General features: G+C 44.4%; 1 protein-coding gene across 3 annotated transcripts; it reads left to right on the forward strand.

The window, feature by feature from the left end:
* The first annotated feature begins 37,280 nt into the window (after positions 1–37,280).
* On the forward strand, positions 37,281–235,918 carry BRINP1 (BMP/retinoic acid inducible neural specific 1). 3 transcript variants are annotated; one of them, XM_069573829.1, is made up of 8 exons: positions 37,281–37,388; positions 88,804–89,071; positions 162,219–162,409; positions 171,261–171,430; positions 174,339–174,444; positions 198,205–198,441; positions 203,192–203,414; positions 234,343–235,918. In XM_069573829.1, the coding sequence occupies exons 2-8, from the start codon at positions 88,854–88,856 to the stop codon at positions 235,481–235,483; spliced, it is 2,286 nt and encodes a 761-aa protein (XP_069429930.1). In that variant the 5' UTR covers positions 37,281–37,388; positions 88,804–88,853; the 3' UTR covers positions 235,484–235,918. The 3 variants fall into 3 exon arrangements, with proteins under 3 accessions (XP_069429930.1, XP_069429932.1, XP_069429931.1); XM_069573831.1 differs by lacking the exons at positions 37,281–37,388; positions 88,804–89,071; positions 162,219–162,409 and adding an exon at positions 170,773–170,842; XM_069573830.1 differs by lacking the exons at positions 37,281–37,388; positions 88,804–89,071; positions 162,219–162,409 and adding an exon at positions 170,794–170,998.
* Positions 235,919–288,358: the final 52,440 nt, after the last annotated feature.

Below are 288,358 nucleotides of genomic sequence, written 5' to 3' on the forward strand. Positions count from 1 at the left end.
TGTTAGTCACTCAGTGGTGTCCGACTCTTTGTAGCCCCATGGACTATAGCCCATGGGATTTTCCAGGCAAGAATACTGGAGTGAGTTCCCATTTCCTTCTCCAGGGAATCTTCCTGACCCAGGGACTGAACCCAGGTCTCCTGCATTGTTGGCAGATTCTTTACCAGCTGAGCCACCAGGGAAGCTCCAGTCCTAGTGGGTGGAGACAAACCAAAGGAAGCAAATGTCCACAGGCTCTTCCTGGAGACACTCCTGTTGGCCACTTACTGCTGACTATCCTCCATCTACACACACATGCGCACACGCACACATACACACACTCACACACACATCTTCCTTCTCCCTCTGCCCCAGCCCTCACCCCGCGCCATTCTCTGTGTTGTGCTAAGTCACTTCAGCCATGTCTGACTCTTGGCAGCCCCACGGACTGCAGCCTCCCAGACTCCTCTGTCTGTGGGATTCTCCAGGCAATGGTACTGGAGTAGATTGCCATGCCCTCCTCCAGGGCAGCTTCCTGGCCCAGGGATGGAACCTGTTCTTATGTCTCCTGCGCTGGCAGCCGGGTTCTTTACCACTAGCTCCACCTGGGAAGCCCTTCTCTCTGTTGAGTGGAAATGAATGATTCTGATGAGAGTGACTAACCAAGAGGATTTATTGGGTATTCCCTCTTCCAAAGTAATGAAGTCACTTCAGGAGAGTCATATAGGAGTAGATTAATAAACTGTCTCTTGACCATCTATGGTGGGCCAAAGATACAAAGATAAAAACCACTGCCCTCAGGACTCCCCAGACTTGTGAGAGAAGCGCATTGTAAATGGACATTTATGCTCTCGGGAGCCCTGGGCTTGGTGGGGGAAACACCAGGTATCGGGCAGGCAGTGAATCACTTAACTTGGCCTGAGGAGAGAGGGTAGGTGTGATGGGAACAGCATATGCGAAGACTTCAAGGCATAGGAGAAATGGCTCTTCTCAGGAGAGCAGAGAGGGGTCTGCAGAGATGAGCAGACAAGTGTCTGGAGAGGAGCTGGGCTGACTCACACTGCCCCAAGTTCCGTTCTTGGAGCAGAAGCCTCAGGTGGAGGCAGGATACGGAGCTTTCATCCGCACCTTCAACCTTGTGATCAGAAAATTCTTTCAAAGATATAAAGCCTCTCTGAACTGGACAACGCTTAGGGTGCTGGCCGAGGCCCGCGTCCCCGCCCTTCCTGCTGGCGCTCTCCTCGCCTCATCTCTTAGTCTCTGCCCTCTCCAGCTCACTCCACATTTTCTTGTTTGGTTTGATCTTGAGTGATGGACTCCGTCCTTCTTCCATTGGGACCTCGCTTCCCTACTGTTCTCTCGCTCTCTGGAACATCTGTCCCTGCTCACTTCACCCAGCTGTCACACGCCCGCTTCATGCCCCCCACATCCGTCCCCTCCTCCCAGTGGCCTTCCCTCACCCCTCCCTGACCCCAGCCGTCTGCCCAGCTTACCCCAGGGGTGAACCCTCCTATCTCCCTACCCTTCTCCCGCACCACGTGGAGTAGCTTATGGAATCAGTTTTGTAACTTTCTGTTTACTATCGGTCTTTCCTTGTAGACCAGTGGCTGTCAACAAATGGCGGTTTTGTTCCCAAGGGACATTTGGCAACATCTGGAGGCATTCTTGGTTCACAACTGTGCGGTACTATCTCAGGGGTACTGCTCCATTCCCCATGATGCACAAGATAGCCCACTCCCAACTAGGAATCTGGCTCAAAATTTCAGACATGCCATAGACTGTGGGCTTGATGTGGAGAGACCATGTTCATAACCTTATGTCCTGCACTGGGCCATAAGCACATGGACTGGCCTGTTGTTGTCCAGTTGCCCAGTCGTGTCCAATTCTTCATGACTGCATGGACGGCAGCATGCCAGGCCTCCATGTCCCTCACCAGTGGATGCTTAACCAATTTCTGTGGACTGTTACACACACACACACACACACACACACACACACACACACACACACAGATCTGTCTTGTGAGCAAACTCATGCTCATGCGTGCCTCCCTCCCAGTGGCCACTTCTGTTCTTCCTTAAACAGGCCCCACACCCTCAGGTTGTGATTCCAAGTAAAGCTACACCGTATATGTACATGCCTCATTCCACCTAATATGTAATTCACCACCTCCTCAACAGTGAAGTAGTCTTACCAACTTCCACCTAGTCCCAAACTGATCCTACACCCACACCCAGGCAGGTGTAACTGTGTGCACATAGGTATCCCTGTGTGTGTACCCCTGCCCAGAGACTTGGCACATTTCCCTTCACCTGCACTTCATCTCCAAGACACATCAGCTCTGCAAAAGAGGCTTTCTCTTCTTGATCACATAAAACAGGTGCCGACCAACAGGCCCGCACAGACACACGCAGGAACACACACTGGTGCTGCAGACCAGATGACTGGATGGGGGGAGGGCACGGAGCAGAGGGAGGCCCAGAGCACTTAACAAAACCTCCCTGTGGCCCCATCTGAGCCATGGGACTGTGAAATGTATGCCATTAAAACTCGACCTGAAACCAGACTTCAAGCAGAGGTAGCAAATCCAACTCCTATTAAATCCTCTGTCTCTCTGTCTCACCATCTCTGTCTCTAACACACACAGACACACACAGACACACACAGACACACACACACACACCTTTACAAATTTTCTTTTTCTTAAAAAAAGTCAAACTGCAGAAAATAATTTTAATCAGCGTCATGCCAGTGTGGGCTGAGGGTGAAATAGGATATTAATGCTTTTATCTCTGCTGGGGACATGGCTGACTTCACCACTGATTCCGTTCGAAGTCGCACCCCAGGTGTGTTCCCATAGCATTTCTGCATTAAGCAGCTGCGAGACCAGATCTCACATCTTTTATTATCTCCGCAAAGCTGCACGCACCGAATGGCGGGGCCATAATGAAAAGATCCAATACCCCATTAACGCAGCTAAATATTTGACTTCTAAACTCAACTGGAAAATGAAACTTGGTGCCTGGAGAGGAACAGGGAAGGGGCTTCAATGCCTGAAAACTGAACCACAGTGGCTTCTTGTCCTGCAGCCCTCTATGGTTTGCAGAGCCTCGCGCAGGCACCTGTTCGCTGAATGATCTCCACTGCCCCCTGGTGCGGGCGTTCTGAGCCCTACTTCCTAGCCAGGGAGCTGAAACTTGGGGAGGCCAAGCGGCTGGCCTAGACCCCACAGGGTCCAACTCCAGGCAGTTTTGGTCGGCAGAGTAGGAGCCCAAGTAGCTTTTACTTATTCGATTTTAATTAATTATTGTTGGCGGTACTGGGTCTTGGTTGCTGCGCGTGGGCTTCCTCTAGTTGCAGCAGGCAGCGGCTCCTCTTCATTGTGGTTCATGGGCTCCTCTCGGGGGTGGCCTCTCTCACTGCGGAGCAAAAGCGCGAGGGCCCACAGGCTTCAGTAGCTGTGGGGCACGGGCTTGAGTTGCTCCAAGGTGCGTGAAATCGTCCCAGGCCGGGGCTGAACCTGTGTCGCCTTGCCTTGGCAGGCAGCTTCCTATTCACTGTACCACCAAGGAAGTCTCTGCCACAGCGGCTTTTAGTCCATGTCAGTTCTCTTTTTCCCTCCCACTCTCTGGCTCAGACTTTCGTGTTATATTGAGAATTTTCTCAACAGAGAATATGGTTTCCATTTCACACGCGGGGAAACCTGCCTTCCTGCCTTCCCTCTTCTCTCCCTCCCAACACAATTGTATTGAACCCCTGCTGCAACGATGTGCTGATCCTGGCTGGATGCTCGGGATGGAGCATCCCACAGAGGGACTGAGGGGGTCCCCGTCATCATGAAGCTTCCCGTCCATCCAGCAGGAGGCACAGGGGGCATTTCTGAAAATAAGGAACAGAGAAATACAAGGAGCCAGAAGAACTGAGGGGATATGAAGAGGATGGCTTAGGGAAGGCTTCCTATGAAGATGACCTCAAAGCCGAAATTCATGTGGGGCTCAGCTATGAGGAGGGGAGGAGATGGAGAGGTTCCTGGAAGAAGCATTGTGTGCACATGCTCAGAAGCATAAGGGGACATGCTGACTCCATCTCTGAGAGTGGTTCACTGTGACGGGGAGGGAGAGTTGGTCGTAAATTGTCCAGAAAAACAGACAAAGCATAGACCTCAAGGGAATTGGGGAACTGAGTTGAGAGGCTGTTGTGAAAGTTGCTGGTGGCTACGGGAAAGGAGGGAACTTTCTCAAGCTTTAATACATGAATAAATCCCCCAAGGCATGGAGATTCTGATTAAGGAAATCTGGGATGGAGCCTGAAACTCTGCCCTTCTCACAAGCTCCCAGGCGATGCGCAAAGTGTGGTCCACAGATCGCACTTGGGGAAGAAAGCCTAGACGATGCTATCTGACTTGGCGTCCCCTGGGTACATGTGGCTATAGAGCAACCGAAACACGGTCTGTTCAAACTGAGATGTAACTGGAGCGTAAAGCAGGCACCGATTCGGAAAGCTTTGATAGTTTTAAAAAAAAAAACAGTTAAAATGACCTCATAGTAATGTTTTTATTATTTGCCTGTTGAAATGATAAAATTTTGACATACTGGGTTAAATAAAGTGTCATTAAGATGAATTTTGCTTGCTTTTACCTTTTGAATGTGGCTAGAAAAATGTAAGTTACAGATGTTGATTACACGTTAACCTCTTTGGGATAGATAGGTTAATTTAAATAAAATAATTCCTAAATTTGATTCTACCTGTTTCCTTTCCTTCTCTAAATACGGGTCCTAGGAGACTTTGGATCACCCTTGTGGCTCGCGTTCTATTTCTGCTGGGCTGTACTTCTCTGGGCCTGGTTTTCCAAAGTCCCCTGTTGGCTACAGTTCATATATTGATACAAATGATTCACATAGTCATACAATTGTGAAGTGCAAGGATTCTCCTCTGCTTGCTCCTCTGATCTCTGAGGAATTACCCTAATTATAGTTTCCTAAGGAATTTCAGTCTCCAGACAGCTCCAGGGGCAGCACAGCAACTCGGGCCTTCTCTTAAACAATGTATCTCCCCCCTTCTCTGTGGGTTCATGTTTTCAAGTTGGAGACAATATATTTAGAAGATTATTCATTCATTCTAATTTCCCCTAAACACCGCTCTGGGTAGGAGAAAGGGTTTGTAGAAACGTTGCCTAATGAGTCGGAACTAAATCAGCAGGGAGTTCAAGGCTGACTTTCAATGGGACCACTTGCACCTGGACAGCGTCACTCTGGTTTCATACAATTTCAGACCCAGGAAGGGCTTTAGAAATCACCGTGTTCAGTTTTACAGATATTGGCATAGAGGCGGCAGTGCCTTAGTCGAGACTGTAAAGGCAGTCGGTGGCAGAGAAGGAAAGAGCTCGACATCTAGACTTCCAGCCCTGTCACGGCCACCAGCGCAGAGGTGTTGACAAAGGCCCAGCCAAGGACAGCGTCAGTGTTGCTCCACTGACTGGCAAAACCAGAACGAGCAAGCCACTGCCCTTGGCCTTAGTTAAATTCAGCATGAATTTATAAGCACAGTTCGATGTGAACATTGCAACTATATGTGCAAGGTAAGTGGGGCTGTGATTCTCGGCGTTTTTCTTCCTCATCTGGTGATACGCACTTTCATCCTTGGGGGAGCTTTGTTTTTTATTTCTATATCCCTGTGATACCTCTGGGGGCTTCCCTGTTAGCTCAGTTGGTAAAGAATCTGCCTGCAAAGCAGGCCCGGTTTGATTCCTGGGCGGGGAAGATCCGCTGGAAAAGGGATAGACTGCCCGCTTCAGTATTCTTGGGCTTCCCCTGTGGCTCAGCTGGTAAAGAATCTGCCTGCAATGTGGGAGACCTGAGTTTGATTCCTGGGTTAGGAAGATCCCCTGGAGAAGGGAAAGGCTACCCACTCCAGTATTCTGGCCTGGAGAATTCCATGGGTACAGTCCGTGTGGTCGCAAAGAGTCAGACATGACTGAGTGACTTTCACTATAACACCTCTGTCCAATAGAAAGATAACGTGAGCCAGAAATGCTAGCCATGTTTGTAATTTTAAATTTTCCGGCAGTCACATTTAAAAAAGTAAAAAGAAATTGGTATATATAATTTTCGGAGAAGGCAATGGCACCCTACTCCAGTACTCTTGCCTGGCAAGTCCCATGGATGGAGGAGCCTGGTGGGCTGCAGTCCACGGGGTCGCTTAGAGTCAGACACGACTGAGCAACTTCACTTTCACTTTCCACTTTCATGCACTGGAGAAGGAAATGGCACCCCACTCCAGCGTTCTTGCCTGGAGAATCCCAGGGATGGGGGAGCGGGCTGCCGTCTATGGGGTCGCACAGAGTCGGACACAACTGAAGCGACTTAGCAGCAGTAGCAGCAGATATAATTTTAATAATACATATTATTTGAATGAATATATCCAAAATGTTATCATTTCAATATGCAATCAATTAGAAAACAACCCTAATGCGGTATTTTACTTTTTTTTTCATACTAAATTCTGAATTAAAAAAAAATCTGTGCAAAGAGAGTTAAAGGAAACAGGTAGAGTTTACTTTAATACTGTATAGTTCAGTGTGTCTTTTATGATTACAGCACAATTCTTTTCAAGGTGGCTCCATTTTAGTGCCCCAGAGCCACACGTGATCAGCGGTTATCCTATTGGATGATTCCAGCTATAGAGCTTAGAAAAGTGCCAGGCACATAGTAGGAACTCAAAAACTATTTAGGAATAAATGAATGGACTAGAAAGGTGCATCTCACCAATCCCCTGGTATAGTTCAGTCGTGCCAGAGACGGGGAAACGAGGCAAGAGAGACAGTGACTGACTCCGGAGTAGTTCCCATAATTGCCTTCCTCCGGGACTAGAAAGCAAGTGTGGCGCCCGGCCAGGAAGCAGGCCCTGCCTACCCTTGACCGTGGCTACCCGGGTGCTCAGCGCAACCCTGACATATAACAGGTGTCTGGTAAATGTGTGTTGAGGGAAAGGTCACCTCGCTAATTGGTAAGAGCAGAGAAAAGCAGAGGCTCCTGCCTCCCGCCCAGGGCTCTTTTCATTGTACCCTGCTGTCGTGAAAATTGATTTATGCTCAGGACCTGGAAGAGTGTATAACAATTGTATCAAGGATATGCTGGGGGGGTGTGGATGCCGAGACACCGATTACTGTTTAAATCTCTCTGTGAATGGGTGTTCAGTGGGCACAGCTGGAACTCATTGTGTCGGGGCCTGAATGGGCCAGCAGTTGGGGTGCTGGATGTCACTTACATGGAAGACAGGAGCCTGCTTCCCGGTTCCTTTCAAACAGACATGTGCTTTGGGATGTACCTGGGGCTCCCTGGACTTCAAGCCGCAGGATGACAGAGCTGGCTCAGCATGCCTCAGCCAGCCCCGGCCTCTCGATCATTATGGATCTCCATTCCCGCCCCCCATCATTTACAGCCCAGAGAAGGGCAACCGCAGCGACTTCTCCCCAGACCTGTTCTCTTCAGGGAGGAGCCTCTCTTTTCCTTCTGGCTGAGACATAGCCGAGTTCCCTTCTTTCCAGCTGCTCTCACTGGTTTCCAGCAAGACTGCATTCCAAGGGAGAAGTCGTGTCTCAGAATCACATAACTCATAACTATCACATGTCTGGGTTCAAAGGCAGCTTGCTTGTCTTCTAAAGCCGATCCCCAAACTTCATGTATTTGCATATCCCCTCATGATCTTTGTTATTCCTATCTCCTGTTCACAGTGATGTTTCCTCTAAACCTTTCTGCTTTCTAAAGTTAAATAAACTTATTTTTGAAGGAAAATAATAATAACTTTGGAAGTCTATGCATACATATTACAAATATACTCCATATGAAAAATAAATATATAGCTATTTGATGATAATCAAAATGTATTTAATATTTACATGGAGCCACACAGTCTCTTAGCATCTTTTACAACCAACTGTGCCTCCACAGTGATACATGTCTCGCTCTTAAAACACTGTTTTCTAGGGCAGCAGCCTCATCAGACAGAGAAGACTGAGGCTCAGGCAGAGGCAGGCTCCGTCTGTCACCAGGCAGGTCTTACAGAGGGGGGGTGGCAGAGCTGGCTTGGCACGTGGACTCACTGCTTCTGAGACCCAAACTCTATCAGCTATTTCTTCTGCTGTGGCAGTAGCCAGTGGTGAACTCAGCACCTCCATCTGATGTGGTAAGAAAACAGAGGCTTTTAAGTCACAGGTTCGAATCCCAGCTGCATATTTGGGGTTGCATGAGTTCATGCCAATAGCTTCATCTTCCCCAGTCTACACCTTTCAGGAAATGGGGATGATGCCCAGCTTGGAGTCATAGAGACATCTGCATTTGTAAACTGGCTCACAAAAAACTCTGCTCTACACACTAGCCCAGCACTCTTCAGTAGAAACTTAAAGCAAGCCACCTAGATCCTTTTAAATTTTATGGTAGCCACATTTTTAAAAAAAGAATAAGAAGAAATAGGGAAACAATTTTAAAATGAACAATATAGTTTATTTAACCCATTATCTCTAAGATATTCTCATTTTGATGCATATTCAATTTAAAATTTTTAATGAAATAGTTTCCCTTTTTATATGATAGTTTCAAAATCCACCCTTGTATTTCATATTTTAAAGCATGCTGAACTTGAACATCTTCAAAATACTTGTACCTGTGATGGTTTATTTGCTCACATCACAGCCACTGATGAGACAGGCTGGATAGACATTGACATCCCCATTGTAAAGATGGCAGAACTAACCCTCAGGAAGGTTAAATGACTAGTTTAGTGCCACACAAGTAGTAAATAGCAAAGCCAAGTCTGGAATTCAGGCTTGCCAATTTCTCAAACAGGGCTTTGCTCAGAATCCTTAATGAAGATTCCAAGTTCACCTACTCTTTGTAAAGCAGTCTGATTTGAAGACCAATCTACCAAGCTTATTCCTTTAAAATAACTGTTTTACTATATAGTTGGTGTTATGTGTTAATAGCTTGAGCCCACCATTTTTTTTTTCTTTTTAAGCTAAAGGGAAGGGAGATGAGGTTATTGCCAAATGCTGAACTAATTAGCTCCACTGTAGGTTTACTTAGAAGGCTCATTTTAGCAGGTGTATTATTTAAGCATCAGATAACTGATTTGTTAATAACTCTTTTTCTTGCTCTGGTGAGTATAATTTTCTTCTCTGGGGTTCAAAGAGGTAAAACTTTCCCCACACAGAGACCTGATTGTAATGTTCAGTCTTTGATAAGATTTATTCTTACGTCAGGTTTTCTTTCCCGGTTCTTTTTCTGCCCCCAGGTTGCAGGGTGTGTGGGAGTGCTAATCTATATAGAATCTTTTTCTTCTCCTCTGTTTGTCTTCCTTTGACTATTTTCTCTTGTGAAGGCAAATACAATAATAACATCTTACTTTCTAAAGCTCTTTTCATCCTGATCGAGTTCCGAGTGCCACAGAAGACACTGCATTTCAAAACTTATGGAAATGCAGTCTTACAGGTTACAAATTTAGACAACATGAAAAGTCAGACACGCAGGGCCCTTGAAGCACATTAATTCACTCACAACACTCTCCGTCCTCTGAGCAGCTACAATTAATCGTCTCTGAGCTAAGCCAAGCCTTTTGCTCAAGGTAGCACAGACCTCGTTAAGAGAAAGGGAATGATGTTTATTTATGTGTCTACATTTCCATGTGATTATTGGGAGCCCACGCAGATCTGTTGGGTTCATACCAGCGATGCTGAAAGAGGAGCTTGTATTCTCGCTGCAGTTTTGCAGACAAACCAAATGTTTGCATCTTTATTTATTTATTTTTTTTACAGCTCACTTTTCCTATTCCTTCTCTTCAAAGCAAAAGAGTCCATGTTTCTTTTATAAACTGTGCAAAGGCTGCCTGTAATAATTTAGGAGAATTCAGCCCAGAAGCCTACCATCTTGTGTGAACTCTGGCTTCAGCAATAGCCGGCCTCATCTCAAACCGTGCATATCGCTCACCCACACTGCCCAGCCTGCTCCCTCAGCCACCTGGGCTGTCTGCCTTCAGCCACATTGGGATTTTCATCTGGACCAAGCTCCTTCTTGCCTCCAGGAACATTCTTCTTAGAATGTTCTTCTGCCAGCAGTTCCGCTGGCTTCTGATTGCTCAGAAGGACTTGGCTCACACAGTATCTTCTCTACTGGACCTGCTCTGCTAACCTGTGTTTTTTTTGTCCTGTTTTTCTGCGTTACTGTCTGCCTTGCAGCTCTACTGAGTGTTTAGTGCTCTCAGCTGGAGTGTAGCCATAGCCCTGAACCTCCAGGAGACTGTTCTCTTCAAATGCGTCACCCTTGCAAAAGAAGGTTTGGAGCCATTCACAGGGGTTTTTACTGCAAATGCCAGTGTTTAGGGTCTAAGTTCAGTTCAGTTCAGTCGCTCAGTCGTGTCCAGCTCTTTGCAACCCCATGAACCACAGCATGGCAGGCCTCCCTGTCCATCACCAACTCCCAGAGTAGTCCACCCAAACCTATGTCCATTGAGTCGGTGATGCCACCCAGCCATCTCATCCTCTGTTGTCCCCTTCTCCTCCTGCCCTCAATCTTTCCCAGCATCAGGGTCTCTTCAAATGAGTCAACTCTTTGCATCAGGTGGCCAAAGTATTAGGGTCTAAGAGTAATTTCTAAATCTACCATCCATGCTGGAATGTAGAGAGTAGCAACTGGTTCCCTGTCTCCTCCAGCTCATGGCTAGAGAGAACTGTTACTCCATTGATCAGATTGGTCAGGGGATGTGGCAAGAGGATTTGGATCACTGACTTTTCCATCCAACTGCCTGACATTATTTTTTGCCGTGAGTATCCTCTCTGAGAACTTCTTACTTAGCTCTTCTGTTTGTAGTTACTTTATATTGTACATAATGGAAAGGGAACCCTAAAATTAGAAAGAATCAGCGTAAGTCCCGTTCACTGTACCTTAGTCCTAAATTAACATGTAAGTTGATTTCGAGGAGAAGAAATGAGCTTGTATTACACTGAAGCCATGTAAACTTTGTGAGAGAGAGGGCAATGGAGGTCAGGAAATAGAAAACTTACCATTGTCTAATGTCAGAACTTCCAAAGTCCTTTTACATGCGTTATCTCATTTAATGTCCAGATCAAGCTTAAGCGGGAGTCGAATAGTGTAGGATGCAAACAGGAAAGTAAAGACTTATAGGGAAGACCCTTGGGTTGCAATTTGTACCATAAAGGGTGTGTGTGTGTGTGTGTGTGTGTGTGTGTGTGTGTGTTTCACATGGGTTTCTACTCAGGTGTTTACCTGATCTGTTTGTGGTAACTGTGGACAGAACTGAACTGTCAGGAAGGACTCTGGTACTGTGTACGGTTTATCCAGACTGGGTGATGATGGATCGTGTTTGTCGTGGATGTGGCCATGGTCGTGGTGAAAAGGCAGAACACACAACATACAATTTAAAACCTTGGAAAATTCCAAGTTCCAAAGTACTAGACATCTGTGTAAGCTGGCTTTTGAGCCATTGAGACACCAGGATCCTATTTCTGACTCTCCCAGTAATGAGTAGTGCAGTCTTCAAAAGGTCTTTTCCTTTACAAAGGTCATTATGAGTCTGTAAAATTTGAATATTGTAGTAGATAATTGATACAGTTTTATCCAGCTGAGAGTGTCTTTGATTTTATAGGAAATTTATAATGACTTCATTTTTAGAACATGCATTCTTAAATAATGGCATATTCCATCCTAATAGACAAGTACATTTTTCTCCTCTTTTTCACCCATATAGGTTCTTTAAATAGGATATTTACTTGTATAAACAATATTGGCTATATTGGCTACTTAAAATGCCAATACTGACTCATTTTGTGTAAAACTTGAAGGTGTCACGTGTTTTCTCTAACACGTATCTTGGAAGCGCTCAGATTCTCATTCTTCTTATTTTTCGCAGTAACAGCAGTGGACCCACCCTACACAGCTCATTCTCTATAATGAATATATGCTGTCAACATGCAGGTAACATAGCAGAGAATCATAGATGCAAACTGTGTGAAAAGAGGATCAAAAAACAACAATTCTTGAAGTTCTGAGGAAGCTTTGTCCTTCCTATGACAAAAATAGAACATGTTCATCATGGAAAGATTAAGGGAGAAGAAAGAAGAAGCAGTTGGCTTGCACGTGTGGTCCCTGATAGCAGAAAGTATGTCTATCTCGCCAACTGTTGTATCTCCAGTGATTTGTAGAATGTCTGGGACTAATTAATAGATAGATGCTGAATTTATGAATGAGTAAATGAATGCCAGCTAGAAGGAAAAAGTAGACACACCTAATCCTGAACCACAGAGATAACCACTGTTAACAGGGAGTGTACCTCCATCTAGACTTTTCGCTGACATGCGTGTATTCGTTTCTTAAAAATCAGCCTTGTTGAATATAATTTACATACAACAATAGGCGTCAAGTTTAGACTACAGCTCAATGAGTTTTGACAAATGTATACAGTCATCCAAGCACTGCTGTGGTCACGATTATTTCTTCATCCCCAATAAATCTCATGGTACTTTCGTGGTCAGTCTTTTTTCCCTCTTCTTGAGCCCTCACTGCCACTGATCTGATTTCAAACTAATCTGAAATATCGCAGTATGCAGTCTTTTATACTTTGTTTCTCTCACATGGCATAAAGGCTTTGAGATTCACCCGTATTGTTGCGTGTCGTCAGTCTGTTCCCGGTGCTTTCCTTGGTTACACAACGATTTGTTCATCGGTTCACCAGCTAATGGACATTGAGCTTTTCCAGTCTTGCCTATTGTTGTGAAGCACTTAACATTCCTGCACAGGTCTTTATACGGACCTATGTTTGGCTTTCTGTTGGGTAAATACCTGGGAATGTAAATGCAGAGTTAAATTTTAATTTTATGTGAAATTACGGTCTTCCAAAGTGGTTGTATTATTCTGCATTCTCACCAGAAAAACTTGTGAGAGAGCAAGATTTGCTGTTGTCTTTCTTAATTTTAGTCATTCCAAATGAACGTATGGAAGTGTCTCACTGAGGTTTTAATTTGTGTTTAGCTTATGACTAGGGATGTTGAATATCTTTTCCTGTGCTTATTTTGCCATGACTATGTTATCTCTTAGTGAAGTGTCTGTTCAGATTACTCTTTCTTTCTTTTTTTAAAATCTAGTTGTTTATCTTTTTGTAATGGAGTTGGATGGGTTATTTATATATACTGGTTGCACGCTCTTTATCAGATATGCTTATTACATATTTTTCCCAGTGTGGAGCTCGCCTTTGCATTTTCATTACAGTGTCTTTTTAAGAGCAAAGAATTTTAACGTGGATGAGGCCCTATTTGAGAATTCTTTATGGTTTCTCTTTTTGATGTGCTATGGTCGAAATTTTCCCCTAGCTCAAGGTCACATGGATTTCTTTCTGTATTATCTCCTAGAATTATATTTCAGCTCTTACATTTAGTTTTATGATACATTTTGAGTTAATTTTTGAGACTGGTATGAAGTAAGGATTGAAGTTCATTTTTAAATATGTACAGGTTCAATTGCGCCCGCAACATTTGTTTGAAAGGCTAATACCTTTCCCCATTGAATTACTTTGACTCCTTTGTCAAAAATCAATTAACCAATTATGTCTGAATCCATTTCTGATATTCTTTTCTGTTCCATCGATTTAAATGTTATTTTTATGCCAAAACAGCTGTGTATTACATCTGCAGCTTTATAAGTCTTCCAAACAAGTACTTTGCCTCTCAACGTTCTTTTTTTTCAAAATTGTTTTTTTTTTTTAGGTTGTTCGTATTATTTTGATTTCCACAAAAAAATGCTTATTGGGATTTATGTTAGTCTATTTATTAGTGTGGTGAGAACTGACATCTTAGAAATATTGCCTTCTGATTCATGAGCATGATACATATGCTCATGAAAAAAGGGAGATCCCTTTTTTCACATCTTTTAAAAGTTTTCTTTCAACAATATTTTCTAATATTCAGTATATAGAAATTTTCATACTGTGTTAAATTTACCTCTATGTATTCATAGTTTTTGATGCTATTATAAATTATATGTGTACATATATGTGTGTACATATACATTTTTAAAAATTTCACTTTCTAATTATTCATTGCTGGTATATAGAAAAATAAAACATTTTGGGCATTTATCTGGTATTATTCAGATTAAGAAATTTATATTTCTTGCCTAGCTTGCTGAAGGTTTCTTTTTAATCACAAACAATTAATGGATTTTTTCAGATGCTTGTTCTATACTAGTCGAGATAATATGGATTTCCTTATTAGTAGACTAATATGACAGATAACACTGATAGATTTTGGAGTGTGGTTACAGAATAAGGAATTTGTGTGGTCTTTGTTGTTCCTGGTTCCTGGAATGGAACTTCTGAACATTTGTAATTTCCTGACTGATAGAAGTGTCCTATTATTCATGGTGGGTCCCTGGGAATGTGTCTGAACTTTTACTAACAAGGCAGTTCATGACGAATTCCTAAATAGTTTCAGAGTGAAAGCTGGCTTTGATGGAAAGACCAACTGTGCTGCTAAGAGGCTTGGGGTTTTGATCTAGCTGGTATCAGCCTGACTTCTAGGGAGAGCACAGAGGCTGGAGATTGAGTTCAGTCACATGCCCAGGGATTCTATCCATCAGTTTATTTAATGAAATCCCAGTGAAAATTCTGGACACCAAAGTTCATTTGCACTTCTGGTTAATTAACCCATCAGTGTGCCAGGATGGTGACTTGCCCAGATTCAATGGAGAGAGAACATGAAATTTTCATGTTCAGCAGACCTCATCCTATAAGTCTTTCCTTTTAGCTGGTCCTGATTTGTACCCTTCATAATAAAACTGCAATTATTAGAAAAGCACTTTCCTGAGATCTGTGAGTCATTCTAATGAACTATTGAACCCAAGAGGATAGTGAAAACCCTTGAATCTGCAGCCAGTTGGTCAGAAGTATGAGTGGCCTGGGGACTTTGCAATTTATTGCAAGTGTCTGAAGTCATGGCAGTCTTGTTAGGGACTGTGTTCTTAACCTGTGAAGTCTGTGCAAACTCAGGATAGTCAGTGTCAGAATGGCATTGTAATCTTGCAAATGTTGAACCAATATTTTATTCCTGAAAAAATAATTCCACCTAGTCTTAAAGATTTATCCTTTTAAAATATCACTGAATTCATTGTGTTAATATTTTATTAAGGAACTTTTCATCTACACTCATGAGAGATATTGTGCTATATTTTTCTTTTCCCTTAATGTCTTAATGGTTTTGATGTCAAGATAAGGCTATATTCATAAAACACACTGGGAAGTGTTATCTCTTTCTATATTCATCTGAAGTGTTTATGTAAGGTTGGTATTACTTCTTCCTCAAATATTTGGTTGAGTTCATCATTAAAGCTACATGGGCCCGGACTTCTCTTTGTGGCAAAGTTTCTAAGTATAGATTCAAGAACTTTAATAGATAGTGTTCAAGTTATCTGTTTCTTCTTCAGTGAGCCTATGTTTAGCCACTCCATTACATAATACATTTAATCCTGGTGTTAAAATTTTTTTCATATAGTCATTTGATATGTGATATTCTCTTATTATTTATTTAAAGTCTATAGGGTCTATAATAATGCCCCTTTTATCATTCCTGATATTGATCATTTCTAGTCTTCTTTATTTCTGTTAAATCTGCTAAAGTTCTGTCTGTCAAATTTTTCTCTTTTCAAAAAATCAGATTTTTGTTTTATTAATTTACTCAATTATTTGCTTGCTTACTGTTTCTTTGATCTTCATTCTTAACCTGAGTGTTTCCTTTTTTTCCCTACCTACGTTAGATTTTCTTTGATCTTCTTTCTCTGATCTTCATGTATTGTTTTCTACGTATTTTTTAGCTTTTATGTATTATGCATTGACTTGAGACCTTTCTAAACTGAGTGTATGATGCTACAAATTTCTATCTAAGCCCTGGTTTATCTGCATAGCGCAATTTTGTCATGGGGGGTGTGTGTGTGTGTTTATTTTCACTCAATTCAGAGCATTCTTTTTTAACCTCCTCTGCGATTTCTTCTTGGACTCATGGATTATTCAGATATGTGTTGTTTAATTTCAAATATTTGAGGATTTTTTGGAAGACATTTATTTAGATTTTCGGGGTGCCTAGATTGTTATCCTTTGAAACGTTAAGAATGAATGTGAAAGTCACTCAGTCGTGCCGGAATGTTTGAGGCCACATGGGCTATACCGTCCATGGAATTCTCCAGGCCAGAATACTGGAGAGGATAGTCTTCCCTTCTCCAGGGGATGTTCCGAACCCAGGGATTGAACCCAGGTCTCCCGCATTGCAAGCGGATTCTTTACCAGCTGAGCCACAAGGAATGTTATCTGGCACTACATTTTTGCTTGAAAGATTGTGGATTCTGTTGCTGTCCTGTGCTAACATTCCTTTAAAATTTACTGTATTTGATTTTTAGTATAGATACTTCAAATTTCTTCTGCTTAGTGTTACCATGATATACTTTTTTCCCATTCTTTTACTTTAACCTTATCTTTGGCTTTACAGTCAAGGGTTGCAGGCATCACGCAGTTCAGTCTTGCAGTTTGCTATACAGCCTGTTATGTCTTTTTCTAGAGTTTGATTATTTATATTTAATTATTGATATGGATAGCTTTATAGCTAATGTTATGCTATTTGCTTTCTATTTGTACCGTCTGTTCTTTGTTCACTTTCTCTTATTCACTTTTCTTTCTTCAACTGAGCATTTTCTATCATTTTATTTCATCTCTACTATTGGTTTACCAGTTAATCGTCATTTTCATTTTTTTAGCAATTAGTTGCTCTATGGTTTATGATATACATCTTGAACTTATTGCTGTTTATCTCCAAGTAGCACTACATCAAGTTACATGTTATATAAAGGCTTTGAAACAGCATATTTCTATTTCCCTTATTCTGGCCTTCATGCTGTTGTTTTCATAAATTTTTACTCCTACATATGTTACCAATTCCATGAAACACTGCTAGCACATTTTAAATAGGCAATTACCTTTAACAGTATTTAAAATTATGAGGAAAAGGGACATATACAAAAACTATGTGAATTACTAATTTTAAATGTGTCTCCTAGCACATGACCTTACATTATAATTGATTTAGTTCAGTCATCTTCACCTTCCTCATCTTCAACTTCATGACTTAGAAAAATGTTAAAGGGCCCTTTTAAAGCAGGGGTCTTGATGGTACTTTGGATAATGCATCTCTTAGGAGTAAAAATATCATAAGTATATCTCTTTATATGTAATATGTTTATTCATAAATGTTATACATTGCCATGGGGCTTCCCTGGTGGCTCAGTGCTAACAGAATCTGCCTGCAATGCAGGAGACCACCTTCATTGTAGGAGATGCAGGTTAAATGCCTGGGTTGGGAAGATTCCCTGGAGGATAAAATGGCTACCCACTCCAGTACTCTTGTCTGGGAAATCCCATGGACGAGGAGGCTGGCAGGCCACAGCTCCTGGGGTCGAAAAGAGTCAGACATAGCTGAGCGACTAAACACATACACTGTCATAGACTGAGTGCATTTGTCATCAAGTATGTGCATAAGAAAAATACACTCCCAAAAATAAAAAAATAGAAATAGAATTCCAGTATCATCTTCTCAGAACTCATTAAGGATTATCTTTGCATCTCTAAGATGTATGTTTACCCATGTTAGAGATTGCTACTCTCAAACGTGGGAGTCCCCTAGTGGGCTGCCCTCTATGGGGTCACAAAGAGCCAGACACGACTGAAGCGACTTAGCAGCAGCAGCAGCAGCTGGTGGCTCAGATAGTAAAGAATCCTCCTGCAATGTAGGAGACCTGGGTTTGATCCCTGGGTTGGGAAGATCCCCTGGAGAAGCAAACAGCTACTCACTCCAGTATTCTTGCCTTGGAGAATTCCTTGGACAGAGGAGCCTGAAGGGCTACAGTCCATGGGGTCACAAAGAGTCAGGTGGGCATGCCTGAGTGACTAAACACTTTCAAATATAAAACATTATAAAATATGGGATAGACAGGCAAGGTAATGGACTTAGTGACATGACATATGACAACTCAAAAAGGCATAAACTTAGCATTCACATGGTATTTTGTATATATAAGGAAACTGAGGCTTATATAGGTTAGCGAACCAGCTAAGACTGCATATTAGGCAGAGAGGAGTCAAGTCTAAATGCAAGTTTCTTCATTATGAATCCAATTAAGTTTTCTTTGCACCACTGTATTCCACCTTTTGAAAAATGATACATTGTACCTGATATATATAGACAGCATCATCAAGCAGCTGAATAACTGTCATTAACTCAAAAATCTTTCATAATATGAGATTAAAAGTGTAGATTCCAAAACAAACCACACAAGGTATTTTATTAAATTAGCACTATTTAATAATGAAATTCTAACCATGTTAGAATATATAGATGACATTTAATCCTGTGTTTCTATGTCATTTGCCCTTAATTCTTTCATTTCAGATACAAAAGTGAGGTCAGTATGAATTAACTTTTCGTTTCCAATTAACAAGGGAAGGTTAGTAGAGAAAAGTAGGCCTAGAAGAATGTCATGGACTCAGACTAGAAGGAGGAAGAGAGGAAAGGAGAATATTTGGAGAATTGAGGTCCCTTTGGAGGAAGTCCCAAATCCCAACTTCTGTCCACCAAGTAATCACATAGAGCAGACAGTGAAAGACTGGACCAGATTCAGTCACTGACCTGGAGATGAAATTCTCCACTTTCCATTATCAGCTCGGCCAGAAATCCACTCCCCCTGGAGCCATACTTAGCCAACTTGCTATCTCCTTCTACCCTGCCTGGTTCATAAACACAGATACGGGCATGGAGGTGCACAGACCCAGCACTTCTTCCCCAAAGGGCAAACTATTTTTGTACAGCATCAAGCAGAGTGCAGGGACCAGAAGTAGTTGTAGTAAATAAAATAACAATATTAAATCCTGTTCACAGCTCTGTGAGTGATGGGTAAAAGGAGATAAGAAGAGAAGATGAAGAATCGGAACTGAAAATCTTCAGCCCACTGGCTATAGCAAAGTAAATACATTTTATAGAGGTTCAGTTTGGTATAAGAGAAAGAGCATGGGCTTGACACTGGAGAGACCTGGGTTTATGTTCCCAGCTCTACCGTTTCCCATGGCTAGATTGTTAGCACACCACCTCAAACTTTCTGGCCTCAGTTACTTGACAAAAGAGAATGCAATTACTGAAGTCACTAGAGAATTGTACTGGATATCAGTGTGAGAATACATACGAGACTGCTTCAGTTCAGTTCAGTTCAGTCGCTCAGTCGTGTCCGACTCTTTGAGACCCCATGAACGCAGCACGCCAGGCCTCCCTGTCCATCACCAACTCCCGGAGTTCACTCAAACTCATCCATCGAGTCCGTGATGCCATCCAGCCATCTCATCCTCGGTCGTCCCCTTCTCCTCCTGCCCCCAATCCCTCCCAGCATCAGAGCCTTTTCCAATGAGTCAACTCTTCGCATGAGGCGGCCAAAGTACTGGAGTTTCAGCTTTAGCATCATTCCTTCCAATGAATGCCCGGGACTGATTTCCTTTAGGATGGACTGGCTGGATCTCCTTGCAGTCCAAGGGACTCCCAAGAGTCTTCTCCAACACCACAGTTCAAAAGCATCAGTTCTTCGGTGCTCAGCTTTCTTCACAGTCCAGCTCTCACATCCATACATGACCACTGGAAAAACCATAGCCTTGACTAGACGGACCTTAGGTACCATTTAATATTTACCATCTATGTATTCTCGAGGGTCATGATGAAGTCAGTCTTCCCTCCCAAGATCTGATCATTCCATTACCTTCATCTAAAGTGACTCTTTCCTCTTCCTAGATCCTTCAGAATGATTGGTAGCCACATTACAAAGAGTAAAGTGAAATGGATGAAACTTATTATGATATTTCATTAGATTCCACGAATCAAGAATACCAGAATCACAGCACACAATAATATGAAAGACAGCAGATATTTCATTTTCACTTCTCATACTCTATCAATACACAGTATACACGTTACCCTTACAGCACATGTCAGTTCCTTCTAGCCATATTTCAGTTTCTCAGCAGCCACCTGTGGCTAGCCACTGCCACTCCCAAGAAGTAGTCCAAGGGAGGACAACTTTCCTACTTGCTATGGACTGCGTGCTTTTCTAAGGCCATTCTTGAGTGGCAACCACCATCCAGTGACCCGGGGCAACTCTCCATAAAACCAACTTAGTTTTCGAGTTTTAATCATTTTAAATATCTTTCCTAACAGGTGAGATTCAAACATCAGATTGAAAATGGGACTTGACCTTTGAGGGTACTGACTCAGTGCCCCATGGATACTTTTAAAGGCCTCCTCCATTGTTCAGATAAACGAAGCTGGGAAGAGAGATTAGAATCCGATTGCTCTCCTTTAACTATCCAGCAATGTTCAAGAGCTGAAGTGTTATTGGATTCCAAAAGCTCTGTTTGTGCTGCTTGAATGCAGAAGTGCCCAAGTGTATAAGACCCTTGCTCAGTCTACCATAGCCTACATTTGGCAGGCTCACTAAGGCATGGAGGATTATGCAGCTTAAATTGGATGAGAATGCTGATGGTTGTTAAAAAAATATCATCAACAACAACAGAAATCAAAACAGAAGTACAACAGACATTCCCCCATCCACCAATGTAATATTTTATCTCAAGGCTCTAGACTAGACCAAAGTTCTCTTAGAGCCAGACAGTCTTAACTGAACGTGTTCATCTTGAAATTTCATGGTTATTAACATGTGGGGAAAGTGCCCATGGGTTTGTAAAAGCACAGAAGCCTGAAGAAGGGTCTGGGTTCTGCATCGTTTCTGCATAAGCCCCTTGGAAGCGTCCAGACTTAGGATAATTGAGTAGGCAGTGGATGCACACCGATCTTCTCTTAGGTAGATGGCAGCTTCCCAGGAGACAGATGTTTGCGCAGTGAATTCTGGGCACAGTCAAATAGGATCAGCACTTAGAGAGGTATTTATTTGCAGGGGAGAAATGCAGTCCTCATTCCATAGAGCCCTGGAGAGCAGCGAAATATCAACGCAGCACGTGTCACCTCGGACGAGCTCGTGATGAACAGGTCTAACTCTTCTGACTTGAAAATAAGGCATGCTGCAAGTGCTTGAAAATGGCTCCATGCTTATTCCCATCTCACAGGCTGCATTTTATGAGAGCTGGAGGAGGGACAAGGAGCCAGGTCTGATTCTCGCTCATCAGTCAAGGGAGTTTGCAGCTAGTCTCCTCTGTGAAACATCAAGGCGAAATGAAAGGTCCCTTCTTTCCTCAGGGGACCCCTTTCTTGCCTGCCTTCAGAGGAGACTTGCAGTGCAGGCAGGATCTATCTTGGCCCATTTCGGGGGTGACCTCTCAGGGATTTGGGGCACCAACCAGAGCTGGAGTCCTTGCTGCACTTTTGTCCAGATCCCAGGTTCATTTCAGTTTATAGGTAATTTTTCTTTAATAGAGTAAATGTAAAAAAATGGGGTGGTGAGGAGGGGCCTCCTCTCACTTAATGTGCTTTACCTTCAGCATTATACACGGCAAAAATGGTAACATTGTGCATACTAGGGGAATATTTTCCCTTGTTTGACTGGCTCATAATGCATGTAAGTGCACCAAGCAGAAAACATTATGGTTGCTCATCAGAATGAACTTTTCATTATTGTATGCAGAAAATGATAAAAAGAGAGAAAAAGAAAGATTGGATTAGGTATTGGTAAAACTAAGTGTATTGATTGTTCGTTCACCCAGTAGCCTTTGCTGAAGGCATGTTTTGTGTTAGATGATACCCTGGGTTCTGGGTTTTAATCCTGCAAGTATCGTAAGGCCACTTCCTGAACCTTCATTCCCTTAACAGTGAGATAACACACAATCTGATTTCATCATATACTAGATTGAGAATTTTGGTTGGAGATGACCTGGTAGGATAGAAAGTGGATCATTGTCATCCTTAGGCCCAGTTCATCAGAGCAATGTATCAGCCAAGTTTCTGTTGCCATAAGGCTGAGACCTGGGCAGCAGAGTTTGTGCTGTACCTGGTCCTGAATCTGTGACTCCTGGATGTAACGCAGCAAGCTGCCACATGGCAGTTAGGCTCCCAGTACGCACCGGAGCTCATGGACTCACAGGCAGGCAGAGAGAGAGGTACTTTTGAGAGGTGGTCATTCAGTCTTCTCAAAACTGAGGTCCTCAGGGGTTAAATAATTTTATTAGGGTCTGTTTTATAGTATTCTCCAGAGTAACAGAATTTATGATATCTGTCTATATAATAGAATGCAAGTATATAATGTTATAGTATGTTATTATATTAGAAATTATAATAATATTTATATTACAAAAGTTATAATATATGCAATAACATATAATATGCATATTATATCAGCAGAAGAAAGCTAATGTCCCTATTGGAAAGCAGTCAAGGAAGAATTTTCTCTGAGAGCGTGTGGGGATTGCTCACATTTTATTCTGTTCAGATCTTCAGCTAACTGGGTGAGACCCACTCACATTAGGGAGGGCAACCTGCTTTACTAAGTTCACTAGTATAACACACCTTCACAGAAATAACCCAAATAGCATTGGACCAAATATCTGGGCACCCTGTGGCCCAGTCACAATGACACATCAGATTCTCTAACCATCACAGGGTCATCCCACTGAAAAGGTGGGAAAGCCATGAGGAGAACTTGGACCTCTGGATCTACTTTTTGGATTCTTTCCTTTTACATGCTAATTTTGTAAATGTTTCAATATATTGATTAGACATATCCATGTATGTACTTTAAAGAAATCAATATACTATAAGCTAATAATAGAGATCCAAGAGTGGGAAAATGCCATGTTCAGGTTATTTCTGATTGTTTTATTGATATTTTCAACACATAGACGCCTAAGTTATTCTCTGTAGTCTACTTGAGCCAGGAAAAGGGGGCCATTAAAATATTTCTAGCTTCCCTCTCTAGTCACATGTACTTTCTCTTGTTTTTTGGGATGCTTGTGTTAAAAAGGTAAAAAAAAAGAAAGTTTTTTAAGAAGATGAAAGTTTAAAGAGAGAAATCAAGTTTTACTATCTTTGGTGATGTTTAATAACATCATGAAAATATTTTAAAATTAACTGTGACCATTGAACTATAAAATGTGTAAGGTTCAGCAACATCTCTCTGTTCTGGGATTCTGAAGCAAATCTGAGAAAGATGTAGGAAAAACATTAACTCCATGTTGACGATGAAGATATAAGTTCTAAGAAGTTGTTGCTGCTGCTGCTGCTAAGTCGCGTCAGTCGTGTCCGACTCTGTGCGACCCCATAGACAGCAGCCCATCGGGCTCCCCTATCCCTGGGATTCTCCAGGCAAGAATACTGGAGTGGGTTGCCATTTCAAGAGACACAATTAGCGGTGAAAGTAAATATCCTGAGTGTTACCCAGTGCTTTCAGATAAAAGGTTTTTTTTAATGATTTAAAATGGCTTATGTGTATTTCCTCAGGAGAGATTGGTGGCCGGATATGATTAGGGTGAGACGGCTTGCTGACGTGGACATTTGTTGGAGCGCTTATCTCTTCTTCATGGAGAGTCAACTGGAGAAAGTCGGTGTGCTCTTAGCTAGCCCAGAGAGGAACTGGGAGAGGCAGGATGAGTCCTACCGGGACTCACCGGGTCGGAGCCAATCCCGAAGCTAGTTACTTGCCTGTTTTCATCAGCTATGTTGTCCAACAAATTTCTTTTTTGCGTGAGTGCTTCAGCTGGTTTCATGCGAGTCTCTTGTCATTTATAAGCAAGAGAGTGTTAATTGATACAACAACTTTGATTAACTACTCCTGTTCAAAGCCTGTCTGAAGTTGTTGTAACCCCCTGGAGTGTGTAGCAATCCTGCAAGATGATTAGCATGGAAAAGTGTACGGCTTGGTTGTATCATGGTCTGATTATTTAACAGTGTTATTATCAGCAAGATCTAATACAGGCAAATGTCCTAGCAGAGAAGAGCAATGACTAAATTCATTAACCATGGCTTTGTTTACAGTCTCATTGTTTAATCAAGCAGACATTAATGTGTTTCTTGGGATACCTGTCCCAAGAAAAGCCTGCAGTGCCCACCTATGAATGACAGAGAGCTGAATATCTACAGCTCTGTCTGCTCAACATTCAAAAAACTAAGATCATGGCATCTGGTCCCATCACTTCAAACAGTGGAAACAGTGTCAGACTTTATTTTGGGGGGTTCCAAAATCACTGCAGATGGTGATTGCAGCCATGAAATTAAAAGATGCTTACTCCTTGGAAGGAAAGTTATGACCAACCTAGATAGCATATTCAAAAGCAGAGACATTACTTTGCCAACAAAGGTCTGTCTAGTCAAGGCTATGGTTTTTCCAGTGGTCATGTATGGATGTGAGAGTTGGACTGTGAAGAAAGCTGAGCGCCAAAGAATTGATGCTTTTGAAGTGTGGTGTTGGAGAAGACTCTTGAGAGTCCCTTGGACTGCAAGGAGATCCAACCAGTCCACTCTAAAGATCAGTCCTGGGCATTCATTGGAAGGACTGATGCTAAAGCTGAAACTCCAGTACTTTGGCCACCACATGCGAAGAGTTGACTCTTTGGAAAAACTCTGATGCTGGGAGGGGTTGGGGGCAGGAGGAGAGAGGGACGACAGAGGATGAGATGGCTGGATGGCATCATCAACTCAATGAACGTGAGTTTGAGAGAACTCCAGGAGTTGGTGATGGACAGGGAGGCCTGGCGTGCTGCAATTCATGGGGTCGCAGAGTCGGACATGACTGAGCAACTGAACTGAACTGAACTGGGTTTAGTGTTGTCTTTCACACCAGCCAGCAGCAGGGATCCAGGCTCCATCCACAGTGTTCTATGTGGACATTTGTAATAAAACAGAAGATGAGAAAGTTATACAGCATTTGACCTTCAGAGTAGAAAGGTCCTTAATTCACAATTAGATAATCTATTTGATCTTGCCATCAGACAAGCTCACTTTATCTCACGCACCTGCAGAGGAACCTCACCCTTCTTAGGGAAAGAACATGCCGGGCTAACACTTAGCATCTCCAGGGACAAATCTAACTGATATTTGTTGCCTAGAGGACTGTGCAGAGTCAGGTTCTGGACTACTGGGACAGGGTTCCATGACGAGTTGGCAGTGCCCACCCCAGGCAAGAGGTGGACAAGAGAAAATACTAAGGAGACACCGAGACCTATTGAAAACCTAGAATATCTGGTAGCTTGAAACAAAATACATATTAGCCAGTTCAACTCAAGCTAATTGCAGCAGAAGTCATAAACAGTGATAAGGGATATTTTTGTCATAAAATAATAATTACCCACACCTTCTCAAAAGCAATAGCCCTGAACTCAGAAAGGAAATGTGTTCATAAGCCAGTTTAATATTATTGCCAGGCTTACAGTATTGTGTCATGGTTTGCAAAAGTGTGACCCAACCTGGCTGAGTTGAAGAACATAATTACAGGGCTAGGTTTCAAGCCCTGGGCTGGGTTTCAACCTTGTCTAACTGTGTGTTCTTATGCAAATCATTCCACCTCTCAGATCCTCAGTTTCTTCATCCATGATGGTGGAGATCACCTGTGACTCACAGCCTTTCAAGGAAGATTGTAAAATTAATTTTTTAGGGTTACTAATATTTGTAAAGCTCTTAGCAAACTTTCTGTCACACTATAAGTAAGAAACAAGGGCAAAAAAATAGCAGTGCTAGTGATATCGTTTTGTCTAACCCCATGAGTGATGATAATGTGGTTGGAATCTGTCATGCATGGGATGCTCAGGTCGCGGAAGCAGCATATACAGTTGGGATGTAGGGAAGGTTTCACCTTTCAAAAAATAAACATGCAAACAGAAACTCTCTGCTTTGTGTCATCCATTTGCTTTAATGACATCTAATTAAAGGTGGTAGGAAATCATGGTTAAGTGCATTGAATTGTGAGCTCAGCTGTATGATTTTAATTTCAGTTTGGTGCTTACTAATTCTTTTCTCATTGATGATGACAATCATAGCATCTACCTATTGGGATTTTTGAGAAGGTTACAAAAGTTAATACATGGGATGTAGGTGGAGACATGCCTGGCCCCAAGTAGGTGTTCAATAAGCATAATTTTTAATAATAATATAATTCCTATCAGAGGTATAACACTTCTAAGCATGTCTCCAACTGACTAAGGCTTACTGCATGTCAGGCTTTACATTAACTGCTTATCTCCTTTAATCATTACAGTAACCTTATTGGGATAGATGTTACCTCCTAAGGAAGCTATATGTTCCCATGGGCAGTTCCGTATATTCACTGCTATAGACTCAATAGCTGACTCAGAAAAGGTGCCCATTAAATACCATCTGGATAAATGATTGGATCCCCACTTGCCACATGAAATGAGCATTAACTGAGGATGTTAATGTTAGGTGCATAATATTCCTGGTAAGACTTACTGCACTGATGCCAGGTCTGGCCCAAATCTGTCTGACTCCAAAATCTGTTTCTCATGTCCACTATGCTCACTTGAATTGAAAATAATTAGTGTTTATTCATACCTCAGGAAAACACGGTGTCACCCAAATGAAAGTTTATCTATCTTGCTATCTTATTGGGGCAAATGTGAATTCATCTTCACACTCCTTACTCCCCCAAATCATGCTCATGCAGATAGAATTAACTTCAAAATTACATACATCAACAGGGCAGGACTTTGTACAGAACAAAAACCACTGGATGGAATAGCTTTGCAAGCTAACAGGGACTTCTCCCTTTCTAGCCTTGGAGGTATTTCTGAATGGACATGAGCTGGCTGTCAGGGAACAAGATGTTCCTGTACGGGAATCCCCAGACATTTAGTACAAACACGTATTCACACTTAATCATGCAAGGTTAGAGCTGAAAGAGAAAACCGAAGGGATGGTTTCGTCCAGCCACCTAACTGATAGATTATATCAACTTTCCATTACTGTGAACCAAATTCCCACAAATTCAGTTTCTTAAAAAAACACATGTTATTGTCTTATGGTTTCTATAGGTCAGAATTCTAGGCATGGGGTGACTTGCTTCTTCACTCTAGAGTCTCACCACATTGAAATCAAGGGATCAGCTGGGGCTGTGGCTCTCTTGCAGGGCTGAGTGTCCCCCTCTGAGCTCAGAGGGCAGAGGCAGAACCCATTTTCCTGTGGCTGTAGAACTGAGGTTCCTGTTTTCCTGCCAGCTGTTAATCAGGGACTATTTTCAGCTCCTAGTGGCCACCCTTGTTCTTTGCTGTATAATATAACTTAATCCCAAGAGTGCTGGTTCATCATTTTCACAGGTTATACTCTCAAAGGAGAGGGGATTATACAAGGGCAAGGGTCACTGGGGGTCAACTGTAGAAATCTGTCTACCAGACATGTTGAGAATACATGGCCCAGAAGACAAATAGACGTGATCTGTCTGGGGAACAGGGCTTTACTGGTGCCAGAACTGGATTAATGGCCCTTCACCTGGCTCCAAGTTCATCTCTCTACTTCTGCTCTCTGTAAATCAAATGCTTCAAAGTTGTGTACCTAAAAGTCAATCATCCTGATTTATAATGCTGTATTACTCGGAACACATTTGGTAGAAAGTGAAAAAAAAAAACCAAACAAACAAATGAAGCTGACTTAAATAGAAAGGAAGGTTATTGGCTCAAAGGGTGAAGTGTCTGTCTGTGACCTAAGGAACTTCCGGATCTGTTTTGTGGGTTAGTACGCTAAGAGTTGGACACGACTGAGTGACTTCACTTTCACTTTTCACTTTCATGCATTGGAGAAGAAAATGGCAACCCACTCCAGTGTTCTTGCCTGGAGAATCCCAGGGATGGGGGAGCCTGGTGGGCTGCCTTCTGTGGGGTTGCACAGAGTTGGACACGACTGAGGCGACTTAGCAGCAGCAGCAGCAGCCCCTCTATGTCGCCTTCAGGGTCAGGAAGGCCTCCTCACTCGGGGGGCAAAAGTAGTCGCCAGAACTCTCAGCTTGGATTTTGCCAGGTCAGTATGTCCATTATTATTATTTTGACTTTAGGAGTACTTTTGAATAATGGTTCCAGTAAATATTCTGGAGCTGACTCTGATTGTACCAATTTGTGTCAATACCTATCTCTAAACCAATCACAGTGACCACTGGGATAGAACACCCTGACTGCCAGCCTTGGTTATACATCCTAGAAATGTGTTAGAATCAGCACCTGTAGGACCACAGGTGGAACTAAGAAGGCTGGTTTCCCAAAGGAAAATAAAGGTCAAATACTACCAACAGCCCATGTAGGGCTCCCCCTAGTGGAGTGTGGTGGAGAGTGAGAGCTAGGGTGCAGGCGAAGTCCCTTCAGTCACCCCAACTCTGTGCAGCCCTATGGACTGCAGCCCCCTAGCCTCTTCTGTCCATGGGGTTTTCCGTGCAAGAATACTGAAATGGGATGCCGTGCCCTCCCCCAGGGGATTTTTCCAACGCAGGGATTGACCCCACGTCTCTCATAGCGCCTGCATTGGCAGGCGGCCTCTTTACCACTAGCGCCACCTGGGAGTTAGGGTAGGGCAGGCCTATTAGCGAAATGCCAGACTGGATGAAGCACAAGCTGGAATCAAGATTGCGGCGAGAAATACCGATAACCTCGGATATTCAGATGGCACCAGCCTTATGGCAGAAAGTGAAGAGGAACTAAAGAGCCTCTTGATGAAAGTCAAAGAAGAGAGTGAAAAACTTGGTTTAAAACTCAACATTCAGAAAACCAAGATCATGGCATCTGGTCCCATCACTTCATGGAAATAGATGGGGAAACAGTAGAAACAGTGAAAGACTTTTTATTTTCTTGGGCTCTAAAATCACTGCAGATGGTGACTGCAGCCATGAAATTAAAAGACGCTTGCTCTGTGGAAGAAAAACTGTGACCAACCTAGACCGCATATTAAAAAGCAGAGACATTACTTTGCTGACAAAGGTATGTCTAGTCAAAGCTATGGTTTTTCCAATAGTCATGTATGGATGTGAGAGTTGGACCATAAAGAAAGCTGAGAGCCGAAGAATTGATGTTTTTGAACTGTGATGTTGGAGAAGATTCGATAGTCCCTTGGACAGCAAGGAGATCAAACCAGTCCATCCTAAAGGAAACCAGTCCTGAATATTCATTGGAAGGACTGATGCTGAAGCTGAAGCTCCAATACTTTGGCCACCTGATGCAAAGAATTGGCTTATTAGAAAAGACCCTGACCCTGGGAAAGATTGAAGGCAGGAGGAGAAGGGGATGACAGAGGATGAGATGGTTGGATGGCATCACCGACTCAATGGATGTGAGTTTGAGTAAGCACTGAGAGTTGGTGATGGACAGAGAGGCCTGGCGTACTGCAGTCCATGGGGTCACAAAGAGTTGGATGTGACTGAGTGACTGAACTGTCTGACTAAGGCCTATTAGAGTGATCTGAGAACAAAAGAATAGACTAGATTAACTGTTCATTAAATCACTAAAACAGAAAAATCAGGAACCATCTTGATGAGTCTGAATGCCTGGGTTCGAGTTGTGGGTCCACCATTGCAAGGCATTATGTTTATGTAAGTTGTACCAAGTCCTTGAGCCTGCTTCCTTTTCTGTAAAGTGGGGCTGCCTGCTGTGCCTACCTCATCTTTCAGTCACTGCAAAAAATAAGGTTTCAGAAAACAAAGCGAAACAGAGGAGCGACTATTTGAGATTTCAAAAAGACTTACAGATGCTGAATTATTAATTCAAGTAGAACACTGAAATTTGCAATAAGGTTATCCCTTGAGCCTGAGCCAACAGGATAGTGTGCTTTTAAATACCTTTTCTAAAACCCCTTTTAGAAGTCACATTCCCACTGGGGTAATGGCTTGGGTAAGCTCAGATCTCAGGTAACTGAAACTTTGGTAGCCTGAAGGAAGCAGAGAAGAGAGAGAAAGCTGGGCATGTATATGAGAACCCATCTTTATGTGCTTATGTCCAAAGACATCCACTCTCGTGGCTGGGGGAGGCAGTTGGTAAACCAGGAAGGGAACAGATCCTGGCTGAGGTATTTGTAGGTGATGACATGGCTCCAGAATTTGAGTGTGTTTGCTGAAAGAATGCAGCCATAGCTGAAGATACAAAGATTAGGATTCAATATGCAAATAAGCTTCATAAAAGGCAGAAGAGTATCAGCAGACTGAATGGTTTAAGGGCTTAGGAAGAACTTCTGTTTATTCAATAAATGTATACTGGACTCCTCCCATGCAAAGGGGTAGATAGAGTGGTGCTGTGAACGTGGGCCTTTGTAGCAAGGCGACTGGGTTTGAATCCTGGTTCTGGTAGGTGATACAGGGCAATCTGTTTAACCTCCTTAGTTTTCCCCATAGTACAATAGGGTTCCTAATCATGCTGATAGTACTGATGTCATAGGACTGTTTGAAGATTTAAATGAGAGGGTATTTGTCAAGCATGCAGAGTAGGTAGTTCCCAGGACTCAGGGCAGGGTTAATCCACGCTCACTGTATTCGTATGTACCAAGGTCTGATCACAAAGGTATCTTTTGTGCCTCTGAGTTTTAGTTGTGGCTCAAGAAATAGATATTAAACAATAATATCACAAATAATTGTTTAAGTACCATGATGGCACCTGTTAGGAAAGAGAAGTTAAGAGTTGTGAGAGAGTTGGTATCAGGAGACCTACCTTGGTCTGAAAGTCAGAGAAGTGACATTTATCCCAGTCCCTCCAGAGTGAGGAGGACTTAGCTGGTAATGGAAAATGGCTTCTGACAAGAGGCAACAGCCAGCCCAAAGACCTTGGGGAATAAAGGAACTTTGTAACTCTAGGTATTGGAAGGGAGTCAGCAGGTTTGGAGTGGAGGGGGAGACATGATATGAGGGAGAAAGATCGTGTTCACCCTTGCCCACTTCATGTTTAAGTGTTAGATCCAGATTGACGTTGCAGAGGTACGGCATGCTAAGTTGCTTCAATCATGTCCTGACCCTACGGACTGTACCCCTCCAGGCTCCTCTGTCCATGGGATTCGCCAGGCAAGATTATTGGAGTGGGTTGCCGTGCCCTCCTTCAGGGGATCTTCCCAACCCAGGGATCAAACCCACACCTCTTAGGTTTCCTGCATTGGCAGGCGGGTTTTTTTTTTTTTTTTTTTTACCAATAGCGCCACCTGGGAAACCCTAGAGATATGGCATATGAACTAAATATTTAAGGAGGGATCAGATTTGGTCAGGCTTCCCTGGTAGCTCAGCTGGTAAAGAATCTGCCTGCAAGGCAGGAGAGTCTGGTTTGATTCCTAGGTCGGGAAGATTCCCTGGAGAAGGGATGAGCTACCCACTCCAGTATTCTTGGGCTTCCCTGTTGGATCAGATGGAGAAGAATCCACCTGCAATGCAGGAGACCTGGGTTTGATCTCTGGATTGGGAAGATCCCCTGAGGAGTACATGGCAACCCACTCCAGTATTCTTGCCTGGAGAATCCCATGGACAGAGGAGCCTGGTGGGCTGCAGTCCGTGGACTTGCAAAGAGTTGGACAGGACTGAGTGACTAAGCACAGCACAGAATTGATTACACAGAAGTGAATGGTTGCTGGAAGGAAAAGACCTGGCAGTGGAGGGACCAGTCTGTGATCCCTTCATTGGGGCACAGAAAGAGGGACACTGGGAGCCAGGAGCCAGTGAGCATTCAGCTTTGCTAACAGAGAAGGTTGTTGCTGTTGTTCAGTCACTCAGTCATGTCCGGCTCATTGCAGCCCCATGGACGGCAGCCTGCCAGGCTACTCTGTCTATAGGATTTCCTAGGCAAGAATACTGGAGTGAGTTGCCATTTCCTTCTCCAGGAGATCTTCCCAACCCAGGGATCAAAGCTGAGTTTCCTGCATTGGCTGGTGAATTCTTTACTGCTGGGCCACCAGGAAAGCCCAACTGAGAAAGTACAGAGGTGATAATTAGCTATGAATAAGATGGTAAAGAACACAGAGGCCAGGTGCTAGAAGGCTCTGAGTCCTGGGCAGAAAAGTTCTGGTTTTGATATTTTTATATTTTGGTATATAATTATACATCCTCCAAGCTCTGGATAAGTAGAATGCTGGCTAAAAGTTGTGTTTTAAGCATACTGTTCCAGCAATTTGGGGATAGGGTAAGGATGGAAATGGAAGGGCAAAGAAAGAGAGAAAATGAATTTTAATTTTTATTCAATTAGGGAGATATTCATAAAAATCTTGATGAAAGACATGGAAGGCTTGAATGTTGCTCATACATGCTAATCACTCAGTAAATATTAGTTTTTACTCATTCAACTTATTTTAAAACAAAATAAAAAGAATTCAGTGGTTTAGTCGCTAAGTTGTGTCCGACTCTTGCAACCCCATGGACTGTAGCCCACCAGGCTCCGTCTGTGGGATTTTCCAGGCAAGAATACTGGAGTGAACTGCCATTTCCTTTCCCAGGGGATCTTCCTGACCCAGGAATCGAACCCAGGTCTCCTGCATTGCAGGCAGATTCTTTACTGACTGAGCTATGAGGGAAACCCATAAAAAAGAATTCAGTAAGTGCCAAATGTTGTATCTCGTAGAAGCAAATTTTTCCTCCTCTTTTCTCTTGTAGCATCTCCTGTAGACCTTGAATGTGCCAAAGCTACATTATGTGGTGCATTGTGATCATTTATGGAAAAGTTTGGCTTGTCTGTGGACTTCAGCCTCCTGTAAGATAGAGACCAGGGAAGCTATTTACTTCTGACTCTTTCGCATCACATCACATTCCATAGGCACTTAACTAATGTGGATATTTTTCTGCCTTTGTTCGGTCTATTCTAAACCCAAAACATTCCAGATTAAGGAATTTTAACTCCTCTGAGATTTGATAGGAGTAGTAAACTCAGACTTTCAGTGCAGCAGCAGGTAGCTCAGATTCCTGCACTTTTCAGTCGTTTCTGACTCTGCGACCCCATGGACTGCAGCACACCAGGCTTCCCAGTCCTTCGCCGTCTCCTGGAGTTTACTCAAACTCGTGTCCATTGAGTTGGTGATGCCATTCAGCCATCTAATCCTCTGTTATCCCCTTCTCCTCTTGCCCTCAATCTTTCCCAGCATCAGGGACTTTTCCAGTTAAGTCAGCTCTTCGCATCAGGTGGCCAAAGTATTGGAGCTTCAGCATCAGTCCTTCCAATGAATATTCAAGCTGACTTCCTTCAGGATTGACTGGTTTGATCTCCTAGATATTTAAGGGACTCTCCAGCACCACAATTTGAAAGCATCAATTTTTCGGTGCTCAGCCTTCTTTATGGTCCAACTCTCACATCTGTACATGACTACTGGAAAAACCATAGCTTTGACTATATCAACTTTCATTGGCAAAGTGATATCTCTCCTTTTTAACATGTTGTCTAGGTTTGTCATAGTTTTTCTTCCAAGGAGAAAGCATCCTTTAATTTCTTCACAAATAGGGCCAACTCTTATCTTTATTTAAGGAGGAGAAAGTAAAACTTTCAGTTTAGCCCTGAACATTTATCTGTATTTCTTGTCTATTTGTGGGGGGAGACAGTTTGACCAGTTTTTTGTTTTTCTTGTTGACTTCTGTTTTCCAATATTTTAAGTTCATATATAAATGAAACAATCTATAAAATATAATAAGGTCAGGCTGGAGACCATAAAAGCCATCTACTCTATATGTCTTGAAGCCAGAGTCCAGGTGTAGACATCCATGAATGAGACTGGCAGAGAGGGATTCTATAAAATTCCATGCAAAATTTTATAGGCACTTAAAATATATATATTTTTCACAAGAGAGAGGATCCATAGAAATTGTGAGGTTCCCAAAGCGGTCCATGACTCTAAAAATATAATCCAATGCTTATCAAACTATCATGTTTTGAAGACTAAAAAAGTGCCATCCCATCGTCTCATTAAATGTCCTTGGGGAAAGGTCCCGTTCTAGTATCACCCAGGATCTACAGACAGGAAGTTCTTTCTTGAGTCTATCCTAATCCTTTGGCACCTCCCTCATCATACAAGTCCTTGGTAAATTCAGTGGGAATAGCAAACAGCTGCTCACCAACACCCACCCCAAAGAAAGAACAAGACATTTCTCACATATCTCAAGCTGCCTTAAATGTTCTTTCTTTGGCAAAGAAGAAAAAAAAAAGAAATATATTTTTGGCCTCTAAACCTTTTCCCACCCGTGTGTATTTCTGCAGAAATGTTATCCATATGGTTCCGACTGCTTCCTCCGTAAGTCATTAAGAATGCTTTGCACTGAGAACTTTTCTGATGACCAAAGAGTCTTTGGAGACTTTAAAAAATGCCCCCTTTAGCCTTTCTTCATAGAAACAAAGCCTCTAGATAGAGCCAAATGCAAATGAACTAAGACCTAGAAAGGTTGAAGTTTTATTCAAAAGTCAGAAACCATGAGGCTTGAGTGAGTCTTAAATATGTCCATGCAAAGCCTTCATCTCCTCTTCCAGGTACAAGAGCTGATAAATACTCCATTGGCCCAGAGGATGCCATGGTCTCAGACATTTAAGTTGATATTTAGAGTTGAATTTGGGGACCCTATTAAATTCTAAGCTCTTTCAATCACCCTCAAGCTTCCCTATTATTCTCAGATGACACAGTAAAGATTTTAGAGTCAATTTGGGTGTGGAATTCCTGACTCCATCATCTACTATCTGTACCTTGGTATACTGTTACCTATCTCGTATCTCAAAACCTTTTTTAAATTGTGAAAGATAATATAGGGATGCCCCAAATGAAATGCCTGATGCATAGGAAAAGTTCAAACCTTCTCGTTCTCCTTTTTCTTTTTCTCTATAACAGTAAACAGAATCTGAAAGGGCTCTATGTTTCCTGAGGGAAATATTGACTGTGCTTGGGCAGGAGAGGATGATAGGAAAATGTTCCATAGTGTTAAGTCCCCTTTTCCTAAGTCATCTGGACCACAGCCCATCTTGGGAGTTTGATTAAGACAGAAAAATTAAAAGGAATTAGTCGGTACCTTGGTCCTTCTCTGAAGCTCCCTAAGTAGGTGTTTCAGACTGATTTCAGAGCTGCATTCCGAGCAGGGCTGCTGTAGCCTAATATGACTTAAGGTGGGATATTTGAGCTGGGAGATCATGGAGAAGCAGAAAGAAAGAGAAGGAAAAGAAAGAAAGAAAGAGGGGGTAGCAAGACCCCGGGGGTGGTGGTGGGGGAAGAGGAAAGGCAGAAGAGAACGGAAGCAGCAGCAAGCAATAAGAGAAATAGGAGATAGTGACCTGGGGCTGCATAGTGACATGCACGAGAGAAGCAGTGTGTGTTGTGAGTGTATTTCTTTGTGGTCAGAATCAAAGACAGGACTATTTCAGGAACCATGGCCCAGGATCTGAACCTGAGCCGAAAGCTAAGGGGAGGAGAGAATTGTCCAAGCGAAAATGGGAGAGGTTTCTACCAGGAAGAAGCAGAAAATCCCTCCCTTGGTCAGTGGCCGGAGAGCTGTCCGTGGTGCTGACTGCCCGTCCTTTGGAGCAGAGAGGAGAAGGAAAGAGGAACTTTGAACTGGCTACTGGTCACTCTATCTCCTCCTTCTCTCCTCAGGCCTGCACTTCTCAGACACATGCTCATTCTCTTTTCATCTCTTTTCCCTTTCCACCTCGCCAATTAAATATTTTCTTCTCAAGTTCTCAATTCCTCACTCAAGAATGTACTTTCCATTTTGTTTCAAGACTCCTCTTCCTCTAATTAATTCACTAGCCTCTAGATCTTTTAGGTCTAATCATCATATCTGTCTCTTATCACCCTTTGGATAATAATAACATTAGTAACAATAGCAACTGTAGTTAAAGGTAGCATGCTTTGAGCACTCAGGATGTGCCAGAGAGTAGTCCAAATTTTCTTAGATGTATTAACTCATTTAAGTATTCCACCAACCATGTTAGTAGGTAGTTATATTTTCCTGTTATACAGTTGAGGAATTAAGACTTAAGAGGTAAGTGATTTGGCCAAGATCACATAGCTGTAGGATTCTGACTTGTCTAGAGCCAGCACTTTTACTGAATCTGGTTTCCTTTAAATTTCTCGTCAATTTTTTGTTATTGTTCCCTGACCCTTCATCTGGTACCTTCATCGATGCTGACCCTTGCCTCGGCTTCCAGGGACTTCAGGAGCCCTCACTGCTGATTTGGGTTAAATTTTTAAAAAGGAAGAAAAGTAAGCAAGCACACAGAATATCCACTGTGTGAGAATTCAGATTGTGTTCTGGCCTTCGTTTCTACTTAAGGAAGAGGCCCCTGTGTCAGCAGCCCCAGCCGGCATCTCAGACTAAATGGGGAATCTTTGGTTCTGTGTACCAATGCCTTCGCCTCCGTATCCTCGCCCCTTTCCTCTCTCTGTGGTATGGAGAGAACTTTGCGTCTCCTCAGCGTCTCTCTCCTACGTCCTGCCCACGTAGAGAAGCCCTCGCTTAATTCTGGGAGGTTACACGGGCCCGTGCCTACACATACAGAAAAACAAACAGCCTTAAGTACTCACAGAGAGGCACTAGATACAAACGGACCCGCACGGGCACCTCCCCAGACAAAACCACACTCGGATAGTTACGCACCGACACACAAGCACCCGCATACCCAGAAACACTCGGATGCTCGAGACGCGCACAGCTCCAGACACGCTGAAGAGCATCACGACGCGGGGGTCTGCGCATACACGCCACATGCAGTCCCTCCGGGTGCTCAGACTCGGAGGCGCGCCACCCTCGCCCCGGACCCACGCGACTCCCCGGCGGCTCTGGCTTCAGCCCACCCAGGCCGCCCCTCCCTCCGAGGGGGAGGCCTCCCTTCCTCCGTCCTCTCTCCGCTCCTCCTCCTCCGCCTAAAGATGCACGAAACACTCCTCGGAATAAACCCCGGCTCCTGGCTCCGCCCCGCCCGCCCCCCGGCAGCCGCTCCCCCATTCATTTTCGCCCGTCGCCGGTAAGTCCCGCCCCCCGCGTAGCCCGGCCCCCGCTGCTCCCCGCCCGGAGACCGCGGCGCACTTGGACTTCCCTCTCCATTCGCTAGCCGCCTCGCTCCCGGGCCCCACGGCTGCGAACTGATCTGGCGCGGGGAGGGAGGGAGGAGGCACGCGCAGGCGAGCGAACGGGCGAGAGAGGGAGAGAGCCAGCGAGCCACCGCCGGGGAGCCGGGAGGCAGAGGCAGTAGTGACCGCCTTCCGGAGCCGGGGTTCATGCCTGTCCTCGGGACCAGCGAAGGGGTCTTGACGGCTGAGTATGAGCCGGGCTGCTAGGAGCCAGGTACCCCCGCGCCTGCAGTCCCCGCGCCGTTCCCGGTATGCGAGCTGGACGCAGGGCTCTCCCAAGTTCCCTCCGAGCCGAATAAAAAGCGTCCGCCCGCAGCTCTCCGCCAAAGACGGACATTGACTCCAGGTAAGGCAGCGCCGGGCGCCGCGCCGGCAGCCCCGCTGCCCTTGGAGACCGCCCGGGACCGCATGCGGGGCGCCCCCGCCCGCCCGGCCCCTCCCCCTCCCTGCACCCTTCCGCGCTGCCCTCGGCCGCCCCGCCGCCTGCAAGTCCTCGCAGGTCCCCAGGAGGGAGGGGTGTCTCCGTATTCTGGGGCGCAGAGGGTTAAATGCGGGTCTCAGTAAGCGGCGTGTGTGTCCCTAGCGCGCTCCCGACGTGTGTGCCATGGTGAGAACTTGATATGGTGCTAATGTGTGTTTGCGCGTGCGGCGTCGTTTGCGTTCGATGCGTGTGTGTGTGATGTGTGTTTGTGTGTATGTGTGTGTGTGTGTGTGTGTGTGTAGGGGAGGGGTGAAAAGAGGTCCTATAACCTACTTAAGGCCCGATGTGTGTGTGTGCATGTTTGTACGTGTGTGTTTGTATGTGCGCTCTTGTCTCTTTTTAATTAGGTCTCTCCGGCGCACAGGGAATCGGATCCTTGTTTTAGGATCACGTAGCCATCGGGAAACCCGCTGTGGACTCCCTCTGGGGCTCTGGGCTTGGGATTTGGCGAGGATTCTGGGGACCGGGATGGTACCTTATTCAGCCCAGTGCTGGCACCCTTGAAGGAAGATTTCTCCAAAGGATGGAGATCTGCTGCACTTGGACTCACCGTTTAATATGAAAGAGAAATGGCCAAACTGAGGCAATGAGACGCTGTCACTTTAAATCCCACACTGGGCAGATTCCAGGATTCTGGTGGGAATTTGGAGTCACTGGGTAGTGGGTGACGGAAGGAGAGAAGTCATCTGTGGGCTCATCTGGGGCTTGGCAAGTCCGGGTAGAGTCTACCCTGCCTCTCTCTGCTTGTAATCATAACAGCATTACAACCCCTCCTGCTTCTGGTGCTCTGGGGAGGATCTGGGCAAGTTTGCATGGATCCCCCTCAAGGGAGAGGAGAAAGGGCCCTCAGGGACTTGCTCATCCATCATAGCTACAGAGAATCACAGAGGAAATCTCATTTGGGGGCAGCTCTGGGAAACATGGTAGGAGATGGATGGGGCACTTTCCTAAGACAGATCCCTCATTCCCTTCCCCAGTCCAGGCCTGGGCAGTCCCAAGAGAATCTTTTCCTATACTGTGCCTCCGCATGGCTCTCCTGGGCTTAGGAGGGTACTGGGAGAAGGCAGAGAGGCAGTGTGTGTGTGTGTGTGTGTGTGTGTGTGTGTGTGTATGTGTTCGCGCGTGCGTGCATCTGTGTGTGTCTGTGTTTCAGTACTGAGGGAGACCTACAATTTGGGAACTGGTTGTGGGTGGGGAACTTATGGTGGAATGTGGCGGTAATTGACTTAAAACTGCTGCTGATGTGCACCTCGCATCTCTTGCTCGGCTCCAACAAACTGCCAAGGGCACACGGGGGTGGGAAGAATCTCAGTAACGAAGACAGTCCCTCTTTCCTCTTTCCTCCGCCTCCTAGGAGGCGGCCCCGCTAAGTCCCTTGGCCTCCCTGGCCAGGTCCTGTTAGGCTTGGACTCCGGGGCCAGCCATTGATTTGATTCCCGGATGCCTCTTAAAGGCTTGCCCTACTCAGCAAAAAATGCTGAGTTTCACGGCTGTTAGCATGGCTTCCAGACTCAGGCAGCTGTTACTTTCCCAAGGTAAGAGGCAGCATTCAGCTCTTAGGCAGTGAGGCTCCAGAGGGCAAGTGCTGAGGTACTGGGCCACAGCCTCTTGTCTGCCTCAGCAGGAAGGGGCCCCTGTATAGGCCTTCTAGGGGGGAACGTAGAAACATACTTGTCTTAAATACTTACACGTATTTATTTCTCTTCCGGGGAGAGATAAAAGCAAACGTGTTTGCAGGAACCTGCCCTGGCGGGTGGGGGGCGGTGCTACCTGCAGGCACTCACAGACACTCTCTTCTCTGGTCAGAGGCTGATGTCTCAGGCGGAAGCCTTCACACGGCCGCAAGGAATCTGCTTTGGGAACCTTAGGCCAGAGCAGAGGTCCCCGGTTCACTTTGCCTGGGGTGTGTGAAGGCAAAAGATTCCCCATGTTAGGAATTGCTCTCATCTTATTTTTTAAAAAATACGTAGACAGTCAAAGCTGGAAGGAATATTAAGGAGCAGACAGCAGGAGTCTGTAGCCAGAGAGGACGTGAGAACTCCCCACCCGTCTCTAGTGAGTTGGTGGGATGCCCAGGTCTAGAGCCTGTGGTGCCTGACACTCAGATCCATGTCTTTCCCTCTCATATCGCTCTCCACCCCTGCCTTGCCACCGCGCTCCCATCCAAGATAATCACTCGTCTTCCCTCATCAAACTTCTTTCACAGATGCATTTCAGAGCTGTTCCATCTGGAAACATGACCTGGAGAGAAAAGGTCCAATGCTTTAATCACAGTTCCCATTAGACAGACAGACAGATAGACACACACACACACACACACACACACACACACACACACACACACATGCAGAGAACATACATTCTTTCTCCAGTGCACTTCAGGGACTGGTACTGACCGTGCCTAGTAGACAGAAGCCAGCAGGCATCTGGACTGTACCTGAGCTCTTTATTAAGAAATGCTTTGCTTTCCAGAGAGCCAAGTGTCCACCCATCTAGCAATGCAAATACTTCAGGCAAATTCGTTTCTTTACATTAATGAGATTTACCTCTATACAGTCATATGTATGGCCGTCATAGGAGCACACACATACATGTCGTCACCTGGACACGTGCAGATTCAGAAATCCTTTCTACTTGCTATATTTCCCAGAAGACAATTGCAACCTCCACACCAAATTGCATTCCCCTATGTGAAAGCATCACCCCCACGAAGACTGGGACTTATAGTCCCAGGGAAGGGGAAGTGTAAAGTCCTGTGAAAGATGTGCTCTTAAGAAGTCAGGATCAGGCCCACACAAAAGTGAGCTCCCGGACTCCTTGGTGCTTGGGTTCAGGGTGCAGGTGAGCATGGAGGGAGAAAACAGGGGTTTCGGGCCCATCTGCAGTACAGCCTTTCCATGCAGGCTTTTCTGGGGCTGGATGGCACTTTAGCTCCCAGAAGGGGGAGCTGTGACTCCATTTCAACCAAGAAGAAACAGCTCAGAGATTCCAAATCAGCTGTTGGGCCCCTGTTGAGTTTAGACAGCCCAGCTCAGGCTGCAGCGAATATATTTGAAATTGTACGGGCAAGGACCCTAGAAACACTGTCCCCTGGTCACTCCAAATAAGACATCTCCTTCTTAATGCTTGCAAAAGTTTATGCTTTTGACTGGAAAGTCCTCCATTTCTCTGGAAAGATCTGTGCCTAAGGGGCCTTCGGTTGTGGGAAGAGGCGGTTTCCGATTTGCGTCCTCTCGCTTATCCCCCTCCCAGCTCCCTGGATGAGATCACCAGTACCTGCTGCCTGAGCAGGCCACCAGGGCTAGACACACCTGCTCTTCTTCCCTCCTCGCCTCCCCCCTGCTAAAACCTAAAGATTAACAAATTGTCCACTAAACTCCAGGTACTCATACTGTAGACAAGACAGGGGTCATGTGAAGAGGACAGGTCTTCAAATGTCATTCTCCAAATAATTCCCCTCATTGTTCTTCATTCAAACCCCTTCTGCAAGGAATACCTCTGTCTTTCCTCCATCTCACAACATCAGCCTCACATTTAAAAAAAAGCTACCTGTGTTTCAACATGCAGCTCAAATGACTTTTCCAGGAAGTCTTCCCCACAGCTTATTTTGCAGTTAATCTCTTTCTACCCTGTCCTTGCATATAATTTTGTCTGACACTCTGTTTTAGCTTGCGTCTCTCCTTGCCCTGTCTCCTAGCTCTTTGGGCCTGCATCTTGCTTTGCCCTCAGTATGGTCAAAGGTCTCAGGAGCATCTTTTGTCCCCAGAAACTGACACAGGGTAGTTGCTCTAGAAATGTTTGCTGTTACATCTGAAGCCCAGACTCATCAGCAGCTGTAATTTCTCTCTCTCTTTCCAATAATTGTTTCATATTCACTCAAAGCAATGCAATAATGGCTTCAACATTACACCCCCTTTGCCAACGATGTAGGGACACCAGTAATGATACACGGGCCGGTAAACTTCTGTCCTTCTTAGAAATGAAAATTTCCCTGCTGTGTTCCAGGGTCTTTAGTTTTGTTCTTATTTAACCTTCCTTCTCACCCAGTGAGACAGATACAGCCCCTTTTTTACAGAAGAGAGAAGTGCAAGGATGGAGAGGTCCCTTCACATAACCAACGGAGCTAGACTTTGAGCCTAAGACCTCCTTGCTCCAGCATCTCTGCCTTTCCCAGTGTACCACTGAGTTAATGGTAGCCATCGTGGATGGCTAACAGGATTGGGTTGTTCAGTAGATGCCAGGAAGAGTTGGGGGGCATATCATTAACTCTTTGAAATTGATGTTTCATGATGTATTCATCAAGGAATCTCAGTGTTTTAATATTTCACTGTAACCAAGTTGTTCTCGTTATTCAAGAATCAAGAATCCGTTTTGTAATAACCGTAACACGTGGCCACTCAGCCTCATTTCTAGTACTTCTAGCAATAGTGACTTCTTTGTCACACAAACCAGCCTGTGTTGTCCAGGGAGAGCTTTGTTGAATTGTTTCCTCACCTTGACACTAGATCTGTCTTCTGTCCATGGGTCTCTAAGACCGTGCAATACAAGTGTAATTCGTTTCCAGTCTTATAACTGCAAGTATTCCCTTTCAGAATGGATGGGCTTGTTTTCACAGCCCTGTCTCCTGTAATATCCATTCAGGCCTCTCACCAAGCTGGATGTTGGCCTAGACATTGTCTAGTTTATCTTACTTACAGGGTAAGCCACAGAAAGGAGAGGTGGAATTGAGTGAGGATTAAAAGGAACATTCTTTCATGTACTGATTTGAGTAGTATTTGTCGGCTGCCTACTATTCTTCAAGCCTTGCTGTAGACCCATGCCGCCGCATAGGACTTTCTGTGACCCTGGATAGGCTGTCCACGCTGTCAGGAAGGTGGCCCGTAACCGCACGGGACTGCTGAGCACTTGGAACATCGGTGGTGTAACTGATAAATGGGTTTTTAATCTTACTTGAGTTTTATTCGTGTTTAAAATCTAAACAGTTGTATGAGGATAGTGGCTACTGTATTGAATAGCTCAGATCTAGACGGGAGAAATGTAGCGTCAACATGGTCCTGTTCTCATGAAGCTGATGCTCTAGTGGGGAGAGCTTGCTAACAGATGAGTAAATACATGGGCTAGCAGAATAATTTCATATAATAGTAAATATCATGCAAATAAAAATGGGGGCTAATAGGCTAGAAAGAAATGTAGGTCACAGAACTTTAGGGTCATCAGGAAAAGACCCTCTGGAGAGGGTGATATTAGAACTGAGATTTAAATGAAAGGACCCAACCACATGATTACGTGGGGACATTCTATCGAAGGCAGAGAACAATGATGGTGTCACTAGGTAGGGTCAGCCTCGGGAAATCTAAGGGATGGTGGGACTGAAGCTTTTGCCTGAGAAAGAGAGCATCATAAGATGAGAATAAGGTAGGGAGAGGCCAGATCACAAAGGCCTCATACAGGGTGAGGAGTAAGAAATGTAGACCTCTCCCCTTTGAAATCTCCCTGCCTAGGAAGTAAGTAGTCTGTGGACTGCACTGAGGAGAGTTTGGAGATTGACAGAAGCTCATCGTTACGTATTCTCTCTGGGTTTTCATCGTGTCCATTTTTAATCAGTCATTTCAGTGAATGCTTCTAATCTTAATTCCTAGTCTTGCTCTGAGTGCTGTGAACTCTGGAAACATCCAAATTTAAAGGGAGGAGGGGAGGACCTGAAGAGGGGAAAAACAGCTAGAAAAGGAGGAGGGGGATGAATACCTGGGGAGAAGGTAATTGAAATGAAGTCTGATGAAAAAGGATGAAAGCTGGAATCAGTTAGGATCAGCAAATATTTACTGCATCTCTTGTCTGGGAAAGGCCTTGAACAAAATGGCTTAGGGGGTATGGTGATGAAATCTGCCAGGATTAGATGAGATCTGCAAATCCATAAATGATTGTCTTTCATGGGGGACTGATCATAGTCATTTCGGAAGTTCTGGGAGACTTTGCGGAAAGGGAAGATTCAAGGAAGACACAGAAGTGGTGATGGTGGGAGGAAGGAGGCTGTGACTATAAGGTGGTGGAGATCAGAGACAATATCTTTTTGTTTAATGTCTTCATTAACTCCGAGTCTCATATACTAAGACCACAGGGACTCAGGGTACCTGATTCTAGTCCTAGCTCGTACCACCCTGTATTTGGACTACGTTGAGAACGCATCTGCCCTTCTCTGACCTTGCCTTCTGCAAACTGAGAAGGACCATACAGTGGCCTGCTTTACAGAAGGGATTTGCTCAGCTTTGTGGAAATGGTGCATGACAAAATTCTTGCAAAAGCAGAGAGAGAGACCCATCCATGATAGTCACGCTTCATCATAAGGTACAGATGTCTTCTCAAAAGCAAATCAAGACGAAGTCATGACTCAGGGCACAGATTGTGACTCAACATAGGGTTGCTGAGTGGGATAGCTCTGCCTTTCTTGTAACGCTTAATATCGGAGTGATTAAGTGGTAGCATGAAACCCACTGTCCTCTTGGAACATGGTAGCCTAGAAAGGCTGCCTAGAAATCCATAGACAGTCCTTGCTACTGAGGGGGCAGAGAAGACAATTAAGAAGATAATGAGGCTGAGGAAAAGTGAAATTAATTTCTCTTTTGCATGTGAGGGTGAAGGGATCTTTATTTCTCAAAGGAACTATCTTTTGGAGACTGCAGGTGGCCTGAAGGAGAACATACTGGAAAAGACAGGGTGTGAGAAAGTCAAGAGTGGTAAACCGCCCAGCCTGTCTGCTGCCCACAGGCAGACACCCGTAGGAAAGAAGGCCTGTGGCGGACACAAAAGGCATCATTCTGAACAAATCTTGTTCTCAGTTTGTGGAGATTTTCTCACGGGGTGCAGAGCTGTATACAACAATGTCAGGGCCATCTTGGGAACCGCTAAGAGACTGCATGCCCCCCAAGGGTGAGGAGGTGGATGCATAAGGCAATTAACAAAAGCAAGACGCAATCATGTTTGTGCAAACTGCAAAGGTCGGAGCAGCGGGGCTCCCAGTAAATGGCCCATCTGAACAGCTAGAACCCTTTGTAAGGGTTAACCCAATGCTGGCCCAGAGAGGTTTCTGAGATATAATTTATCTAGCCTTTCAGAGGTCCTGCGAATGAGCCAGTGGGAACCTCTCTGAGAAATAATGGATCCAGGGGGTATTGTGGAGCTGCCGAGTTACAGACTACAAGCTGATTCAGATGGAGGGAGGGCAGACAGTTAGGATACGATTGCTGTTTAGAGAGCTCCAGCTTCTGAGTGGTCAGTTCTTACACATGTGAATTTCTCATGGGCTGTGGGATCCCTAGAGATTCCGGAAACCCCAAGATGAGTTTGGAAGAGTGTCTGAGCACTGTGACTGAGACTCTACATTAAGTAAGTACGTTGGGTTTACACAGTGGTTGATAAGCTGAACTTCTCACAGAATTTCATGGGTTCTGAATTTACAGGTGCATGGTAGGGGACGGACCCACATGAAACCTTAGCTGACACTATAGAAACATCTACACAAAACAGAGGAATCATTAAAAAAATAAAAGAAAAGAAAATCAGCGCTTCAGTGTATTGGGAATTCAGAGAAAGATGGAAATGCACATTACCCAGCAGGGGCGCGTAATATGGTTTTTCTGCTGGGACAAATTTTGGAAACATGACTCCTTGAGATGGCAGTGGGCCTCATCATATGCCATTGCCAGGGATAGATGAGGCTAGGTGGGGAGGGTGGTGTCGCTGAGGGGGGTCATCAGGAATTTTATTCTGAATGCATATCACCAGGACAGCATCATTCAGAGTCAAGCGAAGCCTTACAAATGATCCCCGAAGAAAACATTTCTAGATCAGGTGCAATCTTTCCTGCCCTCTCCTCTCATTTCTGACAGTGGGAATTATACACACTTAGGCAGAGCCTAGGATGGAGGTTGAGGAGATCTGGAAGGGTCTTCACCCACAGTGTTTAGAGATGGCTGAAATATCACAATTGGAAAGCCAGTGCTGAAGTGGAGGAGTGTGTGTGCCAGGCGTGTCTCCAGTTCTCTGTGCTGGAACGGGCCCGCGATGCAGACATCCTGTTGCATGTTCTCAGCAAGCTCGCGCATGAGCAGTATCCCCCCCCCCCCCATTCAGTGCTTACTGCTGTGACGCCGCTCAGTCAAGGCCGCACACGGAGCCAGTCATGTTGACGATTTGTACTATTTCTGCCCTGCTGGAAAGTGCAGTGGCTGAGAGCTTGGTCGCTGGACTTTGTGTGCCCCCTCTGCAAATGCCCCCTGTGACCTTGGCCAGATTACCTAACTCTCTATGCCAGTCTCCTCATCTGCAAAATGCGGATAGCAGTAGTCACTCTTCATAGAGACATTGCGGGGTTTTAATGAGTTTATACAATAGGTGCTTTGAACAATGCCTGACAGATTATCACTATCGTGTAAACGTAAACTATTATGTCTTCTTCTTTTTTTATTGTTACTGCACCCTGTTGCACTAGACGAGATACTGCCCATGCCCCAGCTTTGTTCCCCAACTGGAAACGTTCTGTAGGAAAGAGATTATCCCTAGGTTCGAGGCACGACCTTGCAGATGAGCTTTCTCAGTCATCTTTGCCAATCCTGTCCCCTAATGTGGCAATGTGATACCAGCAGGTAGGGGAGCGATTAAGAGTGGGAAAAGGCCACAAATTCAAAGTGATTGAGGCAGATTTTTTAATTCTTTCTGTCACCGTGTGTCTGAAACCAGATATGTGAATAGCTGTACAATCATCAAAAACTCATCAGGGCTTTTCGGCCTCAGGGCTGAAAAGTCATCTCCAATATGGTCTGGGTCAACTTTCTCATTTTTTTTACATATACATTTTTTCCTCTTTAGGATCAAACTGTACCTGAGTTGGTTGTGGTGCCCTCGTCCCCTGCAGCTGTGTCATTGTACCTCTTGGTTTGATGCTCTAATCTTTCGCTTTCAGTAAGGTCTGGGTATTCAGCAGATGTCTATGGGCAAGCAGCTGATAGACAGCAGGCTGCACGCGCTCCTGTGAACCTTGTTTATCCTTCTCCTCCTCACGATGACTCTCCTCTGTCTGTCTTTATCATGTATCTTGCCAACTGCTTGCATATCTTACCATGTTTCATCTTATTCAGGCTTCAGTCACTTTCTGAAGTTGGAATTATTCTCCCCATCTTCCAAATGAGAACCTCATGGCTCAGAGGTGCAAAGATTTGCCCCAAGGTATGCAGTTAGTGATAGCATGACATCTCAAACCCATATCAGGCACCAACCATAACGTCCTTCCACTGAACTGCCCTCTCCCCACACACGCCCTAAGGCATGGTCCAGTCCTTAGCAGCTTGATGGCTTCCCCAAATCAAGGTGGATTCTTGCTGTTTGCTCTCTATTGTTTTAGTCCAGGTACATTGTTGCAAATGTTTAAGCATTCCATCACATCAGCTGTGCCCTTAATCCCGGTCTTGTATATGCCTAAATGAGAACGGCATCTATCTTATGTGTTCCAGGAGATGTTATAAATGGTGCTACTGGAGGGACGCTTCTTAAATCTCCTTAATAACCTGCATTTTACTTTCTCTCTGTCTCTATCTGTCGGCATCATGAGTATCTTCCACTCTTCCGGTGCTTTCTGGCTGCCAACTCCATAGCCGCTTAAAATAGAAATTTAACTTCACAGTGCCTCAGCAGGAGGCCTCAGCTCAGCATGTTTATTTGGACCCTCAGTTACTGAAGTTCCTGTGTTGTTGAGACTAGGACCAGTGGTCATAGAAAAAGCTCCTTTCTCACTCTGAGCTCCAGCCAAGAACCGCAGTCTTACTTTTCTTAAGAATAGTATTGCCAAAGCCACTTCTGGTAACAGTAGCAGGTTTAAAAGTAGCTCAGGAAATAGACGGCTGGAGGTGGCATGAATTGTGATAGGCAGATGTTGCAAGAGAAAAGCAATAGCTAGATAGAATATGTATTATGTTATATATATATATATATATATATATATATATATATATAGAGAGAGAGAGAGAGAGAGAGCACGTATGTCTGTGTACACAGACTGGTATCTAAATATAATCTCTCTCTTTACATACACACACGCATACACATGAGCGTTTAAAGGAGCATTGAATGTAGTTGACAACAGGTAGAAAGGAGAAAAGTGATAAACATAGAAGGAAATGCCCAAGGCAGAGTTCTCTCTGTTAATGAAACATGAGCCCAGATATGGTCATAAGATCATCTGTTGCCAAAATGTGATCAGGGAAAGGGTCTTCCAGCTGCAAATGGGATGGGGAGACTGGGTTGGGGAGAAAGAGGGGGTGGAACAACTCGGGAGACTGGGATTGACGTCTATACACTATTGGCGCTGCATATGGAATAGATGCCTGATGAGGACCTGCGGTGTGGCTCAGGGGCCCTCCTTAGCGCCCTGTGGCAACCGAAACTGGAAGGGAATCCAGAAAGGAGGGGACCTGTGTACACAGAGCTGATTCATTCTGCTGTACAGTAGAAACCAGTGCAGCGCTGCAAAGCAGCTATACTCCGATAAAAATTAATTAAAAAGAGAAAAAAAGCAGTGATACAAATGAGATGAGGCTGGTCCATAAACCTACACAAAAACAAAATAGTCACGTTCCCTAGTAATCAAATAAATGAACATAGCAATGCGATGCCACACAACATCCTCAGAATGCGTTTTTTTAATGCCAGCATCCAGTCTTGGCAAGAATGAAGGGAAAAAGACACTCTCCTGGGGCATTGGCAGAAATCTTTATTGAATACAACCTTTTATGAAATGTGACTTTCATTCTTTCATTTAAGAAACAAACAGGCATTGTTTATGGAGCACTTGTTCTGTGTGAGACATTGTTCTAGGAGCTGTAAATGCAGCAGTGAGCAAAATCGACTCAGCCCCTACCTGCTTGGAGCTGACATTCTCGTGAGCGAAAAGGGAAGTAAATAAACAAGCAAGCATATAGTGTGCGGGTGGAGGCGGAGGGTCGTGTGACGGGAGAGGGCGGGCTGACTCGGTAGATGGGCAGTGGCGGTCCTCAGTGAGATGCTGGGATGGGGCAGAGGTCTGTAGAAAGTCCAGGGAGAGCCCTGCAGACATCTGGGAAGAGCATTCCAGCAAGAATCAAGTCCCTGAGGTCAGCCTGTGTCCGGGGAACAGTAAGGAGACCAGCTGGGGCTGCGGTGAGGTGACCAGGAGGAAGGCAGGAGTAACAGGGGCTGCCTTGGGGCAGGGGCAGATCCCTCTTCCCTTCTCTACCACCATCATTGTCTTTGTCCCTGGGTTTTTAAAAGCAGATGTAAATCCTTCCATTTTAAGAAATTTCCCTTTCTAAGAAGTAATTAATTATTTGTGTGAAAAATAGGAACTCTATTGGAGTGTTTGGGGAAGAAAAAGAAACAGCAAAACAAAGCGTGGAACATCTAGAGTCATTCAGAATGCTGGCGAGAGAGCACCAATACGCTAGAGGGCGGGGTGCAAAGAGGGAACCTGGGAAACAACGGGGCCAGCAGCGGCCCCTCCCGATGTCCGGCTGTGAGGATGGAGGCCACGTGCATAAAGCACTTAGCAACATGCTTGGCACACCCTACATGCTGAATCAATGGCACTCATGACGACTTTTATTGATATGGATAAATTTTTTGGTAACCTAAGATTTAAAAAAGCATAAGGTACAGAATATTGTGTATAGCATGCTATTCTAAAAAAGATCCCTGATATCTGAGTGATTATCTTGGGTGATAGGCTATGAGTGAATTTCAGTCTCTCCTTTATACTTACCTGTAGCACCTAATATTTCTTTAACGAATGTATGTTACTTGGGTAATAAGTGTTTTAATAGTAGGATGTGGTGGACCAGTGAACAGTTCTTGCTAGAAAAAAGACCCAAGGCAGAGACATGTGCTTTAATGCAGAGTTTGCTAAATTTCTAAGTCATTTGTCCTAAATCAAATTTAAATGGACTCAGTCTTTTTTTTTTCCTTGACCTTGGCCTCGGCAATTATAGTTATAAAAACCAAATATTTGGTAAGTAACTTATGCAATGTAGCATACACTGAAGTAGCTATCATGCCCTTGAAAACAAACTGAGTCCATCCTCACCTTGCCATCCGCCTAGAGAGATCCACTGTATCTCCTTGGCTTTATTACTCTAGTTTAAGAGTTAAGGGTTCCAAGGCTTTAAAAGAATGACTTGAAACCATGGGTTTAAACATTGAATAGTCTCTAAAAGGGATTTAACAATGATAGATTTTGTCCTCAGTTAAGCCATTGTCTTGAGCTCTTTTGGAGGATGTGCCTGGCTCTGACGTATCCCCACAGGCTAAGTGGGCAGAGGCATATAGGAGACTGTGTCTTGCCACCTTTGTGACCCCGATATAATTGCCCTCAAAGAGTGAATGAATTCACAAAGGTATATGCGAGCTATATTCAAGGCAGCCTCTTCTGGCAATGAAATGCTCCACAGGAAGCCTGAGAGTGAGCGCGGGCCAGCCCAAGTGCCCAGGAGAGGGTTGCTGTTGTTTAATCACTTGGTCATGTCCGACTTTTGTGACCCCGTGAACTGCAGCGTGCCAAGCTTCCCTGTCCTTCACCAGCTCCTGGAGTTTGTTCAAACTCCTGTCCATTGAGTCAGTGATGCCATCCAACCATCTCATCCTCTGTTGCCCCCTTCTTCTCCTGCCCGCAGGGTCGGGGCAGGCAGTGGCATTGGAGGGAAGGATCTGGCTGCATGGAAATGGAAAGGGGACATTCCACTTAGAGGAAGTGGTTGGCACGAAACCACGGCCCCAAGCTTGTGTCTGTTTTTTCATCAGAGAACCGTAGAATGTTAGAACTGAGCTAGAAGGGACCTCAGGCTCCATCGCACCTGACCCTCCTTATTTCTTTGAGATAAAACACTGAAGTCTCTGACAGGGGGAATGTCATGGCAAAGGCCTCGATCTTGTAATAAAGATGTAAGGGTGTTCAACCTGAAACCCCCAGCTCTCGACTCCCAGAGTATTGACTCCACAATCGTTCCACCAGCAGAACATTTCCATTTTCCATGGTGCACATGCTATTCTGGAACTCTGAGAAAATGTCTTTGTGTGGTCAAGTAAATTTGGGAATTGCTTCAGTGATTTACCCTCTTCTTGGAAATCAAATTATGTGTAAGCACATTCAAGGCTCTGACAAAGTCCTGTCATAGAGATTTTAATTTATTTTTATTTAGTTCTTAATGTTTCATATGGGGCTTCCCTGGTGGATCAAATGGTAAAGAAACTGCCTGAAAGGCGGGAGATCCAAGTTCCAACCCTGGGTCAAAAAGTTCCCCTGGGGAAGGCAATGGCAGCCCACTCCCAGTATTCCTGTCTGGAGAATCCCATGGACAGAGGAGCCTGGCAGGCTATAGTCCATGGGATTGCAAAGAGTCTGAGCAATTAGCAGTGAGCGACTAGCACTGAATTTTCTATGTAGCTTACTTTGGGAAACTCTACACTATGCACATCTGTCTCCCATAAAAAATAAGAATATTGTGAGTATGGAAAATTTTTATATAAGCAATTCTGGTGGCCCATATTATTTCAGACATGATTATCATATTAAGAAAATAATCAAAGATGAGTAAGAAGGGCAGTTTCCCAGATTTGATATAAATTTCACCTTCGTTCCCCTCTCTTCCTTGCTTCTGCTTTGCCATTCTGCTTTCCCACTGTCTGTCTTTGCCTCCTTATTCCCCTCGTCTATCCCTCTTTCGGTTTATTCTGGCTTCCCCCTTTCTTTTCTTTGTGGAGTTACTGTGTTCCACAGTCTGGACAGTCTCCAATGGATAGGACGTCTTTCTGATCTGAAGCTCTGCTGGTCTGATAATGAGACAGATGTGCACCGTGAGGTCATACAGAGAAGCTGGTACTGAAATTGGAGCATCACAGCATGTTAGGAAGAAGAGAGGAGATCTGTCTGTGTGAGCCATGAAGGGCGGCTGGATGGAGGAAGGGCCTTCCAAGTGGAGAGTGGGAGATGGAGCAGTGCATCCTGCCTGGAGGGTGGGCCCAGAGGTGAAGCTAGAGACAGAGTCTAGGGATGGAACCTATACAACCTTAGAGCTTCCATCAAGTAATCTGTGTTTGCAACATTGCTGGTAACTCTTGAGAAGAGAGTGGGCTTGATCAGATCTGCGGTTGAGAAAGGCAGAGAGGGGAGTAGGGGAAGGGGAGAGGGGAGTCTGGTGGCCGGGTAGTAGGTTATCAAAATTGTTCCAATGGCCAATAGAAGATCTTCTAGGCTTAGGGAAGTGGCAAGGGGGTGGATGGATTGGAGAAACAGTGATGGTGGGACACAGGAAAGGGAGGGGTTAAGGATGACTTCCTCCAAGGTTGTGCCAGACCTAGGCCTGCTCTCTCTTAATAGTGCTTCCAGAAACAGCAGGGTCTCAATTATCTCATCGTGGGCTGTGAAATTCTAAAAAAAAATAGTTCTCAAAACAAAATTAAGTTTAATTTGCTTTAATTGAAAATAAACACATGCCATGTACAGCACTCTTTGGAGGAAGAGGAAAAGCTAGAAAATGAGATGAGCAGTTGGTTGTGGTAGACCCTTAATTATTAGAAATTCGGAATGAGAGTTGGTATTGGTTGAGGACATTCATTGGAGTTAAATTCAGGAATGGGACTTGTAGGCCTTCTCTGTAGGCACTGGTTTTCTTAAATCTCTCAAGAAGTTGTTTTTATTATTATGAAGAACATTATAATGGAATAGAGTCTGTAAAAACACTGAGTCACTATGCCATATACCTAAAACTAATACAATATTATAAATCAATTATACTTCAATTTTAAAAAATGAACAGTATAAGGCAGTTGTGGAGTGAAGGAGTACAAAATACGGGGACTGGGGCTTCCTTGGTGGCTCAGCAGTAAAGACTCTGCCTGCAAAGCTGGAGGCGCAGGTTCGATCCTTGGATCAGGAAAAGCCCCTGGGGAAGGAATGGGCTACCCAATCCTGTACTCTTGCCTGGGAAATCCCATGGACAGAGGGTCATAGTGGGCTACAATGCATGGGGTCACGAAAGAGTCGGACACAACTTAGTGACCAAACAACAGCAACAGCAAAACATGGAGTCAGACAGCTGGGGTCTGATCTTTCTCTGTCATGTCAGCTGTGTGGACTTTGGTGAGTCCTTTCATTTCTTAGCCTCAGGCTCTTCATCTGTGAAGTGAGGATACTAATCCCTACATTATCGGATTCCTTTGAGGATTATATAATTAATATACTTGAACATTCTAACATACTGCTAAGAAATGATGGAGAAGGAAGGGGAAGGTGAAAGAGGAAAAGGAAGAAAAGGTGAAGGAAGTTTGAAAGGAGGTGGAGGAAGAATCCTGCAGTGAGTCCCGTGGAGGCACTCAGTCATGCGGGATTTATCCAGCGCCTACCCTGTTCCACTGCTGGGGCCTACAATGGCAAGAAACAGCTGGACCTTGCCTCTGTGGCACCACTGACAATCAGTATTCTCAACCTCTAGGCCATAGCGTGGAGTCAGAGAGGCAGGCTGGGTGGAGGGAGGTGTTTGGAAAGCCTCGAGTTGTGTTTTGGGAGCCTGTATCTCAGCTGGACCGTCCTCTTTCTCTTCACAGCCACTCTGCCTTCCCCAACCAAGTTCAGATACCGTGGCTCTGACGTAGGTTCCACGTGTCACATGAGGACATAGTCTGACAGTCACTTTCACATCAAGGTGGTGGCAGCTTGGAATTTTTAAGGTTTAAGTGTCATTCTAATGATACCAGCATGTTAGAATCATAGTTGTAGAATCTTAGGATAATAAAAACTGAGAGTCAGAATCTCATGGACTCGTAGAAAGTAATATTAATGGAATATAAAAATCAAGTCTTAGTACCACCAACTCTTAAAAATCATAGACTCAAGAAATTAGAGTCTTGTGGAAGAGAATGGCATTTTGAGGTCATCTGGTCCACCCTCCTTCCTAGTTCCTGGAAAATACTAACATAGCATTAAAACTACAACCATTCTTGAGAATCTTTGTACAGGTTAAAGGTATCCATGAAAGAAATACAATGCCTAATAACGCTGATGGTGGTTCATTGGCCAAGGGCCACTGCCGGTGGAGACAGGTGGAATTTCTGAAGATCATGAACGTCCTCAGTGGGGGAGTAGGGAGGGCCGTCGTTGACTTTACTCTACCCGAGACAAGCACTTGAGTAATAGAAAGCTTTGCTCACTGACCATCCCTGCTGTGATTATTCACGCTGTCATTTTAGAAAATAGTCCCCTGAGCATCAGTCTTCTTTCTCAGGACTGTAAGCTCTGGGAGGGTGGGAGTGATACATGGTTCCATGTGACTTCTACAAGGCTTCTAGAAAAATGCTCCCCATAGATGGACCCTTGAGGCCTCCTGCCTTAGTATCTTTTCTCTCCCTAGCTTCCTCTTGTTTACCAAAGGTCAGCTAGTGTTGATCCCTGTCCTTGCTTGTGTTTCCTCTGAAGTGCTGGCTTGTACGGCCAAAAGGTTTCTTAAAACAAACAACCAAACAAAACCTGGCGTCCATTTTGGGTGGGGTCGTTGTTTCCTCCACATCCTCTCACAGGCACAGAAAGAACCAGGACTGACAGTGTGTAAGCTCTTTGCTTTACACAGTGGAAGCTCTGTGTGTGTGTGTGTGTGTGTGTGTGTGTGTGTGTGTGTGTGCGCGCGCGCGCGCGCACCATGTGTGGGCATGTGCTGCTCACATAAAATGTGAGTCTGATTGCTTGCACGAACATATATAGTTGTATCTAAACGTGCTCCTGGATTCCTGTGTGCATTCTTATGTGGACAAACTTGTATGACGTGAATGTGCCTCTGAGTAGGGGAGATGTGTAAATGATTACGTGGCTCTTGACATCTGTCTGGTGAGCATCTCCTCTATGTCTGGTGTTGAAGAAAGTGCCTCCATAGATGCACGTCTATTGCATTTACAACTATGAAATAAGCGTTAGAGCTTCTATTTTGAAGGTATGTCAACTAAGGCTCTTAGGACTGAAGTGATCAGGGCTGGCATTTGGAATGGAGCCTCTATACGAAAGACGTGTTTGTATGTTTTTGTGCTTGAGTGTGTTGTTATGTGGGTAGGGGAGTGTGTGTGTGCACCTACAAGTTTGTTCATGGGTATATAGGTCCATTTATATTTACCTTCTTAGCGTGCATTTCTTAATACCTGTGGATGTCTCTCTCTGGATTTATGTCTGCGTGTGTATGTATATGAGTATGTGTGCAGTAAATATGTACACACTGGCTGAAGCAGTAATAATCCAACAGAGCAAATCTGTGTCTCTGGATGTGGGGGTCAAGAGACTGTGGAGAAGCACATCCATGAGGCAGGAGCGGAAGCTTAGTACGATTCATCCACAGTGCTGACATGACCATGTGCTTTGCAAGGATTGTTCACTATGAGTTATTAACCCCAGAGATTTTTTTTTTTCAAAATAAGTATATTCAGGACCAATCCAGACCCACTAAATCCGATCTTCCTTGGTAGTGCCCTGATTTGAATGTAAAGTCCCCTCAGCAATTCTGAAGAGCATCCTTAACTAACAACCTCTGCCCTCTGGCAGCCTTCCTCCAACAGAGGTTCCCAAAGACTGGTGTGTGTCCGCATCTTTGCAGATATTGATTGACAGGCAGGAACCCAGTCTCCACAGTCCTGGAGCCTCCCTCAGAAGTTCATGGTCTGGACCCAAGATGCTTTTGAAAAGCATTAGACGTGTCCATTTCAGGCAACCCCAAGACCACAGTGAGTGAAATATTAAGGGAGGCTTTAAAGATAGAAGAAGAGGGAAGCAAAGCAAGCAGATATCCGAGGGCATCCATGATACGGACACTGAAGGAGGGGAATGAGATAAGGAATGGGGAGGAAGGACGCAGGAGGGTATCAAAATGTTCTTGTGTGGTCCCTCTAGAAGGTGCAGAGGAGCAAAAACCCACAGGGATTATTTTCTCTGTTTCCCACTGATGTTATTTCAGCAGGAGCTCTCTGAGGCAGGCCCTGTTTCTCTGTTTTACAGATGATGTGACTGAGGGTCAGATTTAAGTGATTTTTTTTTGAATTTGCACAGGTACAGAGCTGGGATTCAAACCCAGGTTTTCCTGCCACATGCTGGCAGGAAATAAGTATTAGAGCTTAATACTCTTAATACTCCCCCAAACGCCCTTTCCCTATTTCCTACGCTGAGGTTTTTCTCAGACCCTGACCTGAACCCACATAAATCTCAAGCAGTCTGACACAAAGCCAAGCCACATAAACAACCCAAGTTCATTGTTCTGATGCTCTGAGGGGCTGAAATAGAACTTTGAAAATCTTCTTCACTTTTAATTAAAGCAAGATTTAGGCCAATCCTGGGTTCCCAGTTCTATTTAACTGCGACTGCTTTTAACCATTGCTGTATTTTTATTGTTGCAAATGTGACGCACCGATCCATCTTCCTTGTAATGCTCCTCGGGTTCTGCTCCATCTGTTGGAGAGAAAACATTTGCAGAAATCTCTCGGCTTCTCTCCAAGGGCTGAAACTTCGGTTGTAGCAAGGATTGCGGTGCCGGAAATGGACTTGGCCGTCGGTGAAATCAGGAAATTGGCAAAATCTGTTTCCAGTATCTTTTGGACGATCATTTCCCCAAACTCAGTGCTCTCCTGCATGAGTGGCCAGTTTCAGTACAGTCCCCAGCGTGCGTCTAGGGGCGGCTGGGCACCTCACCGTTAGGCCTTGCGTGCTCACATTTACAACGGAACCATCCATTCTGTTCTCATTTTTGTCTGTACCATATTTCAAGCTAGATCGTAAAAACTGGGGTTTTTCTAATAAACTATCATTCATTCTTGATAATAAGGACTATGCTTGGTGTAGAAGGGGTTTAGGACTCACACGTTGGTAGACTGAGTTCAAGTCATTTCTTTGCCATGCTTTAACCCAGCAAAGCACTCAAACTCTCTGAGCCTAGATTTCCTGGGAAAGCCCTGGGATGGCCTAAGGATCAAAAGGTTTAATTAAAGCCCAGATGTTCTGCAGATTGTGAAATGCCGCCTTCATGCTGCACATACCCAGTATGCTTTGTCAGCTTATTTTGGTGGTTCCTTCTTTCCTTTATTTATGTATGAGACATTTGCTGAATGAATGCTGCGCTTTGGTGTGGGGGATACTGACATGAATAGGACAAAAGGTACATGCTGCAAAGCCCACATGTATGGCAACGTAAGTGTTAGCACATTTGCGACCTCTTTTCCTGGGGAGTCAGGGGATTCTTCAAAGAGTGGATGACCTTGAACTGAACGTTAAAGAACAAGGGGTTTGTTAGGTTCAATTTGGGGATAGGGTGAAGAGAGCATTCTTGGCGGAGGGATTGGTTTCAGAAAAAGGAAAAGAGGAGCAAAACAGATCGGGACATGCTGAAATTATCTGCAGAGAACCTGGAAAGTAAAGGCAGAGATTATGGGCAGAGGTTCGGAGAGAAAGGCACGGGGAATGATGAGGTTTGGTGACAGTAGCTGATAGTTGACACCCAGAGGTGGAAGGGAGCCACTGATGTGTAATCAAGGAAGTAACTCAGTGTGATATTACGATTTGTAATAAGAAATATAAATGAGGTCTTCATCCCCCTTTCTGGCACAGACCTCTGAAAACTCTTGGAATTTCCTTAGTGATGAGCGCTTTTTTATGTTAATGAGATACCTTTTGGAAAGCACTTAAGAATGGGGGCTGGATGCCAGTGGGCCCCACCAGGTGATTAGAGGGCTGGACCTTATCCCCCAACCTCTGGGGAAGGGAGAGGGGAATAGAGGTTGCATCAGTCACCAATGGCCAGTGATTTTGTCAAGAAGGCTCATGTGATGAAACTTCTATAAAACCCCCCCAAAAGAGGGTTTGGTGAGCCTTGGGGTTGGTAAAGACATAGAGATATGGAGAAAGTAATGCCCTTCCTTGCCCTTTGCATCTCTCTCATCTGGCTGTTCCTGTAGTTATAGCTGTATTTTCTTAAAATAAATTGACGATCTAGTGAGTAAATGGATTGCCTGAGTTCTGTGAGTCACTTTGGCAAACTAAACTCCTGGTGGGCGTTGTGGGGGACCTCTGCTCTCTAGCCAATCGATCAGAAGTAGAGGTATTTATAATCTAGGCTTGTGACTGACACTGTTAGATAGGGGGTCGTTGGAACCTTCGGTCTGTAACCAGTTGGTCAGAAGCACAGATAACAACCTGGGTTTTCGAACAGCATCTTCAGCCCAAGGCGCACAGTCTCTGGGTAGATAGTGTCAAAATTGAGTTGAATTTGGGGACACTCAGCTGGCGTCTTAGGATTGCTTCTTGTTGTTGTGGGAACCACAACTCCCCCAACCCTGGTTACACGGTCATTGTTCTCAGAAGACCAAGAGACCCAGCAATAGCAATCGATGGCCTTTTACTGGACTGTGTTATTTTATCGAATGCTCAGAAAACTAATGCTATAGACGAGGTGCAATTCAGCTGAAACAGAAAGTGAGGTGACCAGAGCTGACATGATGTGACCATTTAGAGAGGGGGCCCCACAGCTGGAGTCAAAGCCACAGCTGTCTGCCTGTAGACTCTGCTCTTTACCGACTCACTGTCCACATTGGCATTTTAGGGATTCCCAGTTCACTTGGGAAGGAGTGGGTAAAGAGAAAGAGGCTGAACAAGTAACAGATTGTGGTTACTCCCTGAGGGTAAAGAAAAAAAAACAACAACAAAATTCCCCATAGAATTCTAAACAGAAGTCACTCTGGTGGTGGGATTCCTGGCATCATTCCCCGCTTTTTCAGGGAGGCCCTTTGGAGAAAGGGGGAAAGTCTATGTGGCAACTTCTCACCAAGCGAGCGGGTGAGGCAGGAGTAGGAGAGGAAGCGGAGGCCTCTGGCGTTTGTTAATTAACATCCTTCACATCAACTCTAGCAGGCTCTTAGGAAACACCTACCATTTCTGGATAATGTCATGGAAGCTGTCTTCCTTGGCAATCCACCAGACACAGAACCCCAAAGTGAGAAGGCCATAAAACAACCCATAAACTTTATTTTTTTTTCTCTTTCTATAATTACATTTTTATGGCATTTTAAAATTCCTTGAAGGAAGAGCCATAGAATCACAAACTCTGTGGTCTGAAATGTCTTTGAGATTTTCAGCCTCTTTTTCCATCTGTGAATGCCAGCACCCACTCCTCAACCCGACTTCCGTCTATCGCTGAAGTCCCTGCCTGTGGGGCCTTTCATTCTGTGCTGTTCTTCTTTGGTTGAAAATTAGAGATTGATGGCTTTCAAATGCAGATCTAAAACTTGTTGTCTAAACGCGAAGGACTGTCTTTTATTCTGTTTTCTGTCGCTGGTTAAAATGTACTTTCTTTTATAAAATGCTAGTAGTAGTACTTTTGATTTCTGTTCAGCTAAATGTTCTTTCCTAGAACAAGAACATGTTGATAACTTCCTACTGGTTCCCAAAATTGGTTTTATGAATTTGACTTGGCCGTGGAATCAGAAAGAATAATGTTGATGCTATAGGTCACACACAATAAGTATATTTTTCTTTCCACATTTGACTGCAGAAGTTTGCTATCACATCTTTGTATAGTTTGTCATCTCCTGTAATATCTTGGTAATGTCTTGCACCTACTAGGTTATCATTAAATATACGATAAGTAAGTGAATCTCCAGGTAATCAAAAATGTATTGAGTATCATTTCTGCATTCAGGACTGCTTGGTGTTGAAATGTACACAGTAGTATAAATAAATTTCAGCCGCAAATTTTAACCATGAGCTTACAGTTAAGGCTTTCGAGTTGGCTAAGATTAGTGCTTAAGGATCAGGTTCTGGAACCAGACTGCCTGGGTGTGAGCCCACTCGCTAGCTGCATAACCTCAGGCAGGATCCTTAATGATGTACATACCTGTCTGTAAAGTGGGTTATGATAAAAAAAAAAAAGTTGCTATAAAGAGTTTACCCAGGTACATTTTTAGAGCAGTACCTGATACATAGAAAATCCTCAGTAGATGTTGACTCTCATCATTGAGACTTACATCATCAGAACAATAGAACAGGTAGCCAAGGTTGACCTTGATTCCCAGCGTACATGGTCCTGCTCCTGGTTGATTAGTTGAGTAAACTTGGAAGAGTTGCTTAACCTCTTTGTGTAAACCCAAATTCAGAATAGTCAGTAAGACTTTAGTAAGCTAACAAGTGTAGGGTGGATAAGTTGAAAAAGACTCCGTGAAGTTTGTTGCTCTGCAGAAGGCAGTGTGACGGGTGGCTGGAAAGGTGAAGCAGCCTATGGAAAAGGTCTGGGGCCACCGAGTTTCCTCCTTCTGGAAAGTTCTTTGAAGTATCCGTAAGCTTATTCTTTTTCCTTAGGGTGGAGACATTGAAATGATTGCAGCTGAGACATTCTTTTTCACAGAGACATGTAGAAACAGAACTTCTGTTCGCCCCCCCATCCCCACAAATTCATTACCTTGACAAAGACCCTGCTTATTATAAAGGCATTGATGAAAATGATGATGAAACTTAAGGCTGCAGATGAAATTAAGGGCACTCCGGTTGTTAGACTGTTGTTCAGGGACTGGAATTGTTACCAAGTATACTTAAGATGGGATCAGTCTGGTAAGGTTTTCTGTGTGACGTGAGTGGAATCAGATGTGTTTGTGAATATTCAAGAGGCAGAGGTTGTGGGTGCTTCTGGCTCCCTGGATTTTGCTTGTTGCCAGAGATTAGGCTGCCATCTGGATAATACCTGCATCCAAGATGTCGCATAGATTCTTGCTAATTTTCAGAAGTTTGTCAACAATGCCTTTTGTTTATCTTCATGCAGAGAAAAAAAATAAATGCTAGCACATGAAGATGAGGAGAAGAGATTGGTCATGTAGGGTGGGGGCGGGAAGTCTGAGGCTCAGCTTTTCACTGCTTGGTGGGGGACCTTGGCAAAGCACAGCTGAAAAAAAAAATCAGGCTTGAGCAGAAGATGGGGAATGGATTATCTATTTGAGTGTCTCTCTTGGTAAAGCCCAGGTGTCTACAAACGGATGGGAGCTATGGCATTTGAGGTTGACTGCATGGCCAGAAACTGGGAGATTGCAGGGAAAGGCCTAACCTCAGCCCTGGGTACGCATTTTACCTGAAGTACCTTGGCAGCCCACCTGTCCACTCACACGCTCACCTGCTCATGCAATGAGCGTGTGCAAGAAGGCTTGCCTTTGTACTAGAGGCTGTGGTTAAAACGATAGAGATGTCTCCGCTCTTAATGAGTTTAATCAATTGATGAAAAACCTACCACGTGCCAAATACGATGTAAAAGTGAGCTAGACAGTGTGGAATTTACTTTTAAAGAGCTTAAAATCTAGGAGAAAGGTTACTATTAAGCAAATAGAGTATGATATGAGTGTGCTAGAACATATATATATATATATATATATATATATACTCCAAATAATAATAATAACAATATATATTTATTGAGCGTAGGGCTTCCCTGGAAGCTCAGTTAGTAAAGCATCTGTCTGTAGTACAGGAGACTGCCTGCAATGCAGGAGACCCAGGTTAGATTCCTGGATCAGGAAGATCCCCTGGGGAAGGAAATGGCAACCCACTCCAGTATTCTTGCCTGGGAAATCCCACGGACAGAGGAGCCTGGTGGGCTACAGGGGTCACAAGAGTCGGACACGACTGAGCGACTAAACCACCACCATATTTATTGAGCATTCATTTGCTATGTGTGAGGCATAGTGCTAAAGCACTTCATTATATGTACTTCTAGAATGATTTTCCCCGCTCCCATCAGGAACAGGTAGAGTACAGTTACTCTCCAAATTTTACCAACAGGAAAACAGGTTCAGGGATGTGAGATAAGTTGCCCAAGGAAATGGAAGGACAGCAGCAGAGAGGGAAGCAAACGAAGTCTGCAGGCCTCAGTGCCAGCCCGCTTGGCCTCTCTCCCTGTGCTCCATCCTCCCTGATGCACGATAGGGGCTCTGGAGGAAAGAGCGACTAACACTCTTGGTTAGAGGGGTCGGGTGGGGGCAGGAAAAGATGCTTAAGCTGTGGGTCCAGTTAGAGTTCATTAGGAGGACACGTCCAGGCAGAGCCACCCAGGGTGCCCGAAAAGAGTGGTCTGAACCATCACAGACTGGAGAAAGAACAAAGTGAGAGTGAGGTCGTTCAGTCCTGTCCGACTCTTTGCAACCCCGTGGACTGCAGCCTACTAGGCTCCTTTGTCCATGGGATTTCCCAGGCAGGAATACTGGCGTGGGTTGCCATTTCCTTCTCCAGGAGATTTTCCCAGCCCAGGGTTTGAACCCGGGTCTCCGGCATTGTAGACAGATGCTTTACCATCTGAGCCACCAGGTAAGAATTGAGAAAGAATAATTAGCTCTAAGTAGGTGGGTTGGGGACAGCCAAGGAGTCAGGGCAGGAGAGGGACAGCCCCATCCTTCCACACAGCACAGCCATGGGCAGGGAACCATGTCTCAGATTGCGGTACAGTCAGCCCACTGTATCCATGGATGTGGAGCCCGTGCATTCAGATGGTCCACTGTCCTGTGCCATTTTATACAAGGGACTTGAGCATCCTTGGATTGTGGTTTCCATGGGGTGTCCTAGAACCAATCGCTGAGAATATCAAGGGACAACTTTATCTGCCAGGGATCACTTGCTTCTCAGAGATTGAATGAGAGAGGAAGAATTCACTGACCTGATTAGGAGATAAAGAGGCCCTACAGAGATAAAGAAGGAGGAGGCAGGGATGAAGTGTAGAAGGTGGGCTTCCCGGTTTAGGAACTCCTTTGAGGGGAATAGACAGCTTTCAAACAGGGTGTTGCAGGTGGAGTAAACGTTTTGAAGAAGCCGGATCCGTCAAGTTCAATGCAAATGGAGTGAGTGTGGTAAGTGCAAGTGAATGAGTCAGGAAAAACGCTGCCTAGTGCCAGGCGGGGAGTAGAGCGGTTGTTAAGTTCAGGGTTTATGACTGGAAGAACGTGACCCATATAGCTAGCTTTCTCTTGCTGATGTGTTTTTAATCGGATGTCCTTCTAAAATTCACCCTTCGCTGACTCCATGTCTCACTCCCCAGAGGCAACGTGGAGCAGTCTGCTTGCATCTGCCCTCTGTGCAGCCGTGGGTCCTTCTCCCATCACACCTGGTGGGACACACCCTGGACACAGCACAGCAGCTAAAGTACCATTGCACTGAATGGCCTGAAGCGAGCACAGCCCTGAGAACAGTAGGGAGCACGTGGAGCACACTTCCTAAGTTCCACGCACATGGCTGACTGCTTTACATGCGTTCACTGGTCTCGTCCAGGTGACAGTCCACTGTATTAATCTGTCTTATAGATATGTAAACTGAGGCAAAGAACAATAAAGCAACTTGCCAAACTTTTGTAAGTCATTAATGGAAAACCTAAGACGCAGACTGTCAATGCGTCAGTTCCAGAACCGCTTGCTCCGTCTCGCTAGTATACTGCACGCTTGCTGCTGCGGATAGAGTTTCTAGCACAAACGTAAGGGCAGTTCTTACGAGGAGAGTTACGTTTTAGAAATAGGAATGAAAGTAGCGTCAGGCCATTGCTAATACCGTGGAGCTAATTTTGCTCACAACTCAGCTGTCACCCATGGGGGACGCTTACTGGTCACTGGTCTGGAGCTCTCCCGCGTGCTGCACATGTTAACTCTGGGTCTAGTGCCAGGCCATGATGAAAATGCAAGTAAGATTCCTTCCCACTTTGTGGATACAGAAGTGAGGGCTTAGACAGTGAGGTAATATTCCCAAGTGATTAGTGGTAGTTGGCAGATTTGGGGCTCAAATTGAGGCTGATCTGGTACCAAAGTCCTTGTTCTTATGGGAGATATTGTGCAAGCCGTTTCCCTTCTCTTTGTTTCTGCTTCTTTGTCCTAAAACAAAGGAATTAGATCAATGTTTCTGAATTGGCAGCCTTTTAGGTACCACCTTAACAATTTCTGCTCTGTGTTTGTTCCATTTACGCTACTTATCCTTCTTTAAATTAATCCACTTCTTATATAAATGCATACATTTGCAAAGGAAGCTCTCTATCACTCTCACTAATTTGTTTCTAAAAAGCATTATGTTCACTAAATAGATGGTAACTGTACAAATAATACAATGAAAACAAAACCGGTGTAAAGATATTCTACTTTATAGTCTAACATACTTTCAGCTATGGTCTTGCCTGCCCAAGTCTCTAATCTCTAGCCTTGCCTTCTTTTTCTAAAAAAACACAATAAAAAACCAAAAAACTAAAAATGTTAGAGAGAGGCTCTAAAGACATAGTAGCTGCAAAAAGAGCCTTTCTCCTTGAATTAACCAGGATTGAGAGTTGAAAATAGAATTTTTTTTCACTATATGACTTAAAGGTACTTTATGAAAAAGTGGATCTCTCCTTACGGTTCTGTCTGTTCTGGCCAGCTTGAAATGCTGGACCTGGGAATCTGTAGCATCTTTCCAGCTCTTGCATTCTTGAATTCTAAGAATCTGCAAAAGCTCCTCCAATAGAGATCCAGTTTGAGAGACTTGACTGCATGGTTAAGTTGAGGGTGTGAGTCTAGACTGAGCTATGGAAGAAGGAAGTAAAGAGAGTTGTTATGCTCTAGCTGTCCGGGAACATCTGAAAGGGAGACAAGGATTGGAGCCCATAAAAAGCTCATTGCTGGCAGTTCGTTTCTAGAGCCATGTCCCTCCATTCTCACCTTCTCACTCTCTCATCGTTTCACCCTGATGCCCATTAGCTCCCTACTTTACTGCCCTTCCCATGAGTCTCATCTGCTTGTCCCTCCCTCGCTTGCCAGAGAATGGAAAGGACTGATTTCCATGTGGAAATAGCTATGTCTAGCGAGGATTTGCCTTTCTAAACCTCCTTTTAGAATTGAAGTAGAGTTGACTTATATGCTGTGTTGGTTTCAGGTGTACATCAGGGTGATTCAGTTTATACATAGATGGAGATATATTTCAGCTTCTTTTCCCTTACAGTTCTTATAAAATATTGAGTATAGTTCCCTGCCCTCTACAGTAGGTCTTTGTTGGTTGTCTGTTTTATATATAGTGGTGTGTGTCTCCTAATCCTAATTTATCCCTCCCTTGCCTTCAACAGTTCTGCAGGGACAATTAACAAGAACCATGGATTTAGTCTGTTCCCATCATTGACTGAGCATTTGGCAAGTGCGATTTCACTTTCTCCAGCAACTCAGTGAAATGAGTGAGAGTTAGTGTCTCATTGGACGCATCCAAAGATGAGATATGGAGCGTGTTGGTAACTCAGTTGAGTCCCTCCGCTTCTGAGGCCTGTAGAGTCTTTCCGTGGTGGTGAGGTGTGGCAGGTGTGCCTGGGTTGGGGAAGACTGGGTGCTTGGATTGGGGGCAGTTCCTGGACCATCCCTGCACTCGGGGTGGGCACACTGTCACATGCCTCTCCTTTCTTTGTTCACTGATAAACTGATGATGCTAATGAGACCCTACCCATGGATGTGAGCCCCTTGGGGGCCAATTAACTTAACTTTAGTTCAGCTGCCAGGAACCTCAGAACTAAATCCAGATCAATTAACTCTTCCCAGGTGCCTGGTAGCATCTCTTCCTTCATTCATTTGAACTATTCTTTGTTCCATTTTTATTTTTAATTGTCCTGACTTATATCTTATTTAACTTTGTAATATGACTTTACATGGGTCTGAGGGTAGGTGGGGAATGGATTCTAGATAAATCAGTAAAATCTCTTTAGTATCATCTCAGTAGAGGGAGGATGGCTCTTGGGTCCTCTTCTGGTTGGAGAAGAGGAGGTTGTTCCTGAGAATATGACTTGGAGAGGTGAGCCCTTTCTGGAGAACAAGGGCACTAGGGGAGGGGCCAAATCTGGGCCATGATGTGCTTTTTGCCAATAAAGTTTTATTGGCACCCAGTGATATTCATTTAAAAATGTTATTGTCTATGACTGCTTCCATGCGATAATGACAGACTTGAGTAATTGACACATGGGCAATATGGCCCTTAAACTTAAAATATTTACTACCTGGCCCTTTAAAGAAAAAGTTTATATTCCTGATGATCCAGAGAAAAACAAGGTGAGTAGGTGACACTGTCTAGGTAAAAAGAGAAGCTAAAGTTTTATCTCCCCCTTCATTTAATGTTTCCTTTCCTCCCTATTTTTTCTTCCTTCCCTTTTCCTTCTCTCCCTCTTTTTCTGCCTGTCTACCTTTTTTCTTCCCTCTCCTCCTATTTTGAGATGAAAGAGGCCCGCTAGTCAGTTCTTTTCTGTGTATGAAGAGGACACTGAACTCCAGAGACTGGAATTGACTGCCAGAGCATGGCCACAGAGAGGCAACCACTTCCCAGCTGCTTCTCCTGGCATGTTTCACTCTGTAACAGAACATGATTAAAAGGCTAAGAAGAGATGAGTGATATAAAAATATAGGAAAAGCATTTATCACAGTGCCTAACTACATAAGTTCAGTCACTCAGTTGTGTCCAACACTTTTTGACTCCATGGAAGCCTGATAGCACGCCAGGCTTCCCTGTCCATCACCAGCTCCTGGAGCTTGCTCAAACTCATGTCCATCGAGTCAGTGATCCCATCCAACCCTCTCATCCTCTGTTGTCCCTTTCTCCTCCTGCCTTCAATCTTTCCCAGCACCAGGATCTTTTCCAATGATTCAGTTCTTTGCATCAAGTGGCCAAAGTATTGGAGCTTCAGCTTCATCATTAGTCCTTCCAATGAACACTCAGGACTGATCTCCTTTACAATGGACTGGTTGGATCTCCTTGCAAGTCTTCTCCAACACCACAAAAGTGGTGCTGATTCAAAAGAATTGATTCAAAAGCATCAATTCTTCAGTGCTCAGCTTTCTTTATGGTCCAGCTCTCACATCCATATATAACTGTTGGAAAAATCGTAGCTTTGACTAGACATACCTTTGTCGGCAAAGTAATGTCTCTGTTTTGAATATGCTATCTAAGTTGGTCATAGCTTTTCTTCCAAGGAGCAAGTGTCTTTTAATTTCATGGCTGCAGTCACCATCTGCACTGATTTTGGAGCCCAAGAAAATAAAATCTGTTACTCTTTCTATTGTTTCCCCCTCTATTTGCCATGAAGTGATGGGACCAGATGCCATGATCTTAGTTATCTGAATGTTGAGTTTTAAGTCAAATTTTTCACTCTCCTCTTTCACCTTCATCAAGAGGCTCTATAGTTCCTCTTCGCTTTCTGCCATAAGGGTGGTGTCATCTGCATATCTGAGGTTATTGATATTTCTCCCTGCAATTTATTATGTGCACAGTGCTTAGCACATAATAAATGGTCAGTGAGGCTTAGCTTATTTCAAGAAAAGCCCAGTCTAATTGCAGAGGCAACAATCATATGCTCCCAATCTGAATGGGGCTTCCCAGTGGTTCAGTGGTAAAGAATCTGCCTGCAGGAAACCCAAGGAATGCAGGTTCGATCCTGGGTCAGGAAAAGGCCACCCACTCCTGTATTCTTGTCTGAAAAAATCCCATGGACAGAGGAGCCTGGCAAGCTACAGTCCATGGGGTCGCAAAGAGTCGGACGCATCTGAGTGACTAAGCGTGCACACACAGTGTGGGGAGATAGCTAGGACTTGGACTCAGGTATCCTAGCCTCCCAAACTGTTTTTCCACTGTAGGATTCTGTGAAGTATCTACACAATAGTGGCATACGTTTTAAGGAATAAAGAACAATTGTATTCCTCCCAAGCTTTAGGATTTGAGAGGGGGCTGATGCAGTCAGGAAGGACTTTCTGGAAGAGGCAAGGCTTCAGGGGGACAAAATGGGCAGAGAAAATGTTCTTCAGGGATACATACAGGAGCACATTTCCCAAACTGTTCAGAAAATGGACTCATTGTGGTTATAGGATCTGTACTGTTGTATAGGAAAGGAAAACAGAGTGGGAATAAGGTTAGATCCTGTTAAGGGAGAGATTAATTAAGATATCTGGACTCGGTCCTGTAAACTCAGATGCACCTGTCAGCACAGGGATGCATTGACCTGCACAGGTAAAAAGGGTAAGGGAGAGATCATTTGTCAGTATTTAAAAATGGAGAGATTTTACACACACACAAAAATCTAGATTTCCTTCTGACTTCTGAGAAATCAGGTGACCTGGCAACCTAGAAATATCATTCCTCCCCAGAAGTGGTCTGCTGTCCTAGACTGGGTAATATGCCTCCCATTTGTCACTACGCTTCCTTCTTAAACTCTGAACCCGACCGCTTCATTCCCTCACATTTGTGGTCTGGACTCTGTTGGCTTTTGAATTTACATCCCCTGAAGAGGTGGTGATGCACGAAAAATTCGTCTTCATTGATATGATGAGATCAATGTTTAGAGGATGTTTATTTGCTCATCAAACATTTATTGACCATCTATCGATATTTCCTGCAAGGCTCTGGAAGGGAAGAATTGAGTTCAGGAGATGAATTAGGAGGCTGGTCCAGTGGTTCAGATGAGAGAAGATTAAAACTGCTTAGGAATAGAGCCATCCATCGTGAAAGAGGTGGGACCCTTCTCCCTCAATCTTCAGAGTCCTCCTTTAAAGAGAAGCCTGCCTCATTCCATTTCCATAGGATCAGGTCCCTGTCCTTTTAGACTTTTCCACCTGGCTTCTTTTATATTACATTCATCTGAGAAAAGAGATCCTTCCTCTCTCCTCATAGTCTCTCTCTCTTTCTCATCTTGTCAGATGAACACATCCCATCTGGTCTCGATTCCCTGCGATTCACCCCCTGCATACAGAGTAGATGGTTCTGAACCTCCGAGGGTGGGCGTGTGCCTTCACAGACCTGCCTGGAGGAGGGCAGACCAGGAAGAGCCAGGCTGGCAGCATCAACTTCAGAGAACTGCCTTTTCAAATCAATACAACCGCTTTGTTTCCACCTCTGCATTTGACTGCGGCAGGCTTGTTCCCTGCTCCCCAGCACGGCAAAGCATGCACACTCTCTCCTGCATCTCGCTCCCACCCTCAGAGGCCAGCCTCTCCATCACATCCCCAGTGTGTTCCCCAAAGTCCCAGATGTCTCTCCATCCCTCACTCACATTCCAGGATGATTGCTCTCAGAGTAAGGAGGAGCTGAATTTGGGAATTTGGCATCACTGGGAATGGTTCTTATGCTGAAACAAAGCAAAATCTTACAAAAAAAAAATGCCTGTAGGAATAGGAGAGGATGGTTGGAGTAGTGAAAATTGTATGCAGGAGGAGGAAGAAGACTTGGTCTTAATTCTTGGTTTCTGCTATTAACTGGCTATGGGATCTTGGGCAAACTTGGTTTCCTTTTTTCAGGAAATGAAGCACCTGGACTCGATTCTCTTTAAGGACCATTCAACCTGAATAGCTCAGAGGATTAAGAGGACATTTCTGTTGGCTGTTCTTTTCAACTCATTCATGACATATTGATGTACCAACCAGGATACTTTTACCCGTACGTTTCAGCCTTACAGAGAACTGTCCTCCTGGAGGGCAGGTGAGGCTCAGGTGAGACTCATTGGAAGAACTTCCTGGCTGCGTGAAATCTTAGTGCTTCTTAAGCAGAGCTCTTTCCCTTCCTTGTAGACCATCAGGAATAAGTTTAACATCACACCGTGCAATATTGCGATTCTGTGCGCCCTGGAGATAGAAGGCTGGGTCAGATATCACACTTGGGGCCCCTCCCCACCTTAGGAGAGTGTTGATAATCTCACAGAAAGCCAGTTTCAGGTTTATGGATGGCAGTTACCTCATCCTTTAGCCTGACATCTAGCACACGAAAAGTATCCAGTTAGGAACTCTTGAAGGAGTGAAAGTCGCTGGTGTTTGATCATGGCGTGTCATAGGGTGCCTGAGTCAGAAAGGCCCTTAGGGATCAACTTAGAAGCTCCCCTTGTTTTCTGCACGGACAGACTGAGGTCCACGGTCAGGATGGGATTGGACCCAGACCACACATGGAGTCAAGCCCAGCAGGGCCTGGCGCCCTGGCACCCTGACCAGGGCCTCTGCACCAGCCACCTCTCATGGCGTCCAGCACGGTGGCTTGGCTCCTGCAGTCTCACGGTAACCATTTCCAGAGGCCCCTCTGGGTTTTGTGTAAATTATCGGAGCCTTCTGGGAGAAGCGCAGCTGGAGCTTTCTCTCCTCCTGGGCTGGCTCCTTCTGTTGGTCTCTGTGAAGAGACCATTATAATTTTCTCCCTGCGTTCCAGCAGCACACGGCCACCCCATCACTCACTCTAACAGACCCCGCTGAGCACCCACAGTATATCTCGAAGCCATTTTCTGTTTGGAAGTCAGTGGCGGTCAGCCAACATTTCAGTAATATTTGCTTTCCTAAGGCTTAGACAAATCAAATCCATTCACTTCCTCAGACTCTATCTCTCTTGTCTGCCGTGATTTCCCCTCATCCCAGGCAAGCCAGAACTGACCATGGTCCCTCTCTCTTCCCTCCCTCCCTTTCCTCTTCCCTCCTCCTCTTCCTTCTCCTTCTTTTTCTGCCTCTTTCTCCAAGTTTCCTCTTCATTTCAGTAGTGAAGAATCATAGCTCAAGACAGTATTAAATTTGGAAAAAATCAAAAACAGCTGAACCAAGCTTCCTGATTCTAGAGATGCAGAGACCAGATTCCGAAGACATGGGGATACTAGTTACCCTATGTTGATAATAACCTCTGCAGTGGTATTAGGAATGGGGTTAGAATTCAAGCCTCCTGACTCAGCCTAGTCCAGAGTCAGTTAAACGTCATAGCACCCTGTAATTTGTCCTGCCTCAGGCTTTGTCTGCGCGGGTGGTTCTGGGACTGAGGTTGGATCTAGGAGGGAGAGGGGCACCATGTTTGGGTTACCTTAGGCTCACTGCTTCGGCTCTCTGAGGCTCAGTTTCCTTGCCTCTGAAGTAAGGATTGAATCCCACATCCTGCAGAAGACACAGTGCTGTTGTGGGGCTCAAACGAGGTAATGTGCCCCTCAGTCCCAGAGTGATTTATATATATACACACACGCCCATTCCTGCTGCTTGCTATTATTAGCTTTCTTCCTTGAACGGGGACTTTCAATGGTTCAAAGCTGTGTTGATTCTATAGTGAGCATCTGGGGCATCCTGGTAAGGAAGCAAGTATGGTATTTGGGGGCCAAGAATCTCTTTTAGGAGCTCACCCATTCATCTCTCTGCCTACTGTGTGCTAGGCCCCAGGCGCAGCAGGGCAGCAGCGGCCTTCTGGGACTGCATTTAAAGCTGCCTCTGTCAGGGAGTGTGCCAGCTAGAAATAGACCAGGCATTTCCTTTAGTTTCACGAAAATGGATCCTTTGGGTCAAAGGCTCCTTAATCTGCAAAACGCAAGCTGTTGGCCTGACTTGCGGCCTCAGCAGACTTCCTAGGTTTGCAGCGGCTTTGGTATGGAAGAAAACGGTTTGTGTTTTGAAGATTAAAGGTCCTTTCATCCAAAAGATGCGATTTTTGTCTTCTTTCCTCAAGTTCCCAATGAAACACCTTGTTCCTTCCTGGCTTAAAACCTACAAGCCTCCTTTCTTATGCACAGATGGATTAAGTTACACTACACATTCACAGCCTCTGGGAAGGATGGAACCTCAGTGCATACTTAGTGCCCCCTCCTTCAAGACTAGCCCTCCTCTTTTACTCCCAATATGGGCCAATCATCCATATAAATACATTAACATCATCTTTTTTTTTTAAACTATAGCTTCTGGGATTTCATCTTCAGAATTTATGATGAAGACTGGAAGAGAGAGTGCATTTAAAAACACTGCTCAGACTCACAGTCCACATTAGCTTAAAGATGCCAGCCTTGGGGGTCAGATTCCCCAGCCCAGTAGCAGACAGCACAGACTGAAGTTAAGAACCTCAAATCACAGCCTCAAATCACATGTCAACTCTGACTCCTACTGTCTATGATGTGACTTTGAACAAGATACTGAATTTCACTAACCTTCAGTTTCCTTATCTACAAAATGGGAATAGCTAGTGAGTCTGTAAGCCACTCTTGGCTTTACCCTCCTCCCCCAACCCATCACCAATTCAGTGCCTTTAAACCACTGGCATTTATTATTAAGCTCATGCATCTATAGGGAACTATAGTCAATATCCTGTAATAAACCATAATGGAAAAGTTCATGCATATGTGGGTCAGCTAGGGGCCCACTGATCTAACCTAGTCTCACTGATCTAAGCTGGCCTTTTCTTGCTCCTGAAGTTCAGCGGAGGCTCTGCTCTAAGCTTGGCTTGGCTGAGGCACGTTAGCTGGACTTCATCCTCCTACTGAAATACCCATCACGTTCGTTTTGTGGCAGTTACTGAAGCACAATCAGTTAAGCAGAAACCTACAGGGTCTCTTGAGATACAGGTGAAGAATTAGCGTAGCATCAATCCTGCCTCATTCTAGTGGCCAAAGGGATTTATGAAGATGAGCCCAGATTCAAGACATGGGGAATAGACTCTATCCCCTTTAGTAGAAGAAATGGAAAACCCCATGAGGAAGTGCCCGACTAAAGGAAGGGGTGATCTGGAGTCACTGATCGGTTCAATTCAGTTCAGTCGCTCAGTCATATCCGCCTCTTTGTGACCCCATGACATCCACAAATATCAATGGGATAGGCGTAGTATTGATACCATGCCCATCCCATTGGTATTTGTGGATGTCAACTGAAGTAAAATTTATAAAGTTCTTGACACAGCTCCTATCATACACTGAAAGCTTATAAATTATCTCCATCATGATCATCAGTATAGGAAGGACTCAAAAAATGGTGGCTAGAATGATTAAATACAGAATTCCTAGATATAGCAACAGAGATGGGAAAACAGATGCTCAGAAAAGTAACGAAGCTTTCTCAAAATCACACTGTGGGACTAGTTGAGCCCTTAAAAATCAGACAGCGCATTGTTTTCACTTTGGGATTTGGAGGACGATGGGAAGGATACTGATACTAGCTCATGGTAACACGTGACATCCCAACAGTAGTGAGGCATTTTTACCTAGAGGTAAACGAGGGCCTCAGAGGATCCTGCTCATCCCCCCGATCCCCCACCAGCATGGTAGGTCTTCAGTGTGCCTCGTATTCACCTGGAACATTTATTAAAAATGCAATTTGCTTTGAGAAATAACTGTTATCTGGTAGGGTTTTGTGTGTTACTAGCAGTAGAGGACCAAACTCACGCTGGATTAAAGTTAGAAAAATTAAGAAAAAAAGGAAACCAAAATAACACACTAGTTTTGAGACGATGGGAAACTCCTGAATCTTTCTGGCCTCTGCTTCGTCTCCCATTCAGTGGGAATAGTCAAGCCTTCTTCAGAGGCTTGTTTTGAGAGCTAGGTGAATCACGTATGTCATATTAAAATGACTTACTGGTGTTCCCTTTGTTGCTATTTTTGTTTAGTCGCTCAGCCGTGTCCAACTCTTTGTGACCACGTGGACTATAGCCCACCAGGCTCCTCTGTCCATGGGATGGATTCTCCAGGCAAGAATACTGGAGTGGGTTGCCGTTTCCTTCTGCCTTGGATGTTAATTTCTCATTTCTGGAATGGGAGGTATACATCTGTGCCCTCTATATGTTACAAGTGGCTCTGAGATCAAACAAGGGCTTGATGAAGTGTCATGAAATCTTGCTGGAATGCAAGGATGGAATGAGGAGAGTCTCAAGAGAGACGGTGCTTATCGTCTCCGAAGTGACGATGCTTTTCCAAGTCCGTAACTGCTAACCTCCGCACCTGCTTAAGCCCTCAGATGTCTGTCCCTTGCCTTTTTCTTTCCGTGATTGTCAGAGACAAGCAGCAGTTGTCACAGTCCTTTTAATTCATTCTTTTCAAAGCATCGTGGGCAGGAATAAAGCCATTGCACGAGAACCAGCAGAGCCCTAGAGCTTCTATCCAAATGGATCCGCCAGGACCCTTTCATCTGCTTTCATTAGTGACCTGTTGAAAACATTAAGCCAAGGGTCAGAGCTTTTGATGAGTAAATGCTGAAATTTGGGTTCAGATGGAAACTTAAGTGTTTTATTTATTTGCTCCACTGAGTAATAAGAATAGATTAGCCACAGGGAAGAACTCAGGGCCATTAACTCGGCAGAATACTATTTATTTATTGAGCAATTATATTCTGAGCACCTGTATAGCACTGGTTCCCATCTTTGGCATCCCTTTCTGACTCCAGGATATTCAGTGTGTTTCTGTGGGGGAAGCAACGTTTTCTTACTCATCTCAGTATTCCGTGTGGCATTTAGTTCAGTGATTTGCATCCAATAGGTCAGTTTGAATGACCTGTGCCTTTTGCTCACACTAGTCCCATTACCTGAAATACCTTCTTCTATTAAGTCTGTTTTTTCTTCTCCCTTCAGCTGGAAAATCTTAAACCTTTAGAGCCAAGAAAAATCTCAGAACCCCTGAGAAGTCTTCTTGAACTGGCTGTGTTTGAGTTATTTACTGTACAGCTCAGGGAACTATGCTTAATATCCTGTGATAAACCATAGTGGAAAAGAATATGAAAAAAATATGTGTGTATATATATATATATATATATATATATATATATATATGAAAATGAAGTCACTCAGTCGTGTTTGACTCTTTGTGACCCCATAGACAGTAGCCTGCACCAGGCTCCTCTGTCCATGGGATTTTCTAGGTAAGAGTACTGGAGTGGGTTGCCATTTCCTTCTCTAGGGAATCTTCCTGACCCAGGGATCAGACCCAGGGATCGAACCCAGGTCTCCCGCATTGTAGATAGACACTTTACTGTCTGAGCCACCAGGGAAAACCTATATGTGTGTATGTGTGTGTGTGTGTATGTGTGTGTATATATATATATATATATATATATATATATATATATATATATATATATAAATGTGTGTGTGACTGAATCACTTTGCTGTACAGTAAAAGTTAACAACAACATTGCAAGTCAACTATAGCTTCAATAAAATAAATTTGATGAAATCCTCATCCTTCCATTGACTGCTTGTCTCCTTGGTAGAATGAAAGGAGAAGCATCGCCTATTGCTTTTTCCGTCTTCTTTCCCAAGTACTCTACACGCCACGCCTCCATTTATCCATGTCCCATGCATGCTTTATCTCTCTCAGCGACTCTTCAGTTCCCATCAGGGCAGTGAAAACTTCCAGCCTCCTCCGTATTCTCAAGTCCAATAGACATTTTGGCTCGTTATGTTAGATGACTCTGTAGCTTTTCTAAGCTTGAGAGTCTTCTGAAGTATTTCCGCTCCTCTCCTTGGTGGTGTTGCTGTCTCTTGATTCTCCCTTCCCCTCTTACCACCCCTTCCTACTCTGCATCACAGGATCCTTTCCTCCTCAGCCTGCGTAACTGTGAGCATCACTGCACGTTTGTTCCCACGACTGTCGACTCACACGTGTTCATGGGCACGCTCATCCAGTCCGAGAGCCCTAAGTGCTGCGGGAAGGAGGACCCCTTCCAGGGCCCGAGAGCGTGCTCTCGTCTAACTCTTGTCTAACGCTTGGAAAAGAGTTGTCTGGGGAGACACACATGCTGACGAAACTAAGACATTGTTGGGAAAGGACCCCTGCGCAGAGGGCGGTAGGGTCCGGGAACCCAAGAGGACTGCGTCTCGGGTTTTATGGGAATCGGTTTCGTTTCTGGGTTTTTTTTTTTGGCCAATTACTCTAACTCAAGGTCCTTCCTGGTGGTGCACGCATTGCTCAGCCAAGATAAATGCCAGTGAGAAGGGAAGTGGTAGGCCATGTTAGCTCTTCCCGAATTCTTCTGGTTGGTGGTGGCTTACTAGTTTCATGTTCCTTACCGGACCTCCTGTCATAAAATAACTGGTTGAATAAATGGTTACTATGGTGCCTGGCCAGGGAGGGTGGGTTCAGTCAGTGTGCTTCCCCAAATATAACTACCCCTAGTTCACATTGATTAACAAATTTCCACCCCTAGTCCTGGCCTCTCTTCTGATTTGTACTGAATGATTCTACAGCCTACTGAATGCTCAACAGATACCTCAAACTCAACAAGTCCAGGAGGAAACTTGTCGTTATTCACTCTGAATCCATTGATTTTTCACTACCACTTATTATCATGAATGACACAATCATCAAGCTAATCATCAAACCAGTCCTAGGAGTCATCAGAGATACTGTTCTTTCCTCACCCCATGCTCCCAGAGAGCCCCTGTGCTGTGTGCTTAGTTGCTCAATCATGTCTAACCATTTGTGACCCCATGGACTGTGCCCTGCCAGCCTCCTCTGTCCGTGGGGATTCTCCAGGCAGGAATACTGGAGTAGGTATCCTATTCCTTGTCCGGAGGATCTTCCCTACCCGGGAATTGAACCGGGGTCTCCTGCATTGCAGGTAGATTCTTTACCAGCTGAGCTACTAGGGAAGCCCGAATAGTTACCAAATCATACTAATTTTGCCTTTCAATATTTTTACCTTTCTGTATCTTAAGTACATTTTGTTTAGACCACGTCTCACTTGGACTACCATAATGCGTGCATGCACGCTAAGTTACTTCAGTTGTGTTTGACTCTTGGTGGACCGTAGCCCACCAGGCTCCTCTGTCCACGAGATTCTCCAGGGAAGACCACTGGAGTGGGTTGTCATGCCCCCCTTCAAGGGATCTTCCCAACCCAGGGACTGAACCTGGTGTCTCTTATGCTCCCTGCATGGTAGGCAGGTTCTTTATCACTGGTGCCACCTGGGAAACCCAGACTATTAAAATAGCTTCCTTAGTTTTATTCTTGTCTCTTCTTAAATCTGTCCACTACCCCGTCAAAAATGAAACGCTGAACATAGAATTCTTCTGTTTAAAAGACTTCATTGGCTCACTGTGCTCTCGCAGGGCTAACCATAGCCTTTGATCTGTTCAGTTCATTTCTGCCTGCCATATGATTGCTTCCAGTTCCTAGGCAAGGGGAGAAGAATCTGTGTCTTCAGGAAACTGGTTGTGCATAAAGATATGATTTTTTTTAAGGGATCTTAATTTTAGTTCTTTTGCTTCATCTCCTGCCAGTTTTTGCTCAGAAATTGCCACTACAGTGACTTAAAAATGTTTGTAGATTTTATACTCACAACAAAATCCTTCGTTTGTTTTACATGCTTCTTTTCTGGCCTGAAATATAAACTGCCCCCTCCCCGCCCCGTTTAGTCACCTTACAAATGCCCCTCTATTTTCTTGATCTTCTCCTGGATGACCTTTCCAGGAAGCATTCTTAGAGATCTTAGCTTGGGGCTCCATACTCCACAGAACACTGCTTTTGCCCTGTTACATTATTTTTAAATTATTAAATTATCTATTGTTTTGTGTCCACTTCCTTTTCTGCACTGTGAGATCTAATTAAAATAGTAAGGATTCAACTAATATTTGTTGGATTTTACCAAACTGGCTTAGAAAAGACATTCCAAAATGTTAATTTCACTTTCCCTTTTGAAAGATCTCCTGCAGAGACTGCTGACAATTTTGAAGGAACACTTAAAAGACAGCTTCCTTGAATTTAGATCTTCACATTTCCAAAAATTACTCCAAATGAAATATTTATTTAAAGAATGCTGTACATAACTTACATTGTTAATTTAAAAAATGGTATTTATGATCCCCCCAAACAACAGAAATTCCACATATTTCTATTTGTTTTGTCATGGCCCTTTACTAGATTCAGTATTTCCAGAAATTTACACCTCCATTGACTTATCAGCCATTCTATTCATTAACATATTTGTAACTAGTGTTGTGATTATTTATGATTGTCAAAACAGGAATACTACAATCAAGGATCATGTGGGTCTTTAGCTTAATATATTAAAGCACTGAGTCAAAGAATTTAGATCTGGCTTAGGTTGAAGTTGTTGTTGTTCAGTCACTAAGTCACGTCTGACTCTTTGCAGCCCCATGACCACAGTGCACCAGGTTTCCCTGTCTTTCACTATCTCCTGGACTTGCTCAAACTCATGGCCCTTGAGTTGGTGAAGCTATCCAACCACCTGATCCTCTGTCATTCCCTTCTCTTCCTGCCCTCAATCTTTCCCAGCCTCAAGGTCTTTTCCAATGAGTTAGCTCTTTGGATCAGGTGGCCAGAATATTGGAGCTTCAGCTTCAGCATCAGTCCTTCCAATGAATATTCAGGGCTGATTTCCTTTAAAATTGACTGGTTTGAACTCCTTGCTGTCCAAGGGACTCGTGAGAGTCCTCTCCAGCACCACAATTTTTCAAAAGCATCAATTCTTTGGCGCTAAGCCTTCTTTATGTTCCAACTCTTACATCCATACAAGACTGCTGGAAAAACCATAACTTAAGTCAGCAAAGTGATGTCTCTGTATTTTAATATGCTGTCTAGGTTTGTCATAGCTTTCCTTCCAGGGAGCAAGCATCTTTTAATATCATGGCTGCAATCATTGTCTGCAGTGATCTTGGAGACCAAGAAAAATAGAATCTGTCACTGTTTCCACTTTTTCACTGTCTATTTGCCATGAAGTGATGGGACCAGATGCCATGATCTTTGTTTCTTGAATGTTGAGTTTTAAAACAACGTTTAAACTCTCTTCTTCCTCTCTTATCAAGAGGCTCTTCACTTTCTGCCATTAGAGTGGTATCATCTGCATATCTGAGATTCTTGATATTTCTCTTGGCAATCTTGATTCCAATGTGTGATTCATCCAGCTCAGCATGTGTACATGCTGAGTATACAGCTCAGTATGATGTACTCTGCATATAAGTTAAATAAGCAGGATGACAATATACAGCTGTGATGTACTCCATAGGTTGAAGTTAAATTCTGCCATTTAAAAATAATTTTGACATTGCAAAAATAACCATATTTGTTTTAGGAAGAGTCAGCATTTTATCATCTGCACAATAGAAATAATGTTATCTATCTCATAGGATAATTTTGTGGATTTAATCCCATGGAGAACATGAAACAGTCTGGTGTGATATCTATCAGCAGCGTATAGTAGGTGCATGGCAGACATCCACTCACCCTTACTCAGGCATTTAGATGTAAGGTGAAGTATGAGTACCATTGTCAAAGTGGGCACTGGGCATGGACTTTGTAAGAATCAGGAACAGAGTAGGCAAAGGTAGTGAAGCCTGATGGTTTATAGGGTGTGCAGCCAGTGCAGTCAGGGAGAGAATCTGGAGAACAGGGTGTTCTGAGGGCGGGACGTGGAAAAGTTAAGTAGAAAAACTGAGTGTACAGAGGGTCCAGCTTGCAGACATTCAGTGCAAGACCAAGGGGCCAGGCAGTCAGTAGGGAACCGTTGACTCCGTCACGGTCGTATGTGTATGTGGGAAGATCCCGCTGGTAACTAGAGTGGTGTTAGGATGGAGGTGCAAGAGATAAACGACACAGGAAGTCCAGTAGGAAGGTGGCTAGGGCCGTCCACGTGAGAGAGCCGTGTTCAAATGACGGGTAGCAAGAGAGAAGGGGTTTCTGAAGAAAAGCATGCAAGGAGGAGAAGAGCAGGGTCACACTGAGGCCTGCAGAGAAGACGGAAGGATTGTCAAGAGAGGCGGATGGATGTGAAAAGAAGGGAAATTGACTGGACCTGGAGATGGCAGCGATGGTGGGCTCGGTGGCGGAGCTGGTTGAGTCAGGTGAGGAGGAATTTGGGAAAAGTCTCAGGCTTCTCACAGACTTGATTTGGGAGACTGTGCTTCACTTCAGTGTGGATCATGAGAGGAGGAGATGGGAGAGAGTGATGATGGTTTTATTTGGGATACTTTGAAAAGACTATGGGATTTCCTAGAGATATCGATTATGCGGTTGAAAATAATAATATAAAATATGCAAGTTATGACACTTATTCCAGTGGTTTCTGGTTAAAAAAAAAAAAATGTCTATTTGCGGCTGCCCTGGGTCCTCGTTGCTGGGTGGTCTGGCTGCGGCGAGCGGGGGCTGCCCTTCGTGGCTGCGCGGGGGCCTCTCAGGGCGGTGGCGTCCTTGCTGCAGAGCTCGCCTCTGGGCACGCGGGCTTCCGTAGGAGCGGCGCCCGGGCTCTAGAGCGCACGCTCAAGACCTGTGGCCCACGGGCCTAGCTGCTCTGCAGCCTGTGGGATCTTCTCAGACCGCAGATCAAACTCATGTCTCTTGAATTAGCGAGCCTATTCTCTCCCGCTGAGCCCCCAGTTAAGCCCCCAGACAACATAATTCTAAACTCCGTATCACGAGGCACAGAAGACCGTCAGGGCGTCCCAATCCACAGAAAGTGAAGGAAAGACGGAGCCCAGCGTCTTCATGTGGTAGGGCCCCCGTTCTTCATCCCAGTATCACTGATGACTTATGACTGTCTGATATTTGGACTGATGTTGAAAGTAGGTAACAAACACATCACTAGAAGTTCTGGTGTGTTTTTTCTAACTGGAGTTCACTGGAGTTTTACATTGAGCTGAGCACTGAGTTCAGTGTTTTAATACATGAAATCTTTACTTTTGGCCAAACAGGATTCATAGAGTAAAATCAGGAGAAACAAACAAACAAGCAAAAAAAAAAAATCTTAATTCTTGTCTCATCCTGTTTAAACTTACTTTTATCAGGTTTCCTCTGTTACTTGGATGAGAGTTAAGGCAGGTCCATGATTTTTCCAAGTTATGTTCAGTGTTTTTTCTACTCAGTTCTACTTCTCATACACAGTCTCAATTCAGTAACTGAAGTTTCCATTTCAGTGTATTACACCAAATAAATCGAATTTTATTTAAGATGGAAACTTGACTTTCCTCCCAGTCTCTCCTGTCTCCTTCCAACTTATGATTCTGTCTCGTGCCCTCTGTCTTGTCAGCCTTGATCTTAGTTTCTTTACAGTGAGGGTTTTGGTCAAAGATGGAGAGATAAGGAGGTTGCAAGAGTCTTCCTTGCCTAGTACTTTTTTGACAGCTTAGTATCCGTTCTCTGGGGGCTTAGCAGGTGTTCGGTGCTAACTTTTTGAACTCTCAGCGTTTGCGGGAGAATATTTGGAGCTGTCTTTCTTTCCTGAGATCTCTCGCTGGAGATTCCTTTGATGAAGGAAAATGCACATCTCTGCGGCCGCTTGCTGACCACTCAGTCCTTGGACCCTTGGTAAATGTCAGGGCAGTTCCAGTTTCCTCCTGCTGGTGTCACCTGGAAAAAAAAATGTACAACCTTGAAACCAGAGTTTTATTTTATTTGATGTACAAAAATGATGACTTAAGCCTGCCTTGCAGCCTCTCAGCTCTGAGAGACCACTCCAAGGAGATAAGACAGGAGCCAGGAAATATAGGAGTTTTTGTAACAAAGGTCAGGTGGTTGGAACTTCAAAAGATTCCTGTTAATTAAAAAAAAAAAACAAAACAAAACAGACACCGCAAGTTAATGAGTTTAACACTTCTCTGTGCGTGGGAAGGTGCAAGAGTCTGGGCTTATTGAACTCATCCCTTTGACATGCGCCTTCACCACCTAGGCCAGTGTTCTGTGCCCCTCCCACACTGAGTCCCTCTGGGTACACAGTCCGGGGTGGCCGCAGTGGTTGAGAGCTTGGTCGAGGGCACCCTGTTTGTCTCTGGTGCTCCCAGTGTTTCCTTAGGTCTCACTATTGGTTGGAGGCAGGGAGGCTATAGTGGCTTGATGGTTGAGCATCCTTTGTTTCCTGATAACGGCTGGCAGCATCTTCCCTTCACACTGGCATGCCCTTTCCCTCCACTGACGGGGCTGGGGCAGCCTCTCCTGGCCTCCTGTTGCGTGTGGCCCTCTCCCAGTGATGGGGGACACATTCCCTTTATGCAGGAGCTTAGCGCATACTTTTATGGACAGTCTCTACTCTGCCATCAGATTTCAGCCCTCTCTTGAATGTCCCCCTGCAGAGTTCTGTCTTTAGCTTTCTGCAATGTGAGGCAGACACTCATCTGCCATATTCCTCCAAGCTCCCGGGACATTGGTCATGTTCTTTGTGGGGTCCTGCTGAAGCTTGAGGTCCAGGGCTTCTCCCGATTCTCCCCTGGAGCTGTGTGGGGTGAGCAGGGGGGTTCACAGAGGGTGGGCCGTTCTCCCCCTGACTCCACTGGTGGTCCCAGCACCTCACTCTGTGTCATCCTGTGGGTGAGAAGTTAAGAATCTCCACAAGTGCATTTGGCTACCTTTTTTATAAGTCCTGGATAGTGGTCATGCACTCTCTTTACAATAGCTATTATCTTGGTCTTGGCTTAAACCTAGGCTAAAATAACTGTATTTGAAGTCCTCTTTAATTCTTATCTGAACCTTGCAAGGCACTCATCCTCCTGTTACTGCCTGGATTTTACGGGCGAGGAAACCGGAGGTGACCGGGTTCATTCATGCGCTCAAGGTCACCCAGCTTTGAAGGTTTGTACCTCCTGGAGATGTCTCATCTGAAAGCCCCTCAGGTTGACACCAGGCTCAGGAGGCAGGCAGTGTGGGTGATCTCTAGTCCAGTCGTTAGCCTCAGGGCCCCCAGGATGGGCAATGGAGCTGGCCTTCCCTTCTATCCTCTGGCCCTGCGTGTGGGCCCCTGCCCAGCCGTCGCTGTAGAAAGCTCCAGAGGCGGAGCTGGTGACGGTGCTGCTGGAAGGCTCTGCTCCCCCCATCTGCCTCTTGCACATGTGTGCCTCAGAGGTAAATAACTCACCACGGCCACCATCAGAGGACGCGCTTTGTATGGGCTGAGCTGTTCCTCAGTGACACTGCAGGCTGACGTACAGCAGGGCTCAGGCGAGGGCCCTGCGAGCTTCAGCCCCATCAGCAGCTCCGCGCCCACCCGGGTGCCTCGCAGCAGCCAGACTGACTCAAAGAAGGTCATGGGTGGGTCAAGGACAGAGCTCAAAAACAGAGCCAGCCTCTCTTTCCCAGGCTCTGAGACCCCGTGGCAGGATGTTCCTTCTATGAAGGCTGGAGAAATAGCAGTGCTGAACTGCATGGTGATGGGATACCTGGGGCTGTTTCTGGGACAGGAGGATGGAGAGACGTGGCTCTGAGCAGGGGGGAGTTTTTATTTCAAATGAAACTAAATGTCCGTCTGTTTATTTTGAAGGGAGGGGGCAAGTGCTCAACCAGTGATGTGCGGAGTGAACTGAGTTCTCCAGATGTTAATAAAACCAGGAGACGGAATCTTTAAGAAATGATACAAGTGAACTTACATACAAAACAGAAATAGACCCATAGACAGAAAACAAATTTATGGTTCCCAAAGGAGAAGGGGAAGGCATAGATTAGGAATTTGGGATTAGCATATAACTTTACTATGTATAAAATAGATAACAAACAAGGACCCACTTAGAGCACAGGGAACCATCATCAACATTTTCTAGTAACCAACAAAAGAAAACAACCTGAAAATATATGTGTATTAGTTCAGTTTGGTTCAGTTGCTCAGTCGCGTCTGACTCTCGGTGACCCCATGGACTGCAGCACACCAGGCTTCCCAGTCTACCACCAACTCCCACAGCTTGCTTAGACTCATGTCCATCGAGTTGGTGATGCCATCCAACCATCTCATCCTCTGTCATCCCCTTCTCCTCCTGCCTTCAGTCTTTCCCAGCATCAGGGTCTTTTCCAGTGAGTCAGTTCTTCGCATTAGGTGGCCAAAGTATTAGAGCTTCAGCTTCAGCATCAGTCTTTGCAATGAATATTCAGGACTGATTTCCTTTAGGATTGACTGGTTTGATCTCCATACAACATATATATATATATATATATATATGTGTGTGTGTGTGTGTGTGTGTGTGTGTGTGTGTGTGTGTGTGTGTATGTTTAACTGAATCAATTTGTTATACGCCTGAAACTAACACAACATTGTAAATCAAATATACTTCAAATAAAGAAAAAAGATAAAAAACAAGGAGATGGATGAGAGTGACCTTCTTAGGTGGTGTCAGAAAAGGCTTGTTTGAGCCCTGTCCATTAAAAATAAAACACCTTCCATTTGTGTAATTTTAAGATTTTTGCAACCCCATTAAATAATTAAAAAGAAAGAGGTGAAATAAACTTTAATAATATATTATATTTACTATTATACATCCAACATACTACTATTTCAACATATCACTGGGGTCCCCTGGTGGCTCAGCTGGTAAAGAATCTGCCTGCAAGACCTGGGTTTGATCCCTAGGTTGGGAAGATTCCCTGGAGAAGGGAAAGGCTACCCACTCCAGTATTCTGGCCTGGAGAATTCCATGGACTATAGTCCATGGGATCACAAAGAGTCAGACACGACTGAGTGATTTCCCTTTCACTTGCAACATATAACCATTATAAAATATTGGTGAGTCATCCTGCATCCTGCTCCTCTATGTCTTTGAGACCTGGTGGGTGTGTATTTATACTTACAGCACATCCTGATTTGGAAGAGCCACATTTTACCTGCTTGATAGCTGCACATGGTCCGTGGCTTCCAACCTGGACAGCAGGTTGGCTTGTCCACTGGCCAGCTTTGTGGTGTTGGGCCAGTTACTTGTTCTTCTTGGACCTCAGTGTTCCCTCTCCCCCCATTAAAAATGGGAATCACAGCCTCTCACCGTATTGCAATGAGGTCACATGTGTAAAGCAACTAGTGTGTGTTTCTGGCACATAGTAAACGCTCGGTTAATGAACAGGTGATTGCCTCCTCAAACTGACCTGCATCCCAATTAAATTCTACGCTCGCTACAGGAGACTGAAAGACAGCCTGGTCTTTGCACACCGTGGCTGGCCTCCTCTCTTTCCTTTCCTTCCACGGACACTGTCTTCTCCCTGAGGTTCCGCCTCCCTCCCTCCTTCTCTTTCTTCAGGTCACGCTCAGAACGACTTCATCGAGCAGCTTTTCCTCCACACCATGTGTGGGGAGCAGTGGCTTCACTGCCAACCCCGTCTCAGCTGCCTTCGTTTTCTTTAGAGCTCTCCATACCGCCACATGTAGTCATTGCCTGTTTGCTTGCTTCTCCCAACTGAATATTAAAGAAGCCCTTCTTGCTATTTAATTTCCAGCTAAATATGTTAATGGATGAATGAATGAATATATTGAACATCCACGATGCTTTGCCCTTAGTATGTAGCCTAAAAATGAAATGCAGTCCTTTCTTGATGAGAGATTCAGAGGGAGATACAGGTGACTGCAGGCCCTCCATCAGCCCTAAAATTTCACTGAAGCCTCTGCCACCCTGCATGCTACCCTGGGCACACACCCCATCGCTCTGCCCTCTCCCACCTCTGAGACTTTCTGTGTATTGCCTGCTTTGCTAGGATTCTCTTTTCCTCATCTCTTCTTACCAAAACCTCACATGAGTGAATGAGTGAAAGTCGCTCAGTCACATCCGAATCTTTGCTTTGTGACCCCATAGACTATAGTCCATGGAATTCTCCAGGCCAGAATACTGGAGTGGGTAGCCTTTTCCTTCTCTAGGGAATCTTCCCAACCCAGGGATCCAACCCAGGTCTCCTTCACTGAAGGTGGATTCTTTATCAACTGAGCTAAAAACCAGCTCAAATACCACCTTCCCTTCAGGGTTCTTTCCAGATCTCTTGATCTCTTGAAAACATCTCTGGCCTCTATTCTTCCACTGGACATTTTCTGTGCTCATATTATTGATGATAGCATATTTCATATTAGGATTCCTCAGGTCTGTTTGTGACTTTGCATAGTATTTTGAATCTCTAGAGGGCAGGATCTGATTTTACCTGTGTGTGGAGAGGGTAGGGATATATTGGAAACTGTACATACTTTGTAATCAGATATAGTAATACATGAGTTAGATTCCTGAAAATCAGGACTTGTGAGTTTATCAAAGCTATTTAATGTCTCCAAGTCCCAAGGAGCTCATTTGTTAATGGGAGAGCTGTACCCATCTCTTGAGAATCACTTGGACTGCAAGGAGATCAAATCAGTCAGTCCTAAAGGAAATCAACCCTGAACATTCATTGGAAGGGCTGTTGGTAAAACTGCATTTCCAATACTTTGGCCACGTGATGTGAAGAGCTGACTCATTGGAAAAGACCCTGATTCTGGGAAAGATTGAAGGCAAAAGGAGAAGGGGATAGCAGAGGATGAGATGGTTAGATAGCATCTCCAACTCAATGGACATGAACTTTGGCAAACTTCTGGAGATAAAGAGGAACAGAGGAGCTTGGCGTGCTGCAGTCCATGAGGTCACAGAGTTGGACACAGCTTACCAGCTGAACAACACCCATCTCAAGGAAGAAGCCTTTGTTAACCTCTAGTCTGTACTGAATGCTTTAGCTACTGCCAAGATAACAGACATTTTTTTTTTTTTTTAGATCCAAGTATACAATAGATGCTCCATAAATATCAAACTTGGGGCCCTTATATTAACCCAAGTCTCTAATACAGTTGATGCTAATTCGGGCTTATTTACAGAATAAGAATCACTGTGTCTGTCATGATAAGACAATATTTAAGTAGCACACATACTGATCTTTGTCCTTAGCCAATAAAACGTCCATTTCTATGCAAATGCACCTTCTAGAAACTTTCGTTATCGTCTTTAGAGTTCTGTGAATTACCATGATTTTTCTGAGTCAACAGAAAGATACTCAAACTTCCTCCATGAAACGCTCACCTGTGCTTGTGGAGATGTAGATTGTACCATATTTCCCAACTACAAAGAAGGTTCAGACACAGCTACTGAATTGCCATGTGCTACAGACAACATGGCAGCATGAAAACCAGGAGCTGGAAGACAGGAGTCTGGCCCAGTCAGCCACTCAGTGGTGATCTTGTAAGAAGGAGCTGGGCTGGAGCAGGATTTATCAGCATTTGCACCACTGATGTTCTCGGTGCAGTTGTCTTTGTTGTGGGGGAGGGGCTGCCTTGTGCACTGTAGGATGTTTAGCAGGCCCTGGCTTTTACCTGCCAGATACCAATAGTGTCCCCTCCGTTGTGACAATCAAAGATGTCCCCTAGGGGACAAAAAGGCTTCCAGAAGGGAAGCATTGGATTAGATCATCCCAACTTCTGTAAATTCCAGGGCTCGGGGCTGAGGTCTTGCACACACACGCACACACATACACATGCTGCTATTTCCTTGTCTAGCCTTGTTTCACTTTCAATAGCTGCAGTGTTCTGAATCCTGTTTCCTTGCAAACAGTCTAACAGGCAGGCATTCTCGTAGGTGCCCACCCCGCACCCATTCACAACAGAAGCCACGCAGAAGGGCTGGATGGGTGGCATGCTGTGATTTCAGTGTGTTATAGCTCCCCGCCAGGATCTCTGAACAATCGCCTCCACCCCCTGCTTGCCACTCAGGTGGGCTCCAGCAGACAGTTTTGGCAGCTGGAGCTGTTATAGTTCTGCACTCCATGTGGACGGCTTTGTTTTAGGATCTGAACAAACCTTGCAGCCACAGCTTCTGCCAGCCCACTCGTCTGCTCACAGGCCTCTCTCCTTTGCCCCTGACAGCTGGGGCCTGTGGTGCCAAGTAGACTTCTGTAGCCACTCGTAATAGAATGGTGCAATCAGACCACAGAGCGTCGTAGCCAGTTGGGTTGGAAATTCGCACCTTTCTCCTTTTGCTTTTCTCTCTTTCTTAGCTTGACTTTCTTCCCATTTTCAGCTGGAAGAGGAGACCAATAAGGGATCATATTTCTTCATGTTTTTACATGGTTTTCCACTCGATAAAATGGTTTTGTCCTTGCCAGGTTTTTAAATGGCATACAAATCTGAGATGTAGATAGAGGCTATGACTGTCCAGAGTCACACAGCCAGCCTTGTGTAGAAACAGTCTTTTAAAGATTCTTGCTGGTTAAAGACTCACAACCCCATGAGCAAGATGGACACAGAGGCAAATTAGTCCAATAAAAAATAGTAAATACTAACATACAGTTATATAGGTGAACAACAGGAGCTGAAGGAAAGGAACAGCCAACAGCTTTTGAGAGGGATAGAAAAAGGAATGACCCTTGAGGGCCTGGCCTCAGCTGGCTAGTAAAGAATAAATAGGACTTGGCATGGCAGGGGAGGCCACAGGAGCAAAGACGCCCCAGCAGGGGATAGCCGGGCAGCAACAGCAGTGTTTATCATCACCCGTGTCTTCGTCATCACTGATGCCATTTGTTGAGCACTTTCTAAAAAAGTCAGGCGCTGCATGGGGCGCTTGACATAAATGGCGTCATTTCATTTTCACGCTAGTCCTGGATACAAGGGCTATTGCTGACTCCATTTTATAGGCTGAGAAACTGAGGCTCAGAGGAGTGAAGTCACTTGCCTGAATATACACTGTTTACAACTGGTAGAACCTGCATTCCAAGCTGCCTTTCAGTGTAGAGTAAGATGAGCTCTTCTAGGATAAGTGGGGTGAAGGACACAGACAGCATAATGTCAAGCTAGCAAGCAGAGTGATGATGTGACGATAAAAAGAAAACTTGTAAATGTGCCCGAGTCCAGGCATGGTCTAGTGGTTCCTCTTCCTTTCTCCCTACAAGGAGCCCCTAGCTAAGTCCTCCCTTAAGCATTTCTCCAACATGGGGCCCCGGTGCTGTGCTACTACCCAAGAAAGGGGCGGCAAGACCCCCTAGTTCCTTGGCCTTCTGCTCCCCTTCTGAACACAAGATAACCTTGAGGCTCAGAGACACTGAGCCAAGTGGATTCTCTGGCTATGCTTCTTTGGGGTGAAGGAGACATCCCACTGAGCACTGTAGAAGGGATTCTGATGAGCTCCATAAACTCTCCACCTGTAAGGTATCAATCCAGGATAGTCGTGATCATGATGCATCCCAAGACTTTGTGCAGTCCGTCAACTGGTGATGTGAAAGCAAAGCATGTGTTCACCGGGTGCATGTCTGTGGGAGGGGAGGAGAGAAATGGGTTCTCGCTTACCGAGTCCCTGCTGCGAGATTCAGGCTGTTTGTTGAGATAGCAGGCGGGGCAGATACTGAAGTTCCCTCCTGGCTGGAGGAAACTGTTTCTGCCGTCATTCATTTCACTCTTGCTGTCAACTTACGCCTTGAGTAACTTCAGTGTGCCGAGTGCCAAGTTACAGATGCTGAAGCCTGTCCTCCATTTCACAGATGAGGAAACTGCATATCTAAGAGGCTAAGCAGTATGTACATGTTTGTACATGTTTATACCACATGTGAACAGCAAATCAGGAGTGCGAGCCCAGATGTCTGTAGACGCCACACTCTTAAGCAGAAACTGCACTGATCTTTGTAAACCCTGACTCAGTCTTCTGATGAGAAGTATTATGATGAAAGTATGTTAAAAGCATTAAAAAAACTTTTCCTTTGTCTCTCTCTCTCTTTTCTGTATATTTTTGCTTCCCCTCTCCACCTTTCCTCTCCCTCTCTCTCTCTTCCTCTTTCTTCCTGTCTCTTTTCTATTCCTTTCTTCACAGGACTCCACAGAATGGAGCAAGAATGAGAGGAAAAAGGCCGGCAGAAAAGCATGAACTGGAGGTTTGTTGAGCTCCTCTACTTCCTGTTTGTATGGGGCCGTATCTCAGTGCAGCCCTCCCACCAGGAACCAGCTGCAACAGACCAACATGTCTCCAAGGAATTTGATTGGCTTATTTCAGACAGGGGGCCTTTCCACCACTCCAGGAGCTACCTATCCTTTGTGGAAAGACACCGTCAAGGATTTACAACCAGATATAAAATATACAGGTAAGAGCTGGGCTAAGCTCACCCTTGCCTTTCATTCGTTGAGCGCTTTGGGGGGTCCTGCTTTGGCCTGGGCCTTGTGGTGTGGAGGAGTATCTGGGCCCAGACTGCTAAATACTTGCTCATTATTTATTAATTTACTTAGTTTTCTGTTTATTCATTTATCTGTTTCATTACAGTGTGCAAGGGATTGTCGGTGACGAATTAGAGTAATATATTTTTGAGTACTTAAAGTGTGCTGGGCCTAGTGCTTAGTCCTTTGTCTGCATCCTCTCTTTAAACCTTACAGTAACATCAGAGATAGCATCTGTTTATTTTCTCCACTTTATATAGAAGGGCTAGCTGGGCTTTCACTAGGTGAAATAACTTTTCCAAAGTCACACAGTCAGTGAGTGGTAGGACTAGGATTCAAACCCTTCTTTATGTGTCTCCGCAGTCACAGACAGTAATTTTAGTCAGTTACATCAGGTGTAAGCTGCCGTGTTTTACAGATACTAGTAATATTCCAGATATCTTACCCAAACATATACATTTGGAAACAAATAGGAACATTCAGTGAACAACTCTTTCTTGAGCAAGTCTGAACTGGTCTTTGGCCTGTTGGAATCCTACTCATTCCCAAAGGACTTAGCCCAATGTTCTTCTTCTTTGAAACCATCTTATAGACGCTCTGCATCCCACTTGATCTGTCTCTCTTTGATATTTCCACAGCTCTCTATGCTTATGCCTCTTTAATTGTCAACCATTTGGAGTTGGAGTGTATTCTTGTATTTCTTTCTCACCTAACTTGAAACTCCGTGAGGCCAGGACTTACATATAATTCATTTCTGGATCCCCAGAGTGAGGTTTTATTTTCTGCCTTGTATCGTAAGCACACAAAAAAATGTTGTGGACTAAAATAAATTGAAGAATGCAGAAAACTCTCTAGAGCTGGAGTCTTCAAGATGGAGGAAGAAAGTCAGGGTCTAACACTTCTGGGCCACTTCAAGCAGGGGAGCGAGGATGCACACATGGTGGAGGAAAGATACTAACCTGCAGCTGGGAAGCCATGAATTCAGGCCTTGTGTCCACTGTGCATCTGACATGAACGTGGGCACGTCTCCTCTGAGCCTCATGTGTCATGGGTGATTCATGAATCTGCTACCAGCAGCAGATGGCTGTGACTCCGTGCTGAATATTCAAATCTGCGTTTGAAAGTTGGCCCTTAATGAGAGAAAGTTTACATCTGCCCCTGCCTTCAGATTTCACCTATGCTTTTGTTTGGATTCCACTGCTCAAACAAAAATCTGCAGTCATCCAATGAGCTGGTTTCTAAGATGCTTTCCAAAAGCTCTGAAATTAAGTATAAAAGATTGAACCAAGGTCACGTGGTTAATTAAATGATGGAGTTTAAATCCAGAAGTCAGGCCCCTGGTCATCTAGTTATTTCTTTCTTCCTTTATTTAATCCTCACATAATTAATAAGCACCAGCTAGAGGCCCAGAAACTGTGTTTAAGGCCGGTGACACAGTGGTGAGTAAAGCAAACGTGGGCCTTGTGCTCAAAAGAGCACATTAATTAGACACACACACACACACACACACACACACACACACAGTATAAGTGCTGCAAAAGAAAAAGGGCAGGATAGGCATATGTGGGGGATGATGAACAATGATGTGGGAGACTATTACATGCAAAGATTGGGTGAGGCTCCTGTTGCAGTCTTCACCTGGACACACATGCAGGTAGGCACCCAGAGGTCCGCGTGCCCTTCTAGACCAGGTTTAGACCAGAACAAAAGCCAGCCCAGATGTGCTCACCGGGCCTGTTGCCAGTTGGCACTTTCTCTTCACTGCTTTGTTGAGACACTAAGGTATGTCCGCAGGTGATTCCCAGAGTGTCTCCCTTGTGCTAACGTGGACACAGCACGTTAGAAACTTGATGTTTGCATCATGAAGGAAAGACTTTATTTCCAGCTTGTGCCATCTTGTCTGAGGCTACAGAGCCAGCCTCTCTGAAATGTCCTAGACCTCAAGCTTTGTCCAGTCCACCCGACCTTAGAATCCAGGCTAGAACCCAGGGTGACCTGAGAGCTTCAGAAGGAACCTGCTCTCCTCAGTTGAGTGGGTTAAGGCCATCTGCATCCTCATGCTTATGCAGAGGGTGACTTCAGCCCTTGGCGTCCTGGTGGGGAGTCAGCGCCACTGGCAAGGATGAGAGCCTTTCAAATTAAATCCCAGCAGAAATCCTCTCTCCTGTTGCTTCACAAGCTGAGCTGTAATCTGTGCACACACAGTTGTTTGGGTGCACAAGGTTCCTGCTCTGTCACGCCTAAGTCTGAGCTGATGCGCGGAGGCTGGGGAGTTTTCTGCTCTTGAATCTGCCAGTGCACAGCAGCAGCATCCTCCATCCTAGAGGCAGAGGACCTGGGTGCTGGCTCAGCCCACCCACCTCCCCCAGGTATGATTTTGGCTAAGAAATGGAACTTCTCTGAGTTTCTGTTTTTTCATCTGTAAAATGGGAGTGTTCACTAAGATGATCTCCAAGGTCCTTCCCTTCTCTGAAATTCTGTGACTCCAGAAAATGTCATTTGGAAATACCATGGAAGATCGGAGAGGACTCTGAACTTGGAGCCTGCAGACTCGTTGGACCCACTTTCTTCATTCTGGGCATGTATGTTCATGCCTCATTCACTCATGCTTCCATGTAGTCCTCTAGACTTTCATATCAACTGTATTCTGTAAGCCGTGCTGTGGTTTGGTAATACAGAGATGACCAACAGCAAAGCACGCACGCACGCGCGCACACATACACACACCCCCCACAACAACAAAGCTCATACACACACACACACACACCACCACAACAACAAAGCTCATACACACACACACACACACACAACAACAAAGCTCATGCACACACACACACCCCCCCCACAACAACAAAGCTCGTGCACACAAACACATTCCACAACAACAAAGCTCACACACACACACACCCCCCACAAAAACAAAGCTCGTGTACACACACACACACACACACCACCACAACCACAAAGCTCGTGCACACACATACACACACACCCCACAACAACAAAGCTCATACACACACACACACACACCCATAACAACAAAGTTCGTGCACACAAACACATTCCACAACAACAAAGCTCACACACACACACACCCCACAAAAACAAAGCTCGTGTACACACACACACACATCCCACAACAACAAAACTCACACACGCACACACATCCCACAACAGCAAAGCTCACACACACACACACACACACATCCCACAACAACAAAGTTCACACACACATACACGCACACACACATATCCCACAACAACAAAGCTTGCACACACACACATCCTACAACAAAGCTCGTACACACACACACACGCCACAACAACAAAACTCACACACACACACACACCCCACAACAACAAAGCTTGTGCACACACACACACACATCCCACAACAACAAAACTCACACACACACACACCCCCCACAACAACAAAGCTTGTGCACACACACACACATCCCACAACAACAAAGTTCACACACACACACACCCACAACAGCAAAGCTCACACACACACACACACACACATCCCACAACAACAAAGTTCACACACATACACGCACACATACACATCCCACAACAACAAAGCTTGCACACACACACATCCTACAACAAAGCTCACACACACACACACATCCCACAACAGCAAAGCTTGCACACACACACACACACACACACACACACATCCCACAACAACAAAGCTCGCACACACACAGATCCCACAACAACAAAGCTCGTGCACACACACGCACACACATTCCACAACAAAGCTCACACACACACACACATCCCACAACAGCAAAGCTCGCACACACACACACATATCCCACAACAAAAAAGCTCACACACACACATGCACACACATGCACACACATATCCCACAACAAAGCTCACACACACACACACATCCCACAACAACAAAGCTCGCACACACACACATCCCACAAGAAAGCTCACACACACACACATCCCACAACAACAAAGCTTGCACACACACACACATCCCACAACAACAAAGCTCACACACACACTCACTCACATCCCACAACAGCAAAGCTCACACACACACACATCCCACAACAGCAAAGCTCATACACACACACACACATCCCACAACAGCAAAGCTCATACACACACACACACACACACACACATCCCACAACAACAAAGCACTCTCTCACACACACACACACACACACACACACACACACCCCACAACCTGCAGTGTCCGTTCGCTCCTTCACCAAGCTCAGAGTTTGGGGTGGAAGACTGTCAGGAAGAAAGAGTGGATAAGCAAGCAATTACCATTCCATGGAGAGGTATGAGGAAGTAGCCACTCAGATGCTCAATATTCTCCTCTGTAGAAAGTGATGATGATGTCTGTCCTACCTACGGAGTCAAATGAGATGAACCTGGTGTGAGATGCTTTGTAAAATTTAAATTTTCTTGTATCTGGGAAATTTTTTCATTAATGTTTGAAATCATCATTCTAAGACAATCATTCAGTTTGACTTTCTGGGAAGCCCATACATATATTAGTTGTTAAATAGTCACCTTCATTCTGTGAGGGAAATAGCAGCATATTACAAATGAGAACACCAAGTCATCAGGAGGTTAAGGAGATTGCCCATGTCACTCACCAGGGAAGTGGCCAAGCTAGGAATCAAAAATAGGCTTCTGAGACTCCACAAGTTGGGAGTCATAACCCTCTCTTAGTTCTTAGTTACCTAGCATATGACCAAATACCCAGAGACTTCCTTTAATCACGGACAAGTTGCAACCTCTTGGAGACTCAATTTTCTCATCTGTAAAATGGAGATAATATTAAATGCTTTATGTAGTTGTGGCTGGAAATAATTTAGGGGTCAGTCATGAAGACCTTGGAATGTTGCAGGAGCTACATCAGACAGCTGATGGTATTGCTAGAAATGATTTCTTCTCGTGGTAATTATTTTTTAATTAATTAATTTTTAATTGGAGTCTGATTGCCTTACAATATTGTGTTGGTTTCTGCCATCTATCATCATGGATCAGCCGTAGGTATATGTATGTCCCCTCCCTCTTGAACCTCCCTTCCGCCTTCCCTCTTGGTAATTTAAAAGTCAGTTTTGTCTGAAGAGTGTTTCCTATGTTTCCATTGCTTCTTTGCATTGTGTTTTTCTGTTTATCTTTTCTTGATTTTGAGATTGTGAGTAGTTGCTGTAAATTTGGCAGTTATTTCACAGGTGGATTTAAAAGGAAAATTGTGGTACCCTTTGTAAGCTTTGGTTTGGGATGGTCAAGGCAGGTGAGGGAGACACTGATAGTGGTGGCCACTTTGCCACAAGACGTGGTTTCATAATGAGTGGCTTTCCCTACAGGTTTCAGAGCAAGTGGTTTGTGGTTTATGGTGTACCTTCCTTTGAGCCTTAAGTAAGTACCTGAAAGTTGAATGTAAATCAAGTCATTGTAAACCAGGTCTGATTGTCCAGCCGTCTTGCTCATTTATCAGAGTTGGGTGAATTGTCCTTCTAATCCACCATCTTAAAGGTTGCTTCATGTATTTCATGAAAATGTCTCTAGTAGGTTTCCTGGAAGAGCTGCTTCACTCAGTGAATGGAGCTGGGGCTGGGTGGATGGTTCTGCTAAGCTGAATGAGCTGTGGTCATTGTCCAGAAATCATTCAAGAGTATGTATTGGGCACCAGTTCAGTTCAGTTCAGTTCAGTCGCTCAGTCATGTCCGACTCTTTGCGACCCCATGAATCACAGCATGCCAGGCCTCCCTGTCCATCACCATCTCCCGGAGTTCACTCAGACTCACGTCCATCGAGTCTGTGATGCCATCCAGCCATCTCATCCTCAGTCGTCCCCTTCTCTTCCTGCCCCCAATCCCTCCCAGCATCAGAGTCTTTTCCAATGAGTCAACTCTTCACATGAGGTGGCCAAAGTACTGGAGTTTCAGCTTTAGCATCATTCCTTCCAAAGAAATCCCAGGGTTGATCTTCAGAATGGACTGGTTGGATCTCCTTGCAGTCCAAGGGACTCACAAGAGTCTTCTCCAACACCACAGTTCAAAAGCATCAATTCTTCAGCACTCAGCCTTCTTCACAGTCCAACTCTCACATCCATACATGACCACAGGAAAAACCATAGCCTTGACTAGACAGACCTTAGTCGGCAAAGTAATGTCTCTGCTTTTGAATATACTATCTAGGTTGGTCATAACTTTTCTTCCAAGGAGTAAGCGTCTTTTAATTTCATGGCTGCAATCACCATCTGCAGTGATTTTGGAACCCCCCAAAATAAAGTCTGACACTGTTTCCACTGTTTCCCCATCTATTTCCCATGAAGTGATGGGACCAGATGCCATTATCTTCGTTTTCTGAATGTTGAGCTTTAAGCCAACATTGTTGCTCTCCTCTTTCACTTTCATCAAGAGGCTCCTTAGCTCCTCTTCACTTTCTGCCATAAGGGTGGTGTCATCTGCATATCTGAGGTTCTTGATATTTCTCCCGGCAATCTTGATTCCAGCTTGTGTTTCTTCCAGTCCAGCGTTTCTCATGATGTACTCTGCATAGAAGTTAAATAAGCAGGGTGACAATATGCAGCCTTGACATACTCCTTTTCCTATTTGGAACCAGTCTGTTGTTCCATGCCCAGTTCTAACTGCTGCTTCCTGACCTGCATACAGATTTCTCAAGAGGCAGGTCAGGTGGTCTGGTATTCCCATCTCTGGAAGAATTGTCCACAGATTATTGTGATCCACACAGTCAAAGGCTTTGGCATAGTCAATAAAGCAGAAATAGATGTTTTTCTGGAACTCTCTTGCTTTTTCCATGATCCAGTGGATGTTGGCAACTTGATCTCTGGTTCCTCTGCTTTTTCTGAAACCAGCTTGAACATCAGGGAGTTCACAGTTCACGTATTGCTGAAGCCTAGCTTGGAGAATTTTGAGCATTACTTTACTAGTGTGTGAGATGAGTGCAATTATGCAGTAGTTTGAGCATTCTTTGGCATTGCCTTTCTTTGGGATTGGAATGAAAACTGACCTTTTCCAGTCCTGAGGCCACTGCTAAGTTTTCCAAATTTGCTGGCATATTGAGTGCATCACTTTCACAGCATCATCTTTCAGAATTTGAAACAGCTCCACTGGAATTCCATCACCTCCACTAGCTTTGTTTGTAGTGATGCTTTCTAAGGCCCTCTTGACTTCACTTTCTAAGATGTCTGACTCTAGATTAGTGATCACATCATCATGATTATCTGGGTTGTGAAGATCTTTTTTGTACAGTTCTTCCGTGTATTCTTGCCACCTCTTCTTAATATCTTCTGCTTCTGTTAGGTCCATACCATTTCTGTCCTTTATCGAGCCCATCTTTGCATGTAATGTTCCCTTGGTATCTCTAATTTTCTTAAAGAGATCTCTAGTCTTTCCCATTCTGTTGTTTTCCTCAATTTCTTTGCATTGATCTCTGAAGAAGGCTTTCTTATCTCTTCTTGTTATTCTTTGGAACTCTGCATTCAGGTGCTTATATCTTTCCTTTTCTCCTTTGCTTTTCACCTCTCTTCTTTTCACAGCTATTTGTAAGGCCTCCCCAGACAGCCATTTTGCTTTTTTGTATTTGTTTTCCATGGGGATGGTCTTGATCCCTGTCTCCTGTGTACAATGTCACAAACCTCATTTCATGGTTCATCAGGCACTCTATCTATCAGATCTAGACCCTTAAATCTATTTCTCACTTCCACTGTAGAATCATAAGGGATTTGATTTAGGTCGTACCTGAATGGTCTAGTGGTTTTCCCTACTTTCTTCAATTTGAGTCTAAATTTGGTAATAAGGAGTTCATGATTTGAGCCACAGTCAGCTCCTGGTCTCATTTTTGTTGACTGTATAGAGGTTCTCCATCTTTGGCTGCAAAGAATATAATCAATCTGATTTCAGTGTTGACCATCTGGTGATATCCATGAGTAGAGTCTTCTCTTGTGTTGTTGGAAGAGGGTGTTTGCTATGACCAGTGCATTTTCTTGGCAAAACTCTATTAGTCTTTGCCCTGCTTCATTCCACATTCCAAGGCCAAATTTGCCTGTTACTCCAGGTGTTTCTTGACTTCCTACTTTTGCATTCCAGTCCCCTATAATGAAAAGGACATCTTTTTTGTGTGTTAGTTCTAAAAGGTCTTGTAGGTCTTCATAAAACTGTTCAACTTCAGTTTCTTCAGCATTACTGGTTGGGGCATAGACTTGGATAACTGTGATGTTGAATGGTTTGCCTTGGAGACGAACAGAGATCATTCTGTCGTTTTTGAGACTGCATCCAAGTACTGTATTTTGGACTCTTTTGTTAACCATGATGGCTACTCCATTTCTTCTGAGGGATTCCTGCCCACAGTAGTAGATATAATGGTCATCTGAGTTAAATTCACCCATTCCAGTCCATTTTAGTTCGCTGATTCCTAGAATGTCAATGTTCACCCTTGCCATCTCTTGTTTGACCACTTCCGATTTGCCTTGATTCATGGACCTGACAATCCAGGTTCCTATGCAATATTGCTCTTTACAGCATCGAACCTTGCTTCTATCACCAGTCACATCCGCAGCTGGGTGTTGTTTTTGCTTTGGCTCCATCCCTTCATTCTTTCTGGAGTTATTTCTCCACTGATCTCCAGTAGCATATTGGGCACCTAATAACCTGGGGAGTTCCTCTTTTGGTATCCTTATCATTTTGCCTTTTCATACTGTTTTTGGAGTTCTCAAGGCAAGAATACTGAAGTGGCTTGCCAAGGTTTGCCAAATGCCATGCCCTGGGGAGTTGATGATATGTGAGGCAGACAGGTCTGTCCTTTAGAGGAGCTCACAGAAATGGGAGGGTGAGGGCGAGGTCCACCGTGGCACCACTGAGGGTGCTTGCAGTTGAAAGGAGACCCCCAACCTCTGGACTCTAGATCTAGTCTTGGTATCATGTGGTCCAAGGGTTCTATTTCTATTAGAGTGACTCCAGATTAGTCTAAATCAGCATTTCTCACATGGAATTGGAGTTCAGTGTGATTTTAAAAAGCATTTTCTGGGGAGAAAATAATCCATAGTCAAATAAATAATAATAAAAACAGCAATAAGAGTCAGTTGCTAACTTTGGGCTTCCCACATGGCACAGTGGTAAAGAGTCTCCTGCCAATCCAGGAGACACAGGAAATGTGAGATCGATCCTTGGGTCTTAAAGACCCCCTGGAGTAGGAAATGGCAATGGGCTCCAGTGTTCTTTCCTGGAAAATCCCACGGACAGAGGAGCCTGTCGGGCTACAGTCCATGGGATCACAGAGAGTGGGACACGAGTGAGCACACAGGCAGCACCTAAAGCGTGTGTGCCCATGTCTAGCGTGGACACACAGGGTATAAATCATTGCAACAGACTGGTCCTCATAGCAATCCTATGCTCAGGCAGTTACATTTGCATAACTTGCCCAAGAAAAGAGTTTCTTCATGGTAGAGTAGAGTATCAGAAGCAAGCAGATTCTAGATCCTGTGTGTCTGACCATGCTATGCAGCCTCCCAGATCACATAAATATGTTTGTTTGGAAAACCAACAACGTTATATAGGCTTCCTGACCACAGGGCTTTTCAAGATCTTTCCTAGACTGTTCAACAGAGTTTAACCAAACCTCTTTGGCCCTCCAGCCTCTTTTTCTCAGAGAGATTGAAGTTCAAGTGAGCAGGCTTAAAGAGTCACTGACTCTGGCTGGCTTTGGCAGCTGAGTGTTGTTTCCCTGGATAGCAGCCTGTGTCACAGCCGTCTTAAATGGCAACCCTTCAGTTCACAGAGCTGGCACCCGACTGAGGAAGCCACCCTACATGTTGGGCTTTTTCTTTGAGTACTTTGGTCTACATCTACTTCCTGGTTTATAATTAAAAAAAAAAAATTAACAGCTTCAGTTTTCCTGTCACAAGTAAATCAAATTTTCTCCTCCTCTTTCTCATTTTTTAAATTCCTGCACTGATATTTCTTATTCCTACATTTGGCATTCCACCCTGTGGAAGGGATATGAAAACTTCAGCCGAGGCCAGAGCCACCATTACATAGGAAGGTGAAGCCTCGGTTTAATATGCAAAGAAGTGGCTACACATCATAATCATCTACAAAGCTTTTTAAAAATTCCCACGCCTGGCTCCCTCTTAAGAAACTTGGATTTATAATTGGTCTAGGACAGACGTGAGAACCACCAACCCAGGGGTGATTTGGCTTCCTAACGGGACATTCAGAAATGTCAGCAGGCATTCCTGGTCATCACCATCGGTTGTGTGGGGTTGCTGCTGGCATCTGATGCGTAGAGACCAGAGATCAGGGATGCTGCTGCACACCCTCCAAGGTAGAGACAGCCCTCTGCAGCGAAGAGTTGTCTGGCTCACAATGCCAGTAACAGAGATGCTGAGAACCTTTGCTCTCGAGCACATATTTGTAGAAAAAAAAAAAAGCGGAAAAGTAATGGCGGGAAGGATTTTAGAATGAATGTTTTTAGATTTCAGTCAACATGAATTTAGGTTGGAATGGTTGAAATATAGGCACCAGGTAAGGGATTTTTTGCGTATTTTTAGATATGACCTCAGATCAGGGTGGCAATTCATGCATTAAAGAAGGTGAATTGATTTTTGCTTCCTGCTGCAGAGAGGCATCATTTAAGGGAAACTTCTACTTCAGAAATAGACAGCCTCCATTCTTCCAGGAGTTCTGGGGGATTCAGTGAGTTTCTCCTCTGATGATGGTATCCCTTAGGAGGTAGGGTGTTTAGGCACCACTGCCAGGCTCAGATACCCCTGGCCCGAGTCATTAAAAAAAAAAACAACTTGGAAAAGTGCATTCAGAGATCCCTTTTTTGTTGTTTTTAAGAGTATGCCAAGTGGGCTCAAAAGAAGATGAGACTGGGATGGTGTCCCACATTTGTCGTTGTCAATTTCAGCCACTTAGAAGTTGGCATCACTGGTGAGAATCAATACCCTGTGCCCTTTCCCCCACCTTATCCCTCATTTAATCCAAGTTTCGGCTCAAGCACTCCCTCAGTAGAGAGGGATGAGGTGGGGGATAATCAGCAAACATCTCCTGGGCCACTTGGTGTCAATTCAGAGATAATCTTCTGTGTTGATTATTTAAAATTGATCTTCCACTTCCAAGCCCAATAGCTTTATTGCTACCAAATTGGTACCTTTGCAGCACTTTACCTCCTTGCTCCCATTCCATTACTGAACTAACTTCTGTGAGCTGCTAGGCTTCGTTTGCTGCAATCTCTGCAGAGCAATTGTCCAGCTTCAGTCAGGAGCCATCTCTGAAAATGGATTGGTTTTTACACATGTCCTTGCAGAGGGCAGACTGACATGGAGTCTCTAACTGACATAGATACGGAGATTATGATGACTAGTATGAAGGCAAGCCCTTGGGGCTGCAAACTCTATATCCCAGCCTCTATGCCCCAAATCTTGGCCAGGCGGAGGGGGACTGGATCTGTGATCTGTAGCATCTGCCACTCATTCATTCATTTGAAAAAAATGTTTACCAATCTCCAAATTCCTGCTGACTAGTCCCTACAACAGTTGCCTGGAGATAGGGAAAGACTGAATCCCTGACCTCAGGAACTCAAAACTCTGTTGGGGAGAACTGACTGTTGGGCAGATAACCACAATGCCAGATGCTGAGTTCTGCGGCTGATCAGTACGCTTGGAGCTGTGTTTGTGGTGGGAGGGGAACGTCCCTTGGCATACAGATCATGAATGTGGGAAAGGATGGGGCGGGGAGAGACACATCTAGGCAGTCATCCTATTGAACTCAGGCTTCGAGGAGGATTAGGGCTTTGTGAGAAGGTGGTGGCGAGAAAGCAGCCCAGGAAGGTGGAGTAGCGCCTGCAAAGGCAAGGGGGCAGAAGAAAGTCTGGAAGCATGCGTGTGTGGTGTGTGTGTTTTGAGTAGTATAGTAGCCTGCTCTTAGCCAAGGCTTTGGTTTCTGTGGTTTCAGTTACACTCCACTGCTGTCCAGAAGTAGTAAATGGACAATTCCAGGAATAAACAGTTCGAACGTTTTACATGGCCCCCAATTCTGAGTAGCGTGATGAACTCTCACACTGTCCAGCTCTGTCCCTCCCAGGACCTGAATCATCCCTTTGTCCAGTGTATCTCCTCCTGCCATTAGTCAGCAGCCACACTGATTTCCAGATCAACTGTCCTGGGGTCTCAGTGGTGGTATTCAAGTAGCCCTTACTTTATTTAATAATGTCCCCAAAGCGCCAGAGTAGTGATGCTGGCAATTCAGATATGCCAGAGAGAAACGGAAAAGTGCCTTCTTTAAGCGAAAAGGTGAAAGTTCTCCACTTAATAGGGAAAGAAAAAAAGTGTATGCTGAGGTTGCTCAGATCTCTGGCAAGAGTGAATCTTTTCTTTCCGTGCAATTGTGAAGAGGGAAAAAGAAATTCAGGCTAGCTTTGCTGCCACACCTCAGACTGGAGAAGTTATGGCCAAAATCACATACAAGAGCTTCATTAAGGTGGAAAAGGCATTACATTTGTATCATAAGGTGTTTGTAGAGAAAGGAAGGTGAGGGGGAGGGATCACATTTCCATGACTTTATCATAGTATATTGCTATAATTGTTCTATTTATTATTAGGTGCTCTTGTTAATTCCTTACTGTGCCTGATTTATGCACCCAGTTTTATCAAAGGTATGTATGTATAGGAAAAACATATATAGTATATATAGTGTTCAGTACCAAGCACGGTTTCAGACATCTGCTGGAGCTCTTGGAACGTTTCATCCATGGATAAGGTGGGTACTTCTGTAGTGATGATAAGAAATAGTGCTGGGTTAGCAGCTTGGAGCCAACAATGAAAGGAATTTAGGATGGCAAATTGATTTCAGACAACCATCAAACTCCAGTTGTCAGAGTACTAGTACATCTCTTTAGAGCAGTATTTTTTGTTTGTTTCATTTTTACATTCCTTGACCTTACTCCTGCTAAACAATGAATTTTACATTGACACTCAACAGACTTAGAGATAAAAAGATACATAATGGAAATGAAAACTCATGTAAAAAGTGCTTAACCTTACTCCATGTAATAGATCCTGATGTCGTATTTCCTATTCTGTTCTAGGATAACTCAGTCCTTTCTGCTTCATTTATTTTTAAAAATACTTGTGTCTACCAACTACACTGATTTCAGCCTCCGCTAATGGGGTGTGCCTTGCAGTTTGAACAGCACTGGCTTTGAGTCTATGTTTGGGTTACATTTTGCTTCAGAGGAAAATTGTACCTAATGTTTGAGAAGCAGATGTTGCTGTGTGTGCAGGTCAGATCCTGGGCCTTGTCTGGGAGGGGTGACAGGACAGCAGTGAACGGTTTGGAGCGGGACACTGGCATACTCTGATCAACATGTAGAAATATTGCTCAGGCTGCAGTGTGAGGAATGCGGGGCAGGGAGGAAGAGAGAAGGGTTAGAGGGCTATGGCAGCAAATGCAAGGGAGAGGAAGAGGGCAGTGGAAGCAAGACAAAGGCAAACAAGGTGAAATTCATGAACTCTCAAGCACCACTCAGATCCATCAGCAAAGCTGCTTGGGACCTTCCTGTCAGGCAGTGCCCTCCCTGGCTGCATCCAGGCTTTTCCCTACTCTGGCTCCTTTCTCAGCCCCCTGTGGCAGGGAGCATTCTCTTCTGTAGAGTTCTCCAGCGGCTAGTACATCTGTGGGTTTTTTATGAAAGGAGCGAGAATGCCGACGCTTCTGCCTCAAGGCTGTTTCTTTATCTCTCAAGGCCTTCCTTCTGGGCATGAGAATTCCTGGGTCTCATTAGCAGTGGTTTCCCAAGCTGGCTTGGAGGAAGGCTTTGCATCCCACCCTTTATATGCCCCTGACTTATCTCTGTAAGCCTTGATGGAAACTTCTAGCTGCAAGTCAGTGTCTAAGCTGACGTGAGCCCTAGCACAGTTGCTAAAGCCTAGTGATGAAGAGCAAGTCTACTTAGGCTCAAGCAGACCTCGGTTCGAATCCTAGCTCTGCCTCTTCCCACCTGTGAGATCTTGACATGTTACTGAAACTCTACGAGCCTCATTTTCTGCACTTGTGGTGGTGGTGGAGGGGGGGGGGGGTGCTTTCCAATATTGTTGTTAAGAAAATAATGTGTGATCCAGTTTACCAGAGAACAAGTTGTTGAATATTGGTAACTAAGACAAGTTGTTGCTGTTGTTCAGTCGCCAGGTCGTGTCCAGTGCTTTGTGACCCCACTGGCTGCAGGACTCAGTGCTTCCCTGTCCTTCCCTCTCTCCCAGAGCTTGCTCAGACTCATGTCCATCAAGTTGGTGATGCCATCCAACCATCTCGTCCTCTGTCACCACCCATTCCTCCTCCTGCCTTCAATCTCTCCCAGCATCAGGATCTTTTCCAATAAGTTGTCTCTTCGCATCAGGTGGACAAAGTATTGCAGCTTCAGCTTCAGCATCACTCCTTCCAATGAATATTCAGGACTCATTTCCTTGAGGATTGATTGGTTTGATCTCCTTGCATTTCCAGGGACTCTGAAGAGTCTTCTCCAGCACCATAATTCAGAAGCATCAATTCTTAAATGCTCAGCCTTCTTTATGGTCCAATTCTCACATCTGGACATGACTACTGGAAAAAAACATAGCTTTAGCTATACGGACTGCTATTGGCAAAGTGATGTCTCTGCTCTTTAATACGCTATCTAGATTGTCATAACTTTTCTTCTAAGAAGCAAGCATCTTTTAATTTCATGGCTGCAGTCACCATCCACAGTGATTTTGGAGCCCAAGAAAATAAACTCTGTCACTGTTTCCATCATTTATCCCTCTATTTGCCATGTAGTGATGGGACCAGATGCCATGATCTTAGTTTTCTGAATGTTGAGTTTTAAGCCAACTTTTTCACTCTCCTTATTCACCTTCATCAAGAGGCTCTTTAGTTCCTCTTCACTTTCTGCCATTAGGGTAGTGTCATCTGTATATCTGAGGTTATTGATATTTCTCTGGGCAATCTTGTTTCCAGCTTGTGATTCATCCAGCCTGGCATTTCTCATGATGTATTCTGCCTATAAGCAGGGTGACAGTATACAGCCTTGATGTACTCCTTTCCTAGTTTTGAACCATTATTTTGTTCCATGTCTTCTTCTAACTGTTGCTTCTTGACCTGCATACAGGTTTCTCAGGAGACAGGTAAGGTGGTCTGGCAAGTTACCCATTTGAACTTGGGCAAAATTAGAAAACTCAGCAGTGGCCACAGGACTGTAAAAGGTCCGTTTTCATTCCAATCCCAAAGAAAGGCAATGCCAAAGAATGCTCAAACTACCGCACAGTTGCACTCATCTCACATGCTAGTAAAGTAATGCTCATAATTCTCCAAGCTAGGCTTCAGCAATATGTGAACCGTGAACTTCCTGATGTTCAAGCTGGTTTTAGAAAAGGCAGAAGAACCAGAGATCAAATTGCCAACATCCTCTGGATCATCAAAAAAGCAAGAGAGTTCCAGAAAAACATCTATTTCTGCTTTATTGACTATGCCAAAGCCTTTTGTTTCATCACTGTGTGGATCACAATACACCGTGGAAAATTCTGAAAGAGATGAGCGTACCAGACCACCCGACCTGCCTCTTGAGAAATCTGTATGCAGGTCAGGAAGCAGCAGTTAGAACTGGACATGGAACAACAGACTGGTTCCAAATAGGAAAAGGAGTACGTCAAGGCTGTATATTGTCACCCTGCTTATTTAACTTCTATGCAGAGTACATCATGAGAAACGCTGAACTGGAAGAAACACAAGCTGGAATCAAGATTGCCAGGAGAAATATTAATAACCTCAGATATGCAGATGACACCACCCTTATGGCTGAAAGTGAAGAGGAGCTAAGGAGCCTCTTGATGAAAGTGAAAGAGGAGAGCGACAAAGTCGGCTTAAAGCTCAACATTCAGAAAACGAAGATCATGGCATCTGGTCCTATCACTCAATGGGAAATAGATGGAGAAACAGTGGAAACAGTGTCAGACTTTATTTTTTTGGGCTCCAAAATCACTGCAGATGGTGATTGCAGCCATGAAATTAAAAGACGCTTACTCCTTGGAAGAAAAGTTATGACCAACCTAGATAGTATATTCAAAAGCAGAGACATTACTTTGCCGACTAAGGTCCGTCTAGTCAAGGCTATGGTTTTTCCAGTAGTCATGTATGGATGTGAGAGTTGGACTGTGAAGAAAGCTGAACACCGAAGAATTGATGGTTTTGAACTGTGGTGTTGGGGAAGACTCTTGAGAATCCCTTGGACTGCAAGGAGATCCAACCAGTCCATTCTGAAAGAGATCAGCCCTGGGATTCCTTTGGAAGGAATGATGCTAAAGCTGAAGCTCCAGTACTTTGGCCACCTCATGAGAAGAGTTGACTTATTAGAAAAGACTCTGATGCTGGGAGGGATTGGGGGCAGGAGAAGAAGGGGACGACCGAGGATGAGATGGCTGGATGGCATCATGGACTCGATGGTCGTGAGTCTGAGTGAACTCCAGGAGATGGTGATGGACAGGGAGGCCTGGCGTGCTGTGATTCATGGGGTCGCAAAGAGTCGGACATGACTGAGCGACTGAACTGAACTTAACCCCAGGTACACCCACACCTGGACTCTGAGCATCCTTAAGGACTCTGAGAAAGCTTGCAGGAGACCTCCAACCTTAAGAGGGATGCTTGACCTGCGTGCACTCCAGCCCTGGTGTCCTGGGAAGGCAGCATACTCTACCCTCATATTAACAGGACACTTGTTAGGAGGAAACCACAGGAAAAGGACCAGAGAGAAGAAGATTGTGCTGCCCCCTGGCACATGTGGCAGGAATCCAGAGGCCTGGAAACTGGCAAAGCATCTTTAATCGATCAGCGTGCATTGGTTCCTGTAGAAAAGTACACGTAACACGATTTACAAGCAACTAATTTATTAATCAACCCAGGTGATGGGAGCAGCCTGCAACAATTCATCTCCTCAGTGCCTCCCAGGTTGTCTTTGATGTGTATTACTCAGGAGACACTGGGCCCCAGGGATGGCTTCCCACCCAAGCACCTTCATAGCAATCAGCAGCGTTTCAGGGTGGGGTGTGCGCAGTGGTGATAGTAACTTTGCTTATTCTCAAGTTGCAGCCTTGTTGTTGACAGAAGGCCAGCAGTCTTCATCCCTGAGCACTTGTCACAGCCTCTCTGTGACTCTGGTATGACGCCTGGTTTATACTATGTTGACAGAGGAGTGTAGTTTGTGCGATAAAAAAAATGAGGTGACTATAAATGATATGGAAGTCTCTGCATTGCTCAGTGGTCTGGGATTGTCTGATTTGGGAAGGAAATGCTCACTTGTTCATGATTTCAGCAAGGATTCATTAAGTCCATGCTCTGTGCAGGGACTGCGTTAGCTTCTGCTGGCACCAAAGCATTATTGATCCATGCCCTCCGGAGCACAGAACATAGCTGGGGAGAGACAGACAATGAGGAACCACATTGCTACCTCATATGAAGTATGAAGGGAAAGAAGTATCAAATCAAGTATTAGTGCAAAGAGAGGGTGCTGAAGTTGCTCTTGCAAGATTAAAAAAGGCTTTAAAGAGGAAGTTTTTTTTAAAAAGGTGAGATCTGGATGGTGGGATTTAGGCAAAAAAAAATATATATATAGTGATAGGTGTGTGTGTGTGTGTGTGTGTGTGTGTGTGAGTGTGTGTCTGTGTTTTGAGGGAGTATCCAGAAAGAAGTAGACTTGTCCTGGAACCTACAGGTTCCAGTGTGAGTGATAATGTTAGCATGTGAGAGAGCATTTTCTCTCAATAAAATGTGAGCATTCAAGCCAAAGCAATCAGAAGGGCGCCAGGTCAGGAAGCCCTGTGGCTGTTATATAAAGTACTTTGAACTTTATTTACCCTAAGGTGATGGCTCCCACACTTTCTCATTTCAAGATGCTCTCAAAGTGTCAGTGATTTTATATCCCTATCAGAGAAATACTAATAATTCTGTTTATTAAGTAATTAGATCCAAACAGCCTAATGAAGTATTTATGTCCCCATAAGTCTAGTGGCCATTTGAAAAATAATGCATGTGAACCTAAGGAAAGAGCAATATCTTTATTTCATCCTTAAATAACCGTGGTTACTACTGTTCAACCATTGTAGTTCGATAAAGCCATCTTCCTCTCCTGGTCATTCTTAACTTTTCCGCAGCTTTAGAATTGCACCTTAACAAAGATGTGCCATTATTGAAAGGAATGTAAGTGTGTTTTCATGTTGAAACTGTGGACTACTTCAGGGTAGTAGTTTTGTATGATCTTGCCAATTCCTCTGAATCTTGGGTCTTCCCTCTCTTTCAACTTTCACATTCAAATACTGAAATTTCTGCCTCCTTGAAGTATCTCAAGTTACCAAATATCAAATATCAAGTATCCGATATCAAGTATCCCTCATTTCCCTTGAACATAAAAAAGACCCTGCTATGCTCCTATGACTTGCCATGGTACTCCACAGCGTTTCGACACACAATTCAGGAACTGAGTTCTAAGGATGATAGGGAGCTCTTTAGAGGATTTTGCCCAGAGGCAAAGCATGCTCAGGCCATCATCTCAGATCACTCTTGCTAAGATGGCGAGACAGTGTTGATGGGGAAAGTGGGGAAAGGGGCAGAAAAGCATAGCAGGGAGATAGAGCGCTAGGCTGTGACCCGCGGGGGAGAGGCAAGCATCTTAAAGTAGTGCTGATGGGGATTCAGATACGCTTTTGAGCGTTTTTAAATGTTAAAATATCGATTGGCATGAAGTTTCAGAGACAGTTTAGAGAGATCCCATGTACGCTTTGCCCAGCTTCCTCCAGTGATTACATCTTAAGTAGCTAAAGTGCACATCAAAACCACGACACCGAGGTTGGCACGCAATCGGGGCGCAGAACACTTTCCTCACCTGCAAGTCTCCCTTGCGCTCTCTGTGGAGTCACGTGGCTCTTTTTCCCCACCCTCCCTAACCCCTGGCAGCCGCTGTTTTGCTTCCCATCTCTGTCATCGCATCATTTCAAGAATGTCATAAAATGAATGCATAACTTGAGATACTTCAAGGAGGCAGAAATTTCAGTATTTGAATGTGAAGGTTGAAAGAGAGGAAAGACTCAAGATCCGGAGGACTTGACAAGATCCTGAGGACTTGACAAGATCCTACTTTAAGTGACCAATCAGTGGATCTAAGTTAAGTAGGAAAAAGAGTAGGGGGCATTTTTAACTTGGTCAGCTAGTGGGAGGTGGTACTTTTCACTGAGATGGGGAGCTCTGGAAGGCCAGGAGAGCTTTGGGGGTGGTTTATGCCTGAAGATGATGCGGCAGCTTTGGAAATGATGAATTTAAATTACCTGGAATATCCAAATACAGACTCCACAGACAGTTGTTTCATAAATGGTTGTGACCCTCAAAAGAGAGTGCTTCAATAAAAAAAATATATATATATACAGTATTCAGCGTCATCAGGTTACCACTGATCACTGAAATCACTGAAGACGTCCCTTGGGAGTCTTCACTTATGGAAAAGCCCATTTAACGTGCAGGGAAAAGGGTTGAGAATAGGAGGAATGGCGAGTGAAAAGAGGATAACTGGGGACAGTTGGTACCATGGAAGCTAAAGGAAATAAAGGTTTAAGAAGGAAGATAATCAGGGGCCATGGTTTCTGACACATTATATGAGGTAAGAACTGAAAGTAGTCTTTTATACATAAAATCTTGACCTTGACTAGAACTATTTAACTAGGATTTGGGGAACAGAAGCCAGATCACAGTGGGTTAAAAATAAGGGAGAAGCCAGAGAGTAGACATGTATTTTTCAAGACATACAGTTACAAAAGGCAGGAGGGATGTGAAATAAAGAGGGTTTTGTTGTTTTTCTTTGGTTTCCAAGAGGGAAGTGACTTTTAAGAGAGGGAGAGACTGATGCTGAGGGGCAGAGTGGGGTTATTTTTGATGAGGTGATTTCCTGAGGAGGCAGGGAGGGAAAGGGTAAGAGCTCAGATGGAGGTAAAAGGAAAGATCCCTTTAAATTGAAATAGAAAGAATGAGGGGAACGAGAGGTGTGGGTGTAGATCAGTTGGTTTTACTCATGTTGATTTGAAGGGACTTCTGATGGCTTCTGTTCTCTCCATGAAGTAGGATGTGAAACCAGTTGCTAAGAAAAGGGTTACTGGGAAGGACAAACAAAATGTAATGCTGTAAAGTGTTTAATCTGAAGAATGGAAGAAAGCTTTAATTAAGGAAACACAAAACGATCACTAGGAAGCAGCTAGGGTTCTGATCGTGTTTGTGATCGCATGTTATACCCGGTGTCATCTGTGCAACTGGGATATTATTCTCCAAAAGAACTGAAAATGTCTGGTAAGATCATGGAGAGTGAATGTGGGGTTTGCCAAGTGGACGAGATGGAAGGACAGCTGGGTCAAGGAGTTACAGGTGTGGGTCAGAAATAAAAAAAGGGTTGGATCACTGGGTCTCGGTCAATCCAAAAGGAAGGAAAGGGAGTTGATAGTGGGTACAGGGAAAGAAGATGGTCACGGGTCACGCAGTCTTGAAGAAGCGGGGAGCAGGTGTTGTGATAGACGAGCTTGGACAGGAAGGCTTTAGTCTCATGTGTCAGAGGGACTTTGGGAGATGATGTAATATAGGAGTCACCATGGGAGGAAATAGGAGGCTGGAAGAGGGAAAGGGTGGAGATCATTGAGATGGCTGAGGGGCTGAGAGTATTAGATGTTAAGGATAAAGACAGGGCTTGGGGTGAAGACATCGTCTGAAAATTAGATGCTGACATGTTCAGTTAACATGAGAGAATACCTTGGAATGTGGTTATTGAACACAACAAAGAAATGAATGAAGAGGATGGGGTGGAGGAGGAAACTGGTAACGGAAGGTTTGCATTCAAGTCTTTATCCCTTCTCCGGTAGACCTTTGACTAGTGATCTCGGCTGTCAGAGCCTCAGTATCTCCCCCTTAAAGAGGAACTTAGAATCCTTACCTCCCCGACAGAGATGGCGAGGAAGAGGAAGTAAACGTGCTTGGTAAACCCTGCGTGCATGCTGCACACGTGCTAAGTCACTTTAGTCACGTCTGACTCTTTGCAACCCTGTGGGCAGTCCTCTGTCAATGGGATTCTCCAGACAGAAATACTGGAGTGGGTTACCATGCCCTCCTCCAAGGGATCTTCCTGCCCCAGGGACTGAACCCTTGTCTCCTGCAGCTCCTTCCTTGCCGGCAGATTCTTCTACTGCTGAGCCACCGGGGAAGCCCAAAGCCTGCACCTTTGTGTAAATATGGGCCCTATTGTTCGTGTTACTGGCACCCAGGGACTGGCTTGGATTCCTTCCGATGCTCTGATGGAAGATAGTGCTTTGGTACCTAATCGCTGCATATGAATAGCCTGATTTCAAAATATCATTTTAGGATAACAAAGTGAACGGACTGTTAGATGTCCTATCTTTTAGATGTCCAGAATAAATGCGCGAGAACAGTTGACCCAGACAAATTGACCGATGAAAGGATAACTTGCGCTTCAACATAATGAGTTCAATATTCTTCTGATTTACAAAAAAAAAAAAAAAAAGGCACTGGGGCATTCAAGCCTGGGATGCTTGTCAGCAAAAGGGAAATGTAGACTGTATTGCATTTCCCTTTTGCTGTTCCCTGTTCTCACTACCAGCTTCAGCTCAACCTGCTTTTATTTGTTTTTAATTTTGACCACACCGCATGGCTCGCAGATTCTTAGTTCCCCAACCAGGGATCAGACCTCTGCCCCCTGCAGTGGACGTGCCGAATCTTAACCACTGGGCTGCCAGGGAAATCCTCCAATCTGCTTTTAAATATAGTAGTTGTAGCTGCAGCAGCAGCAATAGGTAGCAGTAGCAGTAAAAATAAGGGCAAGGGAAAGAGGCTACTAGGGAGCAGGGGCTCCAAAGACAGCATGTTTTAAAGGGGCGCCTCCTTACCATGCAACTCTCCCATCCTTGATGTTTCAAGCTGAGGCAAAGTGAATAAGATGATAGGAATTCCAAAACAGAACTCTCCAGCGGGAGTTCATTCCAGAAAATAGAATAACGTTGAACAGCAAAGCACACACAGAATGGAACTAATAAACTAGTGTGACCTGATCCAGAGTGTATTAATAGCTGAATAATCTAACAGACCCTCACAACAACCCTATGTGACAAATACTACCTTTAAACCCATTTTACAGATGAGGAAATAGAGGCTCACATAAGTATTTTTGCTCAAGGTCATGCAGTTAGGAAGTCACATAGCAGTGATTCAAACACAGGCAATCTGGTTAGACTCTGTGCTTGTATCCACTGGCTCTCCAGAGTGCTGCTGGCGGGGGGTTGGGTGGCTGGGAGGGGGCTGGTGAAGGGCCAGCAGCCTCGGGACTCAAGGGGCCTTTGTCCTACTCTGCTGTTGACATTGAATCACCTTGCGACCGCAGCAAATTTTCCTTTTCTAATACTCCACCGTTTCACTTCCCTTCCTTCTTCATGTTGTTTTTCTTTGCCTTTTCCATTCATCTTTTTCCTGCTGTTCTTCTTCCTGTTGAAATATACCTTCCCTATGTAATGCTTCCCTGGTGGCTCAGAGGTTAAAGTGTCTGCCCGCAATGCGGGAGACCTGGGTTCGATCCCTGGGTCGGAAAGATCCCCTGGAGAAGGAAATGGCAACCCACTCCAGTATTCTTGCCTGGAGAATCCCGTGGACAGAGGAGCCTGGTGGGCTACAGTCCACAGGGTCGCAAAGAGGCGGACATGACTGAGCGACTTCACTCACTCATGTAATGCTTTAAGGTTCGTAAGATACTTTCCCATATCAAGCAGGTAGTAATGTCCCATTTTGATGAGGAGGTAGCCATATATATATATATATATATATATATATATATATATATATAGTTTTTTTTTTTTTTTTTCGCCTGCACCGGGTCTTCATTGCAGCACAAGCGCTCTGAGCGCACAGGCTCTGTGGTTGTCCTGAGCCATGTGGGACCTCAGTTTCCTGACCAGGGATCGAGCCCCTGCATTGGAAGGCAGATTCTTAACCACTGGACCACCAGGGAGGTCCCCCGACACATCTTTCTGTGCTCGTTTTAACTGCCCCACAGCTGCCTTTTTGTTTGATGAGCCTCTTCTTTTCACTGGGACTCGATTTGGGAACATCATCCCTGCTGCTGGCAACATCTTTTAAAGAGAGAGTGGAGATTATTGCAAACATGCAGTGCTCCCACTTGGATACGTGTAAGGACTCCAGAGGTGACACTTGCGAGGAGGAATGGGGCATATGCCGTTCTCACATGGTATGGTTCCACGGGCCCCTTGGCTTCTCAAAGACGTCAGAGAATTAACTTTCACTGAGTGTCATCTAGGAACAGAGTACATTTTTAAAGATTATTTTCTTAAAATTAGCAGATTGATGCTGTTATCATTAAAAACAACCAGTGCACCACACTTGGGAGAAGGCAGTGGCGCCCCACTCCAGTACTCTTGCCTGGAAAATCCCATGGACGGAGGAGCCTGGTGGGCTGCAGTCCAGGAAGTTGCTAAGAGTCAGACACAACTGAACGATTTCCCTTTCACTTTTCACTTTCATGCATTGGAGAAGGAAATGGCAACCCACTCCCGTGTTCTTGCCTGGAGAATCCCAGGGATGGGGGAGCCTGGTGGGCTGCCGTCTATGGGGTCACACAGAGTCGGACATGACTGAAGCAACTTAGCAGCAGCAGCAGCACGCTTGAGTGTAGAGATTCTTTTGTCTCTTGCTGACGGAGGGTGGTAGAGAGAAGACACATAGCTGTACCTATTATGCTGTTCTATTTCAGTCTATCTATAATTCACTTCGTTTTTTTGGATCTTATTCTTTTGCTAAGTACCACCCACCTACTTCTGGGAGACAAGGCCAGGTGAAAGACATCTTCAGATGTCTCAACTTGCTCATCTGCTTGTCACTCACTGGGTACTAATTTGGAAGCCTGTCTCTCAAAGAAAACTAGAGATAGTGGTCCCTGACCCTGGAAAAATCCCTGTTATGTATGGGAAGCTTGTAAACTTATGCATAGAGAGGCTACCCTGGTGATCAAAAGTTGGTTAGCGCTGGAGGCAGAATTGTTAGTGGTTACTAGAGGACAGACTTCCAGTTGAAAAGATTTTAATGGTCAGGGTTGCTTGAAGATGGGAAGGAGGACCTTGGTAGAATTGAGGAGGCAATCACTCTCCATCACCAAAGGGAGTCTACTTATCTGACTGAAAGAGAATGTGAGCAGGCGAGACAGTGGCTTCCATGACCGTTGATACCCTTGGCAGCTCAAGGTTGAATAATTACCCCTACGAGGTCCGCTTTCCTGACCTTATGGAGTCTGTTGTATGAGTGGTGGGGCTGAGAGTCTGCTCAGCAATATGTGGGACACTCCTACTGTGTCCAGGATGCTTCTTCTAGTCTCCTCTGTGGGCCTCTCCTCTCCCAGATGTCAATCAAATGCTGCTTTTCCTCCCACGCCTGCTGGGTTATCACACTGACCCCCTGTCTTCCCTTATCCTCCATTCCAGCAAGTCCCAAATATCTGGTTTCAGATTTCGTCTCTCCTCCAAACTCAAAAATTCTTTTATGCAACTGCCAAATGGACATCTCCGCTGGATTTTTCTATCTCAGAATCCTCACTTTCTCTCTTCTTGACCCATCTGTTTCTCTTCCTGTCTCAAATAATGGCACCAGCATCCGTCAGAGGCCAAGTGGGGAGGAAGGTTGGGCAGCATTCTTGAGTCATTCTTCCTCCTTGCTCAGTATAATAATAGTAAAAATAAGGAAACAGTAGTAATTTCATAGTAACTGCTTGCCATATAATTATTTGAACACTTGCCATATTTCAGACTCCGCATTACATGGATAATACCACATAATCCTTCTGTTACCCTATGACTTTTGCCTCATATCACGAGTGAAGGAAATTAGTAGCTTGCCCAAGACAGTTGCTAAGTGGAGGGGCTCGGATTCAGGACTCCAGAATCTGTGTTCTTAATCTCCTTGATATCCGACTTTCATATCTAATCACTCACCATTCTCCTTCTCTCTCAACTTGTCTAAGTCTTCCAGTTCATGTACGTTTCCCTATTTTAGCTTCCTTTTTTTCTATCTTATTTCCTGTGTTCATTTACATATTATAAATACACAGTATACCTATGTTTTCTACATATTATCAACAAGAACTAATATGCAATGTTTTCTATTACACAAGCAGAAACACAGACATTTTAAAAGATATGTCTACCTAAAACTGTCACAGCATTGTTAATCAACTATATTCCAATATGAAATTAAAAGTTCAATTTGAAAAATTATTTAAAAGATATGAAGGAATAAATAAGAATAGATATTTTTTTTACAAATTAGTTTGGTTTATTACTTACCAGTACATAATTAGCAGTTGTGGAAAGATGAAAGCTCTAATGTCAAATATTCTTTTTAATTATTTTAAATTTGGGGAAGAAAATTGGCAGATATGGTTGTTTCATGATGATTTTTTACTTTGTCCTATGATTGCGGGTGTACTTTCTCCAAGAATAGGAGAAATATCAACTCTGCCATTTTCTTTTGCTTGTGTTATTTGTCTTATCTTCAACTGGTAATTTCTTTGCAGAAATCTTTCAAAGCAAATTGGTCATTTTAGGAGGGTTGGCTTAGTTAATCCTAGATAAAAAATTCGCGAATCCCACTTGACCATGATAGATATGTTCCAACAGGCTGCAATGAGCAGAAAACAGAAAGATGCCGAGGCATTGCTGCACGGCCCTCTCAGCCAGGCAAGAAGAGCCGCTGGGATCTGTCTTTTCCAATATCAGATACGTACTTGTAGACCTGTGGTACCTGGAATGTATATTTCAGATTAAATTTTGTGAATGGTATGAAGTATGGGGTCAATGTTTATTTTTACTCAACATAAATGTGTTTTTTTTTCATTTCTGTTTGTTGAAAATGCATTTCTTTTCCCATTAAATTTCACTGACATCTTCCTTTAAACTTGATTGATCATTTATTTGTGGGGGAGAAAAAAGTGAAAAAGTGTTAATCAGTCATGCCTGACTCTTTGCCACCAATGGACTGTAGCCCACCAGACTCCTCTGTGCATGGGATTCTCCAGGCAAGAATACTGGAGTGGGTCACCATTCTATTCTCCAGGGGATCTTCCTGACCCAGGGATCGAACCCGGGTCTCCTGCATTGAAGGCAGATTCTTTACCAGCTGAGCCACCATGAACACTAATGTTACCCTCTTCTGATTACTGGTTGAAATTTTGATTGGGATTTTATTGAATCTATATATAAATTTGGAAAGAACTGGCATCTTAACAACATCAGGTCTTCTGATTTATGAATGTGGTTTATTGCCCCATTTATTTAGATACTTAATTTTATTCAGTAATAAAATTGCAGTTACCAGTGTGTAAGTATTTCGCATACTTCATTAAATGTCTCTTAGCATTTTGTGTTTTTAAAAGATATTGCAACTTAAAATCTAATTTCTATTTTACTTTTAAATTTTTTGTGCTATGTTAGAAATATAATTGAACTTTGCATATTGTGTTCTGCTTGCTGCCTTGACTGATTACCCATGGTAGCTACTTTGTAGACTCCTCAGGTTTTCCCACATATGCTATCATTCCATCTGTGAACAGTTTTAAGTTTCCTTTTCCAATCTGTGTGCCCTTTATATTTCTTTGTCTTGCCTTATTGCAGTGGCAAGAGCCTCTGGTAAAATGTTGAGTAGATGTATTGAAACTGTAAATCCTTGCCTTGTTGCTAATTGAAAGAAGGGAAAATATTTATTATATGATGTGAATGGTGGTGTTTTGCTGTTGTTGTTGTTGAGGCCTTTGTTTTTATCCTACTTGGGCTTTGTCTGATTCACACAAGTTAATGTTTTTAACCAAATTTGGGGGGTTTTGGAGCTTCCAAGGTGGCGCTAGTGATAAGAATCCATCTGCCAATGCAGGGGACTTAAGAGATCCATGTTTGATCCCTGGGTCAGGAAGATCCCCTGGAGCAGGGCATGGCAATGCATTCCAGTATCCTTGCCTGGAGAATCCCATGGACAGAGGAGCCTGGTGGGCTACAGTCCATGGGGTCACAAAGAGTTGGACATGACTAAAGTGACTTAGCATGCATGCATGGGGAGTTTTCAGCTATTACTCTATTAGATGTTTTTCTTCCCTACCCTTTTATTTTCTCACTTCTGTTACATATGTGTTGGATTACTTCTTGGTAGACATGTGTCTAAGGTGCAGTTCATTTTCTTTAGACTCTTTTCCTATTCATTTGAGTGTATAATTTCTTCAAATTCCCTGGGTTTTTTGTCATCTCAATTATGCTGTTGAACTTTAAAATGTTAGATGCTATGTTTGCACCTCCAGAATTTCAAATTTTTATATATAGTTTCCACTCATCTGTTGTGTTGTTTATTCATTGTTTTCTTATTTCATTTAAGCAGATGTGTGTATATTTATTTAATATTTGAACATATTTATAATACTGTAGCTGTTTTGAAGTTTTGTCTGGTAAATCCAACATCAGAGTTTATTTGAAGTCAGCTTCCTTTGTCCGCCTTTTTTTTTTTCCTTTTATGGATTTCCTTTTTTCTTTGTACTGGGCTTCCCTCATAGCTCAGCTGGTAAAGAATCTGTCTGCAATGCAGAAGAGCCCAGTTCGATTCCTGGGCCAGGAAGAGCCACTGGAGAAGGGAAAGGCTAACCAACTCTAGTATTCTGGCCTGGAGAATTCCATGGACTGTACAGTCAGACATGACTGAGTGACCTTCACTTCACTTCATATTAATTTTGGTTTGAAAACTGGACATTGTAACTGATATGACACGGTATCTTTGGAGTACACTGTATATTTTTGAGTATTTGTTGTTGCTGTTGTCCTAAAATGCACTTAACTTGCCTGGACTTACTGCTGCTAAATTTGCCTCAGCCATGGGATACAGGCACTATCATTTCTTTGTTTGCATGACTTTCAGCTGCTATTTTTTTCAGCTTGGCTCACACGGGTCTTCTCTGTGCCTGTGCAGTCTTGTGGTCAGCCAAATATTTGGGGAGAGAATATAATCCAAATTGGAGCATCTCTTTCTTTGGTTTTCTTATTTCTAAGGGTTCCTCCTACCCCAACCTTCCTAAGTTGAGTTTGTCTTCTAAAACTTCAAGCCCATAAGGATCAACCTTTGCCACCCACAGTGTGCACATTTAGGATATCCACTCAGGCTTTTTGTTGTTGGTGGTGGTGGTTTCTGTTTCATTTTGTTTTGCTTTTGTTTTGGCCATACAGCTTGGTGGATCTTAGTTCCCTGCCCTGGGGTTGAACCTGGACCCTTGGCAGTAAAAGCACAGAATGCTAACCACTGCATCACCAAGGAATGCCTTGCACTCAGTTTTTTTAAAGTAGCAAACATACAGACCTTTTTCCTGTGCCATTCTATAGCTGATGGATAGATTCTTTTCTGTCCTCTGCCTCTTCTTATCACCAGATACCCCGTAGTTTCTCCTACCCATATGTAGTTAAGCCACCAGCAAGTAATTTGGGCAGAATTTTAAATTCAAAATTTAGTTTTTCCTTTTTTTTCAGTTCTGCTGCTGCTAAGACTCTCCTTTATAATTTTCTTCCATCCTTCCATTCCTGACGTCCAGGCCTGTGAGGCTGTAGATACACACCACTGTTTATTGCCTTGGAGCAGGTAGGGAAGCACACTCAGGCCAGCAGTTCTTAACATTTTTCGGTTGTAATTTTTCATGGATAAACTCTCCTCCAGTTTTGTCTGCTTGGGGGTACTTTCCGTGATCTTTAAATAGTTGTTGTTTTGAAGGCTTACCTGGATTTTATAATTGTTACCTGTAGGAGGTTTTGTTTGACCTGACGCCTCTTCCAGAAGTTCCTGTTTCCCTTGTTAAAGGATCACTGTAGGATTGACCAGTAGAGGACACTAGAATGCAAAGCTTGGATCGATAAAGAGGCTGTCAGAATTCCCTAGGCAAGAGACAGTAATGGCTTGTTACGGAGTTTGTGAGAAATCGTCCAGTTCAGGAGGTTAAAGATGAGTGGATTGTGCCAAGCCACATGGTCAGTCAAAAACAGAAAAAGCCATAGTCTTCTGACTTTTGTCAGTGAGTCGTTGGCCAATGCATGGGTTACCATATTGATGAGAGTTTAGAATGCTGGGCTCCTCAGCTCTCTTTAGATGCTATCTATGGCGGTTGGGGTTCCATAAAGGGGGCTTCTCTTAGGGCTCAGAATAAAGAGCCCTAAGAATCTGGTAAAGAATCTGGTAAAGAATCTGCCCGCAATGCAAGAAACCCAGGTTCAATCCCTGGATTGGGAAGATCCCTTGGGGAAGGGAATGGCTACCCACTCCATACTCGTGGCCTGGAGAATTCCATGGACAGAGGAGCCTGGCTGGCTACAGTCCATGGGGTTTTGCAAAGAGCTGGACACAACTGAGTGACTAACACCCATGAGGTGAAATCCCTAGGGAGTATCTTAGACATGTCTCTTCTCGCTTTCCGCATACCAAATGGACCATCAGACACTACTGTTTCTGACTTATCCTTTTTGTACTCTTGTTTTCATTCCCTAATACATACCATCAGCATCTCTCAATCCCATAATTGCAGTTATCTTCTAATTAGATGTCCCCCTTACAGAGAACAGCCAGACTTAGCTGATTTCTCAAAATATCGATCACACCTTACTTTTTCTTCTTCTCGGTCATCTTCAGTGGCTTCTGGTAACTGGAGATTTAAAATCCACATACTCTAGCTTCTTTTTCCAGTTTTTTTTCCTTGCTATGTATTTCTTTACAAGGGCAGCTACTGTGTATTTCTTTACATGCCCAATCATTTTTCACTCCCTGAATTTCATTCACACTGCCCTGCCTCTGTGCCTTTTCCCATCCTATTCTTTTTGCTCTTTTTCTTTCTTTTCCCTCCTCTGCCTTTTGAAACTGTATTCACACTTCAAGAATAGGGCTAAGTGACACCTCCTCTGTGGGGCACTCACCTCTTTTCATTGATTCAAATATATATTTTTTGAGCATTTACTAGATGCCAGGCACTGTCCTATATCCTAAGGCTATGAGATCGAGTAAGAAACCTTTTCCCACCTCTTAACGAAAGATATCACAAGCAAATGGTGTGATCCTAGTTAAGATTTAGAAATTTGCTCTCCCAAAACCTATTCCTCCCAGGTCTTGTTTTATCTTTGACACTCTCATTGGATCTTGCTGAATTAAATGGCTGCTGAAAGACCTCCGTTTGCCTTCCATATTGTATTTTTGCCATCCTTTCCCACTTCTCATCACAAGGAGTCTCTTGGTTGATGAAGTCAAGACCCATGTTCTAATCATTCACTCTTTTCTCCAGAGCATTCCGCATTCTATTTTGCATCCATTGGGTTACCAGTGTATATCTGAGCATGGCAAAGTTATCTCAAAAAAAGGGAAAAGAGTACTGAGAGGTGACTGTTGCTTCTTATATATCTGGCTACCGAGAGTCAAATACTGATAGTGTCATTCATAGTGAATTATTTGCAGAAAGTGACTATGAGGTGGAAGTTACTTGTCCTCCTGAAATGAATCTGAGTGAGATGATAAGAAAAACGATGGTAGGAAGAAGTCCTTGCATGTAAATAGGCCAGACATTTAGCAACCACCCTGCCACCTGTTCTGGTCTAGATAGGTGATCTATAAATCTTGGTCCAAAGACAAGACATGTATATGTAAGGTTGAGTCCCTTTGCTATCCGCCTGAAACTATCACAGCATTGTTAACAGGCTGTGGTCCAATATAGAATAAAAGGTTTAAGAAAAACAAAGACAAGACATGTTTTAAGTTGGTGTGTAGTGAGTTTTAAAAGGAAGGGTAGGCCTCTGTCCTAAAAACTAAATTATCAAACAAATAAAGTAGATACCTGAGAAAAACCAAAAATACCTGTTTGTTCTTGAGAAATGGATAAATCTGGTAAATTCTTATGATCATTTGGGTAGATCAGGCTTCCCTGGTGACTCAGACAGTAAAGAATCCTCCTTCTATGCAGGATCAGTTCAGTCAGTTCAGTTGCTCAGTCCTGTCTGACACTTTGCAACCCCATGAATCACAGCATGACAGGCCTCCCTGTCCATCACCAACTCCCGGAGTTTACTCAAACTCGTATCCATTGAGTCAGTGATGCCATCCAGCCATCTCATCCTCTGTCATCCACTTCTCCTCCTGCCCCCAATCCCTCCCAGCATCAGAGTCTTTTCCAATGAGTCAACTTTTCGCATGAGGTGGCCAAAGTATTGGAGTTTCAGCTTTAGCATCAGTCCTTCCAATGAACACCCAGGACTGATCTTCTTTAGAATGGACTGGTTGGATCTCCTTGCAGTCCAAGGGACTGTCAAGAGTCTTCTCCAACACCACAGTTCAAAAGCATCAATTCTTTGGCACTCAGCTTTCTTCACAGTCCAACTCTCACATCCATATATGACCACTGGAAAAACCAGATACCTGGGTTCAATCCCTAGGTCAGTAAGATCCCCTGGAGAAAGGGGTGGCAACCTACTCCAGTATTCTTGCCTGGGAAATCCCATGGACAGAGGAGTCTGGCGGGCTACAGTCCACAGGGTCACAAAAGAGTCAGATACGATGTGTGTAATTCCTGACCTGTTGGTAGCCTGTCTCGTTTCTATACTGAGGGCACCAGAGGCTGGGTTACTTGGCTTGGCACTCGAGGTCTCTCCATCATCCATCCACAAATTGCAGCTATCCCCATCGCCTCCTTCTCCTGTGCCTTTGTGCTAGTGGTTCTGAGTGGGTCCCGGTTCCCTAGTTGCTGTTATTCAGTTGCTCAGTCTTGTCCGAGTAACACAGATGCTCATGCCGATCAACAGTGGGCTGTAACTGTGTCACAGAACTGTCAGCTATGGATGTGGTTCACACATCACCCCTAAGACATTACTTCCACGACCCCGGAAGCCTTTAAGATTTGATTCTTTTTGTCATTTATATTGCTTTATTGATAGGTCTGTTTCTCTGATCTTCAGGGAAAAGCTTCAGTGTAGAAGGCTCAGTGTTCTGATATATGTCACCAGTCAAATGATCATAACTACTCTTCCATAAAGATGCGACCCTCGCATTTCTGCCATGAGATGTATGTGGCTCAGAGAAGTTAATGAACTTGCCCCAGGTAACACAGACAGTGATGAGAAGAGCTAGGGTTCAAATCGAGAGCTGTCTACTCCCAGAAGAATATGTGAAATAAAAGTAAGAAATGCGAACCATCTCTGAGTAAGGATAATGAGGAAACTTCATCCCGCGATGATGTATTAAGGATGCTATTCAAAAACCGTTCCTTGGAACCAGGTTTCTTTTATGATGGAATACTTTCGAAAGGGAGAGCTTAAAGCACCATGTGAATTATTTAAAACTAAAGTGCTCCATACCCTGTAAAAGAGCATTTAGAATAATCCAAGATTGGGTCCTCAGAGAGGAGAGATAAATCAGATGAGATTTGCAAGGTAGGTTTTTTTCCCCCCATCTCGATTTTCTCACTGCCTTTGATTTGCTAAAGGTGAAACCAACCAGACTATTTGGCTATTTGGAAAGAAAATATGGGCAACCACATGATATGCAATTCAACTGTTCAGGGACTATATAGGCCTAGAAAATTGTTTTTAAAAGTCTATGTAGCACTCACTTCTCATTTTCTATTGCATAAACTGACATAATGAATAGTAGACTTTGTCAAAATTATGCATGTATTAATGATGGAAGAAAGCGAGAATTCCCTGCCCAGTGGGCTTCCCTTGTCCTCTTGTGTGTGGCCTCTTGTAGCATGTCTGACTGTCTCTGATCCTTCAGATTACTAAATGGCATTCTTTTGGCATTTAATATTAGAGCTTTGTATTGTCAGTTATCTTGTCTACTCAGCAACATCAAAAGTTTGTGTATGAAAAGGCTGTACCCTTTATGCTTTGTATTTCCAGTGCCTAGTAGGCATGCATTAAATTTGTTGCTCTTTTTTAAAAACAACGATAGTGAGGACACTCCTGGTGCCTTCAACTCTGCAGAAGGTATATTATTTATAGTAAAGAAAATGCTGTTGATAATAGTGATGTTGGCAATGACAAAGATTGATGATGACAGTTTGGTAGTGACAAATTGATTCCAACCAATGACAGTTGGTTCCAATCCTGATGCTTTAACGATGACAGCAATATAGGGATGATGGTTTTGAAGGCGCTGCTAATTGGAGGAGGGGGAGGAGAAGTATTACTCTGTTTCCAGGTTGTTCAGCTCTTTGGCGAAAGACGATGGATAGTCAGGGGAGGAGGAGAAGTAAAGAGAGGATGGATAAATAGAAAGAAGCTAGGAGCAGCAAGGTTTAAAGAGCCTTGGAGCCAAAAGCCTGAACTTGAAGCTCCCGGGTGGTATTAATGCCCATGTGCAGAACTTTGTCAGTCAGATGAGTAATTAGATTAAGGTTTATGAGGATGGCCTCTGAAGTCAGAGAGCTCTAAATTGGAATTGTGCCTCTGCCGCCTAGCTGTGTGGACCTGGGGTAAATCAGTAAACTCCGTGGAGCCCCAGTGCTCCCCTGTCTATAAATCGGGGACATTCTGATTTACCTTTTCCTGTTCGTGTTAAATGCATGTAAGTGCTTGAAGGCATATCTATCGGTTCCCGACACCCCCCTCATTTGCTGGGTTCCCTTTGTGGTCCCTGATCTGTTCTGAGCATGCAGATCCATTCAGTTCCCATAGTGCCAAGACGACCTTTCTCACCGGTTTTTGTTCCATGTCCTGATTTCAGTGATTCTCTAGAACTTTTTTTTCCCCTCCATGCCTGCAAGAACTTGATTAGTATGCGAAGAAGTGGCCAGTCCACTCCACACTGCAGCAGGAGCCCAGCTCAGAGTGGAGGCCTTAGGAACTGGGCAGAGTGTTTCTCAACAGCAGACAAAATGAACCCGGAACAAGCTAAGCTTTGCTTGTTTCAAAAACTCTGTCATAAATTAACATAAAGATGCTCTTTTTCCTCACCAGCCAGAGGACGGGCGCGTTTCAGTAGGCAATTAATCTTGGCTGATCTATATTAAATATTTATCTGCTGAAATGAGCCCAGTATTGTAGTGGTATTTTTCATTATAGGACTTTATCATTTCCAAAGAGATTTCCATGCGCCGGCTCCCTTGTACATATTAAACCCAAATTTCCTGTGGAATGACGCATCTTTCTTGGCAGCGACCTTTTCTCTCTGTAACAAGCTACTGATATGTTGGAATTTACAGGGCGATACACACTTTTATTGAGAAGGAGGGGGAGGAGCAATCCAGTATTTGCTCTCCTAATAAAACCCAGGGACACGGGATGTGGGAATTGGCGCCTGTTTTTCAGCGGCATCTGGTGAGGGGCCAGAGTTTGAGATCTGCTCTTGGGAAAGCTCTAGGGAGAGGAGGAGGGAAAACGGGGCGTTGGTAATCATCATTACAGTCCTTTGTGTTTGAACTGGGTCTTTACATTCATCTCCATGATCTCATTTGATCCTCACACACAACCCAAGAAAAAGACATGAGCATCTCCATTTTAGAATGAGGCTCCAAAGGTTAAATGTATTTTCATCAAGCACAGAGTTGGTGTAGACAGGAACTCTGACCTGCTGATGGCTGAGTTCAAGACACTGCCTCCCACGGCGGGAGGAGAAAAGTGCAGCTTTGTTAGCTGTTGGCTCTCAGTATGGAATTTGATTCTGCAAGTGTCTGTCTAGGTAGAGGGCAGTTTGTTAAACCTGATGGTCAACCCAGGTCTAAGCTGCGGCTCTAGAAAGCCTAGGCATCTCCAAGGGTAATTAAAAGAAAAATATTTATGCGAAATGAGCGAGTGGAAGAATCAAGAAGGAGGGGAGAAGGAGAGAAAACGAAGAGATCTGGTGGCAGACTTTGAAAATGTGAAGTGCATTCAGATCAGATCAGCACCCTATTTAAAACACGGATCTGGGTTCAGGAAGTATGGAGGGGAACATCAGGTTGTGAATTTCTAGCAAGATCCCAGAAGACACTGATGCTGCTGGTCCAGTTCACTTCAGTTCAGTTCAGTCGCTCAGTCGTGTCCAACTCTTTGCAACCCCATGAATCGCAGCACGCCAGGCCTCCCTGTCCATCACCAACTCCCAGAGTTCACTCAGACTCACGTCCATCGAGTCCGTGATGCCATCCAGCCATCTCATCCTCTGTCGTCCCCTTCTCCTTCTGCCCCCAATCCCTCCCAGCATCAGAGTCTTCTCCAATGAGTCAACTCTTCGCATGGGGTGGCCAAAGTACTGGAGTTTTAGCTTTAGCATCATTCCTTCCAAAGAAATCTCAGGGCTGATCTCCTTCAGAATGGACTGGTTGGATCTCCTTGCAGTCCAAGGGACTCTCAAGAGTCTTCTCCAACACCACACTTCAAAAGCATCAATTCTTCAGCGCTCAGCCTTCTTCACAGTCCAACTCTCACATCCATACATGACCACAGGAAAAACCATAGCCTTGACTAGACGGACCTTAGTCGGCAAAGTAATGTCTCTGCTTTTGAATATATTATCTAGGTTGGTCATAACTTTTCTTCCAAGGAGTAAACGTCTTTTAATTTCATGGCTGCAGTCACCATCTGCAGTGATTTTGGAGCCCCCCAAAATAAAGTCTGACACTATTTCCACTGTTTTCCCATCTATTTCCCATGAAGTGATGGGACCAGATGCCATGATCTTCATTTTCTGAATGTTGAGCTTTAAGCCAACTTTTTCACTCTCCTCTTTCACTTTCATCAAGAGGCTTTTTAGTTCCCCTTCACTTTCTGCCATAAGGGTGGTGTCATCCGCATATCTGAGGTTATTGACATTTCTCCCAGCAATCTTGATTCCAGCTTGTGTTTCTTCCAGTCCAGCGTTTCTCATGATGTACTCTGCATAGAAGTTAAATAAGCAGGGTGACAGTATACAGCCTTGACATACTCCTTTTCCTATTTGGAACCAGTCTGTTGTTCCATGTCCAGTCCTAACTGGACAGATAGCAGATTTAGACCCCAGCCTCGGTTAGCTCCTGCTGCTGCTGCTAAGTCACTTCAGTTGTGTCTGACTCTGTGTGATCCCATAGACGGCAGCCCACCAGGCTCCCCCGTCCCTGGGAGTCTCCAGGCAAGAACACTGGAGTGGGTTGCCATTGCCTTCTCCAACGCATGAAGGTGAAAAGGGAAAGTCAAGTCACCCAGTCGTGTCTGACTGCTAGCGACCCTGTGGACGGCAGCGCACCAGGCTCCTCCGTCCGTGGGCTTTTCCGGGCGAGAGTGCTGGAGTGGCTGCCGCCGCCTTCTCTGGGTTGGCTCCAGTGCATTTCGTTTTCTCCTCCGCGGCTCTGCATCGTGGGTCAGGTCCTAGCATCAGTTTAAGAGGAATCTAAGCAGCGGTGGTGAGTGAGGATGCTGTGCTGGGCCGTTGTGATGAACACAACATGGACAGAGGGGCCTGGAGGGCTGCAGTCCACAGGGTCACAAAAGAGCAGGACATGACTTAGCAGCGACTAAACAACAACAACAAAGAGAAAAGACCCCATTTTCTTCCCAGGGGCAGAGAGGTTTCTTTTGTATCTGACATACACACGAAAACACACAACCCAGGAGATAATCTGTCCCTCGCTTACTCTCCCATGACCAGCTATTATTCTCCACTTGGTTTCACTCCACGTGAAAAAAAAAAAAAAAATTCTGGGCCAAACGAAATTTAGAGGTTTTGAAAATAAAAGAACACCATTCTTGTTCCTCACTTTCCTTTTGTAATCCCTTCCTCTTTCTTGCTGGCATTGCTAGCTATTGAATTTTTTAAAGGACTTTTCTGTAACGGTGAGTGGAGATGAGCATCTTCATTGTATCCTTTATCTGGCTTCTCTCTTTTTCTTTTCTTCCCCATTTTTCTTCTTCCTCTTCATTACTTCTCTGTTCTCCTCTCCCTCCCTCTCTCCTGCCTTCCCTCCATTTCTGCTTTCCTAGAATCTCTGATATCAAAAGAGATCCTCAGTCATCATGGCCAGTTTGCTTGTCTCCCAGGTTGAAAGCCAAGGTCCAGAGTGCCTCAGCCCTGCATTACTGGGTCTCATCGGAGGGGCCACGGCCAGCATACGGGCACTGCTAACTGCAGGGCCAAGCTGGACCCAAGTGTCCTGTTGCTTCCTTCCCGAAGTGAATTTCAGCCACTTTCCATTTCAGCCCCATTCTCCAATTTAGCGCACTCCTCAGCAGCCATATCTCCTCTGCAGGTGGTAATTCTCAAAGGGAAAGAGGTCGGAGTGAGGCCAGGGAGGGAAAGGCTTTGACTAAACTGTTCAGACCCTCAGAGGATGTGGAGAAGCCAACACTCCCAGACCTGATTGATGGAAGTTTTTGAGATTTCAGTGTGTGTGTGCCCAATGGCTCTGTAATTCTACTTTAGCAAAATCCATTTCAAGAAATATAGTGTGTGCACAGGTGCATTTACAGTGGCATTTTCCACAGCACTGTTTATATTGCAGTGTTCGTACTAGCCAAAAAAGAACAAAGCAATGGAAACAACCTTGATATCTATCGATAAGGATTGGTCAAGTAAATTAGGGGACATCCCTGTAACACCACAAAGCCACTAAAAGGAATCTTTGTGTACTGATCTGGGGGGAAAAAATGATATATTGTCATGTGAAAAATAAAGCAAGTTGCACATACTCACTTGACCCAATTTTTGCTTAAAGAAGTGTTATGTGTCTGTAGGCAGATTCTAGATTTATGTACGCATAAGTAAAAGAAATAAACATACAGAGATCTAAGCTAGTAGAACAATGAGTGATTTTAATGTTTTTCGAAAACATTTTTTGAAAACACCCCTTCCCCAGTCTTCATATTCCCTGTTAATGGTGATTTATTCCCACAGGTCCATAGGAAATCCCTTCATCCTTAATCTCTTTCTCTCTCTCTCCCTGCCTCTTCCTCTCCTCCTTTTCTCTTCATACATGTTGCATAAGTGAATTTTGAAGGCTTACATCAACACTGAAAGACCTGCGGAGGAAGACTCCTTTCCTGGTAGTTCTTCCGCAAAGGCAGGCTGATGGATTGCCGATTGCAACCAGCTCCAACTTCCTGTCCCAAGTGACAAATGAAGAGCTCTTAAAAACAGAATAAAACAGCCCATATGAGGAGAAGTATCTCTGCCAGGCCAGGCATGAAAGGCAGTGAGCAATGAGAACTGTGTGTAATTCCTGACCTATTGGTAGCCCATCTCATTTCTACACTCAGGGAATCAGTGTAAGTGGAGTTGGCTGGGCTCCTTGGCTTGGCACTCAAGGTCCCTCCATCATCCATCCCCAAACTACAACTGTCCCCACCACCTCCTTCTCCTGTACCTTCATGTTGGTGCTTCTGAGTGTGTCCCATTCCCTAGTTGCTCTTGTCGCTCAGTTGTGTCCAACTCTTTGCGACCCCATGGACTGTAGCTCATCAGGCTCTTCTGTCCATGGGATTTCCCAGGCAAGAATACAGGAATGGGTTGCCATTTCCTTCTCCAAGGGACCTTCGCAACCCAGGAATCAAACCCGTATCTCCAGCATTGGCAGGCAGGTTCTTTATCAATGAGCCACCAGGGAAGCCCTCATTTCCTTGAAACACATTTTATGGTTTTACTTGCGTTTCTGCCATCAGTTAAGCTCCTAAGCAGTCTTCAAGACCTAGCTGAATGCTTTCCCTTCTAAAAAGCCTTCTTTAACATGCCTCTGATCTTTCAGAATTAACCAGTCATCTCTTGCTCTGTTATTAGAAGAGTTATTGGATATTATATTGGACTACCCTAGTAGGGGCCAGTACTTCACACCAGATTATCCTTGAGGACAGGAATCCTATCTCATTTGTGGTCTCCTAAGTTCCTCCTCACACAAAGTAGATATTCAGTGAATGAAATAAAGGATGACTGGGGCTGGAAGATGATTAGGCAATAAATTGAGTAGTGAGATTCCTGATTTAGTTAGGCTTCCTAAATAATTACTGTTAAACCTCAATTGGGCTTAATTCAGCTGTATCACAAAGACAAGATATTTTACTCTTGTTCTAATGATCTAAAACTGCATCCTCCTCTTTCTTTCCACTTTCCTATAAATCCATAACTCTAACATTAATTTTCGGAACACTTGCCTTCATCCCAGGAAGGCTCTCTTGAGATCATCTACCATTTTCCTTATGTTGGACATTTTATTTTATTGCCATCTTTTCAAAATTATATCCAAGGCTGTTAGGATCCTCTTTGTGCACATAACACTTTTCTTTTGAATTATTTCCTTAGGATAGATTCCCGGGAGAGGGATTATTAGGTCAAAGCATATGAACAGTCTTATAAGCCTCATTAATTTTGACCCCAGTAATTCAGAATTTGTGCTGATTTGGGCAGGTAGTGAGCTTTCCTTTATTCACTCTTTTGAAAGGAAAATTGCTAAATAATAAATTGGCATGAACACCATTTCCAGAGTGCTGTTGACAGTCTTTCATTCAAACATTTAAAGCGTTTTTAGAGGCTTTGTTCTCTTGTATACAGAATTGATATGTTAATTATAATGTATTTTCATCAGTTCATTAGTGCGGGTTTCAATGATCAACACTTGTTGAACTAATTTCCACCCTCTTCTGCACGACTGATGTGAGTGCAGTATTGGCTACCTATGAGGAGTTGCCCACTGGGTTTCATCTGAGCCGTGTGTGTTAATCACCTGCTGCTTGCTAGATACCATTCTAGGTGTTGAAGACAATGTGTAAGTGCCAAGCCCCTTCCCTCTAGGCCTTCAGGCCTCATACGGCCCGGTGGGGCAGGCAGACAGTGGATATACGGACCAGAGACTGTGACAGCCCCACAGTGGGGCACTGGCCCAGCCTGGGGCCAGGGCAGAGTTCCAGCCCCTTAATCACAGAGCTGTGTTTGGTTTTAAAGGAGTGGGCATTTACCAACCCGAGTCTTTAAATAAGGACAGGTATTTTAGTTACTATATGCACTGAATGGTGTTGGGTTGTTTTTGAGTATTAAATTGTTCAGTCGTCTTTTCATTAAGTCAGACTGGACGTTTCCCAAATAGCCTGAATTTGTTGCTTTATTTCTTTTCTCTACAAAAAAATGCTGGCGAGTACCTAGGAAGATCAGTGCTAAGCTTGGCTCTGTTGGTTCGCTTTGAGCCCTAGCACATCATTGTATATGAGAGTCGGACTGTAAAGAAAGATGAGTGCTGAAAAATTGATGCTTTTGAATTGTGGTATTGGAGAAGACTCTTGAGAGTCCCTAGGACTGCAAGGAGGTCCAACCAGTCTCAGGGAACCACCATTCCGCTCTCTACTTCTATGAAAGATCTTTAAGCAGAGACTGGTGTCCCCTTCTGCAAATATATTCAACAAGGGGGTTGGAGAGTAAGGGAAAACGGGAGATGAGGTGGGCTGTCCTCACAATGACCTTCAAAGCTGTTGTCATAGATGCCATGCTTCCTGCCCCAAGATATTTCCAGGAGGCTTACATTTCTCAGAACGGTTCTCTTTTTCTGTAATGTTATAACCTTTTTGTCCTAACTCAAGATGAAAGTCACCTCATTCTGACCATCGGGTACCCATCATTCGTCTGTATTAATCTGCACCACCCATTTTGGGTCTTTTAAGTAGCTTTGGGCTTTTTCCCTAGTTCTGCCATGGTGGGCTTTTCTCTTGGGATCAGTGATACTCAGGTAGATATCTGACAACAGTTCCTGGTGTTGAACAACCATTGACAGTGTGTACCCTTCTCTCACTAGAGAAGCTCTGCTGATTAGTATTTGTCAGTTTCCATGGTGGAAGTATTCTCCCCATTAAGGTACCAGCTTGAAGCCACTAAGCATGGTGTTAGGAGGAGGGCCAGAGAATCAGCTTCCATGAGCCAGTAGGAGCTGACTTTTGCAAATCAGTGCCTGGAATTGCATTCTCAGTTTCCTTTACAGAGGTTTCAGTGCCTCTAGTTTGTTGCAGAAGTTAATGTTTTGGGAAAAGGAAGAAGGAAGGGAAAGAGGAAATGATATGAAAAGAAGAAAAATGTAAAGAAGGGGAGCATATCAGATGCCCTACAACAGATGAATGGATAAACAAACTGTGAGGCACCCACAGATGATTGCCAATGAAATTAAGAAGGAAAAATATATGTGTGTAGCTGCTTTGGGAAGCAGTTGGGCAGAATCTGTATCATTTTAAATATGCAAATCCTATGATCCAGGAATGCCCTCTGTTAGCATCTTTCCTAGAAAAAACATCCTCCCTATTCTGGGAGGTATGGACCAAGGTGTTTATTGCCAAGAGATTTGTAAACTAATAGTGAAAATATTAGAAGTAGCCTGGATATCCACTAGGAGGTTAGTACATAAATACGTTGCACTTTATAGTATAGAAAGCTCTGAAGCAATTAAAAAGAATAAAGCTCAACCACTTTAATTGACATTAAAATGTTCTATAGGGGATTTGCTGGGACGAAAATGCAAGTTACAGAAAAATGCACAGCTAGTGTTCCGCACATATATTAAATACACACACACGGCAATACTTATATTTTCTAAGAGTGTATTTATACACATGTGAATGAAAAAGAAAAATCAGGAAAGTTTTGCCCTGATAATGGTGATTATCTTTAATTACAACCTTTTTTGAAAAAAAAAAAAAAGACACTATGTTCATGTATTGCTTGGATAATTAAACATAAATGCACTGTCATTAGGAAATATTATGATGGAAGCTTATGGACCCTGTTTTGGATGTGTTTAGGAAAGTACCCAATTAAGATTACTGCTCCAGATATTTCAGGAAAATGAGTCCTCAGGTAAAGATGTTTCGTCTGACTGCCACAAGGGGGAAAATGAAGGAGAGAAGGGAAGAAAAGATAACCGATAAGGAAATAAAGGAGATCAGTGATAAAGAAAAAGTGAAAAGCGGCCGAAATTGTGGGCGGGGGAGTGAGGGTGGGGTGCTGGGCTGGTGACGAGGAAAACAGGACAGGGCAGAAGCCTGGGAGAGGGTAGGGGTCACAGCCCTCTCCGGTAGCAGGCTTGGCTTTGATATAACCTTCGTGCCTGTACCCTGTAGAATGTGGGCCATCGGTAGGGTATGCCCCATCAAGGTAACAGGTGCCCAGAGATTCACGAGTCTTGCCTTGGAATTAATATCCAGCAAAAATCAGTGAAAATAGCGCTGCAGGTGTGACTGGTACTTGCTCCTTATGAGGATGTAGAAGATCTCATGGTATGGGGGGGGGGGAACCTGGTCGCAAGCCACGTTGGACCTGCCCAACAGTGGAGTTCATTCTGGGGGTTAGTCTTGGAGGGTCAGTCAAATTAACACTGCTTGAAACCTCCCCACCTCTTCTTAGCACCTTCAGTTCAGTTCAGTTCAGTGGCTCAGTCATGTCCGACTCTTTGCGACCCCATGAATCACAGCACGCCAGGCCTCTCTGTCCATCACCAACTCCCGGAATTCACTCAAACTCATGTGCATCGAGTTGGTGATACCATCCAGCCATCTCATCCTCTGTCGTCCCCTTCTCCTCCTGCCCCCAATCCCTCCCAGCATCAGAGTCTTTTCCAATGAGTCAACTCTTCGCATCAGGTGGCCAAAGTATTGGAGTTTCAGCTTTAGCATCAGTCCTTCTAGTGAACACTCAGGACTGACCTCCTTTAGAATGGACTGGTTGGATCTCTTTGCAGTCCAAGGGACTCTTAAGAGTCTTCTACAACACCATAGTTCAGAAGCATCAATTCTTTGGTGCTCAGCTTTCTTCACAGTCCAACTCTTATAGCCATTTATAGTTGTCAGTCAAAACAGTGTGCTTGGGGGTCCTGTTGGACTCAGCACATGTTTCATGAGCTGCTACTATGTGCGGGCATTATGCTGAGCAGAGAAAGAGGGGGCAGAGATGAACAGAATGCAGTGAGAATCCTAAAGGGCGAGCTCACGGTCTGGGGGGAGTCATCAATATATACACAAAGGTAGGCAAAATAGCATGAAAGAAAGAGATGGTTTGATGTTAAACTGTAATACTTCCTCACAGATTGGAAGGTGCCCCATTGATTGGAAGTGAGACTTTTAAAGCCTAAAGTACTTATTTAAAAAAAATTTAGATTATGCGTTATGAACTTCAGTCATCCATTATCAGGAATTCAGTAATGAAATAGTTGAGATACACAGGTGAACAAAATCCTAAGTTCAAATCCAGCTCTGGGTTTACTTATGGCTGACCTTGGGCAGCTAATGTTCCTATTTAAGCCTCCATTTTCTTGTATACAGATGGAGATACGATTTAACTCACAGGGTTATTATGAGCATTAAATAATGTAATTATGTAACACACCTAGCACAGTGTATTGTGTCTACATATATACTACATACATATTCTATATATACATGTACATGCTTGCATACATGTTGCCTGTACAGTATATATACATATATGTGTGATATATACACAGAGAATTTAGTTATTAATAGAAGATCTTCCAAGATAAGTGCTGAATTTATTCTTTGTGACTCCGAGTCACCCTTTGATGCCGTACAATTCCAGCAAATGTACCTCTCTGAGGGCCCACTTCCTAACTTGTAGAATGGGTGCTCTGTTGATTCTGGGCATACTTTCTCATTTGGGCTCTGGGGCTGACTTAGGAGGTTGGCAGGGCTGGAACTACCCCTCCCATTTTGCAGAAAAGTACCCTGGTTCATAGCAAGTTGGAGGGACTTTCTCAGGGTTGCCCAGAGAAAGAATGTGTGTTCCTCCAGGTCTGTGCTTAGTCAACGCGAGTAATGTCTGAGCCAGTAAACTGAGCCCAGTCCTGTCCCGCTCCATCCATTGGCGGAAGCACATGTGCTCTCCAGGCTCTCTGCAATCTCCACCAAAGCCATCTCTCTGTTGCCATAGCTGAGCCACTTAACTGTGTTTACCCTTCATTTTATTTTTCCTACTGGAGCTTGCAGCTCCCTCCTGTTCCCTCACGCCCTTGTGTCCTGCTTTGGAAAACTGGATTAGTCAAGGCCAGAAGGGGGAAGCTGGCTTCTCCCTTCGTCCTCATTTCCTGCAGTGTGCTCTCTATTCCTCTGAGCTGGGAAACACCTGCCATTTAGAGAGCACAGCCAGTGGGTGGGAGGAGAGAGGAGGGCAGAGGTTTCCTTGGCTGGGCAATCTGGGGGATGACTCAGGATAAACACAATGTGATTGACTCAGTAGGGTAAGGTTGCCAGTGGCATTCACGCTCTGCTGTTAGCTTCCTGGCCTGCTACAGTCTGCATCTAGGCCCAGGCGTTTGAGTGTGCATTTTGGTAGTCAGCTTCAGTTCGGTGTCAGGACCTGAGAGGTGGTTTGTCCTTGGAAACTCTTGATCCAGGAGGAATACAAGCAATGGAAAACTAGAATTAAATAAGGTGAAGAGATTTGGTCTAGCTGGGTGCTTTGGGGCAAGTAACTTGACCTCTCTGAGCCTGAGTTTTTGCATCTTCATCTTGGCCTTTGGCTGAAACAGTTGAGTGAGATAGTATCTGAAACACATAGATCGGAGTAGGTGGTCAATAACTGGTACTAAGGAGCACTAAGGAGATCATTTTAAAGAACCAACCAATCAGGCTGGAGAGGAGGCAGGGCAAATATTGGAGATCTGGAAGGTTCCTGGAGGAGTGGTGTTGGCTGTACTGGACCTCGCAGGGTGAGCCAATGCTTGCATGCGGTCCCCCACCTCCCAACCTGTTCTCAATCTAGTCTTCCTCCCGTGAGCACAGGGCTCCCTGCAGTTCTTTTATCCCTTTTATTTCCTCACTTGAATCCTCACTACCCTTTAAACCCGGCAAAGTCCTGTCCTTCCATTTGCCCAACATCTTTGGCCTCATTTTGGATTAAGAATCAGCAAGGGCTCAATGGAAAACAGTGCGGAGGTTCCTTAAAAAACCGGAAGTAGACTTGCCATATGATCCAGCAATCCCACTCCTGGGCATATATCTGGAGAAAACTCTAATCTTAAAAAACACATGTATCTCAGTGGTCACAGCAGTACTATTTACAATAGCCAAGAAATGGAAGCATCCTAAATGCCTCTTGACAGATGAATGGATGAAGGAGATATGGTATATATACACAGCAGAATGCACTTAGCCACTTAAAAAACAAATGAAATAATGCCATTTGCAGCAACTTGGATGGACCTAGAGAGTATCATACTAAGTGAAGTAAATCAGACAAAGACAGATATCATATGATATCACTTACATGTAGAATATTTTAAAAGATGCAAATTAACTTATTTATAAAAACAAAACAAAGCAAAAAAATAAGTAGACATAGAAAACAAAGTTACCAAAGGGGAAAGGGAAGGAGAGATAAATTAGGAGTTTGGGATTCACAGATACACAGTAGTGTATATAATAAAATAGATAACCAACAAGGTCCTACTGTACAGCACACTATCTATTCAGCATCTGTAATAAACTGTAATAGTAAAGGGTCTGAAAAAGAATATGTATAAAAAATTCAGTCATTCTGCTGTACAGAAAAACCTAATACAACATCGGAAAGCACTTTAAACACATCAGTTTAAAAAAAAAATAGCCAGAGTTTTGCATTCATTTGCCCTTTAATTGTTACAAAGAATCACAGGATGTATTGACAGGGACTTCAGGGAAATAATATTCAAACCTTCTATCTGTAGATGGGGAAACTGAGGCCCAGAGAGGAGAAATCACTATCCAAGTTCGCAGAGCTCTTGGACGACAGAGCCGGAAGTAGGGTCCTGCATCCATTCTGTTTTGCAGAGTTCTCTGAGTTTTATCTCCTGGGCAGGGTATCAGTATGTAGAGTGGCTGTTCCTCCCTACTCGCCAGGCAGTGGCTGCTGACAGGAAGCCGCCTCGCCCTGCGCCCCTGCTTCCGGTGCCGTTCCAGCCCCTGCGTGTTCGAGGCGACGCGGGATTCTGTAGGCACTTCTTTCCTGGCTCCGCATTCTCGGACCTGACAACCGCCTCCAGGGACGGAGCCCACACTACAAGGCTGAGCCCGGACTGCTCTCTCTGTCTCACTTACAAGCATGAGTAAATACAATGTAAAGGCAGACTCCCCGAGTACTCAGCGAAGGAGCGAGGGCGCTGGTACAGAAACAAACGTCAGAGAGAAGCGGCGGCTTCCACAGCGTGGCTGCCGAGGCCCATTCGGCCAAGCTGGAGCTGGAAGCTGGTCTTTGATGCTTGCCCCTAGAGCAGGGAATGGTGTGGGAAGAAAATGCCTGGAAGCAGCCAGTTCAGCACACACAGGGCCTGTGTCTCCTCTGGGCTGCCCTCTGCAACCCAGGTTGGCCTAGGTAGCTGGCTCTCCTGCTCCGTGGAGCTGGCTCGTCGGGACTTGCAGGTGGGGGCCCGTGAGGCGTGTTCCACAGTATTCCGGGAGAGAACGGTTTCGTCGTCCTAAGAAGTCAGCATTGACACACTCTGTTCAACGTGGATGCCCCGGACCAGTGCCCCCAGTGCAATGCCTCTTTGAAGTGCTCTCCCTGTCTACCAGTCTATTATCTAATATCTAATCTCTTATCTAATAGATATCTACCTAGTATCTATCTATACACACACTCACATGTACACATACACTCACACGTACACACACTCACATGTACACATACACTCACATATACACACACTCACACGCACACATACATGTACACATACACACATGTACACATACATGTACACATACACTCACATGTACACATACATGTACATATACACTCATGTACACATACACTCACGTGTACACACATGTACACATACACTCACGTGTACACATACACTCATACACTCACACGTACACATACACTCATACACACATACACTCACATGTACATATACACTCACATGTATATTTAATACAGAGCAAAGTGCAATTCTGGCTTCCCTGGTGACTCAGTGGTAAAGAACCGCCAATGCAGGAGACATGACTTCGATCCCTGGGTCGGGAGGATCCCCTGGAGAAGGAAATGGTAACCCACTCCACTATTCCTGTCTGGGAAATCCCATGGACAGAGGAGCCTGGCAGGCCACAGTCTATGGGGTCTCAAAGAGTCAGGCACAACTGAGCGACTAACACACACGCAAAGTACAATACTCTATATGATTACCTCCTAAAACTAACTCCCCCCAATTTTTAATTTTAAAATAATGTTTTTGAAATATTTCTAAGAAAATAAATTTTGAAAAATTGTAAAAGTGAAAATCAACAACTTTATACTCTTTTAAAATTTATTTTTATTTTTTTTAACACCAAAACCATTTTGTACTGGGTTATAGTCAGTTAACAATGTTGTGGTAATTTCTGGGAAACAGTGAAGGGACTCAGCCATCCATATACATGTAACTATTCTCCCCCAACCCCCCACCAAATTATTTATTTTGGATATTTTATTGGACTGTAATTGATTTACAGTGTTGTGTTGGTGTCCGCTGTACACCAGAGTGATTCAGTTTATAAATATATATGTATACACACATATATGCATGTACATATTCTTTTTCAGGCTCTTTTCTTTTATTGGTTATTAAAAAATATTCACTATAGTTCCCTGTGCTGTATAGTAAACCTTTGGTGTTTACTTATTTTGTATGTATAGTGGTGTGTGTCTGTTAAGCCCATGCTCCTAATTTACTCCTATCCTTCTTCTCTGGTAACCATAAGTTTGTTTTCTATGTGTGTGTGAATCTGTTTCTGTTTGTATACACTCTTTACCTAGATTTGAAAATCGTTCACGTTTTGCTACGTCTGCTTTCTCTTTCCCTGTCTACCTCCTTCTCAGGAATAACAGGAATGCAGACATCACACCCCTACCCTTCCTAGGATATCTCTGCATGCTTCTTCTAGGAATAAGGCTGTGCATAAATAATAAATAAATTTATTAATATAATTAATATATCTTCCTATAAATAATAAATACATATGTTTCATAGTAGATAAATAATTATACTATTAAAACCCCTTAGCAAATTAACAATAGTCCCATAATACAACCTAATAAATAGTATATATTTATTCAAATAGCCTCAATATTCTTCAAGATTCTTTTCATTGCTGTTCTTCATTTCCAGGATTCAATCAAAATTCATAGATTGCTTCATTGCCTCTTTTTTTAGTCTCTCCAATCTCTTGTGATATAAAACTGTCCACCCCAGCCTTTGTTTATTATTTTTTAATAACCCTGATTTTGTGAAGTTGTTGTTCAGTTGGTAAATCATGTCTGACATTGCGAACCCATGAACTGCAGCACACCAGGCTTCCCTGTTCTTCACTATTTCCAGGAGTTTGCTCAAACCCGTGTCCATCGAGTCAGTGATGCCATCCAACCATCTCATCCTCTGTCGTCTCCTTCTCCTCCTGCCCTCAGTCTTTCCCAGCATCAGGGTCTTTTCCAGTGAGTTTGCTCTTCACATCAGGTGGCCGAAGAGTTGGAGCTTCAGCATCAGTCTTTCCAATGAATATTCAGGGCTGAAGAATCCAGAGCACCATTTGTAGGGTCTTCCTTTGTGGTGTTGATTATCCTGCCCCGCTGTCTCCTGTAATTCCTGTAAACTGGAGGTTAGGTCTGGACTCTTGCTTAGGTAGAGGGTATGTCTGTTTGGCCAGAATACATCACAGGTGATGCTTTGAGTGTCAGAGCTCGTGGTCCGAGCTCTTCCATTTCATCTCATGACGTCAGCTCTCCTACTGTGTGTGGACACCTGGACACAAATGCCTCAGGCATTCGGGTGTCCCTCTGGTAGCTCTCAAAGTGAACTGAATGATTTTTATCCCAGAGCATAAAGCACTTGGGTTCCCAGATTGAAAATAATTTTTGGCCTCTCTGTGACCCCAACCACCCATCCTTCCCTTTGATCTCCCACCGATGTACCACATCCTTGTCTACTGAAAGCACCGTCTGCATCGCCAGTGCCTCCAGCAGACCATGTCTGCACCATCATGTGAATTCCCACTCACCTTTCTCCCCAGTGTATGTGCCATTTTCCATAAATATTTATACTGAGGGTCTGACAGGCTAAGCTCTGTCAGGACGATGCAATAAATCAAGAACTCCAGATGGTCCCTGATGTAACAGAGCCTCGAGTTTAGTTTTCTCTGCCAGATTGGATTCCTTGAGAGGAAGGGTGTGTCTGTTAGGTCCCTAGCACCCAGCAAAGAACCTGCTGGGCGAGTCACGTTGGGCACCAGCTAGACCAGCCTGAGAAGTTCCCACCTGTCCCAGTCCTTTCCCAGGATGGATCAGAGTCATGGACTTTGGTTAGATGGTGTGTTCCAGGGTGGGGCCTCGGAAGGAAGGTATTGATCAGCCTGTTCTGGGAAATGGACTGCTGCGCTCCCTTCCGCTTTCAGTTCAGTTCCGTTCAGTCGCTCAGTCGTGTCCGACTCTTTGCAACCCCATGAATCGCAGCACGCCAGGCCTCCCTGTCCATCACCAACTCCCGGAGTTCACTCAGACTCACGCCCATTGAGTCCATGATGCCATCCAGCCATCTCATCCTCTGTCGTCCCCTTCTCCTCCTGCCCCCAATCCCTCCCAGCATCAAAGTCTTTCCCAATGAGTCAACTCTTCGCATGAAGTGCCCAAAGTACTGGAGTTTCAGCTTTAGTATCAGTCCTTCCAAAGAAATCCCAGGGCTAACTCCTTCATAATGGATTGGTTGGATCTCCTTGCAGTCCAAGGGATTCTCAAGAGTCTTCTCCAACACCATGGTTCAAAAGCATCAATTCTTTGGCACTCAGCCTTCTTCACAGTCCAACTCGCACATCCATACATGACTACTGGAAAAACCATAGCTTTGACTAGACAGACCTTCGTTGATAATATCTCTGCTTTTGAATATGCTATCTAGGTTAATCATAACTTTCTTCCAAGGAGTAAGTGTCTTTTAATTTCATGGCTGCAATCACCATCTGCAGTGATTTTGGAGCCCCAAAAAATAAAGTCTGACACTGTTTCCACTGTTTCCCCATCTATTTCCCATGAAGTGATGGGACTGGATGACATGATCTTCGTTTTCTGAATGTTGAGCTTTAAGCCAACTTTTTCACTCTCCTCTTTCACTTTCATCAGGAGGCTTTTTAGTTCCTCTTCACTTTCTGCCATAAGGGTGGTGTCATCTGGATATCTGAGGTTATTGATATTTCTCCCGGCAATCTTGATTCCACCCTGACCCATACATCTTGTCCTTACAATGGAGTGGGAAGCTCAAGATTGGGTTCACTGTGGAGTAGGCGTGGGGAAAGGTGGCCCTCAGATCAGCTTTGGTTCAAGGCTGTTGTTCGATCTGGCTCAAACAGCAACTTTAACACAGGAGACCTGCTGAAATCAATTGTATTGAGAGGAGAAGCGCTACTGATGACGAGGACTGTGTCTCTGGGCGGAGTTCCTGGTCTAAGGCAGGGTTTGTAGTGCCGCGTGTCCCTTGCAAATACCTTTTGAATATTACCTGCTTCCTGTCACCTTCAGCAGCTTTTGTCCACAGGTTGAATGAGTGGGTGAAAAATCCATGAATCTCACCTAGTGATTTCTCCTGGGATCTCGCTCAGTGGCGAGCAGCCCTCCTCTCTCCCTGGCCGATGCTTAGTGACATGGTCCATACCAAGGGGGGGCCAACATGCCTCTGCTCTTGCCAGGCACGTGGCTTCTCATGGTATTGGTACTCTCAGGCCCCACTGCCTCTGCTTTGCCTGCTCACATTCTGCCAAAACCCAAGAGGAGGTCAGGCTAGGGTCTGGCCTCAGTTAGTGCGTAGAGAGACTGGGCCTGAGATTCCCACAGTAACTCCACACCCTGGCCGTCCTGAGGGGTCTCTTGTTCTTCATCCCTCCCTCCCTCCCTTCCTTGAGGTAAATGGAGTCTCAAGTAGCTATAAGAGAGGTTCTACCACCAACTGTGATAAACAAAATCCTTTTGATAGCGTTTCAGAGACCTTTCCTCTCACGGGGAGTCTATGAAAGCGCTTTCTAAACTGTCTAAATTTGCCCTTTTATTATGGGATTCTATTCTACATTATCCTCTAGATGAATCCTTTCACGACCTGCCAGCATCCATGCTTCTGGCATCTTCTTCCATCGTGTCTGCCAAGCCCTCCACTCTGCACCTCCCTGATCCCCTCTGAACTTCTCTCACTCTGTCATGGACGTCACACCCTCACTTGCCTCTGCACTGTTCCCTCTGCCTGGAACACTCCTCACTGTCCCGTGCTTCTGGCTAAATATTTCTGCCAGTATCATCTTATATGTCCCTTCCTTCGGGAAACTTTCAGGAAAACCCCTAGATTAGGTCAGTGCCACCACTATGTAATCCCCTTATGCACTGGACTTCCCCTGCCAGTGGGAAGGGAAGTGATAATTATAATTATAATAAGTAATTATCATAATTAGTTATTTATTATACTGACTCTTCCTGATTGACTGTAAACACTGCAAGGCAGGAACTTTGTCCATTTTCTCTCGGACATATGGACACCAATCTAGCACATTTACTAGTTAAATAGCACGCACTTATTGATTGGTTGAAAAAGTCTTCACTCAGATGATTTCTGAAAGGGAATAAGACATATCAATAATATTTCTGCCCAAACATCACTCTCAAATCCGTATTTGTATTCCCAGCTGCACACTGAACATCTCACCTGGATGTTAGGTAGACATCTCGATATGTCAGGTCTAAACCTGTACCTCTGACTGCCTCTCCCTATCACCAGCCAAAGCTTTCTTACCCATAGCTTTCCCAATCTCAGTTCATGAAAGAGCCATATTTCCAGTTGCCCAAGCCAAAAGCTGTTTACTCTTCCCTGGTCCACCTTGTTCGCTCATCTCTCTCATCTTGTCTGATAGGAAACCCTATATTTACTACCTTGAAAATACAAACCCAGAACCTGACCATTGCTTGTGCCCTTTCTTGTTCCTCCCTGGTTCAAGCTGCTGTCCTCTCTCTCCTGGATGATGGCAGAAGCCTCCTCCTTCTCTTGCTCCACCGCATTCTCATCAACATTGAGTGGGATGTAAGTTAGGTCATGCCAGTCATTTAGCTCAGTGACCTGCAATAGCGCCCTACTTATTTCAGCATGAGAATCAACATCATCATATCACAGTGGTCACCAAGCCCTTAGACGGCCAGACCCCTCTCTCTGACCACACCTGCTAGTACTCCCTGCCTGTCACGCACTCCTCCACGGTCACCAGCTCTCCCGGGGTCTCCTCTGCTTGGAAACCTGCATAGCTCACTCCCCATCTCCTGCAGGTCTTTTCTCAGTAACATTGACCCTGACCATCCTATTTGAAACTGTGCTCCCTTCTGCAAGCACGCCCCATCTCCCTTACGTGTTCCACCTGCCCTTTCTTCCGTAGTATGTAGTGTGTTTCATTTTACTTGCCTAAACCATTAAAAAAATATTCTTGTCATCCTCCTCCTACTAGGAAAGAAATCTAGAAAGGAGAGATCTGTGAGTGTTTTGTCCTTTGATGGATCTCAAATGCTTAGAACAGTGTCTGGGGCTTGATATTTGTTGAGTGAGTGTATTGCACACATGAATGAGTGAAAAACGGAATGGATGAGTGGATAGTGAGGCAAAGTGGAGAGAGCCGAGTGTTCAAAATCACATACCTTTGGAGCCAGAGGTTCAGCATTTAAAAAACGGAGCAGATAAAAATCTCAACACATAGGATGACCTTGAGGATTAAACTCAGATATTTGAAAGGTGCTCTGTAAACTGGAAGGCACTGTATAAATGTTAGCTTAAAGGGAGGGCCAGGGGAGGGAGAATAAAAAATGGAAGGGAGCCATGAAGTAAGAGTGTCCAGCAGGGGATTATATGGGCAAACTCCCACAATCCCAATGCAAGTACTGGACAGGATAAGACACTGGTAAATATGAAGTGGAAGAAACTCAGGCTAAACATCCTGCATCCCCCAGAGGAAGGGGAGGGGTGCATCACTCCACAAGCGTTGACAAGGAATCCAGAAAAATGGCAAGTCCCTGCACCCAGACAGAGAGGGACTGGCATTGAGAGTCACAGTGTTTGATGTTAACAAACCCTACATGCAAAAGAATCGTGGTCCAGGGTCATGAAAGTTTCAGGTAATGCAAGGGAGGACAGGACGGCAGTTATGAGATACTCCTCACCGCTTAGGAACTCTATGTGGCCAGCCCTTTACGTCCATTATGTTTAACAAGAAACTTGGGCAAGAAGGGCCTCTGTCATCTCCATTGTGCAGAAGACAAGCCCAGAGAGTTCACATGAGGAGTGCAAGGCCACCCAGCTGGTGAGAAGCAGATGTGGGACTTGAGCCCAGTTCTGACCTGATGCGCAGACCTGCCCTCTTTCTACATCATGTTACTCTGTCTCACATTTGCTTTGAAGCAGAGGTGTTAAGGAAGTTTCCAGAAATGAGGGAAGATTTCATTTTGGTTTTGATGGATGGGATTTGGACGGGTGAATTCTTTGTGTTTAACACGTATTTATTGAGCACCTAATAAGTTCTGGGCAGGGTCAGTAGGCTCATGCGGTGAACCATCCAGTGGATAAGACAATATCCTTTTCCTCCTGGAACTGAGGTTGTAGTGGGGGAAGGGCCAGGGCCTGAAGAGTATATAGAGGAAGATAATAAAGTATAAATAAATGGATGAAATGACTGCAGACAGTGACGCAACTGTCCTAAGTAAATGGAAATCGGTAACGAGGTGGGGGCTAGTTTGGCTTTGGTGGTCAGAGATTGCCTCTCCGAGCTGGTGGCCAGGGCATCACCCTTCAGATGTGAGGGGAGTGTGGCCCTTTCCAGCTGCAAAGGCGCTGGGAGTGAAAGCATCCAGGCCCATCTGAGGACAGAGAAAGGCCACCGAGGTCGGCGATGCAGTTAATGGAAGGAGAATGGGAGAAGATGAAGTTGGAGGGGTGAGCAGAGGCCAGTTCCTAAGAACAATGGTAAAGAACTTCACTTGTGTGTTAATTAAATGACTGTGTTTGCTCACCTTCTCTCCCGTTGATCCTCCTTACTCACTTCGATCACCTGCTCAGCGTCTTTGCTGGATCCTCTTTCCAGTCTCCAGATATTGGAACACTCGCGTCTCAGTCCTTGGGTCTCTTTTCTGATGCCCATGTTTTGATGATCTCATCTGTTCTTACCTATTCTCATGGCATCACAGAATCTATCCCGATGATACACGCGTATGTTCCCAGCCTAGACCTCTCCCTGAACTCAGACTCATATACCCAACCATTTAGTAGCCTCCTTAAATGTGTCACGTCAAAGTCGGAATTCTTGGTTTCTCTTTTCAACTGTACTCCTCAACCAATGTTTCCATTTTTGTCTAATGACATTGCTATCAACCCAGTTGCTTCTACTCCAAACCCAAAGCATCCATGGTTCTTCTCTTCTTTTCATACCCCCATATCAGCAAATCCTATAGATTTTACTTACAAAATACATCTCTGGCATTACTGTTATCTTGACTACTGCGTGACAGAAAGGCACTCTAGTACAGGGTCATACATATTAACACTTGGAGAAGTGCCAAATGCTCTCTCTTGGTGAGTAAGAAGCAGCAAGTAAAGTAGACGAATCTTTTTTTTTTTCTTTTTTCTCCCAGCAGGAAATAGTACCTGAAGGTAGGGAAGCCTGGAGGTAAGAGCGAGTTTGTACACTTTAAAAAAATGTATTTCCCCTTTTTGGGCTGTGTCGGGCCTTAGTTGTGGTACACAGGGTCTTCACTGCGGCGTGTTGCACTTTTCCCTAGCTGTGGCGCAGGCTCAGCTGCCCGGAGCATGTGGGATCTCAGTTTCCCAACCAGGGATCCAATCTACACACTGCTTTGGAAAGCGGGTTCTTAACTACTGGACCACCAGAAGCCCCTGGGCTTGCACGCTTGAGGGATATTAATACAAAATTAAGCTGCATACCAGCCAGGGCCAGGGCAGATTAGAGATCAAGAAGAAGGAGGTGAAGTAAGTAGTCGCATAGAAGGCATTCCCCTCAAGAGTTAGGCGATCTGGAGTGTGTTTTAGGTGGTGGCTGACCTCTGGAATTTTCATAAAATTGCAGTGAAGAGGGAGGGATAAATTAGGAATGTGGGATTAACAGATATATGCTACTGTATATAAAATAAATAAGGATCTACTAGATAGCACAGAGAACTGTACTCAATATTTGTTAATAACTTATAATGGAAGAGAATCTGAAAAAGAGTGTGTGTGTGTGTATATGTATATATATATATATATATATATATATATATATATATATATAATATATGTATGTATAATTGAATCTCCTGGCTGTGTACCTGAATCATTGTAAATCAACTGTGCTCCAGTAAAAAAAAAAATTTAAAAGAAAAGAAACATGTAAGGAAATTGATGTGAGTTATGAATGGATCCACAGAGCAGTTCAATTTGACTGGAGTACGGATAGGGTAATGGAGGAAGGAGCTAAGAATTTCAGGTTTAACTCTGCTCATTAGAAGTCTCAGAATCCAGATAGTTTCCTATTTGTTTTGTAGACAGTGAGGGCTTACTGTTGGCTTCCCGACAATGTGGAGGCAGCAGCGAGAGCCAGCCCATACTTTGAGAAGATAACTCTGGCTGCGATATTGAGCAGGAACTGTAGACTCGTCAAGGTTGAAGCAGGGGAGTCAGGTGGGCGACGTTTGCACCTCCATGTGTCTTGGCTAAGAACCTCATTTTCTTTAATCCCATAAGAATCCTTTCCTGCCGCTCTCTGGACTTATTAGATGTGCTACTGATTGGAAAAGGGAAAAAATGAAAGCGCTAAGGTGTTGAGGATTAATTCCAAAATTCCTCAATTCTGAGGTTTAAATTGCCACCTCCACCTACGCCTGGCACAGGGGTGTGGTAATAAATAGAAACAGGAAGTCACAGAAGACTTGGGCAATTTGGAAACCGAGTCCTGAGGTAACTTGCCAGACTCCAGGGGCTAAGCATTGGAAGTGAAATAATCTGATTGCAGAGGTGCCTAAAAAAATGAGTTTCTTAATGCTGGAAAGTAGAGAAAAAAATATTCATAGACTTGTACTGCCTTGATTTATTTAAGGATTATTTATTGGGCACTTTTGAGTTCCAGGATTGTAATAAGAAAAAATAAATATAGTCTCAGCCCCATGGAGGATACTAATGGAGAGGATGGCAATAACCTGTTACACGTGTCCATGATTGCCACTTGTGTTTGGCGATCTGGGGGGCCAGAGCTGGCTGGAGAAGATGGTGGAGTTTCCTGGAGAAGTGATGTTCAGCTGAGATCCAGGAGGTCGGGAAAGGCTTTACTAGGAGGGATGATGGGAAAAGTGTCCAAAGGAGGAGAAACGCCAGAGCCCTTCAATCCTCAGGTTCTCAATGTTGCTCTGTAGAGGGGGGCCCTGGGAGCTTGTTAGAAAGGCAGAAGCTGAGACTCTTTGCTAAGTTTGAGTGAGTTCTCGTTTCTGTATTTTAACATGGATTCCCAGCGAATTCTGGTGCAGGTGGCTTATGGATCCCATTTAACAAAGCACAGATGGAGCCTGGGACTGACTCTTCAAATTGGGCTCCTTAGCCCAAAGGGGTATGGTGGTGAAGGAAGAGACAGGATCCTGCGACCATCCCCATTCCCAGAGAAGCTCTTTATATCAAACTTACTGATTTTACAGAATATTTATTCGAAAATTATCCTGCGTATTTTCCCCGTAAAAATTCAAGCTCTATATTGTTCATTCTGGAGCCCCAGCAACTAAAGTAGAGACAGAATCATGGTAGATGCTCTAAAACAAACAAAACCTTACTTGACATAATGACTTAATGAATCAAATGTTTCAATTCAGTTCAGTCGCTCAGTCGTGTCCCACTCTTTGCGACCCATGGACTGCAGCACTCCAGGCTTCACTGTTCGACACCAACTCCCAGAACCTGCTCAAACTCATGTCCATGGAGATGGCGATGCCATCCTACCATCTCATCCTCTGTCGTCCCCTTCTCTTCCCACCTTTAATCTTTCCCAGCATCAGGATCTTTTCTAATGAGTCAGTTCTTCACATCAGGTGGCCAATATACTGGCGTTTCAGCTTCAGCATCAGTCCTTCCAAAGAATATTCAGGACTGATTTCCTTTAGGATTGACTGGTTGGATCTCCTTGCAGTCCAAGGGACTCTCAAGAGTCTTCTCCAACACCACAGTTCAAAAGCATCAATTTTTCGGTGCTCAGCTTGCTTTATAGTCTAACTCTCACACCTATACATGACTACTGGAAAAACCATGGTTTTGTCCAGACGGACCTTTGCTGGCAAAGTCATGTTTCTGCTTTTTAATATGCTCTGTAGGTTGGTCATAGCTTTTTTTCAAGGAGCAAGCATCTTTTAATTTCATGGCTGCAGTCACCATCTGCAGTAATTTTGGAGCCCAAGGAAATAAAGTCTCTCACTGTTTCCATTGTTTCCCTATTTGCCATGAAGTGATGGGACCGGATGCCATGATCTTAGTTTTTTGAATGTTGACTTTTAAGCCAGATTTTTCCACTCTCCTCTTTCACTTTCATCAAGAGGCTCTTTAGATCTTCTTCACTTTCTGCCATAAGCGTGGTTTCATCTGCATATCTGAGGTTATTGATATTTCTCCCAGCAATCTTGATTTCAGCTTGTGCCTCGTCTAGTCCGACATTTCACATGATATACCAACTGCAAGCTCAGTTGGTAAAGAATCCACCTGCAATGCAGGAGACCCCAGTTCGATCCCTGGGTCAGGAAGATCCCCAGGAGAAGGGATCAGCTACCCACTCCAGTATTCTTGGTATTCCCTTGTGGCTCAGCTGGGAAAGAATCCACCTGCAATGCAGGAGACCTAGGTTCAATCCCTGGGTTGGGACGATCCCCTGGAGAAGGGAAAGGCTACCCACTCCAGTATTCTGGCCTGGAGAATTCCTTGGAATGTATAGTCCATGGGGTTGCAAGGAGTAAGACACGACTGAGCAACTTTGTAACAAAACAAAACAAAATAAAACTCTGCATGTAAGTTAAATAATCAGGGTGACAATATACAGGCTTTGTGTACTCCTTTCCCGATTTGGAATCAGTCTGTTTTTCTATGTCCAGTTTTAACTGTTGCTTCTTGATCTGCATACAGATCAGGAGGCAGGTCAGGTGGTCTGGTATTCCCATTTCTTGAAGAATTTTCCACAGTTTGTTGTGATCCACACTGTCAAAGGTTTTGGCATAGTCAATAAAGCAGAAGTAGATGTTTTTCTGGAACTCTTGCTTTTTCGATGATCCAGGGGATGTTGGCAATTTGATCTCTGATTCCTCTGCCTTTTGTAAATCCTGCTTGTTTCATGTCTAAACAAAAGTCATCCAGCTTTTGTTGGATGCCCAGTCATCCAACCCAGTAGTCCAGTTTACGGATAGGAAAAGTGAAGTCCAAAGAGGAATCATGGCTTTTCCAAGGTAGCCCAGCTTATTATGGTACAGTAGATGGTAGATTTATGATGCTTTTGCTCAAAGCCAGTGCTCATTCTTTCAGACCCAATGTTAGCCCTTAAGGAGGCCAAAATATTGGTAATTCCTTGCTGAAAATGCAAAAAATATAAGCTAGTTTAAGAATAGTTCATATAAATTCATAACCGGCACTTAGCTTGCTAAATAGAATCTTAGGTTGCATGTCATTATAAGTCACATCTAGTGTGCACATAGTGTGATAGAGTTAAAACCTGGGTGGGTTTTTTAATCTGAGTTTCCTCATCTATAAAATAAAGATGATTATAACCACTGCCCAGGGTGCTTGTGCTTAATGCAAAACACCTGGCCCATATTTGGTGCCCAATATTACATATTTATCTTTAGGCATATCAATCTGAAAAGTCAACCATGTCCAGTGTTGGGAAAGAAGTTTTACTTGCGGCTAAGTCTATGAATTTAGGTTGATAAGCATCTGTTTAGGAGAGAGGGGGAGCTGGATTCTTCTGGAAAGTACCAAGTGAACTTGTAGGAGAATGGTTGATTGACAGCGACTTTGGTAGGATAGATGTGGCCATTAAAATAGCTTTATGCCCAAGAAAAATAACACTTGCTCATCTTTTACGAGGATGCCAAGAGAGAGAGAGAGAGAGACTGAAGGATCCTGTGACAGAGAAGAACTGTATTTAGGTGCTTTAGAAGAGAAAATAAAATTGATGTTCCGAGTCCGGGGGCAACCATGGCATAGAGCAGGTGGCTGGCATCTCTCAATGTGTTTCAGGGTATCATTCAATTAGCTCAGGACTAAAAACAATAACTAAATAGGTCATCTCTCTCATAACTATTGTTAATCCTGGTGTCTGAGAGACCAGGAGAGCTGTCAAATGGTTATGTTCACCTGAGCAGTCAGAAGACAGCTCCTTGTGTTCTTTTCTGAGACACACAGGGTCTCCCGGTCAGTAAAGACAGCAACAGCAACACTCTACAGTGATTGCGTGGGTTCTGAATCCCTTCCATAAGCATCTCTGTCAATCAGTGACTCAAACTCTGCTTCCGTATCTTTAGACAAGGGCTCCCTACTTCCCAGGGCAGCCTGTTCTCTTCTGATTCATTCTGACAGTCAGAAAAAGCTTGCTCTGTTGAGTGGCACTTGGCCTTGCTGCCAGTTCTTGATGGTCATTACAGTTCTGTCCATTGGAGCCAGGGTTTCATGGCACTACAGCTCATCTCCCAAGAAGGAAAATCAGTGGTACCATCCTTCTTCGTGCAGCTCTTGGCCAATCACATGCCTCTGAGCATGCCGTGGATCCCTGGATGGTATTTTTTTCATCATTCAGTTCAGTTCAGTCGCTCAGTCGTGTCTGACTCTTTGCGACCCTGTGAATCTCAGCATGCCAGGCTTCCCTGTCCATCACCATCTCCCAGAGTTCACTCAGAGTCGCGTCCATTGAGTCAGTGATGCCATCCAGCCATCTCATCCTCGGTCGTCCCCTTCTCCTCCTGCCCCCAATCCCTCCCAGCATCAGAGTCTTCTCCAGTGAGTCAACTCTTTGCGTGAGGTGGCCAAAGTACTGGAGTTTCAGCCTCAGCATCATTCCTTGCAAAGAAATCCCAGGGCTGATCTCCTCTAGAATGGACTGGTTGGATCTCCTTGCAGTCCAAGGGACTGTCAAGAGTCTTCTCCAACACCACAGTTCAAAAGCATCAATTCTTTGGTGCTCAGCCTTCTTCACAGTCCAACTCTCACATCCATACATGACCACAGGAAAAACCATAACCTTGACTAGACGGACCTTTTTTGGCAAAGTAATGTCTCTGCTTTTGAATATGCTATCATCGTTGTGTGTGTGAAATCAATTACTTTGTTTAATCATCAAATCACAAATTTCACTTGAAACATGTTTGTTTTCTTAACTCAGGTGTGATCTGGGCTTTTTTTTTTTTAATCTATGACTTCTAATGTGTATTTAAGTAATGACTTTGTTATTTAGTCTTAAGGAGCTTGAGGCAGGCTGTCTGGGAAACATCCCTCTTTTCTGATTTTCTTTGGTCCACTGTTTTTAAAATATTTTTAGGGCAAAAGAATCTTAAAAAAAAGAAAAATACAGAATTTAATGATCTATCTCTTTGAGTAGCTCAATCTATAAATCTTGAATCTAGCATTTTTATTATTTCCTTAAAATGCATCGTTTGACTGGCCAGCTCAATGGGTTAAGCCAACATCAGCCAACATTTTCACTATAGAGCCAGATCGTACGTATTTTATACTCCATGGACCCTATGGTCTCTGTTGCAGCTATTAAATTCTGAGATTATAGTGCGAAAGTAGCCACAGATAATACAGAAACACATGAGTATGACTGTGTTCCAATAAAAATTTGCTTGCACAACAGTCAGAGGCACAAACTTGGTCTGTGGGCCATAGGTTGTTGACCCCTGAGTTCAGTCATTCTTAAGAACTTTGAAACATTTAAGTAAAGGACAGCCTTAAATTGCCAATTCCTGGTATAAGATCAGAAATTCAGTAAATGTGTGTTGACTGGATTGAAGAAAAAGATCTTTCTTAACAAGTTTAAAGCAGGGCCTGGGAAGCTTTCTATATAAGGAAACAAAAGAAGGCCCTCACTGGGGAAGCAGATTTGAAGGAGGCTCTCAGATGGCAGCATGCTTGACAATCCTAAAATGTTTTAACAAGAAAAGGATTGGCAATTAAGTGCAGTAATACTTGCTGGGGGAAAGTTTGCTCATATTTTCTCCTAGAAAAATGTGCTGTGGCTGAGGGAAATGAGCAGACGTCTAGTTGTGCAAGACTTGGATTTTAAAACCAGCTACTGGACTCCCCTGATGGCCCAGACCGTGGAGGATCTACCTACACTACGGGACACCCAGGTCCAATCCCTGGGTGGGGAAGACCCTCTGGAGAAGAAAGTGGCAACCCACTCCAGTATTCTTGCATGGAGAATCCCACGGACAGAGGAGCCTGGCGGGCTACAGCCCATAGGGTCACAAAGAAGCAGATGCGGCTGAACAGTTCACACTTTCCCACTTGTGTGTCCCTGAGAAAATGATCTTCCCCCTTCAAAGTTTCCATCTAAAGATCGAAGGCAGTACTGAGACGTTCTCTGTGGTTCCTTGGAACTCTCAAATTTTGTGATCTGAAAAAGAAAATTCATCTAATTGCAAAGTTTAATGGGATTTATGATAATTGGAAAATAATTGCTGCTCCAAACTTTTATTAATCTATATTTAGTTATGAGTCATGCTTTCACAATAGATGCTTTGGAAATAAGCAGAGAGACAAATCGAGTAAACAGAATTTTAAATATTTTATTTATATGCAGTTTGTGTAATCCCTGGAGCCCACGGGCATATTAAGATCATTTAAAATATCCATTAAAAGTTATGTGTTATGTGACAAACTCCCCTTTTAGAAAGCCTTGCCAAAGGATAAATAGCTCACATTTATTGAGTAGCTACTACTGCCAGATTAATTGCATTCATTATGCTTAATCCTTCCAGCAACCCTGCAAGGTGAGTACTAGGATTGGAATTGTACTGATAAAGAAGCTTGAAGAGGGTGAGCAATCTGCAAAAGACTGTTCAGCTGATGAGTGGCTTTATGCTAAGGTTCAAAGCTGGGCCTTTCTGGCTGTAAACTCTGAGCTCCTCCCACATGTCAAGAAAGGACCTTTTTTGTGCCCTTCATTCAGGTGCTCTGGGGATGATCATTGGGTTTTTCTGGATATCCCAGATTTTGTTCCTCTGCAGAGCATCACAGGTGCTCCTGACAGGGCGGTTTAGGATGGTTGATGCCTGTCCTCCACTGGGCTTGTGATGCCAGAGGGGGCCAAGGAGGACAGGACAGAAAGAAACAGGGAGGAACCCAAGGAGGAGGGGCCAGGAAGAAGCAGGGAGGAACCCAAGGAGGAGGGGCCAGGAAGAAGCAGGGAGGAACCCAAGGAGGAGGGGCCAGGAAGAAGCAGGGAGGAACCCAAGGAGGAGGGGCCAGGAAGAAGCAGGGAGGAACCCAAGGAGGAGGGGCCAGGAAGAAGCAGGGGCCAGGAAGAAGCAGGGAGGAACCCAAGGAGGAGGGGCCAGGAAGAAGCAGGGAGGAACCCAAGGAGGAGGGGCCAGGAAGAAGCAGGGAAGAACCCCAGTGGAGCACCTGGAATCTGAGTTTCCGTCCGGCTGCTCACATGGGTTTGCCAGGTGGCCTTCACGGCCGTTAACCTCAGGGTTCCCACTTGTGATGGATGGAAATGTTCCCCCTTCTAGGTTATCAGTAGGAAAACGTATAGACAACGGAGCTTTGTAAAGGACCAAGTGCACTGTAGACCCCACAAAACCGACATGATGAAATGGGATGGCGGGTCAGGGTAGACCCTGAACCCAGAGTTTGGTTCCTCTTGCCATCAAAGGTGCTGAGGCCTTGGGCAAGTCCATTTCTCCTTCCGAGTCTCAGTTTCCTCATTGGTGAAATGGCAGCAAAGTCCTTGGATGCTTATTCCAAAACCCTTTTCATCCTCATTCTGATATTTTGGATTCTGTATGACTGCAAGGTAGCTCAGGTGACTAAGGGTGTCTCAGGAAGCTCTGTCAGCTCTGAGTGAAATAAAGCAAAAACCTGCTAAGTCACTTTCCCCATGATGAATTCCCATAACCCCCGCATGGTGGTCCCTGTCCTCAGTAACACTGCTCCGTGAAGAATCCCACTTGCTTTTCTGGAGATGGTCCACTTCTCTCAAAGCTGGGCCATTGCAAGTGTGCTTGGTGTGTGTCTGTTTATCCCTTCCAAGTTTCCGCTCAGTAAGAAACATGCAGCCCAACTCCAGGACGCTTCCCCTGGACTAGTTGCCCCCGTTTCTCTGAACTTTATTCCCATAAGAGCCTTCAGAACTCCTGCTAGGGTTGGCAGAAGAATAAAAATGCCAGTACTTAAGTGAACACACTTTGGGAAATAGAAAGACTGACCTACAAATTGTGAGCAAGGATTATTTGCTCTACAGTTAAGTCAGTGTCTTTACTTCTAGTTAAAATACAGTATTCACAAGCACGTTTGCAGGGACAGCTCTTTTTGGTTGGTTGTTTTCTGTTTCCTCTCCTCACCCTTCTAGAGCTAAGTTACCCTGGAGACCCACTTGGCCTGCTGGGACTCCTCAGCTGTCTTCTTGCTTATGTTCTGGGGCATGGAGGCAGGCAGGGAATTTGTCGAGGACACCATGATGTTAAGATGGATAATTTCCACTTCACATGTGCCCTTGGGTTCACCCTTCCCTGAGCTGACTGGGGAACATGTGGGGAGAGGCTGGGAACAGCAGGCAAGGGAAATGCATTCTCTCTCTCTCTCTCAGCTCAATGATTTCATCTCCTCACTCCCCTCCTCTATGATTCCCCTGTTCATCTCTGGGGCTAATTTTCTGCTAATAGTAATGGATGTGGTCCCAGATTCCCCTCCCCCCAGCCCCAGACACTCAGAGGCTTATTTTTATTTCACTCCCAAATAAATGCAGTCAGTGGAATAAGCCGCCCAGGAATAAACAAATGCAAACATCTTGTAACCTTAAGCAGTTATGTTTACAGCAAGCATCTATTGGAGCTACCATATCTACGTTGGTGTGCTGTGGTTAGTCACTCAATCGTGTCCGACTCTCTGTGACCCCATGGACGGTAGCCCACCAGGCTCCTCTGTCCATGGGGATTCTCCAGGCAAGAATACTGGAGTGGGTTGCCATGCCCTCCTCTGGGGGATCTTCCCAACCCAGGGATTGAACCCCGGTCTCCCGCATTGTAGGCAGATTCGTTACCATCTGAGCCACCAGGGAAACCCAAGGATACTGGAATGGGTAGCCTACCCCATCTCCAGGGGATCTTCCCAACCCAGGAATCGAACTGGGATTTACCATGTCTATTCAGTTCAGTTCAGTCCCTCAGTCGTGTCTGACTCTTTATGACTCCATGGACTGTAGCATGCCAGGCCTCCCTGTCCATCACCAACTCCTGGAGTTTACTCAAACTCATGTCCATTGAGTTGGTGATACCATCCAACCATCTCATCGTCTGTCATCCCCTTTTCCTCCTGCCCTTAATCTTTCCCAGCATCAAGGTTTTTTCAAATGAGTCAGCTCTTCTCATCAGGTGGCCAAAGTATTGGAGTTTCAGCTTCAACATCAGTCCTTCCAATGAATATTCAGGACTGATTTCCTTTAGGATTGACTGGTTGGATCTCCTTGCAGTCCAAGGGACTTTCAAGAGTCTTCAACAGCACAGTTCAAAAGCATCAATTCTTGGGCTCTTGGCTTTCTTTATAGTCCTGTTCTCACATCCATGTATGACAACTGGAAAAACCATAGCCTTGACTAGATGGACCTTTGTTGGCAAAGTAATGTCTCTGCTTTTTAATATGCTTTCTAGGTTGTTCATAACTTTCCTTCCAAGGAGTACGTGTCTTTTAATTTCATGGCTGCAATCGCCATCTGCATTGATTACATATTCTAAAATGTATCCTTGGATTAAGTCAGATCACTGGATAACTTCCTGTTTAGACAGTAATGTTAGTGCCTATTTCATATGCATTAGGCTACACTGAACCAATCAAATATTGGTGGATTAGTGAGGATATACCTGACCAGCTTCAACTACATCCATCTCTTTATGAAAAATCATGGGAAACATTTGTATATCTTATCACAGCATCCAAGATTCTATGTATCTCCAGCAACTTTGAACAACTGATCTGTTTTCTTCCTGACTATGCGGCTCTGTGGTCTGAATTCCCTTTTTCTCTTGGCTGCAGGGAAACTCAGAGACATTTGTTGTCCCTTTCTGTCAAGTGTTCAGAATTTAATATGATGAATTTTGCATGGCAATTTTAATCTAAGATTCATTTTATTCTCCTCCTTTTTCCCCCAGTGTCCTATATTTCAAAGTCTAAATAGTAGGTGTGTTTTTGAATACCGCTTCACCTGGTTTTGCTATGGGATCAGGTTCAATTAAAAAACAAACAAACTGCAAAACGTGCTTAGTAAAGAAGAGTAAAGCAACCCTCCACTTTGTTAGAGGTCATTAGTAACTTTGATTATCTAGAAAATGTGGAGGAAACTCACATTTATCCCATGCTCACTAAGGACTCAGCATTGTGGGACATGTTCACTTCACAACCCTGAGAAATAGAAACTGTTCTCCCCCACTTTACACATGAGGGAACAAAAGAGGACATTTTCAGGGACAGTAACGTGGCTCAGATGGTAAAGAACCCACCTGCAATGCGGACACCTGCGTCCGATCCCTGGGTTGGGAATGTCTGTGGAGGAGGGCATGGCAACTCACTCCAGCATTCTTGCCTGGAGAATCCCCATGGACAGAGGAGCCTGGTGGGCTACAGTCCATGGGGTCGCAAAGAGCCAGACACAACTGAAGCACCTTAGCATACAGACCTGCCACATCATTGTTGCTGGGCCTTTGCAAGTGATAATAATAATATCAACAGCAGCTTACAATTGTCCGTACCTTGCTGCAGTTTATAAAGAATTTTCTAACCATTATTTCATTTATCTCTCCAGACAACTTGGAATATGCATTTTTTTTAGTCTTCATCACATACATGAGAGTGGGAGGAAGTTTATCAACCCAGTCCCTTACTTGAAAACAGACTCACTACTTGTAACATAGTTCACAGGAATCAAATCCCACCACAAAAGTTCTACCTACTGAGAGCTTTAAAAAGAACAGGATTGTTTCCCCTTATCTCCCACCTGTTGTCCACCATGCTCTGTCCTCCAGCTTCCCACCGGTGCTCCTTCCAGGGCATGGCAGCGGTGAAAATATTGATACTAACCTTAGCACTGCCTTCTTGTTGAGGGTTATTATGTTCCAGATGCTGTGCTCCATGATTTAATATAATTCTAAACCCACCCCTTTAAGGTAGATATGCTTCCCCTAGATGGCATCTGCATGTTTTTTGCAGTATGTATGCAAACTCGTCGTGATTTCGCAGCTAATTGATGGCAGAGTCAAGATTGCCATCTCCGAGGCCCGGGCTGAGAGCTACAGAGCTGAAGAGCATCTAATACAATCAGCTTATTTCCCAGGAGAGTAAACACACACCTCCCCAAGGGCACAGAGCCAGTTCTGCCTGCTCGCAGTCCTTTCTCCTTGAGTGCAACTTATCCTCAGCGTGTGTGTGTGTGTGTGTGTGTGTGTGCGCGTGCGTGCGTGCATGAAAGCAGAGGGCTGACAAGACAAGGGAGGATTACTATGAAAGCAGTGCTCTTAAATGAGGGTCTTGGGCTTGCAGTTTGCTCTCTACCCTCATCCTAAATCCTACGACCCTGGATCCAGTCTCCACCCATCTCGGCCTCTGTCATCATCCACCCTCCACCTTGTGCTCCCCTAGTGGGATGGGCCTTGCTGCAGCCACCCCATGCCTTCCATCCAGGATCCTTTTTTAATCTCCGTCTAATTGGTTCACCTGCCCTACTGGGATGCTTAATTGGGCTTAAGCGTATCCTATGCCATTGTGAGCTCTGCCTTCTCCTCCAGGGGGAATTTGCTTGCTCTGTGGGCTCAGAAAGATAGATATATTTTATGTTGTGCTCAATTTGCTGAGATCTTATGAAATTGTTCCTGGGCCAGCAGAGCAGTTAGACAACATGACCAGCAAGATGTTTGCTCGCTCTTATTTTCTTTTACTTTTTTTTAAGGTGGCATGTTCCAGTGGAAAGGCCACTGCATTTGAAATCAGGAGTCCTAGGCCCTGAGTTCAGCCCTGCCAATCATTTGCTGTGTGATCTTGGGCAAATAAGTTACTGTCTTAGAAATTCAATTTTGCCATCCATGAACTGAGTGGGTTAGATCTGATGACTTTTATGAAAGGAATCACAGTGGTGCTTTTAGAACAGGGGTCGTACTCACTGTGGGCCACATCAGGCCTGAAACCTGCTTTTGTAAATAAAGTTTTGTTGGAACACAGCCATGCTCAATCATTATTGTCTGTGGTTCCTTATACTACCAGGACAAAGTTGAGTGGCTGCAACAATAAGGTACCTTATGACTGCACAGCCTAAAACGTTATCTGGCCCCTCACAGAAAAAGATTACCTACTCCTCTTTTAGAACACAAATTAGATGGTATCATTACTCAAAATCTTCTTTTGGCTTTCCATATTACTTAGAATTTAAAAATAAAAAATATTTTCTGAATATAGACTTGCCTTTTGAGATTGGTGCCAACCCCATCCCATGTTTTGATGGTATATATATTTATTACCCTTCCTGTCATAACATCTCTCCTCATCTGCTCATCTCGGCCTGCTGCCTTGTTTCCAAACCTGGTAAGCTTATTCCTACCTCAGGACCTTTGCACCTGCTGTTCCTTCTTCCTAGATTGCTGTTCCACCGTTCCTCGTTTCCTTCGTCTTCTTAAGTGTCATCGAATTAGGAAGCCTTTTCTGACCACAGATATGGAGCTACACCTTCCCTTCCCCTGGACGTTCCTACTGCCTTCCTTTGCTCTGTATCTGTCTTCATACATTTTCTCCCTCTGACACGGTACACATGTGTCTCTTTATTAGCTGTCCACTCTCATGAGAATGTAAGCTGCTTGATAGCAAGACTTTTATCTAATTTGTTTACTGCTATAAACTCAGATCTGGAAAAATAACAAGTGTTTAAATTTTGAAAGCAAAAACCAACTGTCTCAGTTGTTTACATCTGCTTCTGAATAGATCCAGGTGCTATGAAGACCTTTTGCTCTAGTGCATGTTGGTAAACAGGATAAAATCACGGAACCCTAAGACCGCTACAGTCTTCTTAGGTCCAGAATTCCCTAAATTGTCACAGAACCATATAGACTCATTCTTAGAGCATGTTTAGTCTTGGTTATCGCCCATTAAGAAGAGAGTTTACATCTATAAACTCTGTTTATATAGTGTATAGACAAAAATCTAATATCACAGTTCAACACAGAAGACCCTTCATTGCGTGGTCACACCAGCCTTTTACCTCTTACATTTCATAGGCACACACATGAGTGATTCACACATATGTATCCCTTTCTCTCCAGCTACTGTCCTATTCTCTTATTTTCTGGCATTTTTGCACGTGGAGCTCATTCTCCCCAAAATATCCTTCCCCTGTCTTCATCTAGCCACATGCAATTTTCCTTTCAAGATTCAGCTTTACAGGATGTTTTGACATCCCCATTTCCACCCCAGCCCCTCCTGCAGGCTGGGCTAGAGATCCTTCTTTGTGATCCCTCTAGGACTAAAATGACTGTTGCAAATAGCACATAATTGTTTAATAACTTTCTTAAACATCCACTCTTCTTCAGTAAGATGTTATCAGTTCCTTATGATCTGGAGCTGTCTGTGGTGCTGAACAGGCAGTGCCCGGCAGTCAGAACTTCATTACGTCCCCCAATTACTGAACTTTTCCCAAGTGTGCACACTGTGCTCTGCAGATCACAGTGCATCCTCTAACATCCACGTGGTGAGGGAGGAACCAGGAACGCAGCATTGTCTTCCTCCCTAGTTTTTTCAGGGAAACAACACAGATGGCAGACCCTGGATGTATAGCTGGTGAACAACAGAAAAAATGTGGAGGTTGGTGGAAAAAAAAAAAGAAAGAAAAAGAAGTTAAATCATGAGATTGTAATTTGATGGTGGTGTGGCATCATTCCTTTGTGTCAGTATTGGTTTTATCATGGATTTTATATTCTCCTCATTATCTACATTAAAAGGATGATTTAAAAATCAGGATACAAGTGTTCTACTCCCAGCTCTACCACTAATGAGCTGTGTGGCTTTTGACATGTTACTTAACCTCCCTGTGTGTAAATTCATGTTAATTTTGAGGAATGTAGACGTATTCCCATGAAAAAAAATAGTAACCCAAGGTTGTAAGTTATAAATAAAAGTTATGCATATATATTATCCATGTGTATAGCATAGTTATATAGCATAATATTTTCAAACTATTATTTGTCTATAATACTGAAAGAAGTATATGTTTCTATGTCTATACATATATATTCAATTCCATTATTATATATATATATATATGTATAGTTTTATACATGTCAGTGATAAGCTGATGAGGAAACACTCTTTCCTCAGAAATATCTGATGATTCACACCATCTTTTCTTGGTCACCTGATGCTGAGTAACAAGTTACGCAGGTTGTAGCTTAATACCACTGTATGTACTATCTCACAGGTTCCGGGGGCGGGGGTCTGGCTGTGGCTCAGCAAGGTGCCCTTGCTCCTGCTACACTGTCATCATTTCAAGGCTTTGCAGGGAAGGGTCAGCCTCCCAGCTCATGCACATGGTTGCCATCAGCACCCAGCCCCCGTGTAGTCTCTGCTCCTCAGAAGCTGTTGACTGGAGACTTCCCTTCCTCTCCATACAGCTCTCTCGATAGAGCATCTTACATCAAGGCAGCGCGAGAGCGAGGCGAGGACAAAGAGAGAGAGGGTGACTGCGAGAGAAATGGAGGGGTGGGGGAATGGAAGTTGCCATGTTTTGGGTGGTTTTTTAAATAATTTTATTGAAGTATAGTTGATTTACAACTATACTTGTAAATTATAAGTTAATTCATGCTATACAGCAAAGTGATTCAGATATATATATATATATATATATATATATATATATATATATATATCCGACTCTTTGCAGTCCCACGGACTGTAACCTGCCAGGCTCCTCAGTCTACGGAATTTTTGAGGCAAAATTATTGGAGTGGGCTGTCATTTCCTCCTCCAGGGGATCTTCCCAACCCAGGGATCAAATCCGTGTCTCTTGCGTCTCCTGCATTGGCAGGCGGATTCTTTACCTCTGTGCCACCTGGGAAGCAATATATATGTATAGTCGTTTTCATATTCTTTTCCATTATGATTTCTCACAGGATGCTGAATACAGTTCCCTGCGCCATACAGTATGGCCTTGTCTATGCATCCTATTATGCACCCTATATACACCAGTTTGCATCCGCTAAGCCCAGGCTCCCGCTCCTCCCCTCCCACCAACCTTGGCAGCCACCAGTCTGTTCTCCACATCCGTGAGTCCGTTTCTGTTTCATAGATATTTTCATTTGAGTCATGTTTTAGATTCTACATAAAAGTCAGGTCACATGATGTTTGTCTTTCTCTGTCCGACTTACTTTGCTTAGTATAATATCTATGTCCTTCCATGTTGCTGCAAATGGCATCATTTCGTTCTTTCTTATGGCTAAGAAGTTGCCATATTTTGTAACCTGATCACAAAATGCACGTGCTGTCTCCTTCACATTCTATTCATGAGAAGCAAATCACTGGGTCCTATTCAGCCTGCACTCTGCGGGAGGAGATTACCCAGAGCAGGAGGCAGTAATCTTAGGGACTCATGCCACCAGCTGCTGACCACCCCTGTGAGACCCCCTCAGCTGGCCCTGACATCCCCCACCCTCTAATGCCTGGTCACCCCGCGTGCTCGGCTTTGCCCCGTTTCACACCCTCTCCTTCATACGCTTCACCTCCTGTGCAGCTCTTCCCATAAAGTGTTCTGTGTCCTCTTACTCACTCTGGTCCTGCCCTTTCATCTACGTGGGTATGTGGATTAAAAAAAAAATTTCTGTTTGTTTAAATCACAAAACTGTAGTTAAGATGTGATCTTCTCACTGAAGCTTCCCCTACCGACCTCAGAAGTCTGTGTTCCTTCTTTTGCACCTTGTAGGCTTTGGTTTACAGTAAGCGGGACATGACTGTCCTGCCGGACTATGAGCATCTTAAGGACATGAGACTGGGGCGTGTCCCCTCCCTCCTGTGGACACGATATGTGGCACTGAGTAGGTGCCTTGCAAGGTTCACTGAGTGCAGTTGGTAGATTTGATACTCACCTACCTCATGCAGAGCACTGAGTTGACTTTATTTAGAATTCGAACTGCGTTATGAATTATGGACAGAGGTTTCTTAAACAGACACAGTCCATAAGCTCTGAGGCTTGGAAATGCATGCCATTGTGGAAGCTTTTTCTTCAGACACAGCTTTCTCTGCATCGGGGGTCAGACTCCACCACTGAATTACCAAGACTTATTCCGTCCTGTTTCCCACCCTGTTCTGTGTCTTCTTGCTCTGTGCCCCTTCCTTTATTCATCTCCCCCAGCTTGTGGCAGGAGAGGGGACCTTTTCATTAGACTCCCCCTCCCATCATCTGTCTGGGCTGACCTCACTGTCCTCTTGACTAATCTGTTTTGCTCAAGGGACCTGGAGCTTATAACTCAGACAGGTCAGGGAGCTGGTTGTTCCAGGGGGAGCTCCATCTTTGCTAGGAACAGAGGTCATTATTAAAGCAAAAACAACCTGAACCAAGGCCCTTTAAGTGTCTACTTGTATTTGGTTTGCATGCTCCTCATCCATCATCTGTGAACCTTTAATGATTTATATATCCGTGAATGTATGAGGAGATAAAAGTTATAAAACTTTCACATTGGGTTAGTGCCTGGTATTTCTCAATGGTATTTTCACACCCTATGCTTCATGTACTCTGGCCACCAGCAATAGGAAATAGATAATATTGATTGGATTTTACACATAAGGTAATGTAGATCCAGAGAAGTGACGTCCTCTGGCCAAGATCACACCCCATAATTTACAGGAGGCACAGTGAGACCCTGAATGTAGACTCGCAGGTCCAGTGTCTCTCCATCTTGATTTTCTCCATCATTAGCGAAGGGAAGAGTGGAAATTCCCTCACCTGGTGTTCAGAACATAGCTTAGTTTCTTTCAAACAGTAGTTGTTCAATGAATGCATGGGAAATTTTCGATTGAAGCTGAGTCCTGGGCTCATTATTGGATCATGGAATTGTCTTCCAACAACTTTCAAGTTGCATTGAGCCTTATGCCTTGTCCATCAGTACCGAGCCTTCCTTCCTTCCTTATTCTTTTGCTTATTTATTCATCTGGCCTGCATGCTTTTGACTCCACCATGTGACATGTACCATGTACCCAAGAAGATCCCATTTCTACGGTTTCACTCACTCTCTAGTGATGGAGATGAATAAGCAACTAGATGATGGTGACTTTTGTGTCTGATGCTCTGTAAGCATCATGAAAGCATGATGGCATCTCTCTGGTTCACTGCGGTATCCCAGTGATGAGAATGTGTTAGTGGCTCAGTTGTGTCTGACTCTTTGTGTCCCTGTGGACTGTAGCCCACCACGCTTCTCTGTCCGTGGGATTCTCCAGGCAAGAATACTGGAGAGGGTTGCTGTGCCCTCCTCCAGGGGATCTTTCCATTCGAGGAGTTGAACCCAGGTCTCCTGAGTTGTAGCGTACTGTTTTACTGTGTGAACTACCAAGGAAGCCCCTAGTGATGAGAAAAGCATGCAGCAAATATCCATGGTGCTGAAAAGAGCAAGGGTTCCAGAGCTAAGTATCAGTTAACAAATACTGAAAATAGTTGCAAGCACTCTCTCACCTAAGGATAGATGCCTGGATGGGCTGGTTGGGTGGACTTGGCTTGGGGGTAGAGCTAGTAAGCTGAGAGTCTCACCCATCTCTCCTGCCTAGGGAGTTTGCCCGTTGGAAGGTGAGGAACACAGCCATCGAGAGGAGAGACCTGGTCCGTCATCCAGTGCCCCTCATGCCGGAGTTTCAAAGGAGCATCCGCCTGCTCGGCAGGAGACCCACCACTCAGCAGTTCATTGATACCATCATCAAAAAGTACGGCACCCACCTCCTCATCTCTGCCACCTTGGGAGGTAGGTCGACAGTCACTGGGCCATATAACCTTGACATGACTTTGGGTCTGGGAGGGAGGGGACCATGGGGTGGCCTGGGATCAAAGCCATCTTAACATCTCTGCCATTGTACATCACTCAGAAGGCTATGTTGTCAGAGAAGCCAGATTGCCTTGGCTGATTCTGTTCTCTGGGAAAATCTAACTTGAGCGTTTTCTAACTTTTGGTGGGAATAATGGCATCACCTTGGAATTAGCTCAATCTGCTGGGAATGTTTAATCTTCTTATTGTATTGATTCCTTTGGAGGACAGTCTAATCTGAGGGAAAAATTAAACTTGAGATATTGTTTCAAGAAGTCCTTTTGTTTATCGAAATCTGCTTTAGGGGCTGATAACTTGAGGTTATCATTTTACAAAGGGGATCTCATTGCATCTTCTATGGGTTTGGACTAGACCAGTAGGAATGCAGACCAACTGCTCCTGCCTACTCAGCTCTACCCATTTCTCCCCTTTGTGTCCAGTTCATCTTGAAGGGAGTGAGGATAAGAGAGGAGGATAAGTGAGAGAAGGGAATGCAAAGGACACAGGAGATGGTAGAGACTGCTGCACTCAGCCGCTTGCGGGTCTTGCCCACATGCGTCATCTTGTATTATGAGCTACTATCCTCCGGATGTCAGTTTTCTGCCACAACGACTGGGTCCAGTGAATTTTGGGAAAGCCCCTTAGGTGGTAGAGCACCATGCCACCTGCTCAGAGAGCTGCAAAGTTGCGTTTAGATTTGGCCCATGTCAGTGAAACAATCAGGAGGAGGCAGTGGCACCCCACTCCAGTACTCTTGCCTGGAGATCCCATGGGCGGAGGAGCCTGGTAGGCTGCAGTCCATGGGGTCGCTAAAAGTCGAACACGACTGAGAGACTTCACTTTCACCTTTCACTTTCATGCACTGGAGAAGGAAATGGCAACCCACTCCAGTGTTCTTGCCTGGAGAATCCCAGGGACGGGGGAGCCTGGTGGGCTGCCGTCTCTGGGGTGCACAGAGTCGGACACGACTGAAGTGACGTAGCAGCAGCAGTGAAACAATCAGGATTGGCGTGTTGGCAAAGGCAAGGGGGTAGCCCAAGTCATGGTTATCACAGTTGATCTTCTTTTTCCGAGGAGGGTGAGCACAAGCTGGAGTGGTTCCTGTAAACTTCCTACAGGAAGTAACAGTTTAACTCAGTAGGAGTTGTCTGTGTAGAGGAAGAGTGATGAAACGTTCTAGGCTGAGCACACAATATGCATTTCCAGGCAGATCAGCTCAGAAATGTGATGATGTAGAAGATGTGGGTGGAGAGGTTGGTTGGGCCAATTCATTCTTTCGAATCCACTCCTTAGGAATTTGCCTTGTTGCTGTTGTTACTTAGTTGCTTCAGTCCTGTCTGATTTCTTGCCACCCCATGGGACTGTATCCCGCCAGGCTTCTCTGGGCATGGGATTCTCCAGGCAAGAATACTGGAGTGGGTTGCCATTTCTTTCCCCAGGGGATCTTCTCCAGGGGATCAAACTCATATCTCCTGCATTGCAGACCAGGAAAGCCCCAGTTACTCATATTTGCCACACCTTTTTTAATATTTGCTTATAGTAGGCATTGTAGGCCCTCTTTAGCCTGCAAAAATGACAAGTTAGATTATATTATCTCCATTTTGTATATAAAGAAGCTGAGACTTCCAAGAGGTATAGCTAAGATTGGTGACAAAATTAAAATTTTAACTTAGGGCTTTCTGTCCACAAAGCTTGCATTATTTTTTGGCCCAACATCTGTCATCTCTTTAACCAGCTCACTGACCTGCCAACCCACCCAATCCAACAATCAATCAGCCAGCACGTATTGGTTAACTGATGAATGTTAAGTCATGTCCTATAAATTCTGCTCTATCATAAAATGAAAATGAAATCACTTCTACATCGAGTGTGGCATTAACATGTACTCTTTTCTTTAAACTTCCCCCACCTCCCATTTCACTTGAAAAAAGAAAAAGAAAAGCAGTTACTGAGATCAATGCAGTTCTTCCATTAGAAACTGTGTTCTGTCCAAGTCCCCGGAAGTCCCAAATAACGACTTTCCTTTTGCAGTGAAATATATTTTTAATTTCTCCAAGGCAAGGTGGTGAATTATTCACAGAGCCTTGTTCCTCTCCTGTTTTTACAGCACAACATTTTAAAATATGCAGAGCACTGGATTGAGTTCCAGTGTTGGACAGCAAGCCCTTAAATGCCTCCTCCATCCTCAGCTGGTGGAGTGGGGAGTGGGGAGGTGGGAGGATTTCCCGTTGATGGACACAGCGTCAGCAGCCACGTGAGGTCCTTCTCACATCATCACTTCATTCATTCATTCATGGAAAAGTCTTTCTTAAGAGCGTCCTCATACGATGGCAGAGACGAGAGCCGTAGATCGTAGGGTCTAGAAGGGTGGGTTCTGGCGTTTGATTGCCTGGTTCTCACCAGTTTTGTGTCACCTTGACAGCTTACTCGATATTCCCAGCCTTGGTCTCCTCTTGTGTAAATAGAAATAATACTAGTATTCGTGCATACTTTGAGGATCATGGACAATGAGGCATTGACTGCTTATTTCGGTGTTTGGCACCTAACAAATCATGGCCGTTGTTGTTCTTGCGATCGTTGTTATTTTGGGGGGGGTTCCCCTGGTGACTCAGCAGTTAAGAACCCACCTGCCAACGCAGGAGACGCAGGAGGTGTGGGTTCCATCCCTGGGTTGGAAAGATCCAACCAGGCGGGCATGGCCACCCACTCCAGCTTTCTTGCTGGGAGAGTCACACAGACAGAGGAGCCTGGTGGGCTGCAGTTCATGGGGTCTCAGAGAATCAGACAGGCCTGAGACGGAGCACAGCACAGAGTGTTACTGTTTAGCGAGACTCACACACTGGGGACTCAGGACTACAGCCCCTTCCTCCCACTCACTAGGTGAAAGGCAGATGCAGAGAAGTTCACTTTCTTGCCTGGCTCTCCATTTTTCCATATAAATATAAGGAAGTGCAGAGAATTGTATTCACTATAATTTTTCCTAAGGAGAACACCATATTCATTTAGAAGAACTGCTTTGATGAGCTGTTTGAGGTGTCAGGTGAGTTCCTGAGGGCATACTCAAACAACAAAAGATGATCCTTAAACTGTCACTTACGGGACAAGTAGATGCGTTTAGAGACGAGGAAGGAGAGGGAGTGAGGAGGAGGAGGCACAGTCGGGCACAGTCGGCGGGAGGGCTGACATCTAAGACGTTTCTCTGGGATCCTCACTTTTGGGGCAGCGTCTGTTCAACTCATAAAATACTTGATGTGAGTGCCTCTTATAGACAGTGATGAAGTGAAAACATTGGGGTCTGGAATGACAGTTAATACAGGGATGGTCATTCCCCTTGGTTCCTCTGAAGCTTATATTTTAGACCAAAGGGAACACCTTGCAGGCTGGGTGTCTGTGTGATACATATAGCTAAGCTTGTACACGTGCGTGGGAGCGCATGCCCGCTTGCACAGGTGCCTGCTAATACTTTCGTGAAAGCTCATCTATATATGGACACACGTACATATGCATTGCACACGTGCATATGCCTGGAACCAGTGAATATGGTGGCAGTGTATACATATATGTGTACATGTGAGCTTTCACATGTACGTGGATGTATGCATATTGCAGGGATGTCTGTTGAATGTGTGAAAGCCTATGGTTTTGTGCTTGTGTAAATGTGTGTGTGTATACTCATTACCCACCCTGTATTTTGGGAGGGCTCCCCTTGGCTAAGAGGAAGGCTGTGAACTAAGTCACTGGGAAAAGGCTGAGGAAAGGCTTTTCAGAAGGAAAGGCTGAGGGATACCCCAGAGACCTGAAGTCCAGACATGCCCTTCCCTTTCCTGGGCACAGTGTCCCCTAGTGACTCAAAAGGCTAGATGATGGATTTCCCCCTCATCGCCCATCCTCGGCATGTCCCACTTTGTCCTCCCCCCAAAAGAAATACTGCAGAGAGTGAGACAAAACCCCCAGAGGACAGAAAGACTGAGGAAAGGTCTATGAGGGGTGAAGAGGCAATTTGCAGGAATGCCCAAATGGGAAAGCAACTCTAAACAGAATGTTCTCTTAATAAACAAGAAATTAAGTCTTAATAATGCAGCAAGAAGCCCATTAACCCCTCTTGATCTAAGGTTTGCTTCTTCCAGTTCTCAGTCCTAAGGGACCTGGGCTATTTCGCCTTCTCTTTCACAGGCCCCTTAGAGAGCCTGAGCTGACACGTGTAATATTTATTTCCTCTGCCTCCTGGCTCTAACTTCTAGCTTATATTGACTTATTTAATCATTTACTTCTCCATTCATCTATCTGTTCATCTATCCATTTAATCATCTGTCTCCCCATCCATACATCCATCTACCCATCAAATGGTAACTGAACTTTGGCTCTTCATTTGACCTGGGAGAAGCACTGGGAATATTACAAAGAAGAATCAGATAGAGTCCTTCTTGCCTCAGGCCACTACTCACCCTCTGGAACTCAACATCTAATTGTTGAGTATAAAGTCATCATTAAGCCAAGTCTGTTCAGGTTGCTGCAGATCCAAAGGATGGACGGTATGTTCTCCTATATAACTGCCAAAGGCTTCATGGGAAGGTGCAGATATGAGTGTCTTATCCTGAACTCAGCTTAAATCTAGGCATGGGGAACCCAAAGATTAATTTTAATGATCCTAAATCTTCTCACTGGGAGATTTCAGTCTAGTAGTTAAGGAAGATATGTCATTCAACAAACACTGTAGAGCCGGGCCACTTCTGTATTTATCCCTTCATCCACACATAAAATGCTGATCATTTCTTAAGCACATAATATATGATTGTGCTAGACAACGACAACGAAGTGATGAAAGGCTCTTATATCCTCGTTGACTTCACAGAGCTTCTTCTCTAGTAAAAGAGACAGGCTGTTCAACAAGCAATCACCAGGAAGTGTAGCAGGTAACAAACTGCAGAAATAAAAGGGGGCCATGCATGAAAGCATGTGGTTAGCGTTCTTACTTCAGCCTAAGTAAACAGTTGGTGACTCACGGGAGGCTTCCCAGAGGCGGTGTTGCGTTTGGTGCCACCTGAGCGGTGAGTAGAAGTCAGCCAGGAGGAAAAGCAGAGCCCCAAGCATGAGAGGAAAAAGGACACATTTGTGTAGGACCGAGCATAGCTGGAGTGACAGCAGATGCAGCTGGGGGCGATCAGGTCACCAGTGGCTTGGGTCCTGCAGTACCGATGGGGATGCAGGCACCCCTCTTCCAGGCTGCATCCCACCCCACGCAGCTGTACCTTCACTCTTCATCTGGCCTATGTTTTGAAGTGATTCCTGCGTGTGTCTGTCTCCCTAGACCAGTGTCGTCCAATCGAAATATGACATTAGCCGCTAGTGTGAGTCACATGTGCCATTTACAACTTTCCAACCACGTTTTTAAAAGTGAAAAGAAAAGGGGAGAATCAATTTAACCATATATTTTATCTCACATAATATATCCAGAATATTATTTCAACATGTAATGAAAAACTGTTATTGGTGTTTTTATTTCTTTTTTTCCTTAGTCTGTTTTTATTTTGTAATTGAAGTATAGTCGATTTACAACATTGTGTTACTTTTAGATGTACAGCGGAGTGATTCAGTTGTGTGTTTTTTTTTCAGATTCTTTCCCATTATAAGTTACTATAAGATACTGAATATTGTTCCCTGCATTTTATAGTAAATCCTTGTTGCTTATCTTTTATGTATAGTAATTTGGACCTGTTAATTGCACACTCCTAATTTATCCATCCTACCCTCTTCCCTTTGGTAACCATAAGTTTGCTTTCTGTGTCTGTGAATCTGGTTTGCATATAAGCTCACTTGTATCACTTTTTAGAACCTGCATATAAGTGACATCACGTGATATTTGTCTCTCTCTCTTACTTCTCTTAGTATAATCATCTCCAGGTCCATCCACGTTGTAGTGAGTGGCACGGTTTCATTCTCTTGTATGACTGGGTAATATTCCATGGCACCTATGTAACACGTCTTCATAAGACAAGCATCTGTTGATGAGTGTTGAGTTGTCTCCTTGCCTTGGCTGTTGTGAATAGTGCTGCTATGAACGCGGGTACATGGATCTTTCCAAATCAGAGATTTCTCTGGATATGTGCCCAGGATTGCGATTGCTGGATCACATTTTCAGTTTTTTAAGGAGCCTCCATACCATTTTCCATAATGGCTGCACCAGTTTGCATTCCCACCGACTGTGGAGGAAGGTTCCATGTTCTCCACACCCTTTCCAGCCTTTGTTGTTAATGAGATATTTTAGTTTTCTTTTTTTTTTACGTTGTCCAGTTCTTGGGATTCCACTGTGTAGTTTGTAGGCACAGTGCATCTCAGTTTGGAATGACCGGATTTCAGATGCTTAGCAGCCACATTTGGCCAATGGCTCCTATACTGGGCAGCACACTCATTCACTGGGTGACTGTAAGGATGGGGGCGCTGTCTTACTCACTTGTCACTGTTGCCTGGCGGAGTGCTCAGAACACACGGAATACAGTGCATATATGGGAGCTAAACAGAATGGACTCCCTGGAGAGCGATAAAGCGAGGTGATGACAGCTGTCTTGCAGGGGAGGGTGTGGCCGGGAAAGCCGCACCAGGAAGGTGATAACGGAGCAGGTTCTGAAGCGTATACAGGAGACACCAGGCCACAGACGCAGGGCAGTAAGAGGAGGCAACCCTGGAAAAGGGCTCAGAAAGCCGGACAGGATTTCAGGAGCCAGACATGCCGAGGGAGGAAATCACGGCATTCCAAGCAGAAAATAAAGAAATAAAAATGGAGTCTGAGGAAAGACCGGGAGAAATTGGGCAAGAATAGAGCACGGAGGCAGAATGAATGGTTTGGCTGAAAGACAGACTGTAGGCTCCACCGGGAGCACTCCATACCACGAGGAAACCACGCTCTAAACGCAGTCATGGCGGGGCCAAGGCGGAGGGATTAACGTGTGTCAGGACCGTGTCTGCCTCCTAGGATAACCACTGTTCTTCCCAAATTAGTTGTTGTGTGTGTGTGTGTGTGTGTGTGTTTTAACCTTCCCTTTAACTCAAAAAATCATCAGCATTCTAAAGAAATTTCAGTTATCTTAGATATCAGCCTTTTGTCCTCAGAAAGTTATCGGTAACATTTATTCTCTGATGACTCTATTGTATTGGGTTGAGGCAAAGTAAGGATAAGTCTTATATGATTGATAATGTGCCGTATTGAACAATGGCAGAACTCATTCTGGACCAGGCAGAGCTCAGGTACTTCATATCATTAACATATTTAGCGCTATGACAACCTAGGAGGCAAACACAGTTACTGCTTCCAATATCATGCATGGAGAGCCTGCAGTGCCGAGAGATTAGGCAACTGGCTCCTGTAGCTAGTTCAAATCCAGGCAGCCTAGTTCTAGAATCAACGGTTCTGCTACTATTCCAAATGATTTTGGTTGCTACAACAAACAGATACTAATGTAAGGACTTTGTATGTATTAATTAATTTATTCTTAATTACTCCATGGAATAGGTGCTATTCTTCTTCTAATCTTATTCGTGAATAAGCTGAGAAACAGAGAGGTTAACGAATGTCCCCAAGTTCACAGTTAGTTGAGAGTGAAACCAGAGGGGCAAGAATCATATCTGTTTAGGTGGAGCTTCCCTTCTGAAGTTCTGATGAATCATCCTGTTATCAAAAATAAAATCCACCATAAACTCGTACTGTTAGTAACACATGCATTTATTTCTAAGGAAAATTTCATGGAGTAAATTAGGTAAGGTTTTCTCTCTCTATCTCTTCTACGCTATGCCTAACTTTCTTGTCATCTCCCCTCTCCTCCAAAATGTAGCTTAAGAAATATTTATCGAATAAATGAAAAAAGTGGATGGATTAACTGCTAATTATTAATATATCCCAAGCACCAGACTTTGGACAAAGGATTATGTTACATGCAGTCCCTCAGTTGTGTCCATCTCTTTGCGAACCCTCTGTCTATGGAATTCTCCAGGCAAGAATACTGGAGTGGGTAGCCATTTCCTCCTTTGAGGGATCTTTCCGACCCAAGGATTGACCCCAGTCTCCTAGAGCAGTGACTAATACAGACAGCGGGCTTCCCCAGTGGCTTAGTGGTAAAAAGTCCAGCTGCGATGTAGGAGACTGAGCTTCGAGTCCTGAGTCGGGAAGATCCCCTGGAGAAGGAAATGGCAGCCCACTTCAGTATTCTTGTCTGGGAAATCCCGTGGACAGAGGAGCCTGGCAGGCTGCAATCTGTGAGGTTGCAAAAGAGTCAGACATGACTTAGCAATTAAACCACAACAACAATAATACAGACAGTATCTGCTTTCACAGGACTGACAGTTTAGCTCTTCCTCTCTCTGCAGACACATAGTTACTCTGTATTTGTGTCTAAACTATGCCTTATCTCTCTCTCCCCCATCTCTCGCTCTCTCTGTCCATCCGTCTGTCTGGGAAGGGGTAGCAGAAGGAGGAAAGGAGGAAGCAAGGAGGGAGGAGAGGGGAGAAATGAGAGGAGGACTAAGAGGAACTGGGTGGTAAGAAATAACAAGAGGAGATGGAGAAAGGAGCGGGAAGGGATCAGTTGAGTTTGTTTTCACGATTCCCCTCCTGTTGAAGTTTTGTGCTCACCACCACTTCTGGACTGTCTTGCTTGCATTGTGCTCTTGATTTTCAGAAGCAGTAGGAAATCTGGGCAAAGTTAGAGGTCCAAAGCTATTGTCTGCTTTGAAGCCCTGAAGCCTCTCTACCCCTCATGGAGTTCAACGGCCTGCCTGACTTCTCTACTTTTCCCTGCAGGGGAGGAGGCCTTGACCATGTACATGGACAAAACTCGCCTGGACAGAAAATCAGGGAATGCCACGCAAAGTGTTGAAGCTCTGCACCAGCTTGCATCATCCTACTTTGTTGACCGTGACGGCACCATGAGGAGGCTCCATGAGATCCAGATATCAACAGGAGCAATCAAGGTACAGCTTGAGGGTGGCAGGTTCTTAAGACAGCAGCATTGCACTAAAGTGGTCTGAGTCGATGGACAAATGAAATCCCCAGCTTCCTTACTTCCTAAGGAGCTGACAGTGCCCTTGGCCAGCCATCCTGACTGAGGTTGTCCAATGCCCTATAATACCCTGAGCACTGTCATTAAGACCACATGTACTGATTTCCTGAGGCAGCCCTGGCTGTGGTCATGAGGCGTAATTATCCATAGTACTCTCTTTCACTCTTCAAGTTCTATGTAAATGATTTCCAGGCACCCTTTATAGGTGAAGAAACTGAGGCTACACTGGGTAATTCATTTTCACAAGGTCATAGAGTTCACAGAAGTCAGATTATGCCTAGGCCAGTAATTGGTTAACATCCGTGTTTTTCATCTCCCTCTCCCCATTTTACAGATGTGAACACTGAGGTCCAAAAGTTAAAGACTTTTGTTCAGGGTTACACAGCTAGCCAGTTCAGTAACAGGGATTAGAACTCTACTCTCTAGACCAGGGTCAGGAATATTTTTTGTCAAGAGCCAATAATAAATATTTCAAGATTTGCAGGTCATATGACCCCTGTTGCTACAACTCACCTATGCTGCTGTAGAACAAAATCAGCCATAGATAATGTATAGAAAAAATGATCGTAGCCAGTTCCAGTAAAAGTGTATTTATAAAAACAGCCAGCCTGTTACGCTCATCTACCCAGTGCTGTAGACCCTTCCAAGATGATGGAAAAGCTCTGAATGTGTGCTCTCCAAGACAGGAGCCACTAGACATATGGGGTTATGGAGCTCATGACGTGTGGCTGCTTACAAACTATATTATTTGCAAGGTTTTTTAAAAAATGTATTTAAATTTAAATAGCCATATTGGAAAGAGCAGCTGTAAAGTTTCAGCTCACTGCCTTAGAGCATAGGTACTTAAATACTTCACTTTCAATATAAGAAATTCAAGGATTACCTTTATAAAGAGAATTGAAGGAGGGCATTTTTGATAAAAAGGATTAGTTCTTTGAAGGGTTTCAGTGAAGATTTTTTAGCATCTCAAGTTCTCTTAAACCAGATTATACCTGCATTTTTTACCTCTCATTCTTCAGTCTGGTTTCTTCTGAATAAAATGCAGACTTAGTTGCTGTTGTTGTTAGTCTTCTATCAAGACATTAAAAGGTGCCTCTCAAGATAGTGTGTGTGTGAAGGCTTGGGGGGTGGCAGGGGAGTGTTGGTAGGAGTCAGGCAGATGAGTCAGAAATTGACCAAGGGAAGAGAAGAAACGTGGGCGGGAGAGCCTTGCTGAGGAGGAAGAGAAATAAATCAGATCGACAAACAAAGAGCCAGCTTATCCGAGAAGAATCGCCTGTATCGGGGGGATTATGTTGTTAGGGAACTCGGCACGGAGAGCTGGAGCTTTATGAAGCCATCGGAGTCAGAGTAGCCAAGCAAAGGCCTGGTTTTCATTATCACCAAATGGTTCCCTCCCCCCAGGATGGGACTCAGAATTGAGATATTGAAGCTCTGTCGGGAGATAATCCTCTCTTGTGCATCCTGGAGGTGCAGTCTGCCTCTTTAGGAGGAGTTTCTCAGAGAAATTAGACAGAGGCCGCTCAAGAAACCATTCTTGCAACAGCTCCACCCTCGACATTCAATCTGGGACTCAGGTTTTTCTAGCCATTTCTTGAGGCTACTTCAAGACCCCGCTGGTTAGAATGGGCCTCCCTGCCAGCTTTGTCTAAGACGAGCAGCCGACCAGGTGGGGAAGCTTTTCCAGTCGTTTCCTCTTCCTGAGTATCTCCATAGCAAGATGAATTGGTAGTTTTGAATGTCTTTCAACAATAACCATGCTATTATTCTATACACAAAAAAGAATAAATTACTTTTTTAAAGCAAAGCCTAATAACCTTCCATTTATGTACTGTTTCCTAAGTGCTGAACACTTCAAAAACATGATCCCTTTACTGTTAGGGTCGATATTGTAGAGATAGGGAAATTGAGGCTTATACAGGGGAGTTACTGACCCAAGCTCTACTGCTGGACAGAGGCGGAGCTGGCTTTCTTAGAATCCTCCTTCTCTATAGCAGTCAGAGCTGTGTCTTAGCAGCAGGATGCAAACCCCAAAACAAGCCCACCAACGATTGTGTGAAATAACAGAAAGTAAAGACCGAAGAGATGAAGAAGCCACTTTACATACTAACCCATTCATATTTCAAGGTTATCTTTTAGAACAGCTGTTTGCGCTGTTGTCCACCACCTCAGTTATTCTCAGACAGTGTTTTAGAAACACACCACCAGTGTGCTTTTTGCTAACTTTTATGTGAAAATGGGAATGAGTGTATTGCTCTTGCCTAATGACAATGTGTGCGTACTCATCACTAACGCGCATCGCCCTTCATACGGCTCTTGGTGATGAGATGTCTATCATCGAACATGCACCAGGTGTCAGGCACTTCCGCCCATCGGGGTTAGTCTCACAGCCTTCATGGGGAGGATTTATTAGCTTCAGGTTCCAGGAGCCTAGAGAAGTGCCTGCCTGTGGTCACACAGCAAATCAATGGCCCAGCCAGGATTTAACACTGACCCTCCTATTTCCAGAGCCCATGGTTTCAAAATACACTTTTGTGTTTCCACTTGTTATTAGTTCACATAATACAGTGGCTCGGTGACATGAGAACCAAGGGTAGAATCTGGGCGTTCTGGCTCCCGTCTGTGCTAGACTGCCCTGCTACCCTGACCGCTTGGCGCCAGTCAGCCCTGGTCCTCGGCACAGGCAAGGGGCTTGGGGGGTGGCCACGGGCGCAGTGAGACTCTCCCTGCTGCTGCTTCGCTGCTAGGGGCCGACTCTGCAGGACCTGTCTCAGCCAAGGGCACCTGTCTCACCCCTGTCGCCCTCACTGTCCACTCAGGTCACAGAGACGCGCACTGGGCCCCTGGGCTGTAACAGCTACGACAATCTGGACTCTGTGAGTTCCGTCCTTCTGCAGAGCACCGAGAGCAAGCTGCACCTCCAAGGTAGGGTGCCAGCGGAAGTGATGGGGGCTGAGACGGGGAGGAGGGGCAGCCTGCGGGAGGAGGGGTGGGAGAGCGTCAGGAGGCCAGAAGGGAGGGAGGAAGGAGCAGAAGATGAAAGGCAGAGAGAAACCAATGAAAGCCAAAAATATGGAAATTAAGACAGTTGTGATTTGATGTCTTTTTTAAAATTTTAACATATATGGGACATTAAATTCATGGTTATTAATTAGTTTTCAGAGATAAAGTATGGAAATGTGAGCTTTATCTGATTATTTTGATGAAAATGTCTAAACAGTGTTATTTATAGATGTTCCAGATCTAATATATATTAAAGTTTCATATCATAGCATCTGAATTTCCTATATTATTGTGTTTGATTCTCAATGTATTTTGGCAGATGTTATTTGAATTCAAAAAACTATAGGGCACTTTATAGAATTTGGGGTTCCGTGTAATCTTTCTCCTTCTTTGTTAATCATTCGCAGTTTTTAGTACATTCATACATATATATGTGTTTGTGTAGGTGTGTGTGCTTTTAGCAGAGTTTGCAAATGAGAACATTCAGTGCTGGCTAAAACAGAGCAAGACAAACACTCTTAGGGATTGCTAGTAAAATTGCAATAATTCCAAGGATTAGTTTGTTGAAGTATATATCTGTATTTGTTTATTATCTATTGTATGTAAAGTCGATATACACTCAAGACCTTGAAGGAAACATGTTTTAACACAGTCATTTTATCCTGATTAATTCATCATGAAGAGAAGTTGTAGGGGGGGGAAATGATAAGACTTTTAAGTATAGATAGTGCTGTTTTAAAAAGCATAATTTATAATAGCAAAGAAAGAAACAATGTAAAGATCTCAATTTTCTACCTGAGGAGACTAAATGAATTATGTAGCATCCATACCACATAATATTAGGCAGGTGCTAAAATGTTATTTGTAAAGAATTTTCAACTACAAAATGATTTGGTATGATGTTAATTAAAAATGGATGATTTTGATTGAAGGAATGGTATGAGCTTAATGTAAAAGGATAAGGAAAAATAAAATTGCAAGGAATTATGCCGAGATGTTAAGAGGTTACTTCTGGATGATTAGGTTAGAGGTGATTTATTTTAGGCTTCCAATTCCTTTTCTAACTTTTCCACAATGATCATGTATTAACTTTATAGTCAGAAAAAAATGGCATATACTTTGACTTTGAGCGAGCTAAGAATGTGACCTTCTAGAAAGGTATATGATAAAGGTGATTCTGAATGTCAGTGGGAGGAAAGTTGGGTTTAGATTGGCAGATCAAGCTAAGCAGAGCCTAATATGACTTTTATATTCTGGTTCCTTGGCAACTCTTTGATTCATGCTCCTGTTAATAGAAGATGGTTGGAAAGCGGTACGGGGTAAGCTTGGCAGTGTCACTTGGGAGCAGTGAATGAAAATCCATCAGGGAAATTCAGGTCAAGAGAACAGTCTAGTGTTAAAAGCCGAGAAAACAAAACCTCAAATACATGAAGAATAATCCTATCCCTCTTTATTAGAGAAAAGAGTAGACAGATGGGTTTGGTCATGGCTGATAAGAATAGAGTAAGAAAGGCTGACCAACCTTGGGGGTGCTAAGATTTCCACCGTTAGTTCCCGAGATGCCTATAGTGAACTTGCGGAGTGAGAGCAGGGTTTGAATCCAGGAAGTGTGGCTCCGACCTGTGTCTGATCACCCTGCTGTGCACGAAGGAGGTAGAGAGACCTGTGAGTTATATCTGGAGTAAATTTAGACAGGATGAGCAAGATGGTGCTAGCAAGTTATTAAGATCTTAGGGATATTTAGAAACTGATTTACCTTGAAGCTACAGAAGTTTAAGATCCAGGGCTCTCTGGCCTTCTAAGTCCCTAACTTTTCTCATTCTAAATATTCACATTCCCATGTGATTTTGAATTCCTTTCCTCAGTAGGCACCTGTAGCATAAGCCTCAGTCCTCCAAAACCCAGCTCTGCCATTGGCTCCAGTATTTGTTGCTCAGTCACTAAGCACTTAAATGAAGTGAGCATTAATTTGAGAGTAGTAGGAACCATGAAAGGGTTTTAAAAAACAAAATAGCAGGAAGAGATTAATGTTTTGGAAGATCAATCTGGCTATTGTGTGGTCAGTTAATTAAAAAGAGTAGATTAGAGGTTGGTGACCAGTTAGTTAGGGACTGCTGCAGTATTCAAGCAGAAATGTCACAAATTTAGGAAGGAACAGTTGAGATGGAGTGAAATAGAGCAATTTCGGAGTTACTTAGGAGGCATCATGACCAGGATTTAGTGAAAATAACGTGAAAATTTAGATATTTGAGTGACTGGAGTGAGAAGATAAGATAGAGCTGATGGACAGGAAAATACATATGATTCAAGGTAGTGTGTAATATAATAGAGATAGTAAAAGTAATGCACATTATTATGGAGATTCAGGAAAATAAAAAGGTAATTCGTTCTGTCTAGGTAGAGGAGTCATAGAAAGGAGAAAAATATTCTCCTGATGGAGAGTAGAACAGAGAAGCGTCTTACTGTAAGACAGAAGAGTATCTCTTGATTTAGAGGTAGGCTGATATTTATACTTGGACTGCAAGGAGATCTAACCAGTCCATCCTAAAGGAGACCAGTCCTGGGTGTTCATTGGAAGGACTGATGCTAAAGCTGAAACTCCAATACTTTGGCTGCCAAAGACCCTGATGCTGGGAGGGATTGGGGGCAGGAGGAGAAGGGGATGACAGAGGATGAGATGGCTGGATGGCATCACCGACTTGATGCACATGAGTTTGGGTGAACTCTGGGAGTTGGTGATGGACAGGGAGGCCTGGTGTGCTGCGATTCATGGGGTCGCAAAGAGTCGGACCCGACTGAACTGAACTGAACTGATATTTATTCAGTAGCATACAGAAAGCAGTGAGTGAAACAAAAAGGTTGATAAATTGGACTACATTAAAATTAATTTCTGTTCATCAGAAGATGCCATTCATAGAATGAAAATTCAATGGAGTGGAAGGCAATATCAATGATAAATGTATCTGAGCCAGAACTGATGTGTAAAATATGGACACCCCAGGATCGAACCTAGGCCTCCTGCCTTGTAGGCAGAGCTACCAAGGAAGCATGCAAAATCTGTAAACAACCTCTGAAACCAGTAAGTAAAAGGCAGACAGTCCAGGGAGACAGGAAGAGGGATGAAAAGACACGAATAGGCAGTCCAGAAACAAGAATATCAAAATGGCAAACAGATATTTGAAAAAGTGAATAACTTTACTTGTCCTCAGAAAATGTAGATTGAAACAGTCCAGTGTCGTAACACAGCAGTCAGTCTGGCTCAGTTGGAAAAAACTGACGATATCCAGGAGTGATGACGTGGAACAGTGGGTGTGTACACGCATTGCTTCCAGAAGAATACATTTTCCAAATTACTTTGGAAAGCTCTTCTTGGCAGCTTCCACTAAGAACTCAATATGCCTTGACCCCATGACCCAACAGTTACAACTCCTAGGAATATGCCCAAGAGAATTATTACATATGTTCACCAAAAATCATGAGTGTTCACGAGTTTTGTTCAAAAGAGTCTCCTAAATGGAAATGGCCCCCAAATCCCCATCAACAAGAAAATGGATAATTTGTCATACAGTCACATGACGGGCTACAGTACAGAAATGAGAAAGAATAAACTCCCATTCGTATTTTATTTTCCCTGCTCTGGGTCTTCATCTCAGCGTCCGGGCTTTCTCTAGTGGTGGAACACGGGCCCAGTCGCTATAACGCATGGGCTTAGTTGCCCCGCAACATTGGAGACCTTAGTTCCCCCACCAGGGATGGAACCCATGTCCCACGTGTTGAAAGACAGATTCTTAAGCACTGCACCACCGGAGGGGTCCCTAAACTACTGTTCTATGCAGCAGTATGGAAGAAGCTCATGAATGTAACACTGAATTCAAGAGAGACTTCCCTGGTGGTCCACTGGTTAAGAATCTGCAGGCGACGCCGATTTAATCCCTGGTCGGGGAACTAAAATCATACGTGTCACAGATCAACTAAGCCCTAGTCCACAACTAGAGAGAAGCCCGCGCTCCCCAAGGAAAGAGCCCAGGTGCCACAAGCAAGACCCGAAAGAATAAGTATTATAAAAAGAAACAGAATTAAAGAAGCCAGACAGGAAAGAGGAGATGCTGTTATGATTCTGCTCTTTCCACCAGTCAGAAACAGTTAGACACACACACTGTTTCAGGATTCCTTTGCAGAGGAGGAACAGGGGAGTGATGGGAAAGAGATGAGAGAGGTTTCTGGAGGTCTTGGTAAGGTTTTGATCATGATGGCACACACGGATGTGTTTACTTTGTGAAGATCGATACAGCTATACACGCATGACTTATATGTGTACATTTCTGTGTATAAAATATGCAGCTATTACGCTTTTTATTTAATAATGTGCTCTATTTTGACATCCTCTGCAAAAAGAAAACGTGAATAAAATGGAGACATAAAAGAGCAGCAGGTGGTCCAGCCCAGCCTAAAGGGAAGCTGCATGGACTTGTGGGTTGAAGAACCAGAAATAACAGACGCTGCTTATTAAGCATGTCTTTGTGTGCCAGGAGCTGTGTTAATTTAGTTTTACTACACTTACATTTATGTGTTTCTTTTTATTTAACTTGTATCTGTTTTATATAATGGGATTTATTGCATTTTTAATGCTCACAGCATTTATAAGGGAAGCATAGATAAACAACATTCCCAGTTTGTAGGTGAGACTGGGGCTGAAGAGAGGTTTCTTAATAAGCCACTGAGCTGGGATTTTAACCCCAACAGCCTGACTTTAGGGTTTCTCCCTCTTAAAATGGGTAGCTCCATATCCCTCTGGTCCCTCCTAATGCCTCTGCCTGAGGGTTGGGGGCAGATTCTGCAGGTTTGTTAGGGTAGATGGAGGATTATACAAATGGCACTCAAATGACCTTCACTTTGTGCTGTTTCATAAAAGATTCACAGAACTAGGCAAAGGTGGAGAGAAATAGAAAAATTTTAAAAAAAAAAGGAAGTTTGGAGACGGAGACTCGAAATGAGAAAGAATCATGGAAATGAACAGAGGCTATTAGTAGTCAAAGCAGCAACCATCGAGCTACTTGTAATAATGCTAATGGCATAATGATAACTTCTCATTTTTATCTTTCTCTCTCCAAGAAGCCCATTGGGTGTTTCACCGACATTGTCGTGTAATTGAATTGAGTATCCATCTGGTGAGATGGATGTACAGAGAACAGACCTCTGCCTCCATAGCTCACTGACGTGGAAAGGGATGCAGAAAAAATAGTTTGCTGAAATCAAGGGATAATTCAGAAATGTATTCATTCACACATTCCCTTACTCATTTAGTAATATTTATTGAATGTCAGCTATACATCAGACATTGTTTTAAGAACAGGATATAGAGCCCTGAATGAGCTAACTCTCAGTCATTTTGGAGTTCACATTGAGTGTGAGGGTGTTGGGCGAGCAGACATTAAACACGTAAACACAGTCAGAGAGATAGTGAGGGAATAGGTCACCTAGAAATTTGTAGACCATGGAACAGGCTTTAGATTTTACTCTGAATGAAATGAGGAGCCATTGCAAATACGGGCGGTGGAATAACTGGACCTGACTTCCATTTTACATGAATTACTGCGACCGTTCTGTAGAAGAGGCTTGTCGAGGGCAAGATCACATACAAGGGACCCAGCTAGAAGGCCATCATATTTATTAAGGTGATAGAAAGATGACAGCCTGGGCCATTGATAGTGATTGTGGGGCTGTAAGAAGTGGCTGAATTATGGCTGTACGTTTGATTCAAGTACTGCTGACATTCTTTGTCAGTGGACTGAGGAAACACTTATGAGAGAAGGAGAGAAACAGAGGATGTTCCCGGAGTTTTGTCTGAGCTGCAGTGGTCGGGCTCCCTTCCTGCTATGGCAAATACTGTGGAAGGGATCTGTCTTGATGGGCCGTGAGGAATTGGGTTTTAACCCAGGTTTGAGAAGTCTGTTATGTCTACGTTGAGTGGACATTTGGAAAGTCAGAGGAGATGACAGTGATGTAAATTAGCATAGGGATGATATCTAATGATGTGCGGTTGGGTAAGATCACCTTGAGAGAGGGTATAGATAGAGAAAAGAAGGAGCCCAGTGATTGAGCCATGGGGAATTTAATATTTATAAGTTGGGATAATGGCATCATAATGAGGAACAAGAAAAGGAAGCTAAGAACTGTCTGAGGAGCAGAGTGGAGGCAGTGATGGGAAGAGAGCCAAGAGAATGTGGCACCCTAGGAATCAGGTGGAGAGGTCATTGTCAATTGTGCGAATGGCTGCTGATGGGATGGGTAAGATGGATATGAGAAGAGAGTAGTGGGGTCAGCAACATGGAAGGCATGGGTGACCCTGAGAACAAAGCCTCAGTAGAGTTGTGGGAGTGGAAGCCTGAATAGACTGGCTTCAAGAGAAAATGAGAAGAGAGGAAGTGAAGGCAGGGCTTTAGCAAACACTCCTGAGGAATCTCACCGTAAATGGTACAGTAGCAGAAGGTGATGTGGGGTCCCTGAATTTTTCTTCTTTTTTAATATAGAAGCAACAAAACTCTGATATGTTGTCGGGGAGTTATCTTCAGAGAGGGAAACCTTGATTCTGTGAGCAAGAGGGATTTTGCTCCACTGAGGTTATGGTTGAGCAGGGAAGAGGGAATAGGATCTCGCATATGACTGGGATTATTTACCTTAGATAAGACCTCCTGCAAGTTCGCACAGGGTAAAGGGAAAAACAATATATGGACCCAAATGTGGGTCCGGTTCACAGTTGTGGTAACAGGGCCAGTTTCTTCAACTTTACTCCTGGTCACTTTTCATTGACCTGTTAAAAAAGATTTTTCAGATTTTCAGTTCAGTTCAGCTGCTCAGTCGTGTCCGACTCTATGCGACCCCATGGACTGCAGCACGCCAGGCTTCCCTGTCCATCACCAATTCCTGGAGCTTGCTGAAACTCATGTCCATCGAGTCAGTGATACCATCCAACCGTCTCATCCTCTGTCGTCTCCTTCTCCTCCTGCCTTCAATCTTTCCCAGCTTCAACGTCTTTTCCAGTGAATCAGTTCTTCGCATTAGTGGCCAGAGTATTGGAGTTTCAGCTGCAGCATCAGTCCTTCCAATGAATATTCAGGACTGATTTCCTTTAGGAAATCACTTTAAGATCTTAAGATCACTTACTGATCTTGAATTATTTCTCCTCTGCCTCCTCCTTTTTCCTTCCCTCCTTCCTCCTCCTCCTTTCCCTTTCTTTTTTCCCATCTCTTCTTGAAAGCTCAGCTCCTTCCAGAGCAGTCTCCATCACCTACCACTGATGCCCTCGGAATCTATTCATGCCCTAAATGACGGCTCTTCTCTCGTTCATTGAGTTCAGTCCATCTATCCACACCCAACACAGATGTCCATCCTCTCATCAGGAATCCTTCCTTCTCTACCTTGTCTTGGCTCACCTCCTCCCATCACCATTTCTCTCTTCCCAGGATCCTTGCAATGATTGTCAAACCAGTTTTCTTGATTCTGATCGCTTCTGCTGATCCATCCCCATCTAAGCAGCCAGTATGTTCTTCCTAGCACCAAATCAAATACTGTTACTTCTCTGCTTAAAACCCTTCCGAGTCTCTGAGCTGGGTATAAGGTATAGACCTGGGAGCCATGCTGGTGAGCATCAAAGCCTGTTTTCTTGGCTTTGTCATATTCCACCATCCAGTACATACCCGTATCCTTACTCCAGGCCTGTAAAATTTCTTACAGCTTACTGTGGGCATCTTTGTTGTTGTTGTTTTTATTACTTTGCACCTTTGGACATCATTTCTCCAGTTCCTGGACTTCCGCTTCTCCCTGGAAAGCCCCTCTTCCTGCACCTGCTCAGCTTGTTAGACACCCTGCGCATCTTCTTCTCACTCTCTGTCACGTATTATTATTAATCTGACTGCCTAGTTGGAGTATAAATTCCTCATTGCTAAGGGCCATCTCTGTCTCTAACATGATATATAGAATCCGGCTCATAAACAGCGTACATACATGGAAGACATGTGTTAAATGAATTTATAGATAGTTGAATAATTAAATGAATGAATCACCCAGCCCATAGTGAGCTCCATTTGCTCTGAATTCTAATGATTCTCATTCCACATCATGCCGGATCCAGTTCAACCTGAAAGAACGATGTCCTGAGGCCTCCTCTGTGCCAGGAGCCTCCCTTCCTGCATGGAGAGCATTCTTCAGAGGGCATATGCCTTTTCGGCCGCTTTGGAGGTTCTACCTTTCAGGCGAGAGCCAGGCCCCTTTACTCTCTCAAATGCCGCCTCTTCGCAGAAGCCTCTTTTAAGACCCCTTGTATGGCATTTTTTTTTTTTAACTTCATCTTGCAACATGTTCATTTTGTTTAGGTTTACCTTTCTTATTAAATTTAATCATAGGCTTCTTTAGGGAAGGGATTTTGCCAACTTTGTGTTTCATTATATTAAATATAGTGCTGTGGCCACTGGGACTCATATAATATCTATTTGCTGAACTGGAAGTTGGTGTAGTATCGGTGTAATGGTGACCAGAGAAGGCGGAGGACCAGGAGGCTGGGGGAAGGAGAGAAGAGGAAGGGAAACTGGCGTGGGAAGAAAGGGAGGCGAGAGCAGGTGAAGGGTGGAGGTGAAGGGTGAGGAGGTGAAGGGTGGAGGAGGGTGGGGGAAGGGCAGAGAAGAAAAGGGGAGAGGAGCAGGGGGGTGAAGAAGTGGCAAGGCGAGGAGGAGAGGGAGGGGCGAGAGGAGGCGCCACGGAGAAGGAGCGAGCCCCTTTCCTCGGCCGTTCACATCATAAACTGAACAGAGATGATTTTCAAAGCCTCTTGCATCAAGTAGGAGACAGAGAGGGCAGAGCGTGTGGAGCTGTTTAAAAGCAACATTATTTTGAGCTGTTACAGCTTCTCAGGCATCGTGCTTATACCCATGAGCTGGTTTATCTCTCCCACCAACTGAGAGCTAGGGATTATGCTCCCCATTACACAGATGAAGAAACTGAGGCCTCCCAAGGTAAAGTCACTTTCCCAAGGCCCCCACCCCCCAGCTTCCGGCTCCTGGCTGCCTGGTGCCAAGATAGCTTTTCTCCGGGAGCTTCGAGTCAGTGCAGCACATTCTCCGTGTGGAGAGAATGGGACTAAATCCCTGCGCAGCTGAAGTGGTAGAGGAAGAGAGGAAGGAAGGTGATTCCGTCTTTCTTTCATGAAGCCCTGCACCCCCGGCGGCCTTGTGACCTCAGCGGGAGCGCCGAGTGATGGCTCCCAGCGCTGGCTCTAGTCAGCAGCTTTGGGCTGAATCCTCATTAAGAATTAGCCCGGGGTCGCAGGCAATGGCTCGTGACTAAGGGCCTTCTTGCTGATTAGCCGGGGTCTAGGAGGCACTGATGGGGATCCGAATTTCCGCCTTCCCGCGGCTCTGTCTGTAAAAGCCCGTGGAACAAAAGAGCAGCGTCTTCATGACAAATGGGATTGCTGACTTCCACCCAACTGCTTGAGTCCAAATATTGGTTTTCCTTTATGAGCCAAGGAGCAGTGTGTTCTCTGCCTTGTGAGAAAAAGTGGAGTTCCTCTTGGTAAGGAGATTGAAGATACCGATTAAAGACTGGATCAGAGCATAAGTAGAATAGGGAGGCACGCATGCGCAGTTGCTCAGTCATGTCCACCTCTTTGTGACTGGAACCCATCAGGCTCCTGGGTCCGTGGGATTTCCCCAGTAAGAATACTGGAGTGGGTTGCCATTTCCTCCTCTAGAGGATCTTCCCGACCCAGGGATCTATCCTGTGTCTCCTGCACCGGCAGATGAATCCTTTACCACTGAGCCAGCAGAGAGACCCAGGATGGGAGGATCCCAGAGCAAATGTGAAAGTGATAAGTCCTTGAACTAGATAATTAAGCCTCTGAGCTTCTTCTGGTCTTCTAATCTGCAAAATTAGTCCGACTGATGCTGAAGCTCCAATACTTTGGCCACCTGATGCGAAGAACTGACTCAGTGGAAAAATCATGATGCTGGGAAAGACTGAAGGCAGGAGAAGAAGGGGACGACAGAGGATGAGATGGTTGGATGGCATCACCGACTTGATGGACAGGAGTTTGAGCAAGCTCCAGGAGTTGGTGATGGATAGGGAACCCTGGTGTGCTGCAGTCCATGGGGTCGCAAAGAGTTGGACACGACTGAACTGAACTGAATCTGCACAAAATGGGAATGAAAATACCCCCGTCTCAGAGCCATGTTTCTGCGTTTATTTGGAAAATATGTAGAAAGTTCAGATGGTAAAAAAAAAATCTGCCTGCAATGCGGGAGACCTGAGTTTGATCCCTGGGTTGAGAAGATCCCCTGGAGAAGGAAAGGGCAACCCACTCCAGTAATATCGCCTGGACAATTCCATGGATGGAGCCTGGCAGGCTGCAGTCCATGGGGTTCACAAAGAGTTGACACATGACTGAGTGACTTAACACTTAACACATATATGGAAAGCATCTGTCCTAAAACGAAGGCTTCTGCTGCTGCTGCTGCTGCTAAATTGCTTCAGTCGTGTCCAACCCTGTGCGACCCCATAGATGACAGCCCACCAGGCTCCTCCGTCCCTGGGATTCTCCAGGCAAGAACACTGGAGTGGGTTGCCATTTCCTTCTCCAGTGCATGAAAGTAAAAAGTGAAAGTGAAGTCGCTCAGTCGTGTCTGACTCTTAGCGACCCCATGGACTGCAGCCTACCAAGTTCCTCCATCCATGGGATTTTCCAGGCGAGAGTACTGGAGTGGGGTGCCATTGCCTTCTCTGCTAAAACCAAGAGGATTGATATAAAGTAATAGATGATTTCCTGGATAATTCTCACATGCCAGGAATAGAGTTCATTCTTTTATATCAGTCTATCGTGGAAACCTCAACACAATCCATTTTGCAGTTTTGTGAATTGAGGCTCACAGATGTTAATTAACTGTCTTGTAGTCAGCAGAGCAGGAATTCGAGCCCATGTCCCCTCAGTGGCAGTGCTCTTTAAGTACGTACTACATCGTGTCTCAACCTGAAATTTATATCGTAATCATGGTTTTTATTGGAGCCGGTAGCTCTGTAGCCCTTTCTATGCACCGATAGGTTTTGCTGTTGACTTTTGAAAGTCTGTGATTTTCCTAAAATTACTTGCCAACTTGTGGATGTGCGTAGGCGTGCCATTTCCATAGCTATTCTCATACTCTCAAAAGAATCCAGAACCATAAAAGATCAAAATACCCTTTAGAACAGACGATTGTGAGAGCCTTGCAACATTCCAGGTGTAGATGATGATAAAAAGGGCTGCCTCTGACCAGGGGAAACCTGGAATAAAGTGGTGACTCAATACCCAGATCTGTATAGAAAGAGCTAGATATGCTGATGGAGTATTAGCTGTATTGTGTGTGTGTGTGTTAGCCGCTCAGTCGTGTCTGACTCTTTACAACTACGTGGACTGTAGGCCACCAGACTCCTCTGTCCAAGGAACTCTCCAGGCAAGAACACTGGAGTGGTTGTCATTCCCTTCTCCAAGCTGTGTTGAGGGAAGGCCTGTTAGAGGGTTCATCTGTTGGTGTGTGGTCATGTGAGGCTCTGCCTTTCAATAAACTTGTGGCCAAGTGTGCAGCCCAGAAATCCTGGACTGATCAGTGATCAATGAGACTGTTTGATCTACTTTAACCACCACATCCCACTCGATTCCTTGTTGATCTCATTGACTGTACAGAAATCAGGCATCAGGATGGTCAAAACCTTAATCACCCATAGAAATTAATATATTGACTCTCTTTAAACAAGGTACCTGTTTGTTTATTTATTTATTTTTTATTTTTATCTTTTGTTCTTACCTGTCAGAATTTCTTAGGTGGAATTAAGCTCTCCTTTGGCACTGTGAACATAGCTCTTTCAATGCATTTCACTGTATCCTGGGTACATTCTACCTTTTGTTATGTGCACGATTGTTCATATTTGCTACTAAATTCCAGTCAAGCTCCCTGAAAGTAGAATCCATATCCTTTTAAATGTGCTCATTATTCAGTTTTTACTTACTTGATGTGTGCTCTTACTTATATAGTATATGCCCAATATATATTTACTGATTTAAATTTATGTGAACTGTCAAATCAATTTGCTTTGAATCTTAGCATTTTTTTTAAATTGCGATGAAATATACATGACAAAGTTTAATGTTGTAGGCATTTTAAAGTGCACAGTTCAGTGGCATTAAGCCTATTCACAGTGCTGTGCAACTACCATCCCTAACTGGTTCCAGAACTTTCTAACCATCCCATGTGGAAATTCTGTATGCATTAAACAGGCCTCTCTGTTCTTCACTCCCTCCAGTTCCTGGCAACTACTGATTGCATTTCTGCCTCTATGTATTTGCCTGCTCTGAACTTTCATATGATTGAAATCATATAACGTGTGTGTGTGTGTGTGTGTGTGTGTGTCTGGCATCTTGAAACATGAGCAAGAAAGAAACCTTTTGTGGTTGGAAACCGCTGGGATCTGGGGGGTCTTTGTTATGAAACAGAAAGTTAACCAAAGCTTAGCAGTTCTGAAACGCTGGCTTAAGCAACACAAACCACACTTCCTTACGACATGGCTTCGCAGTGCCTTGACCGGCTACTGTGTATTATGGGCCTCAAGAGCCGGACTGAATATACACAGTTTCCTGAATGTATTTGATCTTGGTTACATGTGCAGGTCCATGATTCTGGGTCATACAACTTGGCAAATGCTGGACTATTAATATAATATCATCTGGGTTAAATCCTGTCCAAAATAACTTTTACTCTGCTCTTACAAATGTAGAAGGCTTTTCCTTATTCCTTCTGCTGAAATGTGTGTATATTTTATCCTAATTCTGCATTTAAGAATTTTGTTCTCCTACCCAGCTGGGGCCCTTTGAGGTCAAAACCGTCTTATTAATTTTCAATATCTCTAGCATCTAGTACATTGTCTTCCTCAATAAAGTGGTGAATGAAAGGACTTTTCTAAGCATGGCAGAATTGAACAGCTTTATTTTTGCACATGTACTGTGATCTAGTTTTGTGTTTGATATCGTGGAAAGAATGCAAAGACATAGAAGCCAGTCATAGTTCTCAAGAATCATAATTTGTAACAATGGATCCCAAACAAAATGTGTGCTGAGTTTAGTGGCCAAGTCTTTTAGCATCATTGTTATCTTAGAAGGTTCTTTTTTTTTTTTTTTTTTTGATTTGTGCATTTCTTCACTCAGATGTTTCTTAACAGTATTGAGCTGAAGTTAAAATAACTTCAGGTCTCAAGCTATGATGTCAGGAAAGATAGCACAGGCCCTGCTCATGGAGAAGAGCTCTAGAGAGGTGAGATGTACTAAGCTCAGAACAGAGACCCACAATCTTCTCTCAAGCACATTTTCTCTAAACTCACCTTTGTTCAAAACTAGTTCCTGGGTACCCCCTTCATGCGCCATATGACGAGGAGGTGGGATGAATGACAAACTGTCCCTTGCATTCAAGGAGGCGCTCACAGACCAGGAGGAAGATGAACATAAGTGTGCAGACTTGCCGAAGTACCTGCTCTATTAGAGTCTGAGATGCATGCAAGGCTTTTGGTGTCTACAGAGGGGCCCCTCAGATCGCCAAAGGCTTCCAGGGAAAGCAGTGGAAAACAGGGTGAGCACAGAAAATAACGTCACTTGGAATAGCTGTCGTGTATTAATGCTATGGGGTCTCTCTGGGGGCTCAGCTGGTTGAGAATCCGCCTGCAGTGCGGGAGACCTGGGCTCCATCCCTGGATTGGGAAGATCCCCTGGAGAAGGGAAAGGCTCCCCACTCCAGTATTCCGGCCTGGAGAATTCCATGGACTGTACAGTCCATGGGGTCACAAAGAGTCAGACACGACTGAGCGACTTTCATTCACTCACTCACATTAATGCAATGAGCTTCACATGGGTTACACAATGGATTTTGTTTTCTAATTCATTGAGATAAAATTTACATCCAGAAAAATTTACCACGTGAACAGTTCTGTGAATATGACAAACATATCCAATCATGTAATCAAGATGCCACCACAATCAAGGTATAAAATTATTCATTTAACTTTCACACCAACCCTACACATGAACTTTAATGAGAAAACTGAGAATCGGAGAAGGGAAGCCTCTTTATCTTAACTTCCCAAGGTCACACAGTTAATAAGAGCTAGAGCTAAAATTTGAGCAGAGAGAACTTGCATTCTGGGAGCAGAGCTGGTGGTGGTGCAGGATGTCGCAAAAAAGAGAGAGAGAGATGGGGGATAAAAGAATCTGCAGACATCAGCTGATCCAGGGATCAGGTGATGGAGTCTGCGAAGTGTAGTTTGCGTTTCATCATGAATTCTGTGAAGAAGCTCAGATTTAAATTGACTCAACCTCTTCTTCAGTTTCAAGGGTATCTTCATGGTGCAATTTTATGAAACTGAATTTTAAAAGTATGTTGGAGAAAAAAAAAAAGGTATGTCGGCCTGCTTATCATTGATGATTTCATAGTTTAGACCATACTCTCTTTTTCCAAGTTAAAATTGTCATTTAGAAGTCTCCCTGCCCCCAATCACTTCTGTCAGTTTAAATTCTCCTCTGATTGCCTCTCCCACTGAAAAGTAAGTTCTGAGAGAGCACAGATTTTGCTTCTAACCTTTTCTCCAAGACCTAAAAGAGGGCCTGGCACATAACATATGCCTAATCGATATTCCAATGAGTCAACTCTTCACATGAGGTGGCCAAAGTACTGGAGTTTCAGCTTTAGCTTCATTCCTTCCAAAGAACACCCAGGGCTGATCTCCTTTAGGATGGACTGGTTGGATCTCCTTGCAGTCCAAGGGACTCTCAAGAGTCTTCTCCCACACCACAGTTCAAAAGCATCAGTTCTTCGGCACTCAGCTTTCTTCACAGTCCGACTCTCACATCCATATACGACCACTGGAAAAACCATAGCCTTGACTAGATGGACCTTTGTTGGCAAAGTAATGTCTCTGCTTTTGAATATGCTATCTAGGTTTTGAATATGCTATCTAGGTTTTGAATATGCTATGCTATCTAACTTTTCTTCCAAGGAGTAAGCGTCTCTTAATTTCATGGCTGCAGTCACCACTCTGGTGCTGGGAGAGATTGGGGGCAGGAGGAAAAGGGGACAACAGAGAATGAGATGGCTGGATGGGATCACCAACTTGATGGACGTGAGCTTGAGTGAACTCCGGGAGATGGTGATGGACAGGGAGGCCTGGCGTGCTGCGATTCATGGGGTCACAAAGAGTGGGACACGACTGAGCGACTGAACTGAACTGAGTCGATCTTTGCTTAATAATTGAAATAAGACCAGCACAGAACAGATTCATAGAATATCAAGGTTCAAAAAATCACAATGATCAACTAGTACGGGGCTGGCAGACGTCTTCTGTAAAGAGCCAGGTGGCAAATATTCTAGGCTTTGTGGGTCACACGCAGTCTCTAATGCAACTTATCCTGCTCCTCTGTTGTGATGTTAAAGCAGCTGTAAATGATACTTCAGTCTGTGTGGTTGTGTTCCAATAAAGTGAATTTGTGAAAATAGGCTCATGGCCCCAGTTTGCCGATTCCTGTATCTGTCAGTATATGCTAAGTTATGTTGTGCTAACAAACAATCCTTGAATCCCAGTGGTTGGCAAATGTGAGTATTCATTTCTTACTGATTCTGCATCGTAGTCACAAGTCAGGTGTGATTCTGCTTCACAGAATGAAGGCCCCTGTATGGAGAGCAGTGGTGGCCTCTAGATGGAACCTGGCTGCTGTGGTGGTGATGGGCCGAGAGAAACTGAGGGGCCCATATGCTGGTTCTTGTAGCGTCACTTTGGAAGTCGCACATATCACTTATACATTTCATTAGCCAAAACATGCCATGGGAACCTATCTGAGTTCAGAGGGTGAATGTGAAAGTCGCTCAGTTGTGTCCTACTCTTTGGGACCCCATGAACTGTAGCCAGGCAGTCTCCTCTGTCCGTGGAATTCTCCAGGCAAGAATACTGGAGTGGGTTGCCATTCCCTTCTCCAGGGGATCTTCCCAACCCCAGGATCAAACCTGGGTCTCCTGCTTTGTGGGCAGACTCCTTACAATCTGAGCCACTCAGAGGTGGGTGTGTATAATTTTTTCCAAAGGAGGACACTCCAGGGAGGGGCTCTGAATATGCATGAATGGGTTTTGGGAGCATCTCTACAATGTCAGCTTTCAGATTCTGCTTCTGTCTTTCCAGTGACGAGAAGCCCTTTATCTACTAAGGCAAGCTGTTTCATCCCTCAAAAATTCTGACAGTTAAAAAAGGTTTTCATTTTATTGTGCGAAATTTTGCTTATCTGTATTTTTCCTCCAAGGGTTCCAAGTCTCCTCCTTAAGATCCTGCAGGATAGATAAGGATACCTGAGAAAACAAAAGGGCGCTCCATCCAGAAGGGGGAGCGAGACCCGCCCACTGTCCCCCCAGGTAGCTGCCTTTCCTCATTTCCCAGAGCACAGATGACCGGTCATGGAGACAAGGCTGAACTTCTGAATGAGATCATAGCCTTTTCGCCCTTTCTGCACAGTTTCACCCGGTGAATTATCGTCTTATTTCCATTCCACTCCAATGAGCTGTCAGCGATGGATACTGTAATTCACAGCAATAGAAACACAAACAGATGGGTAATTGACCTGCATGCCTTCATTACACTGGGGTTCAGAATGGCTGCCGAAGCCATAAAGTCCTTTATCTGCCAGTCTGAAATCCCTGGGCTTTCACAGGAAGGGGGTCAAGCTGACTTTTTGCAAAAGGTAGAGTCCTTGTTGTTGTTCTCCTCACCTCGTGCTTTTCAGAAATGGACAGAATTTGACAAGCAGAACTTAGCAGGTACAAGACAACAGCTGGGACTCCTATAGGGCTCTGAGATATCTACAGGGGGCCACATTCTGATGCAAGAACAAGATAGAAAAATATTTAATCTCAACCTAAATAGAACCTGTATTTTTCCCTCTCTTAGCCCTGTAAGAGAACATGCATTTAATATTTAATGAAATAGGTCAGAAAAGAGCAAATTCATCAAACATATTACTATATTAGGCAATTAGGATATAGAATAAAATACAACAAAGCTGAGGAAAAAACAGGAAGCCGTAAAGCCCTTGCCTTGAACAAAACTTAGAGGGACCCAAGGTATGCCCACACTGACCCATCTCTGCTCAAAGTGTGCCCTCTCCATGGAGCACTGTGGTTGCCCTTCCTTATCTGTTAAGACCAGGCTTGTGTTTCAGGACTCTGCCCACATCACAAAATCACCTGTGACTACTGTGTCCAGGCTTATTTTCCTTCATCTCTGTAACAGGTGCCTGACTTATTTGATATTTGAAATATATCTATTAAACACTGCTTAACCAGACATCATGCTGCTCTCTCTGTTTGAGTCATCAGCTACAGCGTTTGTCTCTTGGATTCTGAGCTTTCGTTTTGAATATCCAGGTAGCCCCTCTGTGTCTTTAGAAAGGAAGAAAGTCTCCTCGAGCAGTTCTTCAGGTACTTCTCATTGAAGGAAGGAGAAAGAGGCTCAGAGTTCCTGTCAACAAAAGAGAATCAGAGATGAAGGTGGGCCGAAAATCTCCAGATCTCAGGAGCACCTCAGTTTTTGTTGATAGGGTCCTCTATTCCAGACGTGAAATGTTCCCCAGCTCACTGAGCACTGCCCCTGATCTAGGTGCCGGCTTTACACAGCAGTGTTGACAACCGAAGATCTCCAGGGATCCAGTGGAATGTTACCCTGAACGGACTGTTACTCTAGCGCCCTGACAGTGGTTGAAATGCAGCAGTGCAGAGGGCCTTCTCTTTTTCTGAATCTCAGATTGACTCCCAGCCGGTGATGACAAGGATCCTTGACCACTGTTGTTGTAGGGAGTGCTGTTCCTCGAATAAGCTGACAGATCTCTGCCCCGTGTCATTCTTCCCTTCCAAGTTCTGGTCTCTTCTGAGGCATCAGAGTCATTGCTTTCTTCTCTAAAGAATTTGGGAAAATCGGACGACTGAAAAAAAGAGGAACCTTAATCAGATAGAAAGGCGATGGCTAAACCAGTTCTTAGTTGGAAGGAGTGACATTGCCTAACGCCTTTGCACATGGTGTTCCCACTTTCTAGACCACTCTTCCTGTGGATCTCCCATCCCTTGACCCCTGTTAATCCACTGGGTCTCAGCCTAAATGCCACTTCTCTGGGAGAGTGCCTCTGACTACCCCTGCTTGATGCTGGGCTAGGTATTCTTCCCGTGCATTCTCCAAGCACCCCTGTGCTTCTGGTAGAGCCCTGGGCTCATTGCATCCAAGCAGCGTGTTTACAGGTCTGCCTCCCTCCTAAAATGTGAGGTTACTGAGGGCAAGAAAGGTTTGCCTTATTTGCGCTGGTATCCACAGCACAGTGCCTACCACACAGTAGGGCTTAAGCAATATGTGCGCAAAGAAGAGAGGAGAAATGGAGAGAAGGGCAGATGGCAGGGAGAGGGGAGGAAGGAAGGAAGGGAAGAAGGAAGGAAGGATCATTGAAGTGCAAACAAGGAATTGTAATAATAAAGACCTACAATAAATACTATAGTGCTATTAAGACAAAATGCCCACTTGGCATTTTCCTACTAGCCCAAATGGGGCTATATAAGAAGGATTTCTCCAAGAAGGGCTCAAGTTTGGTCCAGATAATGGGCTATGTTCCAGTAGGGTGCAAATGGGAGAATCTAACATTTACTGAGCACTTGATTCTATGAATCAGTGTCTTGGTCTGCTCAGGGTGCCATGACAAAATACCGTAGATTGGGTGGTCTGAACAAGAGACACTATCTCCTGCCATTCTAGAGGCTGGAAAGTCTAAGGTCAAGGTGCCAGCAGACTCAGTGTCTGGTGAAGAAACATTCTTGGCTCTTAGCTGCTTTCTCACTATGTGCTCACAGATGGAAGGAGGGGAAGAGCAGGGAGAGAGAGAGAAAGAGAGAGTAACTTCCTGTCTCTGCCTCGTCCTATAAGAGCAAAGACTCTTGAGAGTCCCTTGTACCACATGGAGATCCAACCAGTCCATCCTAAAGGAAATCAGTTCTGAACATTCACTGGAAGGTCTGATGCTGAAGGTAAAGCTCCAGTACTTTGGCCACCTGGTGCAAAAAGCTGATTCAGTGGAAAAGACCCCGATGCTGGGAAAGACGAGGGTGGGAGGAAAAGGGGACGACAGAGGATGAGATGGTTGGATGGCATCACCGACTCATGGACATGAGTTTGACGAAGCTTGGGGAGATAGTGAAGGACAGGGAAACCTGGCGTCCCGCAGTCCATGGGCTCACAAAGAGTTGGACATGATTTAGCAACTGAATAAAAACAACAAACCCCATCATGGAAGCCCCACCTTCCTGACCTTATCTAAACCTAGCCTCGGGTGTCAGGGTTTCAACACAGGAAATCTGGGGTCAGAGGACATAGTCGGTCCTTGACAGTCAGATGCTGCTGGAGCGCCGTTTATGCCTTGCCTCCCCTCACTCACTCTTCACAGTAGCCCTGGAAGGTGTTTATTGGGAATTTAACTTCACAAGCAAGAAAACTGAACTTCATGGAGGCCAAGACATTCCCAGAGACTGCTCTGTGCACCCCAGGGACCCCAAGGCAGGCATTTGTCTCCATTTGCATCCCTTCCCACTGGAGGCACAGAAGGACCCGCTAGTGTTTCAGAACCCAGCCGGAATTCCCAGAGTCCTGAGTCTTTCTCTATGGTGTGGAGCTCTGGACATGTCCTCAACTCTAACAGCCTCCGAGTTCTCAGGTGCAACTCTCTTTCCAAGTGAAATGAGAAAGAGGACAGTTCTTCAACAAATGAATATCTGAAACCTCCCCGGGGCTTGGCCTTAACTTAAGCTCAGAGGGACTGTCATGGACAGACAGGCCTCTGTCCCCCAGAAACCCACTGTCTCATGGGGGAGAAGGAAAGGAAATGAAGACAAAAGAATACAATAATTTCATTCAGCAGCTAATTCTGTGAAGAAAATAGAAGAGGCATCTTAGCGTGGGTGGCCTGGGCACAATCGGATGGCAGGACACAGGAGCCAGGCCGAGATGTGGGAGAGGAATATTCTGGGCACAGAGAAGGGCAGAGACGGTGGAAAGAGCAAGCTCGGCGCCAAGGAGGGGCTGCGAAAGGGCGGGGCGCCCGATGCATCCTGAAAAACAGAGCAGAGAAGGGGAAGGAGGCGGCCAAGGAGTCAGAGACGTCTAGTGTGACGGAGGGAAGACAGGGCACGCCAGCGCACAAAGACTGCACGCACAAGATAGTTCATACGCTGAGGCAAGAGCGCTGAAGGTGAGGTGGGAGGCGGGGCTGAGGACGGCGGGGCAGAAATCGGAAAAGGGCCTGCAGATGCCGCGAGGGTTCCCACGTCGGCATTGCCCGCTCCCTGCAACAGCTGAGTGTTCCATTTTAAAGAATAACAAGATTTTTTTTTTTTGTAAGTATAATGAGATTGGGGGGGAACAGATTCCATATGTTTAGCGTGGGTGAGTTGGTGTGCAAATGGAACTTTCAACTCTTGCCTTCCTGGGTTTTGTGAGGCCAGATTTATACGCTTGGCATTAAGGGTGGCCTTTTTTTCTCTCTCATTTTCTCAGTTTTCCTGTTCGTGTGTGTCTTTGGGAATTGAGGGGACAGGAGGTACCACCCCAGCCGGCAGCTGTATATCTTTCACACGGCGGATCCCCAGGCCAAATCCCCCTCCACGTTATTTACAGCTCCCATTGAAGCAGGCAGGACTCCGGCGCCCATGCAGGAGGCGCCCAGCAATGGGCCTCTTTGTTGGACATAGGTCACAGGGAGACGACTCCGGTGGTGACTGCTATGTGAACCTCCGCTGCTGGAGAAATGGTTATGTAACTTTAAATAGTAATGACATTTTGCAGAAAAGTGCTTTTTAATTGCTGTGTCTTCATTATTCTCTTTTCAAATTTGCCCAGGAGATTCCGCCTCGTAGTCAGCTTGGCAGGTTCTGGGTTTCCATTTTTAAAGAGCAGCCAGTTTTGTGTTTCAGCTGCTCCCAGAAACCCCCCAGCCCCAAACTTCATCTGTTTTCCATTGCATTAAATGGGGTAGGTAAGACTGCCTTTTGTATCCTTGCCAGACAGAAAAATGATTTGACGCAATTTTCGAAAAATGCTCTCCCCCAGTTCCTTTTGGGCCAGCACCAAGAATAGAATATTTTATCCCCTGCAAAAGAGAGAAAGAAAATGATGAGCAAGCTAGAAAAATAGGACTGAGAGTATAGTCTATAGAGTTTCTTTAAGCAACAGAAACTTAACCCCAGTCCATAGACTCACATGCCTATAGGGGATTGGGATCAGCTAAAAATAAATTTTGCTTTGGAAGCAAAAAATGGTGATACGGATAAAATGACTCAATAGTGCCTACTCTGAAAGAACTGGAGACTTGGTCTAGGACTTTACTGCTGATTCGGTTCGCTCTGCCTTTCCGTGTTTCCATCTTACGCCTCCGTACAGGAGCCCTTGTGAGCAGTGGCTCAAACTCGTTTGGACCCTTTGCTCGTGGGATGGAGCTCCCCTAGCCTTGCGGTGGACCGTCACCCCGGCTGCCCAGCCCCGCCTGTTAGAACACCTTCTGTGCGTATTGACAAAGGGTCTGCCATTCCAAATAGCCCTCCCGTCAGTGCTGGTTCAACAGCACAGAATTCTAAACCCCACTTCTTGTAGAAGCTCTCCAGATATCTCCACACTACGTTCTGGGTGTCTTTCCTTCTCATTAAATACAGCTATAGTGTTCTTTCATCTCTCCTAAGGTTTCTGTGGTCACTTTAAAAAACTTTAATCTGAGGAATGACAGCATCACCATCATCAAGAATGAGAATAAAGCACACTTGTTGTTTGCTATGTATCAGAGACTGTTCTAGACAATTCTCAAGAATTATGTCACTTAGCTCTCTCGGTCACCCTCAGTGGAGGTACTGAAAGTGTCTCCATTTTAGAGAAGAGAAAGTGGAGCCTTTGTCAGGTTGGCTAGCTAACCTGAGAGGACTGAGGCAGTCAGGACTCTAGCAATGCCCAGCTCTTTACTGTGCTGCGGTTTCTGCCAGAAGGCATGCTGGAGACACCATCTTCTTTTTCACAAGGCCCCTCTGAAAATAGTCCTTTTTTAGCTGCCGTATGATGATAGGTTGAAATGACGGGTTTCACGTTTTTAAAACAATTTATAAGCAAGAGAAAGTGAAGTCGAGAGTGAGAGAAATATCGAGTCTATTCGGCAGATCCCTGATGAGTAGGGTTAGGCGTGTCCCTGAAGCATGAATGAGGAGAGCATTTCAATCCGAAGAGCACAGTGGGTAGTAAAACCACTGCCCCAATACGCATCAGTGGCAAAACCCTTCAGCAGCTCCAAATGAGGGGGAGAGAAATGTCCCAGGTGAAAGTGCCTGAATGACTTAATTTAGCCCAGAGTTGTCCTTTTTTGAGGGGCCACCAAAAGATGGCCTGCTCTTTTGACATTTCATGGGTACGAGAGTACTGCTCATGCCCAGATAAACCCTTCTCCCTTCATTGGTCCTCGGGATCAAGACTCTGCTTAGTCAGGTACTTCATAGAAAAAAGACCATGCAGTGTGATCAGGAGAACTCCTCTTATAACCATGAATGGCCCATGTCCTCTCAGTGCGCTTTGCCTTCTTCATTTGTAAGCAAAGGAGAGAAAATGAATTGGACACCAGTCTCCCCTGATCCCATTGCGTGTATGTGTGAATGATACAGTGGTCCTATTAAATTATGTAACTCTGTTTATGTCATTCTTACCTGGGGAAACTACCAAAGTATCCCATTATTCACAGGATAAAGTCCAAACTTCTCAGCACACGATAAAGACCTTTGATCTCTGGCATCTGCCCTTTTCTGAAACCTGCTCTCCTCCAGCACTGCCTGCCCACCCATCCGAGTTCATGTCCCTCCCAGCAGCTCCCAGACATGTGAAATGTTAGTTCTCGCTACCCCTCTCTTTAGAATATGCTTCGTAGCTCTTTTTACATGAGTCACTTTTCAACCAGCCCACGTATCATTTCCTCCACAAAGGTTTCCCTGCTATTTGAGCAATGCTAATGCTGCCTCAGCTGTCCAGCTGCCTCGTACGGCCAGCTCTACCCTGGGTCCATAAAGCTGTGTTGTGATGAGGGGTGTTGTCTGTGCCTGGTGATTATATTGTAAACTCCCCAAGGGCAAAGATCGTGTCTTTTTTTAAATCTCTTATAGACCTAGCTCTTAGCTCAGGACTTGTGCTTCATGAACAAGGTTCATAAATATTAGAAGGAAGGAACAGGAAAGAAATGAAGGAAACAAGGAAAAATAAACAGTGAGCTTGTGCTTTCAATAAGGGCTTTCTCCAACAATGGAAAAGGTATATTAATGGGTCTGGCTCTGGCTTCAGTGCTAATATCGTGCAGTAGCGTATGGAGAGAGCAGAGGTGGCCAGGATCACACTCAGAAGTTTAAGGCGAAGCGAGGGAACTGGAGGCTTCGCCAGCACCGCCCTGCGTAGATCTGGGCAGGCCCAGAGCTGGTCTGATCCCAGCTCACAAGGGGAAAGCTAGCAGCTTCAGATTCCTGCGTGCGAAACTCTTAATGGAACGCCTCCTCTATAACCTTCCATCTCCTGCCTCTCGCTGCTCTCCTCCAGGTCTTCAGATCATCTTCCCTCAGTATCTGCAGGAGAAGTTCGTCCAGTCAGCCCTGAGCTACATCATGTGTAACGGCGAGGGGGAGTACGTGTGTCAGAACAGCCAGTGCCGATGCCAGTGTGCCGAGGAGTTCCCGCAGTGCAATTGCCCCATCACCGACATCCAGATCGTGGAGCATACACTGGCCAGCATGGCCAAGTCGTGGGCCGACGCCTACAAGGACCTGGAGGACTCAGGTAGGGAGCCTCGCGGGACTGTTGCACAGAGGCCCACGCGCCTGGGATCTGACGGGCATCAGGATGGCCAAGGGGAACTCGCTCAGCGACCGCCCTCCCCGCCAGCCTTTCACTCGGGAGGGTCCAGAGCCATTCGAGTAGCTGTCAAAGGAGAGGCACTCAATAAATCTCCACCGAGTGGAATAATGAATAACATAATCAAGTTTGTGGTCCTGTGATATATTGCTTCTGTGGTACCCAGACGACAGACAGAATAATGCCTCGGAGCACAGAGGAAGCCTCTGGAGAGAGGAGTCAGAGCTAGTTGTATTGATTCTGAGTCTGTGTGTCTCTGTGTGTGTGTATGTGTCTCTCAAAATAAATGAACACACACATATGTGCAAATATGAGTATGTATATAGGTACATATATGTGTAGATGTTGATGTAGATAGCCAAAGAATTCAGCCTGTCATAGCTGGAAGTCACTTTTCAGGTAATTTGGCCATTTCCTGCTCTTTGTGGTTGAGAGAAATGCATTTCAGGGGAGGACAGTCACCCAGGCCATAACGTAGGTGAGGTGCAAAGTTGGATTTCTGCCTCATGGAGCTTCTAGTTCATGGGGCATCCAGGCATTGATCATCTCACTATGCAGGTAATGGTGACATGTTAATCATTCGTGTATGTGGACTGAGGAGCTCCTGTGAGCAGGTCACGTGCTGTTGGAGGGTGGTGTGGTCAGGGAGTCAGGAGAGGCCCCTTCCAGGGAGAGCGTCAGCATCTGAGTGTGCGCAGAGCTCAGAGGGTGAGTGCAGGTCGGCCAGCGGGAGGCACCCAGGGGTGACATGGCTGCGATGTGGGATAGGAGGACGGTACAGACCGTGAGAATGAGATGCACAGAGACGCCAGTGCCAGGACGTTTAGGAGGAAAACTTGGCAGGGGCTGATGGGAGTCTGGCTCCGAGAGCTGGAGGAAGGGTCCTCAGGTGAGCGCCAAGGACTTTTAGGCTTCTCGTTAAGCAGTCTGATGGACGTGGGTACCTTTCACAGAGCTAGAATACCCCGGAAGGTTTAGAAAGAAGACTGTGTACTGAGTTTTGGACGTGAAAAACTTGGGAACCCTTGAGACTTCCAATAGAGATGCCAAGTGGATATCTGGCATTTAATATGTTCTCAGAGATGTGTTAAATAAATGGACATATGTATAGAGCATTTCTATTTTTAACACAACTTTATATTCCTTAAATCTGTTATAAACTGCGCTGAAGTATGTAGTGATATTACCGTGTTCTAGAGGAGGGAGGGTGCCAAGCGCCAGTGTCTCCCCAGGGCCAGAGAGTCAGTAAGTGACAGCATTGGAAATGGAACCCCTGATTCCAAATCCAGTGCTCACAGCAGCTTCTGTAACTGATTAATTCTACTTTTCCCACCCAACCACCCGACCAGGCCTCAGTTCACTCATCTGATAAATGAGAGGACATGTTTTTGTTTTAATATTTGGATTTATTTAAATCTTTTTCCAAGAAACCCTTTGATCAAATAAAATCATACCTTGAAGCCACTGTGTACCACAGATAAAAGCTGAGCCGTAGAGCGCTGGGTTTGAAAACCACTGGTTTCCATGAACTCTGAGCCCTGCTCCAGCTCTGGGAGCGTAGAAAGCATCTGTCCTTATGGGGTCACCCAGTGGAGCTGTGATGTACCCATTTGTCCATTTAAAATCCCGGGAATCTCTGAAAGAGGAGGGCTTCATGAAGGAAATATGTTATGAAGAGTATTTGGCCTCAAAAAAAAAAATAAAAGAAGCATTTGATAAAATGCTTTTGCAAAGAGATTCTACTGATTGCTAAACAGCAGAGGTGGGTGTCGGCTGTGTGCACATGTAGCAGGGATGCCTAGCATAGGACCCTTTCTCCCAGGGAAGAGAAGCCGCGTAGTGGGGGTGGGCGGGTAGGCGGGGGGAGGAAATGCAGAAAGCGGAGACGCTGCAGACACAGTCTGTCTCCACAAAAGCACATTTTCCCCCAGATATCCTGCACTTACCCATTTTGAAATGTTTGTGCCTATGAAGACAAACCCATCCATCTGCACGTATATATGGCTTGTACCTGTGTATTTTCCTCCTTTCCTTTGCAACCCATAACCTTAGTGACTCAGGACCAGGTCATTTGGAGGGATTAATACCTGGTCAAAGGTCAAAGCCATTGATTCCTTCATGGCTGGAGTGTTAGTGGTCAAATAGGACCTAGTTTATACACGTAAACAGGGGTCTGTGCCTCCTTTGGGCTTCCCTGCTGGCTCAGTGGTACAGAATCATCCTGCCCATGCAGGAGACTCAGGTTCGATCCCTGGGTCAGGAGAATTGCCTGGAAGAGGAAATGGCTACCCATTCCAGCACACTTGCCTGGAAAATGCCACGGACAGAGAAGCCTAGAGGGATCTAGTCCCTGGGGTCGACCTAATGACTAAATAGCAACGCCTCCTTGATTGGGAGTTTTAGTCAAGAAATTAAATCATTTTCACTAAAAAAAAAATATTTTTAGTGAAGTATAGTTGATTTACAACGTTGCATTAATTTCAGGTATACAAAGTGAATCAGTTATGCCTGTACATATGTCCTCTCTTTTTCAGACTCTTTTCCCATATAGGCCATTAGCAGGGCTCTCTGTGCCGTTTGTATTTAGCAGGGTCTTCTTAGCTGCCCATTTTATAAACAGCTGTGTGGCTATGTGAGTCCCAGTCTCCCAGTTTACTGCCACGCCTCTTCTCCCCTAGTGACCAGAAGCTTGTTTAGATGTTCCTATCTGACCCAAATTCTGGTTCGTTGAAAGGACTGCTATCCCCAAGGTCAACAGAGCCCTTTACAAAGTAAGCTGCATTGAGGGGAGAGCTGGACTGGTCAAAGCACCAAAGTCATCAGGGCCAGTCCCCTGTCTCCAGCCGGCTCGCTGAATACATTTATCAGTGCAGTCATCCTTCCCGTCTTACACAACCGTCCACTCAGCACTTTCTGGATTTTGAGAACGAGGCAGATGCTGTCCTATGTCACTCTCTGAAGATTTGGATTAGATGCTGTTATTGACAGATGGGAAAACTGAGGCGTTGAATAGCAATTGTATAACAATCATGGTTATGCAGCCGTCAGTTTAAGAATCAGCTTGAACTCCTGCATGTCTGACTGTCTGTAATGAGGTGCTGAGGTCTTCTAGGAGTCACAGACTCCTGGTTTTAGAACCTTAATATAAAATTTATTAAAAAGACCTGGTTTTGGCTCGCAATTCTCTGGTCCTGTTCATGTGTTGAGAGTAAGTAAATATGCTGAGTAAGAGTACATGATTTGCAGCCATCCAGGGTTCCGATTCTACCATTTACTGGCTGTGTGACCTTGGCAAGTTAATTAACTCCTCTGTGTCCCAGTTTCTGTAAAAGAAGGGCACTAAAGCGTCCATCTCATACGTTTGCTATAAAAATCAGTCATGTGTGTTAAGTGTTGAAGACTGAGCTTGGGGCTTACTGAAAGCTCTGAAGGCTTTTTTTTTAATGAATGCCTAATATACCTGAAATTTCCTTGTAGGTTGTGTTTTTTTTCTTTCTTTGACTATGTAGCAGGTGGGATCTTAGTAACCCTACCAGCAAGCGAACTCATGTCCCCTGTGTTAAAGCATGGAGTGCTAACCACTAGACCGCCAGGAAAGTCCTTTGTGTAGGGCTTATAACATAAAGTGAAAGTATTAAGGTTCAGATATAGATAGATATAATTGATAGATATTCTGACTAGTTAGGCTTTTTTCCTGCAAAATAGTTAACCCCTTAATTCATTAAGATTCCCAATACTGGGGGGTGGGTGAGGGTAAGTATTAGATCAGAAAACAACAGCTCATGTTTTAATCCTTCCTCTTGTTACCCCTGGACTATTCTGCCTTCAGAAAATCATTTTCCCACTGGAGGCTTCAGTGTTTCCAAATGTAGAACAAGAAATCTGACCCAGATCATTCCTAAGGCGGTGTCACCTGTGGCTCATGCTGACACGCTGAGCATCCCAAACTGAGGCAGGAGCCCAGGAGACCCAAGAGTGTGTCCCCATCTCTTAAGCTGGAGTTTCCCAAACTGCGACTTGAGGAGAGGCCGTCCACACATACAGCTTCCAGTGACAGCGGGACTCAGAGGGGCGGGAATCCGTGTCAGTTCCCCGTCCCAGATTACATCACAGAATGTTTCGGTTGCTGCTGATATCCTTCCACACTATCACTTGCTACTTCCCTAAATTTCAGATTGAGACCAGGCATGGGTTTCAGTCATCCAGCAGGCCACAGAGTTTGGCTGGAATTTGTTCATATCATTTTTATCCTATTTATTTTTACAGCCTATTTCTATAGCTCCCATCCTACCAAATGCATGTTATAGTGATTTCCTTTGTCAACTGGGTAAAAATGTGGTTTAATTACTTCAAAGAAAATATTAACTAAGATATAAGTACAAGTGATACGTGAATACTGTTAAAGCTGGCATTCAAATGATAGAAGTTCGGGCAGCCTTGTCTGAAGTAAGGATACGGGATGCAGCGAAGTACTGGTAAAAGACACATTGTTGAAAGTGCAGTGGCCTCTTCACTACCTGCCAGGAGCAGAGCAGGCTGGTGCCATGTTTAGAGTGCGCCAAGGAGTGGCTTTAGTGTGGACCTGTTTACTGGTGGGTAGGGCTGAGCATTTGAGGCAGCCTCCGATGGGGAACGTCACGCTCAGCCCGTCTCCTTGGCCTTTGTCTCTTGCTAGATGAATTTAAATCGTTCATGAAGCGTCTCCCTAGCAACCACTTCCTGACCATCGGGAGCATCCACCAGCACTGGGGCAACGACTGGGACCTGCAGAACCGCTACAAGCTCCTGCAGAGCGCCACGGAGGCCCAGAGGCAGAAGATCCGGCGCACCGCCCGCAAGCTCTTCGGCCTCAGTGTCCGCTGCCGCCACAACCCCAGCCACCAGCTGCCCAGAGAGAGGTGAGTGCTGGCCCACCCGCTGCCCCTGCAGGCTCAGACCTGGAACAGAGGCGGGCGCAGTGCAGAGGATGCTCTTGGAACACACGGCCTTGCAGGGTCCAGAACCGCGGTTTCTCAGGCTTCTCCCCACTGGCTCTGGAGGCCCTGGGTTTCTGACCTTTTCCGGAAAATGCCCTGAACGTTCAGCGTATGTGTTGTCTGATCCGTCTCACTGAGGAAGGAAATTAGCAATAGCACTGACTGCTATGTGACATTATTCTGGTTGCTTAAATGTATTAGCTAACTTTAAGATTACTTGGCAAAGCCGTTTTTAGCATCCTCATCTTAGTAGTGAAGAAACGAGGTTAGTGAATGAATCAAACAACTTACTGATTGAGGGCCTCTGATCAGGGCCTGGAGTAGAGTGAAGCAAAGGAGGCACCTACCCTGAGAACTTTAAGGGAGCACTCCGTCGCCAGTCACGCAGGGGCAGGGTCCTCAGTGGGAGGGAGTGCCTCCTCAAATGCCCACCTGTCTTGCTGGCCTCAGCACCTCACCAGCCCTGCTCTCCACGTACCAGGTATTCTGGTGGATGATGGAGAAGATGGGGATGAGCAAGACTCACAGGGCTCATGCCCTCCCAGCACCTAGGGTTTATCTACTCTCTTGGGAGGATTCAAATTCAGAATTCAAATCCAAGTCTCTTAGACTCTGCTCTCCCAGGGCACTTATGAGCTACATCAGGGGTTTTTCTGTATTGGTGTCTCCAGGGTTTTCATGCAGGCGTCATGGGAGAGCAAGAAGGCAGGCTTGGGGGTCTCTCCACCCTGCTCCTGCCAGAGCAACGATGCTTTCATCTGTTTCATATCTGCGGGTTCCACGTTCAGCTTTGGTCCCTGATCCTCCCTTTAAAAGACTGGGGCTCGGTCACCTTCACTTAGCAGATTCTATGCCAGTGTGCGTGCGTGCACGCTCAGTCGCGGCCGACTCTTTGGATCCCAGTTTCCTTGTACTCTCGTCCGGGCTCATCTCTGCCCTCCCCATTGCCCCCAACTTTGCTCTGCATCTAGCTTGCGATCCTGATTTTGTGAAACAAATGGGATTTCAGCCAGCAGTGGCTTACTTGATGAAATGCTGCAGAAGGAGGGACTAGGAAAGGGGCCCCTTGTTATCTGCCACGAAGCCCCGAACTGCCACCATGAGTGAAGGTGTGGCGTGGATTCTGTTTAGACCCACCCAGCATCTGTGAGCTGCCTCAGGCACTGGGGAGACTCAGAAACGTAACAGTGTCATGAAAGAGCTCTCTTAGCGGGGGAGTGAGGAAGGGGTTCTGTTGGCAATCAGGAAGTGCTCCCCACAGGTATTAACTTGCTAGGAACACCTAGCAAAGTGCCACGGACAGAGTGGTTTAAACAACAGAAATGCGCTTTCTCCCAGTTCTGGTGGCTAGAAGCCTGAGATGGGCGCGGGTGGCTTCTCCCGAGGCTTCTCTCCTTGGCTCGTAGCTGGCATCTTCGCCCTCTGTCTCCACGGGTTTTCTGTCTCTGAGTGTCTGTGTCCTAAGCCTCCTTTCTTATAAGGACACCGGACCTGTTGGCTTACTGCTCATCTCAGTGACTTCATTTTAACTTAATTACCTCTTTAACAATCTTATCTCCAGAATCGCATTCAGAGATACTGGGGTGAGGACTTGAATGTATGGATTTGGGGTGATATAACTGAGCCTAGACCCTGCAAGACGTGGCTTTTGACCAGGTCCCTAAATGATGGAATGGTGCGTCCCCAGGTGGACCACACTGGCTGCACCTCGGGGCGAAAGAGTAACATTTAACGGTACCAGACTTTAAACAAATGTAGGAGGTGTCAGTTTTGCTGGTTTTCAGTCTAGCGGATGAAGTGGTAAGTCCGAAAGCCCCAAGATGTGGGGAAGACACATGATCAAAGGCGAGCAGTGTGTCCAGAGCACAGAGTGTAGAGCACAGCAGGCACTGGGGTCCAGGGAAGGCTCGGGTCGGTGGGGAGCGTCCAGAGGAGAGAGGACTGGGCAGGCCTTAGAGGGGAGGGAAGCGGGGCAGAATCGGGGGCCTGGATGAGAGCACACCCTACCCTCGGCAAGCTCTGTGACCTTGAGCAGGTCGCTTCTCTGCTCTGAGTGAGGATGTCCATATGTATAACGTGCTCTTCTCTGCAAGACCACAGGCATAGACAGCTAGAAGTGTCCTCCCACCAGTTGGACCTGCAAAGAAAGAACGCTCCGTGTTGCCATCTCTCCTCCTGAACCAGAACCTCCCTCCTGCACACATCTGGAGAGGACCCCTGGGTTCCATGTTGGCAAGTTGCTCAGTTCTGTTCACATGGCGCATTTTGGTCTCTGGAGACTGGGGAGCAGGGCCACACACGTGTGCACTGTGCTGACTCGTCCGACGCCCTCTTAGGAGAGCTGGGCCTCCTTGCTTCCTGCCATGTGAACCGGAGGCTTTCATGAGCAGGCAGGGCACCTCCCCGCCATGCAGCTGTGTCAGGCAGAGGTGTTGACACTGGGGACCCTGGGCCACCTGAGCCGATCAAGCTGGAATTGGCTAATGAGGCACTTGCTCTGCTGTGATTTGTCGGTGTCCTGGGCTCCATGGGCGCTGAGTCTACAAGCTGATGCTCTCCCTTGTGTCAGGAAGGGCGGGTGACGGTGTTGAGGCGGGGGTGGAGTGGGGAGAGGGAAAGAGCATAGACTGGGCCCAGACCCTGACCCCCTTTATAGCCACGAGGCTCTATAAGCAACTCCCTGCAGCTCATTTGGAACAGTCGGTAGTTCCACTAGCCTTCAGGTTAAGTATGAGGATTACGATTTTAAAATTAAAAAAGCCTGTCTCAGTTAATAGAGAGGTGTCACTTAGTACAGGTTCCCCCCTCTATCTGAAAGTAGAGTGTTTCCATGAAACCTTTCATAAGCTCAAATGGCATAAAGCAAGGACGCAGTTACCTTTTTTCAAGAAAGCTAAAATCTTGGGGTTTCTTTTGGTTAGGTATTTTGTAGGTCTTTATTATTAATACAAAGTGCAGTGGCATAAAGCAAACTTTCGAAAAGCAGGGGATACCTGTAGATGGATTCTAACGGCCAGGCACAGTTCTGAGTGTCTCCTGTGAATTAGCTCCTGTTGCCCTCACTGCAATGTTGTGAACTAGCTCCTCTTACCATTTCTGTTCTACAGATAAGGGAACCGAGGCACACACAGTGTAATAACACACCCAAGGGCAATAAAGGTTATTTTATTGTTCTTCAAAGAGGTGTTTGCCTTGAAAACTTAGTGGGAAGTCAAATCTAGATAACTGGAGCTTGGTTTCAAGGCATGTTGGAACCTTGATACTGGACTGGAAGGATTTTGGTTATCAGTTGTTGCCAGGAGTATCCTGGTTATCAACTGCTGCCAAACAAGTCACTCAAGACTTCTTGGTTCAAAGCAACACTTGCTATAAACTCTCAGGATTCTGTAGACTGACTGGGTGAAGCCGGGGCTCCCTCAGATTGGCTGGGGCTGGGGTCACCAGGGGGCTTGACTGGACTGGACGTCCATGATGGCTCACTCCCAGAGGTGGCTGGGGATACTGGCCTCCCCCGTGCCTGCTTCACGCGGCCTGGGCTTCTTGAAACATGGCAGTCTCCTGAGACTAAAACGAAATTTTAAGTCTTCTTACAGCTTAGCTTTTAAAGTCAGAGAATATCCCTTCTACCATATTCTCTCAGCCAAAAGCCCAGCGGAGATTCAAGGGTGTGACTATTGGGAGATGTGGCGTGGGGGTGGGGGTGCAGAGGGAATCCTTTTTGAAGATTAAGTACCACAGGGTAAATGGAGTACAGTTGGAGCTAGAGGTGGCTCTTCTGTATATAGGGCAAATAAGATGAATGATAATAATAATAAAAATCACAAAACAATAACAGACACCTATTGAACATCTATTATAACAAGCAGTACAGCTCACTAAAGCTAGTGTCAGATTGCCTGGGTTCGAATCCCAGCTTTATCCCCTTCTCAGTTTGTAACCCTGGGGGAGTTAGCACCACCTTTGAGCTTCAGTTTTCTCATCTCCAAAATGAAGCGAATAACAGTGCAATACATAGGGCTGTCTTGAGGATTAAATGCTTGAACCCACATAAAATGTTTAGAACAGGGCCTAACACATGGAAAAAATTTCATACATGTTGTTCAGGCACTAAGTTCTGTCTGACTCTTTGCAACCCTATGGACTGCAGCACACCAGGCTTCCTTGTCCTTCACTATCTCCCAGAGTTTGCTCAAATTCATGTCCTTTGAGTCAGTGATGTCATCCAACCATCTCGTCCTCTGTCAGCCCCTTTTCCTTCTGCCCTCAATCTTTCCCAGCGTCAGGGTCTTTTCCAATGAGTTGGCTGTTCGTATCAGGTGGTCTGTTTTTACCAGGCACTGATTTTTGCATATAAATTGCTTAGCCCACAGTAGCAGCCAGTGAGTCTGAGTGTTGATGATAATGATGGCATATATATTTTTTTCATCTAATCCTCACACAATCTCTATGAAGCTGATGCAATTGGATTTGTTTTATAGATGAGGAAACTGATGAGGCAGAGATGGAATTGGCTTGTCCGAGGTCACAGGGCAGATTAGTGGCAGGATTGGAATGGCCTTGCTGACCCCATGGGTGGCGCTGGTGGCTGGTGGTCAGGAGGCTGGTGCAGGCTCCAGGCAGTGAGCAGAAGCAGGAGAGACGGCTCTGCCTGCTCGGGGCACTTGGGTGTGAATGCATGATGGTGTTAAAGGCAGGGTTGGTCATCAAGGTCATGGGGGTGGTGGTAGACCAGGAACAGAGATTCAGGAAATGGCCCCAGTCCTGGAACCCTGAACCAGCTCTGGAGGCCAGGCAGACAGGGCAGACTCATCTCTAAGTAGAGAGAGGAGGTCAGGTTCAGGGCAGGTCAATGCAGCCAGTGTTTCCAGAGAACTCAGCCTGGGTGAGCTCTAAGATAAGCAAGACGCCCCTCTCTCAGGATCACTGCCAATCCAGTTGAGGGCCACAGGACTAATTCCAGGCCACACCTGCCAACAAGGAATTCGGCACCTCACCAAATACCTGTAGGGTTCCCAGCGTGTATTAGGTGATGTGGTAGGCCCCAGGGACAGTGTGTGAATTTCTTTCTGCCTGTGCAGGACCTCGCCTACAGTCAGACCACAGTACTGCAGCTGGGCATGTCTAAGAAAGGCAGGACCCACGCGGAGGTCCCTGTGGATTGTCTCGCTACCAGGAGACCCTTATGTTGTGCAGTTAAAAGGGAGAACAGACTGGGAAGTGGGCTTTGAGTTTGGTCACTACTGTAGCTAGACTTTTTGAACCTTGGTTTTCTCCTCTGTAAAACAGACGTAATCATTTCCTCCTGCTGCTTCTGAGGGCTTTATCTGGCTCACCTGAGATGGTGTGTCTGGCAGCACTTTGTAAAATCTGAGTACTCTGTGAGAGGGGGCTCCACAAGCGGGGTGAACTTGAAATTAAATTCATCAGGAAGAGAATGGGACTGAGTTTAGGTTGAAGGCAACACTTTCAGGGGGCTTCCCTGATAGCTCACTTGGTAATGAACCCACCTGCAATGCAGGAGACTCCAATTCAATTCCTGGGTCGTGAAGATCCCCTGGAGAAGGGATAGGCTACCCACTTCACTATTCCTGGGCTTGCCTTGTGGCTCAGCTGGTAACGAATCCACCTGCTATGTGGGAGACCTGGGTTTGATCCCTGGGTTGGGAAGATCCCGTGGAGAAGGGAAAGGGCACCCACTCCAGTTTTCTGCCCTGGAGAATTCCGTGGACTGTACAGTCCATGGGGTCGCAAAGAGCCAGACACGGCTGAGCGACTTTCACTCTGGCCACTTTCAGGCATTTCCGCTGTCCTGCACACTTCCACCTCATTTAATCATCAGGACAGCTCACTGGCAGTGCCGAGTCATCCCATTTTATGAATGGAGAATGTTAAGACATAGAGATGTTAACTGGCCTGCTTCATAATCTCTATGAAGTTTACATAACAAGTAAGAGGCAGGATCCAAACCCAGACAGAGCCCTTTCGTATAACGTCTATGCTATTCTGTCTGCTCCTGAGACGAGATGATCCCCTGCCTGCACTGCTAACTGCGGTGTGGTGGAAAACACCTCTCATTCCAGAGGAGGGAAGGAAGCAGGGAGGGAGGGAGAACGGAAAAGAGAGGGGGAGGGAGGAATAAAAAGAGGAAGGGAGAGAAAAAAGAAAAGCATAAACTCAACTTGAGCAATGAATTCTGCTGGTTTCTGTGCAATTCCGTAAGTGTTTACTGACTCCCCGATCTCCCGCCTTATGCCAGACACTGGGAGGCACTTAAAGGTCATTGCAACGGGGTCCTTGTCTTCTTAGCGTCATTATCTAGCCTCAGGATGTGCTTTTGAAAAAGACACTTGTTTGAACCAGAAGACCTGAGTTCGTATCCTGGCCCGGGCCCTGTGTGAGCCTGTAAGTCCAGTGTATATTCCAGGCTGAGAACATTGAGAGCAAAAAAACCCAGCCTTGCAGGGATGGGTAGAGCCTGAATAAAGAACACTTCACACCTCACCTTTACCCAGAACAGCTCTTTATCCATTTTCTTTATGGGAATTCTCATTAAAACTCATTTGGGAAAATAAGGTGATTTTTTATTTTTGCTAAAACAATTTGAAAACAGCTGGTGCTCTCTGAGGCCTTTCGTAACTCCTAGGAGAAATACCACTCCCACAGAATGAGAGAGTAACTGTTCAACTCCAAAATATTGATAGAAGAACGGTAATTGACTCTGTGAGCCGTACTGCCTTCTGATGATCCTAACTGGCCATGTCTCATGAGAAGCCTACAGTTCAAACCAAGATCTTCTTTTGCCTCAGATGACAATAGCCTTTTGGCAGAGCCTCCCCAGATCTACTCAGATCACTGTCCAGTCTTTATTCCAGAAGGAAGTCAGAATTGTTACTTAGGAAAATTTGATCTTGCCACATCCCTGCTTAGAACCTGTGGTGACCAATCACTGCTCTTACGAGCAGACTCTGAAGATGACCTGCAAGTGTGCTGTGGTCTGGTCCTGCCTGCCTCTTGCTCCGTGTTTCACACCCCTTCTCGCCTCACTCAGCTAAGCCCTGGCTGTGCACCCTCTCCCACCTCAGAGGCTTCACACAGGCGGTTCCCTCTGCCTGGAAGGTGCCTTCTTCCTTCCTGACCTGCAGTAGTATCTATGCACCCTGCAGGTCTCAGCTCAAAAGCCTGTGTTCTTTGCATTGAAAGGCTGTGTTGGGGCTTACTTTAGATGCTTCCTTAGCAGTCGGATATCCCAAATGAGCCCCAAACTCACTTTACCACTATACCTTTTTTTATCCTTTTATTAACACCTGTCTCTCCTATAAGGCTGGCAGCTCCACATATGCATCTGGACCCAGGTTGTTAATCACTTCAGCAGCGTACTTTTGAGAAGGAAATGGCAACCCACTCCAGTGTTCTTACCTGGAGAATCCCAGGGATGGAGGAGCCTGGTGGGCTGCTGTCTATGGGGTTGCAGAGAGTCGGACACGACTGACGTGACTTAGCAGCAGCAGCAGCAGCATGCCTTCCTAGCATAGTAATTGACACACAGGAGCTATTCAAAAACTGTGCTCAATGAATACACAAACTACTTTTTACGTGGAACAGGGTCCCCAAAACATGTCGACACAGTATTTTGCAGTTGTATCCCACTGCCATATAAATGGGCTTCCCAGGTGGCACTAATGATAAAGAATCCACCTGCCAATCCAAGAGACACAGGGTTCGATCCCTGGGTGGGGAAGATTCCCTGGAGAAGGAAACAGCAACCCACTCCAGTATTCTTGTCTGGAGAATCCCATGGGCAGAGGAGCCTGGGGGGCTACAGTCCACGGGGTCACAAAGAGTTGAGCATGACTGAAGTGACATAGCACACAAGCACGCCATATGAATACAGATTTTTCACACATTACATTGTATGTGGTTAGATTGTCTTCATCATTCATAAGAAAGTCACTAAGGCCAAAGGGAGCGAAGTGACTTGTCCAAGATCATTCCGGGAATGTGTGAACAGAGCATGATGAAAATTCAGGCCCTCAGACCGTGACAGTCCAGGCAGGAAAATGGCAACTGCAAATGAAGGTTGTCTTTAATTGACCTGTATCCAAATTCTGCAAGTCTCTGTTGTTAAGTCCCTTACTTTGGGAAATGCGCCCTAGTGAGGGGAAAAAAAGGGGGGTGGGGGCAGACAAAAATAAATACTTCCCAGAGTTTGTTAACTTCGTCAGATGGAGAGAAATTTCTAGTACTGACTAGGGCAGTGCGATCAGGACAGGGTGTCCTGATTTTTGTAGAGGTTACAGTACACTAAGACAGAGGAGATTCACGAACTTGAACTTGAGGGCAGGCAATATAATTATTGGCATTTTACAATGACTCCTGGTCCTTGATTTATTTTTACTTCTCAGATTCACGTGGCCTTGACCCAGCAGTCCAGGCTCTCGCCAAGCACAATGTAATTACACATTGTTGAGATGAACATCTCTTGGGGGCATCCACCTCAGGCTTCAGTCCCGGGGCCATAGCTTCTGAGCCCATGTCAGCTTTTAACGAACTTCCTCCTCCATGCGGTGTTTAATTGGTGTCTACGGAAAGATTCCAGCTACTGAGATAATCGTTCTCTCTGTTATAGGACCCTCAGTATCCACGCTGATTTTGCTTCTTCTCTCTGAACCTATACTTACTTGCCTCTGGATTTAATCTCATAGACTCCTGCCGGGGGGCAGAGAGATGTGACTTCTTGTCTTTTATTGAGCTGAAGTCAGTGGCAGTTTATTAGACTGACAGTCCCTGCTCTCCCAGTTATTAGATTATGTGACTTCAGAAAATCTCTGAACCTACCTAAGCCCTATGTTTCCTCATCTGTATGATCAAGATGATAAGAAAAGCTGCCCTGTGGAGTTGATGTCTCAGTCAATTTATATGATATATGTGAAAACTTTTCATAAGGAAATACACAGATATGATGTTAATATAATCAAAAGCACAGTCATAGTAGATGCTAGATTTTTGATGAAGACACCACTTCTGCTTCTAAGAAACAGATCTTTCCATCAGAGAAAATAAGCCATGAGCACAACAAAATGTAATAATGTAGTAGAGAGGCAGTGGAATTTCAGATACTTAAGACTCAGTGCAATCTGACGGGCCAAGTGTGGACTGCCACTTACTGCCGGTGGAACTTTGGTACAGCATTAAGGTGACCGAGCTTCATTTTTCCCGTTGATATGGTAGAGATAAAAATAATACTTACCGGCAGAAAATCAATAGAAGAACATATATGCCACTTTTTGCACATAGTAAAAAGTCAAGCACAAGCCTCCTTAGCAGACAAATTTAGAAACTAATAATTTCTCAGTTAATAGAAAGTTAGGTTAAAATAAGGACTCCTATAATGCTGCACATATATAAATATAAAGTATTTTAACTGAAGATATATATATATTTCTTGGCTTGTCTTTTGAAATAGTGCCAGAATCTTTTCTGAGGGAGTTTGTATACTCCATTTGACGTTTTCCTGGCTTTCTTGCATAAACCACACCAGCATTTGTATAATATTTCCGACTTTGGTTTATTCAAAGTGAAGCAGTAGTTTTAAGACTCTTAAGAAGCAATCTCAATGTTTGTAGATTTTTATGAGCCCTCCCAATCTTTTTCAGGTACTTCTCCTTTATTTAAATTGACGGCAGTTCGCTCATCAACTGGTCTTTATAGAATTTTCCCACAGAATCCAAATGCGTTCCCACAGAAAAAGACAGCTCACATTTCATTGATTTATTTGACTTTTAATTCCGTGATCTCATAGTAGCAAATACAGCTGGCATAAGCAAGCTTGGGAATAAACAAAACCAACTCTCGGTGAGAGTGCTTGTTCCTTGGAGGAACCAGAAGCATGTGGGCTTTCTAGGCGCGTAACTGACCTGCCATGAGCATTCAGTGTGCCTGGAACATCAACCCTAGGCTGACCGGAAGGAAGAGAGAGTGTCAGTCGTGCGCCAAGTCAGTTACAGGCAGGTCAATTACAGGAGCTTGTCCCGAGAAGGGAGCTCTTATCCCTCCTAACTCGTCCCTATAACAATAAATAATGATAATAATAGTTAACATGGAACCACTGTTTATTATGTACCAGGCACAGCTTTAAATGCCTAACATAATTTACTCATGAATCCACACAAAATCCTATAAAAATAGATTCTGTTATGCGTCCCCTTGTGTAAACACAGAATTTGAATAGCAGTAAAGGAAAGAAGGGAGAGAGGCATGTTCCTGTCAGGAAGACTCTAAGAATCCCCTTTTCTCTTAGCCCAGGTTATTCTGCTCCTCCTTTAAATTTCAGATCAGACCTCCACCCCTCAGTGGTGCTCGTCCTGACACTCTGGACAGAGTTGCGCTGTCAACAGTACGCCCTTGCTGAATGCTGCGTGCAATGTTTCTCCACCACTTGGCACATTTGCAGGTGTCTGTTTAATCCCAGACTTCCCCTGCTTGAGCACAACCTCTGTGAGGGTGGGGATTCTTTATTTTTTTAATTTAATTTTCTTTATGTATTTATCTTTGGCTGGCCTGGGTCTCCACCGTTGCATGGGTTTCTCTCTAGTTGCGGTGAGCAGGGGCTACTCTTCTTTGTGGTGCCCAGGCTTCTCTTGCTGTGGAGCAGAGGCTGTAGGGCTCACGGGCTTCAGTAGTTTCAGCTCCTGGGCTCTGGAGCACAGGATCAGTCGTTGACCTGCATGGGCTTAGTTGCCTCAAGGCACGTAGGATCTTCCCAGACAAGGGATCGAACCTGTGTCTCCTGCAATGGCAGGCGGGTTCTTACCCCCTGCGCCACCAGGGAAGGAGGGCAGGGATTCCACTTTTCTTGTTCACCAGTGTGTCCCCCCAGTGACAGGTAAGGTGGCATGGGATGACACAGCGTTTGCTGACCTGAAGTGAGGGACCATTTGAGATGGAAGTTAAAGGATGATGATGCTTTGAACTTGGGGTGGAAAGATGGTTGTTTAAGACAACAGCATGTACTTATGAAGAATTGAATGTGACACTGATTTCACCCAGACATGGGAAATAAGAAATCAGAGAAAGCACATAAATCCAGATTGAGTATATCGGATCTGGAAGCAGCCAGTCTGGTATAGAATCACAGTGAGTTGTGAGCTCAGAGCTTCTGGCCCGAAGTGTCCTCATCAGTAAAATGAGGAAAATAACAGTACTTTCTCCCCAGTTATTGTGAGGATCACCCAAGATCAGTCAGTTCAGTTCAGTCACTCAGTCGTGTCTGACTCTTTGCAACCCCATGAATCACAGCACGCCAGGCGTCCCTGTCCATCACCATCTCCTGGAGTTCACTCAGACTCATGTCCATCCAGTCCGTGATTCCATCCAGCCATCCCATCCTCTGTCGTCCCCTTCTCCTTCTGCCCCCAATCCCTCCCAGCATCAGAGTCTTTTCCAGTGAGTCAACTCTTCGCATGAAGTGGCCAAAGTACTGGAGTTTCAGCTTCAGCATCATTCCCTCCAAAGAAATCCCAGGGTTGATCTCCTTCAGAATGGACAGGTTGGATCTCCTTGCAGTCCAAGGGACTCTCAAGAGTCTTCTCCAACACCACAGTTCAAAAGCATCAATTCTTCGGCACTCAGCCTTCTTCACAGTCCAACTCTCACATCCATACATGACCACAGGAAAAACCATAGCCTTGACTAGACGGACCTTAGTCAGCAAAGTAATGTCCCTGCTTTTGAATATGCCATCTAGGTAGGTCATCACTTTTCTTCCAAGGAGCAAGCGTCTTTTAATTTCATGGCTGCAGTCACCATCTGTGGTAATTTTGGAGCCCAAAAAATAAAGTCTGACACTGTTTCCACTGTTTCCCCATCTATTTCCCATGAAGTGATGGGACTGGATGCCATGATCTTCGTTTTCTGAATGTTGAGCTTTAAGCCAACTTTTTCAATCTCCTCTTTCACTATCATCAAGAGCCTTTTTAGCTCCTCTTCACTTTCTGCCCTAAGGGTGGTGTCATCTGCATATCTGAGGTTATTGATATTTCTCCCAGCAATCTTCAGTCCAGCTTGTGTTTCTTCCAGTCCAGCATTTCTCATGATGTACTCTGCATATAAGTTAAATAAACAGGGTGAAATATACAGCCTTGACGTACTCCTTTTCCTATTTGGAACCAGTCTGTTGTTCCATGTCCAGTTTGAACTGTTGCTTCCTGACCTGCATACAGATTTCTCAAGAGGCAGGTCAGGTGGTCTGGTATTCCCATCTCTTGCAGAATTTTCCACGGTTTATTGTGATCCACACAGTCAAAGGCTTTGGAATAGTTAAGAAAGCAGAAAAAGATGTTTTTCTGGAACTCTCTTGCTTTTTCCATGATCCAGCAGATGTTGGCAATTTGATCTCTGGTTCCTCTGCCTTTTCTAAAACCAGCTTGAACATCAGGAAGTTCATGGTTCATGTATTGCTGAAGCCTGGCTTGGAGAATTTTGAGCCTTACTTTACTAGCATGTGAGATGAGTGCAGTTGTGCGGTAGTTTGAACATTCTTTGGCGTTGCGTTTCTTTGGGATTGGAATGAAAACTGACCTTTTCCAGTCCTGTGGCCACTGCTGAATTTTCCAAATTTGTTGGCATATTGAGTGCAGCACTTTCACAGCATCATCTTTCAGGATTTGAAATAGCTCCACTGGAATTCCATCACCTCCACTAGCTTTGTTCGTAGTGATGCTTTCTAAGGCCCACTTGACTTCACATTCCAGGATGTCTGGCTCTAGATTAGTGATCACATCATCATGATTATCTGGGGCGTGAAGATCTTTTTTGTACAGTTCTTCTGTGTATTCTTGCCACCTCTTCTTAATATCTTCTGCTTCTGTTAGGTCCATACCATTTCTGTCCTTTATTGATCCCATCTTTGCATGAAATGTTCCCTTGGTAGCTCTAATTTTCTTAAAGAGATCTCTAGTCTTTCCCATTCTGTTGTTTTCCTCGATTTCTTTGCATTGATCGCTGAAGAAGGCTTTCTTATCTCTTCTTGCTATTCTTTGGAACTCTGCATTCAGATGCTTATATCTTTCCTTTTCTCCTTTGCCCCTTGCCTCTCTCCTTTTCACAGCTATTTGTAAGGCCTCCCCAGACAGCCATTTTGCTTTTTTGCATTTCTTTTCCATGGGGATGGTCTTGATCCCTGTCTCCTGTACTATGTCACGAACCTCATTCCATAGTTCATCAGGCACTCTATCTATCAGATCTGGGCCCTTAAATCTATTTCTCACTTCCACTGTATAATCATAAGGGATTTGATGTAGGTCATACCTGAATGGTCTAGCAGTTTCCCCTACTTTCTTCAATTTAAGTCTGAATTTGGTAATAAGGAGTTGATGATCTGAGCCACAGTCAGTTCCTGGTCTTGTTTTTGTTGACTGTATAGAGCTTCTCCATCTTTGGCTTCAGAGAATATAATCAATCTGATTTCGGTGTTGACCATCTGGTGATGTCCATGTGTAGAGTCTTCTCTTGTGTTGTTGGAAGAGGGTGTTTGCTATGACCAGTGCGTTTCCTTGGCAAAACTCGATTAGTCTTTGCCCTGCTTCATTCCGCATTCCAAGGCCAAATTTGCCTATTACTCCAGGTGTTTCTTGACTTCCTACTTTTGCGTTCCAGTCCCCTATAATGAAAAGGAAATCTTTTTTGGGTGTTAGTTCTAAAAGGTCTTGTAGGTCTTCATAAAACCATTCAACTTCAGCTTCTTCAGCATTACTGGTTGGGGCATAGACTTGGATAACTGTGATATTGAATGATTTGCCTTGGAGACGAACAGAAATCATTCTGTCGTTTTTGAGATTGCATCCAAACACTGCATTTCGGACTCTTTTGTTGACCATAATGGCTACTCCATTTCTTCTGAGAGATTCCTGCCTGCAGTAGTAGATATAATGGTCATCTGAGTTAAAGTCACCCATTCCAGTCCGTTTTAGTTCGCTGATTCCTAGAATGTCGACGTTCACCTTTGCCATCTCTTGTTTGACCACTCCCAATTTGCCTTGATTCATGGACCTGACATTCCAGGTTCCTATGCAATATTGCTGTTTACAGCATCGGATCTTGCTTCTATCACCAGTCACATGCACAACTGGGTATTGTTTTTGCTTTGGCTCCATCCCTTCATTCTTTCTGGAGTTACTTCTCCACTGATCTCCAGTAGCATATTGGGCACCTAATGACCTGGGGAGATCCTCTTTTGGTATCCTATCATTTTGCCTTTTCATGTTGTTCATGGGGTTCTCAAGGCAAGAATACTGAAGTGGCTCGCCATTCCCTTCTCCAGTGGACCATGTTCTGTCAGACCTCTCCACCACGACCCTCCCGTCTTGGGTTGCCCCACAGGCATGGCTTGGTTTCATTGAGTTAGACAAGGCTGTGGTCCTAGTGTGATTAGATTGACTAGTTTTCTGTGAGTATGGTTTCAGTGTGTCTGCCCTCTGATGCCCTCTTGCAACACCTACCATCTTACTTGGGTTTCTCTTACCTTGGGCGTGGGGTATCTCTTCACGGCTGCTCCAGCAAAACATAGCCGCTGCTCCTTACCTTGGACGAGGGGTATCTCCTTAATGCCGCCATTCCTGACCTTCAATGTGGGATAGCTCCTCTAGGCCTTCCTGTGCCTGTCAAGCCACCACTCCTGGGTTGCTCCTCCTGGCTGCCAGCCCTGGCCTCGAGGGTGGGTGGCTCCTCCCAGCTGCCGCCCCTGGCTTTGTGCTCAGGGTGGCTCCTCAGGGTCATCACCCCTGGCCTCGGGTGAGAGGTGGCTTCTCCTGGCCGCCCCTGACCTCAGATGCGGGGTGTCTCCACCCGGCTGCCCCTGACCTTGGATGCAGGGTGTCTCCTCCCGGCCGCCCCTGAGCTCAGACACGGGGTGTCTCGTCACAGCCGCCACTGGCCTCAATAGACATGCTTTATTCTTCGATTCAGTTCACTTAGTCGTGTCCGACTCTTTGCGACTCCGTGGACTGCAGCACGCCAGGCCTCCCTGTCCAACACCAGCTCCAGGAGTTTACTCAAACTCATGCTCATTGAGTCGGTGATACCATCCAACCATCTCATCCTCTGTCATCCCCTTCACCTCCCACTCTCAATCTTTCCCAGCATCAGGGTCTTTTCAAATGAGTCAGGTTTTTGCATCAGGTGACCAAAGTATTGGAGTTTCAGCTTCAGCATCAGTCCTTCTAATGAATATTCAGAACCGATTTCCTTTAGGATGGACTGGTTGGATTTCCTTGCAGTCCAAGGAACTCTCAAGAGTCTTCTCCAACACCACAGTTCAAAAGCATCAGTTCTTCGGCATTCAACTTTCTTTATAGTCCAAATGTCACATTCATACATGACTACTGGAAAAACCATAGCTTTGATTAGATGGACCTTTGTTGACAAACTAATGTCTCTACTTTTTAATATGCTGTCTAGGTTGGTCATAACCTTTGCAAGCATCTTTTAATTTCGGGGCTGCAGTCACTATCTGCAGTGATTTTGGAGCCCAGAAAATAAAGTCTGTCACTGTTTCTACTGTTTCCCATCTATTTGCCATGATGTCATGAGACCAGAACGTTGAGCTTTAAGCCAACTTTTTCACACTCCTCTTTCACTTTCATAAAGAAGCTCTTTAGTTCTTCTTCACTTTTTGCCTTAAGGGTGGGTCATCTGCATATCTGAGGTTATTGATATTTCTCCCAGCAGTCTTGATTCCAGCTTGTGCTTCATGCAGCCCAGCATTTCTCATGATGTATTCTGCATATAAGTTAAATAAGCATGGTGACAATATTCAGCCTTGATGTACTCCTTTCCCGATTTGGAACCAGTCTGTTGTTCCATGTCCAGTTCTAACTGTTGTTTCCAGAGCTGCATACAGATTTCTCAAGAGGCAGGTCAGGTGGTCTGGTATTCCCATCTCTTTCAGAATTTTCCACAGTTTCTGGTGATCCACACATTCAAAGGCTTTGGAATAGTCAATAAAGAAGAAATAGGTGTTTTCCTGGAACTCTCTCTCTTTTTGGATAATCCAACAGATTTTGGCAATTTGACCTCTGGTTCGTCTGCCTTTTCTAAAAACAACTTGAATATCTGGAATTTCACAGTTCACGAACTATTAAAGCCTGACTTGGAGAATTTTGAGCACTACTTTACTAGCGTGTGAGATGAGTGCAATTATGTGACAGTTTGGGCATCCTTTGGCATTGCCTTTCTTTGGGATTGGAATGAAAACTGACCTTTTCCAGTCCTGTGGCCACTGCTGAGTTTTCCAAATTTGCTGGCATATTGAGTGCAGCACTTTCACAGCATCATCTTTCAGGATTTGAAACAGCTCAACTGGAATTCCATCACCTCCACTAGCTTTGTTCATAGTGATGCTTTCTAAGGCCCACTTGACTTCACTTTCCAGGATGTCCGGCTCTAGGTGAGTGATCACACCGTTGTAATTATCTGGATCATGAAGATCTTTTTTGGACAGTTTTTCTGTGCATGCTTGCCACCTCTTCTTAATATCTTCTGCTTCTGTTAGGTCCATACCATTTCTGTCCTTTATTGAGCCCACCTTTGCATGAAATGCTCCCTTGGTATCTCTAATTTTCTTGAAGGATCTCTAGGATATCTAGTGTTCTTCAGTTCAGTCGCTCAGTTGTGTCCGACTCTTTGCGACCCCATGAATCACAGCACGCCAGGCCTCCCTTTCCATCACCAACTCCCAGAGTTCACTCACACTCACGTCCATCGAGTCAGTGATGCCATCCAGCCATCTTATCCTCTGTCGTCCCCTTCTCCTCCTGCCCCTAGTCCCTCACAGCATCAGAGTCTTTTCCAATGAGTAAACATTTCGCATGAGGTGGCCAAAGTACTGAAGTTTCAGCTTTAGCATCATTCCTTCCAAAGAAATCCCAGGGCTGATCTCCTTCAGAATGGACTGGTTGGATCTCCTTGCAATCCAAGGGACTCTCAAGAGTCTTCTCTAACACCACAGTTCAAAAGCATTGATTCTTCGGTGCTCACCTTTCTTCACAGTCCAACTCTCACATCCATACATGACCACTGGAAAAACCATAGCCTTGACTGGACGGACCTTAGTCAGCAAAGTAATGTCTCTGCTTTTGAATATGCTGTCTAGGTTGGTCATAACTTTTCTTCCAAGGAGTAAGCATCTTTTAATTTCATGGCTGCAGTCACCATCTGCTGTGATTTTGGAGCCCCCCAAAATAAAGTCTGACACTATTTCCACTCTTTCCCCATCTATTTCTCATAAAGTGATGGGACCAGATGCCATGATCTTCGTTTTCTTAGCATATAGCAAATGGTAAACAAATACTAGATCTTAGTATGGTTGCCCTAATTGTTATTAAATAAGATTAGATCAGTGTTTTGAAGTGAAATTGTGGAGGGACTGAATACCTAGCTTTGGAATTTGTATACTACCTTTTAGATGATGAGTAACTTTTGGGGAAAAATACCAGGAATGCACTTAGGAAATGTTCTCTAGAGAATCAATGGAATCTCTCTCCCGGATGTAAGACGATTCGGTGTTTCTTCCCTGTGCTGACATGAGCTTTACCACTGATCTGTGGGCTAGGGCAGTGGTCCTCACCGTCACCAGGAGGGCTTTTTGAACACAGCTGGCTGGACCCTTCCCCAGTGGTCTCTGATTCCATAGGTGGGGGATGGGTCCCAGGTCCAAGATGATACTGATATTGTTGGTCTGGAGACCAAACTCACCTTGGATTAGAAGCCTCTCTTCACTACCATAAGTATGGTCTCATTCCACGATGTGTGCACTTGGTGGAAACCATGCAAAAATTAGTTCCCATAAGGGCATCGATAGGACATTGGAAAGTGGTGAAGGAATGGGGGAAGGGGAGGAATGTGTTGATTGAATAAGTTTAATAAATGTTAAATTTTTTAAAAAAAATTCAGTAGAGAAGGGATCATGTGCATATTTTCTAAAACTTGTCTGGTCATAGAACCATTCTTTCTGAATGTTTTAAAGGGTTAGGGTTCCTCTGCACACAGCCATAGAAGACGAGTTAGTCCAGGTGGAGAGGCAGTGACCCAGATTACTTGGTGTGCCGCTACAGGTTGTGAGTTCCTGACAAGAGAGATCCTCAGCCTTCAGCCAGACTCCTTTGAGCTGAGTTTCTAATACCTTCTGCTTAAACAGATGCTAATGGCCCAGTCTCCCAGCAGGTACAACTCCTGCGGAGAGGTGGCAGGACTGCTAACCAGCAGTGGCCGAAATAACAGCAGGAAGAGACTCAGTCTCTGGCATAATTAGGAAATAAATTTACCCCATTTGGCTTAGAAGCATTCCTAACTCTAAAAAGCAAACTATCACTAAGACAAATACCTTATGTACAAGACAGATACCTTACATATAGATTATTTTGTTTCGCAAAGGACAGCAGTGGACTTATCTGATCCTTATATTAACTTGAGAGGGTAGAGCTAGAACAAGGATTAGACTCCCCAGGCACAGGTAAGAACACTAAGGCTTACAGTGATTAACAACCAGCCAGGGTTATGAAATGATACCCCTTCTTCTGTTGCCCTCCTGTATAGGCATAGCCCTTTGTTCTTGTTGGAGAATATGTGCATTAATAATTACACCGAATCTTCATTCATTTATCCATGCGTTCCTTCATCCAGCAGATACTTAGTGATTATCTGCTAAGTGCCAGGCGTTGTGCAAGGGGTCCTGGCAGAGTGGTGAATAAGACAGCTCTGTTTACAGAGATCTTGAGATCTAGCAGGTAAAGTAGAACCAGCGCAGGACTGGGCCTGCACCTGTGCTTTACCTTGGGAATCTGAAGCTCAGGAAGGCTAAATGGCTTAAAATTACAAAAGCACACAATGCCGTGGCTGTCAGGGAGCCTAAAAGGTCATCTAACCTACTCCTGCCATTTTATTAAAGAGTAAAATGAAACAGAGCTGTCATTCAGTCACTCGGTCATGTCTGACTCTTTGCAACCCCATGAACTTGAAGCGTGCCAGGCTTCCCTGTCCTTCACAGCTTCACAGAGCTTGTTCAAACTCACGTCCATTGAGTCATTGATGCCATCCAACCATCTCATCCTGTCATCCCCTTCTCCTCCCGCCTTCAGTCTTTCCCAGCATCAGGGTCTTTTCTAATGTTGTCAGCTCTTCTCATCAGGGGGCCAAAGTATTGAAGCTTCAGTTTCAGCATCAGTCCTTCTAATGAATATTCAGGATTGATTTCCCTTAGGATTGACTGGTTTGACTTCCTTGCAAATATACGCAATATATTGCTTGTGTATTGCTCTGTAACACACCACCACACATTTAGAGGCTGAAAGCAACAGGCATTTATTATCTCGCAGCTCCCATGGGTCAGAAGGCTAGGCCTGGTGTGGCTGGATCTTTAGCTGATGTCTCACAAGCAGAAGTCAAGATGCTGAAGTTGTGAGCAGAACCCTCTTCCAAGCTCAGTCTGATTGTTAGCAGAACTCACTTCTCTGTGGTTGTAGGACTGAGGTTACTTTTTCCTTGCTGGCCGTTGGTCCAGAGGTCACTCTTAGCTCCTAGAGGCTATTCTCCAGTCCTGGTACATGGACCACTGCACCTTCACAGGAACAAAGGTGCGTCAAGTCCTTCTCATGCTTCAGATCTCTCCAAATTCCCTTTCTGCCAACAGGAGAGAAAACTCTCTGCTCCTAAAGGGACATCTCTAATGAGATTAGGTCATCTAGATAATTTCTGTGCCAAATATCAGGACACGGTTTTGGGAATGATACCTTACCCTAACCACAGATCTTGGGATTAGAGCCTGGAATCTTGGGGAGGGAGAAGACATTTTTAAAGTTCTGCCTCATTCAGTAACATAACTTGGGTAGCAGTGGAACAGGGAAGAGAGATCCTGGGTTCTCTCTGGGGACTCAGGGTGTATAATAGTTTGAATACTTATTGCTGTTTAACAAAGTGACCCAAATTTAGGCCCTTAAAGCACCAATCATTATATTATGCTCTTGATCTATGAGTTGGAAATTTGCACCAGAATTGGCTGGGCAGTTCTTCTGTTGCACAGGAAGTTACTTGCCACCACTCAGTGGTATTCCGCTGGCAGCTGGGCTGGGCTGGAGGTTCTAAGAAGGCTTTACTTGCATATCCAGAGCCTTAGCAGAGAGGGTCAGAAAGCCATGCTCAGCTGGGCAGCTCCCCTCTTCAGGGTCTGTTCATGTGTTCTCTCCAGCAGTGTGGTCAGACTGCTTATAAGTGGCCTCAGAGCTCCAAGGGGAATTTTCCAAGAGACAAGAAGTAGAAGCTACTGGTCTCTTGAGAGCTGAGTCCGTAAACTAAGTGAATCGCTTCTGCCCCATTTCAGCGATCAAAGGCGTGGTGGAACCCGTCCAGATTCGAGGGGAGGTACCAGAGATCTCCTGTCCGTGGCAGGAGTGTCAGAGGATGCAAGGCTGCCTGCTGGACACTGTGGGCTTTTCGTTTGTTCATTTGTTTCCACTGTGATACATTTTAGTACAGAGGGCAGTGCACTATTCACGGACCTTGTGAAGAAATATCTTCTAATACAAATCGGCCCTTGAGAATCCCCATCAATCAAGACAGAGGTTGTTTTAGTGGATTTATCTTGTGGTTTATGCCCCTTACACTGTGCTTCAGCCTAGGTAAATGTTGTTGTTCTTGTTTTGTGTTCTTGGAAGCTGGTTAAAGGGTGAGGATGTTCCATAGTATAATTTTTATTATTTGAAAAGGATACCAGAAATGGGAGGGAAGGGGATTCTGCCAGCTGTGGAGGATTCCAGAAGACTGCGGAAATAGCCACAGGAAATAACTGCCAGACTCTCTGAGAGAACCTGACCCCCGCATAAACACCTGTGCTGATCAGTAGGCCACAGTGACGTTCTGTGTCTCCTAGAAAGATTATCCGTTCAAAGCCAGTGTCCAGTAATGCTTGGAAAGTGTGAATATTTCCTGTATGCAGGATGCCTCCTTCCTCCAAGGAAATACTCTGCTTCGGGGGGTCCAGGTACTACTTGTAACCTCAAGTAGGTCATTCTCAGGTGCCCATGGACCAAGGCTTGTCTAGGCATCATTCCACTCTGGAATTCTGAAAATCCGCGTGCTAAACACACAGACCACTCCACCCACCATAGTTAATTGCTACTTTCACGGTCCCTGGGGCTTCCCTCATAGCTCAGTTGGGAAAGAATCCGCCTGCAATGCAGGAGACCCCGGTCACTTTTCATTTTCACTTTCTTTCATGGTCCCTGACCTGCCGATGGGTGTGTGTACCATACCGGTGCAGGCACCCTAGGAGTGGGTAGCAAATTCATGACAAAGACCCATTTTGAATGTATATTCAACTGTCCTATTGAGGAAAAGATACAAGCCCACAGATAACCCAAAGCCGGCTCAGGGCAGCCTGTTGTCAGTCACAGAAGCCTAGAAGTACCCTCCCAACCATGGGGGAAGCGAAGCTTTTAACTAAGAATATGTTTTGATTTCTTTTCTATTTATGGGGGTAAAGAAGGCAGTGAGGCCAAACCCCACAGCACCCCAAGGGTGCATGCTCGAGGTGAGGGGAAGAGATGGGTGCCTGCAGATGACTCCTGCGTGAGAGATGCACAAGGCTTGCTCAGCCCAGCGCTAAAACCAGGGATGTCTCCAGGCCCGCCCCTGGGTGTCCTTGTGCGTTCGTAGCAGGTAGGGCAATTGACTCACTCCGTTGACGTAAGGCAAGAAAATAAGCATCTTCAGACCCTTTTGTTGTTTTAGTTTTTTCTTTTTTTTCCCTTCCCTGAGGCTCAGAGGTAGCTTCCTGTTCAGAATAAAATCCAGAGGATTGAGTCAGAAATAGAACTGAGTTCTAACCATTTTTGTAGCTCTTTATCCCCTTCAGCACCATTTCCCTATGTTCCTCCCCACCTCCACCCTCCACATCGCCCAACAAACTCACACCTGGGCAAGCTGTAATCTTAGCAATGCAACAACTCACTGGTGACCTTGAGGACATCATCTTGCCTCTCTGAGCCCAGTTTTTCATATTTGTTAAAATCCCTGATACCCTTTTCAACCCAACCTATGACACAGAAAAGGTGTGCGGATTGAAACCAGAGAACCCATTGGAAGAGCTTTGGAAAGTTTAAAAGTGATAGAAAAATGTAACATATTGCTGGCTTAATAGTGTTTTTCTGGTTGTTTTAAAGGATGATTTTTTGAGGGGTAAATGTTTTATGGAAGTGTTAGAGTTATATAGCAAGTGAAAATCCCGTTAAGTGTGCAGTAAGATGAATTTTCACAAGATGAATTCCTACATGTAACCAGCACCCAGATCCAGGAGCAGGGCGTCATCCCCAGGGCAGAAGCCCCTGGGTCCTCTTCGCTCCCATCAGGTACTGCCAGGCTTCTCTCCAAGGGAATCACGCCTCTCATGGCTGCTCCCACTCTAGCTCAGTTTTTCCTCTTTTATACAGTGTGCACCTTGGTATCTGGCTTCCTCTTACCTTGCATTCTTCTGCGAGATTCCTCCGTGCTGTTTTGTGCGGTTTCGGCACACTCACTCACAAGGGCGCTCTGCTGTGTCTCCTCCGCGCTGTTTTGTGGCACTTTCACTCACAAGGGCTCCGCACTGTTTTGTGCGGCTTCGGGACACTCACTCGCAAGGGCGCTCCACTGTGTTTCTAGACGTCCTTTCTCCTGTCGCAGTCTCCAGGATGGGGCCCGCCAAGGATGTGCTGCTGTCTTCCACATGCCCTGGGGTGAACTTCCGTGTGCGCGTTTGTGTTGGGTGTCTACTAGGGGCGGGCTTCCTCAGCTTTACAGATGCTTCAGTAGGTACTTCCCAATTTTCCCAGCATTGCTGAGCCAGTAATCTCTCTTGCAGGTAGCATTGCACAGAAGAGTTTTCCATTGTTCCACGTCCTTGTGGATATGAACATACACTTAGTGTTTCTCTTCCTTTCTATTTTGATGGTAGCATCCTGCTACAGTAGTATCCCATTGCAGTTTTAGTTGACGTGGTCCTGATGACTAATGACACGGAGTTTCATGTGCTTATTGCCTTTTGAATATCCTCTTTTATGACCTGCCCGTTCATAGCATCATATCAGTTGCCTACTTCCCCTTTTGGCCATTTTTTGGGGGTGGGAGAGACATATCATATTTATTGAACAGATTTAGTGACAACTTTGAGAAGAAAAATGTAAATCGTGATAATTGCATCGCCTCTGGTTTAAAGAGACTCAGAAAGGAGTGCAGACTGAGGCAGTCTGGACTGCCTTTGACTAGCCCAGCATCCAGCCAGCGTAGGAGTTATTTATGCACTATAAATACTGTCTTTGATTGGGTAGAGGTAATGCAAATATATTTTCTAACTCAGGCTTGTCTTTCCACTCTTTGAATGGTATCGTTTGATGGATATGTTTTAATCTTAATATACCCCTATTAATCAATGTGTTTTTTCCCTCTTTATGGTGAGCTGTGTTAAGAAATCTTTACCTACTCCAATCTCATCATGATACCCCTCTCTGTTTTCTTCTAAAAGGTGCTTTAGTGATGCTATTATTGTATGACTTTTCACATTTAGACCTGTAATCCGTCTGTTAATGAAACTGGGGTATAGAAGAGATTGTGTCAAGAAGAGATTTTGAGGTTGCTGTTTTAATATCAATATTCAATGGATCCAGCAACAATTATTGAATTCTTTCCCTGGACTCTAAAATCTGTACTTATTTCAAAAGGACCATTTTCTTTGTGAACTCAAGAGGAACACAACAGTTTGTTTTCCTGAGAGACAGTGTGCGCCTACTCTATGTCAGGAGCTTTGCATCCATTATCTTATCTGATCTTTAAGACAAGCCCACAAGTAATGTATTATTCTTCCATTCTGTAGTTGAGAAAACTGAAGCTTAGGAAGGACAAGTGATTAGCTGAAGGTTAAGTAATAAGCAGCAGAGTGGGGATTGCATACCCCATCTTTTCTGGCTTCAGGGCCACATCTAGCTCTTTCTTCAAGCTTCACGGGGACAGCATTCATTAGAACCGTGGAAGGTGAGTGACCAGTGAGATTAGGACATTAAGCTGTAATCAACTGGGCTGTTCTAGTAACCGAGAGGAGTATTTTTACCTGGAACATTCATGAAACACAGTTATTCTTTGCCCTCAGTAATAATAATGGTTAATGGTCAATCACAGTGCCCTTTCACTGCAAACCTCCCAGGAGTTTTTCGTGTCTGTTTCTTGTTCTGAAGATTAAGTGTAAGGTAGGTATTACCTTTTCCGTTTGACAGATAAAGAAACCGAGAATCAAAGAGGTGAAGTGAGTTATCCCAAGGTCAGATATCCACAGCAAAATAGTGGTAGAGCAGGCGCAGCATTTCCTTGGCTGAGTCCCCCTCCCTGTCCGAATCGCTGTACTTCAGGATGCAGCCCATTAGCCCTGACCAGCCACTTCTGGCATTCATGCCTCTTGGTTTGTGTCTGCCATTCTGACTGCCCACTGTCCAGGAAGAGTAAGTCGCTCTTGCAGCTCTCCACCTGGGAGCTTCCTGCTACTCTAGCCTCTCTGTCAGCCCTAAGGAGGCTTCTGGATCCTTCCTTCACTTGCCTCCAGCACAGCCATGCCCGAAAGCAGAATGCCAAATTTGAAAATGTTGCCTGTCACCTCTTTCCAGACACAAAACTGTAACTGCCAAAACTGTTTCGTAATCCTCCCCAGCTAAACTTCTGACAATCCGATTTTAAAGACTCTGTCAGATTTTTGCATTGCTGCTCTTCCTCTCCTGCCTTCTGCCCTCAGCTTCTGCCCTCCCCCCAAAAAAGCCTATTGCCTTCATGGCACAACACCAAACCAGAAAACATCTGCACCGTGGGGAGAGACTCCAAGATTCTCTTCGGGTCTTTTTCCCACTGCTGTGAACTGTTCCAGGAGGATCTGACGTCATGTGAAAAACCGAGAGGAAGAAGAAGAAACTATTAAGTCAGAGATAGGAGCTCAGAGAGGGGAATGATTAAAACTAAGTACGAATGTGGGGAGAATGGACACTGAGTGGCTCTGATGGCCAGTCCCAATTCTCACTGGCAGGTCCATAAACCGAAGCTTCGTTCAGCAGAGCTCCATGCATGGGTATATTCATCTTTTCTCAGCGCTGTTATTGTAACACACACACAGTCATACACAGCACATCCCCCAAAACAGTGCTTCATCAGAAACCTAAGAACAACTGTTTGTCTTCCTAGTCTCTGCTCTATAAAGTCCACGGTTTGTAGAGTCTCACAGAATCACTCAGACACCCATTACAGTGTCACAGAAATACAAAGGCAGAAGCACAGGGCATAAATAATGATTCAGAATTCCAATTTCATTGTTTTTTTTTTTTTTTAAAAAAAAAAAAACTCCTCTCCCTTTTTAAACAAACACTTCCCGTAGGCAAATGAGACTTCTGGATTTTGGTTTTCTCTTTGAGCCTAGAGCTGCTCTCCCCTTTCTCCTTGGCACTTGATCTGTATGATTGTCCCTAAAATGCCACTGGCCTGGCACTGCAGTCCTGTCTTGGGCAAAACCTCCAATTAAAATCAGCAGGAAGTTTGCTAGAATTAGGAATTCCAGCCCGGGCTCCCCACCTGGGTGGCTCTGAGAGGGAGGCCTGCGCCTTTGAAAGCACGGATGGGAAGCCCCGGGTGGCAGAGCCTCTGCCCTCCAAATGCCCAGCGGCTCCAGCTGTGTCGCCGGGAGGCCTGTCAGTTCCTTGGCAAACCCTGGCTGAGGCCAAGACTGAGCCTGCAGGGGAGCAGCAGGGGCATCTCCGTAGACCACAGTCCAGCTCCTCCTCCGGCCTGGATTTGAGAGGGTAGGAACAGTACAGTGGGGAGTGGAGGACACACTGGGTTTGGATGGAGACATCCTGAGCTCTGATCTTCTGTGTCTATGTTGTGTGACCATGGGAACATTGCAGTCCGCTTTGGTCCTCCGAGCCCTCTCGGTGGGATGGAAATCATGAGGCAGTCCTATCTCCTGGGGCTAATGTGAGGATAAAGGCTGGCTGCCATGATAGAAAAAGCACTCAACCCTCCACCCCACCAGACCTCAAGGCTCAGGTCTAAACGTGCAGGAGATGGCTGGATATTTCCAGGGCTGCTTCTTCTCGAAGGTTCTCTGCCTCTGTGGTCAAAGCTGCTTCCTGTGTTGCCTCTGTGGGAGCCTGCCTACCAGGCCCCAGGGGGTTCCAGCTTTAGAAATGAAAATGCAAGTTCCTGCCCTCCCTCCTTTCCTCTCATCAACACTGCCCCCAACCCCCACTCCATCAGAATGAGCTGGGGTCCTATCCAGCAGAAAGATGCTGAATTGGACGTAGTGAAGTTCAGCTTTGGCTGAAAAGGGAAGATGCTTTGGATCTCCAGGGACAGAGAAAAGCACCTTAAAATTTGGTGCTCACTGTCGCACATGGACTACCTTGTGGTGGGAATTGTGTCAGCCCTCTGTGAGACCCGACCCCCCCACCCCCCGGAGCTGGCCTATTAAACTGCTCCTGCATTGCAAGGGTTGAGGCAGGCTGTCACCAGCCAGCCTGGGAAATGATATTTATAGATCACGGTCCCTCCTACCCCTGGTCCCCAGCCTGTCCCTGAGCACTTGTCGGTGAGCTCCAATTATCTGTGAATGGAGGAGAGGGATGACTGGCAGATCCAGGGGAAGCAAGGAATGTGCTAATAGGCCCTTCACACGTTCAAAGTTTCAGTATTTTTCCATTATTTCCATTTACGTCTCTTCTTATGGCCTGCCTGCTTCTTCCGGCCGGCTGTAATTTTATACTGTGATTCGTCGGAAAGTGCGCCCATGCTGGCATCAGAAAAGCTTGGTCTGGAATGTGGCATAAGCTTGTGATGTCAGACAAGTCCGCCTGCTTCTCGGGGCTTGGCTGGCTGTGCTGCCTATGGTTATCCACAGTGTTCTGGGAGAACTCCGGCACAGAGCCTGGTGCACAGTGAATGCTTGGTGGTTGAGCACGCTGGCTTCAAGCGTGCCTGCCATCCAGCCTGGCAGGGTTTCTGAGGATCAGTGACCGCTCCCCAGAGCAGTAGCTAGAGGTAGAGAAGGTGCAGGAGATTGCTCTGATGGTGGTGGAGTCCCCATTATGAGAAGCTGCTTGTGCTAAAAGGACAGGGGTGCGAAAAACTGGGATGGGCTTGTTTTTTCTGGTTTCGCTCATCTCTTCAAAACGAAGGACTGGAATCTAAGGAAAGTTCACTGACATCGGGAATTGGGACTTAACAGTAACATTTCTACCTGGTCTGACCACTCTCTCTGCCCCGCTTCAGAAAAGGATTGTTTGCATGCAGATGGTCCATCAGGGGTCTACATTCCCTGATTCTGGGAGTTAGAGTCTTGGCTGAGTTGCTTCATTCGCATTCCACCCACTCTAATTACGGGGCTTCCCTGGTGGCTCAGAGGGTAAAGAATCTGCCTGCAATGCGGGAGGCCCAGGTTCGATCCCTGGGTGGGGAAGATCCCCTGGGGAAGGGAATGGCAACGCACTCCAGTATTCTTGCCTGGAGAATCCCATGGACAGAGGAGCCTGGCAGACTTACAGTCCATGACACGAGGGAGCCGCTGCCACTTTCACTCCGCCTTTACTCCGTCACCTCTGCCCCCTCTCCCGCCCCCTCCTCCTTCACTCTGGGTGGGCCCCTGCTCCCGCACCTCCTCCAGCACCCAGGCCTCCCGGGGCCCCACCTCTCTCCTCCCTCCTCTCTTCCTCCCGCCCGGCGCTCCCCGCCCCCTCCCGGTCTCCCGCCTCCTTCGAGGTCCTCCTCTGGACCCTTAATGCCTTCTTTGATCCGGCCCACAACCTCACGATTATGCAGGTGCCAGGCAGCTCTCGGCTGCGCCTCAGAGGGCCTCTGTCCCCGGTGCCTCCCGCTCGACAGGGCTGGAATCCTAATCGGCCCTTCGCCCCTCCTCCGGTGGCGGCCTCCCCGGGGGCCTCCATCTGCCCCCTCCCGCCCGCCCCCAGGGTGCTGAGAGCCGGGCCACAAGGAGGCATTGATTCAAGGAGGTGGTGGGGGGAGTCCTGACAAAGGGTTCCAGTGATGAGACACGAGAAAGGGGGCGCTCTCCGGGCTTATGGAATGCCTTGCGGATGGGAGCAGAGGAGCTCTCAATGGGGTACTGTCCTGTCGCCTGGAGAGGGAGTGACGGGGCTAAGTGTGGGCCCTTTGAAAGGGGCGTTTTGAAATGGCGCTCCGGTCAGATGGAACCACGCAATCGGAGCCGTGTGGCGGGCCCCTGTGGCTCGCAGCACTCTCCATGACTCAGAGCCCATATTCAGTTGATGCTCTGGCTCCGGAGGTGGGAGCCGCGCGGCTCATTGTCATTCCAGCTCCGTTTTCTGAAGGCTGGGCCCTCTGCTGTTCTCCAGCCTGTAATAGGATTGGCCCGCACGAAGCAGAGACCGCGGAGGCCTGGAGCTGTGTGGGTGGAAGGGATTGAAAACTCATACTGCAGCTTGGGAGACAGAAGCGGAGTTTGTTGTTGTTGTTTAATGAAAAATAAGAAAAAATATTAATTTTGGTCTGTTCACTCATTCAGTGGTCGTCGGCTCATTCATTCAGCAAACGTTTCTGGGCTCCATGCTCAGAGATGGAGGGCTCCCCTCTCTCATGCCTTAAGAGACTGGAGGGGAAACTGACCAAAAGACTAGGGGCTGCAATACAGCGTTCAGAATGTCCTGAGGGAGGTTTCATTGCCAAAGCCAGGCTCATTCCCTGGACTTAAAAGCAGAGCCCTTCCAAGGAGCGCTCTAATTATGCCTCCATTTTCCCTCAGCTGATAAGCACAGCAGCATTCTGGGAAGCCAAGTTTCAACAGTATCCATTTCCAAATGTCCCAGTAACCAAAAGGTTTCCCTCCACCCCAGAGAGATAGGGAAATCCTGAAAGCTTCTCAGTAGCTTCAAAGGAAGAGCTTATTCTCTGGGATAAGAATACTTATTATTACCTTTTTAATAATTGGTCTATGCCCAGCTCTGTGCTAAATGCTTTACAGACATCATCTCATTCAGTCCTCTCCCTCACCGCCTAAGATAGGGTTTATTATTCTCCTTTTGCATATGGACCCTGCGTCTCAGAGACATGAAGTGACTTGTTCCCGTTTATGGAGTGGAGCCTCAAACTAAGTTCGGCCTGGGCCAGCGCACGTGCCATTCAGGATTAGGCTGCGCTGCTTGCCTCCTGGTTCTTGGGCTTGGCGATTGTGGCTGGGCAGAGGAAATGAGAGAACAGGGGCATCGCTACCATGTCCTACCAGAGATGCAGTACAATGCAGAAGGGCTTCTGTCTCCAATTTTCTAAAATGGGGCTCCCTGGCAGCCCAGTGGAGAAGACTCCAGGTTCCCAGTGCAAGGGGCATCATGGGGTCGATCCCTGGTTGGGGAGCTAAGATCCTGCATGCCACACAGCACGGCCTAAAATAAAAAGCTGGGGATCAGGAACCACTGCCACCATTGGCATCCTCTCCACCAACAGTACTGCGGTGCTTGGCAGCCTTAAGAAATGCTTCCTTGACTCTTCTTTGAAAAAAAAAAAAAAAAAAAGCCTTGGCTATGAGCCAGCAGGTTCCTCTACCCACTTGCTGTATTATTTGCCTCCAAGCTTCTCTTGCCACGTCTAGAAAATGGAGCTGAGAGTCCCTTGGCAGGAATAACAAGAGCCTAACTTTTATGGAGCCCCTAATACCTACCGAGTTAGGGACTAAGATTTCACATAAAAATTCATGCCATCCTTACCACAGCCCAGCGTGGGAGGAGTGATTAGGGAGGTGAGGGAAACAGCCAGCATTCCCCGGGCTCAGGAGTGGAGGAGCCAGGACTCAAAGCGATCTCAGACTGACCTCAAGTCGCAAGCTATTTTGGGGGTGTTGTTGTGAAGCTCAAGTGAAAAATGGGAGGGTAAAAAGTGCTAGACACACGTAAGGAATTATTCTTAGTGTGGAATACGGCCAGGAGGGGACTTGCACAGAAATGAGGAAAGATGAGAGGCCGCTAAGCTGACTGTCTTACATCTTTTTTTTTTTTTTTAATTTATTTTTCGGTTGCTTCTTATCTGGTTGAGTATCTGTCTTCATTGGAATGTTCCAGAGGCTGGAACCTGGGACAGGCTCGGGTTTGTTTATAAAAGCGTTGAAGGGCTGTGGAGAGGGGGACCTAGACATTCGTACTGTGATGGAAATTTCACTGAACTGAAATTTTGGAGAAAAATGGGGAGAATAGCATCTTCCTTATATGTTCTGAAACTGCAATATTAGGATCACGTGAGATCATCAATACGGAAGCACTGCCATATCTCCGGAGTAATATAAGATAGAATTCATTTTTGCTGAAGTTTTCAGATGTTATGGGAAGAATCTGTGAAGAGGGTTGAAACATCAGGTGTAGGGTAAAAGAAATAACCCCTCAATTCGTCTTTACTGCTGACTTTCTACACTCTGTTGTCATTCAGCAGGGTTTTTGAGTTTATACACTTTAAGGTTCTGAATCAAATGCCTTTGAGATGAATGAATAATAGATTTAGAAAGCTGAGAGGACCTCAAAGAACACTTTTACTCCATCCCTTTCCTTTTTACACATGAGGACACTGACCCATTAGAAGGGGAAGTACAAGGTCATGTAGCTGGTGTGCGGCATCACCCAGAGCTCCACTGTCGTTCCCAGCAATGACATTCAGTGCCCTTCCTATGATAACTGCCCTACCCTGTCCTTTCATCCTCTGGGCAGCCCCACTTTGCATGAGCAGCTGGAGAACCACAAGCCCACCCATGATGGTTAACATTCTCCATCTCCCCTCTGTCCCCCAGGACAATTCAGCAGTGGCTTGCAAGGGTCCAGTCGCTTCTCTACTGCAATGAGAACGGGTTCTGGGGCACCTTCCTGGAGAGCCAGAGGAGCTGCGTGTGCCACGGCAGCACCACGCTGTGCCAGCGCCCCATCCCCTGCATCATTGGCGGGAACAACAGCTGCGCCATGTGCAGCCTGGCCAACATCTCGCTCTGCGGCTCCTGCAACAAGGGCTACAAGCTGTACCGAGGCCGCTGCGAACCGCAGAACGTGGACTCGGAGCGCAGCGAGCAGTTCATCAGCTTCGAGACCGACCTGGACTTCCAGGACCTAGAGCTCAAGTACCTGCTGCAGAAGATGGACTCGCGCCTCTACGTCCACACCACCTTCATCAGCAACGAGATCCGCCTCGACACCTTCTTCGACCCCCGGTGGCGCAAGCGCCTGTCCCTCACTCTCAAGAGCAACAAGAACCGCATGGACTTCATCCACATGGTGATCGGCATGTCCATGCGTATCTGCCAGATGCGCAACAGCAGCCTGGACCCCATGTTCTTCGTCTACGTCAACCCCTTCAGCGGAAGCCACTCGGAGGGCTGGAACATGCCCTTTGGCGAGTTCGGCTACCCGCGCTGGGAGAAGATCCGCCTCCAGAACAGCCAGTGTTACAACTGGACTCTGCTGCTGGGCAACCGGTGGAAAACGTTTTTCGAGACGGTCCATATCTACCTACGCAGTCGGACTCGGCTCCCTACCCTCCTGCGCAATGAGACTGGCCAGGGCCCCGTGGACCTGTCCGACCCCTCCAAGAGGCAGTTCTACATCAAGATCTCGGATGTGCAGGTGTTCGGGTACAGCCTGAGGTTCAACGCCGACCTCCTGCGCAGCGCCGTGCAGCAGGTCAACCAGTCCTACACGCAGGGCGGCCAGTTCTACTCCTCCTCGTCTGTCATGCTCCTCCTGTTGGACATTCGGGACCGAATCAATCGCCTGGCCCCCCCTGTGGCCCCGGGGAAGCCCCAGCTGGACTTGTTCTCCTGTATGCTCAAACACCGCCTGAAACTGACCAACAGCGAGATCATCAGGGTGAACCACGCCCTGGACCTCTACAACACCGAGATCCTCAAACAGTCGGACCAGATGACAGCCAAACTCTGTTAACCCGGACTCCCGGCCGCGGGCGTTCCCTTTTGTTGTACAAACAGAACAGAACCAAGCAAAGCAAAACAAACACACATTTGTAAAGTGTAATTACTATTCAAAGGAAAGGAGGAAAAGTCTTCATTTGTTGGAAACGAAAAAACGTTCTAGCAACTGTATAAAACCGTGGGGCATGTTTGTTATTTCTATACTCTGTCGTGAAGAAGGGTCTCAGTCTTGGGAGGAGCTTGGAGGGAGGTGCTGCTTAGGCCTCAGGTGCTGTATTGAGGGGGGGGTGGGATGGGAGAGAGCATATGCAACGAATTGTAAAGATCTCTGCTGTGCAGGTGCTAAGATTAAACACGAAAGAGAAAGCTATATGTAATGTAAACCGACACTGCCATTTTTCCTTGTGGGAGGAAATGGACATAGATAAAGAAGATATTTCTTCGGTTATGATTTCTTCCCTCTTTATGCTTAATTCCTTGTGGTTCTTTTGACTCGGCTGCACATGAGGGTGGAGATTCAGTGACAGCACTGTCTCACCCAGATAGCTTCCCTCACACTGAATAAACTGAAACTCACTGAAGCTGGGCAATAGGGGACCCTGGGACCCTGGGACCCTGGGGGAGAGGCATTCACATAATCACAGGGTGTTAAAACCATCAAGAAACCTTTGAGATCAGCCTGTTGATCTCCTTGATTGCATTTGGGAGCTAGCCTCAGAGAGAAATGGCGAGCCCATGGCTACATATGGTTACTGGCCAAACAGCGAGGTGACCCTGCCTCCTGACCCCGTTGGCTGTGCTCCTTCTAACATCATGCTGGCCACGGTGGTGTTTACTCCTCCAGCTGAGCTGCCAAGGGATGGAGTAGCTTTCAGTCTCAGGTTGTTTTGATAGCCCTTTTTTTCTTCTAACGAAGAAACTTATTTCAACTATGGTCTCAAAAAAAAAAAAAAATGGTGTCAGATACCCTAGAAGCGCTCTGAGTATTTTACTTTGATTTAAAGTCAATACCTGAAATAAAATAGGGTGGGTTTTAAAATTGCATTGGTCTGCCAGGCCAACTTCCCCAAGTGGGTATCTAAAACATGATCCTTTAACTCAATACACACACACACACACACACACGCACACACAATGCACTGCCACTACCACTTCTTGGGCATCTCTGAAAACTGAGAATCCTTGTCTGGGACTTGGGGTTTAAATTGAAAGGAGAGCTGTATGGAAGAGAACTCATTTCAAAGCACATCTGTAGAGGATTGGGGCAGAAAGCGTGTCTTAGCCTTCAGGAACTCTGCATTTATCTTCTTGCTACGATAGTACTTGCTAGAGATGCTTCAAGCATCTGAGTCTTCATTTCCAAATTGGCAGAGAAATAGGACCACACACGTCAGGGTTGGGAGAGAAAGCAGGACTCCTCTGGTCTCGGTGTCAGCCCAGTGCAAATCTTGTCTTTGGGACATCACCCCTGTCTGCTAACTGGCCCATTCCTGGGATAGGAAACCCATGTAGTTCTGTCTTCCACATTCCTTGGAGTCCTCTTTTACTGAAGGGGATCAGTAGTGCTCATGCCAGCTTATGTTATTAAACAGATCTAATTATTAGATGGTTCTTCTACATATTTACTAGCATCTGTGTACCTTCCACTCACTGGTTCCAGTTCTAGAATGTACATTTCTCATGTCAGTACTTTCATAGATAAAATACAGAAACTATCTCAGGGCTCACCAGAGTCTGTAACACTTTGACTCAAAGAAAAGACTTACCCCCACCCCGCCTATATAGTTTAAGATGAAAGGAGGAGGCTTCAGTGCATACAACACATAAGACCTATCTAGTTTAAGTATGTGTGCAGAGGGGGGAAGTTATATCCTTTTATTTTTTCGCATAGTGAAATTCCAAACTTAATGTCCCAGTTTTTAGTATGAATTAGCATGTATTTTGATACCAATTTAACAATGTGTGCTTCACACTATCATAGTAGTTTGGCCCTCAGATTTTGAGCAGATTCGATATTCATTTAGGTTGGAAATTATTCATGCAAAGGTCACATAGCAGCTATTCATCAAGCAAAAGATTTCATAGCAGTTCAGTAAATCATCAAACATCTCAACAGCCCACACCCTCTGGACATGGAGCTGTAACCACTGGACCACAGGGAAGTCCCTCTTCAACACTTGGGAGATGAATGGGACATGCCAGAAAAATGAGATCTGTAAGGAAATGGGTTATGCTTTTTGTGCCCCTCATACATTGATGAGAAAGACATATGAACCAATAAAAAATGAATAATTACAGTACACCATGATGAGTGCTGTTGTGGGGTCAGATACACAGAGAAGAGCCCTGAAGTTATGAACTCGGTTCATGCAGCTGGCACAGGCTTTAGATGGGCGTGCTCATCCTGAGTGTTGAAAATGAAAAGGACTCGGGCAAATAACAAGAAGGCTCTTCCCCAGGCTTCACCAACCGTGAGTGTGTGTGTGTGTGTGTGTGTGTGTGTGAAAGTTTTCTTCTCTTTACCTTGACAGTATTACTGAATAATTACATCATATCATATTACAAAGAGAATAAACAATGTCTAATGATTGGAAAGGGCAGGGAAATCAGATAAATTTTCAAGGACAGAGAGATTCAGACATCAAAATATTTGTTCAAAGGTGAAAGGAAAATACTTTTATATAAGGATACAAAGTTCTGGGGATTTCCAGGCATCTTCTGCTTGGGTCCAACTCTTTGAGCTAACAAGGTCCCTCCAGCTATTGGGGAAGACAAGCCTGAAGCCTTCAAGTGAGATTTTAATTCAATTAGCATCTTACCAGTTTGATGCAACAACCAAGGACCTATGGTGTCTGATTAATATGCTGATGCTAAGGCAAAAGAGTGAACAGAATGCCCCATTGGATAAGCCTGACAGCAAAGCGTGGCATTGCCATGGAAACCACAGAAGGCCATTAATTAGCTATCAGATAAAATCATTGGAAAATTCTGGACCCTGGCATATCTGCCCCCTTCAAAGAGGAGGGCAACAAGAGGTCGCACTAACAGCAAGGCTCCCTTCATTGATTGAAATCATAATTGCACAGAGACTACATGTCATAAGTGGAAGAAAGATTAGGAAGTAGAACAAGTTGACATATAGAAGGAAAAAGGCTCGGGGATTATCCATCGCCACAAATATTTTTTTTAAATGTAGCGTAACTTGTTGGGTTGTCTATGTTGATAAAATCATCTCCATGACAAACACTTTCTCCTATTCCCCATTCTTTTTGGAAAGAGGTGAGAAGAATGACATGGATCCACTAGATGGTGATAAATGATTGAGGGAAGCTGTCATAGAGTCAAGGCGAGAGAAATGATGAACCCCTAAAATAATAGATGAAGATTGTAGAACGTTCAAGTTAATAGGGAGACATTTTTTTTAATTAAAAAGAAGACATTTGTTTGCTCATTTGTTTTACAAGTGCCTGAAAAGTTTTGTGAAAATCAAATTAAAAAAAAAACAAACACTTTTCCTTCCCCATTGCATTCTACTATAATTTTGGTATGTTTTATTTGAATAAAGTATTGAATTAGTTGTTGTTTAGTCACTAAAAAAAATAAAGAAGGCAGACAGGGGAAAGAAAAGATTCATTAAAATATTAATAGCTAGATACATAAACATAATAACCAAACATACTACACAAATAACCACAATAAATGTACTTGGACAAAACTGATCAGTAAAAAGAGGTAGTCAGACTACAAAGTACAAATGTAAAAGTAATGGTAGAGAAGTTTGAAAAGAAAAAGATGCATAATGGTATCCTAGACAGGTATTAACTAAGAGGAAGCTGATGTAGTACCATTAATAGCATTCAAAATAGACTTTAAGGCAAACAATAGGATTAAAGATGGTCAACTCAGCAGGGAAAGTGCAGAGATGTGCGGACACATGGAACAATGGACTCTTTGGGGTAAAGCAGTCATTAAAGGTTTGTAAAATTTCATCCTTCAGAGATGAAGTTATGCTCAACGTTATTCTGCAAAATTTGCACACTGATCATGATCATAGTTCCCTTTTCACTGTCTCAAGGTGAAAGAGTATCCAGTCCAACCTCCTAGCCAAGACAAGAAGCAGCCCCATGATACTGAAAAGAATCAACCATAATAATCGGAACTGAACTTCATATGCAAATAGTTTCTCTCTTCTATGTCACCAAAATCGTCTCTAATGAGCATTTTTCCAGTTGAAGATCAGTGCAAATCTTTGGTTGGTTACAATAAGTTCAGACTGAGCAGAGCGCCCTCTCTGCCTGAGAACAAGATAATACCAGGGGCTCCAGCTGCACCAAACCAAGAACCGAGACGGAAGATGTTACCTGAATGAACTCTCCTTTCTCAACATCCCTGTCTCTTTAAATCATGATCAGAGCCTGAAATGACAAGTGGAAGGTCATTCCTCACTTCAGTGTTGCATCTAATGGTAAGCATTCTGCACGAGGCAGGCAGTACATTCTCTGACTACTTGGGCCTGGAAGCCTCTTTCCCTTCAACAACACAAAGATCAAGACACATTCAGGGAATGGAATGGGACTGTTTTGATCCCATGGGGAGAAAATCACCTCAAAATCATGGTCACTCTGAGGGGAATTACAGATGTTTTTGAGAAATGGGAAAGCTCTGGATTCTTTCCAAATAAAAATGTACCTTCACATACATTTTTGCCACATACATTTTTGAATATTTCACAGATCCCTTAATCATCTTTCTTGAACATTCTAGAATACGACAAACCTTCAGTAAGTGCCTCTAATCTAGTCTAAACTCTGTATTTTATGAAATTCAAAACTTCACCTTTCCGTGGTGAGGAGTTGTACCCAAAGTCATCCTGAAAGCCTTGACCACTGGGCGTGGGTTTAGTTCCCTTCTCCCCATCTCAAGCATGGTTTGGCCTACGATCCCATATCAAGCCAATGTAGTTAGTTCATACAGCTGAATCCTGCCCTCAGCGAAGGAGGTTTCTAACATACCGGTAAACACCTTAATGGAAATGACAGTTATGGCCACGTTAATAAAACCCGACATATATACCGTGGACTATATAGACCATGGAATTCCCCAGGCCAGAATACTGGAGGGGGTAGCGTTTCCCCTTCTCCAGAGGATCTTCCCAATCCAGGGATCAAGCCCAGGTCTCCCGCATTGCAGGTGGATTCTTTACCAGTGGAGCCCCCAGGGAAGCCCATACTAAATACTAAATTTATTCAATAGATACATTGTGTGTAAGCACTAAAGAAAGAGGTCTCTAAACCAGAAAGGCATGAGCTTGGCTAGAGGATGAGCAGGCATGCACTGGTGAGTATTACATCTTCAGTGGAGAGAGAGTCCAGTTCCCTGAACCCGGTACAGTGGCACATGAATTTGAAAGGACAGTGTTTGTCCTACTCGATTCGGTCTGTTCCAGCAATACCATGCATGGGGTGGCTCAAACAACAAGCATTTACTTCTTACATTCCTGGAGGCTGGGGTTTCCAAGATCAACACCTCTGCAGATTCAAGTGTCTGGTGAGGATCCATTTCCTGGTTCATAAAGCACTGCCCCCCCCACTTGTCTTCACAAGGCAGTAAAGGCAAGAAAGCTGTCTGGGTCTCTTATGAGGGCACAAACCCCATTAATGAGGACTCCAGCCTCATCACCTAACCCCCCGTCCCACCTCCTAATACCATCACCCTGGGGGTTAGGATTTCAACATGTTAATTTTGGAAGAACACAAACATTTAAAATATTAAATCAGTTACAAAAAAAAAAAAAACAACAACAACCATCTCCATCAAATAGCTTGGAATAGACACATGAGCTTCACAAATCACAAATTCACTTTCTTTCATTTGAGTATCTGACCTCTGCTCCCAACCTTGTTCGGTAGGTGTTCACCAAAACTGCCCTGGCTCCCCCCAGGAATGAACAAGGAGTCTGTCCTCATTCAAGATGTCATAGTCGCAATGAAACTTCTACATGGAGCCCCTTGTGCCAGAAAGAAAATGGCTTTGATACAATTTTTAAATAAAAGCTGCAGGGCTGCTTGATAAGGGAAAGCAGGGGTCCACAAGCTGCAGGTCTACATTTTCCCACTAATGTCACCACGGATGGCAAATGATCTGTGTCAGCCTTAACCGGGGATGGAAGATTGGTCTGATTCTGCCACAGGCTTGCACCAGTGAGGAAACTGTCATGTTCTTACAAATTAGAGGGTGATTATAAACCCTGCCAAGGGATCATTAATTATATGGCATTAATTGCAGGATATGTAATTATAAATTAATAATAATATCACCTAGCATTTTGTTGGTGTGCAAAAGGATGCCGTGCTTAAAACCTAGACCCAGGAGCTGGGTTTTCCTGAATTATTAGACACCTCAGATTAGAACTCAGATCCCTCAGTTTCCAGGTGAGTGGTTTATCTGTTACAGTCAACATTATTCCTGACATGAGAAAATCACTGGCAACATAGGGCTGTAGCTAAGAGTACAGCCTGGAGACAGGAGAAAATGATTAGAGCTCATCCACTTAGCTACCTATGCTGCTTCACTGAGATATTCAACCTCTGTGTGCTTCCGTTTCTTCCTCTGCAAAAATGTGGTTCTTAATAGGTTCTCTCTAGCATGGTTGTTATAAGAATTATGCATGTTTAAGGGCCTAGAACAGTGACTGGCATATAGGAAGCCTATAAGTTCGGTACATAAGCGACATAAATAAAAATATACTTTAGATAGATATGTATGCAAAGTAATATTCTTAATAATAGTAGGTAATATCAATGGGGCTTATTTTACAGGTCAAACACTACAGAAAGAACTTGATGCAAGATACTCACTTAACTTCATTGCAACCCGGTGAGGTGGGTCTAATGATCACTTCGGGTTACACATGATGAAACGGAGTCTTAGAAAGATGAAAAAACTTGCCTATGGCAAGCTGGGGTTGGAATGATGATGTGTCAGTCTCCAAAAAACAGGCCTCTTAACTATGCTACAGTTTCCCCCAATAAGTGAAAATAAATGGCCTTGCAAAGTTATTTGTAAGAATAATCCAGACCTTAAGAGGCATCTGGCACCACTATTTGATTACAGAACCATTCAATTCCTCCGTGAGCTAGAGTCAAGGGCACCCAGATAGCTTTAAATGTACTAACTCCTGGAATCACAGAGCTTTAGCAGGGACCCAGGAGGAATGTGTGTCTGGGGCAGATTTTCCATCCCAAAGAGCAGGATCTGTCACAGAGCCCAGATGCATCTCATCCTCCTGCATAAACTCCTCAGGGAAGCCTTTTGGCTCCAGGTAGGCCCGCCATCTTTTGGGGCAAAGTGCTATAGATTTGTCCATTGCTTTTCTCTGGGAAAGAGCAGGGCTGAGGGAGTGAAATATGCAGGCGGGGGAGCAGGAGATGAAAACCGTGGTCCAAACCTGGGATACAAAGAGGAGGCCTTTGATCTCCAGCTGGGTCAGTTCCTACATTTCAACATGGTCTGAATCAGTCTCACCCAAGACCCCTGAAATCCACCCATGGCCCATCCCCCCAGCTGGAGGGGACCTTTGGGATTATTGAGGAGGATGGAGAATGACTTCTATAGATGTTGTGATTCTGTAACGACATCTTCCTTGTTCCTGGTTCAGCTTCCTGCTGTCACTCCACTTTCTCAAACTATATGTAGCCCCCCATCCTAGAAGTCCCAGAATTGTCATTCTTGGGCATAACATGCAAACCAATTTTCTGTCTCTTACAGTGATCCAAAGACAGAAATAAATAAAATAAATAAATAAATAAACTATGTTGTGATTAAAGAATTTTAAATGTTTACCCAAAAGTCACACCTACACGTGATTTTTCAAGCAATGTGTATGGAAAGGGGAATATAAATAAATGCCTTTTTCACCTAACCTTGTAAGGTCAATCTTGTAAGGTCTTAGGAAATGCAACTCGGCACACATTTGCAGGACAGGAAAGAAGACATGGGTGTTTCCTGCTCCTCTGTGATATCCTAGTACTTCACACGTATCTAATTCAAGCCTCATGAATCCCTAAGGGAGAGCTGTTTTTATTTGCATTATACAGGTGAGGAAATCAGGGCACCAAAAAGTAAGTAACTAAAGTTTAGATCCATAATTTACTCTCTTAGCACAAAATTAGAGGAGGAATTGGCAACCGATTCCAGTACTCTTGCCTAGAGAATCCTGTGGACAGAGGAACCTGGTGGGCTGCTGTCCATGGGGTCGCACAGAGTCAGATATGACTGAAGCAACTTAGCATGCCTGCATGCGTTGGAGAAGGAAATGGCGACCCACTCCAGTATTCTTGCTTGGAGAATCCCAGAGATGGGGTCGGGGGGAGGCCTGGAGGGCGGCCGTCTATAGGGTCGCACAGCGTCGGACACGGCTGAAGCAACTTAGCAGCAGCAGCACAAAATTAAGCAGTAAGATGGAACAGTTACAGCGTGGCATCTGGGGACTAAAGAGGCTTAGTTCTGGGTTCATTCTACAAACTCTGGGACCTTGGAAAGTTACTCAGCCTCTCTGGCATTTCTTCATCTGTCCCTTGGGGAGAATAATAACTCATCCAGTTGCCATGAGGACATTTCTTTTGCCAGATTTCCACCCTTTCTGTGAATTAGTGCAGGTAAAGGCCTGTCTCGAACTCTCTGGGTACACGCTAAGCACTCAGTAAAAGCTGGCTCCTGTGATTCCCTCGGGCGTGGCATGGCTCAAGACTGCAGCTTGGAATCATGGCCCCATTAGGCCCCTTGGCTTCCCCATGTTAAGCATGGTGCTCCTCGGCTGTCAGCTTTAGCATCGGAGCTCGGTGGAAGAGTTAGACAAATCTCTAGCTTCCAAAAGTTCACAGGCAAAACACACAAGGGGAGGGTAGAATCGAAGAAGACATCATTTTTCAATGGCAGAAATGGAATCAAGGAAAAAAAAAAAAAGACAATGAAAGACTGAGCTTGTAAGAGAAGTAATGAAGAGAAGTGGTGGCTGTTCCCAGTGTCCTGTCTGACAAAGCCTGGTCCAGCCTCACCCCATTTCCAGGCAAGCAGGAATGTTGCTTAGCAACCCAGCCAGGAACAGCAGAGTGAGCTCTGTGCTGGTACATTAAGGGCTGCTACTGCCTCCTGAAAAGGACCAAACTTTTGCTTAAAATCCCACCCACAGCACAAGGGACACCTGCAAATTGGAAGCACCTGGGAAGGGAGTTTTCTGCTAGGTTCAGTTGAACAGAAGGCTGGCAGAGGAGGAAATAGTCTAAATTAGTGGAAAAGTACAGGGCAGATTTTTTTTAAAATTTCTTTCAAATGTTGTAGAAATTAGGTGCTAAGAAAGACCTGCCAAGCCAAGGACTCCGTGAGTCCACTCCATTGAATGTGGATATGGCAACTGAGGCCAGCAGGACCTGTCTGGCTCCCAGCTCACATGGGCCACCTCTTCCTACAGCTGCAGCTGTTTGACAACCCCCTACAAGTTCAGTCTCAAAGTCAGAATATTGTTCTTAATAGAGAAGGAAAGTGTCAGACTCAGTCAATGGATAAATCCCAAAGTTTGGGTCTACACTTTAGAGAGAAAGATAGATAATTAATTGTGAAGTACGATATGCTTTAAGGAGTGGGAAGTATAAGATGCAATGGCAATAAACAGCATGAACCCCTAAACCTAGATTGGACAGAGAAAGGAGAAAGTCATGGAAAGCACTGGAAGATCTGATGTTTAATGGGAGCCTAGAATGATGAGTAATAGTTGAACAATGAGGAAAAGAAATGTGTTCCATGAGGAGAAACAGTTCAAGCAGATAGTTCAGGTCAGCTGCAGATGAGAGAGAGAAAGGGGGAGAGGGGGAGAGAGAGAAACAGGAATGAACTGGGGATGGGGAGGAGGAGTGGCAGAAGATAAGAGTATGTGTAGTCATGTGATGGAGGGCCCTGCGACTCACAAGAGGATTCTGGACTTCATCCTAAGAGCAAGTGGCGGCCACTGCAGGATTGCAAGTATGACAACATGGGGTCAAGTGCACTGGATCCGGTCAGCCCTTCTGCTATCCCATTTTATGCTTGGAACCCAGTACTTGGGCTCCTGGTCTAGTGTCTTGAGGTCCTGTCTCTTTCTTCTGCCTCGTTTCCCCTGTCCCTGAAGAAAGGAGAGCATACATTCTTCGAGAGTGCTGGAGAGGCAGGGGGACACATCAGCACCCCTTCCCGAAATGCATGGAGTCTTGCTCTTGTACCTGAATTCATGTATCATCTGTTTCCCAGCCTCCCCTTCTGACTTTGCCTGTTCTAAGACTCTCAGCCATGGGGCCTGCACTCCTCATCTGTCATTACGGCTGACCTGATATTGTTTGACTGGACTCTCTCTCATTCATTTTTGCTTTCTTCATCCTACCGATACCATCACCCCATAGCCTGCAGCAGCTGTCTCTGAACCAAGTGCTTGCCCAGGAACGGACCCACTTCAAAGAACTTGCCTCATAAAAAGTTCTGGTCAGCCTACTGATGATGAAAGAAATCCATCTGACCTGCCTGCCTCTTCATATTCGTGGGTAAGGGCCCAAACTCTGGAGTCCCCTTCCTTTGAGGGTGAACCCAGGCCCACACCAAGCTTTAGCTATGTGGAAAGCTAGTTCATCATTCCGAGGCTGGTTTCATCATCCTTACAGGAAGGTATCCACACCCACCAACAGGGCTGTTATGAGGATTTAAAAAGACTATGGAGATAAAATGGGCTTCTCAGGTGGGTAAAGAACCCACCTGCCAATGCAGGAGAAGTAAGACATGCAGGTTCGATCCCTGGGTCTGGAAGATCCACTGGAGGAAGAAATGGCACCCCACTCCAGTATTCTTGCCTGGAGAATCCCACAGACAGAGGAGCCTGGCAGGCTAGAGTCCATGGGATCACAAAGAGTTGGGCATGACTTAAGTGACTTAGCACACACACACATAGAGATAAAATACCCAGGTTCAGTTCAGTTCAGTCGCTCAGTTGTTTCCAACTCTTTGTGACCCCATGGACCACAGCACACCAGGCCTCCATCTATCACCAACTCCTGGAGTTTACTCAAACTCATGTCCATGGAGTCGGTGATGCCATTCAACCATCTCATCCTCTGTCATCCCCTTCTCCTCCTGCCCTCAGTCTTTCCCAGCATCACGGTCTTTTCAAGTGAGTCAGCTCTCCGCATTAGGTGGCCAAAGTATTGGAGTCTCAGCTTCAGCAACAATCCCTCCAATGAACACCCAGGACTGATTTCCATTAGGATGGATTGGTTGGATCGCCTTGCAGTCCAACGGACCCCCAAGAGTTTCTCTAACACCAGAGTTCAAAATCATCAATTTTTTAATGCTTAGCTTTCTTTATAGTCCAACTCTGACATCCATACACGACCATTGGGAAAACCATAGCCTTGACTAGACAGACCTTTGTTGGCAATGTCTCTGATTTTTAATATGCTATCTAGGTTGGTCATAACTTTTCTTCTAAGGAGTAAGCATCTTTTAATTTCATGGCTGCTGTCACCATCTGCAGTGATTTTGGAGCCAAAAAAAATAAAGTCTGACACTGTTTCCACTGTTTCCCCATCTATTTCCCATGAAGTGATGGGACCATGTGCCATGATATTAGTTTTCTGAATGTTGAGCTTTAAGCCAACTTTTCACTCTCCTCTTTTGCTTTCATCAAGAGGCTCTTTAGTTCTTCTTCACTTTCTGCCATAAGGGTGGTGTCATCTGCATATCTGAGGTTATTGATATTTCTCCCTGCAATCTTGATTCCAGCTTGTGCTTCTTCCAGCCCAGCGTTTCTCATGATGTACTCTGCATATAAGGTAAATAAGCAAGGTGACAATACAGCCTTGATGTACTCCTTTTCCTATTTGGAACCTGTCTGTTGTTCCATGTCCAGTACTAACTGTTGCTTCCTGACCTGCATATAGGTTTCTCAAGAGGCAGGTGAGGTGGTCTGGTATTTCCATCTTTTTCAGAATTTTGCACAGTTTATTGTGATCCACACAGTCAAAGGCTTTGGCATAGTCAAGAAAGCAGAAATAGATGTTTTTCTGGAACTCTCTTGCTTTTTCAATGATCCAGCAGATGTTGCAATTTGATCTCTGGTTCCTCTGCCTTTTCTAAATCCAGCTTGAACATATCTGGAACTTCATGGCTCACGTATTGCTAAAGCCTGGCTTGGAGAATTTTGAGCATTACTTTACTAGCATGTGAGATGAGTGCAATTGTGTGGTAGTTTGAGCATTATTTGGCATTCCCTTTCTTTGGGATTGGAATGAAAACTGACCTTTTCCAGTCCTGTGGCCACTGATGAGTTTTCCAAATTTGCTGGCATATAGAATGCAGCACTTTCACAGCATTGTCTTTTAGGATTTGAAATAGCTCAACTGGAATTCCATCACCTCCATTAGCTTTGTTCGTAGTGATGCTTCCCAAGGCCCACTTGACTTCACATTCCCAGATGTCTGGCTCTAAGTGAGTGATCACATCTTCGTGATTATCTGGGTCGTGAAGATCCTTTTTCTACAGTTCTCCTGTGTATTCTTGCCACCTCTTCTTAATATCGTCTGCTTCTGTTAGGTCCATACCATTTCTGTCCTTTACTGAGCCCATCTTTGCATGAAATGTTCCCTTGGTATCTCTCTAATTTTCTCGAAGAGATCTCTAGTCTTTCCCATTCTATTGTTTCCTCTATTTCTTTGCATTGATCACTGAGAAAGGCTTTCTTATCTCTCCTTGCTATTCTTTGGAATTCTGCATTCAAATGGGCATATCTTTCCTGTTCTCCTTTGTTTTTCACTCCTCTTCTTTTCACAGCTATTTGTAAAGCCTCCCCAGACAGCCATTTGCTTTTATGCATTTCTTTTCCATGGGTATGGTCATGATCCCTGTCTCCTGTACAATGTCACAAACCTCATTCCATAGTTCATCAGGCAATCTATCTATCAGATCTAGGCCCTTAAATCTATTTTTCACTTCTACTGTATAATCATAAGGGATTTGATTTAGGTCATAGCTGAATGGTCTTGTGGTTTTCCCCAATTTCTTCAATTGAAGTCTGAATTTGGCAATAAGGAGTTCATGATCTGAGCCACAGCAAATTTGGAAAACTCAGCAGTGGCCACAGGACTGGAAAAGGTCAGTTTTCATTCCAATCCCAGAGAAAGGCAATGCCAAAGAATATTCAAACTACCGCACAATTGTACTCATCTCACACGCTAGTAAAGTAAGGCTCAAAATTCTTCAAGCCAGGCTTCAACAATATGTGAACCGTGAACTTCCTGATGTTCAAGCTGGTTTTAGAAAAGGCAGAGGAACCAGAGATCAAATTGCCAACATCTGCTGGATCGTGGAAAAAGCAAGAGAGTTCCAGAAAAATGTCTTTTTCTGCTTTCTTGACTATGCCAAAGCTTTTGACTGTGTGGATCACAATAAACTGTGGAAAATTCTGAGAGAGATGGGAACACCAGACCACCTAACCTGCCTCTTGAGAAATCTGTATGCAGGTCAGGAAGCATCACTTAGAACTGGACATGGAATCACAGACTGGTTCCAAATAGGAAAAGGAGTACATCAAGGCTGTATATTGTCACCCTGCTTATTTAACTTCTGTGCAGAGTACATCATGAGAAATGCTGGACTGGAAGAAACACAAACTGGAATCAAGATTGCCAGGAGAAATATCAATAACCTCAGATATGCAGATGACACCACCCTTAGGGCAGAAAGTGAAGAGGAGCTAAAAAGCCTCTTGATGAAAATGAAAGAGGAGAGTGAAAAAGTTGGCTTAAAGCTCAACATTCAGAAAACGAAGATCATGGCATCCAGTCCCATCACTTCATTGGAAATAGATGGGGAAACAGTGGAAACAGTGTCAGACTTTATTTTTTTGGGCTCCTAAATCACTGCAGATGGTGACTGCAGCCATGAAATTAAAATATGCTTACTCCTTAGAAGAAAAGTTATGACCAACCTAGATAGCATATTCAAAAGCAGAGACGTTACTTTGACGACTAAGGTCCATCTAGTCAAAGCTATGATTTTTCCAGTGATCATGTATGGATGTGAGAGTTGGACTGTGAAGAAGGCTGAGCACCAAAGAATTGATGCTTTTGAACTGTGGTGTTGGAGAAGACTCTTGAGAGTCCCTTGGACTGCAAGGAGATCCAACCAGTCCATTCTGAAGGAGATCAGCCCTGGGATTTCTTTGGAAGGACTGATGCTAAAGCTGAAACTCCAGTACTTTGGCCACCTCATGCAAAGCGTTGACTCATTGGAAAAGACTCTGATGCTGGGAGGGATTGGGGGCAGGAGGAGAAAGGGACGGCAGAGGATGAGATGGCTGGATGGCATCACGGACTCGATGGATGTGAGTCTGAGTGAACTCTGGGAGATGGTGATGGACAGGGAGGCCTGGCGTGCTGCGATTCATGGGGTCGCAAAGAGTCAGACACGACTGAGCGACTGAACTGAACTGATTCTTCCTCTGAAAGTGCATTACCTGGTTACATTTCCATTTCTGATCATTGCAATGACTTCCTTAAATTGGAGGATTAAAGGAGATTATGCATATAAAGCACCAGGTATATAGTAAGTGCAAGATAAATATTAGCCATTATTATTAATTTATCATTAATGAAGTAGAATATCCTGATTAAGAGATTAACTGTGTCTTGTTTTCTTGAATACGGGCTTGTCACAAATGAGCAGAAGTCACCGCCCACCATGCCTCTCCTTTTGCAAATTGACAGAGAGCACCGACAAAATGCAACATTTGACCTTCCAGACAGTTCTGACCCCGTGAGAAAGACCAGCAGCTCCTCCGGTTTCAGAGATTATCCTGCAGAAGACGCCACTGGGGGAGGTCAGTAGACCGGATACTCTGCAGAGCTGCATGGGGCCCTGTCTCATTGTGGGCTACCGATGATGTCTTTGGGAGTAGCTGGCAGTGATGCTGGCAGTTCTATGCAAAATCATGTCTCCCCAAACTCATATGGTGAAGCTCTGACCCTCAGCACCTCAGGATGAGAATGTATTTGGAAATAAGTGATAAAGTTAAAATGAGGCTGTTAGGGTGGGACTACCCAATGTGACTGGTGTCTCTATAAGAAGGAAATAAGTAGACACATAAGCAAACACCAGTGATGTACGAACACAGAAGAAAGACCTTGTGAGACACAGGGAGAAGTGGCCTTGTGCAGGCCAAGGAGAGAGGCCACAGAAGAAAATGAACCTGCCAGTTCCTCGACCTTGGACTTCCAGCCTTCTGAACCGTGAGAAAATAAATGTCCGTGGTTTAAACCGCCTAGTCTGTATATTGAGTTGTGGCACCCCAAGCAGGCTGATATAGGGTCCATCAAAGAATGAGGCTGGGGCAGGAGGAGAGAGACAGGTTCCTGATCAGAAGAGAGAATAGGTTCTCTGGGGGATGACATGGTGACTCGGACTGTCTGAGAATGCTCCTGCACTTTGCTTCCCCATGGGGACTAGGACCTTTGATATAATGGCTGACTGAGACTACTTGGAGAATGGACAGCTGGGATGTAGGGGTATCCAGTCTGCCTTGTGAAGACCCTGAGGCATGAGATGGACCTGAATGACCTCCGTGTGACTCTGTCCAGGCATACAGGATTCCTCTGAACATCTCCAGATAAAAGACGCTGGGTGGTGGTCAGTAGAGTCCAAGGACCAGGCCTCTGCCTCATTTTCCTGGGCCATATGTGTGCAGGATTAAATTAGCAGCATCCAAGAGACTATTGGAGCAAATTCCATTAATGAGAGCAATGGTCATTCTGCTAATCAGGTAGACAGTAACTCAGAGTTATATAATGAAAAAAGGAAAAATAGGTACCACATCTCACAGCTCTATGTAATAAACTAGTCTCAGTTATATCGTTATTTTCCCTTCATCACTAAGTCATGTCTGACTCTTTGCAGTCCCATGGACTGTAGCCTGCCAGGCTCCTCTGTCCATGGGACTTCCCAGACAAGAATACTGGAGTGAGTTGCCATTTCCTCCTCCAGGCGATCTTCCCGACCCAGGGATTGAGCTTGAGTCTTCTGTGTCTCCTGCTTTGGCAGGCAGGGTTTTTTTTTTGTTGTTGTTTTTTTTTTTTTTTTTTTTCACCACTGAGCCACCAGAGAAGCCCAATATCCATTATATATAAGTAGGCAGAACAGCTAAGAAGACACTGTATTAGCATAAGGGGTATATTTATCTTGGTCTCTGTTACATCCCAAGTGACAGGATAATACCTGGTACCAGGTTTGTGCTCAGTATTTGCTGAATAAAAGAAACAGATTACCCATGTGCTGTCTCCTTTATTTCAGACAGGTACAGACAGAGGCCCAGAGAAGTAAAAATAGTGCCTAGCCAGGGTCACACAGTGCATCATTAGCAGACACAAAGTGTCTTAGTCGGTTTGGGCTTCTATAAGAGCACAGCATCAAGTGGGCGTGTTGAACAGCACACAGTGACTTCTCACAGTTCTGGAGGCTGAGAAGTTCAAGATCGAGGTGCCAGAGACTCAGTGCCTGGTGGGAATCTTGTTCTTGGTTGACTGGTGGCTGTCTTCTTGTTGGGTCTTTTCACATAAAGGAAAGCGAAAGCGCTGGACTCCTCTCTTTACACGGATACTAGTCACAGGACTAGAATCCCTGCAAAGGATACTATCGGCTTCCCTGATGGCTCAGTGGGGCTCTGCCTGCAATGCAGGAGATACAGGAGACATGGGTTCAATCCCTGGGTCAGGAAGCTCCCCTGGAGGAGGAAATGGCAACCCACTCCTGTATTCTAGCCTGCAAAACCCCATGGACAGAGGAGCCTGTGGGCTGCAGTCCATGGGGTGGCAAAGAGTCAGATACGACTGAGCAACTGACCCACAGTCCCATGAGGCTTCATCTCATGAGCTCATCTAAATTTGGTCACCTTCCCAAAGCCTCAGCTCTCAATACCATCACACTGAGTTATGAGGTTTTAAGACAGAATTGAGATTTTGAGGGTTGGTGGGGGTGTGTAAACAATTGGTCCATAAAACAGGACAGAGGTGAAAACATTGGATGTTTTCTGCTCAAAGACCATGTAGATATTTAACATCCTTCCTCCAGAAGCAGCTGGTTCAGGACTCTGCCTGGGCCAGGCCAATGGATGGGCAAAATGGTCTAGTATGACAAATCCTCTGTGCCTCTGTCCCCTTGTGAAGGGAATTTGCCATCTTCTGTGATCATCAAACTGGCAACATCAATCTGGATGTTTGTTAATGACACTGACCTAAATCTGTCATGTTGCAAGGAACCCTTCGCAGCAGCTGGGATATTCTGCCATATAACGGCTTTATTGTATGTGGAACTCTCTAATAAGCTGACTAAAAAATAAATTTTTGAAGGTGTAATGTGTATATTTCAGACATCTGATAAGAAGGAACTTGGATGGAAATCTCATGCTGAGTGTAGGGAAAGGAAACCCTGTTGTATTAGAGGATGTTTGGGCTTTGATCAAGGCATATTTCTCACAGTTGCCAGAGCCAAGATCTGGGCTGATTATCTCATTTAAACCCCACCTTGGTTTGTTTTGATGCCAATTCTGCATAGAAGGTATAAAGTCTTGGGTAAGCCATGATTCTCCCAAGGATGGGTTGACATCTGTCTGTATCTCAGGGAGGGAGGATCATTTTATTACTCATGTGCCTGCTATCGAGCTATGGATTCAAATCTCTAATTCTCCAAAAGACTTTGAAAGAAAGACAGGCACAGCCATCCTCATTTGACAGAAGAGGAAACAGTTTCAGAAGTTGTCTTTGACTTTGGGACTTAGGAAGAGCTGGATTCACACCAGCTCTCATAGCCAAGTTTGTATTACTGAAATCATTCATTCTGGCTTTCATCTAGCATGCTTGAGCAACTGCTGGGTACTTGGTTCTGTTCTTAGCCGCCTCAAAAGGAAAGGGTGGACCTTCCCCCATAAGAACGTTTTCACAGTATTCTTTAAGGTAGCAATATTCTAGGTGAAACACAGACCTCCTTCTTATCAGTTCTTTACACTAATAAACCTAATGTTATGGATGAGTATAGTCCTTTATGACTGACCTTTCTGCAAGAAAGGATTAACTTGGCTACTTGGGTTGCTCAAACCTTGCAGATTTCCAAGACCTGTCCTCACGACTGGCTCTTGCCAACTGCTGAGAGATGAACTCGAAATCCTTGCAATATTCTGCCTGATCAGTGTTTTTACATGCCTGGGGCCTTGAGCTACGCTGCCAGTTTGACCGTATAGTTCTTGCTAACGAATGTGATTTAGGGTGAATGTCTGTTTTTGTTCTGAGGACCTGGAGTCAGAGTAGCTGAGGTCAGTCACGTGGACACTGTACGCCTACGTAACGGATCCCAGGAGAATCCTGGATACCAGGGTTTAGGTGAGCTTCCCTGAGTGGCAGCGCTTCACCCACACTGTCATGTGTCACTGCTGGGACAATTTAAATTGTCCACACAATTCACAGGAAGCAGATACCTGGATGCTTGCATTTGCTTTTCTTGGACTCCATCCTACACACCCTTGCCTTTGCTGATCTTAATCTACCGCCTTTTGCTGCAATAAATTAGTGAGTGAGTATAACAACTTCTGCATACTATGAGTTCTCCTAGTGAGTCACTGAGCCTTGGGGTCATCTCAGGCAACCCTGAACCAACCATCCACCTCTCTACTAATCATCATCTTTATTCCTCATCACACCTGGGAGAGAGCCTGCACTGGCATGTCCACTGTGTGAATGAGAAATGAGGCTCCCTGAGATCAAGCGTTTTCCTGGATATTGTTTTAGGGGTCCAATGTCATCTTCATTCTAAACCAGTGGAGTCTAAGAGTGGTTAAGGCATTAAAAATCTAAAAAATACCTGTCACATTGATAATGGAGGGATGGAGGATGTGGTTTAGGTGTGCTTGATAACATAGATCTCTGTATTACAGATATGTCCATGCAATCACATACAGCACTCAGCAGTCACAGGTCTCTCCCCTTGAAGATAAAACTTCCATCTCAAGCATTTGGGATGTTAGTGTTGGGGGAAAAAAAAACGTTTTTCTCTGCCCTTCTAGGCTCTTCCTGCTGGTCTAAGCATTAAATCAACATGGGATGGATTAACGAGAGAAAAACAAATTTACTCATGTATGTTCAAGGACCCCATAAGAAAATGAAACCCTAGATAAACAGGCAATTGAGGCTTATATGCCATCCTGAGCTAAGGGAAATGAGACAGGGGTCTGGGGCATCAAATGAGAGACAGACTATTCACAGAGAGATGGAAAGAAAAACTGTCCAGAAAACAAATGTTTGCCCTGACATGGAGAGAAACTTTTCTGATGTAACAAGAAGTTGTCTTTGGTAATAGCTCTATTTCTGGTACAGGTTCCCTATCTAAATTCTTTTAGGCAGTTAAGGGGGTGGGGGCGGTGAAAAGAAAAATTGCTTAAGGCATCTGCTTCTTTAAAATAGCCAGCTCCAAACAATTCTTATACCAAGGATACATTTTGGGGTGGCAAATTTTGCAGTGCATGTTTTGTGAGCACGCAGATCCCAAAGAAGAAAGGTCACTCACTCTTCCAAACAACTGTTAGAACCCTCACTACTTCCGTGTGAGCAATAAGTGAGGAGGTTGAGTGTGGTCTGGAGCTTGTTTCTAGTTAGTGGATGTCTGTCTGTCTGGAATCAGTGAGAAGGGGAAAGAAACTGTCTTGAAGATTGCAGCAAGTAAGTGATGCAGCCAAGGCTGGAATTCCCAGTGGTCCTGGTGCCCAGGATACATTCTCCTGACCCCATCCTACACTGACTTCACTGTAAACACTATGCTTTTTTTCTTATTTTTTTTAAAAAATTTTACTTATTTACTTTACAATACTGTATTGGTTTTGCCATACATTGACATGAGTCCACCACAGGTGTACATGAGTTCCCAACCCTGAACCCCCCTCCCACCACCCTCCCCATATCATCTCTCTGGGTCATCTCAGTGCACCAGCCCCAAGCATCCTGTATCCTGTTGACTTCCAGCTCTCAGGGTCTCAATGGTGTAGGGTACTGCAGAAGTTTAAAATGCAAAAAGTGCTATGTAACCTTCATTGAACTTAATTAACACCACCTATTTACAGAAAGCAACTCCCCTCCCTTCAGTCAGACCCAGGACTATTTCCCAAAGCCTGATCAAATTGCTCCCTATCAAATCAGGATACATCCAGATACTCAGATCCGGCTATGTCACCCACATTCTAAACCTATTTCATCTCTCTCGCCTTTTTTGGACTTAAAGAAAAAAGACTGTTCTGAGACATGACAGGTCTGTGTCTTAGTTTCATGCCTTCAGTTGTTCATTAAATGAACCTCATTAACCATTAGTCGTGTCTCAGGTGCTGTGTTATTCTGGAGATACAACAACTAAGTATTTGCCTCAAAGGGTTTACTCTCAGTTTTAGAAAGTGGGGCATGTTCACAAATAATGCAAATATGGATCCTAAGAATAAGAGAAGCATTTGCAGCTTAAAGTCAGGTATAAATGAGGGAATAGTCCATTTCTGGGTTAGTCTGGAGGAGGGAGTGGCAACCCACTCCAGTATTCTTATCGGAAAATTCCATGGACAGAGGTGCCTGGCAGGCTACAGTCCGTAGGTTTGCAAAGAATCGGACACAACTGTGCAACTGTCTCACCTCGGCAAAAATTTGAAATGGCGGACCAGTGTTCTAGCTCTGTTACAGCTCAGTTTTATTTGGCAAGCAGAGGAAAATACATTCTCGAGGCGTGAGGGTGGGCCAACCCAAAAGAGGTGGGTGGCTCAATTTTGGCTCCTCTTTTTATGTGTTTTTTCCCTTGCCCTCGAGCCTTCCCTATGTAAACGGGGCTAGCCAGGAGGACTGTTTGTTTCAGCCGAGGTTCCCAGAACTTTCTTTGTTCTATTTTTGTTCTTTTCCTTTCTTTGTCTTTTAGCCACTGCTACTTTGGACCCCTTTTTCCTATTCTAACTACCTAACACGATTAACACTTTCATTCTTATTTGCAGGCAACCTTCATTTGCTTCTCTTCTGCTTGGCTCCCCAACTATCCCTAACATCCACTCCAGACTTGGCCACCGTGGTAGGTGTCTAGATTCCTCACCAACTCTGATGGTTCGAACAAGACGCTCCACTAAAGACGCTCCGTCTGATGCCCAATCTGTACCAAATCAAAGTGTCACCCAGATGTGGGCGGGGCCTGCCCTGCAGCTTGCTTGAGCGTCTTTTGCTTTAAGACTTTTGCTAATAAAACCCAAGTTGTACCTTCAGAGACCCTGAGCCTGAGGGGTACTTTCTATGGCAAGCCTGTGCCCTGGAATTGCTTAGACAAGCTGAAACACAGCACATTCACCTCCTGGCTGCAGGGCAAGATTTAAAGCCTTAATGGTGTCTCATTGATTTCTTAAGGTACACTCAGAGTTGGCGCTCTGCCCTTGCATATTTGAATTGTTACTGTTTTGTTCTAGCATCTGAGGTGATTTTATCAGGGGGAACACATGTTTGAAGCAACTGAATTAAGCACAGGCAAATCTCATTAATTCAGACTCCACTAATTCAGGCTGGACAGAAACAGAACTTTGTGTTATCTTGAAGTAAAAAGATTTGCTAAATAAATGAATGGTGGGAATAAGCCTGCAGGGGGAGTAGGTTTCACTTGTTTAAAAGGCAGTGTTCCCAAACTTCTTCAGGGATTCCAAAAGGGCCATCAACATATAAACAATTTCCTTTTGTGTTTGTTCATTAAAGCTAAAGACTTTTTCTTCAAAGGATAATTTACTATTTGGCAAATGTTTCCTTTAGTTGGTTCTTCTATGGAGTTGGGCAGTAATACAGCTAAACAGCTTTTCAAATATTCCCTGATTCACTCCCCTCCATAATGCTAAATATATAATAGACATATTGTACCTAAACATAAATATATGTGTGTGTACATTAAAAATACAATAGAAACATCTTAAAATAAAGTGGAATATTTATGGTTGGTAGGATTAAAGGTGATTTTTATTTTCTACTTTATATTTGTAAGTATTTTCTGTAATGAACTCATTTTTACCATCAACATCAAAATGTTAAAAATATCATTAGCATTTTGTAATATTTAACAGCCCTTTTTTCCCAAATGGTTTATTTAGAATAAAGTGGGGTCATATCTTGCATTTATGGATAAAAAGGCTTGATGGGCAGAACAAGAAGGTCACTTAACCACAAGGCCAAAATGTACTTTTTGCCACCTTTGTTGGAGGCAACGGGGTCCTGAAATCAGCTTAGACTATGTATCAGCAACCATCTATTACTCTGTGACCAGGGTGAGGATGAGTGGATGCTGGCATTGTGTGTGTCCAGAAGATCACAGGTGTCACAGTCAAACAGACACAGCTCACACAGCAGAGGAGACGGCCTTGTAAGCCAAAACAAGTGCTTAACTATCTCCTATAACACTCCGCCAACCACTTCTGGTTACATTATAAGCATTGCAGCTGTATTGAATATTTCATTTGTGCCAGGTAATTTTCCATGCATTTTCCAGACAGAATTTACTTTTTTTTTTTTTGCTACAGATAATCACAGATGGATGCTCAGGGATATCAAAGTAGTTGCCCAGGTTCCCACAGCTGATACGTGATACAGGTAATATTCAAGCCCAGTCAACCAACACAAATCTCCTGCCCTGAATACCACGCGGTACTGTCTGCCACAAGCCGAAAAGCCAGACTGCATTCTGATGATCTCAAATATCTTTCCAGGCAGTGCAGCAGGCACTCGGAAGAGCCTTGGTGCTTGTTGGTTATTCTTGAATTTCAGTGTTTAATTCCTGAGATAAGCACAGGTGTGGATTGACCAGATAACTCTGAGGCTGATACATATTTTTAGACTCAAAGAAAGTACATCATATAGAAAGATCTCTGAGCTGAGAGGATCAGACAGTTTGAATTTTGAGCCCTGCTTCTGCTATTAATTAAATGTACACTCTCAAGTTCTGTGGTTAATCTCTGTAAACCTCAGTTTTCTGTAAAATGGTCAAGTTTTCTTTTTTTTTTTTAACAATGCCTCAGAAAGTTTTCTTTTTAGTTGTATAATTTCTTAATAGCATTTTATCTTTAGGATTAAGTGCACCTCATAGGTGGCCTTAGTGGTAAAGAACCTGCCTGCCAATGCAGGACACTTAAGAGATGCGGGTTTGATCCCTAGGTTGGAAAGATCCCCTGGAGGAGAGCATTGCAACCCATCCCAGTATTCTTGCCTGGAGAATCCCATGGACAGAGGAGCCTGATGAGCTACAGTCCATGAGACAGCAAAGACCTAGACACGACTGAAGAGATTTATCATATGTCTAAACATACAATGCAGAATTCTCTGTTCTAGACAGTGCTGAAAAGCTTTTAGCAGCCTCCCTCAATATCCCCTGGGGATTGGTTACAGAACCTGCTGGGAAAATCCCCAAATCAACAGATGCTCAAGTCTCATTTTTGGCCCTCTGTATCCACAGTTCCATGTCTCTGGATACAACCGACCCTAGGTTATGTATGAGCTGTGCTTAGTCACCACCAATCTGAGTGTCCAACTCTTCGTGACTCCATGGACTGTAGCCTGCCAGGCTCTTCTGTTCATGGAGATTCTCCAGGCAAGAATAATACAGTGGGTTGCCATGCTCTCCTCCAGAGGATCCTCCTGACCCAGGGATCAAACCCAAGTAACCAGCATTGCAGGTGGATTCTTTACCATCTGAGCCACTAAGGAAGCCTGATTATGTATAGCACTATGTTTATGGGAAAATTCACATATTAAGTGGACCTACATAGTTGAAACTCATGTTGTTTGAGAAGGCGATGGCACCCCACTCCAGTACTCTTGCCTGGAGAATCCCATGGATGGAGGAGCCTGGTGGGCTATAGTCCATGGGGTCGCTAAGAATCAGACATGGCTGAGCGACTTCACTTTCACTTTTCACTTTCATGCATTGGAGAAGGAAATGGCAACCCACTCCAGTGTTCTTGCCTGGAGAATCCCAGGGACAGAGGAGCCTGGTAGGCTGCCGTCTATGGGACTGCACAGAGTCAGACACACTGAAGCAACTTAGCAGCAGCAGCAGCAGCAATATGGGTTTCAGGAGGTCTTTCAGAAAGAGTGCCCTTCTTAACATATAACCCTTCTCAAGTCCAGTCTGAAATCAGGCATTTGTCTTTCTCCTGCCCTAACTTTCTAAAGCTCCAATCTGAGCACAAATATTTTAATATTGATAGAATAATGCTTTGATGGATAACCACTTAGGCAGGTTGCCCTACTTGAAATAGTTTCAAAATCTCAGTGTCATAACACACAATTCTATGTATCTCATATCGTAATCCAGTCTGGATTGGGTAGTTCTTAAGGTAGTTACTCGACAATCACACTCCTTTCTCCTTGTAAATATTTCTTGATGCTGTGATGTCTGGGGCTATCTGGGAAAGGAAAGAGGGAGGCTCTTACTGAAGATTTTAGGAGCCAGGCCTGGATAGGCTATGCATCCTGTTAGCCCATGTTATATGGCTTACTTAGGCTGCTGTTTCATGTCTAGTTGTAACTGTTGCTTCTTGACCTGCATACAGGTTTCTCAGGAGGCAGATTAGGTGGTCTGGTATTCCCATCTCTTTAAGAATTTCCCACAGATTTTTGTGATCCACACAGTTAAAGGCTTTGGCATAGTCAATAAAGCAAAAGCAGATGTTTTTCTGGAACTCTCGTGATTTTTGATGATCCAATGGATGTTGGCAATTTGATCTCTGGTTCCTCTGCCTTTTCTAAATCCAGCTTGAACATCTGGAATTTCATGGTTCACGCATTGCTAAAGCCTGGCTTGGAGAATTTTGAGCATTACTTTACTAGCATGTGAGATGAGTGCAATTGTGCAATAGTTTGAACATTCTTTGGGATTGCCTTTCTTTGGGATTGGAAATAAAACTGACCTTTTCCAGTACTGTGGCCACTGGTTCCAAATTGGGAAAGGAGTACGACAAGGCTGTATATTGTTACACTGATTATTTAAGATATACAGAGTACATTTCTGTGCGAAATGCAGGGCTGTATGAAGCACAAACTGGAATCAAGATTGCCAGGAGAAATACCGATAATCTCAGATATGCAGATGATACTACCCTAATAGCAGAAAGTGAAGAATAACTAAGGAGCCTCTTGGTTAAAGTGAAAGAGGAGAGTGAAAAAGTTAGCTTAAAACTGAACATTCAGAAAACTAAGGTCATGACATCTGGTCCCATCGCTTCAGGGCAAATAGATGGGAAACAATGGAAACAGTGAGAGATTTTATTTTGGGGGGCTCCAAAATCACTGCAGATGGTGACTATAGCCATGAAATTAAAAGACATTTGCCCCTTGGAAGAAAAGTTATGACCAAACTAGACAGTACTTTGAAAAGCAGAGACATTACTTTGTCAACAAAAGTCCATCTAGTCAAGGCTATGGTTTTTCCAGTGGTCATGTATGGATGTGACATGTAGACTTAAAAGAAATCTGAGTGCCGAAGAATTAGTGCTTTTGAGCTGTGGTGTTGAAGAAGGCTCTTGGGAGTCCCTTGAACTGCAAGGAGATCAAATCAGTCCATCCTAAAAGAAATCAGTCCTGAATATTCATTGGAAGGACTGATGCTGAATCTGAAACTCCAATATTTTGGCCACCTGGTACAAAGAACATACTCCTTAGAAAAGCCCCTGATGCTGGGAAAGATTGAAGGCAGGAGGAGAAGGGGACGACAGAAGATGAGATGATTGGGTGGCATCACTGACTTGATGGACATGAATTTGAGCAGACTCTGGGAGTTGGTGTTGGGCAGGGAGACCTGGCGTGCTGCAGTCCGTGGGGTCGCAAAGAGTCGGACACAACTGCGAGAGTGAACTGAACTGAACTAAACTGGCCGAGAATGATCATGTGGTTTCAAGCCTACTCTAGGTCTCACTGTGTGCTCAGGAAGAGGAAATGGAAACTGTGAAAATTGTGGCTTCTTTTCCGAAGAGCAGGGTTGAAATGGAGCCTTTGTAAATCAGTATGCCCAGACTCTATCCTTATTGTGTGGCATTATCAGAATTGTTGACCCATATACCCGTGGGAAACAACTTTATCAACCAGAGAACAGTGTTTTTGTGCAGTGTCTTTGTCGTTTGTCTTACAAGCTCTATTGGCATTTCGCTTCCCACCACCACCTTCACCGAGGCTGTTTCATGCATTTGTAATACACAAAGCACAGCTACCATGTACATTCCTTTCTCCTAAATTATTTTTTTTAATTTGCATGTATTATGTTTTGCTCTTTGTGCTATAAAGTTCCATTGATTTGACTAATACATAATGTCACGTATTCACCAGTACAGTATAGTATGGAATAGACTCACTTTTTATAACAATCCTTTATGCTTCATCTATTCATTTCACCCTCGTCCTTGCTCCTCCTAGGAACTTTACTAATCTTATTGTCTCTATAGCTTTACCTTTTCCTGAAGGCATATAATTGAAATCATGCAGTATATAGCCTTCTAAGACGGGATTTTTTAGCTAGCAGTATGTGCTTAAAGTTAATTCATGTCTTTGATGACTTATTTGCTAATTTCTTTTAATGATTCCATTTTATGGATCTATCATAATTTGTTTATCTATTCACCTATTAAAGAACATTTGAAATGTTCCCAGTTTTTGTTGATTATAATATGGCTGCATAAACATTCACATGAAGATTTTAGATGGACATAAATCTTTGAATCAGGTGAGAAGAAAAACCTATAGGCACAAATGATGGATTGCATGATAAGACTATATCTGGCTTTGTAAGAAACTGCCAAACTATATTCCAGAGTGGCTTTGCTGTTTGCTTTCATAGCAGCAACAAGCAAGAGTTCCTGTTGCTCTGCACTTTCGACCAGCATTGGTATTGTCAGACTGTGTATTGGCCACTCTAATTGCTGCGTAGTGGTTATGTTGTTTAGTTGCTAAGTCACGTCCCACTCTTTTGCCACCCATGGACTGTAGCTTTCCAGGCTTCTCACGCCACAGGATTTCCCATGCAAAACCAGATTGGGTTGCCAGTTCCTTCTCCAGGGGATATTCCTGACCCCGGGATCGAACCTGTGTCTCCTGAATGGGAGGCAGTTTCTTTAGCACTGAGCCACTGGGGAAGCCTGATGTGTCAGATGCTGTCTAGTTGCTAAGTCGGGTCCAGCTCTCTTGCAACCCCATGGACTGTAGCCCACCAGCTTCTTCTGTCCATGGGATTCCCCGGGCAAGAATACTGGAGTGGGTTGTCATTTTCTTTTCCAGGGGAACTTTCCAACCCAGGGATCCAACTGTACCCCTTGCCCCCTGCATTGACAGGCAGGTTCTTTACCCCTGAGCCAGCAGAGAACCCTGTGTAGTGGTTAAGCATCCTTTGAAAACTTCAACTATTCTAAATTCACAGTGGAAACAGCCAGGCAATGGCTCAGCAGCTCCTCTTGGCAGAGGCATGGTTTGTTCAATGCCGGGGGTACAGGGGGTGGCTGGTATGGTGAAATGATACAAGAGGGGAGCTGATTTTCCTCCTGATGACTGGATGAGTTAAGCTGTAAAATCCTTACTCTAGGGGCTTCTCTGGTGGTGCAGAGGTTAAAGCGTCTGCCTGCAATGTGGGAGACCTGGGTTCAGCCCCTGGGTTGGGAAGATCCCCTGGAGAAAGAAATGGCAACCCACTCCAGTATTCTTGCCTGGAGAATCCCATGGACGGAGGAGCTTTGTGGGCTACAGTCCACGGGTCGCGAAGAGTCGGACACGACTGAGCGACTTCACTTCACTTCAGTTCACTTTAGAATCTGAGAGATCAACTAGTGAAAACTCTGGCCTGACTTATCCCTAAGGCACTGCAACCCTTTTCCTTTGCATCATCTTTTCTCAATTCATCTCCTGCATACCTTCTCCTGCAAACCTAGAACATATGTTTGCTGGTGGATCATCTCTGTGATCTTTTACATATGGTCTAATTACTTGAATAAAGACAAATATGTCTAAATCATCACCTAGCAAACCATGACTATACAGGGTTTCCAGGGAAGCACAAGAGACTTATGCTTGCAGAAACAGAGAATTCAATCACTAGGAGAGGAATGACCCCCGGGAAGAGGACAGACCAAGTAAGTAGAGGAAAATAAACAAACCATGATAGAAATTAAATCATCATGAGAAGCAGTGGGGGAAAGTAGAGTTAAGACTTCAGTGAACATCAAAAATAAAGTTGGGGGGACAGGTTTAGAGGAATAGTATAAAATAACATGCAAAAGAATAGAGTAAAAGACATTGGAAAGAAAAATATAGCTATGAAATACAAAAGAGAGCAAAAATATGGATGATTAATGTTCTGAGAAAAAGAGAACAAATTAGACCAATAAAAACAAACATTTCTCGTAATGTAATAAAAAATGCTGAATTAAAGAAATACCTACCTATACACAGTGAAAAGGTACCACAAATCTTGGAAAGGTTGCTATAATAGATAGACAAAATCATATCAACTCTGAGACATAACCATGTAGGTTATTTAATTTCAGAGATAAAGAATGACTCCTAACACACTCATGATCCCTTCCAGGGAAGGGGATGAGGAGCAGATGGCCTTCTGTTCTTGTCCAGGCAACGTTCAGCACTAACGGACAGTGGAGCAATGTGGACAAGCAATGTCTACACTGATCCAAGGAAAGGAAGTGAGACTCAAGGATCTTCCACCATGCCAAATCAGTGTTCAAGCATTAAGGCAAGCGAAAGCCATTTTTACACATGGGAGAACTCAGACGAAATGTCACCCATAAGCCCTTCTTGGAAAAAAAAAAAACAAACAAACCTGATCATAAAATCCAGTCAACCAAGAAATGAAGCAAAATGAAATGCATAAAAAGGAGGAACTATGAAAGCAAAGTTCTTATGCACTGACTTCATTTTAAGTAGAACTAAAGCTAAGGAATGGTGAGAATAATTGGATTGTTACGCAAAGTGTAACAGCTATAAACCATGAAAAAAACATATATAATTATGAAAAATGAAGCTAACAGAAACTGAAAATAAGGACATAGGAGGTGGAAGGAAGTGACTGTGTGTCCACATGTGCAAGTGTGATAATATTTTCTTATTTTTCATTGCAGTGGGAAGATTCTATAAGTATTACTTATAGCGCTAAATTGAGGAAAACATATGTAGACATACTATTAGTAACTATAAATGTAATAAATAGGTGTTTGTTTTGTTGTTGTTGTTTTGGTTAAAGAGCCATCTCACTTATCAGAAGGAAATCAGAACCACAAAATGAATCAAAAAAGACTACGTCCAAAGGCAGAACAAAGGAAATCTAAAGGGCATAAAAATAAAATCTAAAGCACAGAAAGCAAAGAGAAACTAAAGAGCCTCTTGATCAAAGTGAAAGAGGAGAGTGAAAAAGCTGGCTTAAAACTCAACATTCAGAAAACTAAGATCATGGCATCTGGTTACATCACTTCATGGCATATAGACGGATAAACAATGGAAACAGTGAGAGACTTTATTTTCTTGGCCTCCAAAATCACTGCAGACAGTGACTGAAGCCATGAAATTAAAAGGCTCTTGCTTCTTAGAAGAAAAGCTATGACAGACCTATATAGGGTATTAAAAAGCAGAGACATTACTCTGCTGACAAAGGTCTGTATAGTTAAAGCTATGGTTTTTCCAGTAGTCATGTATGGATGTGAGAGTTGTATCATAAAGAATGAGCATTGAAGAACTGATGCTTTCAAACTGTGGTGTTGGAGAAGACTCTTGGGAATCCCTTGGACTTCAAGGAGATCAAACCAGTCAATCCCAAAGGAAATCAGTCCTGAATATTCATTGGAAGGACTGATGCTGAAACTGAAGCTCCAATTCTTTGGCCACCTGATGCAAAGAGCCAACATATTGAAAACACCCTGATGCTGGGGAAAGTAGAAGGCAGAAGGAGAAGGCGACTACAGAGGCCAAGATGGCTGGATGGGCTCACTGACTCAATGGACATGAGTCTGAGCGAGCTCTGGGAGATAGTGAAGGACAGGGAAGCCTGGCATGCTGCAGTCCACAGGGTCACAAAGAGTTGGACACGACTGAGCAACTGAACAGCAACAAAAACAACATAAAAATGCAAAGTTTAAGTAAAGTAATAGAATTAAAATGAAAATCAGACACATTATTTAATTGCAATTGCATAAATCTATAGATTATTCAGAGTCCATCATGTTGACTCAGAAGACAACATGGAGTTAAAAGCAATTAAAATAAGTGCCTTCAAAAGACTGTAAAATACTGAATGAAGTCATATTGTTAAAGCAAAAGTAAATCAGGGAGAAAGTTGTAAACAAAGATAAAACTAAAATCAGAGCAAAATAAATAAGACAAAGAAGGGTACTTTCTAATGATACATTAATAGAGATCGCATGGCCACAGATTTTAAACAACATTAGTAGATTTTTTTTTAAATTGAACTCTCAGCTTAAGGAAGTCATATCAACTCGAAGAAAAAAGATAGATATTACCTAAATGACATGACTTATGAGACAACTATTATTAATTCTATACCAGAGGATGCCAGAGGGTGTTGTTATTATTGTGTAAATATGTAAATTTTGTAAAATACGTAAAAACTTTTTTTTAATCATGTGAGATACTTACTACTTACAAGTGTTCATGGAGCATTTACATATCTCAGTCTCGCATTTGTTTACTATTAAAGCTTCAATAGCTGATCCACTGTAGAAATTGGAAGATCATATGCCCTAATCACAGAAAAATCATAATAAGATTGTGAGGAAAGACAAAATTAGAAATAGTACCCACCCTACCTTCTTCTTTAAATGACCCCTAAAAAAGAGAGAAAAGTATCACTAAAATTGCTGAATATCTAGAAACTAGCAATAACGAAAGTGCCATAAACTGGGCCTTATGTGATATAATTATGCTCACAGAAAAATTCATAGCTGCTTGCACATTACTATATAGAAAAGCATGAATGTAAATGAATTAATCATCCAGCTAAAAAGTTTAGAAAATGAAATATTAAATAAAAGGAAAGGAAAAGGAAGGAATTAATAAGTAAAAACCAAAATTATTGATTCTGAAAACAGAACACAATAAAATTAATGAATAAAATGAAAGGCATTTGCTTCAGGATCAAAAATTAATTATACATTAACTAATATTAAAAAGTGTATGTGTGCTCATGTGTGTTGAGGTAGAGGTTGGGGAGGTGACTGGGAAAAGGCAGTATCAATACCAAAATGAGAAAATTAGGATGAAATAGAAAAATGCAGATACATCCTATCTCTGGTTATTGATATAAAAGCTCTAAAGTCTTAGCAAATAGAATCCAACTTTACATGATTAATGGATTAATAGATTATACCCAGTAGATTTTTTTTGCCTTTAGGAAGGAAAGGACTATTCAAGATTAAATATTACATTAATATTATTTATTATCTTAAATCAAAGGAAAAAAACGTAGGATGCATTTATCTTAATTCTCAAACAGATGAACAATAATGTTTATCTATACTTGATGCTTTTAATGCTTAACAAAATATGAAATAGATATAAAGGATTCTTCCTTAAAGAGTCTGCCTGCAATGCAGGAGATTCTGGTTTGATTCCTGGGTTGAGAAGATCCCCTGGAGAAGGGATAGGCTACCCACTCCAGTGTTCTTGGGTTTTCCTGGTGGCTCAGCTGGTAAAGAATCTACCTGCAATGCAGGAGACCTGGGTTCGATCCCTGGGTTGGGAAGATTCCCTGGAGAAGGGAAAGGCTACTCACTCGAGTGTTTTGGCCTAGAGCATTTCATGGACTGTGTAGTCCATGGGATTGCAAATAGTTGGACACAACTGAGTGACTTTCACTTTCACTTTTCACTTTCACCTTATGTCAAACAAATGTAATCTCAACCATCCCAACCAATACATGAGTGTAATATGTCGCTTTGGAAATTGAAAATATGACTTCAAAATTCCTCTGGAAAAATAAGCAGAATGACACTGCCAGAACCATTTTGAATGAAAAGAGAAAGTGGCCTAGCAGCATCATATATGAAAGTATATTAACAAGATACAGTATTTAAAACTATGTGTTACTGTAGCAAGTATAAATTAGCTCATTAATAGATTATCATAAAAATTCTTCCAGTAGGACCAAATGTACATTGAACAAATGGATTATGATAGATTTTCAAATATGAGGGAGAAAAATGCTGTATTGAATACATTTTCTTGCACAACGGACTAGTCATTTGGTATGAGCAAAAGAGTAAAAACTAAATTCCAATCTTAGTTTTTACACCTAAATTAATTCCAGATTGATAAAAGATTTAAGCTGATGTGTGAAACTCTAAACATAAGGATGCAAATACAATTTTTTAAAAAATCTCGAACTTTCCTGATGGTCCAGTGGTTGAAAATCTGTCTCTCAGTGCAGGGGACACGGGTTTGATCCCTGACCCAGGAAGATTCCACAAGTCACGGAGCAACGAGGCCCGTGTGCCACAACACTGAGCTGGAGCTTCGGAGCTTGTGCTCTGCTACGAGAGAAGCCACCACAACGAGAGGCCCACACACCACAGCTAGAGAAAGCCTTTGCAGAAGTGAAGACCAAGAGTAGCAAAAAAAAAAACACAAAAAATTGATGTCAGAAGGGCTTACTATATTTGACCTAAAACCGCAGACTACTAAAATAGCGGTTATTAACTATATCTATTTAAACATTTCTGTATAATCTTCATAATGATAACCAAAATTTTGAAAAATGAGAATTTGATATGCAACACACAGGAAAACAGCTAATCCCTGACATGTATAAAGAACTCTTACCAATAAGTAAAAAAAAATAACCATTGCCCAATATGACTCTGGAAAAGACATAAAAAAGCTATTTATAGAAAAATGTACTCATGTAGATACACAAATAGCCAGCAAACATGCGTGAGAGAAAGATTACCAAAATTTCTCCTAATTAATGGAAAGCAAATTAAAATAATCACATACCATCTTTATTTACCCTTTTGCCAATGGTTTCATCATTTCTGGAAAGATTCACACACACAAACAGTTCACGGTAGTCTTCTTTGGGGTGTGGAATTGAAGTTGACTTTTCAGGGAGATGTGTTTTTCATTATTGTACCATTTAAACTATTAAGGGTTTTACCATATGCATGGATTTCTTTTATAATAAAAGTTTTAAAAGTGATAAAATGGTCATTGTTTCCTATGAATAAGTGAGATTTTAACATATTATTTATAAAGAATATTTTATGGCCTATGTGAATCAATTTATAAATAAATATATTTTATCTTTAATAAAAGGAGTTAATAGATATTAACTATTCTAAGATATTAAATATAAAGTATTACATGGTTGTTAAAAGATTAATCCACACAGGCATGCAGGTATTAGTTGGGGTTCTCGCCCTGTTACTAAAATATGCGTGAGCTGTATTTATTCATCCACTCAATAAAGCAACTATGCTCTAGGCAGCCTGCTTACTTTTCCATGAGCCTCAATTTCACATTAGGATGGGGATAATAATAATAATAGTAGTAGTAGAAGTAATAGTGATAATTACATTAATACCTATCTCATAAAACTATTGTAAGGATTAAATAAGCAAATGACCATAAAGCTCTTAGCACAGCTCCTGACACAGTAATTACTTAAAAATATATTAGCTGTAACAGAAAAGAGTAGAAAAAACTGCCAGCTCTCCTGTCACTCTGAGATTACTCATCAAGACATTACAGACGGAAAGACAGAGGTGCAGGGAGATACGAGAGAGAGAGAGAGAGAAATGAGAGAGAAAGATGAAAGACTCATGTAAAAATACAGACATCTATTTGTCTACTAAACACAAAGTGAGATTCATATTATTTGGAAACCTGCTCTTACTGCTCGATGATACATTGCCAATACCATCCGTATCAATAAGTAGACTTCCATCCCCACGGCCTCACCTTCACTCAAGCTCCAATATTTTCTTGCCTGACTCTATGCAGCAACCTCCAATTTATCTCCCTGCATCCATTTTTTCCCATGCTCATGTTTCTTAATTTCACACAATTCTTCGAGCATTCCCCTTTGCTCCCAGTGTCTGACTCCATCTGGCTCACTAGGCTTTGCATGATCAAATCCTTGTATATTTGTGTAACTTTATTTCCCATCACACTCCTCCAGGAACTTTACACTTTTCACGCATACCCAGCAGAGCAAGGCATCCAAGCACATGCCTTCAGAAGGCAGTATGGGCGAACAGAGGCATGGAAGGCACATCAACTTCGGACCTAGACTGACCTACCTTCTAGCCTGTGTTTCAACATCCACAGTGGTACGGCCATAGGCCCTACATTTGAACTTGCTTGCTAATAAAATTTGCTTTTGATGAGACAAACTTTTCTTGTTTAAACATCAGAATAATCACTGAGTTGATGATTCACAGAGAGTACAGTGTTCCCCACATGGTAATAACTGACTAAATATTTTTCCCCTTAAAACAGTTGGAGTCTTTCTCTCACATCTGGATGTTTTAAGTCCACTATGAGCACGTTAATTCCCTTGTTAACTTTTAGCAGGATTATTACAACAGCCTCCTCATTGGTCTCAAGATCTCCATTTGGTCCCTCCTTCTATCCTTTCTTTCAGTCGTCTTTCCAAGTGTTTTTCTGGCGAGGTCACTCTGTTGTTCAAAATAACGTTCCAATGAATGGGGTAGGCTCCCACTCCCCCAGGCTAAGCGCCTGCCCTCCTCCAGCCCTGCACCTGCTGCTGCTGCTGCTAAGTCGCTTCAGTCGTGTCTGACTCTGTGTGACCCCATAGACAGCAGCCCGTCAGGCTCCCCATCCCTGGGGTTCTCCAGGCAAGAACACTGGAGTGGGTTGCCATTTCCTTCTCCAAGGCATGAAAGTGAAGAGTGAAAGTGAAGTCGCTCAGTCGTGTCAGACTCTTCGCGACCCCATGGACTGCAGCCCACCAGGCTCCTCCGTCCATGGGATTTTCCAGGCACGAGTGCTGGAGTGGGGTGCCATTGGGGAGTGGGGTGCCACTGGGGCACCCCATTTCCCTCCCCTTCCCTAGTGTCTTTCCCATCCCTTTGTCTATGCTCACAGTGTGACCTGTTTCCAGAACGCCCTTGCTCTAAACACTGCCTTTTGAAATTTCACTTCCTCCTTCATGTGCCAATTGCCAGTAATTCCCTAAAGCTTGCTTTGATGCAACTGGTTTTTACTTTTTAATATTTACAGTATGCTCTTTGGATCTTTCCCACATGTATTACATATATTACATCCTGCCTTTTGAAAAAAAAATTTTTTTTTTTTTCCCTCCAGTAGGTTGGGAGCTCCTTGTGAACAAGAGCTATAACATTCATCTTTGTACTTCTATCACCTGGAACCATAGCTGGAACACGATGGTAATTTAAAAGAATACTCATTAAGTAAAGTGACTGAATAAATGGCCTGAAAGCATGAATTCACCTCTAACTCACTACTAACGTTGTGTGGCTGGCGTGCAGTTTAATAATGATTTTAGTGCTCTTTTACTGTATAGAGGGCATCATAGTAATCATGTATACCGTCTTTTGAAACTGACTTTACACTGGGCAATGTGCTTGACATTTTATGTCTAGCGTCACATTTCATCTTAACAACCCAGCTAGACCCATTTCCTGATCTCTGTTTTACAGATGAGAAAACTGAGAGTTAGAGGAGTTACAGCCCGTCCTTGCTTGTCTCTGACACTCATATACTTTCTCACTATATTATGCAACCTATGGAAACATAGCTCCTTTTTTTTTGGCGTAACAATATAATACTTCCGCAACTGCCTGGCCTCTTCCATCTGATTCTTCTTCTTATGCCCATTTTGGGACACAGAATGCCAGACATTAAATGATTCTCTCATAGACATTTACTAAGTGAAGAAACAAAAAATTAAAGCTCATATTCGTCTGGCTCTAAACCTTCTCTGCCAATCTCCATATCCATCCCACTCCCCTTTCCCCCATGGTATCCATAAGCTTGTTCTCCATGTCTGGGTCTCTATCTCTGCTTTGCAAATAAGTTCACCTGTAATTTTTTTTTCTAGATTCCATAGATAAATGATATTATATAATATTTGTTTTTCTCTTTCTAACTTACTTCATTCTGTATGACAGTCTCTAGGTCCATAGGATTGGGATTGACATATATACACGGCCATGTATAAAACAGACAACTGATGAGAACTTGCTGTATAGCACACGGAACTCTACTCAGTGCTCTGTGGGGATCTAAATAGGAAGGAATTCCAAAAAACGGGGGGAATATGTGTATGTGTCCTCAGTTGTTCAGTCGTGTCTGAACACGATTGAGATCCCACAAGGCTTCTCTATTCATGGGCTTTCCCAGGCAAGAATACTGTACTGGGTTGCCATTTCCTTCTCTGGGGATAGAACTAGTGTCTCCTGCATTGGCAGACAGATTCTTTACCACTGAGCTACAGTTATATGTATAAAAGAAAAAGTGTTAGTCACTCAGTTGTGTCCGACTCTTTGTGACCCATGGACTGTAGCCTGCCAGGCTTCTCTGTCCATGGAATTCTCCAGGCAAGATTCAATTCAGTTCAGTTGCTCTGTTGTGTCCAACTCTTTAAGACCCCACCAACTGAAGCACCCCAGGCCTCCCTGTCTATCACCAACTTCTTGAGTCCACCCAAACCCATGTCCATTGAGTCAGTGATGCCATTCAACCATCACTACCTCTGTCGTCCCCTTCTCTTCCTGCCCTCAATCTTTCCCAGCATCAGGGTCTCTTCCAATGAGTCAGCTCTTTGCATCAGGTGGCCAAAGTATTGGAGTTTCAGCTTCAGCATCAGTCCTTCCAATGAACACCCAGGACTGATCTCCCCTAGGATGGACTGGTTGGATCTACTTGTAATCCGAGGGACTCTCAAGAGTGTTCTCCCACACCATAGTTCAAAAGCATCAATTCTTCAGCGCTCAGCTTTCTTTATAGTCCAACTCTCACATCCATACATGACCACTGGAAAAACCATAGCCTTGATTAGACGGACCTTTGTTGACAAAGTAACATCTCTGCTTTTTGATATGCTGTCTAGGTTGGTCAAAACTTTCCTTCCAAGGAGTAAGCGTCTTTTAATTTCATGGCTGCAGTCACCATCTGCAGTGATTTTGGAGCTCCCCAAAATAAAGTCAGCACTATTTCCACTGTTTCCCCATCTATTTCCTGTGAAGTGTTAGGACTGGATGCCATGATCTTTAGTTTTCTGAATGTTGAGCTTTAAGCCAACTTTTTCACTCTTCTCTTTCACTTTCATCAAGAGGCTCTTTAGTTCTTCTTCACTTTCTGCTATAAGGGTGGTGTCATCTATATATCTGAGGTTATTGATATTTCTCCAGGCAATCTTGATTCCAGCTTGTGTTCCCTTGAGCCCAGCATTTCTCATGATGTACTCTGCATAGATGTTAAATAAGCAGGGTGATAATATATAGCCTTGACTTACTCCGTTTCCTACTTGGAACCAGTCTGTTGTTCCCTGTCCAGTTCTAACTGTTGCTTCCTGACCTGCATATAGGTTTCTCAAGAGGCAGGTCAGGTGGCCTGGCATTCCCATCTCTTTAAGAATTTTCCACAGTTTATTGTGATCCACACGGTCAAAGGCTTTGGCATAGAAATAAACCAGAAATAGATGTTTTTCTGGAACTCTCTTGCTTTTTCCATGATCCAGCGGATGTTGGCAATTTGACCTCTGGTTCCTCTGCCTTTTCCATAACCAGCTTGAACATCTGGAAGTTCACAGTTCACGTATTGCTGAAGCCTGGCTTGGAGAATTTTAAGCATCATTTTACTAGCATGTGAGATGAGTGCAATTGTTCGGTAGTTTGAGCATTCTTTGGCATTGCCTTTCTTTGGGATTGGAATGAACACTGACCTTTTCCAGTCCTGTGGCCACTGCTGAGTTTTCCAAATGTGCTGGCATATTGAGTGCAGCACTCTTGCAGCGTTATCTTCTAGGATTTGAAATAGCTCCACTGGAATTCCATCACCTCCACTAGCTTTGTTCGTAGTGATGCTTTCTAAGGCCCACTTGACTTCACATTCCAGGATGTCTGGCTCTAGATGAGTGATTACACCATCGTGATTATCTGGGTCGTGAAGATCTTTTTTGTATATTCTGTGTATTCTTGCCACCGCTTCTTAATATCTTTTGCTTATTTAGGTCCCTACCATTTCTGTCCTTTATTGAGCCCATCTTTGCATGAAATGTTCCCTTGATATCTTAATTTTCTTGAAGAGATCTCTAGTCTTTCCCATTCTGTTGTTTTCCTCTATTTCTTTGCATTGATCACCGAGGAAGGCTTTCTTATCTCTCCTTGCTATTCTTTGGAATTTTGCATTCAAATGGGTATATCTTTCCTTTTCACCTTTGCTTTTCACTTCCCTTCATTTCACAGCTGTTTGTGAGGCCTCCTCAGACAGCCATTTTGCTTTTTTGCATTTCTTTTTCTTGGGGACAGTCTTGATTCCTGTCTCCTGTACAATGTCATGAACCATGTGGCTGCAATGGTGCACAAGTGCAGCTGAGGTCAGGGGTGGTGGCCGAGAGGAGTTACCCCACGTCTGAGGCCAGGGGCAGTGACTGAGGGGAGCTACTCCACATCCAAGGTAAGGAGCAGTCATGTCTGAGGTCAGGGGCAGTGACTGAGAGGAGCTACCCCACTTCCAAGGTAAGGAGCAGTGGCTGTGCTTTGCTGGAGCAGCCATGAAGAGACGCCCCATGCCCAAGGTAAGAGAAACCCAAGTAAGATGGTGGGAACTGAGAGAGGGCATCAGAGGGCAGACAGACTGAAACCACAATCACAGACAACTAGCCAATCTGATCACATGGACCACAGCCTTGTGTAACTCGGTGAAACTAAGCCATACCATGTGGGGCCACCCAAGACTGATGGGTCATGGTGGAGAGGTCTGACAGAATGTGGTCCACTGGAGAAGGGAATGGCAAACCATTTCAGTATTCTTGCCTTGAGAACCCCATGAACAGTAGGAAAAGGCAAAGAGATAGGACACTGAAAGATTAACTCCCCAGGTCGGTAGCTGCCCAATATGCTACTGGAGATCAGTGGAGAAATAACTCCAGAAAGAATGAAGGGCTGGAGCCAAAGCAAAAACAACACCCAGTTGTGGATGGGATTGGTGATAGAAGCAAGGTTTGATGCTGTAAAGAGCAATATTGCATAGGAACCTGGAATGTTAGGTCCATGAATCAAGGCAAATTGGAAGTGGTCAAACAGGAGATGGCAAGAGTGAATATCGACATTCTAGGAATCAGCAAACTAAGATGGACTGGAATGGGTGAATTTAATTCAGAAGACCATTTTATCTACTACTGTGGGAAGGAATCCCTTAGAAGAAATGGAGTAGCCATCATAGTCAACAAAAGAGTCTGAAATGCAGTACTTGGATGCAATCTCATGAATGACAGAATGATCTCTGTTCATTTCCAAGGCAAACCATTCAGTATCACAGTAATCCAAGTCTATGCCCTAACCAGTAATTCTGAAGAAGCTGAGGTTAAACAGTTCTATGAAGACCTACAAGACCTTTTAGAACCAACACCCCCAAAAGATTTCCTTTTCATTATAGGGGACTGGAATGCAAAAGTAGGAAGTCAAGAAACACCTGGAGTAACAGGCAAATTTGGCCTTTGAGTAAAAAAGAATGAAGCAGGGTAAAGGCTGATAGAGTTCTGCCAAGAGAACACACTGGTCATAGCAAACACCCTCTTCCAACAACACAAGAGAAGACTCTACACATAGACATCACCAGATGGTCGACAATGAAATCAGATTGATTATATTCTTTGCCACCAAAGAAGGAGAAGCTCTATACAGTCAGCAAAACAAGACTGGGAGCTGACTATGGCTCAGATCATGAACTCCTTATTGCCAGATTCAGACTGAAATTGAAGAAAGTGGAGAAAACCACTAGACTATTCAGGTATGACCTAAATCAAATCCCTTATGACTATACCTTGGAAGTGAGAAATAGATTTAAGGGACTAGATCTGATAGACAGAGTGCCAGGCAAGATTACTGGATTGGGTTACTATTATCTTCTCCAGGGGATCTTCCTGACCCAGGCATTGAACCCAGGTCTTCCATATTGAAGGCAGATTCTTTACCACTGAGCCACCAGGGAAGTTACATGTATAAATATAGCTAATTCAGTTTTATGTAGAGCAGAAACTAACACAACATTGTAAAGCAACTATATTCCAATAAAAGTTAATAAATATAAACAAAACTTGTCCACCATAGCTAACTATAAAGCTGCCTTGAAAGACCTGCCATAAATTATTTATTCCATCTAATGATATATGATATGATCATTGATTTATTAGGCTGATTCATGGTGTTCATGCTGGAGCCAGTTAAGAGACAAAGTGTATAAGAACCAGATCATCAGGGGCATGGCATTGCCCGTGGTACAGTCTAGACTTACCCCACAGGCAAGGGAGACGCGTTGAATAATCACAGCAGGGGGACACCCATCAGGTAATGTTCCAGTAGTGCCAACCCAAAGAGTCGACAGCTAAGGCAAAACGGGTGGCGAACGGGCAACTGAGTCAGGAGATATTTGTAAGGTTGTCTGTTTAACAAGTTTAGCTTCTGCTTCATGAGCAAGCTTCATGACACAAGGTGAAGTTCATTATAGTTTCCAATATAACTGTTAAAACAAAAGCGAAATTTGTGGCTATCATTGCCAATGGGCCTAAAGTTGATTGCATTACCATTAGTGGGAATGAGAGGCCCTCCACCAAGAAAAATGATCGTTTTGCTTCCTCACGTTATTACATGAGTTTAAAGGATGCCAAGGCACAGCAGTCACACGGGTGTATGAGAGTTGGTCTTCCCCTCTTCCCTTTATAAAAGGATCAATACCCGTTCTACTAACGATGGCTACAGAGAACCTTTTTATAGTCATAATTGTGGAAGGGCTGAATTCTTCACAATAAAACCTTTAAAACCTTTATAAAAATGTCTCTGTAAAGCCATTTTTCTGGGGAGACCTATAATTATTGAAAGCCAAGAAGAGAGCATAAGCCCATTTTACGTAAACATGGACAGTATAAGCCTTATTTGGGAAAGCTGAGGGTAGAGAAATAAAGCCCAGATGAGAAAATGAACCAGCATCGATTTTTCTTCCTAGTGTATTTTATTGTATACAAATGATAAAAGCATAAACAGCTTCTGATTTCCCACCAGACTCTGATAAATTTTTTTTTTTTTTGTAAAAATACTGGCAAAGACTGAATCTCAAATTCTGTCATTAAAATATACACGACACTTTCACCATGCCTTCTGCTGCAGCTAACCTAATTTTTATGTGATGCTTTACATTTTTTTCTTGAATTTTAAATTCAAGCATTTGGGTACCATTCAGAATCTTCTTTTTCTTTGATCACATAAAAATAATGGCTATGGGGGTTATTATACCCCTCCAGTCTCTGCAATAGACTGGAGTATTCTTTGGGGCTCAAAAGGCAAAGAAAAGAGAATCTGGTTAAACTCAGGTTCACCTCAACCACTGTTCCAAGCAATATGCTTGCTTTTAGCACCCTTTTCAAGACGCTGCTTTTAAGCAAGTCCCACCAGGCTTGGGGCAAGCCTCGCTAATTCATAGCACAAGGGCAGAAGATAAAACATGCACCTGGAAGGCCAAAACTCTGTGTGGCCTGAGCACTTCACTTCATCACCTGCTTCTCAGTTTCCATAGCTCTAAAAATGACCAGAGCTTGGAGACCAAACGATTTTAATCTCTTGCTACAACTCTGTTCAATCAATAGAAACTGCCTCAAGTGCTTCCTGGATCCTGAGGTGGATTTCAGGCCCAAGAGGAAAGGTTATCATGATCGATTAGTGATGTCTACCAAGAGTGCGTGTGCACGTGCTAAGCTGCTCCAGTTGTGTCTGACTCTTTGAGGCACCACAGACTCTGACCCTTCAGGCTCCTCTGTCCATGGGATTCTCCAGGCAAGGATACTAGAGTGGGTTGCTGTGCCTTTCTCCAGGGGATCTTTCCGAGCCAGGGATCTCTCATGTCTCCTGCCTTGGAGGGAGGGTTCTTTACCACTAGCGCCCCCTGGGAAGCCCAGGAGTGCAGCGTGTAAAAGTGCAGCGTAAGTGTCAACTTTTTGACATTTCTGGGATATGATACTTTGGCAAGATCCTTGTTCCCTGTTACAAAAGAGAAGGTGAAGGTGAAGGTGAAGTCGCTCAGTCGTGTCCGACTCTTTGCGACCCCGTGGACTGTAACCTACTAGGCTTCTCCGTCCATGGGATTCTCCAGGCAAGAAGACTGGCGTGGATTGCCATTTCCTTCTCCAGGGGATCTTCCCGACCCAGGGATCGAACCCGGGTCTCCCTCATTGGAGGCAGACGCTTTGATGGAAACTAGGGCTAAGCATATAGATTCAAGAATTGTAGGGATGTGAATTTAGTAGTACAGAATAAGATGACTGAACAGGGGTTAAAAATAAAAGATAATTTAGGTACAAATTACTGATCGCTAAGACCAGAGAGTCAGGAAGAGGAATGTAGAGATAAATACTACGTGCAGGCATATAAAAGGGCTGAATGTTGAGATAAGATCTGCTGTGTTCGGTTGCTTTCTCCCTGGTGTAGTGCTTGAGGGGCTGCAGTGAATAAAGATTATAAGAAAAATAAACTCCTGATGTCCCTGAATCAAGAATTCTATACTTTTATCACTGGAGCAAGTAGGAGACATTTCATGGCCTTCAAAAAACACTCAATAAAGGAATAGTAAATCAAATAGGGGAAATCCCTTTCCCCTCAGAACTTATGGAGATACCTGGAGACATCTTGATGGACATGACGGAGGAGGGCTATTGGTATCTAGAAGGTAGAGACCATAAATGCAGGTTAACATCTTACAGTGCACAGGATATCCATGTATCCAAGATGTCAATAGCGCCAAAGTCAAGAAATCCTGTAATTAAAGGAACGAATGGAAGAAAGAAGGATCAAAGGCCTCATTCTACGTGCACTTTATGGGTCTCGGGACGCCAGTGTTCATCAACATACTCAATCTCCCCCTGTTCCCTAAGTAACACCTACACCAGGATTCCTCCCTTTCCTTTAAATTCAGCAATGCCCAAGTGACTAAGTTTGGCTCAATGGGATGTGAATGGAAGTCACGTATGGCCCTTCTGAGACTAATTCATGAATAAATCTCCCTATCTTTATTCTTCCTCTTTCATTGACCAAATGGAGAGCTCTCTTATGACCTAGAGAAGGAAGAGGACATAAAATGAAGGGCGTCTGGGTCCCCAAATGACTGTGCAGAGCACAGCATGCCCTCAAATCCTGATTCTCCACATCGGGTCATATTGTAAAAGAGAGCTAACTCCAACCTTTTATTTTATGAAGCCATTGAAAGTTGAGGGTTGTTTGTTACAGGAATTAACCAATTTTGAGTTATACATCTATCTGACCACTTGGACCATGTGCTGTTCCCTACCCTAAAAGCAGGTTAGGGTTTTCCAGTCTCTATTCTGTCTCTTATTTTCTGCATCTGTCTGTCTCTCTCAACCGCCTTGTGCATGAATACATGTTTTATCAGCTTCTTTCTAATGACCTCTATTTCAAGTTTCAGCTTCCCTATTCTTAAAATTCATTTTTATCTTTTTTTTTTTTTTTGCCATCCAAAGCTGTTGACCACCTACATTTGTAGCTACAATATCACAAAAGCAGGAGCAAGGGGATGTGTCTCCTTTCTGTATATATCAGAGTTTCTGAGACCCTGGAAGCACCATGGCTCCATTACAGATTAGAGGACCCTTGAATTATTTTATTTTATTTTTTAAAATTTTAGTTTATTTTACTTTACAATACTGCATTGGTTTTGCCATACATCAACATGAATATGCCACGGGTGTACACGTGTTCCCCATCCTGAACCCCCCTCCCGTCTCCCTCCCCGTACCATCTCTCTGGGTCATCCCAGTGCACCAGCCCCAAGCATCCTGTATCCTGCATCGAGCTTGGACTGGCGATTCATTTCTTATATGATATTATACATGTTTCAATGCCATTCTCCCAAATTATCCCACCCTCTCCCTCTCCCAGAGTCCAAAAGACTGTTCCATACATCTGTGTCTCTTTTGCTGTCTCGCATACAAGGTTATTGTTACCATCTTTCTAAATTCCATATATATGTGTTAGTATACTGTATTGGTGTTTTTCTTTCTGGCTTACTTCACTCTGTATAATCGGCTCCTGTGTGGGTCATAAAATGTGTTATATACAATGGCTATCTTCAAATAAATTTATATTCTGGAAAAATATTTTTAAAATGTAGAGGGAGATAACATAAATACGTTATAAGAATACAGGCATATCTTAGCGATATTGCAAGTTTGGTTCTAGACCACTGACTACTGCAATAAAGAGAGGCACAATTTTTTTTCCCAGGTTTGTATAAAAGTTATGCTTATACTATATGCACCATAGCCTATTAAGTGTGCAATAGTATTGTCTAAAAAATAGCATACAAATCTTAAAGAAAATATTGTGTGAGATGAAAATATTGTGTAAGAATGCTAACCGTCATCTGAGCTTTTAGTAAGTTGTACCTTTTTGGTGGTAGAGGGTCCTGCCTCCATGTTGATGGCTGCTGACTGAGCTGGGTGGAGGTTGTGGAAAGCTGAGGTAGTTATGTCAATTTCTTAAAATAAGAAATGGTGCAATTTGCCTCATGGACTGACTCTTCCTTTCAAGAAAAATTCCTCTGTAGCATGCAGCGCTGTTTGATAGCATCTTACTCACAGTGGACATTCCTTCAAAACTGGGGTCAATCCTTGCAAGCCCTGCTATTGCTTTATTAACCAACTTTGTGTAATATTCTAAACCCTTTGTTGTCATTTCATCATTCTTTACCAGATGCAGATTCTGTCTCAACACACCACTTTCTTCGCTCATCCATAAGAAACAATTTCTCATCCATCCAAGTTTTATATTTACAACAAACATCATAATAATGAAAAATTTGAAATATTGTGAGAATTACCAAACTGTGACCCAAAGACATGGAGTGAGCTAACACTGCTGGGAAAAGAGCACCGGTCAGACTTGCTCCATGTGAGGTCACCACAAACCTTCAACTTGTGAAAAAAAAAAAAAAAAGAAAAGTAGGATCAGGAAAGCTCAAAAAAATGGGATATACTGCAAATAAATTCCTTAGAAGTTCATGAGAGAATTCGGAACTTCAGAATTCTGAAGAGATTTCAGAAAAGGATGAATTGAAGCAATGTTCAATGGGTTTCAGGAATAAGCAGGATTTTGAAAGCTGACCGTAGGCTGAGGCCATTGAATGCCAGCTATTCTAAGAGGCAACTGAAGTCCAATTGGTTAGACTATAGAGCTGCACAAGGCAATAGAAATACACTGAACCACACATGAAAGCCAGGTGGAAATTTCAGTTTTTCAAGTAGCCCCATTAGAAAAGTAAAAAGAAACAAAACTAATTTTAACAATTTGTTTAACTTAATATGTATACAAAATACTGGCTCAGATGGTAAAGAATCTTCCTCCAATGCAGGAGACCCAGGTTTGATCCCTGGGTCAGAAAGATCCCTTGGAGAAGGGACTGACACCTTCCTGTATTCTTGCCTGGAGAATTCCGTGGTCAGAGAAGCCTAGCAGGCTACAGTCCACGGGGCAACAAAGAGTCGGACATGACTGAGCAACACATTTCACACCTCATCCCCAAACGCTATTATTTCAGGACATAAAAAATGTAAAATCACTAATGACACTTTTCATTTTCCATTCTGTCTTTGAATTCTGGAGTGTATTTTGCATTTACAGCACTTCTCAATTTGGACTCGTCACATTTCAAGCGACTGGCCCTGTGTGACTAGCAGGTATCAAATAGGACAGCATGGCACTAGACTGTATAGGTCAAAAGACCGGGATCTTGTTCTCCTTGAAGTCACCCATGCTGCCCAGAGCACAGTTATTTGCACAACAGTGCACAATGCTCTCTGCTGGGAAGACTTGTTTCAGTCAATGCTTCCATGGAAGACACGGGTTTACAAAGCTTTGAAGACTGACTTTTCTGCTGTAATGTAGAAGAAGCCGATTGCTATGGAAGAAAGTCTTAATTGGCTACTCTCTCACCTTTCCTGAATGTCAGTCTTTAATACTCGACTTTGACATTTTAAAGCCTCATTTTCTGTTTCCTTGAATACATAAGACATATTACAGCAAAATCACCAACATCGCTCTGGGATGGGAGGTCTTATTCTCAGACTCTTGTCAGAGGCATCACCAGCTTTGGGCCTTGAAAGACATTTGGGTCTTCTGGAGCAAATACAATTGCCCCGAGAGTTGCTTTAGATGACCAGAACGTTTAGGATTCTGGATTAATTCTTATGGAAACCAATGTCTGCTTCCCATCCACTCCCTAATTTTCAGTTTTGATTCCGTCATCATTTTTTTTCTTTTTGACCTGTATATTTGTCCACCCACCCCTGTCTTCTGAAATTCTCTGTAACTTCTCTTGTCCAGGTGTTCACTGCTCACTTGATTTCAATAACCTTCAAAATGACCTGCAGGCATAAGTCTCAGCCACCTCCATCCACTTTCTCACTGGTGCTTGAGTGCTATTTTCCAAAATAAACTGGAGTGTGCTTTTCTTCAAAAGATCACCTGTGCTTCTACAGAACTCTCAAATTAGTTGCCAGAGGACTGCTTTTGACACTTAATGAGGTTTTATCTTATTTAGTCATGAACTCTCCTTAATAATAATCATAAAAATAAAGGTGCTTGAAGATGCTCTGTTTGAGTTCTCCACCAAACTGCGCCTCCTGGAATCTCCTGTCTGGTGCACTCCCCCCGCTTCAGGTGAGTCTGAATCCCTCGATGGATCAGTTTCCAAACTTCCCACGTTCATGGTTGTCAGTGAACTGATCTCAGAATACTTTTTACAGACATATCACACCAGATTTCTTTGGTAATATGCTCCCTAAACTTAACTGTTTCTAAAATGGAGGGTGTAAGAGCTGAAAGAGTTTCTGATTGCTAGGTATCAGGTGTGTGCTGTGTGCCAAGCAGCTGTAGTCATGTGCGACTTTTTGTGACCCTATAGTCAGTAGCCCACCAAGCTCCCCTGTCCGTGGGGTTCTCCAGGCAAAAATCCTGAGGTGGGTTGCCTTGACCTGCTCCAGGGGATCTTCCTGACCCAGAGATCAAGCCTGTGTCTCTTACGTCTTCTGCATCGGCAGGCGGGATCTTTACCAGTGGTGCCACCTGGGAAGCCTGTGCTTCAAATGTAAGCTTTACTTCAGTTCTCGATACAGCCCAATGAGCCATGGGTTGAGCTATGATCTTGATCATAGGGTCATAGAGCTGGCACCTAGCAGAATGGAATTCCAACTCTGAGCACTGTTAGATTCTGGACTTAAGGTAAAACTCAACTATATGTTGACATCTCTGTGGGGTTCCTCGTGGCCTTTGGTGAATCTGGAGAGCCATAGCCCTAGTCTTCAGTCAACAAGCATTTCTCACACCACCAGGCACAGACCAAGTCCTGCCGGTCTCATCTGCGAAGCCTTCTCTGGCATGTCCTCAGAGATCATTTGTTGTCCTGCAATAGAGGGATTCGGCAGCTACTTCTGTGAGGCCGGCTTTTACATTGGTAGCCCTGCTTCTACTGACTCTCAGTGAGCCACTCTATTTCTTTGCATTTCAGTTTCCTTTTCTTAAAATGAAGATTCTAATAGCTCTTATCCCAGAGTGGTGTTGTGAGAAAGAAATGTCAGTGAAATAATACATGTACAAATCTTAGAATAGGGCCTGAAATACAGGAAATGATCAATACTGGTTAGCAGGGAAGCTATTATTATCCTCACCAGTAATCCCATTTGACTGAGTACAAAGAATTTGCATGAGATATTTCTATAATCCCAGTTCCTAGGATCACATCTTTTACCCAGTAAGTCTCCCGTAGGTGTCTGGTGACCTGAATCATGTGAACTGCTCTTTCCTCCACTTCTCCAGGACTTCTGCTCTGCAGCGCTTCCTGTGTTTACCAGCTTTCTGCTTCTTTGGCCTCACATGAATCATATGTTTTAGAATTGTTTTATAATATCTCTGACTACTCACTATGAGCCTACTGTTTGTTCAGCTTATACTTTTCTCTTTGTTTCCTTTTCCTTTTTTAACCCTCTCTGCTCTGTTTCTATTCTAAGAGGTGAAACCAAAGTAAGAAATAAGAGACAATTGTTTATACGCAGCTTATTTTCCAGTAGGTAAGTAAACAATATATAAAACTACAATAAATATGCATACTCTGAAAAAAATCAAACACTGTAATAGAAGATACAGATTAATTGGAAGAGATGCCAAGTTTTCTCTGATGAGAGCTATATGATGGAAGGAAATCAGTCAAAGAGCTAGGCAAGAGTATGTCCAGGTAAAAGAGATAGCCTATAAAAAGTCCTGAATTTGGAAACGTGTGTGTGTGTGTGAAGTCGCTCAGTCATGTCCGACTCTTTGCGACCCTGTGGACTGTAGCCCACCAGGCTCCTCTGTCCATGGGATTCTCCAGGCAAGCATACTGGAGTGGATTGCCATTTCCTTCTCCAGGGGATCTTCCCAACCCAGGGATCAAACCCAGGTCTCCTGCTTTGCAGGCAGATGCTTTATCCTCTGAGCCACCAGGGAAGCCTATTTGGAAATAGGTTTGGAATTTACCAAGAATATTATGAATAGGCTGCTGTAGACAGTGATAGAAAATGAAGGACATGAAGGGGTAGGGGGTGAGAGCCCAGGTCACTTATGGCCATGTTGTAGACTGAAATGCAGAATTTTTTCAGACTTTAGTGTTTCCACTGGAGATTTTAATACTCCCAATGACATGATTCAATTTACATTTTAAGGGAATCACTTTGGTTTAAGTGCAGTGAAAAGGTGGGAGGACAGGAGAGGATGCTGAAAGAACAATTAGAAGTTACTGAATAATTCTAGATAATCATGGTGGTTTGAATCATGGTGGGACATACCTGCATTTAAGATGTATTTTAAAATATGAAACTCTTCAAATATTAATAAAAGTAGAGAGACTAGAAAAATAAATTGGTATCTAGTCTCTATCTCTCTCTTCACTTCAGGGGTTGGTAAACCTTTTCTGCAAAAGCCACATAGTATGTCCACTGTGAAGATAGGAATTACTGCTACAATGATTAAATATGCCACTGTAATATAAAAGCATTCCTAGACAACATGTAAATGAATGGGAATGCATACTAGCAATACTTTATTCACAAAAACAGGTGGTAGTTGGATTTAACTCATGGGTCACAGTTTGTTGACTCCTGCCTAGAGTCCTATGAGGCTAATATCAAACATCTTACCATGTTTTCCAGAATTAATTCAGTATCTCTACCAGACTGAAGGCAGGAGAAGGGAACGACAGAGGATGAGATGGTTGGATGGAGTCATTGACTCGATGGACATGAGTGTGAGCAAGCTCTGGGAGTTGGTGATGGACAGGGAAGCCTGACATGCTGCAGTCCATGGGGTCGCAAAGAGTCGGACACAACTGAGCGACTGAACTGCGCTGAATCCCATTAGGATTGTTTCTTCCTCCCTCTCCTCATTGTAATTTTTTTGTTATATTACTATTATAATACAGAATTATGAACTTATTATTGTCTAATGCCTAATGTATGTTTAATATTTCCCAATGTATAAAAAAATTTTCCTTTTTAATATAGAGAACAGCCCGGCTGCCAATGGGGAAGAAGGTGGCAGAGGGCTGGAGTGGGAGTTTGGGGTTAGCAGATGCAAGCTGATGCATATAGAATGGATGAACAACAAGGCCCTATGGTGTAGCACAGGGAACTGAATTCCATGTTCTGTGATAAACCATAATGGAAAACGATATTTGAAAAAGAGCATATAACTAAATCACTTTGCTGTACAGCAGAAATTAACACAACATTGTAAATCAACTATGCTTCAATTAAAAAAAAACTTTCTGTCTACAGTTTTTCTTTTCCCAAACCAGAATCCATATAAGATCTGCACAGTGAACAAGGTTAATATGTTTTTAAATTTACATTATAACATTTTTCTGCCTCACTTTGTAAAAATAATAAAATATCTTTGTTTGAGGTATCATTTACACAAATTCTAAGTGTATAGCTCAATAAATCATACATACTCTGGCGGGCTACAGTACATAGGTTTGCAGAGAGTCGGACACAATCGAAAGGACTTATCATGCACGCACAAAGTCGTTAGTGTAAAACCCTCACAAATTACAAATCAGAAAATTTTGAGCCACAGGTCTCTTCCTGATCAGTATCCCTCACAAGTAACCATCATTCTACCCCCTGGAGTATAGTTTGGTTTTGCCGACTTTGATTACTCATGTAAGGAAATTCTTCCGTCTCTTATGAAATTGACGTTACACTTTAAACTAGGTCTTTTGTCATGTAGAGGCGCCACATTCTGTATCGGTTTGCTTGGATAGTCAGTGTCATCATGCATGTTCTTCTATCCTTGTATTTCCTAAGATCTGAAAGTTATACTAGAGGGTTGATTACTTTCAACTTCACAGATGGCTGCTGGGACTTCCTATTACACCCCAGAGGACACATGGCTTGGTTGTTGTTGTTCAACCCTAAGTCGTGTCCGATGCTGTGACCCCATGGACCGCAGCACGCCAGGCTTCCCTGTCCTTCACTGACTCCCAGAGTTTGCTTACACTCACGTCTGTTGAGTAAATGATGCCATCCAACCATCCCATCCTCCGTTGTTCCCTTCTCCTCTTGCCTTGTCTTTCACAGCATCACGGTCTTTTCCAATGAGTGGGCTCTTTGCACCAGGTGGCCAAAGTATTGGCGCTTCAGCTTCAGAATCGATTAGTTATTTTAGTGAATATTCGGACTGATGTCCTTTAGGATTGACTGGTTTGAACTCCTTGCAGTCCAAGGGACTCTCAAGAGTCTTATCCAACCCCACAGTTTGAAAGCATCATTTCTTCAGGACTCAGCCTTCTCTATGGTCCATCTCTCACATCCATACATGACTACTGGAAAAACCATAACTTTGACTATATGGACATTAGTTGGCACAGTAATGTCTCTGCTTTTTAGTATGCTGTCTAGTTTTGTCATAGCTTTTCTTCAAAGGAGCAAGAGTCTTTTAATTTTGTGGTGGCAGCCACCATCCACATTGACTTTGGAGCCCAAGAAAATTAAGTCTGTCACTGTTTCCATTGTTTCTCCATCTATTTGCCATGAAGTGATGGGACAGGATGCCATGATCTTCATTGTTTTGAGTTTTAAGCCAATTTTTTTCCACTCTCCTCTTTCACCTTCATCAAGAGATTATAGTTCCTCTTCACTTTCTGCATTAGGGTGATATTGTCTGCATATCTAAGGTTGTTGATATTTCTCTGGAAATTTTGATTCCAGTTTGTGCTTCATCCAGCCTGGTATTCCACATGATGTACTCTGTACATAAGTTAAACAAGTAGGGTGACAATATACAGCCTTGATCTACACCTTTCCCAGTTTTGAACCATTCCATTGTTCCATGTTCCTGGTTCTAACTGTTGCTTCCTGACCTGCATACAGGTATCTTGGGAGGCAGGTAAGGTGGTCTGGTAGTTCCATCTCTTGAAGAATTTTCCAGTTTGTTGTGATCCACACAGTCAAAGGCTTTAGTGTAGTCAATAAAGCAGAAGTAGATGTTTTTCTGGAATTCCCTTGCTTTCTCTATGATCCGAGGGTTGTTGGCAATTTGATCTCTGGTTCCTCTGCCTTTTTAAAATCAGCTTGTAAATCTGGAAGTTCTCAGCTTATGTACTGTTGAAGCCTAGCTTGAAGGATTTTGAGCATTACCTTGCTAGCATGTGTAGTGAGCACAATTGGATGGTAGTTTGAACATTGTTTGGTATTGCCCTTCTTTGGGATTAGAATAAAAGCAGACCTTTTCCCATCCTGCGGCCACTGCTGAGTTTTCCAAATTTGCTGGCATATTGAATGTGGCACTTTAACAGCATCATTTTCTAGGATTTGAAATAGCTCAGCTGGGATTCTATTACCGCCCCCCCTCCACTAGGTTTGTTCATAGTAATGCTTCCTAAAGCCCACTTGACTTCACACTCTAGGTGAGTTACCACACCACTGTAGTTATCCACGTCATTGAGATCTCTTTTGAACAGTTCTTCTGTGTATTCTTGCCACATTTTCTTAATCTCTTCTGCTTCTATTAGGTCGTTGCTGCTTTTGTCCTTTATTATGACCATCCTTGCATAAAATATTCCCTTGGTGTCTCCAGTTCTCTTGTAAAGATCTCTACTCTTTCCCATTCTGTTGTTTTCTGCTATTTCTTTGCAGTGTTCACCTAAGAGGCGTTCTTCTCTTTCCTTGCTATTCTCTGGAACTCTACTCAGTTGGGTATATTTTTCTCTTTCTCCTTTGCCTTTCAGTTCTCTTCCTTTCTCAACTATATGTGGTCACTTTTTAAATGATAATAAGATTGATCCTTGGTGTGTCCTGCCTTGATTCATATTACTTCATTAGAATAGAGGATTATTTTGGAGAACAAATGGACTGGATGTTAGGTGGTGGAGGAGAACAGGAGCAGAGAATTCAGAGTGGAGCCACTGGGCGAATGTCAGCACCATTAACTGAAGAGGGGATGACAGGGTTTGAGGAGAAAAAACACCACCAAGATTTTGTTTGTGGAGGT

Source organism: Ovis canadensis, chromosome 2 (assembly GCF_042477335.2).
Source record: "Ovis canadensis isolate MfBH-ARS-UI-01 breed Bighorn chromosome 2, ARS-UI_OviCan_v2, whole genome shotgun sequence".
Classification (NCBI taxonomy): Eukaryota; Metazoa; Chordata; class Mammalia; order Artiodactyla; family Bovidae; genus Ovis; species Ovis canadensis.

Coding starts and splice junctions, on each gene's coding strand:
- BRINP1 (XM_069573829.1), top strand. CDS start 88,854: ATGAACTGGAGGTTTGTTGAGCTCCTCTACTTCCTGTTTGTATGGGGC. Junction 162,410..171,260: donor CATCTCTGCCACCTTGGGAG/GTAGGTCGACAG, acceptor TTTTCCCTGCAG/GGGAGGAGGCCTTGACCATG. Junction 198,442..203,191: donor CAAGGACCTGGAGGACTCAG/GTAGGGAGCCTC, acceptor GTCTCTTGCTAG/ATGAATTTAAATCGTTCATG.